The sequence below is a fragment of the Sander vitreus genome, chromosome 13, assembly GCF_031162955.1.
Source record: "Sander vitreus isolate 19-12246 chromosome 13, sanVit1, whole genome shotgun sequence".
Lineage (NCBI taxonomy): Eukaryota > Metazoa > Chordata > Actinopteri > Perciformes > Percidae > Sander > Sander vitreus.
The window spans coordinates 13853233-14111514 of NC_135867.1; the positions used below are offsets into that span (position 1 = coordinate 13853233).

At 40.8% G+C, this 258282-nt stretch overlaps 8 protein-coding genes across 17 annotated transcripts; 5 read left to right on the top strand and 3 right to left on the bottom strand.

The window, feature by feature from the left end:
- Positions 1 to 16125: 16125 nt before the first annotated feature.
- rxfp2a (relaxin family peptide receptor 2a) lies at positions 16126 to 45896 on the top strand. The gene is made up of 20 exons (XM_078266718.1): positions 16126 to 16165; positions 19173 to 19316; positions 21923 to 22006; positions 22481 to 22586; positions 24976 to 25047; positions 25984 to 26055; positions 26522 to 26593; positions 27546 to 27617; positions 30086 to 30160; positions 30343 to 30414; positions 32287 to 32358; positions 33407 to 33481; positions 35891 to 35962; positions 36039 to 36110; positions 36277 to 36506; positions 37959 to 38104; positions 40431 to 40526; positions 41803 to 41971; positions 43076 to 43294; positions 43481 to 45896. The coding sequence occupies exons 1-20, from the start codon at positions 16126 to 16128 to the stop codon at positions 43738 to 43740; spliced, it is 2220 nt and encodes a 739-aa protein (XP_078122844.1). The 3' UTR covers positions 43741 to 45896.
- A 1977-nt stretch (positions 45897 to 47873) lies between these two features.
- Positions 47874 to 128751, top strand: fryb (furry homolog b (Drosophila)). Of its 8 annotated transcripts, none has more exons than XM_078266245.1 (66): positions 47874 to 47970; positions 75444 to 75637; positions 77916 to 77969; positions 78133 to 78272; positions 78741 to 78831; positions 80127 to 80206; positions 80445 to 80525; positions 82997 to 83165; positions 83939 to 84031; positions 84266 to 84364; positions 86159 to 86260; positions 86719 to 86822; positions 87209 to 87317; positions 87817 to 87903; positions 88924 to 89095; positions 89182 to 89314; positions 90235 to 90342; positions 90559 to 90685; positions 91266 to 91379; positions 91690 to 91854; positions 92168 to 92254; positions 92378 to 92637; positions 92781 to 92970; positions 93648 to 93772; positions 95149 to 95206; positions 95602 to 95693; positions 95894 to 96066; positions 96256 to 96416; positions 96501 to 96611; positions 96845 to 96999; positions 97206 to 97305; positions 99050 to 99221; positions 99934 to 100190; positions 100276 to 100422; positions 100613 to 100781; positions 100915 to 101005; positions 101196 to 101269; positions 102433 to 102583; positions 107077 to 107180; positions 108129 to 108220; positions 108401 to 108494; positions 108695 to 108914; positions 109532 to 109683; positions 110015 to 110202; positions 110312 to 110406; positions 110504 to 110702; positions 110811 to 111032; positions 111328 to 111526; positions 111656 to 111753; positions 111927 to 112097; positions 112471 to 112611; positions 112725 to 112910; positions 115154 to 115318; positions 116884 to 116958; positions 117290 to 117460; positions 117705 to 117713; positions 118110 to 118304; positions 118427 to 118564; positions 118648 to 118862; positions 119703 to 119907; positions 120104 to 120253; positions 122240 to 122338; positions 122475 to 122558; positions 123166 to 123276; positions 123791 to 124026; positions 125911 to 128751. In XM_078266245.1, exons 2-66 carry the CDS (start codon positions 75518 to 75520, stop codon positions 126167 to 126169), a joined length of 8994 nt encoding a protein of 2997 aa, XP_078122371.1. In that variant the 5' UTR covers positions 47874 to 47970; positions 75444 to 75517; the 3' UTR covers positions 126170 to 128751. The 8 variants fall into 8 exon arrangements, with proteins under 8 accessions (XP_078122371.1, XP_078122366.1, XP_078122368.1 ...); XM_078266240.1 differs by lacking the exon at positions 47874 to 47970 and adding an exon at positions 61719 to 62782; XM_078266242.1 differs by lacking the exon at positions 47874 to 47970 and adding an exon at positions 61719 to 62782 and having other exon boundaries at positions 109562 to 109683.
- Positions 80486 to 83425, bottom strand: LOC144527908 (uncharacterized). Its single transcript, XM_078266250.1, has 2 exons — positions 82899 to 83425; positions 80486 to 82775 (listed from the first exon to the last, which is right to left on the bottom strand). The coding sequence occupies exon 2, from the start codon at positions 82555 to 82557 to the stop codon at positions 81973 to 81975; it is 585 nt and encodes a 194-aa protein (XP_078122376.1). The 5' UTR covers positions 82558 to 82775; positions 82899 to 83425; the 3' UTR covers positions 80486 to 81972.
- A 512-nt stretch (positions 128752 to 129263) lies between the features above and the next one.
- Positions 129264 to 131180, bottom strand: zar1l (zygote arrest 1-like). The gene is made up of 4 exons (XM_078266249.1): positions 130587 to 131180; positions 129794 to 129886; positions 129618 to 129692; positions 129264 to 129479 (listed from the first exon to the last, which is right to left on the bottom strand). The coding sequence occupies exons 1-4, from the start codon at positions 131178 to 131180 to the stop codon at positions 129336 to 129338; spliced, it is 906 nt and encodes a 301-aa protein (XP_078122375.1). The 3' UTR covers positions 129264 to 129335.
- Positions 131181 to 132851: 1671 nt separating this feature from the next.
- pds5b (PDS5 cohesin associated factor B) lies at positions 132852 to 167147 on the top strand. The gene is made up of 35 exons (XM_078265791.1): positions 132852 to 132958; positions 142291 to 142418; positions 142787 to 142990; positions 143329 to 143415; positions 147472 to 147569; positions 148488 to 148614; positions 149037 to 149117; positions 149953 to 150093; positions 151769 to 151884; positions 152338 to 152432; positions 152700 to 152845; positions 154132 to 154283; positions 155625 to 155738; positions 155994 to 156075; positions 156174 to 156222; positions 156444 to 156583; positions 158058 to 158173; positions 158298 to 158403; positions 158583 to 158743; positions 158893 to 159016; positions 159391 to 159549; positions 159793 to 159861; positions 160109 to 160245; positions 160475 to 160598; positions 160828 to 161032; positions 161378 to 161492; positions 161819 to 161951; positions 162081 to 162200; positions 162641 to 162703; positions 162820 to 162965; positions 163314 to 163386; positions 164650 to 165074; positions 165196 to 165276; positions 166095 to 166191; positions 166326 to 167147. The coding sequence occupies exons 2-35, from the start codon at positions 142311 to 142313 to the stop codon at positions 166356 to 166358; spliced, it is 4227 nt and encodes a 1408-aa protein (XP_078121917.1). The 5' UTR covers positions 132852 to 132958; positions 142291 to 142310; the 3' UTR covers positions 166359 to 167147.
- A 1464-nt stretch (positions 167148 to 168611) lies between these two features.
- Positions 168612 to 180083, top strand: kl (klotho). Its single transcript, XM_078266719.1, has 13 exons — positions 168612 to 169328; positions 169823 to 170253; positions 170357 to 170436; positions 170572 to 170734; positions 170884 to 170989; positions 172306 to 172455; positions 172779 to 173014; positions 173550 to 173745; positions 174225 to 174403; positions 174824 to 174931; positions 175200 to 175305; positions 175789 to 175915; positions 178997 to 180083. Exons 1-13 carry the CDS (start codon positions 168612 to 168614, stop codon positions 179329 to 179331), a joined length of 2934 nt encoding a protein of 977 aa, XP_078122845.1. The 3' UTR covers positions 179332 to 180083.
- An 80-nt stretch (positions 180084 to 180163) lies between these two features.
- Positions 180164 to 183382, bottom strand: rfc3 (replication factor C (activator 1) 3). Its single transcript, XM_078266259.1, has 9 exons — positions 183189 to 183382; positions 182513 to 182650; positions 182323 to 182390; positions 181982 to 182079; positions 181651 to 181832; positions 181368 to 181504; positions 181161 to 181259; positions 180871 to 180940; positions 180164 to 180789 (listed from the first exon to the last, which is right to left on the bottom strand). The coding sequence occupies exons 1-9, from the start codon at positions 183273 to 183275 to the stop codon at positions 180598 to 180600; spliced, it is 1071 nt and encodes a 356-aa protein (XP_078122385.1). The 5' UTR covers positions 183276 to 183382; the 3' UTR covers positions 180164 to 180597.
- A 33147-nt stretch (positions 183383 to 216529) lies between these two features.
- On the top strand, positions 216530 to 241625 carry stard13a (StAR related lipid transfer domain containing 13a). Of its 3 annotated transcripts, none has more exons than XM_078265611.1 (14): positions 216530 to 216997; positions 229486 to 229557; positions 230708 to 230789; positions 232339 to 232402; positions 233120 to 234441; positions 234922 to 235092; positions 235478 to 235637; positions 236035 to 236233; positions 236721 to 236934; positions 237315 to 237429; positions 238184 to 238435; positions 238775 to 238992; positions 239631 to 239807; positions 239896 to 241625. In XM_078265611.1, exons 1-14 carry the CDS (start codon positions 216874 to 216876, stop codon positions 240011 to 240013), a joined length of 3288 nt encoding a protein of 1095 aa, XP_078121737.1. In that variant the 5' UTR covers positions 216530 to 216873; the 3' UTR covers positions 240014 to 241625. The 3 variants fall into 3 exon arrangements, with proteins under 3 accessions (XP_078121737.1, XP_078121736.1, XP_078121739.1); XM_078265610.1 differs by lacking the exon at positions 216530 to 216997 and adding an exon at positions 221414 to 222075; XM_078265613.1 differs by lacking the exon at positions 216530 to 216997 and adding an exon at positions 227421 to 228081.
- Positions 241626 to 258282: the final 16657 nt, after the last annotated feature.

The window sequence follows — 258282 nt, forward strand, 5'->3', positions numbered from 1 at the left end:
TAAATGTAAGATTCATCTGGGCCCTCCAAGCAAAACAAAGAGCAGCACTGACACCTGCGTGCAGTGTTTATATTGATTACAGTTACAACCCTGTTGCTGCCAAACGGCTGCTTTAGGTCTGCCAGAGTTCATGAAAACTTTTGTGAAGCACACTGACTATTTTCATCTGTGGAACTCAATCATATCTGCATAATAGATACGCCTACCATCCAAAACCAAAATGGAAATTAAACTGATTGAAATGCAGTGATGAAACTTTCATTAACATTAACAACGTCAAGCCTTTGAATCCAAACTAGTTTTGGATTCAAAGGCAAATGTGTCCAATTAAATCAAATAAAGCTCAACTCTGGCAGGCTTTTCAAACCTGAAATCCGCTCATGTCCAAACTTTATCTTCAAGCGGAACTGTTCTAGGGCGCACTTGTCTCTAATTTACTGTCAGTGAGCTGGACAACTTTCACATTTTCCACATTTTTTAAAAACTAAAATATTTTTATTCCCTGGAATAAATCAAATGTGCTGTTTAACAAATAACCTTTCTGAAAATATGACAACAATGGAGATTTATAGGAATAGTTGGACATACATACATTTTCTTGAGAGTTAGATGAGAAGCTTGAAACCATTGTTGTATATAACAGAGCTGCAGTCCAACAGGTCCTGTAACATTGGTGGTGATTTAAGGGTGATTGGAACATAAGTTCAAATGTACGGCCCTAATGCTCCGTCGTACAAATGGGACAGTATAACTATACGGCATAGGGTTTATTTTTGGGCCTGATGAGTGAAAATAAAAACTTTTTAGCTGTGTCCTAGCTGTGAAACCACATAATCAAAATTGCGTGCCCTCATTGGTGTGCCATCACCTCAGTAGGCGGGGCAAGCATCAAACAGGAAGTTGACTCTGCAATGCACGGGGTAAGGAAAATGATACAAGCTTTAGCTAGTTTTCATCATAAGGTCATTAAATTCCAAAATACCTTGCACTGGAAAACCATTGTGTATTCTTTAGATTAGTGGCTCCAACCTTTTCATGTGTGCGGATCCCTAATCAATCACAAAAATGTTAATGAACTAACGTTAGCTTGATTTTGCTAGGTGCTCGCAAAACCAGCTAGCAAGTCAAACCTAACACTAAGTTTAGCCTTGACTTCTTCTCGATTTTCAGATAATATGACACCCTCAGGCATTTATGCATATTATGACATGTAAAAGTTGGCAAACAGACTTTTCTAGGGGTATTTTTTCTGCTGAATCCATTTTTTCTATTTGCCAAGCTGTATCTCTTATGTGAAACTCAGTAGAGCACAAACTCCAAGATTACCTCTAAAATGTCAGGAAATTCCATATTTTAAAACTTTACATCATGCGCAACATCAATTAACAAGTATAGAAAGTTTATTTAGGTGGAAATTAAGATACTTGTATGTAACAATGATAATTGCATTATCTCTCATTGTAGTCATGAAAATATCTATTTTTATCCTTATATTTCAAATGGACAAACAGAATATCTAAAATGCGAGAGTCATTTGTTTGGAGTCACATGCATACTATTGTCTTTGGATCAAAGTGTGTGAATTGAGTTCGGAGTTATCCAAGAGGTATTTTATTCTACTTTCTATTTCTATTACTTTCTGCAGTTATTTCCACACATCGCATTTTTCATCAGAATTAATTTCTATATCCAAAGAGCGACATGAACCGACACAAAATATTTCCAGTTGTGGAATTGTACCCATGAAGTTGGTCAGATTATAAGATCACCATTATGGAAGTTGTGTGTAGTTTGAAGCCTGACTGGTCAATGTCATTGGATACTTGCATTATATGCCAAGAATTCAAGAAAGATAAGCTATACAATGCAACAGAACAGGGCCTTTTGACACTAAAAGCAGCTGCACAAAGTAGAGGAAAGCTTTACGATCCTCAACAAAGAGAAGCAATTGACAGAGTGCCAGAACACAGAACAGCACATTGTCTGGCACCGCTTGTGCTATGCATCTTTTACTAGTAAAAGCCAGGCTGCAACAAAGTCCAGTGAAAAATCTGCAGATGTGGATAAAGGTGCTGGTCCAAGCAACACCACCAACATTGACAAGGAGTTCTGTTGTGACCATGAACTGGAATGCCTGCATGTTCTGCCAAAAAGTGAACTCAAAGGTTAAACTTTCCATGGTCTCAACAATTAACTTGAGTGATCGAATAGTGGCAGCCTAAAAAAAATGACCAGATCCTTTCAGTCCATCTTGCTAGTGTTAGTGACCTCATTGCAGCAGAAGGAAGGTATCACACTCCATGCTGTATGAAATTCTAAAGAAATGCAAGACTAAAGAAAATTCCTCATCATCAGATTTAGCCATGGAATGGCTTTTGGATGAATTGACGTTTGCAGAAAAAGACGCAAACGCCTATGAACTTTCTGAGATTTGGAACAAATACTGTGCTTTGGCAGAAATTGGAAAGGTAACCATCCACCCATCTTACCTAAGCAGAAGGTCAACCTTCAGAAAGAAACTTGAACAACAGCTAAGAAATACCTATGACTTCATCAACTTAGATTGGGAAATACTGCTTGTTCCAGTTGAATTTGGACATGTCCCTTCGACAACCCTGCTATCAGAACCTAAAGAACCTTCACTGATACCAAAATACACGGCCCCTGAATGGTTCATGGAATTGATCCATGTTGTATTAAAACTGAGAAGTGACATACTTGCACAACCAGAATACAAAGGTTTTGTAGTAAGTGAAGAGGAAATTATATCATGCGTTCCAGAGAGCCTTTTCATGTTCCTTCACTTAATGTTTGGTGGACCGGGTCTCTTAGAAGTGGATCATGACGATGAAGCTGCTCAAAATAAAAAAGACGAAACTCAAAGAAAGGTTCTTAGTGTTGCTCAAGACCTAGTGTACAACGTCAGTTGTGGTAAACACTGGACTCCCAAGCATCTTGGTCTAGCAAGTACATTGCACCAAGCTGCTCTGCTGCATGCAAGTGCAAGACAAGTGATGCAGAATGTTGCAATTGCTGAACTGAATAAGAGCACTGCTCTATGTTGTTGTGATCATATTGGAGAATCTTGTTGTACCGTTGTTTAAATAACATTCACTTTTATATGCCATGCAGTTCTAGCCTGGTCCTACCAGACTCTCGTACATTTCATTAGTACAGAGAGTCTGGCCACTCTCCATTGACAAGTGTTAACTTCCTCGAAGGCGGGTACTCTGTTGAAGTTTAAAACTATTGGATCTGCCCAGAGCCACTCTGGATCTGCCGTAACCAATCGCTAATGTTTAGCATTAGCATCATTAGCGTTAGCCTTAGCCAACTCCTTCACCACTAACGGAGCGAGCTGGAAAATGCCAGGCTAATGCAGTTCATGTTTTAGTAATTTTTCAGCTAATGTTATGTCCTACTTCATAAGGTAATTTTAGGCCAAGTTTACTGTGTTTATTTCCTTTATCTGTTCAAAGCTAATGTTAGTGGTGTGACACATTATCGTGATATGTGTTGGTAATTTGTTAATTTGTCTTAATTATTAATATTTACAACCAGTCTTTCTGGGAATATCTTTTGCATAAATAAACCAAAAGAAAATTTAGTTTAGTGAAATTTCAGTCCTTAAACTTGTTTACATGGACATGTAAATGTTGAAAAGTAATAAACACTCTTAACATAATGTAATAGAATGATGGTTTAAGATATAGGTCTTTTGCTGCCACCAGCATGATGTTGATGTTCTTACATGGACATACTCAAATAACAAACAACACAAAATAACAGGTCAGTCTTTACCAGAAATATTGTAAGACAGAATTACTAACTTGTTCTGACTATTCAGTTTGTTTCTTTAATCAATACATGCTATATCACAATAATTTTTTTTTGCATTTTGGCATTTGTCATCTTGGATTTTACATTCTACTGAGTTTCACGTAAGAGATACAGCTTGGCAAACAGCAAAAATGGATTGAGCAAAATACTTCTAGAATAGGCTATTTGCCAACTTTTACTCAAAAGGATTTTTATTTAGGCACATTTTTGTGATTTCAACCTGGTCTAACCCATTCCTAACTAATAGTGATTATTAATATATTACAGAGAAGAATGGCACCAGTGACAGGAAGAGAAATTCGGGAAGACAGCAAAAGGGAGAGCACAGGGTAAGAACAAACAAACAGCTAGGAAAACATGTAACAAGTGGAGTGAATACAGGGAGGGCTGAACGATTAATTGCATTTGTGATAATATCGCGATATGTTAAAACGCGATTTCCTAATCACAAAGGCTGCGATTTGGTCACATGACTCGCGAGAGCAAATCAGTCTGCACTCCACAGAAAAAGCATCAACTTAGCACGCTAACGCTACGCCGTACCTTGAGCAGATGTCTGTCATTGAAACAACTCTGAGTTGTAGTTTAAAACTTTTACAGCCATTTTAATAAAATGAAGGGTTTTATTCGGGCTCGAGTCCATACATGCAGTTAATGGATACAGGCATGCAGAACTGAAGGCTCGGTTAGCAACGATTAGCTCTGATTAGCGGTTAGCAGTTAGCTCCGGTTAGTGGTTAGCTCCGTTATAAAGATATGTTTTTAACTGTGTTTTGCTTGTATATATGTATATATTGTATATTGTGTGCTTGCGTATTCTTTGACCTCAGACTTAAACTCTGCCTTAAACGAAAACTTGACATATCTGACTGTCCACAGACATCAAACTGTACATTTCATTTTTGTGTTCGTCCAGTAGTTACGAGGTCAAAGGTCAACATGTGTGGAGGAGTGTTGGAGGAGCTGCCACTGAGAGGGGTAACAATCAGACTGATAAATGACGTTCGGGGAGCTTTCACAGCAGCGTGGCCGCGGTGTTTCAACAGTTTTATTAGTACAGTTAATCCCACGGCAAGAACACCAGCAACTAGCTAACGTAACGATAGCCTCTCTGAGCAAGTGCAATGTTGACGGTGTCATGTACACGGCACGCAACTTCACGACGGGGAGGGGCTGGAGGCAGCTCCTCTCTGTGCACTGTAAAAAAATACACGTGTGTGTGTGTGTGTGTGTGTGTGTGTGTGTGTGTGTGTGTGTGTGTGTGTGTGTATATATATATACTATATTATATACTATATTTTTACTTATTTAACTGTCTAGTGTGTAATTGTGTGTTGTTCATACTATAAAATGATTTATTGTTTGTCTTTGGTGAATAATACAGAAGACAAAGAGCTAAAAAAAAATTGAATATCGAATCGCAATCACAATATTTGGGAAAGAAATCACAATTAGATTATTTTCAAAAATCGTTCAGCCCTAAATACAGGAATTAAATTGAGCAATAAATATGCTTACACTATCCTAAATCAATAATAAAATGTGCAGGCGCAAGCTGGCTGTTGCCTCTAACCCTAACTTCATGGAGCTCCTCAACTCCGAAAACTTTGGAGCAAATTGTCAATTTGGCAAAGATTTTCGCAAGACTGCCTATATTCGAAATCTAAACCGTTCATTTCTCGCCTAAAACGTTCTCAGAAGTGAATTTAGTGATGAATAAGATGGCGAAAATTGTTAAAATTGTCCCGTTGTTGGTCTGTCTATGTACCGGAAACCCGACCATCATTGAATGCCGAAATGAATGTTGGGATACGGGTGCTGTGAAGTTCATACCAAGGGGGTAAGCTTCGCTTCAGAGCTTGAATCTCCTATGGCGTCATTTTGATGTTACAAAGCGATGACCCAACGTTAGCATTCCATTGACTGCCATTCATTTTGAAGTCACTTTGACAGCGAATAACTTTACATCTGAAGCGTTTAAAGACTTTTTTTGTCCATTGTTTATTTCTAAAGAAACACGACAATGTATAAAAGGCTCCATTACCTTGTACCTCACGTTATGGCTCCGTAGTATACGTTTTTGTAAAAATAGGCTAACGATTGTGTCATAACCATGCGACTTACTGTCGCATAGTAGAGGAATTACCTCGCAGGCAGTTTGGACTTACATTAGCTGTTTAAGTTTAATTACTAATGTTAACTAGCATTTTAGTTAGCAATAATTAGCCTGTGTCCATGTTATCTCCTTACATATACCTACGCTCCGTCTCTGCAATATTGGGAATGATTGAGATTTCTCTTGGCACAGCTACCAGAAGACTTACAACTCACGTCACATTTACGTTGTTTCTCTCAGTTGGAGGCTGCGCAGTAACGCTGAGCACTCAACGGAAAAGTGCTTCTAAAGGCCTTCACTGGTCTCCGTCCAGAGCAACGGGATCTGTTGGTCCATTCTTATATACAGTCTATGGTTCATACAAGTTACCAACCAATGCATCCTCGGTAAAATGGGCGTGTCAAGAACATTTCCGGGAATCTTAACTGTTCTTGGTGAAATGCGAACTTGTGTATTGGGACAGTACTTTGGCAACACGAGATGATGTTTCACAGGGACACAAGAACACAAGTCAATAGAAGAGCACAGATTGAGAAACGCCCCACGTTTAAAGAGAAAGGAGGGGGTGGAAGTGTTTGCGCACACTGAGACAGTGCCTATAGAAGGTTTTCACGACGCATCATCAGACGCGTCATCAGACCCGAAGTCGCCATGTTGGAGGTACTCCGCATCACAACAAAGCACAGGCACTGAAGTAGATCCCGAACGGCGTCAAGGAAAATGGTTAATTATTGCTGTGTTTTAGGTTGTACCAATAGGTCAGACCGAGAAAAACATTTGGAATATTATCGACTTCCAAAAGTTATTAAAAACCAGGGAGAGGAATGCCAGAAGTTATCAGAGGAAAGGAGGCGCTTGTGGTTGGCAAAGCTCAACCAGGATCTACGAGGGAAAAATCTGTCCTTTTACATGAGTTATAATGTTCATTATGTTTATTTTTGCACTGCATGACTCCAAATATATAGGAGAACTGTTTTAGAACATTGCTGTGTGTGTGATTTCAATAAATATGACATTATTATTTGATTATTGGCATAAGTGAATGTCATGAGGGCAAAAGCGTCTGGACTTTTTTGGAAAAAAATTATATATTTTGTCAACTGTATAAGTTATAATGTTTATTTCTTCACAGTGTGACTCCTAATACATATGGGAACTGATTTAGACAGGAGATTGGCTTAGCTTTTATTGATATGTGTGTGATATCAATACATATCTGTGAGATTCATGTTCCGTTTTATTTATTTATTTGTCTTTAAGGTCATACAACCTTTTTTACATTCAATTGACCTCACTGCAGCACAAATATTCTAATAGCCCAGTTCTTCCTGAAAAAAATGATGTTCATAAATTGACTGTAGACAACAGGGTTGATGTTTTACAAGCTTTTTTAGAAAATAAAACCAGACGGACAATGAACTGTCAAAATGACCTTAGGTTTCTGAGCGTTAATGACTTGGTACTGCGTCTCCCTCACCCATCCACACACCATCTGGTTATAAGCCTCCAAACGTTTGTAGGATTTAAGGTCTTCCGCTGTGTATGGGTTCGGCGAGAAAACCAGGTAGTTGACTATATCGGGATATGCAACTGAAGGAAGAATCACCCGGTCGCCATGGATCCAAGAAGAGGGAGCCAACTTGTAGGGATCTACACCGACAGTAAAATATTGTGCCTTTTTTGTGGTCCAAGTCCTTCCATGCCTTTGCATCTTGGATGCATTTTGATGAGCTTTTCTGTTGTTTAGAAATAAAGTATTAAAGTATCCAAAGTGCACAATGCTCCATTATTCCATTCAGTTGTTTACACCGAGTGCCTCCAATATGGCCGCGCATCCAGGTTACCGCCCAGAACGTGACGTCGGTGAAAACCCTCTATGAGAGAGAGAGACACAGAGAGAGAGAGAGAGAGAGAGAGAGAGAGAGAGAGAGAGAGAGAGCGAGAGCGAGGGAGGAATATTCAGTGGTTCTCAGCAGAGTCTTCAGAGAGCTCAGAAGGACAGCGTGGAGGGGATGTCAGTGTCTTTACGCACAGCGCAGATTCATCCGATGGCTTAGTCTGCCTTTTCGGTCATTTTTAAATGTCGGGCATGCTCTAACATATTGGACTGACTGGGACTACTGCTGACTTTTCTGTCGACTGGTAGGTTTTCACGGGGGGAAACCTATCGTGGATCGGTTACAGCCGGGGCGACATGAGCGCAGGAAAACTTCTGAGTCTCAGGATGGATGTACCTGTCGTCATTTTGCTCATCCACTTGACCCATACTGAGAGTAGAGGTAAAGAAAAATTGAGGGAGGAGGTTACATGATAAAGACCCATAAGGAAAAAAGAAAGAAAACGAATGGCTATTCCTCTGTAGGAGTAGACTACTTAATATGTTTATTGCTGGTGCATCACAGGAGTCTTTTGTATTATATTTTTCCACCTCATATTTTATGAATAGGATAATTACAGGTTATTCGTATTATTGTTATAGGTAATCTTTCCTAGTTTTATCACAGTAGAGTTATAAGTTGTTCAGGGTGCTTTTGTGAATGAACATTGATGTCCACAGTGGAAGAGACGGTTCTGCAGAACATATAAACGGTCAATTCACTAGCAAGGAGCACACCATCAACTAGAGATGTTTGAACAATTTAATAATGAAAGATGATTGGAATGCGAGGCATGAAGTCGCTTGTTGTCATCAGTTGACTTGATGTTGTGGCGAGGTTTCGGTAGGGAATCCGCTGTAGGGCACGACAGACCCCCTAGGACCTAAAGGAGAGGATAAATAAAAGGAAATTATGCTAGGTAGCTTCAATTAATCAATATGAACTCTACAGTAAGTTGAGGGCTCTTCATGTTTTAAAAACCTCAACTGGCCCAGTTGACAGGAAAACTATTTTGCAAACACTAAATAAGGCCGGTAGTTATTTGAGTTGGACTGAAATATAATTTCTCTGGGGAATAGATGGAGGTGAAAATGCATGAAATAGGCGGCAACATTGTTGAATTCTGTTTCACCACTGTCCTTATAATGATATACTTCTAAAATTTCGGATGCTTTTTAGGGAGCTAATTAGAGAATGGGTTAGGTTTAAATCATAAGTATTGATAAGATTCATAAATAGGCCTAAAATGTCTACGTGAGATTATTCAGGGTATTGTACATAAATGTGGCATAATACTGACATGTATTTGTTCTCTAAACTGTCAAATCTCAATATTATATTATTATTATTATTATATTGGTATTAAGGTTTTTTTTCTTCCAGTGGGGTGATTGAGCTGTTAAATATCAGAAAAGTCAATATCCAATTCATGTCTTGCCAACTCAGTCACACTCCCTCCACCTCCCAGTCTGTGACTCATCCTGATTTCCGCTTGTGCTTCTTTGACACACAAGGACACACAGTGTTCCAATAGGTGGAGGACTGTTTAAGCAATTTCTAAGAAATTAGTTGTAATAGCTGGCACATCGGGATGCACAAATGAATACTCATGTTGAAATGCCAAAGCACAGGTCTTTGATTTTGTTCCGTTTTATAACTAAAATGACTAAACTTTGTTTATTGTTATTTAATACCACTTGACAGTAAGAATGAACATTAAAGATTACTAAGACTAATAAATATACTTTTTTTTTTTAAATTAAAACTAAAAGGTTAACAAACCACCAAACGTGAAAACAGTGACTCAAATCTTTTTCATTAGAGAGACAGAGGACATCCTCATTGTCAGGAATGTTGTGTGTATCTGTCACAGAGCAATCTGAGTCATAAATGATCTGGGACTTGTGGATGAATTGCAATGAGGAAGGGTCCTCTAGACATTCATCTTAATCAAACATTTGAGTTAATGTATTGAGACGGTGTAATCCCTGTCAGATAACATTTTACAAAGTGTGCATTGCATTCTGTCAGATCATGTCTTTTCTGTCTTGAAGGAGAGGGGGCAGTTGTCGCACCAACGTGCAATTTTCATTTTTGAGACTTGAGCAGAAATTCCGGTGCAGCAAAGACCGCGAAGCAAGGCTCAGAATTCAGTCAACCATCGAGATTATTAAAGGTTTTATACTCTATATTTCTGTCTGTCACAGGCAGTCTCCAAAGTTATTCAGTATTCAGGGCTGATAATATGATGAGATATTTGACCCATTGGTCACTGAATATATACAGTTGTGCAAGCATCCTCCAGACTGGAAGGCCACAGAGGCTGGCATGTCAGTATGTGTCATTTCTTGGCTTCCATCCATGTGTGAAGGTGCTCTGCCTCTAAGAGAGGTGTTGAATCTGCTTTTGTGGCTGTGAAGTCTCTTCAGAGGCTGGTATTTACTGATTGAAAAAGTAATTGCTATTATTGTCTTAGGGTAGGTAGAAGCTGTGCCAGATGGTCTTAATTATCGCCATATTTCCTTTGGTCAAAACAGTCTGTCGGATTATAATTAGAACATAAAGCCCCTGACAAACCCACAATTTTACTTTTAGCAGGCTGCAGAGGGGGTTGTTCTGTCAATGTCAGACCAACTCTACACATCCCATACTGCGCCACCCGTAGGACGGAAAGCAATAGTTTAGACCTGCAGATGTAGACATGGTCATTACGCTACCTGCACACAAAGAAAAGAATAGCAGCTGCAATTTTAACACTTGTACCACCTGCAGGCAATGAGTGTTACGGCAAAATTTTTCTTTCTCATAGTTGCTGTTTTCTTTGTGTGATTTTCTGATGATATACATTTAACACATGTATCACCTGCTAGTTAAAATAAGACGATTAGTAAAAAACAAACACTCAAATGCACTTTGTGCATTCACCAAAACACTAGGGCTGTCAAACGATTACATTTTCTTAATCGTGATTAATCGTTGAATTTCTATAGTTAATCGCGATTAATCGCATGTTTTATCACATGATTCAAATTCTATTATTTTGCAGAACAGTTTTTAAGTACATATTAACAATGGAAAGCAATTCTTACCAGTGTATCTTGATTGGGAATCAAATGAATGCAAAGAAAATGACTTTATGAACGTGATTTTAAGATTTGTATTTCTTTATTTTATATTTAATCTAGTCACACATTTGAATCTAGAGTCAATATTAGGGTTGGGTATTGTTTGGTTTGGATACCAGTGCTAAAGCGGTACTTTTAAAACGGTACCGGTGCCTTAACGGTGCCTGAACCGATACTTTTTAAGAAAAACAGTTGGCAACATTAAAGAATGGCTTGTTTATTGCTAAGGCCATATCGTTAAAATTAAATGTTTAATAATAATGTAATCACTATAACAATAACTTATTTCACTAGTAAATAGCTGTTGAATGACAAAAACAACCACCAGATGGGAAAAGGGCATTTAACAACAACTTTGAATGCACCACGAGGCTGTAAATTACCAGTTTCACTGAATGCACTGTCTGTGTTTTTCTGACAACAGCAGCTGCAGATTGTTACATCCCAGTGTCGGAATCCTCTACAGTGAAATACAGACAAACTTTACACCGTTTAGCGTTAGCTGTCAGCATTGTAACTGTGTTTAATCCAGCTACTAGCTAGCGGTAGGCTAACGTTAGCTGCTGTCGAGTATAGTGTTAACTAGCGTCACGTGCAGCAATGTTTCTGTTGCCTGTAACGTCTGTTTCAGAGCATCAGAGAGAAGTGCAGGCATATCAGTGGCACCAGAATGAGGCACCGAAATCCTCGTTGCTTTTCCTGCAGCAGCAGGATGTTACGAGGAAGTACGGCAAAATAGTAGCCTGTTAGGCGCGACGCAAAGCACGCAAAGTGAAGTGAAAATAAATTAATAAATGGCGGCATGCGATTAATACGATTAAAAAAAATTAACGCATTATGCTCGGCCCTTAATCGCATCGCGATTAACGCGTTAATGCTGACAGCCCTACAAAACACATGGTGTGTAATGTGTCCTTGAGGTCTAAAGGCCCTGACACACCAAGCCGACGACTGGGGACTAACAGTGACGACAGGGTCGCCTCTCGTTGGCCCTCGTCGCCTTTGTCTTGGCCAAAAATTAGCACTGGAACACAGCGCAGAGACTACAGCCGACGGCCAAGTACCACGTACGTTCTGCGCCTGCGTGAGAGGAAATAACTCTCCATACCAGCAGGCGGCGGTAATCTATTTGTCATTCAACAAGGGAAACCGGATAACGTTGCTATGATACCCACAATAAACAGCATTTACTCGATCAGTAGTAGAACTGTGCAGAGCCTACAGCCCCTCTGCTTCACTGTCCCTCTCCCGGTCTGTCATCTCTTCTCTTGGCAGAGAAGTCTCCCTACAGTAGGAAAAATAGATATTCCATTCGTTCGAACCTGTGTGTTTTTTAGAAGAAACATTCAAACGTCATTTTTGACCAGTTTTGACAGCTCTTATGTGTATTGGATTGATCAGATGAGATGAAAAAATGAAAGGAGTCTTGTGTGTGCCTGTCACAGTCTCTTGTTTGTTTTCCTCGTGGCTTAGTCTGCCTTTTCAGCCTGCATTTTTAAATGTCGGGCATGCTCTAACATATTGGACTAACTGCTGACTTTTCTGTCGACTGGTAGGTTTTCACGGGGGGAAACCTATCGTGGATCGGTTACAGCCGGGGCGACATGAGCGCAGGAAAACTTCTGAGTCTCAGGATGAATGTACCTGTCGTCATTTTGCTCATCCACTTGACCCATACTGAGAGTAGAGGTAAAGAAAAATTGAAGGAGGAGGTTACATGATAAAGACCTGTAATGGAAGTTTCTGCTGCAGCAGGGGTAGAGTTTTCGAAGTTTAGTGAATGAAACAAAAAAGACCAAGTTAGGGTTTTGTATTTTATTAAGATATATTTGCAAATATGGGAAGAATAACAGATTCACAAGAAGCACAAACAGCTCAGTGAGTACAGATTCTTCAAATGAGTGAAGGGAACACTGAGCTTAAATGCGCATTGGGGAAAGGGGAGTGACAATTCACACATGATCTGTTCTAAAACAGGACTTTACATTTTAGTACAGGCAACATAAAGATAAGGTCAAAAGGTTAAAAGCCAAACACGCACATAAAGATACAGATCCTGCCAGATACCTTTCTAAATCAAAGAGAAAGCGTCATAAAACCACTTCATCTAATCTCCTGTCTCCCACTTTCACATCTGGGGTCACATTCCCCGTACATCGTAACTGACAAGGGAGGAACGGATCTGGGAAGGAAGATGGTTTACAGTGGCCTTGTAGTTTATCAGTTCAAACAAAGGGCCTACGCTTCATCTTCCAGACTCTCTGTCTCAGCAGTTAAGCAGGATCGAATCAACATGATAAAATAGGATAAACTGTCTTTCAATAATGCTGAGAAAAGGCTATGTGCTAATGAAAACATAAGAATTAAAAGGAACAGTGCTTAAATGTAATTTTTGCCATTACAGACCCATAAGGAAAAAAGAAAGAAAACGAATGGCTATTCCTATATCTTTAGTGCTGGTGCATCACAGGAGTCTTTTGTATTATATTTTTCCACCTAATATTTTATGAATGGGATAATTACAGGTTATTCGTATTATTGTTATAGGTAATCTTTCCTATTTTTATCACAGTAGAGTTTTAAGTTGTTCAGGGTGCTCTTGTGAATGAACATTGATGTCCACAGTGGAAGAGACGGTTCTGCAGAACATATAAACGGTCAATTCACTAGCAAGGAGCACACCATCAACTAGAGACAATTGAACAATTTAATAATGAAAGATGATTGGAATGCGAGGCATGAAGTCGCTTGTTGTCATCAGTTGACTTGATGTTGTGGGGAGGCTTCGGTAGGGAATCCGACATACCGCACTAACTAGGCCGATGGTTGGTCTCCGTCAGCCCAACTAGGACCGACGGCCGACGGTCGGCTTGGTGTGTCAGGGCCTTAACACGTGTACAGTTCTGTTAGCAGTCTTCTTCACTGCCTTTGTTTGCACATTGCTACACTTTTTGGCACGTTGTTGACACCAACTGTTGATCAGCAGAACAGCGTGAAACTGTGTGCATGTGTGTCCTCGTGCGCATGCACTTTACAAACATAACAAGGACTCACAGCCACTGTGAGACCATTTAGTAAAAGCACTTTCCCTACACAATTAGAAAGACAAAACAGACCGGAGCTAATAATTGACAGACATGTATGTGTCCAGACCAGTAAAATAGGTGAGGTGCATGTGTTCTCAGTCTGTTTTTATTTTTTTTCTCAGTCTGGTTGAAAAGTGCAGGCCATTTTCTTTTTCTTGGGCAAACAGTGATGTTCACTGAGGTGTCGTTGGTTCAGATGCTTGCTCTTGTTTCCGTATGTGTGCCTTCCCTTGAGTAATTTGAGGCAGTTCAGGCGATAGAGTGGGTCATCTTTTAATCACAAGGCTGATCCCCGGCTCCTCCTGTCCGCATGTCAAAGTGTCCTTTACCAAGATACTGAACCCCAATGGGTGTGTGAATGGGAGAATTAGAAGCAAATTGTACAGCGCTTTGTCCATTAATGTAGAAAGGTGCTTTATAAATGCAATCCGTTTACCATTTAATATATCTATTCATCTGCAGATGACCTTTTTATGAGTACTGTGCTTTTCTTCAGCACGGTGGCTCTTGCTGACACCGCTCATAATATCAAACCTCCTCACACATTATTTTGTTGTGCTGGCTCTGTTCTCCAGCACCTTGGGTTTGAAATAAAAAATATTATTGAGGTAACTCTCAATGTTGAGGATGTTTACATCCATCTTAAATGAACAGTGTGTAGGAAGTACATAACCACGTAATTCATTTTAAACCCAGTATGCCATATCCAAACACTACCTCTAATTACAACTAGTCTATATGCCGAAATGCATACTTACAGGAAACGAAGTTGCCACATAATCTTAAAATGCCTTCAATTCTATGAGAAAATATACTACAGTATGCACTATGTGTTGGCACTTGCACACTTGACTTGCATTTTATTTGTAGGGGTGCCACCACCCTGAACAGGATAAAGGGGTATACAAATTGGATTGATGCAGACTGTTTTGGGCACTTGCTTAAGGGCTCTATGACTTTTATGAATACCAAATTATATCCATGAATAAATAAACAATAAATCACTTCTCAACACCCAGCAATGTAACTGTTTCAGAGGAGGGAAACATTTTAGATTGACCAAACAACATCAATTGTTGCTTGGTTCTGCAGTGCCTTAGTGCTTAGTGTGGTTTGTCTGTTTTCCTAAATGGCATGCCGTCTTTTTATAGCTTTATAGTCCTGCAGGCACATTTTAGGTAAAATCTCAAAGCATCTAAAGATGAGTGTGTGTTCTAGTCTGCTCATAAAATGTTATACTGTGGATGCCATATAACTTAGATCACTGTCCCATGACAATCTAGACAGGTATTTGTTACTCTTGCTGTGTTACTCAATATTTGTATAATGTTAGAATGTATAAAGAATAAAAAACACTGAAGGGAGTCGCTGAGGGAAGAGACTGATAAAAAGTCACAGATTAAAGAGAAGTGTATGATTTAGATGTTGCAATTTATCAGAGACTTGCTTTGACTAACCAAGAGTAGCCTTTTGAAATGTCATGAGGACTTTGTGTTCAGGGGAACATTGGCTGCCCACTACGGTCAACACATTACAGTAGGTACTGTTATAACCACTGAGTCACATAAATCAGAGACAAAACATGAAAGACGGAACATTGCTGACTTTAAATATCTTTGTAATTGTTTTTTTGGCATTCACACTTACTGTATGTCTCCCATACATTCAGTTGCATGTTAACTCTTCACACATGACAGTTCTGGATAAAGTAGTTTTTTTTCTTCCTTACTACCATGATGGCAGAATTGCACTATCTAGCACTATCTTTGCAGTTCAAATTGAAAAAGAACAAAGGGAGATGGACGCAGGGGCGTCGGACTGAGGGGAAAAAGGGTACCCAAGTACCCAGGGCCCTCATGTGAGGAGGGCCCAAAAAGATGCTAGAATGAATAGCTGTGGATGCGGGGAGGGGCCCATAGAAAATGCCTTTCTACAGGGCCCAGAATGTTGTGCTACGCCCCTGGATGGACGTTCCAAATGCAGTTTATGGTGTTAAAAATCCATTCAGCCACCGTGGAGATATCAATGTCTAATGTCAAGCAAACTGTCTGTCTGCAAATTTGATGGTGTAGGTTTCAAGGATGTTGGGGGGACATAGGTACACTCCCCAGGAGAATGATGGTGAGTTTGAAAACGACATTAAGGAACAAGAGCACACTCAGTTGTCTTACATGCTTTCTTAATGAATTTTAAAACTTATTTTGTAGTGAATCTCCACAGTTTAATCTGTGACCACCAGCAGAGTTTAGGGGGAAGCTCGGCCCCGCTTTGACTACCTCCCTAATTGTTATGTTAGCATCCTGTAGCCCATGTTACAACTCATCCAATTCTTGTTTTGCTGTTCATTTTGTAGTGTAAATTGAGTGTAATCCATAGGGCTGGGCGATATGGAGAAAATCAAATATCACGATATTTTTGACCAAATACCTCGATATTGATACCGCAGCGATATTGTAGTGTTGACTAGTGGTGCTTTCACAAAATATTCATTTGATAAATAATCATCAGTAATGTGGATATAATGACTAAGTGGGTAAAGGCAAATAATAGAACAGTTACAACAGTCTGGTAAGTTCAGAAAATGACATCACTTTACTGTTATGCAGCCTTTAAAACCAGGAAAGACAACACTTGTGCCATATTACGATATCCAAAATCTAAGACGATATCAAGTCTCATATCACGATATCGATATAATATCGATATATTTTCCAGCTCTAAATCCATGCTAACACAAGTTGAGTGTTGGCATAAATCAAACTTGAAAATGTAGTGATACTTTAATAAAGATTATTTTAATAATCCTCAATAAAATACAAAAGTGATCTCCCCTGAGATAAGAAAAAACATCCCTTGTACTCATATTGGCTCATTAAACATTAATGTAAAAAGGGTATACTGTAAATAACTGACACAAAGTGCTGTGAAAAGGATCTATTCCTCACCTGTCCACCAGGAGCCCTCAGTGTGCTGCCCTGTCCTGCACACCTGTGACCTAGCTCTTAATCAGCAGTGTTCCTCAGCCTGCCTTCCCAGCTGCTCCTTGTTACCAATTAGCTTCAGACTGTATAAAGAGGGGAGGCTGTGTGTGCTGGTTGTTAATCTTTAGCCATTATTGTTAGTGCTGCTGTGTGTTAACAGGGGAACATGAGAAAATGAGAACATGACAACATGACAACATGACATGTTACGGTCATCACCTTTCCTGGGGAGTCTTCAGTCAGGCCAATTGGTGGCTGCTGGTGCAGGTGGCGCTGACTTGTCTTGATTGTGATCTGGGATTTCCTGAAAACAAATTCCAGCATTGAACATTCACAAATGGCAACTTTAAACTGATGTGTGCTTTCCACACAGAAGTTGGGCTTTATAGAAACCAAAACACGACAGTGTCAGTGCTGCTATAGGAATGTAAAATGCTGGGAGTTACTTTCTGAAATCAGTTCTTTAAAGAAAGGTATTTTCACCATAAATTGGTGCATAAAAGTGTAACCGAATACAGGAAATGAAGTCGTTGATGCTTAAAACTTCCCTGGGGGAGGACACCCAGACCCCCCACTATGATATGGCCCCACCCCCCCCAAAGGCAGATTCTGGCCAATATACAGTACAGTACACCCACTACAATACGTTAGACTACACTGATCACTTCCCCATCAGTCAGGCACAAGATCTGACCATAATTACACTTGTCCTTTCATACCTTTGTACCTCTAACGCCAGATCTTGCTTCGTAGTACAGGCCTCAGGTCATAGTATACACAAACATTCCTACAAATTAAACATGAACCAACTTGCCTGCATCCAACAACATTTAAAAACGGCATGCTTGTTGCTCACTAGTTTCTGCAGCTAAAAGTTAATTCCCTAAAAATGTTTGTCATTAGAAAGTAGAGTTTTTTAGTTAGAGTTTTTTACAGCACAATATTAAATAAAAAAAAACAAGAAAGATCTTTTAGGTTTGTTTATATTGGGTGTCCGTAAGACAGGAGTAATGGTGCATGTTCCCCTTGATGTGAGTGTGGCCTTTGTGTTATCTGGCAAGCAATAATGAGGAATTTGTTTCTGTTTTACAGGCCAGACATGTGACGAGCTTAAAATGAACCATTAATAGAAATCAAAATAAGTTTTTATGACAGCCAAGAGTATTTTGGTTAGCTCATGCTTTGGACATAAGTTGTAAAGCTGTGATAAATCCTAAATGTTTATGTGAAACTTTTATTAAAACAAAATGAAAGATAAATTAATTTTCTGTTCAGTGACACATGTTTACAAGGTTTGCGTGCATCAAAATATGGGATCCAAGTTAAGTGATGGCACAGAAGTAAAAGTAATAGTGGGGTAAAAGTTAGGAAGGTAAACTGTGGATAATTTCAGAAAGGAAGGAGTTGAGCTTAAGATGACAGCTTTAATGGATTCTCCTCATTGAATGAGATTATATAGGCCTACATCTCAAAGATGAGCTCAATGAATAAAAAGAAATTGACAACCAGTAATTTCTCATCTGTTTAGATAGAGATGGGCTGTTGGACTCAAACAGCACTCGAAAGTAGGGAGGTTTGAGTCCCGTAAACAAGACAGAGTGCAAAAGACAGTTTGCGGGGCTTTAGTCAATGTTCGAGTTTTGCTTCATTCACAAAATTATGTCCATTACAATACAAGTTTAAATGCGATGAAGACAGAGTTAGTAACAGGTTACAAAAATAAGGCTCACCAACAATATCTCCTCATGCCACTGAATGTAATACGGGTTTTGCCAAAACATTTATATGCCCACAGAAGTTTTGTTTGTTGCTGTTTATAGAGTTAATACCTACAGCTGTCACACAGCAGCAGGATTGATAGGAGAGTCTCCAAAGTGAGAGTTGCTGTGCCCATTTACGCAAGCGGCACAGCAGCTGTAACTTTATTAATAGATTAAATTCGTCAATCCTGGTCTTTTATATGAAAAACAAAATCATTACATTACAACTGGCTGCTAAAAATTGAGATTTGTCCTACATGAAAGGCCTTTAGCCAAGTCACACGTTTCCCTGATATAACAGGAGCAAAAACTTGTCGGCTGAGTTTTGGTGCTCATTGTGAAAATGGCCCATATAATCTCAATCTCTCTCCTGCATCTCTCCCTCAGCGCTGCTGACCAGCAGGCCGGAAGTGTCCTCCAAATGTCCCCTCGGCCAGTTCCCCTGTGGGAACATAAGTGAGTGTCTCCCACAGGCTTTGCAGTGTAACGGACACAAGGATTGTCCCAATGGAGCTGACGAGCGGCGCTGTGGTAAGTGTATGTATATTGACTAAAACCCAAGTCATAGCAGCTTCATATATCAAATTTCACATTTGCTTCCTCACAATATACAGGATGGGCAAGTTCAATTTTGTGCATCCACAAGAGTAAAAGACAGGGAGATCATCCAACAAGTACTTCAGACAGCACTTGTGGCAGAGAGTTGATTACGTTCCGTGCAAGTGAGCTGCCGAGAGGAGGTAATCAAGTAGGCCTAATTATTTAAAGTTCTCAAATTAGCTCCTAAATTAGCTTCCCCAAGCAATGCTGGAGAAATTTGAAAAAGGTAAATAAAAGAGGACTGTGGATAATTTTCTATTAAACTGGACAGGTGAATGTTCACAGTTGTGAGCTGGCATAGACTGGAGAGTAGCTCAAACAATAAAAGCAGTAACATTGCAAGTGGCTTAGCACGTCTATAGAGATGGCATTGCTGCTACTGGAACCCAGTCTACATCAAGTTTTGGAGACGGCTGAGTGTGTTAAAGCCAGAGCCACAAACTCAAGTTATTTACTGCCTTGAGTGAAGAAAACGGACAGTTGCCGTGCTTTTCTCCATTCACAGGGGAACAGGCTGCCCTTTAGTGTATTAGTGAGCCCTTCACTCACAGCATCAAAGCACAGCTTTCAGCTTATATGACTTATAAAGATGTACCACTGGAGTCATTCTGGTTCAAGTGTGGACTGCACGAGTGGTATGATGAAGCAGTGAAGAAGTCAGTACCTTTTTAGGGATGAATATTTATATAAAGCTTGTTTCTAAACTGTGACGGCCCTGCAACTTAATTGTTGAATAAGATTAAGAATTGAGGATGACATGCTTGTTGCTAAATCAAAGTGCATTGATTACACAGTCAGCAGGTGCTCACAGCAGGTATTGTGTCTTAGTAGATTTAGTGTCAGTTCACTGTACTGAGATTTGAGAAGCAACAGCCTATCATGATACTCAATACATTTATTCCTTTTGAAAAGCAAAGACGTTTGCTTTTCAACATTTTATTCCATGTTGGTATTGTTTTATAAAAGATTTTATTAAATAATTGGAGCCAGAGCATTGAAACTGATTTTGATACGACCACATTTTGAAATTTAAGTTAAGTAATACTTAATGTGACGTATGCAAACATATGTTTTTTGAGAATAAACACGGTTCTCTTATTTTGGTAAAAACAACAGAGTATGATATTTAGGAAGATATGGGAGATCGTATGAAATGATAAAAAAGTAGAGGACAGGTATCAGGTGGTCAATGGACTACACGTAAGTTAGTTTATTATTCATTATCAATAGGCTTAAAAAAGTCTAAGACCTATTTAAACAGTGATACACACTTAAGAGGGAGTGCAATGGCTCCTTTTACACCAATGTGCTGAGGTTGCATATGTGTCGCATAGTAGATTAACACACAACAGTGTCAATATTAGATTGTATAGGATGACCCTGGGTATGTAATTGTTTTTATATTACAGTTTCATAGTTGACATTTATGATTAGCTGTTGAGGAGGAGTGCTCTGTCTCTACTAAAAGCAACTACTTGCTCAAGTAACATAGGACCAAATGTGAATAATAAACACACTTCAGGAGAGACGTGATTTGAAAGTGAAGCTTAAAGAGAATTAAATTAATTATTTTGGCTTAGTGTGCACAACAGGAAAAGTTAGGAAGACAGGGTCAGAAAATGGTGTCACTTGTCAGAGGGCTCAGGAAATTTATGACAGCCCAGACTGATACCAACTGCAGGGCCTAATGGTCAGTCAAAACATAATTTAATATTAGCACTGGGCTTCAATAGGAATGCTCACCCACTTTTGGCACATTTCACTATGTGTAATGATAAATGTGATACACACTTAAGAGGGAGTGCAATAGCTCCTTTTACACCAATGTGCTGAGGTTGCATATGTGTCGCATAGTAGATTAACACACAACAGTGCCAATATTAGATTGTATAGGATGACCCTGGGTATGTAATTGTTTTTATATGACAGTTGCATAGTTGACATTTACGATTAGATATGACCTATGACATGAAGAGCTTAGTCAGTTTATTTTCTGGAACTTGACAGCTGAAATGTGGTGCTAATTGTGAGAATGGTCCATGTAATCTCACACTCTCTCGTACATCTCTCCCTCAGCGCTGCTGGCCAGCAGGCTGGAAGTAGATAGAGATGACCTCAGCCAATTCCTATGTGGGAAGTGTGTATGTGGGGGAATAAATCCCTAAAATAGCTTTGTCGCATAAGCAAAGAAAAAATATCCCACCATCACATCTGCATAAGCATCACCAGTCACTCATCAAATATGTGTCTTATCTGTGGTCACTTACAGCCTCCAGTGCAGCATCAGGGATACTTTGAATGGTAGCTGACTGTTAGCACACAGCATAGAAGCTGTGGTTGGTGTGCACACAGAATTTGCTGGCCCTTCCTGTCAGAGAAGCAGACAGCACGTCAAACATGCAAAATCTTTCATCACACTTCCTCAGCCGATCGTTTTTCCAATGAAATCAGCACCATCCAGCTTTCTTCAGGTTCTTCACTGGGTTTTCTCTGTCTGTGGTGTACTGATAACTATTGTTTCTTGTTTGGGTTTGCAGGGGACAACATCGGATGGGCGGACTTATTTGGTCAAACACTACAAGATGCCAATCATGTGGACCAGTACTTCCTGAATGAGTGTTGTAAGTGTGTGTGTGTGTGTGTGTGTGTGTGTGTGTGTGTGTGTGTGTGTGTGTGTGTGTGTGTGTGTGTGTGTGTGTGTGTGTGTATACTTTGTGTCTATATGTGTGAATGTGTGTATTTACTTTTAGCATGTGTATATGTTTTGTGTTCATACATTGAGGATCATCTTAAATTGAATCACTGTTGGCGCTGGGAAATTGTGACGGACATCTTTCATTTCAACAATTGTTTGATTATAAAAAATAATCATTAATTGTAGCCTTTATGGTTTAATTTTGTGTCCCACAGGACCACTTTTATCAATTGTAAGCATTTAGTAATAATCCTCCATAGTTAAAATCCATTAATGGTCTTTTAAAGTGTGTGTGTGTGTGTGTGTGTGTGTGTGTGTGTGTGTGTGTGTGTGTGTGTGTGTGTGTGTGTGTGTGTGTGTGTGTGTGTGTGTGTGTGTGTGGGTATGTATGTGTGTGTAGTCTTGCAGGAGTATCCAGAGAGTTGTGACTGCATACGGACAGATGTCGAGTGTGTGGAGGTCAACCTGCAGGATGTTCCTCTACTCTCTCCTAATGTTACCTTTCTGTAAGTGTCCTTTAATTGTGTGTGTGTGTGTGTGTGTGTGTGTGTGTGTGTGTGTGTGTGTGTGTGTGTGTGTGTGTGTGTGTGTGTGTGTTTTTTTTTTTCCTGGACTGGGTGATGTTTCTGTTCTGGGAGATGTAGTAAGCGGCAAAGGTGTTGATAGTCAAAACATGTAATCCTGTTAGACAGCAAGACAGACCATTTTAAAGGTCCTATGACATTCTGCTTTTTGGATGCTTTTCTATAGGCCTTAGTGGTCCCCTAATACTGTATCCCGAAATTCAGCCTTGGTGCAGAATGAATATAGACTGATGGACCTGTATCCCTTCATTTCTCAGCCTTCTGAATCTTTAATGTTTACTCAGTTAGCCTCCTGTTCAGCCTGTACTGCCAGAGCTCACAAACAAACTGTCCAGATTTAGTTTACAAAGTTGTAACTGATAGCAACTTGAACAATCCCGAGCTAACATTAGGATATTTGAGGACTTTGCTGAGACATTTAGTTTTGTGTTTTCTGCGAGATGCATATAAATAATTCTTATGACACTTTTGACCTTTGTATGATATTCCAGTTTGTTTCAAAGTAGCATTTAGATTGTTATCATTCACTTCTGCATATTCTCATTAATATGGAAGTTTCCTCTCAAAGTGATACCTCCTTAGTTTTATTTTGTCTGGGATTGTTACACGTTGGAAAGCAGGTCATTTCACATACAGTATGTTTTTCTTTGCTTTTATACAGGCGTTTTATACAGCCTCTTATAAAAAAAACTGCAACTTTCCCTATTCTTGCCTCAGCCAGAAAGCAGTGTTCAAGCTAAATTAAGTGAAGGACTTGCCGCTGCTGACATTTCAATTCCACGGTTTTACTTTTAGGCAGCGTCTGGCCTGGTTTCGATGAAGTTTTTCCAAAACCTGCTTACATTTGTGTGGGTCACAGGATTGAAATTACATTCCCTAAATAAGGCATACAAATCTGCAATAGTAATTAACAAGTTCAGGCCTTCTTTCAATTTAGAAAACACATCAACTGATTGATGGCCTCCAAAAGAATTCCTCCTTGTTTTTTTATTTTTATGTTTAGTATATGACCCTTTTATGGCTGTGGATAATGGCTGTTGTGTTTTTTAGCCTGACAAGCTGGCACGTCTCTGCCTGGGGATTTATGCCTCCTCATTAATTCCTCTTTGAAACTTGGTATTCAGCAGGGCTCAGTTTTCAGTCGCTTATTGAAGTAGATTCTTCTGGTGATAGCAGTGAGATGTATATAGTTCTTAACTCCAAGCTGTGCCAATCTGATTTGTAAAAACACAAACTCAAAACCTGAAGTTTGAGATGAAAAATTCAGCTAAAATGATGGTTTCCCCACATGGGAATACAGTAGATGGAAAGATGATGATAATGATCTTGGAGATCATTTTATCCTTATTTTACCCTTTCTGAGGTTTAGTTTCTCAGGTTTCTTTAATGGTCTTCATCTCCTTTTTGCTGTTTCTTTGGTTTTATCTTTTGTAAAGGCCTATGTAGTCATTTGAGGAAGTGCTGTATGAATACTGTGTGTGTGTGTGTGTGTGTGTGTGTGTGTGTGTGTGTGTGTGTGTGTGTCTGTGTGTGTTTCCCTGGACTTGTCTGTATTTTAATGCCTTTTACAGTCACAGGCTCGTAACAATCTTGTTAAAGTATAGGTGTTGATATATTTGTATTTATGGGTGTCTGAGTAGTGAAAGCCCATTGTTGGATATAAATATTATTGCTGCTTTCTTTGTTGCCCTTGCTCATTATTTGCTCGAGATTTGTTGCCCTCTATTATCTGATACTATACTATTATCTGTATTGTGCGAATGAAAGGTGCTTTAGATTGTATTACCAATGTGTTTTATTCTTCATCAAATCCACCATGGCGTTTGTGTGTGGGTGTGTGTATAATTCAGGCATACGTGTGTTAGGGCCTATGTTTAGCTGATAATGGTATGACCTGCTATGGTGTAATAGACACACATAAGTTCAGTCTTATTAGAGATTCAAACAGAGATGGTTTACTTGAATTCTAATTTTTTGGGTGTGGGTATGGGTGTGGGTGTGGGTGTGTGTGTGTGGGTTTGTGTGTGTGTTTATGCTCTGTCATTTCTTTGTTCTTGTACTTGTATTAACCTTTTCAGATTTCACAAGTGTTAAGTGGACCTTTTTCAAGTATTTACTCTGACAGATGGTGCCTCTATTATTGTGGGAATGTGATGCCAGGAACTTTATAAAAGCTATTTCTGAATAAAATAGCAGTAGTTAAGGTTTTAATGTGACTTTTAATAGTGCATAATGCTTTCTACCTTTAATCCTCTCTCTCTCTCTCTCTCTCTCTCTCTCTCTCTCCCCCGATGTATGGATTCTGTTACAGGTCACTGAGGAGCAACAAGATCAGAGTGTTGTCTGATTTAGTTTTCTCAAAATACTCTTTTCTAGAGAGACTGTGAGTATTTCAACATCTTCACAATGCACACGTTTGGTTGGTTTACTTCTACATTTAGTGTGTGTAACTGTCTACTTCAGAATCTAAGGAGATTTCATGGCTCACAACAGTAAAGAAAACATTCATGAATGAACAAAAAGCTGAATTATTTAGCAAATACTGAAATAGAAAGGTAGGTACACATCACATGGAATGATTTCAATCCCTTTCCAATCAATTACTCTGTCTCTTAACTCCCTGTAGTTCTGATGGCAGGCATATCTGACTAGTTGACAGTATGAATGCTTTGTGCAAGATGTGATTTCATTGCGACACAGTAAATGCCAAGAGTTGTGTTTTTTTCTTGTAGAAGTTACTGCATGTCTTTGCAGGCTGAACCAGATAAACAGTTATAATTATACTGAATAAATTATAGTGTATTGCATTGATTATATAATGTGAGACAGACTGCAGTCTGTCATGCTCTTAACTGATAATGAGGCATCCAGAGACATAGTTCCAAGTCATTTGGCATCTCCAAGTTTTAATTCACTGGTTGTGCGCTACTCAAATAATAATTTAAAGAGTATACTCTATAACTGTACATTGTGATTGTGATGGCAACTGTGTGAGGGCCACATAATCTCTTTGCTAAAGCAGTTTTTATTATTACCTGTGAATAATTACTTATATTGCCATTCTTACTTTTCATCATGACAAATACTCAGCACAGTATGATCTGTGTTGATGTGGAGAATATGCTGATGAGAGTATTATCCTGTCATACTGAAGTGTGAAAAGGGAAAGAAATGATGGTGTAGTGGATGCTAATGATGATAATGATGATTGTACTCTAACAACTGGGTATTAACCACTTTGACATTCTGCGTAAATGGCGTTTACATGCATGAGAGATCAATAGTAAGAGTGGGGGTTGTTTTTTTTCTCTGTTCCCAGATTTCTGCAAAACAACAGCCTCCGGTTCATATCCAAACGTGCTTTCAGTGGCCTGCACAGTTTAAAGAGGTTGTAAGTACCCTGCTCACTTCATTAATGACGTTAATCTCTCCTGAAACAACTACATGGTATTTATTTTCCTTCCAATTCCCTTAATGACCTTCACATGTATCTCTGATGTGCTTATCTCATTAAATCTCTTTATGAAGTAGTAAAGGGCAGGAAATAATCAATTGATTCATTTTGTTTGTTGTATTTATCAACACTTTTTTTTTCTTCTTTTTTTTTCTTTTTTTACAATAGATGGGATTTAAGGAGATTCTCAGAGTAATTTAAAAGTAAAAACATTTATAAAACCCTGAACTCTAGCTAGAATAGTTTTCAATTACTGTATGTTTAAATTCTTTTAATTCATAGGGTGACCATCTTCCACTGAGCAGGTCTTTTTTACATTCTTGAAATACATGATATTTGAAAGGCAGAGAAACTTCATTCGAAGACCATCCCTTCTTTCTTTGCTTCTCACTCTTTCTCTCAGGTTTCTAAGTGAGAACTTGATATCCTCCCTTAGCCCTGGTGTGTTTGGAGATCTCCATCAGTTAGAATGGCTGTGAGTAACACACACACACACACACACACACACACACACACACACACACACACACACACACACACACACACACACACACACACACACACAGCCATGAGGAAGTTATTATGTTGTGTACTCCGCTGTGGTTTTATATTAATGTAGATGGAAGGACACTGTGTGACTTTTGAAATATACAAGAGCACATTCAAAGACACACATTGCATTTCTGGCAGGCATTATATGTCTCTGTCATGCTCTTTTCTGTGTAGTCTGGGATATGAATGCCCGTTTTACCCATAAATGGGTATCCTTCTAGGCATCTGGAATTTCCTTTCAGATTTTGATTTGTGGTTTAGGGTCCCTCCTGAAAACAAATCCCCTTGAAGTTCATAAAAGCATGTGGGTTGCAATAGGATTGAGAGCTGGGAGAATTGTTTTTATTTCTACCCATAACGTGTCAAATTTATTGCACAGCTCTGTTTCTTGGGTCTTATTTTCCTTGTGAAATTGAATTTGAGTGTACCACAAAAGATGAGAATTGAAATTGAATTTGTGTTAATCTAATGAGGCCAAAAGCTTAAGGAAGTGGTATGTGTGCATAGTGTTGTGACAATGCTTCACTTCACCTCTGGTATATTTCACTAGTACTACAGACAACTCAGATTACTTGTAATACTTTTTTGGAAAGTACAGTAGTTATTGGCTTTCTTGCCGGGTGTTATATTGATACCACTTTCATGTCTATATGCTAAATATTAATCTAGAGCCAGTATTACACTAATAAGCTATAATGTGTTCATTAGTCAAATTTAGATTTGTTTTAACCTTTGGTCGCTTCATATTAAGCGTCTAGGTGGTATTGATCTTCTTGTCTAATTCTTGGTAAGAAAGCAACTACGCATATTTCCCAAAATGTTGAACTATCATAACAACTTTAATAACAATAAATAACAATGCTTCTTTGTGCCAGGATGTTGGATCATAACCCACTAAGCAGCTTGTCCAAGGACACTTTCATCGGGCTCCAGTCTCTCATATACCTGTAAGTTGCATTGCTTTTTGTTAAAAAATCTTCTGTTTTGGGGTGCCCTGGTAGCTCACCTGGTTGAGCGTGCGCCCCATGTATAAAGGATCAGTCCTTACCACAGGGTTCGATTCTCCCCCCTTTCCCGTCATCAGCTGTCCTGGCAAATATAGGCCTAAAATGCCCCAAAGGGTTAGGGTTAAAAATGATCTTTAAAAAAAAGAAAATCTTCTGTTTTAGTGTTGCCTGATTTCTAAACTCAAACTGATTTCAACAGTGTCTATGTTCTCTGAGATGAGAATATATTTAATTTGTGCATAGACAGTATATGTATTTAAAAAAATCTATATATATTTTGAAGAATGCCTACTCTCGCTCACCTGAAAGTACTCTATATACTGTAGGAAAATTAACATTTTGGTGAAACCACAAAGATGCATGTCAATTAGTTTTAAGATAGACTGTAGGTCAACTTACCAAAGTGAATATATTGTATGGAAATGTTGACATGTACTCCTTATTCATTCAGTTTTAAGGTATGAAGCATGCTGGAACCTTTTCTCAGTTTTCTTTAATCAATTTTCCACCAGATGAGATCATGCTTGTCAAATGTCTGCTTAGTTGTACTCATAGACTGTATAATATTAATGGACAGAGCATGTGTGACATCACCCGTCAGTTTGTGGAGATCTGCTATGAGTCGTTGAGTTTGCCGTTAGGGGCGCAGCCATCCTGTTTGCGGATTTGACGATTTTAGACGTGAGGGAGGAGCCCTTACACTCTGCGTTACGTTACACACTTTCACTGGCAATCACATCATAGCCACGCCCTAATACACCCCCTGCTTTATCGCCGATTTTAAAATCAACGAGACCATAATTCAAAAAATGAACATCATTCTGTGTTGCAGAAGACTTAAAACTAGCGATTGAGACCATAAACTCATTATGAAAATGTTTACTGATGTAATAAATCAAGTGAGAAGTGGGTCACTTTCTCATAGACTTCTACAGAAACCGACCTCCTTTTGCAACCGCATGTGTCGCCCCCTGCTGGGATTCAGATAGAATGCAGGTTTAAGGCACTTCAGCATTTGCAGCACTTCGCCGAACCGGATGCTTTGTCCATTAATATTATACAGTCTATGGTTGTACTCAGTGAATAAATTGTATTGTTAATTTTCACAACTCATTTCATGCTCAGTAATTTCTTTGTGATGAGGGTGGTCAAGTTCTGAGGGAGTCTTACAATGACAACGTTTGTTTTTAATCTCCATTTAGTTAAAAGACAGAATGAGAGGTTTTACTCCCTTAGCTACAAATCATATACTACTTGCATTTATTGGCAACCATTTTTCAAAGCAAAGGCTTTTAAAATGATTTCCTACCATCCAGGTGAACAATTCTGTTCATTTCAGTATTTGCAGAGACTTGAAAAATGACTTGTAAACTACCTGGGAAAGGGTAACCCATTACAGTAAACAATGTATTAGTTTAATCCATTATTGTTTGATAATGCAGTTGTGAGCACACATCATTTTCTTTTTTTAAGCTAATTCTTTGGGCAGTTTAGGCCTTTATTTTGACAGGACAGATGTAGACATGAAAGGGGAGAGAGAGGGGGAATGACATGCAGCAAAGGGCCGCAGGTCGGAGTCGAACCAGCGGCCGCTTCATCGAGGAGTCAACCTCTATATATGGGCGCGCGCTCTACCAACTGAGCTACATGGGCAAAAAACTAAAAACAAAACAAAACAAACAAACCTGGACTTTGCAAAAAAATGGCAATGCACGTTTGGTCAGTATTTACTTATTTTCAATAAAATGTTTACTGATCGGCTGCCAACTTTGAAGTCACCGATGTATCAAAGCAGTCCCTGCTCGGAAACCGCTTATCATGCCAAGATTACATTGTGACTTTGTCATGAAATGAAGTTGAAAAAATGTAATTAAACTGTAAAATTGTGATGGATCACTTAATCTTAAGCACATTTTAAGTATCTCAAATTTAAAATCAAGGGAACCCACTGGGAGGAAGAAAATCAAAAGCACAGTAAAAGTTTTGGAAATTGCAGTTAGTCATTCAACTACAGTAGGATATACGTTTTCTTTTCTTAGATACTGGATGCTGTAGGTACTTAAGTCAATAAATGTTGCTATTGTAATCACACTATTAGACATTCCTTTGCCGAACATGGTTTAATGACATTCATTTATTTATATTTGCAGCGTTCGTGTTTGAAGTTTATAGAATTGAACGATGGTCATTTGTGAATGACTGACATTTAATTTCCTGTTGTTCCTCATTAATCAATGCGTTTCAGTAGCAGTCTGTCTGATTTTGGTCATTTATCCTCATCAGTTGTTCTTTCTTTTTCAAAACATGTCACAGAAGTTTTGTTTCCAAGTATACAAGCTGTTGCAACAGTGCATCACCTCAGCTCAGGAAGTTTAATGTCTGCTTTGCATGTTTTCCTTCTCCGTCAGATCCATGGTGGGCACCTCGCTGCAGCAGCTTCCACACCCGAGCTTCTGTCAACACATGCCTGCCTTGGACTGGCTGTGAGTCTGCTCTGACAGTGTACTTGTGTGTGTGCAGGTGTGTAGTGCATGTGTGTGGTTCAGTAGATATCTGTGCTCAGACAGACGGATGTGTGTGTTTGTGCTTGTGTGCATACATAAGGTAAAAACAAATGGTAGACACAGGTGACGGTTTACCTTTTTTTTTTTTTTTTTGCTCGCAGAGATCTTGAGGGAAACCAGATTGAAACTCTCAACTACTCAATCTTGAAGACCTGCAGCAAGCTTGAAGTTCTGTGAGTACTCCACTTTAAAATGTAATAAAAGTCCAAGATGCTGGAAACACAATCAGTTTAAGGGATTTACAAGAGTAATAGGCCATGTTTCCATTCTATTTAGGTAGCTTGTGAAGTTTTCCAAGTTTCTCTAAGTAAATAGAATTTGATCAAGTAAATGGTGTGCTTACCCTGGGAAGCTTGGAGTTGTATCTCCTGAGTCCTAACGACTCAGGGGTGCATATCCACAATCTGGTTTTGATGTTCCTGTTTCATATTTACCACAAAGACAAAAATAGCACATTATGGACTTTTCTTACTTTTGATCAACTCTACTTTGCTGCATAATTGCTTACAGCCTCCAGAATTCTGGGAAGGGGTCTAGTCTGCCAGATTATCTGAAAACGCCTATGTGGGGGATCAGAGCCTTTAAAGTCACAGTTGGATTTTCATACTGAATTGCGTTCTAACATGGGATTGAAAAGAAGGCACTGACCTTACACAGCAGCCGGAGAAGGGTTGCATGGTTTGGTGTACTGGCAGCAGCCTTTCGCACTACAGCTGCAGAGTTGCTGCAAAGTTTGCTACGAATAAATGCCAGCTGGCTGTGAGTCTGCTTTGACGTTTTCAAGTCCCTCGAATGACAAAGGAACCACATTTTCAAACAATGCCTCAACACGACTGTACAAGCTTGTCACAATGAACATCATAGGAAAAGTCAGAATCTTAAAACTACAGCTACATTAAAGTCATCCCTCAGACGGAGTTAAAGGCATCCAGACTAGACCTGAGGCTGTCGATAGTGTTACAAGGAATAAAGAATTTGGCGTCATTGAACTGACATCATGCAAAGACATCCAGCACCGTCGGTTGTCGACACAACAAGGTAGAGGATGCACTCTCACTAGTTTTTATCTAAACTGTCAAACAGCTTTGTTACAGCATCAATGACTTTTAAATCTTTGCGAAGAATGCTTTCGCCACACTATAAATAAAGGGCACATATTTAATTTCTCTTGGGGAAAAAAAGGTCTTGGAGGAAGGATCCTAATCTGCTTTTAGTTTTTTTGCTGTCCACTGCTGTTTCCATTTTCATGAATGTACGAGCTGTGTGTGTTCCCGCCAGATTGAGCCTCTCTGTTTATGTCTTATTATGTTACATTACGTCATTTAGCTGACGCTTTTATCCAAAGCGACTTAAAATTGCTATATATATATCAGAGGTTGCACTCCTTTGGAGCAGCTAGGGGTTAAGTGTCTTGCTCGGGGACACATTGGTTGATGTATTGCAATGGGAATTGAAACCAGATCTCCCACACCAGAGATATGTGTCATATCCACTGCGCCATCACCACCCCCTGTTTCATGTTTCACCATGTTCAAACTTAAGAAGAATTTGTGATCATAATAGAATAGACAGAAAGTCAGCACTTTGCCTCAGAATGAGTATACAATTTGCAGCGTGTCAATCCAGCTTCACTTTTCTGTGTTGAGGTGTCATGTTGAATCTTGTCAGTCTCGTCAGTTTGACCCTGGGCTGTGAAGTAAAAGACCAGTGCTTGTTTGTCCCTTATTGGCACTGTTTAGATGGCCTTGAGCAAGGCATTTATCTGCCATATGCTCCAGTGTTGCTCTGGGCAGCATCTGGCTGTGAATTATTTGTATGCGCAAGCAAAGGATAAAAATGTTTTATAAACAATGCAGAAACCCTTTTTCCAGGGTTGTTTAAGTGAGCATTGAGTTGTTTTAACGGGAGGAGCATTGTGGGAATTGGTAGCCATATGTTCAGTTACTGCAACAGTGATATTGCATCTAGTCACTGCAAGGATCCACCACAGGGGATTGAAACACCACTTTCCACATAGTTTCTGACAGCAGCTCTGTCCTGTTCAGATTGCTGATGGACAACAAGATCAGAAGAGTTCCCGAAAACACCTTCCAGTCTCTGTGGAAACTAGCTGAACTGTGAGTACCATTCTGTTTGTATCTTTATCATTCCGTTCACATGAAATAATTCCGTTTGTATTAGCTGACATTAAATAGAGGTGGTTGGTCTGATCAATCACTGGGTTTCAGTGGACGTGGAGTCTGTCTGAGAATTTGAGAAAAAGTGTCTTATTGCTAAGATAACGGATTCTCTTTCTCGAATTTAATTATTTTACTCACCCACCCGCAGATCTTTATCAGCTTTACACATTTCTTTTGAAGCTGTAGTGTTTAGTTTCTGTCGCCCCCATGAGGAATTCTATGTAATGACAATAAAACTGTCAGTGCGTCCACATGATACAGCCTTCTGTGATCTCGCACCGCCCCCACCCCTCCCCCACGCAGTTGCTAGTAGCCAAGCAGGACACGGAGGATTAGAAAAACATGATGGACTCTTCAGAAGAGGTAATTATCATAGTATAAAGTTGTGGATTCTGAGCCCGTAAGTGATTTACAGATGGACAATTAAGGATTAATTTAATAATCAAATTAAATTAATAATCAAGACGTGAGATAACATCACAGAATTGCATACAATTTAAACACAATACATGGTTTACCATAAAACAAATTTGAAATGAAAATAAAATGATAAACAAGAAAAAAATCTGCAAGAATTAACATAAAAGTCACAAAAAAACCTGTGTTTAAGTGTCTTATAATGAAGCTAATGGATGGAGATTTAATTAAAGCAGTGGCAGAAACAAACCTACTGTGTTTAGCTGAGATTTATTTTGGTAAATGACGTTTTGATTATTCCCTGCAAAGCAAAATTTTGGAAAGAAATGCTCAAATAACTTTAATTGGTTAGTGTTCATTCATTTGATCCTCTGCTAGTAAAGAAAATAACTTTAGTTAAGTTCCTGTAAACATTAAATATGTGTGCTTTGTTCTATGCTATCCACTATCCATGTTTGGTAACGAATGAGTGAACTATGAATGTAAGTGAATCTGCATGTTTCCCATTTTGCTTTTGTCTTTATAATTACCATTTCCTTTAATTGTCTCTCTCTTTTACTGTGTTAAGGAATCTGTCCAGCAACAGGATCAGAGAGTTGCCAAAAAACACCTTTAAGAGCCTCTCCAAGTCCCTTCTTAAACTGTGAGTAATTGATAGTCTGGCTGCGAGTAAAGAGGATTATAGAAGGGGATTATGGTATATTAGGTGTACTAACACTTTGGGGATCTCTTGATTTAAGGTTGAATTCAGAGAACATGCCTTTATCTTACTGTTAATGCCTCCCAAAGGAAAGAAACTCAGACAATGAAAGCATCTGAACACCCACATAAGTGTTTTCTGTTATTCTGGATGATTAGACCTCTGCTCAGGTTGAAGGTGGGCCGGAGCTTTGATGGGAATTTGTTAGGTCACAAATCTCATCTACCAATAAGAATGATAAAGTCATTTGTCCTATAGGTGCAACAGAGCTAACAGGAGACTCAGGAAGATGTCAATCAGACTTAACACACCCACACAGTCCTGGGAAGAGTTCTAATCAGCCAGATTAACTGAATACACTGTGTCCGCGTTCAGAGCCTTTTAAAGGGAGTATTATGCAGAACAAAACATTTTTTGGTCTTGTGGTGGACCTTGATGATGATGATGATGATGATGGCTCATCATCATCAGTTTCCTGTAGACTTTATAGTGAGCCAGCATTCACAATACCAGAGGTGCATCTCACTTCCCTTAAATTGCATCCCTGGTTCCTCCACTTGCTTCCTTCCCTCGCATCTTAGTCAATCCCATCGAGGATGCACGGGAGAGACACAAGGAAATCATGGGAGGAGAGAGGAAACGAGGCAAAGTGTTAATAGAGGGATGAGACGTCCTTTCCTCTAAAGCGTCACGTCACTACGTCAGCTGTATGGGCGGAGTTAGAAACGGCTTTCAGTTGCAAGGCTTCCGGGAAGGCTGCTTTCATGTATCCTTACTCATAGCTCCTCGGAGCTCCCTCATCAATTCTCGCTCCTTTGGGCAGGAATTAGAGAGGGAGCTATCAAATAAGAGAAGTGAGATGCATCTCAGATCTCAGGAAATGGCAAACCTGCAGCCATTAATAATATTATTACATACCAATGCCCCAGAAACATTGCCAGGCTGTGCAGCAATTTTAGCATACTACCCACAGTCCAAATTGCAGGTCATGTGAGATACATTTTTAAGTACACCGCCATTACAATAGAAACAGCTGTAATACAATGAAGAAAAAGAACAGAACACCACACTCACTGACAAATTACTCTTTGTATTATCACAGTTTACGTCACAGCTACTGGGCAGAATACAAATTATAAATGGCTGTATTAGTATATTTGTGCCATTCATGTGTGCAGCGAGCCATCCAGCTCAGCCAGAAAAGGACTCTAATGCACATGTAGACCAAAAAAAGTCAGAAGCATATGGAACTTCTTTGGCATATATGCAAGGTGAGCCACTTTTACTGGAATAAATGGAAGCTGTCTTGGAACACGGTGTCTGTTCCTCTTAATACATTACATCCATGTTACTTACCCTTGTGCTTTTACTGCTATGACAAAATAATCTAAATCTGTCCACAAGAGCTGCTGCTTCACCTAATCAGTATGCTCACCTAAAATGACCATTTTGTATGCACACTCATACCTTTGACCTATTAAAACATCCCTGCAAAGATCGCTCATTAACATTTCTGTATATGTGTTCAGTAAAAAGATGTTGCTTGTGAACAGTTGCTTCTGTGGAAGGATGGGGCAGGACCAATGATCCTGTCAGAGTACTGACACTGAAATAATGCTAGTATAGAGTTAATGAGCTTTAAATTGTTTTAGTTAGTAGTGAACCTGAAGCAGTAGGAAACGTTCTGTGATATGAATGTCAGAAATGTGTTTAATAGACAGAGTAGTTAGACTGGTTTGCGATAAAAACTTTAAATTGAGTTTGAAATCAGTTTCACACAGTCTTTCATGCAGTTTCAGTAATTATGTGTCTGTGGGCTAAAGAGTAACTGATGCATAGAGTTATAAACTGTGCTACTTTCTGTTTCAGCCTGCTTTTAACATTTCACAAGATAACGAAATCAATCTGGCAAACTCCCCAAAGGACAATTTATTTTAGCATTGCTTCAATTGAACACATCCTTTAATGTGGTGTGGGATCTACAGCACAGAAAATAGATTATATATTAATTAAATGGTTCAAATCAGTCATCTCATGTTGCTTGACACACTTGACAGTGGTACTTTTAAAATACCCACACAGTGCACACATGCAGTAAAATTCACATCAGAATATATCCAAGCGATGATGGTGACATCTACACACACACACATACACACACACACACGCACGCACGCACGCACGCACGCACGCACGCACGCACGCACGCACGCACACACACACACACACACACACACACACACACACACTGTAATTTTAGTGTAAATGTACATTTTACTGTAATTCAGCCAGACATTACATTTCACCCAGGCAGGCTTTATTGAGTTTGTCATCATCTGTTCCTTGTTGCAGAAATATCTCCCACAATCCCCTCCTCCGCATTCACCCCAGCCACTTCCACCACCTGACACATCTTCAGTCTCTGTGAGTACACTCAAACACGCAAATTAACTTCTTGCTGAAGCCAGTTCGATGGTGAAATATGTTCTGTTTTCTATAGGGCACTGGAGGGGATAGAGATCCCAGACATTCAGACTAAGACATTTCTGCCTATGAATAACCTCTCCCACATGTACGTACAATCCTACACAAGTATCACAATCCTTACATAGGTCTGTCATCACTGAATAACCCAACATGATGTCTCTCCTCCATGTTTCATTGTTTGTCTAACTGTCTTTCTCCCTCATTTCTTCTGCTGTCGCCTTCTATTTGTATGTGCTCCTTTTTTCTGCCAGCTACTTTAAGAAGTTCCAGTATTGCTCCTATGCACCCCATGTCAGGTCCTGTAAGCCCAACACAGATGGCATCTCTTCCTTTGAGGACCTGCTGGCTAACGTAGTGCTGCGGGTGTCTGTCTGGGTCATGGCCTTCATTACTTGCTTCGGTAACCTCTTTGTTATCGGCATGAGGTCACTGATACGAGCAGAGAACAACCTGCATGCTGCCTGCATCAAAGTCCTCTGCTGTGAGTAACCACACCACTGTACTCTCAGGTATACTATGTGCACATACAGAACAGAAGAGTTGTTCATGGTGCTGTTCGCTAGTTGTGGGTGAACGTGGGTCCCCCCTGTTAAAAACTAACAAATTGCCTACATGAAATAATACTTGAATACTTAAATAAATGTAGCAACCGCCGAGTCAAGTAGCCTGGGTCCAGACCTCTGAGTCACTGCTCACATCTCTCAGCTGATGATGAGGTGAAAGTAAAATCACAGTTCATCTGTTGTATCAGGCCTTGAGGTATATACTTAGATAAAAAAGGGAAGACTGTTCAAGAGTTAGGTAAACTCTAGCCTTCAAAAGCTAACAGAGTAGCAGGGATCTAATGGAGTTTGTATGGCAATAACAGTGCTTTTGTCCATACTGGTGCAAGGCCAACCACATGTTTGTAATTAAAAACATATTGAAATCAGTTGTGAAATGAGACACCAGGTGGAGCAAGACTGCACCATTTGGAGCCTTTATGCTCCACATTTGTTATCCAGATCTTTTGATGCAGTGAATCCTTCGTTTTTGAAAGAAGAGTAAAATAAACTACAGAGGGCAAGATGTGGGTTAGATGTTTTATATATATTTTGATTATTATTATTTTTTTAAGTTGGAGTAACACCTTATGATAAAGATTGAGGGAGTGTAACGCCAAAACACAAATCTTAGAGTAAATGCAAATTGCAAAATCTTTAAGTTTGCTAGTTTTATTCCTTGTATGAAAGTCAATTACAAGGACCCTAAGTGAGATACATGTCCCTTTCTTTTTGAATATCTTGATAAGATTCCAAATAAAACATACTTACAAATTCTGTTTTAAAAAGGCTTAGAGTTGTTATCAAGATTAATTTCAAAATAACCAGCAATAAGAAGTCATATTCCAACAAATAATTACACAAAGCAAGGAGGGGTTGCTTCATAAATCAAAGGCAAGCACTTCAATAGACAGAACATTTTTAACATTGATGGGATTACCTCTCTCCCCCGTTGTGCACCATTTGTTTCCATCTCCTTTGTCTCAGTGTTGTATTCTCAGTCAGTTTTACTTGTATAACCATGTCACTCCTCTTTTTGCATTTTGTTCATCATCAGGCTTCACTCCCTTGTCTCTGCTCTCACCTTTATTACAGTATAGATCTTTTCAAAAAACACTGTAGCTTGAGCCATTAAATGACTCACCAATAACTCTAATAACTTAGTCTCTCACCCACCAACACACCTGCACACAGTGACAACCAGACATATGCATGTCCCATGCAAGTGATTACTCTTGGCTGCTTTTGAGTGTAGAAATAATGTTCTGTGGTATTTTAATGAAACATGTTGTGTCTGCCAGCAGCTGACAGATGGACTGAGAACTAACCCACACGGAGCACCACTCTCTGTAAATGGACTCATGTTTGTCACGATATGTCTGATCGTTCAGGTGCAGACTGCCTCATGGGTGTGTACCTGTTTTTCGTTGGAGTGTTTGATGTGAAATTCCGTGGGCAGTACAATCGTAACGCCCTGCTCTGGATGGAGAGCGTGGAGTGTCGGACTATTGGATTCCTGGCCATGCTTTCCTCAGAGGTAACGTAATCCAACACATTCTTACTTCCAACTTGGTTTAGTTAGCTATTTAGCTTTCTGCCAGAAAAGCCTTACGAAGTAAGGCGACGTGGTCTAAAGAGCGACAAAGTACAAAGTACAGAGGAGGTCACGGTTGATGAATTAAGTAAGGGTTAAGCACAGGACTTTACCCCAGGAGGGGTTTGAGTCCTGTGAGAAATGAAAAGTCAGTGTTGACTTACTATTTTTATACTTAGTTGACTTAATATTTTCAGTTTTCAGTCACAGTTTGGTTAGGTTTAGGCAACTAAACTACTTGGTGAGGTTTAGGAAAAGATTGTGGTTTGGGTTTAAATAGATCCTTTCACAACGTTAACCGCGTGTTAGAGAGACGAAAGCTCACTTCTCCCATGTTCCCTCCGTACGCAGACTTTGGCGCTCTTTATACCACATCCTCTCACAGGGTCGCGGTCAAGCAGATGCTCTGAGCATCTAATATTGCCGTGGATGTGTTTACATGGTTGGAAGTAAGTTGCAAGCTGAGTGTGTCTTATACAGATGCTAAATTGTGCCTTGTGCATCAGTATCAGACGCTGAGGGCCGCTGCCCATGCTGACATATTTGACCCCCGCTTACAACCACACACTGCAATACATATCCAAGATATATCTCTATTCTTTTTAAGCTGTCAATTACACACTCTTATTCTGCTGATAGTGCTTTTTTTTAACTGATACCATATCAGATCACATTTTATCAGCCCAGCATCCAGCTACTGTGTAGGCTCTGATTTTAGTTTGGCTGAGGGAGAATTTGATTATCATCCGTTTCTGCTGTATTTTATGCATACAGGGAGTGACACTGATATGCTGAATTTAACTCTTTACATACCACTATTTATTTTCATAAAAACTTTTTTTTTTCTGACTGACACTAGGAATGCATCAATCCAACTTTTCTCTTCAGATTGTAGCAATGTGACAACTAGGGCAGGGCGGATAAAATCAAATACCTCGATATTTTTGAGCAAATACCTCGATATCGATACTGCAGCGATATTGTAGTGTTGACTATTAGTGCTTTCGCAAAATATTTACACAATGAGATTTTTGATAAATAATCGTCAGTAATGTGGATATAATGACTAAAGGCAAATAATAGAACAGTTACAACAGTCTGGTAAGTTCAGAAAATGACATCACTTTAAAACCAGGAAAAGACAACACTTGCCATATTACGATATCTAAAACCTAAGACGAAATCTAGTCTCATATCACAATATCGATATAATAACGATATATTGCCCAGCTCTAGTGAAAACAAAAGCAAACATAGATGTAAAAAGTGCACGGTTTAAAATATAAAAAACAGTATTACTAATGTTTTATGTGAAAGGACTTTTGTGAGAAAACTCCGAAGGGCACATTTTAATGTGGATTAATCACGTGTGGCCAACACCTAATCACATCGATGCATCCTTAACTGACCTCTGATGTCATGTGCATATTTTTGAAGATATCTGTGTACAAACAACAGTGGACTACTTTATTGATAAATTAAGTATTCTACTGAGCAGTGATTAATGAACCGTACCAATGGTCAATTTTATATTGACTATAAATCATGTATACTTTAAATTACTGCAAAATAAAAAAATATATATAATATATAAGTTGTTGTACAAATAGAGAAGACAAGCCGAAAACAGCAAACATGAAGGTTGCGTTAAGGTGATTTGTGCAATTAAGAGATTGCTTTTAGTTAGTAGCTGATTGTCAAGTCTGAATTGGCCTTAACAAAACCACTTGAATGCACCAACAAGGAGTTTTTAAATATTCCCTGGCTTGACAGCACTGGCACACATTTCAAATCTGTGACAAAAAAAACAAGGAAATGTTACTAGATAATTTATCTGAAGCACGTTTCAAGCCTCTGCATTCTTCTATCATTAGTTTAAAGGTCCCATGACATGGTGCTCTTTGGATGCTTTTATATAGACCTTAGTGGTCCCCTAATACTGTATCTGAAGTCTCTTTCCCGAAATTCAGCCTTGGTGCAAAAAAAAGGGGAGGTAACCTTTCCCCTTATGACGTCATAAGGAGCAAGATTCCAGATTGGCCCATCTGAGCTTTCATTTTCTCAAAGGCAGAGCAGGATACCCAGGGCTCGGTTTACACCTATCGACATTTCAAGCCACTGGGGGACCATAGGCAGGCTGGGGGAATGTATATTAATGTTAATGTGATGTAAAAAAGTTTATGGTATGCTTTGGAAAATGGTCGGCAGAATTGTTATTGCAAGTAGTTAAAACATGTTCCTTTAAGATTCATTGAGTGTTTTCCCTCAGGTGTCTGTTCTCCTCCTGACCTACCTGACTCTGGAAAAGTTTCTAGTTATTGTCTTCCCCTTCAGCAATCTGCGCCCAGGCAAACTTCAAACTGTGGTGAGCTACTTTGTATTACTAATACAGAAATGCGGGGAAAATAAGTGGGTGCTGATCCCATTAATTGAATTGGATCCTTTTTGTGCTGTTTTAAAAGGCAGTTTATTGCTCACTTCAGTTGTTTGGTGTGTAAACCTCATTATGTGGATTTGCTGTCTCGTAGTAGTTTTTCTTTGAAAAGATTGAGCTATTATTGTGAGCTATTAAGTGTTCTGCTGAGCGCTCAGCCGGTGCACTTTAGTGTGAAGCATTTTGTGGCCTTTGCTGTAGCTACGTTTAGAAATAAACAAATGATGTACTGCTGATCCTAGTTACAGCAAGGTAAAGGCAGGGAATCTGTTTAATGTGTTGAGGTGCAGCATGTCAGCTTTGGGTCACGGAGAGCCAGCTTTATATGTAGATGACTGCACCTTGTGTGTGTGCATGGGTGTGTGTGTGTGTGTGTGTGTGTGTGTGTGTGTGTGTGTGTGTGTGTGTATACCTAATTCTTTATCAAGATTAAAGAAGATTCTTATCAAAACACACAAAGTGTTATTATTTACCCTTTTACCCTTCATGAAGGAAATAAAACTGAGTACTTTTTGATTCACTTTAGTTAAGCTCAACTTTTTCAAATGCTGTGTTGAAAAACGTAATGACCACATAAAGATTACAAATTAAGAATATAATATTTTAACACAGATAATAAGCGTTAAACAGCTGTTATTTATGCATCACAATCACTGCCTCATTTACAGCTGTGTGGCTTTCGGCTGTCATATCATATAACACTTCACACTATTACTCTGCTGATATACTTGTGCCAAATCTGTTGCTGCCACAGCTTCCTCCACCACCTCAATCTCCTTTTTATGTGCTATATTTTGTTATTGTTGATTTAACTCAAATCTGATGTTCTTGTTTGGAATGGGGGATTGTTTAAGAGCTCCCTCAAAGAGCAGAGCATTTTCAGCCAATTCTGACAGTATAACCATCTGCTAATAATGCTCCTTCATCCTTGATGTAAGTCTGACTGAAAGCGGGTGCTCTGTGAGAAAGCTCTGCCACATCCTGTTTTCTTTCTCAGAGAGTCTAGAAGAAGGTAGCGCCTGAAACGACTTTTTAGTCAACAGGAGACAACTAGACTGAACTAAATGTTTTGGAGCTGTAGTTAATTAAATGACAGTGAATGTGGAAATCAAATGAGTCATCAGTTTGCTTAAATCCTTTTTCATTGTGGGCTTTGTAGAGCACTCTGTCAGAAATCCTAACACCATGTTTGTCGTCCCGCTACAAGGTGGCCCTGGCCTCCATCTGGGTACTGGGGTTCATTATTGCTGCTGTGCCCCTGATGAATGAGGACGTGTTTGGAAACTACTACGGACGTAATGGGGTCTGCTTTCCCCTGCACTCTGACAGGCAAGAAAAACCTACAGCAAAAGGATATTCAACAGGGATTTTTCTGGGTAAATTGAAGAAAGACACTCACTTTCACTTAAGCTCATTTTACAGTGATACAGCTTTTTTGTGTTTGTTGTTTTGCACTTGAGGGTACCTCCAAATGTAGTGGTTCAATTTAAGAGAAGGATGCTTCTTTCACCAAAGATGAAAAAAACACTGGGCTATTACATTGCAAACACCATGGCTCCATCAACAATGCATGATTAGTCTAAGTCTTTATAACTCAATGTTCTCACTAAGGACCAGTGGAAGTCTGGCGACGGTGATGAATGAATTACACAGGATATTCTCTCTGAAAGGGTGCCAGCATTTACATCACTAGGCTGTTTTCTGTGTGTGTGTGTGTGTGTGTGTGTGTGTGTGTGTGTGTGTGTGTGTGTGTGTGTGTGTGTGTGTGTGTGTGTGTGTGTGTGTGTGTGTGTGCAAAGTAGGTTTACTCAAGTCAGTACATTTTTTAGGCTCTTCTACTTCACTTCATTATTTCAGTTTCATGCTGTTTTCAGATGTTTGAGTTGTTAGCAATTCACCAAAGAGACATTTCCCCTCTTAAATTTCTTGATGATTTTTATTTATAATTGTTTGAGGCACAAAAGAGGTATCCATTACGTCACAAAATAAGATAAGATTAGAAAAAAGTCCCAAAAAAAAGAAATACAAATTTGTGAAGCTGAACTTTTGTTTCTTCTCCTTTGATGAAACAATTATCCCATGACCCCTCAGATTTATCTTGTGACCCTTTGCAGGGGGCTCAACCCTTGTTGGAAACCACTGGACTAAACTATCTAACTGTATAGTAATCAAAACTGACTCGGCCTTGATTGCTACAACATCAAAATGTTGCGCACTCATTGACTCATCAGTATTAACGATTTAATACTGTCATATATAATAACATATCAGTCACAGGGGTCTTTTCCCTGCAGAATAAGTACGTACTACTTTTAAGTATATTTTGTGATAATACTAGTAGTTTTAATTAGGCAGGATTTTGAATGCAGTATATTAAGCCTACTTTTAATGATTTTTACATTAATGTATCTGTACTTTTATTTAAGGAAAGGATCTGAATACTTATTCCCCCACTGCATTTATGTGTGTGTATTCTTTAGGTCTAAACCTGATGGCGTTCCTGGTGATCGCCTTCTCCTACTCCAGCATGTTCTACTCCATCTATAAAACCGGCATCAATGCCACAGACTTGAGGAGCAGACTGCACAGAGACGTGGCTGTGGCCAACAGATTCTTCTTCATAGTGTTCTCTGATGCCCTCTGCTGGATTCCCATATTTTTGGTGAAAGTCCTCTCACTATTGGAGGTGGAAATACCTGGTAAGAAATTAAACTGTGTTTAGGATTATTTACATTACTTTAACATCTTTATGAATCACTAGATCACCCTGCTACACATCAGTGTTCTACTGTTTGAGCCCTTTAATAATGGAATAGCCAATAGAAAGTGTCCACAGGCACGTATTGCTTAAAAATGTGGACAACTTTGCTCTTGTTCACTTTTAGGCACCATCTCCAGCTGGGTAGTCATCTTCATCCTTCCCATCAACAGCGCCTTGAACCCCATCCTGTACACCTTGACCACCAGCTTCTTCAGAGAGCAGGTGGAAGTCTTACTCTGTCGTTGGCAAAGAAGACACATCTTGAAAAAAGACCGCAAAAGCCTCACCTCCTCTACAATCTTCATGGACACGTCACGGCCTCCTTGCTACCAGCCACCAGCCTACATCCAGTCACTTACCGGCGCAGATCCCCGCTACGCCTAAGGGAGGCAGGAACTTTCCTTGCACTTTGTAAACTACTCGTCGAGGGTCTGTTGCTGGTTATATCTTGAGGCTCCCACATGACAGTAGCACTGTTTTAATGAGACTGGCTTTCCAGTGGAATAATATTAACAATCACTAAGCTGTCTCGCCAGGCTCTAAGGTGCTCCACATTCTAAAAATGACAATTAGACATGAGAAGCTAGGGATTAAACCAGCAACTTTACAATTAAACGATGACCTTCTGTACCACTTCAACTACAGTTGCCCCGATGCTTGCCTGCTTATGTGGCCATACAGTAAAGTGAAGACAGGAATAACGATGGATGAAAGGATAAATACCAGCATGTACTGTACATCTCACTGCCACCCAGAGGACAATCAGAGTGGACTTAAAATGTCTTAAAAATCAAGCAAGAAAAGTGCCTATAGTACTTGTAGGATACATAATGTCCCACATACATTTAGTGCCCCCTTTAGTCAGATTATGGATATGGATGTGTAGCAGGAGAGAGAGCTAGGAGACGAGCAGCCAAATATATCTTCTATCTCACAGCCACTTTTCTCTGGAGTGACTTATGGATGAAGCTGATTGAGTCACAGTTGTGACACTCATCAGATGCTGAGCTGAGAAACAGGTTCAAGGATAAATGGTTTTTGTCAAAAAGTGGAATTATCGTACTGGGATTATACAAATGAAACTGAAAATCAGCATGTATTTGTTTTCATTTAATGTCCACAAAAACTAATCCATTTGAATGTAGAGGAAAAAGAAAAAATCCAAGGCACTCTTCTTCAAAATTACTTAAAAAGCCTTTATTTTACTGGCTATTTCATGATAGAAAATTGAAAAGACATTGGGAGAAGCAACCCACGCGTAGCGGCACTGACAGCCTTCAGCCAAGAAGGCTCTCAGTGCCGCTCCCGCCCAAAGAGCACCTTCAAGCATTTGATTGAACTTCCTGAGCAACATGGACTTTTTTGTCTTTCCAAAAAACTAATCCATGTTTGAAATTGAAATGCCAAAATCCCATTGAAATGCAAAGTCCATTTTACATGCAATTTGAATATCTTCTATGAAACAATTACAATTAATAACTAAAAGTTAATTATGCTGTCCAAATAATCCATGACATTTATTATGCTCTCTGCTTCCTCCCTCTGTATTTCTGCTCTCCATGTTTGCTTTTGTTGTCTTCTTTTCGCTTTCTGGTAATTTCTCTTGCTCCATCAGTTGTTGAGTTTACTAGCCTGATTAGCTTTCCTGAATTATATTTCGCTCCATAATACTTTTCTAGAGCCGCCTCGACACAGAAATGTAGAAACTGCAAAGGAAGGAGTGAATTTCAAGGTAAAAATGTTATTGTCAATGTGAATTGTATTGAATTACGGTAGGTTAGGATTATAATAAATGTACAAGGCACTTAAAATATGAGAGAAACCAGTCAATGGGAGAAAAACATGAGAAAGAGACTGAACCATCAGTTATGTGTAGCAGTAGCAGCTTTCTTCCTGTTCCCCACTAACTGTAAACTGATACCCATTTCTGCCATATTTTGTAATGTTATTCTGATATAATGGGTGTAATCTTAATATTTCATTACTTGTTTGTTACGTGCCATTTTGTAAAGTCCATCTGCATGTGCAGTATGTGCTCTGACTATTTATGAACCTAAACCAATATGCTGCAGCATCTTGATACCATGAAAATCATACTTTTATTGTACAGACCTCCTGATTGCGTGATTGACCGGGACTGGGTGAAAATGTTTGGTTAAAGCATGCAACGTATACCTTTAAATCACTAATGAAGAAACGTCTAATTCTGTTTTGTTGTCATTGCTTTTATTAATACCTCTGTATACTGATATATAATATGCCTTTGTTTTTGCTGCTTTTTAACAGTTGCTTTGATTCAATGACAAATCAGCAACCAGATAATAGTGAAAGCGCAACAAGACGAGGAAAGTTATACATGTGTGTGATTTATAACGGACTATCATTTCCTATTATGCTGTGCAGGTGTGCATATGTTTGTTTTTGTTGTATAATATTTGGTACAGGAGACTTGTCTTCTCAGTGTATGTTCTGTATAGCATTGTGTTGGTTGGTGTCAGGTTAGTGATTTGTCTTTATTGGTTTCCACAAACAGATCTGACAATAAAAATAAATAAATATAAAAAGAACAAAATTGAAGTACATTTAAACATTTTGCCCTTTTGTGTGAGCAATAAGCTATCAATTAGGCTACATGTAACCTAAAAGGAATGCAGCAAAAACGGAACAAGCTGACTTATAAAACACCGGCACACACACACAGTTAGAAATAAGTTGTGATGAGTAAGCAATTCTGAAAATTATAAAGCTCTAAAAGTACCTATTAAAGAGCTAAAGCAGTGAGCCACCTTCCTGTTTCTTTATCTGTTTTGCTGAAAAGCTAAAACATAGAGTTTTCTATTCATATTTCACTCTGAATGGACATCTGCTACTGTTGAGGACAGTGATATTTTGGTAGGTTGTCATTTTATTCCAGATAAAACTTATCATTTTGTTATCATTCAACAGTATATTTCCCATGAGCTACCAAAACTTAATTAGAGCTGTTAGTTGTTCAACATAAGCAAATTATATAGTTTCCATTGTTCCATATGACTGTATATTATAGGCCGATTGATTATGACATTGTTTTTTAATCAAGGAACATCAGTAGCATACTTTTAACAAATTGGTTTGATACATTTGAAAAATTTGAAATATAGGCTAAAGAATTGATAGAAGTCATATAAAAATAGCATATATTAGTATAAATGCTGCCGTACACACCAAGTAAGAGATTAGTCTCGCGTTGCTAGACCTTACTCCACAGCGCTGCAAAGTAAGGTCTGGCTTCTCCACACATACATTCCAAGACAGGAGAAAGAAACGCTCTGTTTGCATTTCTTTAAACCAGGGATCTTCAACAGGGGGTCCGGGACCCCTAGGGGTCCTCAGAGTCATTGCAGGGGGGCCTCCAAATTATTGTTAATTTTTGATCGTTTTTTAAAAAAAATTAAAAAGTCTTAACATGATTCCAACATATTATTAGCTAATATAAATCCCCACTGATGATAGGTTTACTGGCCCATAGGTAAGGTAGTCACTAAGGTAGCACAGATACAGTTCATCCCAAAGGATTGACTGTTCCACATCATGATTTATAAAATAATTTATAAAATCATGCCGACAATTATTAGGCTATTTGAATAGCTTGAATAGCTTAGTATTCTATGCAGAAAAATGTATAAAGGCTTTAGGCTGCTCTAAAAGTTATTGTAGGCCCAGTTTAATATACTTATTCCGCTGTGTGCATTTTGTCCTTAACAAATCCCTTGCCAATCGGTCCCAAAACGTTCCAGTTAGATAGTCAATGCCATAAACGTATTGTTAGTAAATCTTTACAATCATTCCCCGAACAAACCAAGCAGGCCTGCCTTATTGCACAATCCAAAATGTCTTCAAAACTTGCCTTTTTCAGCATGTAGCTTGCTACTGTAGCTCGGAATGTCTGTTGTTTCCTGAAGGGAAAGGAGTTAAAGAATGGTAACAAAAAGAAAGCGGAAGGTGAGGGACATCCTGCGGAACATCCGAGGAAATGAATCCAGACTAGTAAAAGATAAACAGTATAAAAAATAATATCTGGTATTCGTTTAAAAAAATAAAAGTGCTCACCTTGTGAAATAAAGTGTTGATTTGGATGTGTGAATAGTAGGCTATTTAGTGATATTTCAAATAAAAAAAAACATAAACACAAATTCATGCTTAAGAGATACTGACTATCGTCATTTGTTCGTGCAGCTGCCTTGGTTCACTGTAGTCATACCACAAGATGGCTTTTCAATTTTTTTCTACGGACCTTTCATCGCTTGATTTGACCGCACCTGTGGCGCTCAGCATCCTTCCGTGGCAGGTGTCCTGCCCTTGGACGAAGTTGCACCCCTAGTGACATGTTGATAGACATAGATACCAACCAATAGGAAACGTCCCTTGCCTCAGTTTTCAGAACCTCGGCATGTGATTGGTTGCTAAGGGCGGTGCCCTGTCATCCCGAGCAGTAGTGCTGTCAGCCGGGGCGGCACGACTCCCGGAGGAGAGAGACGAGACGGATTGATGAAAACAAGCCACAAAACAAATCACATAAACAAAGAATCCGTGCCAGGAAATGATCCTGTAGTCGCCAAGGTTGACGCAGAAAAGGTACGGTTCAGTTAAATGTCTCATTAGTGCTGTGTCTGGTGGTGTTTAATGGTGCTGTGTTGACTACAAAGACACCGAGCAATGTCTTGATATTACGATATAAGTAACGTTACCATAGGGGCTTGTACTAGCCTGTTGGCTACCGAGCTAGCTACAGGCATAGCTGGTTATAGTGGTCGACACCCATTAGCAAATATAAAATAAAACGTGATTAACCTAAACACGCTTCCACGTTTCCTTGGTAGCACAACAATGCTGCGTTGCTTTGTGAGGCAGATTAGCTAAGCAACAGCGACGGCGATTAAATACACACTTCGTGATGGCGGTGAAAGAAAATATGCTACACTGCATGTTAGCTACTAGCTAGGTAGCTTACATTAATGATATACCAGCCAGGTCACCATTGCTAGTCGCTAACGAATACAGTTTGGGGGAACACAATACACAATATAGCTATTACATTTCGTAGTGTAACGGTAACGTAACTAAAGACATGACTGTCTGATACCATGCCTGAGCCTTTGGACCACTCACTGATGTTTTTCCTCATTGTAGAGATGATTACATAGATTATATACATTATGGGTTGTAGATTGAAACACAGCCTTCAAATTGGTCATGGTTCAGTGGCGTGCATCATCCTGCATGAGAAACTGTGCAGTGCACTTTATTATTCTGCTGCTGAGATGACCAGGAGTCAGCTTGAATATTTTGTGAGAGAAAGCCAGTGTCACAGCATGTATTATTTACATACAGTCATATATATATATATATATATAAGATACAGCCAGATAGTAGACACTACCACTTCTTCATTTCTTGTTATCTGGCAAAACTAAATCATACATTGATTTATATGTATATTTTGTGTATTGTACTGTGATGAATACCCACGCTCTTTTTGGTTGTGAAGTTAATTAGTAGTTCACTAACAAAACCACACCATTGTTCAGTATAAAAGTAGTTTAATTTGTAACGGTCATGTTCGGTGGGACGATTAGGGTCGAGGAAAGAGATTTAAAAAAAAAGAAAGAAAGGGGGTCGAGGAGAGGGATGGAAAGGACTGAGGAGAGGGTTGAAAAAGGGGGCCGGCCAGGGAATTGAACGGGGTCGAACAGGGTCGTGTGTGGCTTGAACGTCTGGGAACCCGGGTGTCGAGACTCAGGATGGGGGTACGCCTCGATGAGCTTCTGGCTTCATCATCACCGGTGGTCCAGGATCTTCTTGTTGTAAGGCAATGGTGTTAACTGCTGAGCTGCCGTGGTGCCCTATAAGGGGAGAGAGGAGTAGAAAAGGGTTTGGGGGGGAGAGTTGTGAGTACCGAAACGAACCGGAGAGAGAGGGTTAGACATATATAGGACTGGACAAGTGATTGTATAAGTGAGTCACAGGTGGGTCAACTAGTGAGACGCAGGCGATTTAAATTAGTGGGAGAGAGAAGTGTGGTCTTGTTCCTGAACCTGTTATAATATCTCCATGTATCAGGATGATCATACTTGTCCCCCTGCCTAATTCTCTTCTGTTCGTGCTCCTATTTTAATCCCGTTCCTCACTCTCCCTCCCCTCCTTCCTCAATCATTACCCTCTCCATCTCTCCAGCTGTTTGGCACAGCAAGTCGGCAACGGCGACCCAGTTATCTCCATTGTTCTGTGTCTGGACTACAAGTAACCCACACAGACAGCATGTCATGTGTGTCACAGCGCTGTGCTTCTGTGACGTTTCCACCAGTCCTACATATCTGTCCTTAATTTACAAAACCTATCTCGGGGTTATGGAATATCTCTCCTCTTCGCCTATTTTTTCCTCATCTTCATTCTTATCTAGCGGCCACTTTGGACAAAAGCGGTTGTGTTTTTGCCACACAGTTTTTACACTGCTGTCGTAAAGGTCTTTTCTTTATGGTGCTGTATTGACCACTGTATTACTGAGTTAGCATTACCAGGAGATCATATAGTTGCGATGAATGTTTTGCTCAGACAGAAAAATCATTCATTTACAATAAGATAATACGTTACTGTTGCATCGTTGCATTTCAAGTGTTACATACGGTAACTTACCCTTCTTTAGATGTATCGTGAGCTAAACCGGGTGACGTTATCACTGTCACTATGTCACAAGCCAAAGCATTTAGAGTTTGTTGTAGCAACCAACGTAATAATAACTTAGATTAATATAGCACATTTCATGAATCCCAAGGACTTTTTACACAAGTACAGGGGGACAAGGGAAAGGAAAATAGTAGGCCAACACAAACACAGACTGACAATAAATAAAAAACGGGTGCTAAATGGAAGGGGGATGTAATTTAATTTTGGCTACTGACGTACAACCACATTGCACATTGTAACGTTATTTTATGAATGAAATAGACATATTACATACCTGAGGGCTAATTTGGGGTCGGTTTTGAATAATTTAAAATCCCGTAATTGTCTCCATCTGTTGAAAGCCCGACTGAGAATGACTCGGTTTTGCCCGTCGTCTGTCCGTCTTTCCCTTTTAGCTTTTAGTTGTTCTTTATTTAATTTCCTTTTTTTCTGTGATGGCCCTGCCCCAGCATCAGCCATAACTACAACAGATAACTTCTAAAATAAAATAAAAATACAATTAGGCCTATATAAAGAAATCTCCTGCTACCTTTTACCTGGCTGCATAGGCTTTTCCGGAGTTACAAAGAAATCTGTGACCCGTCAGAATGATATGATCATTAGATGAAAATGTACACAGTTTCAGAAACGTTAAAAAACTTACATATAGTAACTTGAACCCATATAATCCTGTGAGTGAAAACATTTTAAAAAAAAAAATCATTGGCACTAAGCATTAAGAGTTGTTCCAGTTTTACAGAAATATGCTTCTTAATGCCTTATTCAGACCATTTGTCTGTGTAATAATGCAGCAATGGTTGAGCTGCCTCAATATGTACCATGCATGTATATGTCTGTGTGTGTCAGACATCAGAACTGAAGAGGCCATGTAAATGAATAGTGAAATGTCTCCAGTTGTACAATTACCAGTCCAGTAGATTGTTTCACACCTTACTTGACAACTTAAAGGCAAGGGTTTCAGAGATCCATTTACACAGTATGAGTATGATGGTGCTAAGTTTCCTAAAAGTTATTTATGGTATACTAAAACTGCATAATGAATATGCATTCTACACTCTATTTCAGAAGTTAAATTGTGCCAGCAGTGCCAGGCTTCCATTCTTTACGGTAATTCCTGTTCACTAATGTGTGTTGAAACCCCAGTACCACTGCAAGAAATGAATCATACAACCATCTAATCAGGGATGACATGACCATAATGCCTACTAGAGTATATTTATATTTTATATTTTTGGCATTTTGTCTTTAGTGGTTAGTTGATCGTAGAGAGGGGCAAGAAACGGGGAGAGAGGGATGGAGTATGACATCGTGAGAAATATCTTTGGCTCAAGTGGGGATGCTGTGGTTAAATGGTTTCATACGTGTGTGTGTGTGTGTGTGTGTGTGTGTGTGTGTGTGTGTGTGTGTGTGTGTGTGTGTGTGTGTGTGTGTGTGTCATGGTCTCATTTTTACCCAGTGACACAGTGCACTATTTTAGCTCTGTTGCTCCGCTGTACTGATGTTACTGAGCTTCATCCGCCTGTGGGAAATGAGCAGAAACTGTGTTTGACCTCCCTCGCTCCCGAGTCAGCTGGTGAACTATCTATCTTTTCTTGCTGTTATCGTTTCCATAGATACCTCCCGGCACCGCACTCCCACTGGCTAACATAACCTGGTGTTTCTGCCAGGCACACTCAAGTCCACACATATACAGAGCAATTGGTACACTTCACACCATCACAGTCCCTATCTGACTTTGCTTCAGGTGCTGTTGCGCTAGAGATTAGTGCTTCTTTTATGGGCGAGCTCTTCTCTTAAATATTGCTTAGAGAGAAGCAGAATACTCTTTTACTTTGATTGATCTGATAAACCTGTTTGAGCCTTGTGTGGATGTAATTATCTAGAAGTTTGGTTGAGAATTAATTCATTTGACTTGTGTGTTTTGTGTGTTTGATTTAGGACTTAATTGGTCAGGGAATGTTGTTTTATTGCAGTTAGATTTGATGGAGCTCTAAGGCTGTTTGCTGATGCATTAGTCTGCCATTAGAGACCCCGGAGATAGGGTTACATAACACAGCTCTATTTGTATGGAAAGGCTGAGGGGCATACTGTACGGAGTGTTTGTATGTGCACTTCCATGGCTAATATTTGTGCATGAATTAATGAATGTGGTAGTGCGTATTCCCCCTCCTTCCTTACAGAGTTCACACTAATTGGCAGGCTTTTAATGTCTCTATGAGGTTTTAAACCCAGGTCCTTCAGTACACTAGACACATTAATTTACAAAATGTTGCCTGAAATAATTTCCCTGTCCCAAGTTCCGAAGGGGGTTGTCCTTACAAAGGAACAGTACAGTCTAAAAATGAACAAACATATGTCAAATAGTGCCAGAAAGTGGTTTAAAACTGACCTCCTGAATCAGAAATGTGACTAATTGCATAAGCAGAAATATTATTTCTCTAATGGGCTCAAGGGGGCACCATTGTAGAGCCAATATGTAGGCCTGATGATGACAGGAGAGCAGACAAAGGGCATCTGGCTGTTTTTGTTGTTGCTATTACTGTGATCAGTTGTATCAGCAGTGGCAGTATTCCTAGTTGTGTCTGTTGTTACATTGCTAACATTAGCTGACTGAGCATGGCTAACAGTGCTAACATCTGAACCAACCTGAGCAGATGTGCAGGGAAGAAAAGATGTACACCGTTTATTGATAAAATAAGCCGGCCTGAAGCCCGAGGTGGGAATGGGTGAGCAGGTTCGGGATTAGGGTTGGGTATCGTTTGTGTTTTTTCCGATACCGGTGGTAAAGCGAAACTTTTAAAACGGCCGCTGCCTGAACCGATACTTTTCAAAAAAGTAAAACGAAAAAGAGCACAAAGCTAAGTCTGCAACATTAAAGTGCTCATATTATGCTCATTTTCAGGTTCATAGTTGTATTTAGAGGTTATATCAGAATAGGTTTACATTTTCAAAAAACACCATCTTTTTGTTGTACTACACATTGCTGCAGCTCCTCTTTTCACCCTGTGTGTTGAGCTCTCCATTTCAGCTACTGAGTGAGGCATCACACTTCTATTCCATCTTTGTTGGGAGTCGCACATGCGCAGTACCTAGGTAAGGACTACTAGCCAGTCAGAAGCAGAGCATAAGGGAGTGCCACGCTAGCAGCTAGGCGAGCATTATAACGTGTGTTACAAAGTGACGCACGTTCGTCACGGAAGTAAAGGCTGGACTACAATAGAGCTGTTTGGAGCAGTTGGTGAACAGTGTTTTCTGTTGGAGATGGTAAGTCCATTGATCAATATCAATACCAACGTTGGTATCGATATTATCGATATTTGGATCGATCCGCCCACCACTACTGTTTTGTCCCAGTGTTGGAATCCTCTACAGTGAAATACAGTCACACTTTACACCGTTTAACGTTAGCTGTCAGCATTTTAACCGTGTTTAAGCCAGCTACTAGCTAACGGTAGGCTAACATTACCCACTGTCAAGTGTAGTCTTAACTAGCGTCAGGTGCAGTGATGCTTCTGTTGCCTGTAAAGTCTGTTTCGGCGCATTGGAGAGAAGCGCAGGCATTTCAGTGGCACCGTAATGAGGCAGCGAAATACGCGGTGCTATTCGGTCCGGTAGATACGGTTGTTTAGGCACCGGTGCCATATTAGCACCGGGTTTCAGTACCCAAGCTGGGATGGCAAGTGATGTTGATCCCTGAAGCTCTCCATGGGCTAGCGCCGCTGCCGAACCTGCTGGCGGCACCCTGAAACTGAGTTTATTTTTTGGTTTATTTTTATTTGGACTTGAAATTGAACGGTCTTCTTTCTCTGTCTGTCTGACACTCAGATTCAATTACTTGACAAAGCAGCAAATATAAGCGCTTTCATCAGTGGGTCATATGCTCAATCACCATTGTTTTAACTCACTTTTTTTATAGGTACTTTCTAGACAACTACATGAAAATCTTATGGACAATAACTTAAAGTAAAGTAAAAATTAATTGCAGTTAAATCTGATAATCAGGCTACTGCTGCCCTGGTAGCAAAACATGTTAAGAGGGAAGTATTACTTTTACTCTGAGAAGGCATGTGTGCAGCACTCTGAGTGCTCTAGTCACTTAGTGTAATGCCAATATAAACATGCAGTAAATAAACATACTATGTCAGTTACTGTGTTAAAACACCAGCCCGTTAGGAATGCAGCATTGCATGTATAGTGACCAAAATCCAATGAAAGGTTAATAATTGATATTGTCATAAGCAAACAACAATGTTGCTTGGTATGTGCTTTAACCAGTCAACAAGATGTCCAGTTAAAAATAGTCTTCATGTATTTATCTGTGATGGTGTTGACATGTACTCAAAATGTGTACTTAATCATAAGGACTCAGAATAAATCTCAGGCTGCAACTGTCAGCAGAACAGTAATGTTTGTGATACAAAGCTGCAGAGATTGATTCTTGCGGTAAGGCACTCCTATCATTAATTTTATCCTTCATCCCAGTGAACCCCTGAACTAGAGTCTTGCTGAAGTGCGTAGGCCAAAAGTAAACTTGTTTATGCCCTCAGTTCTCTTGTTAGACCGGGTTGCTGAGCATCCAGGATGATCTGGGCAACTGTTAACATGACAGCATATTTGAGTGACAGGAGAAATAAAATGTTTCCTGTTCTAACAGAGGTCTTGAAGGGTGCAATTTAAATGATTAGTGAAGGGATGATAATCAGGGAAGAAGTGGTTTATGGGGTAAGGCTGCTTCTGAATGTTAAAAGAAGATAAAAGAACAAGACACACAAACACCACACCTTTTTCGGCTATGAAGCCAAAAAATGTGTGTGGTGTCTGCTGATAGTATCTTGTGTAGTATGCTTAAAGGCACAAGTCGTGCAGTAAACCTAAAGGCACAACTTCCACCACCCAAATCTAAAACATAGGGTTGGTAACTTCTCAAATGACTTTACAGGCCATTTAATACACAAACTAGCCTAATGCTAGATAACAAGTAAATCAAAGAAGTCAATGGGTGTTGAAGTAGAAAAGTTCAAACAAGGAAATAAAGAAACAAAGAAGATCGTTAATGATCATAGTAATAAGCACCAAAAAGTGATGATGACACATTCCTTGCGGCTTCCTTTTGACCTAGACCATTTCTGCATGGGAGAGGTTTATATTCAGACTGTATGTGAGGCTGTTTGGCACCAATTAGTCTTTGTCTAGTCCCACTTCTCCGAGTTCCAGCTCCATACACCCATTAGCAAGGACATATTTCTGTTTGTTGGGACATCAGAGAAAGACAATAACAAGGAGACTAGATAGATATAAAGTTGGGGTTTGGATAGTCTCGCATTGCCAGACCTATCTACTCAGTGCTATGTCAGTGCTTGAGTATTTGTCTGGCTACACCATATATACATTCTAGAATAGGAAAGAAAACCACTCTGGCTTTTTTGCATTTCTTTAAAGTTATTGTCCATACGATTTTCATGTAGTTAATTGTCTAGAAAGTACCTATCTATCAAAAAGTGAGTTAAAACAATGGTGATTGAGCATATAACCCACTGATGAAAGCACTTGTATTTGCTGCTTTGCCAAGTAATACAATCTGAGTGTTTCGGACGACTTTCCCGGCCTAAATTCGAATGCAGCGCACAGTTAGTGACGCCCTTTTACGTCAGTCAGCAGAGGTATGTATGTCTGTTTGGGTGTGTTTGGTTGTCCCAGTCAAGCAACGAAAGGACAAAAACAATCTCCTATTTATTATGTAAGAGTGATGTGTCTGTCTTCATACTTGGCTGCTGTTGTACTCCCCTAGGGGATAGCACGCCTCTCTAACTGACTTTGGCACCTGCCTCCCTGAGCTTGGTTGCCACACTTAACTGTTTCCTTGCCAGATGGTTGATGTATAAACTGTGGAAAACTGTTAAAAATGTCAATTTAAGCTAGGGTTGCACGATATTGACAAAATGTGATATTGCGATATCGATCATGAATATTGTGATATTGATTTTGATATTTTTAAACATATGTAAAATTACAAAAGTTACGGGAAAACGCATCAAAATAGATTCATAACAAATTAAACACGTTTTCTTACAACACAAGGTTTATTTCAACTGACAGTCATATTGGACTGGTACAACATGAATAAATAAATAAGGACCATGTCTACAGAACAGGACATGTTTTACTGGTTGTACAGTATAATGGACGATGATATCGTCGTCGTATTTTACTATATCTCTTAACAAATATTTTTTCTACTACTATGGGCTAACAGTTAACATAGAAACGATCAGACATGCATTTAAATGCCCTCTGTAAATAGACAGTATTACATGGCTATGCTGCCGCCTGCTGGTAGGGGCAGTGAATTACAACTTAACCTACTTTCGCTTAACTACGGTGCATTAAAGTCAATCATATGTCCGTGATCTGGGTAACGGCAGTAAAGTGGAACGTTTTTAACGACAGTACAGTGGAACGTTTGCCTTTAACAGAGCGACCGTAATAACCTAATATACCATCATTACTGAGATTAAACTACATTCTCGGTTATATTTACACTGAATAACGCATTCAGTAAACAGAAACATAACTCTTGCAGCGCACATGAACATTTGCGCAATATTAGCTCACACATAAAATAGCACCCTCGTGAATTAGCCTACTGTTGCTAACGTACATTCATAAATCCTACATAACATCAGACTTATGTTAGAATACTTATTGATGCACGCACACAGCATGGGCGTAAATCTGATCTAACAGTAGGGGGGGACAATAAACATAACATTTCTGAAGAGCAAGTTTTGAAGGGGACAAAAATAATTCAGTCACAATTATACTTGTAGAGGACATGTGTACACAGAGGAAAGCCTTAATACTATCATTAGTGTAGCATGGAGACTGTACCATTATCCTTCTTTTCAGTGTTTCTCTCGATTCAATGAAAAAGCTGACTAAATTGACCAAAATATTCTTCTTTAAAACCATGTATTTATTTCTAAGTTGTTTACAATCAAGCCACAAAAATACCTTAAAACATAATGACTTATTTTAAAAATATTTCCCCATATAAAAGAAATACAATGCTTTTGTACACTTGTTAAATTAGCTGATCATAATGTAAATTAGTGAGCCACTAGTAAAGCTCATCTGCTCACCCTGACAGCCACATACCTCCAAAAATATGAACTAAGCTCAACACACTTACCTGAGACTCTACACCTGACTGTCCCTGGTCTCCCTGTTCCTCAGTTCTTTCTGTCTCCTTTGCCAGTGACATAGTGACGTTAGTATTTCCATAAGCACCCATTCTTATAAAGATGTTACCAAATTGTCTTGATATGAGGACTTATTGTACTTACTTGGCGTTTTGGTGTAAGCCTACTGAAAAAGGATCTTATGCGTGTTTTTCATTTCTCTGTCATTTGATCTGGGCAACAACAACACAAATCTTTAACGTCAGATGTCTAAATATGAGTTCATAGGTTCACCACGCGGTCATATTATAATTATGAAATGATCTTGCGTCCTCCACATAAATATTATGTTTCGTCTGGGACAGAGGATATATATTTAACTGATCTGCCACTTAACTTCATATTCAGCAAAACGCAACTCTAGATCTTCAATATTAACCCTAATATCAGTTCACACACATAACGTTAGTCTTAACGCTGTGGTAACGTTAGTTGTAGAGGGTGCATTTCTATCCAACAAGCTATTAAATAAGCTAGGTAACGTTACATTATATTACACTAACATAGCAAACTTTTTTGTCATGACTAATTCATTAATTACTCAGCATAATTTCTATTTGAGAAAAGAACAACTTCATCCGATGTTTAATGTGAATAAAACAGCCTTGAACCGCCTATTTACTACATTCCTGTCACTACCCGATGTGACTGTGAGTCTAATGCAGATCCTGACGTACAGCAGGCAGTGGACCAAACCACTGTGAGGCAAGGGAGGGGGGACCCAAAATGTTTCTAAACTTAAAAAGCATTTTTTGGGGTTTGTATTGTTTTACTACTTACACAGATATTTTAAGTATACATCATTATGTTATTTACAATACACAGCATTGTTTTAATGATATTTCTAGGGGGGGACAACCATTAGATGGGGGGGGGGGGGTCCTGACCCCCCCGACCCCCCTGGAATTTACGCCCTTGGCACACAGTAGTGTCGACAAACTTAAATCCAATGAGGGGAGAAAGGAAAGTGTGATAGCGTTCCACGTTAATGCTTTTTTCTCTCTCGCTCAAGACTGCTGTGTCCACTAGCAGATAGAGTGAGCTACAACTGACAGGGAGAGAGAGAGAGAGAGAATGTATCACTGCAGCCAATCCAGTCTGCTCAAAGCAATGGGCTTTTTCATAAATAGGTTGCACGTAAGGGGGAAAAAGTAGCTTCCACTTAAGGGGCCCTATCTTGCACCCTGCGCAGCACAGCGCAAAGCCCGACGCAAGTGTCTTTGCTAGTTTAAAAGACCGACGCACTTGTGAATTTCCCGTCCAGGGCCCGCGACTAGGATTAGTGTGTGTCTGACACTGGGTGTGGGGTGTGGCATCACGATGGTGGCTCTCCATCGTGATGTCAGCCAGCCATCACGACGGATGATGATATCGTCCACTGGCACAACCCTACTAGATATAATATTGCGCAACGTGATATTGCGTTAACGATATTGAGTCGGTATATCTTGCACCCCTAATTTAAACATCTCACTAAAATAAAATAAAGAAGTTAGGAAAATATCTGCCATCATTATATATTTTTTAATTTTGTTTAATGTGCATTGAGGAATTATTTGTGTGAAGGTATATTTCTTTTAAGCCAAGAAGAAAGGGAAAATATCTAATTTATTCACTTGTTTTTTTGAAAGAAAAATACACATTAAGATTTTAAGGCTGATCAGATATTGTGTTATTTTTTTCTATATTCTATATATAGTCTATATTTTTCTGTGCTGACATATACTCACTGTCATGTTATTCATTATATTTACTTATACTTGTGTGGCAGTCTTTTCAAAGAGAAGATATGAATGTTGTTTCGTTTTCACACACACGAGCTCTTGGGTGAGGCTCTTAATGGAGCTGATGTCATGACAATAGTTGCATAAACAGCAGGAAGTCACCTCAGGGTAGATATCCCCTGAGATACTAACCTACCTACACACAGGATGAACAAAAGTGTGTTTACGATTATTCACCTTTTGATGAATAAATACTGCTTTAGTGTCTGGCCTGTGTTTTACAGACTTTTGTAACATTTCTGTTTTTTTGTTTGTTTAGCAAAATTGCTTATAAAGAGTTGAGGGAGTGGGTACATGTCTTATTTTAGCCTTGGGAGTGAAGATTGCCTGATCATTACAGGACCACATGCAATTAGGGCAAGACCAAAACAGTAAACTGTACTTCCTGTCAGAGTTGTTTTTCTAGATAAGCAGCAGGAAGGTAATTTGGGTTTTGAGACCTCCGTTAACACAAGAATCACCAAGGGGTCCTGTTTACCCCCCTGACTTTTTTAAATCCGTGTAACTGTTATTATAAAACCCCTACATCTCTCAGTTCATTACGTTTTACTGAAATGGGTTTATAAAACAATGAGTTATATGGGGTGTGGTATAAAAAAAAGATTATTTAGACCTTGAACCGCCAGGGGGTCATTTTTACCCCCTTATAAAAAAAACGCTATATATTGCTGCGCTCAGTATTCACAGCTCACCCGGTTGCTTAACAACGCTTATTGTTTACAAGCAGGCTGACATGTCACAAGTTAGAGCAAGCTAGATTTGGGCATGAGTGAGGAAGAATCAGCAGTGTTTGCTAATGCTATCTTACTGCACTAGCTAAACAAAATATTTATATTCTTTAGTCTCGGCTCAACCATTATGGGATGGAACTGTCTATACCAGGGGTCTTCAACAATAGGCTAAGGACCCCTTAGCTGAAAGAGAGACGGAGCAGCGTGCGTGCGTGCGTGCGTGTGTGTGGGGCGAGCCTGCTTCATGTGTCTGTTCATCATCCACAAGTTTTATTTGCTGTCATAGGCGAGCAGCGTGCCGCACTTAGCCTAATGCACTCGACAAAGCCGACACATATGTTGTCACTGCCCACGACTTGTTTAAAATGGTTCCGTACCTCCGACTTTCCTCTAAACTTGCTCAAAGGTAATTCTCCTGTTTTTCTTTTTTTCTTTACATCCTCAAGCTCCATGTTGCACTTAAGCTACACCATACAGCCCAGCAGCCCCGGTGTGATGTGTGCGAGAGGAGGAGACTCCGCACATGACACATGTTGCATTTTGTAACTGTAGTCCAACTTGTGTAACTTTATGAACACATTTGTTACTTTGGCCTAAATATAGCCTATGTAGATAATATTTCTGATTATGGCATAGCTTTCTCCCCACCCAATTAGGCTAATAAAGTAATGATTAAAAAAAAAAAAATGCTTGATCAAGGGAGGATAGTGGCGGAAAATAACGGCCCTTCCGGGCTCGGGTCGGGCTCGGGCAGAGAATCTAAACTCTATGCTGTATACAGCAGACGGCAGATATATATATATATATATATATATATGTATATATATATGTATATATATATATATGTATATGTATATATATATGTATATATATATATATATATATGTATATATATATATATATATGTATATATATATATATATATATATGTATATATATATATATATATGTATATATATATATATATATATATGTATATATATATATATATATGTATATATATATATATATATATATATATATATATATATGTGTGTGTATATGTATGTAGATATACATGCCGATAGCTCAAAATGCGTACAGATAACCTAAAGTCAAGTGGCGTGTATGTTTACGCAAAGTCATGATGTCATGTTGAGCGCAGCTAAAACAACACATTATTATCCAAAATTCATGTCTAACCTTAACTTAATGTTCTTCCTCTACAATGTTTAATTGTGTAAATGGCTGAATTATTGTTTGTTTGTAGCCTACAGTTTATTTTTTTCATTTTAAAACGTATTTGACCATTTTAGGTCTGTAATGAAACAGCCTAAAGCCCATAAACTATTTTGTACAGTGATTTTTTTTTTTTTAAATAGATGAAAATGAACGACATAACTGCTTAAAGAAATTACAAATTTGCGTGCACTGATGCAGTCACAGCAGGGGGTTAAAATGACCCCCCTGGCAGTTTTAGGGGGTAATGGACTGTTGGTGGTTCTAGCGTGAATTCCTTGTCCCTCCAAGTTTTTTTTACCATCAAGAATAACTTTTACCATTTTACTTTCTTTTTTTTCTTTTTAAACCAGCTGCTCAATAAGACAATGCAACCTCAAGTTTATCTTTAGCATCTGCTAATCAAGACTTTCACAAAACACTGTCTGTCTGTCCCTCCCTTTTTTTAGGATACTTTCTGTTTGTGCTTGGCTTTGTTTTCCTGACAGGGGTGTGTCTGCCTTCAGTAATCCTACACCATTAACACTTCAAGCTAACTGTAACTGGCTAAACAGCCTCGACCAGTGAGTGCAGGGATATTAACTCTTGCACACACCCACATGCCATGTGTTGACTTGGCTGTCTGAATCAAGCACATGCATGCCATTCTATACTACTATGTGAGAGGGAAAGGATGAAAACCAAAAAGATGGAAACAGGTATGTGAGCAAGAAAGAAATACTTTTCTCATTGTCCACAACATCCCGTAATAACAGGAGGGAGGTAGTTGGAAACTCCCCTAGAGATAGAAAAAAGTAGAAAGAAGACGGTGAGAGGAAGAGGGGATTAGAGAACCACCCAAACTTCCCAAACCACCCAATCAACCTGCGTTCTTGGAATTGGATCCCTCCCCTATTCACCACCTGAGAGCGGTGAAACACAGCTGTGACTCAGAGACTCAGTGCGGTGAGAGAGACAGAGAGAAAAAGAAATGAACAGGTGAGAGCAAAAACAGGACACGTAAGGAGAAGAAAGCTGAACTCTCACAGAAAATAAAATTGTCTCTCAAAGAAAAGAAAACACAGAGATAGTTTTTTTTTTTTTGGGCAAGAAAGTGAGAAACTCTCGAGGGGAGAACCTGAACTCTCAGGAGAGCTGGGTATCTGAAACAACAAAGCAATGAGCTCACTGTCTCTGGATTGAATAAACGCGACATAAAGAGAAGAAATCCCTGTGAGAAGAAATTGGATACCAAAATGTGGACAAAAAGGAGACAAAGAAGATGAAAACAGGGATTTTAGGACTGCCTCAACAGTTTGTTTAAATTTTTTTATTTTTCTTTATTTTTTTATTTTTTTTAAATGTTGCTATTCTGGAATAAGGCTAACTTTTCCTGCTGAGTGTACTGTAGAACCATCATGTAGGGTCTCCCTGCTAGCTCTGAGGAGGGCCAGGTTTTGACAATAGACTACCAGGAGTTGGTTGAGCTCTGCGGCTCGTGGAGACATGTCTCTAGAAGATGTAGGAAGCACTACAAGCCTCGGGGCTGAAAGCAACGCTTCAGACCCCTGCAATGGCCACTCTCTGAGCCAAGGTCAGGACCAGGATCTGGACAACCAGAGCCAAGGCCAGGATGGGATAGTTCTGGAGCGTATTGCCTCCCTGTCGTTGGACATGTATGACCGTAGTGACTTTACTGGGAGGTTTACTAAGATCCAGTCTAGGTCCAGAAAGAGGACGAGGATCATTGGAGGTAGGTGCAGATAAACTTGCAATCTTTTGTTTTTAAGAGTGAACACGACAAGGAGAGAACAATTAGCCAAGGAGTCAGTGAACTGCAACAATTTGGCTTCGTAATTATCCTGGTTTGTTTGAATTGGATTGACCTGAGGGTTTTCTCAGGCAAAAAATGGTGGAAAGGCTCGTTGAACATCCAGCTGAAATAATTATCCTCATCTCCCTAACTGGAATGTGGGCTGGTTTTTTTTTTTAATCCAACCTGGGATTTGAAAAAGTTTTTGATCTCTTACTAGGTAGTAAGTTCAGACCCCCTCTGTCTTTTCATGTACACCATTACAAGGTTGCTCTTTGCTGTGACTTGAGGACTTGACTTGACAAGTGTCTTTGTTGTGGTTTATGTACCCTGTGAAAAAGTGATACCTTCTGTGTTTTGAGAAAACAGTACACGATTACTCTAGTACTGAAAAAGATGCCGATGTGGTTCTGTACTCAGATGTAAGCGCAGTATTTTGTTTTGCCCAAACCACTCACTCTTTTTCATCTTACCTTAACTTCTGGGAATTTTGTGTCCTAACACTTCCAACCGTGGGAAAAGACCTTAAGTCAAAATGTAGTCTAAGTATAATAGAGCTGGGTGTACGGTTAAATTCAATGGTAATATTACTGATTTTACATTAAAATACTTTATGTATGTACAACATTTTACCAGGCACAATTATAGGGTCTGTGAGGAGTAAACTTAGCATTATCGATCGTTAGAAATTACAATAATATCAGCTAATCTCTCAACGGACAAACAGATCCAGTGTTTCTGTCTATTCCTGGAAAGCCACAGCCAGGTCAAAATCAAAAGGAGCCCTCACATTTCAGTACATTTACACATATATTTAATATCTGATGCTTTTATCCAGAGTGACCCAAAGTTGCAGTTACTACAGAATATTGTTTTATTTCTAGGTCACCAACATTACAATCAATAATACTGGAAAAGAGTTGTAAGGAAAGAGTTCAAGTGTGTCTTGACAATAAACCTGTGACACTAAAAGTATCATTTTAGAGAGACGTGAAAGGAAAGGTCAGAATAATTGAATTTCATGGCATGTTAAGGGCGATTGGGGCAGAAAGGTTTTAGGAGTCATTTTGTATCTGACTATACATTTTTTTTTGTGGGATTTGGCTAAACTTCAAAAGAAGAGCGGAAAGTGGGCGTACAGTGAAAGGGGAAATCTGGAGTGAGGTGGTGCCTGTGTAGCAAAATGCCACCTGCACAAACATGTCTTTCAGGAAAAATGAACTCAATAACTGAACGCATAGATGATAAAGGTCAAATTGTTGACGCAAGAAATGCAGTGAAATTGAATATTATGGGACCTCTATGCTGTGATAAAGTGCATGACAGAGGCTTTGATGTTGGGGGAGGCAATTATGCCTGGTATGAAAACTACTGACACAAACACACACACACACACACACACACACACACACACACACACACACACACACACACACAGATTCTTCACAAGAGTTATCTATTTTTTCAACCCAGCTGTGTCAAGGAGACACCACTGTGTGAACTGTGACATCTCAAACAGTCCCTCAGTGGTTGTGTGACTATTTTTGTGTGTGTGTGTGTGTGTGTGTGTGTGTGTGTATACACACATCTGCTGTGTAATGATGGACTAGTTAGCAGGAGCACATGTCAGATAAACATATGACAAAGACAGATACTTTTAGCAATCTTGTATTATGATGTATGTGGTTGCAACTATTTTGATAGTTGATTGATAAAGTACATTTAATCTAAAATACTAAACATTCACACTGACTATCTTTGTCTAAATTCTAAGATGTTCTCTTGGAAAGACATAGAATCAGAGCCCATCTAAGAGGAGGGGAAAACCACTCTCCGCTCTCCATTGACTTGTTTTGCATGAAGGTGCCTCCTTGTCAATTCCGTCTGCTAGCAAACAATAGAAAAATGCCTAAAGCTGCTGTGTGATGAGATGCACTACCAACATAGTAAAGAACCCATAACTACGTGTTATAAGCTGTCGAACCGAAAAACTGAGCTTTTAGGAAAACATAAGTGGACAAAAGTGGATACAGACGTGTGGAATCAGCAGGAAGAATGGGAAGACTGTGGGATCCTGACACTAACCTAACATTATGCCCAACGTTACGTTTGCAGCAAGCATTTTGTTACCAAGGCAAATATCCAAATGTCAGTTTTAGGCTAACTGTATTTAAAGCATTTTGACATTATGCAACTTGTGTAATACTGTTGTGGAATGTGGATAAATCAGAAAGCTATGCAGGATTATGTTTGCAAGTGGCTTAGCTTGCTAACACATAGCTAACATTAGCTTACTAACAACTAACTTATACTCCCTGGTAGACAAAGGGTGCTAAAATAATCCTTTGACAAGCTTAAATCTAATGTTTTTAGCTCGCTATAGGCACTTTGTTAGCGTTTCAGCCCTTAGTTGCATATTGTGGCACAGATTGTTTTCCCCTCCAGTGGGCGTGGTTTTCAGAGTATGACGTGATGCGCTCTGTCTCTATACCACTCTCCTCTACTGTTAACTAAGCTCTGACAGTAACAAGTAACAATACATTCAGGCAGCACCTTCTCCTTGTTAGCCGTGGCACTGACTGCCACTTTCACCAGTTAAAATGACATACATCACCGGCCGGATGTTTGTCATCATTGCAGATCGTATCAGCTGTCACTACAAGTAAGCTGGCCAAAATAAAACGTGGCTGTTGTGTGCTCACTGCAAGCCGGTGTCTGTACTCTGCCAAGGGTTGTTTATGAAATAAAAGACGCATCACTCTGTTTTTGTAGTTTAATCAATTTCCACAGAGTGATACGTCTTTTCCCTAGCTGATCGTGTTATATCAATTTCAAGAGTTGCATTTTCCAATAATAATCTCCTTAATAATTTAAGTTTATCAACTTTATAGTTTGAATCAGGACCTTCAGTATTTGGATCAAGTAGGTCATGAAAAATAAGGTGTGCCGAATTTAGAAGGATACGTCTGTTATTTTAATGTTTTGATTACATGTTTAGTGAAATATAAGTATCGGATCAGACAGTAATACTCGTATCGGGATCGGGGCCAAAAAACTTGATCAGGACATCACTGCAAGAAATGGGCCGATCTAATAACAGCCAGGCATATCCAGAAAGGTCAGATTCCTTGCTGTGTGTGTGTGTGTGTGTGTGTGTGTGTGTGTGTGTGTGAGAGAGACCATTGTGTGTATCTGCTTTGGTCATACATTTTTGTCTATGCAACAGCTTAAAATACCTTTTTAATTTGAGTTTAAATTAATGCAATGCAATTTCTGTGCATTTGTTTTTGTGCACGTATGAATATGTGTACTTATGTGTGGATGTATGTGTGTGTGTGTGTGTGTGTGTGTGTGTGTGTGTGTGTGTGTGTGTGTGTGTGGAGGAGTCACATTCCAACAGCTGGCATGCCCAGGCCCCTGCTCAGAATGTGAGGAATCCTAGGACCTCCTTAAGTGTGTGTGTGTGTGTGTGTGACTTTTATTTGTAAGCTGAATAAATGTGTGTCACTCTGTGGCAAATATACCCCTATTCTCTAGGTCATGAATTTGAATAGATTTGTATATCTTGGACGTGAGTTGCACTCCAACAAACACATTTCTCTGTTCTATTTCTCTTGACTTTGCTATTTTAATTTAATATCACAAAATGCCTCGTCCGCAGTTTTCCCACTCACACAAATATTACATGTTTAGTTTTCCCATACATAACTAAAACCTCCCAGAGTTCCACAGCTGGCAGATGTAACTTTTTAACCTAATGAGAAATGTGAGAAATAGGGTCAACAAACAGTAATCCTTGACATGTTCTCTTGAGTAAGAAGAGATGAGGTTGCAGTGGGTTGAGATAACAAAGAACAGACCTCAGTCAAATATTATTTAGTAACCATCCTTGAGTTCAGCTGCTTGGTGCACCAGGAAGTGGAGGGTATATACAGAAAACTTGCAGTTGCCGGAGAACATTTTGAAAACAGATTTGGTTTACTTTTCTGTGATTGTCAACTTGGCTGAATAATCTAGATTCAGTAAGCAGGTTAACACCAAGTCAGAAATTGTTATTTGCTGATACTATTTTGCCCTGGACTATAATGGGGTAAGCAGAAGTTGCAGACAGGAATAGGCCTGCAGTGGTTCTCTGCTATTTTTCTCCTCCTTTGAGATTAGACCGTAATTGTCTGTTAATGTGAACCAGGCCGTCCTGTGCTCAGTAGCTCTCCTGTGAGCTGCAGCATTGCATGATACAGTATCTTATGGACTTTCTATTCCTCCCCTCCCCTCACTCTTAGTCTCTCCCCCTGCGTCTGTTCTCCGTCCCTCACCCGTTGTCCTGTGGCTCTTCCGGTGTCATCCAGGGAATTACATGATGACCCTAATTATCCACTTGTACTTCCACTCTTAGTCACCCAACCATAGCATCATTGCCAAGATGGCAATCACATTTTTCTGCTAAGACAGAATTGTGAGGACAGCCAAGGGGACTCAAATGAGCATTTTAACATTTTGATCAGCTCAGAGCTTTTGCTAGCGGGATTTTGGCAGTTGGACAGGAATCAAACTAAAAGTGTTAAAGTGAGAAAGAATTTTCCCCAGGGGAAATTACCCCCTCGACTACAGCATATATTATTGTGCAGTACATAGTAATTAAGGAGTGATTTTGGACACAGAAATGACAAAGAAAAATAAAATAAACTGTGGATAATGTTGAGACAACTCCAGAAACATGAAACTATTTTCTTTTATTTAAAGACAATTTTTATGGTGCATTGCATTATGGGACAATAGTGTCAAGAATCAACTAAGGTTGTGTTATCATACTAACATAATGCGTACTACATACTCAATCAGTATGCACTGCATACTGCCTACTAAATACTAAAAACTATTAAGTATGCATTCCCAGCAGATTGTTCATACTGAAGTAAACCCAAGCAATGTCTTCTCTGCATCACATGACTGTATTGATCACGACCTTACCAAGCTACCGTGTTTATCACAAATGTGAACCAACATTACCTCATCCACTCAATTTCATATTTCACAGTATTATTTTAAGGCAAATTAAAATTATTAAATATTTTAATGTTTTTTTCTAAAGAACATCATATATGTGAGCTCCCGCGTTTTTCCTCTTAACTGTACCTTAACATCACTCACCATCATTCCTAGTTATTTTATCCAGCCGTTTCATTATTTTAACCCTCTGCCTCGCAGTCCACCATCAGACAGTCTGAAGAGACGCAATGCATTTTGGGGCGGTTGAGTATTTCTAGTAAGCTCAGTTCTCATACTCAGAAATTCTTGCTAATCCTGGCATCCGGGCATTTCTCCCATACACAAATTCCAAAAAACTATGCAGTTAGAACATCATACTTAAGCTATGATCCAATTCAGGGGCTGTAGCCTTCGGAGGCTGCATCTGTAGACCAATTGCGTCACACCAGTGTGACGAAAGCCGTCCCATTTAATTTAATTTTGAAGGCTCCTTTAAATGCGGTCCACAAATGTGGCCTCCTTTTACAGAATTCGGAGGATCCAACTGTTGTATCATTCGCAGGCCCAGGATTCCCAGCATTTATTTCGGCATTCAAGCAGAAGCACAGGCAAACAGCCAATAACAAGATTTTTATTTTATTTTTTTTATTTTTTTTTACAATTTTTGTCTGCTATTTCATCATTAAATTCACTTCCAGCGCTGTGGCCCTTAACTTCAGCTCTGTGGGGCCAACGTTAGCTCTGCGGGAGTAACGTTAGTTCTGCGGGGTAGCGTTAGCTCTGCGGGAGTAACGTTAGCTCTGCGGGAGTAACGTTAGCTCTGCGGGGGTAACGTTAGCTCTGCGGGGGTAACGTTAGCTCTGCGTGGGTAGCTAGATAGCTGGCCGGCCAGTCATGCTCAAATAGCTCACTGTAAGCTGACAGGAGAGACAAGAGATGTTTACATACACATTTCATTTATTTCCCTCTCTCTTTGAGATACTTGACCAAATGGTAAAATAAAAAGAACTCCATTTCGCTGTTAAGGTTGCTAGGTGACAGGAGCGGTACTTTGACACAAACAGGAAATGCTCTGTAGACCACACCGTCTCATTAGGGAGAGCGCTCAGTTCGGCCCTCGTGGGCTTCGAAGGATGCGGCCGAGGCAGACTTGGAAGGCTGTTGCCTCCGAAGGCTTCAGCCCCTGAATTGGCACATAGCTTTAGTATTAATAGTATATTAGTATGTGATTTGGAGCCTGAAAGTAGTATGCATGCCCCACACTTCATACTTAAACCTCGGTTAGAATATTAGTGCATTATGGACTCGTACACATCTAAGGCAGTGATGCTATTGACCAGTTATCACTCCTGGCTATTGGTTGGTGCTGACTGCCTATCCATGCTTCTCTTGGCTCTCATTGGTCGAGGCAGCTTGCACTATGCTCACTGAACACTTATTGCGAGACAGAACTGGACAACAGGGACAAACATTACATTTCTGCCCTTTATCTCTTTCATCTTAATTACTCTAGTATTCCTCCTCCCACTGTCTCTTCATTGTCCCTCACTCCTTCCCATCTTCCCTCACTGTATTTTCTGCCACCCCTACTATCTACTGTATGTTTTTCCATCTCTCTCTCTCTCTCTCTCTCTCTCTCTCTCTCTCTCGCTCTCTCTCTCTCTGTGTGTGTCTTTCCTCTAAGAGGATTGGCTGCTTGCGTCTACCAACATCTGTGTATCACTGTCCTGAGAGAGCAAAACAGAGAGGGGATGGGGGGTGCTAACCAGCAAGATAGCAACACAGAGCGCCGCTCTCTTTTTCTATCTCTTTGACACACACACACTTTTTTTTGTGCATGCACACACACACACAAACAAACACACACACACACTTAGCAGCAGACAGCCGCAGCATCCGCATCGCTGACTGCCCACCCGCATCCCTCTCTCCTTCTCTCTCAGTATTTCTCTCTCGGAGCGCAGTCCTCTTTCTCTCACTTGCTCTGTCCGCAACGCCTCATCCTGCCGTCCTGTCCTCCCTCTGCTGTCTGTCACCGTGGCGACATAGCCTCTGCAGCCATGGCGACCAGCCAGCAGGATTCAGGCTTCTTTGACATCAGCATCAAGTCTCTGCTCAAGTCCTTAGGAGGCAGTGAGTACAGCTAATACATCACAGTTGTCATTGCTGTATGCTGTATGCCAAACAAATGCATGATGCAGTCTGCCCTCGTAACAGACCGAGTAGTCGTCTGTAGATCCTGCAGTGTAAAGACTACACTGATTTAGTTTGTGCATCTGTGTGTGTGTGTGTGTGTGTGTGTGTTAGGAGTGGATGAGACTGAAAAACAGGCAGCATACAGCATGATCCACACTGTCAATATTTGGCGATGTTACATAATGGAATAATGGAAGACGAGGCGTTGAGAGAGAGAGAGCGAGAGAACAGCTCCAGGGGTTAGCTGAGAGTAAAATCTGGCTCCTCAGCAGTTTTCTATATGAACTATACAGCACATTACTCAGTAAAAGAAGAAATTTGTCTTTGACTTTGTTATTATGTGTTATCAATCTGTTAACCCTACTACATGTGATGTTGACAGTCCAAAAACGTGAGTCTCCTAATCAATTCCTCAGTTAGTGAGTCATTGTTTACCAAACAGAAGGTAAAGCTACTGTATGTCACTCTTGAGGCAGTCTGGGATGTCTAATGCTTCCACTGCGACTCTAAAAGAGTCATCACCATGCGTCCTATAGTTTACCTTTTACTGTAAAGTCGATGTTTTTCTTGTTGATGTGGAGGATACACAGATCAGCCAGCAGGCTTTCCTGTTGTTGTGATTTTTGTATTTTGACTGGACACTGTTGTTTGCGTTAGCTTTCATTCTGTGCATGTACTGTATGCATATGTGTGGGCACTTTTTTTTCTTTGAGTAGTGTAAGAGTTATAGGGACGCCTTTTTAATGTGCTCTGTTGCAAAATGGTCTTTGTGATGTGCATGTCCCTTTCTTTAAAACGTTATTGTGTGTGTGTGTGTGTGTGTGGTTAGAAGGGCAGCCGTGTTGAGCTCATATATATTAGGTGTGTGCTGAAGGCTACTGTCAACAGGGGTTATGTTGGTGTAAGGGTTACAGAGAAACTGCAGGGGACGTGTTGATGGTTCGCCCCCCTCAGCCATTTATGTGTGGTGTTATAACTATGACTATGATGTTATGGTGTATGTGTTTTCTAATTTAAGTTCTGGCATCTTTCAGATATAGGACCAAATTCTGTCGCGTAGGTTTGTGTGCTTCAAGGTCATAGTAATGAAGGCAGTCAGAAGGCTAGAAAGGCAAGAAACAGGCCTGATAAGTCCAAGTAAGGTTTGTGTTTTCAAGCATAAGTTACTTATCGAGTGAAATCGTTAGATAAATAGCTGACCTCATCAAGTTGAAATTGTTCCATCTCATGCTAGCCGTTCTGAAATAATCCGTAGGAAATAATGTGTAGGCCTATATCAACTATGTCAACACACAAACACTTCGGATTTTATGACAGTTTTCATTATTACATGGTATTGATGGTGAAAATAACAATCTTTAAACCAAATGTAAACAACAGGGTCAGCCCACTTTCAAAATGGAAATACAGTATTGTCACCTGCCAGCTAAATCTAAGTGTGTTTACATCTCTAATGAGTAGAGGAGGCCTATACTTTAAATTATATTGTTGAGAAACACATGATTTTTATTTTTCAGCTACATGTTCAAATATGTCAAAGAAGTACCAACAGTAACACAATGAAAATGCCAAAATACATTGATCACAAGTAGAGTTTGTCAGCTGCCTCCTCTGACAACATACAGGTTTGATTCTGCTAGGTCTTGTCGAGGGCAGACGGTGTGTTTGTGGTAATTGTTTGTGCTTTTTAAAGTGACTCATCACACTCCACTTTACTGCCAACAAACAAGCTTTTTACACGCCAAAAAAACCTGTTGCAATGCTTACCAACCCAAGATAATACCCTGGTCTTAATTTCAACCTTTATATGATGACTTATGTCTGCAAGCTGTGTTCTTGTTGTGTCAGGGTGTGTATATGTGTGATATCACATTAGTTATGATTTATCACTTCAGTATGCTTGTTTGTTGGTATGACGTAATAGACAAAGGTAAACCTGAATCTAGAGATGGTCCGATACCATTTTTTGCTTTCCGATACCGATTCCAATACCTGAACTTGCGTATCGGCCGATACCGAGTACCGATCCGATACCAGTGCGTCATATATTTTATTATGTTTTAACAAAGGTATACTACTATCCCTGTATGGATGGGATATTATTTCTATCTTTGTTGTCAGTCTGGCTCAGGTTAAACTCTTTGTGAAACATGAACGCCACAGAACTTTCTTTTATTCTGCAGTTTGACAGTCAGTTATAACGGAAAAAGAACATAAATAAACTACTTTAACGTATTTTTTCTTTAGGGCTTTATTACGTGGTATCGGATCAGTGCATAAACTCCAGTACTTCCCGATACCAGCGTTTTAGGCAGTATCGTGAACATCTCTTCCTGAATCTAGATGTAAAGTTGTTTCTTTATTAGGACTGCAACTAACGACTATTTTCGTTATCAATTATTCTGTGAATTACTTTCTCGATCAATTAATCGTTTTATCTAGAAAATATCAGAAAATTGATGATTTAAGAAAGTTTAAGAAATTATTTCTTAAACTGTTTTATTTTGTCCAACAGTCCAAAACCCCAAGTTATTTATAATGTTTACTATTGTGTATGACAAAGAAAAGCATCCATCCCTCACCCTCAATTATTATTGGAATAGTTACTGTCCATCGATTAATCGACTAGGCTAATTGTTGCAGGTCTGCTCTCTACGTCCTTCCTGTCTCCTCTGTCTAACTCTGCTTCTTTCTCATCTATCTTTCCTCCTCGACATTTTCTTTCTTCATCTTCTTTTTTTCTGTCTTTCTTTGTCTTAGTCTTGCTCACGCAGTATGTTAAATAAACCTTGCACGAGGTAGACTTGTATTGACTAGATGTGGCAGATTTGTGCTGATTCATCTCTTAAAATGCCGAGTCATGCAAATGTCTACGAGGGTCCCAGGAAGTGCTCTGGACTGGTGCGCTATATATCGACACCTTTATCGGACACGTTACGTCTTCCTACTCTCATTTCTTTTCCTACTTCCCACACACAGCGCACACACACACACACACACACACACACACACACACACACACACACACACACACACACACACACACACACACACTTACATTCATGTCACAGAGAAGCCTTACCGGATTATCTCTGTTTAGAGTCAACCTTGTATTCACTGAATTAGGTCAGTGTCATTTGCTTCAATCACATTACTTAGTTTTCCAGATTTGTCACTGTCTTCCCTGGAAAATTATTGCGTACATGTGTGTGTCTCTGTGTTTGCATGTTTGTGCACTTGTGTGTGAGTAGGGGTCAGTGGGAGTGGTGGGTATGTAAGAGAGTGACCTCCAGTGGTCTATATATAGCGCCTCCCTCCTCCCCTCGCCTCTCTCTCGGGGCAGTGTTGAAATTCCAACCCAACTCTTCTGGTCCGATCTCCACAAGGAACAGACGTTACTTAACTGCTACTGAAAACTAAAGGACAGCCACAAAACTTTGAAAGAAGCACTTTATTTCAATACAACTTTCCAATGCAAGGATTCCAAGGTCACAGGAGCTGTCGTACAGCGAAGTGATGGCAGGCTGGAGTCGTAGCAGAAGCTTAAGTACAAACTCATTGTTGGTCTGTAGGCTCATGTAGTTCTCAAGCATGAGGCCCTCTGATCTACCCAAGCCTCTGCTGGAGCAGTACAGTGGAATATTTCTTGATCCCTGTTGGTAGAGTTCACTCTCTTCTGCTATTTTGAGAACACTCTTTGACACCATCTCTTCCTCTGTGATTGCAACACTTGCAGCTCTGAGGCGTCAAGTCGTCTGGGCAGTTTTAACCTGGCTATGGCTCTTCCGGTCTTTGGATACAGCATATCATCCTGTTTCATTTGGATTGAATGTGGAATACAGCTGTCATGAGAGTTTTCTTTATCGCCCCAGGTGCACGTCTTTTACTTTACCTGCCTATCATTTTCTGAAGGATGGGGCTTCACACTTTTAGCTTCGGTTAAACCTGCCAAGTGCCAAAGCCAGACATTACTCTGATGTCTGCAGTCACTGTCATGGTGGAATATTTGGATATTAAAGACAAACTTCTTCTGCGCCGCTAATCTCTCTGAAAGGAATTACTTTGATTTGTCAATCATGGGAGCTGTATTTTGCACCTTGTAGACTACTCAGCTACCCTTTCTCACATTTCCACCCTCTCACAGTGTCCCATCCTTCCTCCATCCCACTGTTTCTGCCCATTTTACCCACCTCTACCCGCCGTATCCTTGTCTCTCTGTGTGACTGTCTGCACCATGGAAGTGCCAACTAAATGGAGCAGGGCTAGTGTCATCAGCTTCATCAAGGGTCTTGGTAAGCGTGCATGCGTGTTAGTTCATGTGCACACGTTTGCCTCATTTGAGTGCTCAACTTTCACACAAACTGGTTGCTGTCTATGAGGCCTGGGGGCCTGTCCTGTCTGAGAATTACTGTTTACACCTCACCTCTCCAGTGAGGTCAGGTCATGAAAGATCAGTTAGCCCTGACAGAGTTATTAACTTACACACACTTCTTGGAAGTGTGTGGGTGAGTAAGTGCTTTGTTTGAAATATTTTACGCACCTTGTTTTTCTCAGCATGTTCAGGCAATCAAACCTGCAGATTCACTCCAGTCTTACATGTCTCTGTTGTTGGCAACTGTTACAGCTATTGTTTGTGTTTGGGGTTTTTTCATGAACTTTAGTGGTTGACCTATGATTCTCTGTAAGTAATAATAGTCCTGTTGATGATTTCTTGAAGTCTTGCTTAAGCTCTTATAGTGTATAGTCACTGACGCCATTTCTTATAGTGATCAGTTTGTTCTATTTTAAGGGCATGCCAATATTCCTAGAGACACATGACAGGAAATGGCCTATCTTATATCTGTCTGTCTGTCTGTCTGTCTGTCTCACTCAAACCCCTTCTAGACTCCAACCACTCCCTGTCTGTCTTTCTCTGTCTGTTTATCATTACGTCTTGCAAGAATTAAAAGTGCCCAGTCTCCCTGACTATGTAATCAGAAGGGAGAAATGAAAACATAGACTGCCCAGCAAGCTTTTTTAATGTGCTCTGTTGCTAAATGGTCTTTGTGATGTACATGTCCCTTTCTTTAAAACATTATTTTGTGTGTGTGTGTGTGTGTGTGTGTGTGTGTGTGTGTGTGTGTGTGTGTGTGTGTGTGTGTGTGTGTGTGTGTGCGTGCGCGCGTGTGTGTGTGCGTCTGGAAAGTGTACCCTGTCAAACTTGGAGAAACTCACTCAGCACAGTCATACTAAGTCAAATCTGAACACACAGACATGATAGATCATCTCCAATCATCTCCATCATGAATAAACATCCATGAATCTGCTTAGAAATTATAGAAAAAAATACTTTCCTTATGGATGCAGAACTTGCCCGAGTATAATCTCGTGTCAAACCCCTGTCTCAGACTAACTGACCTGTCTTGACATTCCCCAGCCTCTCCAGTGGGACTGAAGCCACCCCTCCCGCCAGTCAGTGGAACCTTGGCAGAGAGGAAGGGTCCTGTCGTCATGGCGCCCGTCAACGTGGACCCAGAGAGTAAGCCGGGCGAGTTCGTCCTAAAAAGCTTGTTTGCCAACTTCACCTTGCTCTCCGAACGCAAGATTCGCATCATCATGGCCGAACCACTGGTAAGTGCAACTGCATCTCATCTTGTTTTGTTTCGTTTTTTATCCCATCTTTCTCAGGTTACAGCATCATTTAGGTATACATTTTGGACTGGATTGTGTTATCTGGAGTGGAGTTTTTTATGACAGTGTTTGTTGACTGCAGTCTTTTTTTGTGCAGAGGAAGAGATGCCTACAATATGCCTCACTGCGAAATAGTATATCCCCAGCATCCTGGCTTATATATAATATAGCCTAATTTATAAAAGGCCTAACAACTTTTCAATGTATCTATTTTCTGTAGCTACCTATTTCTCATTAGGGTCATATTTGAACCGTTTTTCTCTATGATCACACAGTGCAAACCTTTGAATGGCAATATTTTACATATTAGCAAACCTGAATGGTGAATGTTAAAACCTCATCATCTTTTTTAGCTGTTTTAGTTTGCATCTTACAGTGAGACACACTGTAACCTCTTCACAGCCATTTGTCAACTATCAAGGTCTACTGGCTAGGCCGGTAACGCACAACGCTACAGTATATATTATTATATTATATTATATTATATCGCCTTTTTTAACTTCTGATGCATTTGAGGTCCACTTACAGCTAAACAAATGTTACATCGACACAACATAGCATTTGTGTTTATTAGAAATGGCAATTCAGAGCTCCAGACTAACTTTTTTTACTAGGAGAACTGTAGCCCCTAACGGAAAATGTTAGGGGCGCACACCTTAAATCAACCTGCAGAGCAATTTTTCATATTTCCCCCATTTTACCTGTATTACTGATAAATGCTTTGGTAATAAATACAGAAACTACAATGTGCTGTTTTGTTTTAGTTAACAGTCACATTTTAATTGAATGGTGCCTAACAAACATCCAGACATTGAGAAATGTAAACAAAGTATTATGTACTGTTTTACTGCCTCTGCCTCATACGGGCTCTCCCTCTCTCCTCTCTGTTTTTGTTAACACTGAAATAACAATCATATCTAAGGTGACTAAACTTCCACGGAAAGGGGAGTATCTAACTAAGTATCTAACACCCAGTGTGGGAAAGATTGAGTGATGAGCGAGCGCGAGAGAGAGAAAGGAGCTCACGACACTCAAAACTAGGGGTGTGCAAAAAAATCGATTCACTTTCGAATCGCGATTCATATTTTTTAATAAAAAAATAATTGTATGTCTACTGCGGTCATATGGGAAAAGTAACTACATTTACATACTGTGAATTGTGTTTTGAATCGAATCTTGAGCCTAAAAATCAATATTGAATTTTCTGAATCGTGCACCCCTACTCAAAACACACAAGCACTATTTGTTTTGACGAGGTAAATAGTTATATATTTATATTAAAGTTAAAGTTAAATTAAACTAACGTGCCGTTAGCTTATGTCCAGGCAAAGCAAGCCTATATGGTATTCTTTTTCATACAGTAGAAGCAGTCTCCACTCTCTGCTGTCACATCTCTACCTCTCTCACCCAAGTGAGTGAGCGGCACCGTGGCGTGTGGCAAATGTCAGAGCTGACATTACCATTGGTGTACAAATGCAAATAAATCAGTGAGTCAGAGGGGGAAGAGAGGAGGGCTAACGTCAGGCTAAGGCTAACTCCTTATCAGCTATCACAACGAAACGTGCGAGTAGTTGTTAAAAATACTTGCACTGTCTCAAAAAATGGTCGCAAAATGCGACCGTTTGGTCGCAGTCTGGAGCCCTGCAATTTCCACATACATTTTAGTCACATCAAGCACCCAATGGTTTTTAAAATACGTAGAAGGTTACGGGATTTGATCAAAACAGATTCATTCATTCATAATGTATATGTGTTAAGAGGTTTGGCTTTTTACCTCACTGTTTTTGTAAGTTTGCAGCTCTTAGTGCTGAACACCTGATATGTTCCATGAAGGGAACATAACAAGGTTATTGCCTAAGCAGCTAGTCTGATACTAAGTAATGAAATCGGTTCTGGGCTTGTTTTAGGCAGCCGATGAACACATTTACAAATGTACATTTAGGTGAAAATGCAACACCAACATATGTTTTAAATGTCTTCAATATTTACAGACTATATGTTTACAGGCTCAAAAGGTTGGAGTCTAGGATATATAAGCAATTTAAACAAATTGCAGTGAAAAAAATTGCAGTGACACTTTGGTCAGTCTGAGTTTTACAACAGTTTTGAGGCATTTGAACTTGCGTGTTCCTGTCTCAAAGTTTCATAATAAAATGTCTACCTTTTCTTGTGTCTTCTGACATGAATGTTTTCACTTCTGTCTGTTCTTATCAAACAGGAGAAGCCACTTAACAAATCTCTGCAGAGAGGAGAAGACCCACAGTTCGACCAGGTGCGTGTACCTGACATGGACATGGACACATTAGAACTGCCCTAACCCTTTTTTCCTGTTTCATCCAAATCTTGCCGTAACGTTGTCTAATTTTGGGAATGGGCTTAACCTCTAACTCTCTCTCACTTACCTGCTCCTCCTCCTCCTCCTCCTTTCTGTGCAGTTGATCAGCAGTATGAGTTCCCTAGCAGAATACTGCCTGCCGTCTATCCTGAGGACTCTGTTTGACTGGTACAAGAGGCAGAACGGCCTGGAAGACGAGTCCCATGAATATCGACCCAGGGCCAACACCAAGTCAAAAAAGTAGGAGGACACAAACAGCACACACTCTCCATTGTAAAAGTCTTCTCTGCACCCACCTGAGAAGTTGAAATAGATTTGGAGGTCTACATTGTCACATACAAAGAGTGTATGGTCTAAAAACACGACACACCACCATGTCAGATGGACAGGACTCAGGTCACTACATTGCTATGAAATATTTTACGTATTCATCATGGCTCATTTTTCAAGTTTTTTAACAAACTTACTTTACCTAACAAAAAGCAATACTGTTGGTACAACAGACTAACTGTATATAGCCCTGCCATACAAACAGCAGAAAAGGGTTAGTCTAAGTCTAATTTAAAACAATACTGCCATTGAAAAAAAAATACACAAATAAACGGCACAAGCGCTACAACTAATCCAGAATACAGGATCAACACTGTTACAGAGAATGTGACGCATCAAATTTCTGTTTCTTTGTTTCTCTGTCTGTCTGTCTCTCAGTGATGAGCAGCAGAAGGACTATTTATTGGAGCGAAGAGATCTGGCAATAGACTTCATCTTTTCTCTAGTACTTATAGAGGTTTTGAAGCAGGTGAGTCTCAATTTACAGTGTGATCAATAATTTAGCACTATGCCATATGTCTCCTCAAACTTATCAGCATGAGTGGGTTTAACTTTTAGGAACTTGGCTATATGTAACTTTCAGTTTGTGTTGATTCTAGCGGCCGCTTTGGACAAAAGCGGTAGTGTTTTTACCACACCTGCTGCTGTAAAGGTCTTTTCTTTATTGTGCTGTATTGCCCACTGTATTACCAAGTTAGCGTTATGGGGAGGTCATATAGTCACAATGAATGTTTTGCTCAGACAGGCAATCATTAATTTACTTTTTATTTTTTTATTTCCCGGTGTTACAAAGAAATCTGTGACCCATTAGAATGTGTTACTGTAGCGCTGTCTATCTGCCACAAATCATTTTGTGACTTCGCGGGAAAAAATCGGACCTGGGCAGAGGCGTTACTAAAAACTATATAAAAATAGCGTTCTGTTAGTCTTGTTTGCTGTTACAGGTAATTAAAGACAATTGTATGCAAAATTACAGAGCTTCAGAAACATTAAAAAGTTACATAATCGTCACTTTGAGTACTGTTTGCCTTTGTTTAAATCCTTTAATACAGATGCCTGCAAAATACTGCAAAAGGGTTTAAACAAATCGCAGGAAAGCTTAATGGTGGTTTTTTTTTTTTTTTATAAATTTTTTGGGCATTTCTGCCTTTATTGGATAGGAAAGCTGAGATATGAAAGGGGAGAGAGAGGGGGGAAGACATGCAGGAAAAGTGTCACAGGTCGGATTCGAAACCTGGACTTTCTGCGTCGAGGAATAAACCTCTACATATGTGCGCCTGCTCTACCAACTGAGCTAACTGGCCACAGCTCGATGGTGTTTTAAGCCCCCAACGTTGACTTCAAGGCAGCGCTGCGACTGTTGACTTCAAGGCACCTAATCCTAACGATTGCCTAATCCTAGGCCTTCCAGGCAGCACTGCCTGGAAGACGATGTTGGGGGCTTAAAACACCAAACACTCACAGGAAACGATTCAAATATTCAACACACTCTTCTTTGATTAACACTTACTTGACATCAGTTGTCCAGATGTAGTATTTCACACCCCACTCATGTAAAACTGTAACTAAGTTAAAGGAAATACAAAGAGTTATTTGCATTTTCTTGATCCAAGTCAAGAGTATGCAAATATATTGCACACCAAGTACCGAGTACATGGAAATAGCACATTTTATTTGGACCGATTGTTTTAATTAAATGTTCATATACATCCAGTGATAAGACTGAATTCAGGATAAAATAATAAAATATTTCTCTCAATCCAGATCCCCCTCCATCCTCTTTTGGATGGTCTCATCCAAGAAGTTATTAACCTGACCTTCAAGCATTTCAAATACAACGAAGGGTAAGAAAGATCACATATAGAAATACAAATAATTTTAGACAGTTTAGAGTTTCATTACATTACTCTCTTCACTTTCTGACCAACTGCAACATATTCACGTGCAGATTTGACATCCACATGCATTTATGCAAATTACAAACATAAGAAATGTGTCTGTTGTTATCACAGTTCTACAAAGCACTATATATATATATTATCTATATATACTATAAAAAACATGTTTGTATTTACTTCCTAGGTATCTGGGACCCAACACAGGCAACATGCACATAGTGGCTGACCTCTACGCTGAAGTAGTGGGAGTTGTAGCTCAGTCCAGGTACTGGGTAAATTAATGTATATACTGCATGCATGTTTGTGTGAGCATACACATGAAACGTTTGGATGTCAACAGGGTGTATCTGTTGACATTACGTCTTTTGGTTTGTTTGTTGTGAACTTGTTGAAGTAATCTCCAATTTGCCACATACCCATATAAGTGAAACTCTGTAAAACGCAATCTAAATCATCTAAAGTTCAGAAAATATCACAAAGCCAGATGCAGTCTGTTACAGTAAAATAACTTACAGTCATTCAAAATGTTACAATTGCCCTTATTTGTGTGCCACCGTTCACAAGCCATGTGTGGCAATGACTTAAATATCTACAATTCTGTTTTAAATGTGGACTTAGTTTAGAATGAAATCTAAAGTCTTTACTCTCAGAAAAGGCAGCATTTGTAATCCAGATCACGTGACCTCCTTTTCTGTGGAAACAGCAATTACAACTGCTGTCCCTCTGTCTTAAGTATGTGAGGAAAAGAAACTGCTAGTAGTCTGGTTGTGTGTTGTGTTTTGGTAAATACGTTTGTGTGTGTGTGTGTGTGTGTGTGTGTGTGTGTGTGTGTTTTATTATTGTGATGGAGGAGGTTCATAAGGCGGCTCAGTCACTGCTGACACACACACACACACACACACACACACACACACACACACACACACACACACACACACACACACACACACACACACACACACACACACTAGCAGAGCCATCACATCATCTAAACAGTCATTGAGTAATAATGGATCAAAGTCAATACTTTGAGATCTGGTTCAGCAGATGCAGACTGTCTTCTGTGTGGATGATGGGTTTCCCACTTGATTAAGCTTCTTTGTTTATTTCTAACAACCTTTTCGGTTTTATTTATTTGTAGTACATTATTCAAACACAGGGCTGTGAAAAGGTTGAGTACACACAGGCAATAAACAATCTGGGCGCATACTTTATTCTTGTCATTATGTGTGTGTTTTTCTAGCTTGGTTTATGGATCACAGTGTTTATGTGTATCTTATTTTAACACTCAGCACTAAACAGAAGGCTGATGACTGTTCCACTTACTTAACTGCTGTGGCAACCCCTGTGAAGCATGCAAAAGCGCATGCAGAAAAAAACACACACACATACACATTCCCTCCACATCACCCCTCCAGATGCCATTCTAAAGATAGGCCTGCAGAGCACTGCTTGTAAAATCTATCTGGATGTTGGGTACATAAACAAACAAACAAACACAAACAAACACACACACACACGTTCAAATGCAAAACAGCAAAACATATACATATAACTAAATAACATTAGGAAAGAAAAAAGAGGCTGCATGGATTAGGGCAAGATGTACAAAAAATATTTGAGGGATGAGCAAAGTTCAGGATATATAGTTTGTGCAGAGGACAGGATGTAGGATGAGATTCAATGTCAGTGGGGGTCCAGGGCCTTGTTGATTAGGCTGACTGCAGAGGGGAATAAACTGTTTTTGTGGCGGGAGGTTTTGGTCCTAATGGACCGCAGCCTCCTGCCAGAGGTTCAAAAAGTTTGTGTCCGGGGAGAGAGGGATCGGCTAGAATCTTAACTGCCTGCCTCAGCATCCTGGAGGCGTACAGGTCCTGGAGAGACAGCAGATTGCAGTCAATCACCTTCTCAGGAGAGCGGATGATGCATTGCAGTCTTCCCTTGTCCTTAGCAGTGGTAGCAGCAGCATACCAGATGGTAATGGAGCAGGTGAAGTGCACCATCATTGTCTTTAACAGGTTGAACTTCTTTAGCTGCCACAGATGGTACATCCTCTGCTGGGCTTTTTTGATGAGGGAGCTGATATTCAGATCCCACTTGAGGTCCTGGGAGATGATGGAGCCCAGGAAGCGAAAGGACTCCACAATGTTAACTGTGGAGTCCCCCAGGGTGATGGGGGCGGGTGGGGCTGCATCCTTCCTAAAGTCCACAACCATCTCCACTGTCTTCAGAGCGTCTAGCTCCAGGTTGTTCTGACTGCACCAGGTGGTCAATCTCCCGCCTGTAGACGGACTCATCCCCACCAGAGATGAGTTCAGTGAGGGTGGTATCGTCCGCGAACTTCAGGAGCTTGAAGGACTGGTGACTGGAGGTGCAGCTGTTGGTGTACAGGGAGAAGAGCAGAGGGGAAAGGATACGGCCCTGAGGGGAACCGGTGCTGATGGTCAGAGAGTCAGAGATGTGTTTCTCCAGCTTCACACGCTGCTTCCAGTCAGACAGGAAGTCTGTGGTCCACCTGCAGGTGGAGTCAGGCAGAGGAGTAGAGTAGAGTAGAGTAGAGGAGTACGAGTTTAGTTTAATATATGCAAATCAACAGTTTGAGTTTTTTTTTGTGTTTTGTTGTAGTAATAACACTTACCATACCACCAGACAGCTGAGACTTGGGTAATGAAAACATTTACTAAAACTCCAGAGAATATAGCGACTGTTCACATCTGGTTGCCATTTCCTCGGCAGGTTCCCAGCAGTGAGGAAGAAGTTCATCTCTGAGCTGAAGGAGCTGAGACAGAAGGAGCAGAGCCCCTACGTTATCCAGTCCACCATCAGCCTCATCATGGGACTCAAGTTCTTCCGCATCAAAATGTACCCGGTGGAAGACTTTGAAGCCTCCTTCCAGTTCATGCAGGTAGAGCTGAAATCATTTGGTCCCTTAGCTGTTATTTACATGCCAACAAATTGTAAAGAGGCTCTGGTATAGGTATCTCAAGGAGTGTTCATAGGACAGACGCACTCTCTATCTGCATAAGTTCATGTCTGGAAGCTATTTAGTGCTATCATATAGCTATCCTATTCACTACTGAGAAGTTCCACTGAAGTAATTAAGGGTTAAGTGCCTTGTGTATTGGCCCTTTGATGGTAATTGCAGTTAGAAATGGTCCGATACCATTTTTTGCTTTCCGAAACCGATTCTGATACCTAAACTTGCGTGTCGGCCGATACTGAGTACTGATCCGATACCAGTGTGTCATATATTTTATTATGTTTTAACAACTGTATACTACTATCCCTGTATGGATGTGATATGATTTCTATCTTTGTTGTCGGTCTGGCTCAGGTTAAACTCTTTCTCCAAACTTTCTTTTGTTATCCAGTTTGACAGTCAGTTATAACGGAAAAAGAACATAAATAAACTACTTTAATGTAGATTTTCCTTAGGGCTTTATTACGTGGTATTGGATCGGTGCATAAACTCCAGTACTTCCCGATACCCATACCAGCATTTTAGGCAGTATCTGAGGCGATACCGATACTGGTATCGGTATCGGAACATCTCTAATTGCAGTGGTGAGAATGTTTCTCATTTCCTTCACCCATTACAATACAGGGATTTGAACCTTGCAATCACATGTACATACATTATTTCTCTCACTGTCTCTCTTTCTCTCTTTATGTCTTTAGGAGTGTGCACAGTATTTCTTGGAAGTGAAGGATAAAGACATTAAACACTCATTAGCCGGACTCTTTGTGGAGATACTTGTACCTGTAGCTGCTGTAAGTGCATTTCATCTTAGTGCTAAGAGCACTACTCTGTGCACTTTTGCTTTTTTGGATACATTGTAAGCCAGAGTCGCATTGAAGTTATTGTTTGTCTTTAAATAAAAAGTCTGTTAGTCTTTTTGCTGTACAGTATACCTGCTGGTCTAAATATATAGTGTTTATATCCGGTTGGGGTCTGGTAAAAAACACTTTTCTGAACTAACTTTTGTATTATGCTTCCTCCCCCAGACTGTGAAGAACGAGGTGAACGTGCCATGTCTAAGAAATTTCGTAGAAAGTTTGTACGATACCACACTGGACCTGTCCTCTAGGAAGAAACATTCTCTGGTAAGTTTCCCCCCATATTCTGTTTCATCACTGCTCATCTCTCTTCATTTCCTCTCCATTAACAGCAATTGGTGAAATCACTTACTGTAACTCTCCACCATGTGGGCTTTTATCTCTCCATGGGAAGGAGACCGGAGTGCAGTATGCAGTACGCAGGCTAGTTTTTGTAGCAGTGCCATATGGGCAATATTTGCCCACAGCAGGGAAACAGGCAGGGGAATCAGTAAATTAGATGCAGTACATCTCCCTTATTGAAATAGTGGTCTTACACCAACAAGCATGCTATAAAACTACTCTGTTTATTTGTCAGAACTGGTATGAAAATTCCGTTTGTCACAGTCTCAAAGTTTTAACCATGCATGTTAAGGAAATTATGGAACAGGCGATGCTCTTTGATGCAGTATTACCAAATTTAACTGCATTCTTTCCTGGTAAAAATAATCTTCCTCACTAATCTTTCCTATACATTTCTTTTAGTTTCTGAAGTCTTATTTTCCCTAAAATAAGTAAAAAAGAACAGAAAGACACTCATTTCTAGAAGATTCTTAAAAGAATTGATTGAAATTGGATTTTTTTTCCCCACTGGTTTTAAGATAGTAAAGTTTTTATGACTTAATAAAATGAAGATTCTTTGTAGTCCAGCGCAGCAATGCTCTCTTTAGGTTTCTCCTGAATGTTGCCCCACCTTTGAGTTGTATTCCACAGCCATTTGAGAACATGGCATCAGGCTGCTGTGTTGTTTTATTGCTGGTTGCTGCTGATGTACTATTTGTGATACAGTATGTGCACGGGTTCCTCCTGCTGCGACAGAGACTTGTGTACTCAGGCCTGCAGACATGTCACTCGACCAGTATGCACATTTCCTTTGTCACATTCTCCAAATCCTCCGAGCAAACCATGCATTTAATGCTTGACACACCTCTCTGCACACATACTGAGACACATAAACTGCCATGTCAGAGCAGAATGTACAGACATGATGGGAATGACAGTAATTAAAAACTGTCATTCCTATCATGGATTATTTCTGTAATTGTTTTTATTTAACTGAGTACCTGTGAGAGAGAGTGACAGGTTCAAAGAGAACTTTGATAAGGAATGACAAGTAAATGTTGCTCCCATAACCATTCATGACAAGGGTGTACCTGGACTCACACCAGTCATTGAAGGTATTCATGTTTAAGAATGATCTGCATGCGGACTTGCATACCCTTACCAGATGATTGAACAGACGAGACATCAAGTTCAGATTCCTGTATGTGAACTTTATGTTGAAAGTTTTCCATAAACTTGTAATGGTATTGTTCAAACTTTTGCGTTCATTTCATGTCCATGAAATGGAGGGAAAAAAGTGTTCACAATCGCAATAAATGAATTAAACGTCAGACTCACCCAGCGGCAAGATAAATCACAGAAAATGAACAAAAATGTTTTGTTTTGTTAAATTGACTTAATTCCAGAGATGATTGGAAAAAAATCAGGTTAATGAGGGATTCATTAGGCCTGAAACAAGTGGAACATGATTGTGAAAAGCTTAATCAGAACTAATGTAATTGCCCATTGCTTTTAGATGATGAAGGAAGAGCTCAGAAATGAGATTTTAGCTTGAAACAAAAACATTTTTTTACTAGTCATAGTCTAAAAACGGTTTCAAAGATGCATGCAAGTTGCATGCATGTAGAAAACGTGTGAGGAAGACAGCCGTAATCCATTGTTTATGTCTACACAGAATATACTTTGAATTTAAAGTGCCTGATGCAAATGTCTCCCATCTGTCTTCTCTCTCCACACCAGGCTCTGTATCCTCTGGTGACCTGCCTGCTGTGTGTCAGTCAGAAGCAGTTCTTTCTCAGCCGCTGGCACATTTTCCTCAACAACTGCCTCTCAAACCTCAAGGTCAGCTTTCAATGCAAGAATTACCAGTAGGGGTTATTTGTATAGATCACAAGCAGTGTTATACTCGCACACAAAAACAATGCAGCCTGTGCAATAAATACCTACCCACTGGGAACGATCTTGACAAAGGGACAAACAGTACATGCACACCACAGTGAACTTCAACTTTTAACATCAACCATCAGTATGAATTGCCTAAAGGGAAACATTAAGACTTGTGTACAAGATTTATGATCACACTATTTATGACCACACGGCATATGCTGAGAAAGCAGTTTATGTAGTGCATACAGTAAATCACTTGTCTGTAAGGTACAATATATGAGGAATGCCTGTCTCTTTGTCATGTTGGCTAAGAGGAATTAACCTGTGAAACATTTTTTCGTAAGATGGAGGTATGTGAAATACTGCTCCTGGTGAAACATAATAAGTTTTTGTCTCCACGTGCATGAACGCAGAATAAAGACCCCAAGATGGCACGTGTGGCTCTAGAGTCACTCTACCGCCTGCTGTGGGTCTACATGATCCGAATAAAGTGCGAGAGCAACACTGGAACACAGAGGTAACAGCCACATGTGGTTATATTTCTCATCAACAAAATGTAAGATGTAACTTTGATCGTGTATAAGTCTTTAGCATCAATATTTAATTTCTAAATAAATAGTGATGCCTTGTTATAATAACCATGAACAAGTTAAGTTTTAGCTGTGTTTACGCTTCTTCTTTTGTGCTGTTAACATTTCTGATGTAAAGTGTTTTGCAGATTTACTTCTTAACTCAACCAAGTTATCAACTCGGTGAAATGCAGAGCATTGTCGTGGTGTTATGCGTGCTTCCTAAAATTGATGTGGACATGATTTATTATCATTAAAAAAGAGAAACGTGTAACGATTTTCCTGAGGTTCTTAACCTATTTCTCCTCTCTCTCGTCTCTCCTTTTTCCCTCAGTCGGCTGACGTCGATCACCTCCACTCTGTTCCCCAAAGGGAGTCGGAGCGTTGTGCCCAGAGACATGCCCCTTAATATTTTTGTCAAGATTATCCAGTTTATTGCGCAGGTGTGTATCACACTTGCACACACTCTCATGCACAAACTCACATGAAGTCTTAGATGTAGGTCGGTACTCTCTGCTTTAGGTCAAAGCACATGAGAAATGAAGCGGGGTTTGTTGTATTTAGTGTGGAACCAACAATGTGCCAACTTTTAAGATTTATTCTGTGCTTCTCTCTGCTATCACTAAGAAACACAAACACTGGTTAATCTGAAATTCTTAGTTGACAGAGTTGCTGGTCAAAAGCTAAAACATATATAATTTCAGTACCTTCTCCCACAGTTGCTCTGATAATACATGATTACCAAACAATATACTGTATATGACATTTGGTGTAAATAACACTTATTATATCCATACATTGTCTTGTCCTTAGATCTCTTTTTTTATTTAATAAAAATGTCCCATCAGTGCACCATCGGTGACAAACAGTCAATGTACTAGCTGCCTCATACCACATTAACTCTGAAATCCTGTAACCGCAGTTTGTTTGTCTTCTGTTCAGGAGAGGCTGGATTTCGCCATGAAGGAGATCATATTTGACCTGCTGAGTGTTGGGAAGCCTGCCAAAGCCTTCAGTCTCAACCCAGAGGTAAAGAGAGCACACACATTTATAGTGTATCCTCTGGCCATATCACAAGGATGAGCATTCCAGTTGTTATTGTTAGTCTTCAGTCAGCGAGGAAGGTAAAGAATGGTATGCTCTCTGTTGGAGCTTTGAATACGGACCTTTGCAGCTGTGGTAAAGAGATGCACTTGGGGTTGATCATATGCAATAGGATTACAGGATTCTGGTCATATGGACAGAAACAAATATTAAAATCACTGCAGTTTAAATGGGGAACTCCACTGATTTTACTTAAGAAAGTCTGTTTACAGATGTTGGGGAGTACTACTGCATATGTGCAAAAAGTTGCACTATGCCTTTTGTGGCTGCAGAGAGTGTCTGTTAAACTGCCTCAAGTGATGTCACTTCAATCAGCGTCAGTTGGGGCTGAAGACTACAAGTTTGAAAATGAAATAAATCTGCGGGTGTGGAGTTAGAAGGAAGTGAGCCTACCAGACCTCTGTAGCTCACTCCTAATCTCTGCTTGAGGCTAGCGTCTCGAGGCTAAATTAGCCGCAACTAGCATAACACTACTGAATCTCTGACCAAACTGTTGCCGGTCTAGTTGCATTGTGGGTAATGTAAGTGCCAGGTTTTGACAGGGAATAAGTGGAATTTGAAAGATAAGAAAGAGGTCCTGTTGCATCAATTTTCAGTTTGTTTTGGATAATTCAGAAATATTTACAATTACAGTAAGACCGTAATCAGGATTTTGAGATCATAATATATAAACCATTAATCATATACATGTTGTAGTAGTACATTACAGACACTGTAAGATCACTTATAAATAGAAGAAAACTATTCTGTATTGAGAGGCACTGACTTTTTGAATGTTTAAAAAAAAACACAATATTCCCAAATAAACATTCATACACAGTAGTAAAGATACTGTTGTGGCTGGTGATGTGCATTTATTCAATCCCTGCTACAAATTTGCCATTGCTCTTGATAAACAGACTCTCTGGCACGTATTGAGGATGCTGTGCTTTATCGGTGTTCCAGCGTATGAACATAGGTCTCCGGGCGTTCCTGGTGATAGCAGATGCTCTGCAACAGAAGGACGGAGAGCCTCCCATGCCCAACACAGGAGCAACTCTGCCCTCTGGAAACTCTCTGAAGAAAAAGAAAACTTATCTCAGCAAGACGCTTACTGAAGAGGAAGCCAAAATAATAGGTCTGTGTGTGTCTGTAGGCATTCAAACTAGTTTAACTTGAATGTAGTCTCTGACTCCATGAACTGTCTCTTCCTGTTCTCCACAGGCATGTCCTTGTACTACTCCCAGGTGCGAAAGGCTCTGGACAACATCCTGAGACACTTGGACAAGGAGGTGGGTCGTTGTATGATGCTCACCAGCGTCCAGATGCTCAACAAAGAACCAGAGGACATGATCACGTATGTAACTACAAAGTACAGCAATGTGTCTTTTCAGCCTTTTTTTTTTCACTTAAATCTCTATTGACATTAAATGAAAGAACAAACTCACAAACGGCAGCAAACAAATCAAAAGTAATCTGCTTTGGGATTACCTTCACATTTTACAACCTTTGAGAGTAATGTTTCTGTTAACTATTGTTTTAGTCCAGTGTCGTCATTTGAGTCTTGTATAGGGTCCATTTTGTTTTTCTTGTACTCTCAGTTTATGTGTCAGTCACATTAAAAAGATTTCTTCCACAATTGTTAGCCATTGATTCTTCGTTGGTGGTTATTCCTTACCCCAGTTCCGAGTGATAACTTTCTTGCTAGCATCAAGCAGTATTTTGATCAAATATCTATCACTAGCAATAATATTTTCCTCAGGGAATTTACATTGATAAAGCACCAAACAACTTTTAGGGACCTTATACCCTAGTATTCGTTGTAACTCCTTACTTACCATTTCCCAATATACTATATATATGTACTTTCTGACATTTCCAAAAAAACATGCCAATGGTCTACATCAACAGACCCGCATCCTCGCCAACATTTCTGGCGACTGCACAGCTGCTTACTTTAAATTTTTGATGTAATAGAGAAACGGATCAGATTCTTCCATGAGAATTCCCTCCAGACTCGTGAACTGGTCTTTTCAGCCTTTTTAGTGCTGAGGTTGATTAATTAAAGCCCGATTTCAAATTGAAGCAACAAAAATAAAATAAATGTTTGAAATTATGCTATTTCAGCAACTGAGCTTTTGTGATAAATACATTTTGCGTGTTTATAGTAGATAGATTATCTTTTGCAAACATGACATAACTGTATTTTGAGTTACAAATGGCTAACTTTCCCTGCCTTAAGCAAGCGTGCTTAACGTCCCCCTCCCTCTTTGACAGTGGTGAGAGGAAGCCTAAAATCGACCTGTTCAGGACATGTGTGGCTGCCATTCCTCGCATCCTCCCTGATGCCATGTCCAAGCCTGAACTCATTGACCTTCTCTCACGGTGAGTTTGAGAAGGATTAATGTTTGACTTAATGTTTGTTATTACATGCTAATTATATTCAAAACGCATATGTTTATTTGAGGTCTATTCCGTTGAGTTACAGCTGATCATTTGACATATTTTTATACATTTTTTACACAAGAGAAGAGATTTCTCTTTCTGTTGGTGAGATCTTGTTCATTCAACTCTGTTCATGTGTTTTTATCTACCCCTCAGACTTACAGTGCACATGGACGATGAGCTTCGTCTTATTTCCCAGAACTCCCTGCAGAGCCTGTTACTTGATTTCTCAGACTGGAGGGAGGACGTCCTGTTTGGTTACACACATTTCCTTTTGCGCGAGGTATAAATGAACTTGACAGAAACCTGCAGCTACCTAGACAGTAAAAGATTATATCCTGCATTTGCTTTAGTTGCACTTCCTTTACACGTGTGTTTAGGCTTGGTTTATTGATAAACACTAGATAACAGAAGAAAATAGTAATACAGCGTTGCGAGTTATCTGTCTCCATGGTTTAAAGCAACACCAAAGCACTTTTCCTCTTCGGCCCCCCCCCCCCCCCCACCACCCTACAGGTTGGAAGCGGAATTGTCCATTACCGTTCTCATTCGAACTACAGATCCGCTACCCGATCTGGCAAACTTGCATACTGCGGTTTTAGCCGATAGAGGGCCGCAAAGCAAATGCAGAAGTGCTGTTCACCCTGTTACGAGTTGATGAACTACTGAAACAATTTTGGAAACATTATTTTAAGTACAAAAGAATCGTTGGTGTTGCTTTAAGTTGATTCTGCAAAGGCAGAGGAAAAACACAACAAGAGTGATTCAAAAGGCTTTATCCTTATTACCAACAAATACTAAGATACTGTATTGACAATGGCAGCCCTTCTATACTGTAAATGTCCCTCTCCAAACTATTCCAGGTTCAAGACACCCATCAGGGTCTCCAGGATGCATCTGTGAAACTCCTTCTCCAGCTGCTCACACAGTGGAGGTTAGCGCTGCAGCTCCAGGGGAAGACGCGAGGTGGAATTGAGGTTTGTAGTTTTAAAAACAATAATGTTTTAAGTATTCTACAGACATATGCACCAGATATCTGTGCACACATCCCATGCAATATCTCAGACATTACAAGTTGTTTCATTTTCTTTGTTTTGAAATACTTTGTTCAATGAGGGTTGACTGAAATGATGAGCTGAAAGGGAGTTGGGATTCTTCAAGTTTGTGTCAACTGCCACAACTAAAGGTTTACTTACTGGTCAAACAAGGTGACTTGCATTAATATTTGTGACTCTTTTCTTACTCTCCTCTCGCACTCTCTCTCTCTCTGTTTTCCGTCTCCATCAGTCCAGTCCCAGATTGCCAGAGCGAAGCCCTCACTGCTCAGTGCTCCATGCGGTTGAGGGCCTGGCTCTGCTGCTCCTCTGCTCGTGTCAGATCAGCACGAGGAAGCTGGCTGTCGGTGTGTTAAGAGAAATACGCTGCCTCTTCACAGCGCTGGGACATGCTGAGGTACAGCACAGGAAACTCACATCTTCACCAAACAATCTAACAATCTACAAGCTTCTCTATTTTTTAAACTTCCGTATAGCTTTTAAGTTTAGTTAAGTAGTTGTTTATTCAGTCAGTCATCATAAAATAATAATTATAAAATAATAATCAAGCAGCTGGTGGTACAATTTTCTAGTGAAAGGACGTGGAAATAGCAGAATGGAAGGAGAGCCATCTGACCGTAGCTGTGATTAGATATGCAGCCTGTGAATTCTCTCACATTGTATGACGCAGTTATAAAAATAGCTGATTCTATAAATGTCTTTCCCTCTAGGATGATGACAAACCCATGATTGAGGTCATGGACCAACTGAGCCCAGCTGTAATGGACAGCTTTGTTCATGTGGCCGTCTCTGACTCTGTAAGTGTATTTATGTGAAGGTATCAGGAATGTTAGTACATCAGAAAAACGATTCATTTCACAATCTGGCAAATGACATTATTAGCTGCTGTGTATCATTCTTAAATTCTTCCCCTCTCTCAGTCCACCTTGCCTCTCAGCCACCATGTTGACCTCCAGTGGCTGGTGGAGTGGTCGGCTCGACTGGTGAGCAGCTCCTACGACGTGAAGAGCCCCAGCCACGTCTGGATCTTTGCCCAGTGTGTGAAGGACCCGTGGGTGCTCTGTCTGCACATCTTCTTGCGGCAGGAGCACCTGCCCAAACACTGCCCCACCGCCCTGGGATACGCCTGGCCTTACACTTTTACACGGCTACAGCTGCTACTGCCACTGGTTGACCCCAAGTACAAGAACACACATTAATTATTTTGTACCTTTTAGGCACTTAACTGTTACTTTAATAACGATCACGTATCTCATACAACAAACTATCTGTGTCTATGAGAAATTCAAATGTCCTGCCTATTCTCCTTTTGTCTTTCTGCAGCAGTCCAGTTAATGCTAAGAAGACCAGCACGGCAGGCTCCAGTGACAGCTACATCTCTCTTTGGCGTAACTACCTGATCCTGTGTCTAGGTGTGGCTAAGCCGAGCATCATGTCCCCCGGTCACCTCAGAGCCTCCACACCAGAGATCACGGCCACCACGCCCGACGGCAGCGTCACCTACGACAACAAGGTGTGTGTTTGTGCTAAAAAAAAAAAATGGAAATGTTTGGGATCATTTCCAGGTCCTAAAAAGCTTTGGAATTTCAGAAACTTCACGAAAAAGCCTGCAACTAATGATTATTTTGATTATTGCTTATTCTGTCGGTTATTTTTCGATCGATTGATTGATTGATTAGTTGTTAAGGATCTGAAATGTCAGAAAATAGTGAACAATTATTCATCACAGTTTCCCAGAACCAACCAGCCAAAGTCCAAACATTATAATATGTTTTTTAAATATTATAACAATACAAACAGAGAAAAGCAACAAATCCTCACATTGGAGACATTGTAACCAAAGAATGATTGATATCTTTGCATGAAAAGATTAATTGATTATCAAAGCAGCTGTAAATCGATTTATCGTTTAAGCTCTAAGGGAAAATATTGAATATATTGTTGCTCTGACCTGATGCACTGATGAATGTGATTTTAATCGTAAAGTATAATCTTCAGGCAGAGGGCTTTTTTTTTTTTTACAGTCACATTGGCGCTGTCATCATTAATAAAAAATAAAAAAAATAATAACTCAAACCTGGACTAATAATGATAGTGTAAGTAAGTACGTGAAGTGTATATTGTAACCAGCTTTTTGTAAATTTGGAAAATTGCATGATCAATGTTTTTGTATTTCTTTTTATCGCTTAGGTGATAGGCACTCCCTCAGTAGCCTGGCTTTTAAAACAGCTTGTCCCACTGATGAGAGCTGAGAGTTTGGAGATTACCGAGTCTCTGGTGCTGGGATTTGGATGCACAAACGCTCTGGTCTTCAGGTACTGGAACAGTGACATGCAGAAATGTACACCGACAATGCGCACAGAGCTTGCATTGTACACATGGACTTGGGTCAAGTGCTAGATATTGTTTTAGCTACTAAGATGTCAAATAATTTGTTAATTACAAAAAACTAATTTCTTAAAGGTCCTATCACATGGTGCTCTTTGGATGCTTTTATATAGGCCTTAGTGGTCCCCTAATACTGTATCTGAAGTCTCTTTCCCGAAATTCAGCCTTGGTGCAGAATTACAGCCAATAGAGCCAGTCCCACAATGACCTTTCCTTAGGACGTGCCATTTCTGTTTCTGTAGCTTTAAATGCTATTGAGGAGGAGAGGGGGGGGGGGGCGCAAAGTGGAGGGTGGGGGTGTGGCCTTGACCAACTGCCACTTTGCTTGTTTGCGAGCCATGATGTCTCTCGCTTTCTCATGGGTGGGCCAAATTCTCTGGGCGGGCAAAGCAGAGAAAGGGGAGGTAACCTTTCTCCTTATGACGTCATACGGAGGAGATTCCAGATTGGCCCATCTGAGCTTTCACTTTCTCAAAGGCAGAGCAGGATACCCAGGGCTCGGTTTACACCTATCGCCATTTCTAGCCACTGGGGGACCATAGGCAGGCTGGGGGAACTCATATTAATGTTAAAAAATCTCATAAAGTGAAATTGTCATGCCATGGGAGCTTTAATGTAATGCTCTGTTCAACAATCATAAAACTGCTTTTTGTCATTGTTATGTGACCCAGGTCTGTTGTTCTTTGGTGTGAGATTTTGCTTTGGCTGAGAATTAACACACAAAGCCTGAATGGAGGGAATGCCACAAAACAGATGTACATTAGATCACAATAGAAAATGGATGATGTGCTAGATTTGGTCCTTATCTCTCTACATAAGAAAGTCTTTTCACGCTGCCTTCTTCTATTATTGAATCCATCTGTCCTTACATTCTCTTCATAACTGAGATAAGCTGCATGCCTCTTTGACATTCAGAAAGAAAAGCAAAACTGCGTCACTGATGTAGAAGAGATTTTTTTAGAGGAACAGAGATGTATCACATTTTTTAAAAAGGACAGAGGTTCCATTATGAAAGGGAGGTATTTCATTTTAAAAGAGATCATCTATTTTTAACCTGAAATGTTTTCCAAAAGGGCAGCCATTGTTATTAAGGGGATTAAGGTCTCCCTAGACAAATTTGTCTAACATGACTGTGTTTGAGGATTAGTGGTTTAAGGGCATGTGACATTTGGGTTGCACAAGATCTGTTACAAACTTGTTCCCTTAAATCAGGCCATCCTCCATCTACAGGGAAGGAAATTTGATCAGTCGCATTTAGCAATGAAGCAATCAATTTATTTTTGCCCTCTCTGATCCTGTTTAGGGAGCTAGTCGAAGAACTCCATCCACTGATGAAGGAAGCACTGGAACGTAGGCCTGAGGTAACACACACACACACACACACACACACACAGTGAGAGAGAAACACACTGACAGCATTTAAACAGAATTAGATTAATTTTATTGATCTGAGACAGAAAATTGTGAAATCTACTCTTGATGAAATATGATCCTGGGTTAGACTTCTTTTATATATGGCAGTTAATAAGATTGTAGATGTATATTTTTTATGTTGTATATAGTGTATGATCATAGCTATTATAGATGTTTTTCATTGGTTAATGATTTATTGTATAGGAAAATGGACTATTTGTGCTGCTAATGTAAAGTTAAGTCTCTTTTCCTTTCAAGAACCAAGTATCCCAGTATAAACACAAAAACATATGTATATTAACACACATTTAGCAGTAAATGGAAAACCTGTCTGTTCTCTCAGAACAAGAAGCGCCGAGAGAGGAGGGATCTTCTCAGGCTGCAGCTGCTGAGGATCTTTGAACTACTGGCTAATGCAGGGGTTATCAGTGACAGGTAGCACACACATTTAATCCACTGAGTGCCCTCTAGTTGTTTTTTGTTTGCTCTTTCCTTATGTGCTTTGGCTCAGGTGTAATCATTAATGCTTTTTCCCTGTCGATTTAGATATCCATCCTTCTCTCACGTGCTGCCTTCTATAATTTCTAGCCTGCTAATGCACATGTAAAATTAGATTTCCATCTCCTCCTCTACAGCACCAATGGAGCACTGGAGCGTGATTCCCTGGCCCTGGGTGCCTTGTTTCTTGAGTATGTTGATCTAACCCGGATGCTTTTGGAGGCTGAAAATGAGAAGGAGCTTGACGTGCTTAAAGACATCAGAGCCCATTTTAGCGGGATGGTGGCTAATCTCATTCAGTGTGTTCCTGGTAAATCATTTTTTACTTATAATTCATAATACATTGGTCTGTTAGTAGTAGGAGTTGTAGTACCCGTGGATTTTTCCACAGACATAAGGTCTAATGTCAGCCAGACTGAAATGTACACTTGTAATCTTTGAGCATCTCTTTATTTTGACCCTCCATGTCTCTCTCTCTCTCACCCTCACATCTGCGCAGTCCACCACAGGCGCTTTCTCTTCCCTCAACAGTCTCTGAGACACCATCTTTTCATCCTCTTCAGCCAATGGGCTGGACCTTTCAGTGTCATGTTCACTCCCCTCGATCGTTACAGTGACCGCAACCACCAGATCACTCGCTACCAGTACTGTGCTCTCAAAGTAAGCAATACCCATATTTCCCAAACCTTACTACACAGCAGGAGTTACAGAAACCTTAGCGTTAACTCAACTTTTGTTTCCTAGGCCATGTCAGCAGTTCTGTGTTGCGGTCCAGTGTTTGACAATGTGGGTCTCTCCACTGACGGCTATCTCTACAAATGGCTTGACAACATCTTGGCCTGCCACGACCTACGGGTAGGTCAACTCAGGGATCAAATGTTGCCTCTAACTTGTTGCACAGGAGCTCTCTATGTGTTGTTGTTTTTTCGGGTACACCTTAGGAAGTTTTGAATAATTCTAACACAATCATACAGAACTCCAACACATTATTATTCAAGTCTTAAATTTTTCTTTAATGCTGTTGCTCCTTTTGTGCTAATCCTATCTGGGGATTAGTCCCTCTTCATGATAACACGTGTTTGCCCTAGGTGCACCGTCTGGGATGTGAGGTGGTCATCCTGCTCTTAGAACTAAACCCAGACCAAATCAATCTATTCAACTGGGCCGTGGACCGCTGCTTCACTGGATCTTACCAGCTGGCATCTGGCTGCTTTAAGGCCATCGCCACTGTCTGCGGCAACAGGTGGGCAATCATGCATTTGTTACAGTTGTTAGAATCTGCCCTGCTGACATTTGCTGTATCAAGACACTGAAGATCCACCAGCTCCAGCAAACCGCTCTATAGCTTTTAACGTCTTTGCTGGAATGTTTAAATGTGTAAACAATAAAATCAGAAATTTAATTTCCCACACTGCTCCAATTAAAGACAATTTCTCCTCTCATTGCCAGGAATTACCCGTGTGACCTTGTGACTTTGCTCAATCTGGTGTTGTTCAAGGCCTCAGACACCAGCAGGGAAATATATGAGATATCCATGCAGCTGATGCAGGTACATACACACATTCATAGAGGGTACATAAACAGTTCTGTTAAATACAGGTGCTGGTCATATAATTAGAATATCATGAAAAAGTTGATTTATTTCAGTAATTCCATTCAAAAAGTGAAACTTGTATAATGTATACATTCATTCCACACAGACTGATGTATTTAAGGGTTTATTTCTTTTAATTTTGATGATTATAACTGACAACTAATGAAAACCCCAAATTCAGTATCTCAGAAAATTATAATATTACTTAAGACCAATACAAAAAAAGGATTTTTTGAAATGTTGGCCAACTGAAAAGTATGAACATGAAAAGTATGAGCATGTACAGCACTCAATACTTAGTTGGGGCTCCTTTTGCCTGAATTACTGCAGCAATGTGGCGTGGCATGGAGTCGATCAGTTTGTGGCACTGCTCAGGGGTTATGAGAGCCCAGGTTGCTCTGATAGGGGCCTTCAGCTCTTCTGCATTGTTGGGTCTGGCGCATCGCATCTTCCTCTTCACAATACCCCATAGATTTTCTATAGGGTTAAGGTCAGGCGAGTTTGCTGGCCAATTAAGAACAGGGATACCATGATCCTTAAACCAGGTACTGGTAGCTTTGGCACTGTGTGCAGGTGCCAAGTCCTGTTGGAAAATGAAATCTGCATCTCCATAAAGTTGGTCAGCAGCAGGAAGCATGAAGTGCTCTAAAACTTCCTGGTAGACGGCTGCGTTGACCCTGGACCTCAGAAAACACAGTGGACCAACACCAGCAGGTGACATGGCACCCCAAACCATCACTGACTGTGGGAACTTTACACTGGACTTCAAGCAACGTGGATTCTGTGCCTCTCCTCTCTTCCTCCAGACTCTGGGACCTTGATTTCCAAAGGAAATGCAAAATTTACTTTCATCAGAGAACATAACTTTGGACCACTCAGCAGCAGTCCAGTCCTCTTTGTCTTTAGCCCAGGCAAGACGCTTCTGACGCTGTGTCTTGTTCAGGAGTGGCTTGACACAAGAAATGCGACAGCTGAAACCCATGTCTCGCATGCGTCTGTGCGTGGTGGTTCTTGAAGCACTGACTCCAGCTGCAGTCCACTCTTTGTGAATCTCCCCCACATTTTTGAATGGGTTTTGTTTCACAATCCTCTCCAGGGTGCGGTTATCCCTATTGCTTGTACACTTTTTTCTACCACATCTTTTCCTTCCCTTCGCCTCTCTATTAATGTGCTTGGACACAGAGCTCTGTGAACAGCCAGCCTCTTTAGCAATGACCTTTTGTGTCTTGCCGTTGTGCAAGGTGTCGATGGTCGTCTTTTGGACAGCTGTCAAATCAGCAGTCTTCCCCATGATTGTGTAGCCTACAGAACTAGACTGAGAGACCATTTAAAGGCCATTGCAGGTGTTTTGAGTTAATTAGCTGATTAGAGTGTGGCACCAGGTGTCTTCAATATTGAACCTTTTCACAATATTCTAATTTTCTGAGATACTGAATTTGGGGTTTTCATTAGTTGTCAGTTATAATCATCAAAAGTAAAAGAAATAAACACTTGAAATATATCAGTCTGTGTTGAATGAATGTATACATTATACAAGTTTCACTTTTTGAATGGAATTACTGAAATAAATCAACTTTTTCATGATATTCTAATTATATGACGAGCACCTGTATGTATTAATTGCACACAAAGAGGTGGGAAAGGAGAACACAAGCATAAAGCCTAAATCTGACCATGCGTATGAATAATATATTTGCAGGTGCTGGAGTCTAAGCTGTGTGCGTACTCTAAGCGGATGGTGGAGCAGAAGCCTGGTAATATTTTGTATGGAACACACGGCCCCCTGCCTCCCCTGTACAGCGTCAACCTGTCTCAACTCTCAATCCAGCTGGCCAGCATGTATCCAGAGCTCACGCTGCCTCTTTTCTCAGGTACATTTTTCAGGGACAATGTGTACACAGGTTATGTACCACATACTGGAATACTTAATTAGAAAATCCAGGAAACAGGACCAAGACTAAAATACTATTATGTTTCTTTTGTGGAGAACAGTACATCCCAGGTGCAGATGTAAATAAAAATCTCACTCCACTCCCTACCCTGTTATGTCTCCCTACATTATCATCTTCAGTGTTTCCTTTAGGATTTTTTTTTGCAGTGGGGGCAGGGCCGCACCCCAAATGAACTGACAACATAAGTTATACGACTTACAGTTCTCAAGGACGTACACACACGATCTCAACATGATTCTCTGACATAGACTGTAACAATGCAGCCCTATTGCTGATACCGTGGGGGGCAGAAATGTTGCCGTGGGGGGCCGCCACGGTCAAATCAACATAGAGGAAACACTGATGTTTCTACACCAAACACTGTATATCAGATTAAGGAAAAAGTTGCTGTTTTATCGTGACATTACTATCCAATGTGCTGAATACTAGTAGGATTGTCTCCAAAACAGCAGAATCTCTTTGAACCGTCACATTCAAAACTCTCAGGAGGCCAGTATTCTCCCTGAGACAGTTGTTAGATTTGCTCCCAATGTCTTTCTCCTGTTATTGAACACATTGAAAGAATGCTCAGCTTCCTCAAGGCACTTCTAACATTAAAATTCTCTGACATTTTTTTTTTTTACCTGTGCAGAGGTGAGCCAGCGTTTCTCAACCACCCACCCCAACGGCAGGCAGATCATGCTGTCCTACCTGCTGCCCTGGCTTAGTAACATTGAGCTAGTGGACACGGGGCTCCTACCCCCTGCCTCAAGCCCCTGCACACCAGAGGAAGAACCTTGCGGTCAGGGGCAGGGCATGGGTCTGTCCCCTAGTCTGAGAGGCAACGGCTGGGGCTCCCTGCAGGCGACCTCGCTGGTGCTCAATAACCTCATGTTCATGACTGCCAAGGTAGGAAGCCGTGTTTGTGAAATGTTTCCCCCTTTTCCAGTGAAATCTCCTGCCTTTCAACTGCATTTTTTCTTCACATTATCAGTATGGAGACGAGGTTCCTGGCCCAGAGATTGAGAATGCCTGGAACACTCTGGTGTCCAATGAGAGGTGGAGCAACAACTTACGGATCACGCTGCAGTTCCTTATCAGCCTGTGTGGAGTCAGCAGTGATACCACACTATTGCCTTATGTAAGTGTAGTCTGTACACACCGACACACTACTCGAAAGAAAGTGGCCTCTTGTTAAAACCCCCAGTTTTCAAACTGATTTAAATACCATAACAAATGTGCAGGGATAATGTGAATGAATACTGTATATATATATATATATATATATATATATATATATATATATATTTATATGTATTTTTTTTTTTTAGATCAAGAAGGTGGTGATCTACCTGTGTCGCAACAACACCATCCAGACTATGGAGGAGCTCCTGTTTGAGCTGCAGCAAACTGACCCAGTTAACCCTGTAGTATTGCACTGTGACAACCCTCCCTTCTATCGCTTTGCTGCCAGCAACAAAGCCTCCACCTCACAGACAGGTGAGAGGAGACGTTCCTGTCATATTCTATATTTTCATCTCAACATTGGCTTTGAACTTGATAGCTTTTTATATGACAGATGGCTGACTGTACTGTATTTTTGAAGATTGTCTCTGAAATGTCTTATGCGTAGGCACCACGTCCAGCAGTAACACTGTGGTGGCTGGTCAGGAGATCCTGACAGACACAGATGAGAACAAGCTGGTCAGAGAGAGTGAAGAGCGGTCAGTATTTGTGTTGTATACACAGTCTCCCAAGAGGCTTGTGCAAGTAGATAAAATATGTCAAACATGTCCGCATCGAATCAGTTACGCAGCGATATTAACATAAACGTTTTTAAAACCTTTCAGTCACAAAATAAGACTGTACACTTTTCAAACTCTGAAACTTTTAATGTCATGCATTTTCTCTCAGCATGGCCAGGGCTCACAACAGACTGGAGTCTCGCTACAGCAACAGCTCCTGCGGCTCCTATGAGGATGAAAAGAGTAAGTTGTCTTTGTTCTCATGAGAATGAATGAACAAACTTGCTGTACTTGTACAATGTGCACTCACACACACAGCCCACAGGGAATCACAGCTGAAAGAGCTCCAGGACAAGGATTGTTCCTGTCAGTCCATTGTGTTCGCCACTTTATTCTAAAACCTTCATGCTAATTGTAACTGATCCCCTCCATACAGACATAAATGTACAGATTGACAGTACATTGTTTTTATGGTGAAGGCACTGTTCACACACTGTTCACACACTGTTCACAGGAATCAATAGCCAAATAAGCACAGCTTTTCTGGTGTTGCTAGGCCTGAAACCTGTGTCTTATTCACTGCATTTCATTTTTGTTGTTTATGTTGTAGTTGTATATCAAACATGTTATGTGGATACGAGCCAAGATCCACCACTGTCCCCTTTGACACAGATTTAACCACAACCACACTGGTACCCAGTCTATCTTTAGCAAACGTCTGTGTTGGGAGGCTTCCAGGCGTGAGTCTGCTGCAGGTAGTCCTCATGTGACTAAGCATGTGACTGTTTTAGAGGTGCTGGTAAAAAAATGCGTACGCTAAGCTAAGTTAGCCGTCTGTAGTTTCATATTTATCATACAGATGTGGTATGGGTGTCAATCTTCTCGTTAACTCTTAACAAGAAAGCGAATAAGCGTGTTTCCCAAAATGTCGAACCTTTAAGCTAAATATTAAACATCATAAAATAAATACAGGTACATAAAAGACTTCAACTTGTATTGAACCATAAATGACTTTAATTTCTCATTACAATCAGTACATTTCAATAGTTGTAGACTAAAGAAAAGGAAATACACTATAGTGTAGTAGTAAATTACAGTGCAACACCTGCAAACATGCTGAAGAACCACTTAGTTGTTGAATATGGACTGCGACTTAGTTCATGTTTGGAATTCCACGTGTTTTGAATAAGCTGCATTGGGGTGGTTTGTAAATCACCTGTCACATTAGCTGTTTGTCACTGCTTCAATATTTACATAGGGAAAACTTTTTTGTGCTTGACGGTCTATGGTCAATGTATTATGCAAAGATATCATGTTCATAGAGAGAGCCTCATGTGTGTGAGATATACTGTATGTTTCAAGTATATTTTTATTAACTAAATCTTGGGATTGGTCTGTTTTTATAGCTGACCCACTCCCGCCATATGCTGGTTGGCTGCTGGGTGTTCTGGAGACCAACCATCCTCAGCCGTTACCCATGCCCGTTAACGGAGGCTGCTGGGCTCCTCTGGTTGACTACCTCCCAGAAACCATCACACCTAGAGGACCACTGCATAGGTACACACAAACAAGCATAGGCACAAACTGTACAGAAAATCTACTCTGAAGCAACCACAAAAATGACACGCAGAAAACAGACTCAGAGTTGGAACAGTTATCAGCAACGTATCAGCAGAGTCAGCAAAGCAAGGTTTTTTCTAACACGGGCGACTTACACCGACCCAGATGTGATCAGATGTGGTCAGGTGTGATAAACTCGAGCACAAAATGAAACCCAGGCAGCTTGCTCTGTCTCTGCTATGTAGAGAATAAATATTAGAAGGGGTCTACTAATTCATCTTCTCCACCTATCTCGACACCTTAAAAGTCATTACTGAAGATGAGATGAAAATGAGATTCTGTATCTGCAGTTTGTCATGTTAATTATCATTCAGTACTAAGACACACCTCACAATTCCAGCAGCAATATATACACAAAACTAGTTTACAGTATAAAACTTGTATGTGTACTGAGTGACAGATCCATCCATCCATCCATCCATCTTCATCCGCTTATCCGGGGTCGGGTCGCGGGGGTAGCAGCTCCAGCAGGGGACCCCAAACTTCCCTTTCCCGGGCCACATTAACCAGCTCCGACTGGGGGATCCCGAGGCGTTCCCAGGCCAGGTTAGAGATATAATCCCTCCACCTAGTCCTGGGTCTCCCCCGAGGCCTCCTCCCAGCTGGACGTGCCTGGAACACCTCCCTAGGGAGGCGCCCAGGGGGCATCCTTACCAGATGCCCGAACCACCTCAACTGGCTCCTTTCGACGCAAAGGAGCAGCGGCTCTACTCCGAGCTCCTCACAGATAACTGAGCTTCTCACCCTATCTCTAAGGGAGACGCCAGCTACCCTCCTGAGGAAACCCATTTCGGCCGCTTGTACCCTGGATCTTGTTCTTTCGGTCATGACCCAGCCTTCATGACCATAGGTGAGGGTAGGAACAAAAACTGGCCGGTAGATTGAGAGCTTTGCCTTCTGGCTCAGCTCTCTTTTACAGTCTAGCGGTGCGATAAATTGAATGTAATACCGCACCTGCTGTGCCGATTCTCCGACCAATCTCCCGCTCCATTGTCCCCTCACTTGCGAACAAGACCCCAAGGTACTTGAACTCCTTCACTTGGGGTAAGGGACTCATTCCCTACCTGGAGAAGGCACTCCATCGGTTTCCTGCTGAGAACCATGGCCTCCGATTTAGAGTACTGATCCTCATCCCAGCCGCTTCACACTCGGCTGCGAACCGATCCAGTGAGTGCTGAAGGTCACAGGCAGATGATGCCATCAGGACCACATCATCTGCAAAAAGCAGCGATGAGATCCCCAGCCCACCGAACTGCAACCCCTCTCCACCCCGACTACGCCTCGATATCCTGTCCATAAATACTACAAACAGGATTGGTGACAAAGCGCAGCCCTGGCGGAGGCCAACTCTCACCTGAAACGAGTCCGACTTACTGCCGAGAACCCGGACACAGCTCTCGCTTTGGTCGTACAGAGATTGGATGGCCCTGAGAAGGGACCCCTCACCCCGTACTCCCGCAGCACCTCCCACAGTATCTCCCGGGGCACCCGGTCATACGCCTTCTCCAGATCCACAAAACACATGTAGACTGGTTGGGCATACTCCCAGGCTCCCTCCAGGATCCTTGCGAGTAAAGATCTGGTCCGTTGTTCCACGACCAGGACGGAATCCGCATTGTTCCTCTTCAACCTGAGATTCGACTATCGACCGAACCCTCCTTTCCAGCACCTTGGAGTAGACTTTACCAGGGAGGCTGAGAAGTGTGATACCCCTGTAATTGGCACACACCCTCTGGTCCCCCTTTTAAAAAGGGAACCACCACCCCGGTCTGCCACTCCTTAGGCACCGTCCCAGACTTCCACGCAATGTTGAAGAGGCGTGTCAACCAAGACAACCCCTCCACACCCAGAGCTTTAAGCATTTCTGGACGGATCTCATCAATTCCTGGGGCTTTGCCACTGTGGAGTTGTTTAACTACCTCAGCAACCTCCACCAGGGAAATTGATGCCAATCCCCCCTCATCCTCCAGCTCTGCCTCTACCATAGAGGGCGTATTAGTCGGATTTAGGAGTTCCTCAAAGTGTTCCTTCCACCGCCCTATTACCTCCTCAGTTGAGGTCAACAGCGTCCCATCCTTACTGTACACAGCTTAGATGGTTCACCGCTTCCCCCTCCTGAGGTGGCGAATGGTTTTCCAGAAGTACCTTGGTGCCGACCGAAAGTCCTTCTCCATGTCTTCTCCGAACTTCTCCCACACACGCTGCTTTGCCTCTTTCACGGCAGAGGCTGCAGCCCTTCGGGCCCTTCGGTACCTTGCAACTGCCTCCGGAGTCGTCTGGGATAACATATCCCGAAAAGACTCCTTCTTCAGTCGGACGGCTTCCCTGACCACCGGTGTCCACCACGGTGTTCGTGGGTTACCGCCCCTTGAGGCACCTAAGACCACAGCTCCTCACCGCAGCTTCAGCAATGGAAACTTTGAACATTGTCCACTCAGGTTCAATGCCCCCAGCCTCCACAGGGATGCACGAAAAGCTCCGCCGGAGGTGTGAGTTGAAAGTCTGTCGGACAGGGGCCTCCTCCAGACGTTCCCAATTTACCCGCACTACCCGTTTGGGCTTACCAGGTCTGTCCAGAGTCTTCCCCACCCCTGACCCAACTCACCACCAGATGGTGATCGGTTGACAGCTCCGCCCCTCTCTTCACCCGAGTGTCCAAACATATGGCCTCAGATCAGATGAAAGCGATTATAAAATCGATCATTGACCTTTGGCCTAGGGTGCTCTGGTACCAAGTACACTTATGAGCATCCCTATGTTCGAACATGGTGTTCGTTATAGACAATCCATGACTAGCACAGAAGTCCAACAACAAACAACCACTCTGGTTTAGATCAGGGAGGCCGTTCCTCCCAATCACGCCTCTCCATGTGTCTCCATCATTACCCACGTGCGCGTTGAAGTCCCCCCAGCAGAACTATGGAGTCCCCGACTGGAGCCCCCATGCAGGACTCCACCCAAGGTCTCCAAGAGGCCGAATACTCTGAACTCTTGTTTTGGTGCATATGCACAAACAACAGTCAGAGTTTTTCCCCCCCACAACCCGCAGGCGTAGGGGAGGCGACCCTCTCGTCCACCGGGTTAAACTCCAACGTAGCGGCGCTCAGCCGGGGGCTTGTGAGTATCCCCACACCCGCCCGGCGCCTCACACCCTGGGCAACTCCGGAGAAGAAAAGAGTCCAACCCCTATCCAGGAGTATGGTTCCAGAACCAAGACTGTGCGTAGAGGTAAGCCCCCACCAGATCTAACCGGTAGCGCTCCACCTCCCGCACAAGTTCGGCTCCTTCCCCCAAAGAGAGGTGACATTCCACGTCCCCAGAGCCAGCCTCTGCTGCCCGGGTCTGGTCCGTCGAGGCCCCTGACCTTCACTGCCACCCATGTGGCAGCGCACCCGACTTAGCGGTTCCTCCCACAGGTGGTGGGCCCATGGGATGGAGGGATGTCCGCCACGTAGCTTTTTCGGGCTGTGCCCGGCCGGGCTCCGTGGCAAACCCGGCCACCAGACGCTCGCTGACGAGCCCTCCATCTGGGCCTGGCTCCAGACGGGGGCCCTGGGCTTCCTCCGGGCAGGGTCACTTCATCCCTTCCTCGATTTTTCATAGGATTTTTGAACCATTCTTTGTCTGGCCCCTCACCTGAGACCACTTTGCCTTGGGAGACCCTACCAGGAGCACAAAGCTCCAGACAACACAGCCCTCAGGTTCATAGGGACACACAAACCTCTCCACCACGATAAGGTGATGGTTCCCGGAGAAGGAGTGACAGATTCTTTCTGGAAATCACTTTTTTTTTTGCTCGCCGTTGTCTCAAGCACATTCTTTAACTTACTGATCCTCTTTATGACTGAAGTGCATTTAAGAGGTAAAACCAATAAAGAATACAGGTTCTCTTGAATGTAGTTTTCTTGAGCTTTTTTCTATATTGATTTGATTTAGACCTGAAACAATTAGTCAATTAATCAATTAGTTGACCGACAGAAAATGTATCAGAAACTGTTTTAGTTGAATTTATTTTCATAATTTTCTTAGTCCTTTATGTTAGTAAATTTAAAACAACAAACCTGAAGACGCTGCCTTGCACTCTGGAAAATTGTAATCGGGATTTGCCCCTATTTTTCAAAGACTTTATAGACCAAAATGATTAATCGATTATAAAATAAGTCGTTAGTTGCAGCCCTAATTTGATTGAAGGACAGCATTCTTTTCTTTTTGTCCCTTTATTCTGAATAACGGAACAGAAATGTTGTCAGAGCTATATATTCGGGACAATTGCTCCAGTTCAATACATGTGGGCTAACTGATGTCACAGGGGCTCTAACCCAAGCCTTAAAGGATGGTCACATTCCTCAGTACACCACCCCACAGCCCTCAGATGGAGCAAGTATTGTTGATATTTTGTGCACTCACTGGAGTTGTGTGTTGGTTCTTAGGTGTAACATTGCAGTGATCTTCATGACTGAAATGGTGGTGGACCACAGCGTGAGAGAAGACTGGGCTTTACACCTGCCCTTGCTACTACACGCCCTCTTCTTGGGTAGGTGTACACAACACACACATACACATAACTTAACTCTGGTCTATCTTCTTCTAGCCTTTAGTGGATTAATCTTGAAAGGAAAAAAGTTCTCCAGCCGATCTCACTCTTATCGCCCAATGAGGGAACATGAGGTGGACTTAAAGGAACTTAAACTAAAAAGATAAGATCGAAAATCATCATTCAGTGTCCTGACAAAAACAATGTCCTGTCCCCACACACACACACACACACACACACACACAAATAACCTTGAGGTGTGTAGGTATTTTCTATGACATCCAATAAGCTCATAGCGTGACGGAATGAGGTTTTATCTCCCTCCGTCACAGACGTGCATTTCAGGACAGTCAATACAGACACATTCCCCAGTGTTATCTAACATGTGGACACATACCTACCCTCAGTTGTTCAGAAATGCATTATTAATGTACTCAGCATATTTAGTATACTAATCCTCTAGTTCAGGCTGTTCATTATCATCCAATCTGTGCTACTGTGTGCATTAAGCTGTCTAAGAATCAATTTTGTATGGTTTAATATTATATATTCTTACTAACAGTGGGGTTTTATTTATAGTAATATAATAGTAGGAGATACATGCTCCCTGGTTGGAAGTTGTCATAGCAACCAATGAAGCACAAAAAGCCCTTGTACAAGTTGGCATTTAAGAAACCGTACACCACAGTAACAGTATCTAGCAATATTTCAATTATCTAATATATTTTATCATTATGAATAATTACTTCCTAAGAATTACATTTTAAGCAAGACATATATGCAGATAAATGTCAGCATCAATACAGGCTAATAATGAGGGACAACCTAGTATCTAAATTATTTTGCTGTGTTTTTTTGTCATTCTTTGTGTGTATCTGTTCCCACCTGTTATAGTATAGTGATCTTAATCCTGTTGTTGTCTTACTGGATGTGTATTTTATCGGGCAGGTCTGGACCACTACAGACCAGAGGTCTATGAACACAGCAAACGTCTCCTTCTCCACCTCCTAATTGCCCTCTCCTGCAACAACAATTTCCAGGTCAGAGTGGGATCCTCATACTTGTTGTTATTATATATATATATATATATATATATATATATATATATATATATATATATTTATATTTATATAACATTGCATATAGTGGCACTGGAAAGTTATTCAGTCAAAAATGAATTTCAATTTGCCACTGAAGAATCCTCCATTTTGCATTTCCAGGTAATAGCCTCAGTTCTGATGCTGACGAGAGAGATCAGTGATAACAAGACCCTCACCATTAAGTCCAGCTACCACACAGAGTACCAGCAGTCGCGTAAGTAGAAAATAGTCAACATGCGTACACACGTATTAATCCTGTGACATTTAGCAATGTATAGAAATTATTGTTTGATCAGAGAACTGATTTAAAAACAAGTGCTGAAACAGTACAGTACAAAACAATATTATAAAGCTGCTGGGATATACAATAATAGTTCACGTTGTTCTGTATACTCTATCATCATGTTCCCTTAGATGCACCTGACTTCCTGCGAGAGTGGCAGACGTCTCCAGTGGCGGACTCCGGCCTCAGCTCCACCTCCAACTCTTCTTCTGCCAGTCTGGGTGGCGGCAGCACTGCAGGCAGTGTTGGAAATTTGCCCCTCGTAACACCTGATGACCTGGAAGACCTTGAGGATACACCCAATGAAACGGACGAGAAAACAAACAAACTCATTGAGTTCCTCTCCACCAGGTACGCACACCTCCAGTGACATTTTGTGCAATTCTAGAAGTTTGGCGAACAAATGTTCGAGTGGGTGTGTTTGTGAAGTGCGTGCGCGTGTGTGTGTGTGTGTGTGTGTGTGTGTGTGTGTGTGTGTGTGTGTGTGTGTGTGTGTGTTATATAAAATCCATACAAATGTGCTGAAAAGGAAATGCTGGTTTGGGAATTTGTCCTCTTGAGGATTGTGTTTTGCACAAATAGTACAAGTCAAGCAAAACATTTTTTTAGAGTAGTTTGAAAATCCATATGAACTGTTTAGTGGTTTAGCCATCAACACTCTGTCCTGTTACACACACACACTTGAGTACGCACACACTCACACGTGCACACGGCCGGCCACACCACACAGACACACAATACTATCTACGTGATCCAAACCGTGACTTATATAATAATCATCACACACTCAGACTAAATATGCAATATCACAATTCCCTCTTCAGTGTCTGTCTGTCTGTCTGTCTGTCTGTCTGTCTGTCTGTCTGTCTGTGTGTGTAAATCTCACTGAAGTGCACACTGTGTGCACTTTGCACATACTTAAGTGCTTGTGTAACATGTATGTGGTGCTACTGGTGGTGGGTATACAGTGCCTGGAGTACTGTGTTGTTGTTGCTCAGAGCGTTTGGGCCGCTGTGGGTGCATGAGGACATCACACCAAAGAACCCCAACTCCAAGAGCACGGATCAGCTCTCCAACTTCCTACGCCACGTTGTCTCTGTCTTCAAGGAGTCCAAGTCAAGTGAGAAACCGCTCACGTTAATGCCAAATGTCTTTCACTGTTTAACAGAAATATCAGGGCTCACTTATTACCTCATGATTTACGTGTAGCATTTCTGAAAATCCGTATTCCATTTTCAAATGATTTGTTTAAAGCCTTCTTCTGGGTTCTGTCATGAGGCAATCCAACACTTTGGCACAACATGCACAATAAAGTCTAGGGGCAAAAAGAGGCTGCCAATCTTTTCAACAATTCTGTAATTTTGTTAAAGTTATAACCCTTATCTCCAAACAAACCTGCATGTGTGTTTGTGTGTATCTTTATGTGTCTTTGCACCCATCTGTTCATACAGACTTCCACCTGGAGCATCAGCTGAGCGATGTGGCTTTACAGACGGCTCTGTGCAGCTCCTCACGTCACTATGCTGGCCGCTCTTTCCAGATCTTCAGAGCCCTCAAACAGCCAATAAACAACCACGCAGTCTCTGACCTGGTCTCACGCCTCGTTGAGGTGGTGGGAGAACACGGAGACGAGGTGCAGGTGAGCGAGAACAAGAGATTGTCGGTTAGAGACAGTATATGAGAGAACTACTACAGCACTTAACAGCCTCTTTACTGTGCAAATGAGAATGCATTCTGGTGTGTTTCAGGGCTATGTGATGGAGGTGTTGTTGACGCTGGAGTCAGTGGTGGTGAATCTAGCAGAGTGTCTGAAAAACAGCGATCTTATGGCAGCTCTAACCAGGTAAATTGGAATAGTCTTTATTTTGCTAAATCTCATGTCATTTTCCTTGTGGACACCACATGCAAGTATATTCATTTTTACTGTGTTTTATTCACAGGACATCCTCACCAGACTTCATGACTAGTGAAAAGCTGATGAACAGAAAGAGCACAGGTCAGTTAAACTTCCCTGGCCCGGGATTTGTCGGTCTGTCGTCACAACGCCACCAGCGCTCCTACTCGGTCCCCAAGAAGTTTGGCGAGTGCAGCCATCAGTCGAGTGATCCTCCTCGCAGTGCAACTCTGGATCGCATACAGGCAAGAAAGAAAGATCGTTGTTTAGTGTGACACCTTAATGCTGGAGCAGACTTGTTGAACACAGTACATCTCACTAATTCAGTGTTATATTTAATTTTCAACCTACAGGCCTGCAACAGTCATGGCCTCGCCCGGACAGGTAGAACCTCTGGGTCCTGCACCTCATCAACCAATCGTATTGATCCCAGCGTTCTATCGGATCCTGCCCATGTTTCCCATCCTTCAACAATACTGGCCACAGTCTTCTGGGTGGCAGTGTCCCTCATGGAGTCAGACTTTGAGTTTGAATATCAGATGTCACTTCGCCTCGTTCACAAGTTGCTGTCAAAGGTAGATGAGATTAATCTTACTAATCTTAGAGGGAAAGCTATGTAATTGTAGAAGAAAAAGTTTGGACAGAGATAAGACTAGAAGCAGAAGAGTGAAAGCAATTTCTGAAGGCTGTGCTGCTCCTTACTACCAACTGGGCCAACTGAGTCATCCTCAGAGCCTAAATATGAAGGGATTCCCAGCTATCACCACTGTGCAGATGTATGAGCAACTTGCCAGAATACACTTAAGGAGGAAACTAAATAATACAATCAACTTCCAGTTTCAGTTTAACCAAAATACTCTAATTTCCCAGGTGCCCTTAGACAGAGCAGAGAACCGTGAACGCCTCGAGAAGCTGCAGGCTCAGCTGAGGTGGAGCGGGTTCTCTGGGATTCAGCAGCTTTTGTTGAAGGGCTTTACCTCCCAGGCCACTTCTGACCTCACCTTACAGCTCTTCTGCCAGCTCACGCCAGTCTCCCGCGTGCCGGTTGTTGACAGCTCGCAGTCTGTAGGTAGGTACTGGGGATCACGGTAATCTTCAACCTGTATTATTTTATTTGCTCGAAACGAAAAAAGACAAAGTTTATAGTTTTCATTTATACTGGGTGGTGTTGGAAGTTAAACAACCTTTGTCTGTGCAGGTTTTCCTCTGAATGTGCTGTGTCTGTTGCCTCACCTGGTGCAGCACTTTGGCCATCCAACTCAGTTTTGTAAGGAGAGCGCTGAGAGGATCGCACAGGTACGGTGCAATTCTTCACTTGATCCTAGTCTAGGTTACTATAGTTTCCTTTGCTTAACGTCTGTTTCCTTTGAGTTAGGTTAGGCTTTATGTGGCAATAAGCAGGTTTTTGTCTATTAAAAAAAAGTCATAGGGGAAAAGATAAGCACAAGCTCTCTCTTTCCCTCTCTCAGGTGTGTTTAGAGGAGAAGAACACAAAGCTGTCCCATTTGGCTCATGTGATGACTCTCTATAAGACACGTTCCTACACACGGGACCCTTTCTCCTGGGTCAGTGTGGTTTGCCGCTACCTCCATGAAGCCTTCTCCGACATCACACTCAACATGGTCACCTATATGGCTGAGGTTAGTGCTGATAAATATGCATTGCATACCTTATTTCTAGGTTTACATAGCATTTTCTCAGTGTGGCTACAAGGATACACTACAAGTATTATGCTCAACTCATTGCATTTTAGGATAGCACGTTTGGTGTCTACTTTTGGTGAAATGTGACAGTGTTTGTGAAGTAAGGACAGCTAGTAAGTGGTCCATTTCTCCAGTGAGCTGAGTGATTGCACTTTTCAGTAATCTAGCAGTTTGTAAAGGATAAAGTAATCACCTACATGTGCAGTCTAGTGGTATATTGGCCCTACACCCACTGACATTGCCCCTAAGCAAGATTAATGTAGTGGTTGCATGCTTTGTCAGTCACTGAATGTCTCCTTTTATCTGTCAGCTGCTGAATAAGGGCCTTCCCAGTATGCAGCAGTCTCTCCTTCAGATCATCTACTGCCTGCTCAGCCATATGGACCTGACTGCTGTACAAGTCAAACAGTTCAATGCTGATGTCACAAAAACCATTGAGAAGTTTGTCCAGGTGACTACTCTACAGTACTTTGTGTTAGCTGAAGTGTATTCCACTGTGTTATTGTGTGATATAAAGTATGCACTGCTGTGCTTTTATACTGTATACTGTTTGTGATTCCCTAGACAATACACTGGAAAGATGCCTTGAACATCTTGAAGCTGGTGGTATCCCGCTCTGCCAGCCTAGTTCATCCGGTGTACCGCCACTCGAAGGGTGACCTGTCCAACCTGGAGGTCAGCAGGGTGTGGGACGGTTCAGCAAAGGCTCTGCCTGGAAAAACACTGGACTTCACCTTTGATATCTCTGAGGTGAAGAAGTGTTACGTACTCAGTTGTGGTGTCCAGGGGAAAAGGGGAGCAACAATTAATAATAAGCCGGGTGTTTAAAGGAAGAAAGGAAACAAATAATCATACGATTAAACTATTTATTATTACATAAATAAATCCAATGTTAACACAAAACTAGTACCCTGAAAGAAAGGAAGTGAACAAAATTAACCGTTAAAACTAAACAAACTACCGATCCAGCCAACAACACTATTTAAACGTAAATGACACGATGCAGAGCACCACACAGCTCTGATTCACGACCGACAGCGACACCACTCTGCTCGGCTATATGGCCCACCACCCCCTCCATAGGTGCAAACCAATAGTTTGCCACATTAAACACTATAAATACAGTTACCGACGCACCACATTACACATCAGAATAACCTCTCTTTTTTTCTTTCTCACCCACGGGACAGGGCATCACCACATTGTCGGTCCCCTTCTTGTGTTTAATCTCAAGGTTGTAACCTTGCGCCAATAGGGCCCAACGCATCAGTCGCTGGTTGTGGTTGTACATCTGTGTTAGGAAGACAAGAGGGTTATGGTCTGTGTACACAATCACAGGAGATGAACTGGCACCAACATACACTTCAAAATGTTGAAGTGCGAGTAGCATAGCCAGAGTCTCTTTTTCAATGGTGGAGTAGTTCAGTTAATGGCGTTTGACCTTGACCGAGAAGTAACACACTGGATGACACTCGTCACCCTCCCCATCTTGTATTAGCACAGCACCAGCTCCTGAAGCACTCGCATCAACCTCCAGCTTAAAAGGGCGAGAGAAGTCAGGCGTCGCCAGGACAGGTGCACTGCAGAGAAGAGTCTTAGCTGCCTCAAAGGCATATTGACACTCAACACTCCACACAAAAGGAACCTTAGGGCTGCACAGACTGGTTAAAGGATGAACTACCACCGAGAAGTTTTTGCAAAAACACCGGTAATAACCAGCCAAGAAACGCCGCAGTTCACGTCTTGATGTGGGAACCGGATAGGCCAGCACGACCGAGATCTTAGCATCTACGGGCCGGACCTGCCCGTGGCCGACCTGCTTCCCCAAGTACGTAACCGTGGCTTTACCGAACTCACACTTGGCAAGGTTAAGAGTCAAGAATGCTTCTACAAGTCGCCGAAACACTTCCGTCAAGCTAACAATATGGCCCATCGCTGGAGTAGACGACGACATCGTCAAGGTAAACATTACAGTTCTTGACGTTTCCTAGCACCAGATTCATCAAACGCTGAAATGTGGCAGGCGCATTTCTGACCCCAAATGGCACAACTGTGTACTGCAGGAAATGGTCTGGGGTTACAAAGGCCGAGATCTCAGATGCTCTGGATGTTAATGGAACCTGCCACTACCCTTTTAACAGATCGAGCTTTGTAATAAATGCGGCCGGCCCGATACTATCAATACAGTCCTCCATGCGAGGCAAAGGAAACGAGTCCGGCACTGTGACTGCGTTAACCTTGCGATAGTCGGTACAAAAGCGTGCGGTGCCATCAGGCTTAGGGGCCAGCAAACACGGCGAGATCCAAGGACTACAGCTAGGTACAGCTAAACCGTTTTCCAACAGGTACTTAGCTTCCCGTTTCATCAGCTCTCTTTTGGCTAAAGGACAACGGTAAGCATGCTGTTTAATGGGACGAGCAGTACCAACATCGATGTCATGTTTTAATATGTTGGTGCTAGATGGCACATCACTAAACGGAGACGGATGGGAGCGCATCAAAGAAACTATCTCTCGTCGCTGATCTACAGGGAGATAGTTCAAATGGGTGTCTATTTCCGACAAGAACTTTGTTACACAGCCTACCACTCTGCTGATCACTGCCCAGTACCGCCAAACCGTCATCAGGCAAGGATTCCACACAAACCAAGGAAGCAGATGTTTCGCCTGGGGTAGCAGTCTCCGGAGTTTTCTCCTGTTCCCCCTGGACAGCTTCTCTGGAATGATAGGGTTTGAGCATGTTAATATGGCACAATCGCACCTTACGTCGGTGCTCAGGCGTGTGAATGACATAGTTTGTGTCGGACACTTTGCTTGATGCAAAACAAAATAAAATGGACATTCTGTCCAACCACTCACTCACACTTACAGTACGGAGCATTTTTTTGCAGAATTTTCGGAGAAAAAAAAAGAGGACTACATGTCAAAAGTGTTTTTGATATTCAAACCACTCAAACATTTTCATGAGGGCCTGCTTCTCTGTTTTCTTTACAGACTCCAGTGATTGGCCGTCGGTTCGACGAGCTCCAGGGTTCAGGGGGCAGAGAGGGGAAGGCCAGAGCCATGGCTGTAACCCGCAGTACTTCCTCCACCTCCTCTGGATCCAACTCCAACACCATCCTGGTGCCTGTCAGCTGGAGGCGACCACAATCCTCTCAGGTAGAGTTAGACCTTCCCATTAAGGTATCGCCATATCAAAATGTTTATATCTGTCACTGTTTATGTACTTTTCTTTATTTAGCTTATGTAAGTCTTTGGTGTGGCATCTCAATGCTGCTTGGTATTGTAACACTATCAAAAAACAGTCAATTTGTAATATAACAACCGCAAATATCAGAGTTGTCACTACGCGATATATTCAATTACGTACTGGCTCAGACCTTTCTTTGTTTTGACATCAAAGTCTTATTTCTCTGCAGGTGCTTGCCCAAGTGTTATTGCACAAGCCAAAACCATGGTAGACTTTGTAAATATGTAAATGCTAAATATAGTAATAATATAATAGTGCTGCGTTAATCTCTATAGCAGCAAGGACACACACAGCCCCCACACATTACTGACAGCCATATCTAACAGCTTGAATCCACACACAACTGGTGTGCTCTTAGCAGTGTACAGTAAAAGTCACAGTCCACAGTCAACACAAAATCTTGGAGATTTCTGTGAGCAACTCCTGCAAATAAATGCACAATATATCGCTTTTTTATCATCATCGCGATGTCAACTGCTGCCATAAACGCATCGCGAAAGGCTGCGACATATCATAAAGGAAACTCAGAGATTTTTTTGTTAGTTGAAAGAAAATATGAGTAGAAAACTGCACTTTAGTGTTACTGTCATTCTTTTTTTAGGGGTGCCTTTGATATTCAATTCAGTGTTCAATAAATGAATGTTGGAAATGATTTCCATTCATGTGTTTTAAGTTCAAGAAGCAATTTGTTGTTTGTTGTTTTTTTTTTGTTATGGGCATTTCCGCCTTTAATGATAGGACAGCTGAGACATTAAAGGGGAGAGAGAGGGGGAAGACATGCAGGAAAACCGTCACAGGTCGGACTCGAACCCTGGACCTTCTGCATCGAGGAATAAACCTCTATATATGTGTGCCTGCTCTACCAACTGAGCTATCCAGCCACAGAAGCAATTTGTTGTATTTTAGCAGAATCCTGAAAGCTGCAGAACTGAGTACACTTTAATATCAGTTTATTTATCGCAAGTAATATCGTTAGCGCGATATTCAACAATGCTATCGCATATTTTCCTCATATCGTGCAGCCCTAGTAAATATAATCATTTCATTTCTGATATTTTACACATATACAGTAAAATAATGTATATTGTGGGCCTACACACCTTAGCTTGTTAGTGAATATTGGTGTGCAAATGAGTTTAATGTTCCATTAATCATGTCTCAATGCGCTGTATAGCCATCATGCAAATGCAAAAGGAGAGTACCAATGTTAATCCACGCTGCTCCTGGCAAATAAAGGGGGGTGTTTTGTGAAAAACAACACCAAAAACCCCTTTTATTTGGTTTTCTAAACATTATTCTATTATTATGACTATATACTGTAGGAATGTGCAGAATAGGTATTTAGGAAAAGTCAGGGCAGGAGACAAACATAGCAATAACAATGACGGAATAAGCCAAGAAAGTGAAGAGTTTATGTCCATTTCCTCTCTGATTAATACTCTTTTATTTATTTCTGTCTTTCTCCTACATTCAGAAAAGAACCAGAGAGAAGCTGGTGAATGTTTTGTCTCTTTGTGGACAAGAAGTTGGACTCACCAAGAACCCATCTGTAAGCTAACTCCCATCTCTTGTTTGCTCTACCTGTACTATCTGCTCGTTTACAGTCTCCAACAGTCTACAAAAGGGCAGACGTTTCTTTTGTTTTAGGCAATTTGTGTTCTCTGTTCTCTTTTTTTTTAAAGTCAAACTTTTTATTGAAATGAAATTAATGAATTATGAAATTAACCTGAGCAAGGTCCACCAATCTTTCCAGATATTTAAGGAGAATATTATTCTATTGGCTCTATTGTTCATTAGAAAATTGTTGTTTTTATGTAAACGTCACCAGCTTTTCTGTGACGTGTACATTTGTTGTTGTTGTTGTTGTTGCTTCCCTTCAGGTGATCTTCTCATCGTGTGGCGACTTGGACATGATGGAGGTGCGGGAGAGTGGTGTGTCATCAGAGGAGGGCGGAACCAGAGAGGACACGCTAGACGACACCGCCAGCGAGCAGCAGTTCAGGGTTTTCAGAGACTTTGACTTCCTGGACGTGGAGCTGGAGGACGGAGAGGTGAGATTCATAGTTCATTGTATTTTATCCACGGTCACTTTGAGTGCAAAACTCACTTGATTTTAACTGTAGATAGTAAATTATCTTTCCCTTTCCTTCCCTTTTACCTTAAATGTGTGTTTCATTTTATCCTGTCTGTCTTTCTTTAACATCAATATATATTTGAAATGTATTTCTCTGTCCCTCCTCCTTGTCTCTCTCTCTGTCTAACTCTGTGTCTCTCTCTCTTCCCCTCGCTGCCTAGGAGCTCCAGGTAAGGTCTCTCACACTGAGCACTTACATTAGCTTTTATCAGCGCTGTGGTGTTGCTGGCTCTTTTGTTTCCCAATGAAAAAAACAAAGGATGATTGTGCTTCATTTTGCTCTCACAGCTTGGTTGCAGAACTACATTTTTGACCTTATTGCTATTTGTCACAATGGAGATAAATGATACTGTATGTCTTTATGGGGAAAAGATTATCATATTGAATGCAAACAGTCTTTCCAGCATATTTTCATGCAACGAATAACATTTTGCATCTTGTGCTTGTCATCAGACGCTCCTAGACTATTCGTTATCTTGAAGGTTAACATGAAAATGTTATTCTCACTGCTACCATGGCCTCTGCCCTTGTCTTCCAATGTGTATGTGCGTGTGTGTTTTATCTAGGGCGAGACCGTCGATAACTTCAATTGGGGCGTGCGTCGGCGCTCTCTGGACAGCACAGAGCTGGGCGACATGTTGGAGGAGAGCCAGCACTCAGGCAGCACCCCTAGTCTGGGTCACGAGGACCCCCACGATTCAGACGAGTCCTCAGAAGAAGAGGAGTCTTCAACTAGCCAGAGCCTCTCTCACTCTCAGCTTGTGCGTAGCTTTAACTGTTAGATCAATGCAACATTAACATCTACTGAAGCCTGAAAAACGTTGTTATTGCAGAATAAGTTGATCAAAGTTATAGATATCCCTGGTTTGCCTTACTGTTCCAGACTAACCCTTCTCCATCGGAGGAAACCAATCACACCGATTCTCTATCTACTTCTTACGACACATCTGCCGACCTACAATCCCTCAATGCCACCACACCGGGCCAGGGAGCGCTACATTATGATCACAGTGGCCTACATGTGAGGAATAATACACTTACCTACACACATATGTACGGATGCATTTATATCCTAATGAAAATGTCATATCTTTGTCTCCTCAGGGTAGGGTGTGTGGGGAGGATGAGGACACTCAGGCCCAGGATGACGAACTGTCGCTGAGCGCCAACGAGCTCCCTCACGGCTCAGACTGCGGCGAGAGCCTCACCCTGGAATTGCCGGGACAACCTCTGGATCATCCGTTCAACCTGGATCACAGCCTCAACGCAGACTACTGCCAACCACCGCTGGACTTTCTAGACCCCAACTGTCTGCCCAGGTGAATGTGACAGACAGGATTAAAAGAACAGGAAACAATATGGAATATTGTTACACTGAAACTTTTTATCAACTGGCAGATTGACTGACAATGGGACTAAACCTCGGTTTAACTGGAGTCCAAGTGTTTATTTTAATCTGTCACAACCAGATTGCTTGTGCATACTGCATTGGGACAGATCAAGTCATTTATTATATGAATTTACAATGAATTGTGCTGTAAATACTTTTCTTAGATATCTAATTTTTATTTGCATTCTCATATATGCAAATCCCCAGTTAAATAATAATAATAATGTTTCATGAAATTAGACTTTAAGCCTTTAAACTTTTTGTAAGTAGCTAAATCATTCAATAGAAACACTGCTACATACAGTATGTGGGTAATATTAGGTTGAATGCAAATTAGCAGTATGTCTTAACCCCTACAAGCTGTATATGTTATATCCCTGATTCAGGTTCAGTGTGTGATTGTTTTTCTTTGTTGCCACAGCTGGTGTTGCATTTATTGTCCTGTTTTTCAGACATGTTGTCTAATATTAAATAATTCCTCTTAAATTATTCCTATTAGATGATTTCTTTTAATCCTGTCCCTTGCGGTGCCCGCTGTAACCTGTATATTAGACTATTTAAAATAAAATATTAAAATAAAATCTAAATAATAATATTTAAAAATAATATTTCACCAAATACTACTTGAACAGAGGCCATCGAATATAACTTTAATATAATCCCATGAGGTAGCTGGGCACTTGATTTTTATATAAAACATTTTCGGGGGGAAGGTATCAAAACCTTTTTTCTTTGTACCCCCATTTCTTTCCCATTTTCATGGCACCAGCTTACGTGATGATGTAGATGACTTGGAAGACCTTGGTTTTCCTCCTCCCCCCTCTCCATTTTTCTCCGCCATCTTGGCTGCCTTCCAACCCACAGTGTGTGACGATGCTGAGGAGGCATGGCGTTGTCACATCAACCAGCTTGTGACCGACTCAGATGGGTCCTGTGCTGTCCACACTTTTCAAGTCTTCTCATCTCTCTTTAAGGTAAATCACAGGAAGGATTAGTTGAAATCATTCATAATTCATCATACTGTGTATGTATATTTTGTCCCTGTTTCTCTGTTAGTAACTATTATGCTCTTTTTTCTCTTCAAGCAAACTCTCATATTCTGTAAGATTGACATGCATGTGCAGTATGAGCAAAAGTACAATCCTTTCTTAAACTTTCTTTCTTCCCCAGAACATCCAGGGTAAATTCTGCATCCTGACAACTGATGTTTCCACTTACCTTGGAGAGGGCTTGAGGGGCATCGGATCAAAGTTCCTCAGGTCCTCACAGATGCTAACCACATGCTCAGATTGTCCTACAATCTACATCGATGCCGACACGGTGAGTAATGCTGGCAGATGAAATAGACTTGCCGTTGATTTCAGCATGTTGGTTAGATCAGTGCATGGTAGTCTGTAAACAGTGGGAAATGGAATTTGTGTTCTCTATCATATCGAGACTATCTCTCCACAGAGTTACATATTCCATATGTACGGGGGACTGACCCACTGGGGCAGTTGACGTGGATACCACTTTAAGACACACCACTACGTGGCCCATGCTTGGGCATAAAAGGCCCGGGTGTGCAAGGGTTCACTGATTTACATTGATTGAAACGGTATCCGAGCGGCCTTGCCCTGGAGAGATAGTCTCTTCACTCAGAGAACCAAGGTTACCTTGTAACCGAACGTTAAATTAGTCAGGCAAGTCTAATGCATTGAATATTACTCCAAAAACTATTTGTCAAAAGGCTAGATAATTTCATTGATAAAAACAATTTACTAACGGACAGTCAGTATGGATTCAGATACGGTAGATCAACGTCTATGGCACTAATTGAGTTAGTAGAAAGATTAACAAATTGTATTGAAAATAAAAACTATGCAGTGGGGATATTCATTGATTTAAAAAAAGCTTTTGATACTGTTGATCATGAAATCCTGTAAAAAAAAAAAAAAAAAATAGAAAGGTATGCATCAGAGGTGTGGCCTATAACTGGATAAAAACTATATTGAAAATAGGATTCAGTTTGTTCAAATGGGTAATCACCGGTCAGTGAGCCTTAGTATTTCCTGTGGCGTTCCACAGGGGTCAGTTGTAGGCCCGAAACTGTTTATCCTGTACCTAAAAGTATCAGATGTACTAAAATTTACTGTTTTTGCAGATGACACAAATATTTTTTGTTGCGGGGATAACTTGCAGCAGATGCTGGAAATGGTCACAAATGAAATGAATATATTAAAACTTTGGTTTGATTCAAATAAGTTATCTTTAAACTTGAACAAAACTAAACTCATGATATTTGGAAATCGTACTATAAATACAGATGTTAAAATAGTAATTGAAAATGAAATAATTGAAAGAGTCTATGAAAGTAAATTTCTGGGTGTTGTACTTGACCACAAACTGTGCTAGAAGCCCCACATTAAATATCTGCACGAAGATGGCCAGGAGTATTGGTATATTGAGCAAAACTAGATACATATTGAACCAAAATACATTACATACTCTGTACTGCACACTTATTTTACCATATATGTTCTATTGTGTGGAAGTTTGGGGAAATACCTACAAAAGCAACTTACATAATATTTGCACATTGCTTAAAGAGCAATCAGGATAAAAAATCACACCGGGTTTTATGAACACACTAATCATCTGTTTTTGAATTCACATTTTCTGAAATTTATGGACATTGTTACATTAAAAACTGCACAATTTATGTTTAAAGTGAAAGAAAATAATTTACCATGTAACATACGCGCAATGTTTAATGAAAGAGATGGGGGTTATCATCTAAGAGGACAATGTATGTTCAAGCAACCTCTTGTGCGAAAAGCATGTGTGTTTCAGTTTGTGGGGTGACCTTATGGAATGGACTGAACAATGACATCACACAGAGCCATAATATCATTCAGTTCAAAAATAGATTAAAGAAATCAATACTTGATCAATACAGAAAAGAATAGACCGAAACAAAGGAATGGAATTATAATGTAAAGGTATTGTTGTATTGTTGTAAGTTATTGTAAGACCTTAACAATTGTATGCTGTATTTGCATATCTATTTTCTTTGTAATAATATGATTTTGTGAAATAGGGGCAGGACCAAATTTGCTTCCGCCTGCTCCTTCTCGAACTAAAACCTTTTTATTTATTTTTTATTTTTTTGGTTTTGTTAAATTCTGATTGTTGTGTTTTATTTTGTGGTTTAAATTTTTTTGGTTTTGTTTTCTTTTGCAACATTGTTAGTTGTTTGAGATAAATAATAAATGAAATGAAATGAAACACATTTTTCACCTCCTTTCTTTGTGTTGGTCTTTCCAGATCATGTCCTATGGTCTCCTTGAAAAGATGAAGTTCAGTGCGCTGGAGCTGCAGGAGTACCTGGACACCTACAACACCAGAGAAGACGCAGCTGTATCGGTAACTTAACCGCTACTATTTTATTGATAAATCCGTTTTTTTCATGTAAATGTGTGACGAACTAACAAAATATTCACCATCCCTCCTCTTTTCCACCCTCTCTTCCTACTCTTGTCGCCTTACGTTTTTCCTTCAGTGGCTAAGGAACTGTAAGGACACATTTCCCAGGTGCCCCGGTGACAGTGTGGTTACCTGCCAGCCTGGAGACTCAGAGGAGAAGGTACAGGCAACTCGTTTACAAGTTATTTACTGCAACATGCAGATATCTAGAGGCAAACACGATCAACATGTGAGTCACTTCTGCATCTGGGCTTTGTATTTCTGTTTCTCTTTTCCTCTTTGCTCCTTTGTGATTTTGTCACACTGAAATGTCTGCTTTTTTCGCATGTTTGCTGGGTGTTATCTAGTTTCTCCTTTTGACTTTTTCCCCCCAGCCACCAATCACTAAAAGATGCTGCTGGATATTATACACTGTTGACCAATTGTTGATAGCTTGACTTTGAATAGTCATGGTTTAAACTGTGCTGTGCATGTGTTTGATTGACGCTTTGTCTTCCTCTCACCTCACTCTGACGCCCTAACATGCTCTCTCGCTGTCTAGCAAATGGAGTCTCTTGCAGTAAGTTCTCTTACGAGTTTTCTCACTCCACTGCCTCTTAATTAAACTGCTTAATTTACTTTGCACAAGACAATCAGCTATCAGTCATGTTTTTGTGTGTTTGTATTCATTTGCATGTGTGTATATATGTGGTGTTTGACTGTGTTGTTGTGTCTGTGTTTTGTGCTACTAATGAATCAGATCCTGTTTCTTTTTTAATGTCTTCTAGCAACTGGAGCTTTGTCAGAGGCTCTACAAGCTGCATTTCCAGCTTCTCCTACTGTTCCAGTCCTACTGCTCGCTCATTGGTCAAGTTCATGCCATCAGCTCTGTGCCTGAGGTGAGCCCAATCATAGCACAAAAAGGCAGTGACTCAGACAAATAGAAACAAACAATAAATACTCAAAACCCACCAGCTATACAGTAGAATCCTGGTTGGATTTCACCAACTACTACTCATGGAGCTTTACAACACACATACAGACATGCAACATTAGATTTACAGAATACAAGTTACATAATGTACAAATGTAAATATGCATGTACCTTGTAAAGGCGGTCCATTAGCACCCACAGTTACATCAATGTAAGACGCTCTCCTATGACCAAAGTTTTTAATTTCCTTAATGGCGGGCAAGACCGACTGACCCTGATGTCAGTTCCACCTGGCTACATTATGAGATAGTTTGTTCTTCCAAAAAATGAACAAATAATAAAATAAATAAATGCTGGCTCCTAAAGTGAATCTTGAATCTTAAATCAAAATATGTAAAGGTTCCTTCTGTGATGACTTAAAAGCTCACATATACACACACACACACTCAACCACCATCTGTTTCCCTCCCACTTCGTAGCTGCTGAACATGTCTCGAGAGCTCAGTGATCTGAAGACCAGCCTGCAGGCAGCAGAGGCATCTGTAGCCAGCGACCTGGAACACAAACACTTGGCTCACACTCACGCACACGCCACCCAGGTTGCAGCCATGGTTGTGCCCAGCTTCTCCACCTCGGAGGCAGCTGTGCAGGCCATACTGGAGTGCCTTAAGAACCACGAGTTCACCAAAGCTGTGCGCTACATCCAGGAGTGCAGGTGGGTAACAATTCTGTCCAAACTCCTACACTAGATGATGGTTGCTAGATGATATCGACATCCAGTAGTTTGTGCTTATATACTTAAATATTGGTATGTTTATGTCCCAATATCACAATTACTTATACTTAAAATAATAATAATAATAATAAACAAATGTTAGAAATATAGTGAAAACTTGTGTGGCCGGGTTAGCTCAGTAAAGGTTTACTCCTCGACGCAGCGGCCGCGGGTTCGACTCCGACCTGCGGCCCTTTGCTGCATGTCATTCCCTCTCTCTCTCTCTCTCTCTCTCTCTCTCTCTCTCTCTCTCTCCCCTTTCATGTCTTCATCTATCCTGTGAAATTAAAGGCCTAAAATGCCTCCAAAAAGAAAAGAAATATAGTGAAAACAGTATTGAAGCCAGTACTGTGTTTTCAGTAGTAGTAGTGATTCTGCAGGCAAATCCCTCCCACATATTCAGTAGTAAATCAACTATTGGATACATTATGGGCCCTATTTTAACAATCTGAAACGTAAGTATCAAACGCCAAACGCAAGTAGCTTTGTGGGCGGATCTCTCTTGCGCCCGACGCAAATCTAAAATGGGTTGGTCTGAAGTAGCTACATTACTCATAGGTGTGGTTTGGGCGTAACGTGCAATAAACCAATCAGAGCGTTATCTCACATTCCCTTTAAAAGCAGGCATGCTTGTTCCATGGCAGATTGCTATTATAATGGCGGATTTGCTAGGCGCACACTCTTAATACATCCATGGGCGCACGCCAGGAGAGGTTCACAGCTGAGGAGACCGACGTTTGCTATTGATTTTTCTTTTTGACAAAATGTAAATAAAGAAATGTCACAAAAACATACTTTCCGATGTTTTGGGCTCACTCTCACTGAATCACGAGGTTATGAAGCATGGTGATATTTTTGCAACGTAGTCTAACATTAGACCGAGATTACCTCACTATAGACGATGCAGCTCTTCTGTCTCTCCTCTCCCGTCTTGCTGCTGGGGCATTTGGGTTAAGTGGCATCGGCACATGCAGTTCAACATCACTTCTCATCAAGTCCTCTAATATTTCCTTATTTATGTCATCAACACATCCATGATTCATGGAAATGTGTAAAACAAGGTCATATTTTTCCTTTTATTTATGTATGGTTTGCAATACATAACGACGACAACAATGTTTGCTCTACATTACGGCCAAGCATGCGCCCTTAAAATAGCATCTGAATAACGCGCCACTGACTTTAGACTAGGTTTTTCCTGGTCTGTGGCGGAATTGATTTCTGAAACTGCAAAATAGCACAAGGGAACGTTTGCGCCGGAACACGCCTCCTCTTTTTGCTGAACCTCCCCCGGGAGCGCAAGTTCATTCCCTAATTTACCGACGTGAGTCTGTGGAGGGAAAAGTCCGCTGTGCGTCAGGTGCAAAATAGGAATGATACATGCGTCGGTGTACAAAGTCAATTGCACTGGGTGCAAGATAGGGCCCTATGTGTTAAAGGTGCAGTAAGTGATTCTGCGCAAAGATTGTTGATATTTGAACTCAACTGCCAAACAAATACAAACCCCCCCCCCCCATCATAAGCTCCGCCCTCCAGATTCACGGACAGAGAACTACTGGCCAGCACATTCAAATGCTACTTCCCCCCCTCCCGCCCCTACTATCAACTGTTGCTGCCTGTTGCTGATTGGTTGGAACCGTGTTTTGAGGCTCTTGCACTCCTTTCTGTTTGTTTTCCATTTACACAGCCTAGGCTGTGTATCAACACCAGTGTTTTTTTTTTTTTTTTTTTTTTGTTTGTTTTTTACACACAGAAAACAGAGAGCTAGGTGACCGTGAGCTATCATACTGACCAATGACACCTTCTTTTTTATCTCGTTTTCAGGAGGCAGTGGCCCAATGGCGTGTTTGGTGGCAGCTCAGAGAGCGAGGTCCAGACACTGCTCAATGTCTACTTCCGCCACCAGACGCTGGGCCAGACGGGCACCATTGCCCTGGTTGGTTCTCGCCAGGACCTCAGCCTGATCTGCTCCAAGCTGCTGGAGCTCAATGGGGAGATCCGCGATATGATCCACCGCGCCCAGGGTTACCGGGTCGTCACAACCTACCTCCCCGACTCCAGCGCGTCCGGGACCAGCCTCTGACAGGAGCTCAGGAGCCCCCCACCTCCTCCTTCCCCACCCTTACCTCCCCCGTCACTGCAACCATTGACCCTTCCAAAGCCATCTCCACGTCCCTTCTCATCTCAGCCTGCTCTCACAGAGGAGGCCCAGCAGCCACATACCTGGCCCCTGCCTCCTCCTGTCTATCTGCTGCCCCGGCTGCACAGCTCCAGACAGTTACCTGCCTACCGCCCTGCCCAACACCAGAACCATATTTAGACCATGACCAAAATCTTTCTCTGCTCTCCTCATCCACATCCACTCTAGACTCTGATACCTCTTTATTTGATTTTCCCAAACCCCCTGACCTCTTCTCATCGCATAGCTGCTCAAACACACCTGGCCAGCCAGATTTCACACTGCCGCACACACAAGAGCCAAGGAGGAGTTATCGCTATGAGAACACTAACCTTTATTATCCTTTCAGAGGACATTCATCACACAGTTCCCCTATGTTACATATACACAGCAGCAAACGCATATCTTGTCCATCTAACATGCTCCCGACTGTAGCCTCAGAACCTACCTTGCTTACACACTCTGACACAAACGTGTATCCCATTCCCCCTCGGGGTTCACATCTCCCTCATTTCCCCTCCTCTCCATTCAAATACTCAAGCCCATCCCCAATTGTACATCCAGACCATGACACAGTGTTAACCCATGGGCCTTCTCCATCTTCCTCCCTTCTCCCTCCCCCACCTCCCCCTCCCTGTCCCACTGACCCAGGAGAGGCTGCAGCGTGGGGTTGTTGTTGCTCGCTCGGTGGAGCTGCTGCGCCCGTATCTCGCTACCTTGGGAAGGTGGGGCACGCCGCCCTGCCCCTATTGAAAGCAGGGGGGCTCCTGAATGCTGAACCGTCAGACGTCCAGACCTGAGACGTAAACTTACCATGCCAGAGGACCTAAAGAGCTTAGACTTCTATGAATCCAAATGCCTGAATCCAACTGTTCCTGAGCAACCCTCAGATCTTTGTATCTAAACAGGAGAAGACACCCCAGAGATACATGCAGATTTTACACTTTAAGAACATTGAATCATGTCCCAGACATGGTGGGATGTATCACGGAACCCACTACAGACTGCTGCCTGCTGCCTACTGATAAAGACGACCTGATGTGATTCTATCTGAGGGCTAACTTCGTTTTACGGCTACAAGTTGTAAATTGATGTGCTCCTAGTTTAAATCCTGCTCGATGGTCATCATTCAGCACTAAATCTATTCTGCACCTGAGGACCTGTGAAGTCACTTAGCTTGGATTTCTAAGTTGCTTCCCAGAGGAACTCAAGACCTGATTGAACTTGATTGACTGTTGCTGCCTCCTTCAAGAAGGATGTAGTTTGCTGGTAGTATCATTAGAGAGACAGTGAGGAAACTACCTGTGACACTATGTAACATCACTGGTAGAGTTTTCGCTATTGCACTAAATGGAGTTTTGGTATAAGTTTTTAAAAAGTTGTTACAGAAAGGAGGTTACTGTTTGTTCTGTTACTGTGAGAGAAGAGGCTGTTACTTTCTCTGAGGACAAGCCAAAAGCTGGATTAACTTTGCTCTCCTGTTGCGTCTACTGTTTTGAGAACTCCTTTAAAGGAAATAGTGCAATGCATGATGCAGTTGAATGCTTTCTACTGTACTAGTGTCCCTTATGCTCCCTAAAAGTCTGACCTCTCCAGACTGATTGAAAGACTGATTGACAAAGAGCGGACGCAGAATATTCAAGCGTAATTCCTCATGTTGCCCTTGCTCCGTTCATGTTCTGTATCAGTGAACCAGCTTGTCTCCTGACTACTGTTGTAACATTGGTAGACTAATCATGCCATTATCTGTGCACTGCTCTGTGGCAAGTTGTAGCATTATTAGTGAGTGTACACACACACTGTATATTTCTCACTGTAACACGTTGACCTTATGTGTTCACATGCCAAGCAGATGGTGGATGTACACACTCAAACATGTTGTCTTTCTATCTGTATACTCTTAATAGTTATGGGCACACAACCATTGTAGCATATGTTTGTGTGTGGTTTGTAGTTACCTTACACGTAAGGGATATGCTGACATTCAGCTCATTGACATTCAAAACAAAACCTGTGCTACTACTGAAGTCCAACACTTCCTGTCATTAGCCCTTTTATCCCCCCTCTATTTGCTGTACAAATGTCTTTTTCCTATTTATATCTGATCAGCTATAAATCAACACTCATTTGACTTAGGTTTTATATTGTTTGTTCTCTCAAATCAAACTGCCATGCATGCATCTTCTGTGTACTGTATGAGGTGTTTGAAATATTTATTAAGAAATCATTTTATCTGAAAGATATGTTTGTATGAGGTACAAAAGGGAGCTTTAAGCTCATGCGGGTATGTTTTTTCTTTCCTGTGTGTGGAGAACGTGTGTGTGTGTGTGCATGCCAAACAAGAAATTGCACATTTTTAAAGCTTTTTAGATGAAGACCGTAGTTTTTTTTTTTTCACTTTGTAAATACTTTTACAGCCTTTGTGAAGTTGTTTTGAGTTGAGGCTCTGTACAAGTTGGTGTCAAAGTAAAAGACATATCAAATTATTTCTTGTGCTTTCACTTAAAATCTCACATCACAAATGTTTAACATTTTTCGATTGCATATACATTTTAACATTCTGTGCATTTGAAATTTAGGACCATCTCTGGCGTTTTGACACTACAGAACTGAACATAATCTGTTAATTCTGTGTACAGACCATTTAGTATTGGTTTAGTTTATTAGGATATTTTGCTGAAAGTTGCGTGCATTCAAGCATTAGTCAAACAGCTCTAAATGATTGTGCCAAGTTATAAAGATCAAGGTTTTAAATGAATCGAGTGCAAATTCAATATCATCTACAAGAACTTCTCAACTTTTGACATGCAGTATGTTTATTGCATAAACAGTTTCTTCTTACAAAAAAACAGTTTTCATGTTTCAGTTCAGCTCCAGGATTAATGAAGGGAAACGAAGACAGCCTTTTTGAGAAGTCGCTTCCAAGAAACAAACCAAGACACAGATTCATCTACTCTCTGGTAGGAGAATATATTAATCTTCTAAATCTAAAGTCCGTTACTGGAGACAACATCCATTTGTGACATGTACAGGTACTAGATGTCTGCTCAGGAATAGAGCATGGGGCAGCTCAGACAATGTATTTGAAGCTGTAGGTGGCGTCACAGGACAACCTCATGCCCTTGCATCGACAACACAGGTCCTGGCGGTGAGGCCTCTTCATGTTAATGTGCCTCTGCTTCTTCTCACAGCTGCAGCAAGTCTGAGAGCAGCCCTGAGAGAAGAATGAAAGAAGAGCAAGCAGTCAGGAGGTTTCTGACTCCTGTTGAAGGTTGCTCCAGTTTTAAGAAATTGGAAAAAATGTAGAGACTTGATTCCCAATTTACTCCTTGAGCAAGACAAGTAGATGTACCTTGCAGAGGATGGATTCCACTCTGTAGGGGTTAAACCCCACCTGACACTTCCTGCAGAGCTGCTTGTAGTACACCTGACAAGATAAAAATAATTTAATCCGAATTATGAATGCAGAATTTGCCAAACATAAATCCGGGCACGCTGAACCATAGATTGCAGTAAACAACCACTTACCTTACTGGTTCCAGAGATGCACCACACATAAGCACTCTCCCACCGGATGTTGCACTTTTTGCAGTGGAAAAAGCCATACCTCTGCTCCAGGAACTATAATACAGACACATTTCAGAGATACAATTATGTTGTGATGAAGGCAGGTCTGATTTTATGGCACAATGAATGAAAGTCCCAAACTTTCAGAGTCAGAACCAAGACCGGCTCACCAAATGGGCCTCAAAAGCTCCAGGCTTACCATCTATACACTGGTCACACATTCATTTCTTGCACTGCAATTTTTATTATTCCATGTATTAAGTGTATTTCAATTTCAGATTATTTTTAGCCATTTTATTTTAACTTACTTAAATCATATTTATATGCATCATTTTGCACTGGCTTGTTTCTTTTATCTTCTTAGGTCTTATTTAAAACATGTCAAATTGACTTGAAAAGGTGCTATAAAAGCCTTACCTTGTGCTAATTAAATTGAAAATGTGTTTGGAAACATGCACCACCTAGGCACAGAATGAACCAACATAAGAGCCTAAATGTGGGTCTTTGTTACCTGATCTTGAAGGTTTCCTATATCAACTCTAATGATCTGAGTTAATGTATTTAATCAAATTATAACACAGCCTTTATAGGCCTCAGTGTAAAAAAGAGGGACTTGGTAGGGGGACGTGCTAGGGACCTTATGTTCCTAATTGAAAAATGTGTTTAGTTATCACAGTGGCAATACGTGGATGTGAAATATGTGGATGTGAATCCAAGGAGAGTCGCTCTCTTCAGGGGTTCCTGAGAAACCCACCTGAAAGCTGGACCCCTTTGAAGACCTGTGGAAAGTTGTCTTTAAGTCCTTCACGGTGTCCTCGCCACTGTGATCCGTCTCATTATCCTTGTCAGACTCGGCCTGTTCGGCGGCTTCAGCTTCTCCTTCACTTCCATCGTCATCAGAGTGTTTCTTCTTGAAGATCCTGCGGTCAAACACCGGCGAATAGATGGAAACGGGCCTCAGGAAACGCATGTTGCTCATTGGTGGCGTGTTGTACAGCGCCTTCCCTTCCGGTTTGAACACCTCCGGGCTCTTGGGGGACTTTGAGCACACGGCATGATCGCCCTCCAAGCAGAACAGTGTTTTGGGACCCAGCGAGCACTGCACGATTTTATCCACTTTGGCGTTTACTTGCACGCCGCACTCTTTGGTGTTCGCTTTCTTGAGTCGAGGGGGTAAACTGGGGTTGACCTGGGACAGGATGGTCTTGCAGAGCTCCAGATAGTTGAGGCCCTGGGGGGTCATGAAGCGGCCCTCTATCTTTCCCCAGCTGCTGTCCTGAGCTGGGGGAGCCCACATCGGTTTAGTGCAGACATTGTACGGTGGAAGCGTGGACAGGAACCCCTCCATCCTGGAGCCATGAAACCAGTCCAAGTTCTTCCTGCTCTGATTTAAACAGTTGCCTTCTTGCAGCACTAATTGGTTTATTGAGAACAGGCCAGTAGCCTACGTCCTCCAATCGGGCTGCTATATTCAGAAATATTTAGGATTCTTCAGCGAGGTTTAAAAAATGTTGTGTCTATTGTGTTAAAAAAACAATCAACCAACATAGTTCTAAATTCTGTGGTTCATCTTAAATAATACATGTTAATTAGTCTTAAATGTTAGATCAAATAGCCAAATGTAGCTAGGCCTAATTAATTCCAAGCAATGGGATTATGTTCACGGTTAAGGTCTGTGTTATTTAGGTGAAATGTATTTCTTTTCAGCCTGAAAATATAACTCCACTGTTATTTAGCCTAGTTAAACTCTCTTTCAGCAGCAAAAGTTTAGCCTACTGCTGAAAACAGAGGCAATGTGCCCACTAATCTGTAGGCGTTTACCTCAAACAGCTTTTATGCTTTCAAGATAACCATTCACACTTATTACTCTCTGATTGACTATCAATGTATTTCTAATTTTCTGCAGTAGCCTATAGTGCGTATTTGAGGGGTGCAAATCTGAAACATTATATTGGAGGTCCCCCTAGGTCATATTGGCCAGAGACGCAGAAGCAAGTTGGTTGATGTTCTGTAAACCAGTATGGCAAGTTCTTTATGGTGGCTTACAATCATGTCGATTTCTCAGAAGAATCAAGGAAATCAGCAATTAGCTCCGTTAATGACAAGTGTAACCAAAATAAATGCACCTATAGTTTACAAGAGGCACAGATGTTCTTGAATGGGAAAGTGTCATTTAAATGAGTAGTTTAGCAGGGTAAGGAAAGGGGGAAATGAAAGGTTCAGAGCATCTGAGAAAACGCTGTATGAAAAGAGGCACACTGACTTGATAAAATACTCTTTAATAGACAGCATCTTTAGGATATGAATAGCACTATTGACAAGCAGCTAAATGGATCGTAAATAGGGTTTACTCGGAAGAGACATGAATGTCACCCTAATAAGAGCATGTTTTTTGCGACCCTGTATAATTTATCATTTTCGCACAAAAAAAATACCTCATTTCAAACACTGTTGGTGCGTCCAAGTGCTGTCGGAATACTGAGGTTTCAATTTTAGAGCGATGACCGAACAAGGCAGTAAACTGTCAAAATGGCACCTTGTGATGCATGTTGTGCTGTTTAGCATATCCTCTGCACACTATGCCTGTTTCAGTGTTTCAAAGGAACTAATGTTTTTTTTGTTATTTATTTTTTAAGATATCAAAATACAATTATTAACCACTGAGCAGCATTGGGTAAACAAACCCCGCTCTACATGCTATGAAAAAACAAAACAATGTTATTTTCCATCAAAATCAAATTACCCATTCTCAATCATAGCCTGTTTTTCAACTATTTGCTGCCGCTAGGGTGCGTCTAGATTTCTAGGCTAGTCAGAATAATCTTTACAGCGAAAATTGTCTATACACTATAAATATTGTCCTAGTTAAAACGTCTGTTTGGATTTTCAATAATCTTAAATCTTAAAACTATATGAATTTGTAGTAGGCCTAATTTACATTAAGTAAAGGATCATACGGGCACTACTTGAAGGCCTACATGCATTCGCTCTATAGGTGGCGCTACACGCCCATTGATGGTTTGTACCCATGGGCACTGAATCTACACATATTGGCGCCATTTTGGAGCTAGGAGGGGGAAGAGAGCTGCAGAGGAGGACACGATTGATCACAATTCACCGTAACAGGTAAGATAATGCACAAATAAGCTAATCTTTTTTAATTGAAATATCGGAATATTCCAGGTGCTGCTGCGAACAACGAGGTATAACCCAGGATGTATTCGCGGAGTAGCCCGGTTTCCAGCGCTAATAGGCGGAGCGAAGCCCGCCTTGCTCGCCTGTGTTCTCGGCAGCCGTGTCCGATTCACAGCGCTGGTTGACCTGGTCCTGCGGTGCAAAATGGTTAGCTAGTGAAATACTAGCCCGTTTGCTAGGCTCAATTCCCCGGCAGCATGACTCCCCTTGGTTGTATGATTGAGGTCGGGATACTTATAACGATATAACGGTAGTTAGCCGGGTGTTTTGTTCAGTGCAACGTTACTATCTGTCCGCCCTCTGTCACTGAGATTGCTGCTGCTAACGTTAGCTCGGTTACGCTACCCAGTGTTGTCGCTAGCGAGATGTGCACACCAGCTAGCAGCTAACTAGATTAGCCACGGTCAACATTACGGCAACAAGGCAGTCTGGCTATATCATAGTCCCTGGCCTTGCAATGCTGTTGTACCATAACAATACTCGACTCTATTCATAATACATTTTCGTCTTAATCTGCTAACTAATGTTAACAAACATTAACTTATAATTTAGTGGATGTTCCAATGCTAAATTATTTTAGCTGTGACTCATTATTGTGAGCTAACGTTACTTGTACACGGCGCGTTGCTTTTTTATTGCAGAGAAAACGTTATCGTTTCGCAGCGTACGTGGTTTATTTAGTGGTTGATCGGTTCCATAATTAATCAATTTACCAGATATTAGGGGGATATCTTACTTATTATGCATGCTTGAAAACAGCACACCTGCACACTTAGCTACTGATATTAAATTCGCAAACAAAAGGCTTTGAACGAAGGAGTAGCGGTTGTAGAAACCCCAAAGACAGGAGGAGTTATTTATGAAACTGAACACTGAATGTTGTCTTATAAACTGAGTTAGGACAGACAGCTTCAGGGTGCTGCAGTGCATTTGTTTTGACAGCTATCAGCACTGCGGATTGGTCAACGGATCACAGGTTGTAAGAAGTCTCTGAAATATCTGATTCTATCGCCATGTATTAAGTTTTTGTTGTTATTAAACAGTTTGTTGGAGGGTTTTGTTACCATATAACACTTAAAATCAGTACTGTTAAGAATAAATTCTCCTAAAAACCAAAATTGGAGTTTATTGTAATGATTTATGGTAGCATTACCAAATAAAATTGTGTTTCAGCAGCTAGTATTCTTGCTTGTTATCATTTTTAAATGGATATGCACAAAACCACATGGACCAGTGTTTCATCAAGAACCACTTTGTAACACTTCTGGTTGGAGTTAATTTTGGTAATTAGTTTGTCCTCTTTCTAGACCTAATGCAGGCTGCTCCCCTTCAACTTTATTTTTCCCAACTAAAAGAAAAACTGAACAAAATGATGTTTGGTCACATTTTTTTGCCCTACAAAGCCACAATTGTAGTCTCTACTTTATTTCTCTGCGATGGTTTGCGTGTGTTGAATGGATACAGAGGAGTTAAAAATGTCATGCCTAATAACCCAAGACGTCATTCAGCAGCGTTGTCTGTTTGTAGATGACATGTCATATGGCTTCTTTGGAGGTTTACTCCCACCTTGTCTCATTCTCATAACCTTTTGGACTCATTTCAATCCTTCCTTCTCTGCTTTGTTGTTGTTTCTGGCCGGCCTTCACTGGTTCAGATTTGGCAGAGGCATGCTCCGTTAAGAAAATGTATTTTTCCTTTTTGATTTGGGGAAAGCTAAACTCTCTTTGACAGTGCTTCCCTGTTCAGCTGGTTTCCTTCACTTTGTGTTTGTGCCCATGTGGAGGTTGTTGAGTTCACCCTTAAAACCAGCTGGTGTCCAGTCCTCCCTCTGTTTGCTCACAGTCACTCTCTTCCCAGTGATCACTCACAGGGTTAAAACAAAGGATGTCTGTGTCAAGGTTCAGATTAGGTTAGGGCTGCTCAGAGTCTTCATATTTCTGCTGGCAGCTGTGTTAAAGGGGTAAAGTGGGGAGAGCAGAAGCAGCAGATATAGAAAACCCTCAGCGGGGGATAAATGGAAATTGTTTGCTTGTTATTCAAAACTCAGTATTTCGGCTGGGCCTTTAAATCAAACCCAGCAAGCGCTTTTGTCAGACGGCAGACCTACTGACCCAGCTTTATAATAAGCAATTCTCCTTTAATGATAAAAAGCAACATCATTTGTGAGAAGTGACTTCTCAAGACAGCAGAAAAGTTATGTGTCCATTCATAACATGATTTTAGTAGCAGTATATATGCAGTGATTTCTTTAAAAGGTAGCCTAGTATAAGCTTGTTTCGCTGACTCCCTTGGGAGAGGTGGTTGTTGTAGAATGAGATATTGAAGCACAGCAGGAAAACGTCCTTTTATGTCCAGAAGCCACAAATGCTTGTGCAACTCTGGTATTTAACCAGTGGAAGCAGGTAGTGTGACATATGAAGAGACAAATCACTACTGCTTTTTTTGCGTGCTGTGAAATTACACCAACTACCTCTTTACAACATTATACTGCAGTTATATCACAGGGGTCAAAACGTTTTGTCAAAATGAGATTTTGTTACTGATTGAAATCGAACATGGCTGCAGGTTGTGAAGGAAGGCCTGTTTGTTGTTACTTGTTTGAAATATAGTAGATTGCATGGCTTGCACATTGTATAAACGAGGTACAGAATTGTTTTATTGAAATACTGAGCACAACAGTGGTAGGATAATTAAAACTAAAAATGAAATAAAGCAATGTAGGGCTGCAATTTACCAATTATTTTCCTTATGGATTAATCTTCAGATTGTTTTCTTGATTAATCAGTTTGTTTATAAAATGTAAGAAAATGAAAAATGCTTGATATAATTCCCACAGCCCATTGTGACATTTTCAAATGTTTTGTGCGACCAACAGTCCAAAACCCAAAGCTATTTATGGCGCTTACCCACTGCTAGTACCAGCTCTACTCGGCTCGACTCGGCCTCGGTGCCCCGTCCTCCATTTTACATTGCAGATTTACTACCGCCTCAAGGCCGTTTTACAGTCGCCGTAGCCGACCTTGCGCGCGCCAATGTGATGTCAAAATGACGTAGAGCTCGCTGGCACACCAGGATTTTGAGCGCGCGACCAGAGGGCGCGCATCACTACTTTTTTTTTATTTATTTTTTATTTTTATTTATTTATTTTTTTTGGAAACCGCTAAATGTTTGCCAAACAACAAAGCACAGTGGACGTCTCTCGCTCATCTCTTTTCTTTCTCTGTGAAATGAAGCTGCCTTGAGGTGCAGTAGGAAACGTTGTGTTCTATAAAGGATCTGACGAAAAACTGTTACTGTGAAATATAAAGTCTACTTGTGCTACATTGGGGGGTTAAAGAACACAAGAGGACGTCGCACCAGCCTGCGGCAATTGCTTTTTTTTTTTTTTTTATCTGAACGCAGCATCACGCTGAAGTATGGAGCTCATTTAAGATGATGCTCTGACGTCCCGTTTCCATGAAGGCAGCGCGGAGCTGCGCCAAACAAAGCTCACAGAAGAGAAGAAGTGTTATGCTCCGTCTCGTCCAGTTGCAGTGCCGTGAACTGGCAGGTTTTAGTGTTACAGACCACTGTTTTTTGCAAGTAGTTTTAAAGTGTAAACATGTATTGTTATTGTGAATCTTTGGTTTAAACTAGCTTTTAAACAAACACCCCCAAAGGGCACCTCAACGCCCCCATTTCAAAATATTGCTTCTAAAGCTTAGATCGGGCCCAAACAATCAAGCCTGACCCTACCCGAGCCCGTGCACGTTGTGTCCGAGCCCGGCCCGACACATTAACTGGAATTATGAGCCCGAGCCCGATTTTTAATATGTGGGCCGTTATAACTGACGCTATAAAGGACTTGTGAGATATCTGAAAAAATCTGGCCTGGTTGCGCAATTATCGAAGACAGTGCTACAGATGGGGGAGACACGATTTCAGCACAGTTTACCTCACACTCAAGTCAGTGCAGGACATATATCCAGAGATGTGGGAGAAGCTGGAGAGGCATAGCTTTCTCCCCACCCAATTAGGCTAATAAAGTAATGACAAAAAAAACCAACACAAACGCTTGATCAAGAGCCCGGCCCGAGGATAGTGGCGGGAAATACTGAGTTCGGGCTCAGGCAGAGAATCTAAACTCTACTTGGGAGGGAAAGGGACAAAGAGGTGAGCAGAACTTACAGTTTTTTGCTGCTGTGATCCTGACTCAGGGATCCAGGGTGTCTCCTCTTCAGGTGTTCTTGCATCGCCGTCGTGCTTGTGTGATATGCCAACTGCATTTTACAAAGTCTACAGACTACCACGTTGTTGTTGGCATTAAGAGTAAAATACTCCCACACTTTAGGAGACTGTGTTGCGAGCCTTTTTCTCAACATGTTGAACTTGCGAGGAATCCATACTTGCGCTGTTGCTGGAGGCAGCCACGTTGTTCTTAGATTTCTACGCGTCAACGCAAATTATCTGTGTCAACGCATTTACGTAACCGATTACGTCGACTAATCGTCCCAGCCCTACTGACAGATAGTATTTCTCTCCTCCCCAGACTCGAAGTTCACGTTGGTTGCCAGGCTGAGACCACAGCATCCAACAATGTTGCTAGATGCTTGTTTCACAAAGCCAGGCATAATAATGCAGTTACACATTTTCAAAGATCAATACACTGGAACTGGAAGACATTTTAAATATCCACAATATGTCTTTGATCTCTTTTTGTATGTCTCTTTCACGCTGTTGTACAGTTGTGGAATTGCCGTTTGTGACACGTATGTTGTCCCAGGTAATTGGTACTGGCAGACTCTACAGACTCTGTACTACATTTAACAATTATTTATTAAACACTAAATATTAAATTTAAATAATATATATAATTAATAAATTATATCTATCTATAACTATGTGGCTATCTGCCACATGGCGAGTAAATGTTTGTACCAAAATAGTTCTGTTTTCAGTCTTCATTTTGGCGAAGGTGCAGCTACTTTGTTCTGCTATCTGCAGGTCGGAGCTTCGCGGGGGCGGGCTGACACACACACACACACACTCTCACTCTCACACACTCACACTCTCTCTTACTTTGCTTCGGAATGAAAGGGAGAAAACAGGATGCCGAGTAACACGGCCAGGATTCCCGTCCCCCCCCCACACAAAGACCATGCGGCTGACAAGAGGGTTCACTCCTCGTTATGCTAAGGAACCGAGAGTCGCGTGTGTGTGAGATTTTACATGTATATCTGGCAACCCGACCTGGCTGTCAAACTGGGCAGTTGATAACAACACACAAGCCAAAACAGAAATTCCGTTACGGAACGGAAATTTCAAAAGGAGAAAATACTGGCATTAGCATTGTTGTCGGAGAAGAAAGTATTTCAACTTAGCATGTTTCCTTAATATCTGATGACGCATTGGGGTCATTTTTGGATTTATTACAGTAAATGTATTACATATTAGACCTTTAACTGTATCTGTGGATAGCTACCTTAGCTGTAGGCCAGTAAGTCTATCATCAATGTTGTGTACATTAAAAAAAACTTATTTTTACTAATAATATGTTGGATGCTTGTAAATGTATATTTTCAGACATATTTAAAACCTGTTGAAGATCTCTGAAATAGGCTTATTGTTGCATCTCTAAAGCAAGGTGTATCTCTGTGGATTTTTTGACAGGGCAGCGTTGGGGGACTTAAGCAGATTTTTAGATTTTCTCTTGTGAACTAGGTCTCCAAATCAAATGTCAACAAGTGGTGCTATAAAATCACAACTGGAGCTGTGCAATTGTCACATAACCTTAAAAGGACACTGAGTTACTCAGCTTACAATAAGCTTTTTACAAAAGTTTTAAAACAAAGAAACTGGAACTCTTAAGACTAAATTAAATTGGGACATACATGGATCTGGTTAATAATCTCAAAGGGAGAGGCAAGGTACTCAAATACTGTGTAAAAATACCTCTACAACCCAATTAAGACCATGAGGTTGGATTTTGTTGGGAGCTTTTTTTAACTCTCAGTTGTATAAATGCACTTACATTTTTTCCACATTTGTCTAACAAAATCCCTGATTGTAAACCGCATGTGCTCAAGCTCCTTTATCAGCCTCGCAAAGACAAACTAACATGCAAGCTCAGTTTTGGGGAGTTTGATGCTTAACACCTCAGTTAACCAATTTCCTGTAGGAAATACCCGCAGCAGAATGTACAGCAGAATCATTACCATTGGCTATAATGCATTGATTAATCAGCCATCTGATTTCACCACAGTTTCCACCGCTGTGCCACCGTGAGTGTGTATGTGAATAGGTGGCAAATTGTAAAGCACATTGGATAAAAGTGGCATATAAATTTAGCCATTTACCTTTTTTTTTTCTCCTGGATGGTGGTTCTTATTGAATTACAAAAACACAGCCATAGAGTTAGGGTTTCAGAGCACCAGAGAGCAACGCAGACATTTAAGTGGCACCATAATAAGGAACCGAAATCCGCATTGCTATTCTGTCTGGTAGATACCGGGCACTGGTGCTATATTAGCACCAGATTTTAACGTGCCGTTAACATGAACAGAAAATTGCGTTGCCTGTATCTTGTCACGGCAAACGCGTGCGTGCGTGCGCAAAGTAGGGGTGGAACGGTACACAGAAGTCACGGTTCGGTTCAGACATCATGGTTTGGTACGAGTTCGGTACAATGGAGAGAAAAGCAAAACAAAAATGCAGAAGGCTTTTTTATTTATTTTTTTTATATTGTGCATGTCTCAAGCTGTACCACCTAGTGTCATACAGTCTCTCCCCTGAGCTAGCTGCAACAGCCTGAAGTGTGTAAAGTAAGATGTAAACAATAAGTACCCCACATCATCTCCAGACTCCATCTGTAACTTGTAAACAAAATAAGACAATCAGCTATAAAAAATGAAAATACAGCATCTCTTGTTTATGAATGTGCAAATTACATAGAATAATAACAAAAAATATGTGGACGGGATGGAATGTTGTATCGAGGTTCGAGTACATGCAGTAAATACTTGAAGCCCTATTTGTATCTAAAGGCTGGTTAAGCACTGTAGGGAGGAGAAGTTGGACAGTTTTTTTCTTTTTTGTCTCGTTCCAGTGATTGGTACATCTGGGTGATGGCGTCGGATAAGCGTTAGCATGTTAGATGTATTTCCACTCACATACCCAACAACTGCTGAACAACGCCGACACACAGTCCTCGTCTTATCCACCATTCTCTCGCTTGTACTACTGTAACTGACCCGGAGGACGCCACCAGGCGGGTGGGCATGAGACGAGATGGCATGACACGGGAGGCTCCAGGTTTCCCAAACTTAAAGAGGCCGGCGGGTCCTCTAACTCTTGTGGGTCGCCCCCACTCGCCATACTCGTCCTTTAGTGCTGCTATCTCTGACTCGCTCACTGGACCGTCGACCTGACAAAAAACTGCATGTAGGCGAAGCTCGGCTAGCTTCAGAGCTAAGGCGGGGCTACAGATTAGGTGTCCCTAGAACCCACGTATCTAACAGTAGTTCCGCATTACATTAATTAATTTGTTTTATTAAGTTTTATTTATTTTTATACCGTGTAAATTCATGCACCAAACCATGCCGCCTGTACCGTTTCGGTTCAATACGAATACATGTACCGTTCGCACAACAGCTGAAATGTTGTGTTGCGCACGAACGTAGTATTTAAACTTTATGGAGACAAACACAAAATATTGACTTCTTTTGAAATCAGGTTTTCCATTTTTGATTTTTATATATATATATATATATATATATATATATATATATACATACACACACACTCTCAATCTGGTTGCAAAGGGCAACCGTTACTGTTGAGCCGTGCATTGTGGAATTAATGTTAATTAGCTGCAGCTTTCAGGTGATATTAGGGTTGGGCAATATATTAAATTAATTTAGTTACTTGTAGGTTTTGTATTTTTAATGTGTAAAATGGTTATTTTCAGTCAAAAGAAAGGAGGAAGATGATAACATCAGTTTTGAGTCATAACATCCTGTAAACTTTGACCTGAACAGTTGAGGAAACTAGCATGAAAAGATACCATAACATGAGGCTGGAGGAAAGTATCGTTTTGGTTAATACTGCTATCTGCCCTCTGATTGTAGTGCTTTGCCTGAGGCTATTTTTTTTAAATTGTAGTCTTCTAATTTATTGATCACAAAATTAATTGGATGCTGTACATATTTTATGAACTCCCTCTATAAAAGTATCAAATCATAAAACATTTTTAATCATTGCACACTCCGGTCCACCACACAGACTTTTGTATATTCATGAACTATGAGTCAGGCTTCAGTTTGTCTGATGTAGGTAAAATGAAATCATATTCCCAGTTGGACAAATTTGTTTTTAATATCTTTAATGGACAACAAGCAGTGGCAAGGTGAGACGGGTCAGTTAAGTAGCTGTTGCCGAAGAGCAGTGTAAAGTGCAGCGTGGCTGATCATGCCATGAGCCTTCACATCGGTCTATATGCATTACATTAATGCACATTTTTGGGACTATATCTCTGCAGTGCATTTCTTTTTACACTTTGTATTGTGAACCTTTGCACTTTCTTTGGAAAATTATTTCTGCACAAAATGACCACTTCTAAAAACTGCACAGCTCTCTTATTTTAATTCGCATATGTTGTTTCAAACTTTAGTTTTTTCACATTTGTATTGTCCTTTTCTTCTATATGTTTCTTGGTTATTGCAATACTTGCTTTTATTTAATTACATTTTCTCTTACTGTGTTTTATGTAATGCAACGATACACCGAAGCAAATTCCTTGCATGGTAAAATTCCCTTACTGTTATATCAGATTCTGATAATTAGCAGTGTACTCAGTTTAAAGTCAAAGCACATTTTGCATCATGTGAATGCCCTAAACAAGAATTGGGTGTAATCCTTGACAGGCTAGTGGCCATGGTAATGAAATGTGCACAATGGTAGCAGCAGCTCGCAGTGAAAAGTCAGCCTGCTCTCTGAATGCAGCAATTCCATCTGTGATTCAGAGCTGGTCGAAGTCTACTGCCTTAGGAATACCTTGCTGAATATTTCAAAAGTCTCTATTGCAGACCTCTTTCGAAGCTCCAAGTATTCAAAGGATTTGCCTTGGGTTCCAAATAGTTAATAATGTGCCTTTTCTTGCTGTTTTTTTTGTTTGAGGTTCAGCAAATCTTCAAGGTTTTAGGTTTTTAGTCCCTCTTTCTGTGTTCTCGGTCTCCCCTTCTTTCTGACTCTTCTCTAATTTATTACGTTACTCTGTCTTTCCTCAGGCAGTGAAGAGCTAAAGAGAATGGCTCACTCTAAAGCTCGAGTCACAGACGGGAAGGTGACCTACCCCCCGGGGGTCAAGGAGATCTCTGACAAAATCTCCAAAGAAGAAATGGTCCGCAGGCTCAAGGTCAGCTTCTGCTGCAGCAGCGTCTCCTCTGTTTACTGTGTGTTTGCACACTGTTTTGTTGTTGTTAGTATAGGTAATTGGTAGTAATATTTAAATTCTATGTTAAGATTTTAAAAGTTTTACTTTTTTGTGTAATTCACCATGAATTGATTTATTAATTAGTGCTGATGCATTATTGAAAGAATTTTTTATTTGAAGTTTGCTTTTTGACTTGTCATGGTGTAACTGAACAAATGGAATGCCACTAAGAGACTTTAAACCTCCTTGCACATTTGAGCTAGTTAAAAACTCACCTAGCTATCTAGTTTCCAGCCACCAACCTCCTGCACCTTCTCCCCCAAATCAATATCCCCCCACCCCTCTTTCAGATGGTTGTGAAGACCTTCATGGACATGGACCAGGACTCTGAGGAAGAGAAGGAGCTGTACCTGAACCTGGCCCTCCACCTGGCCTCAGACTTCTTCCTCAAACATCCAGATAAGGACGTGCGTCTGCTGGTGGCCTGCTGTCTGGCAGACATATTTAGGATTTACGCCCCAGAGGCACCCTACACCTCCCCAGATAAACTCAAAGTAAGATGATGACCATATTGCTCGGGTACATTAAACAAAATACTGCAAAATGACATCACGCTGCTCCATCAGGATTACTCACTGTTGGAATTACATTACCCTGTTGCATCTTCTCTGGAATATTCACTTAATTCTGACAAATAGATTTGTATTTTCATTTGCCAATTGTTTTGTGGAAGTTGGCCTGAAATGTGTGTATCATTTGGCTGGAGACTTGACAGCACTCAGACAGTTTATTAGACGGGCACAAATTAACATTCAGTAACAAGTTATGTTTTTCTAATGACTACATTTGTGTGTGTAGAGCATTCACCATGTGCGTTTCTTTCTTTCTCCAGGACATTTTCATGTTCATCACAAGACAGCTCAAAGGACTGGAGGACACTAAAAGTGCCCAGTTCAACAGATACTTCTACCTGCTTGAGGTATGTGACGGTGTGTGTATGGATCAGTGTGAGGGTTGGGGTTTGATCGCATTTTATCAAATCCGGTTTTGTATCTCCTTGTTAAGTCTGAATCCCTTAGAATCAAATCTAGAAATGTGACTTTCAACGTTTAGCGTTGTAGAGAGAGAGTTTGCATCCCTAACTTGAGTGGTATTTCATAAAGAAGGCTCGGGGGTTATTGTGAACTTGCTGCAAATTTCATGTTCACAATGTAGCCGGGGAAGGAGATCTTTCAGGAAACAACCAAACACTGGGTACGCCCCATAGCCTTTAAATTGCATCCCCGACTCCTCCACTTGCCTCCCTTCCTTGCGTCTTAGTCCCTCCCACCGAGGAGTCCCTGGAGAGACGCGAGGAAATCATGGGAGGAGAGAGGCAACGAGCAAATGTGTCTTAGATGGATGAGACGTCCTTTCCTCTGAACCGTCACATGAATTTGTCAGCTGTTTTGGCGGAGTTAGCAACTCCTTCAGCTGCACGGCTTCCAGGAAGGCTGCTCTCGTGTATCCTCAACTATAGCTCCTCGATGATCCCTCCTCAATGCTCGCACCTCGGGGCAGAAATAGAGCTTTGAGACAGACTTCACCGAGGAGGGACAGAACAACTGCCGGTTCAGCCGAGGAGTCGAGGAGCTATCAAATAAGGGGCATGAGATGCAGCTACTGTTTCTGTCTGGCTGATTGAAAGCCCCTTTCCGTTTGTTACTTTACTTCATGTTTGAGATTCACTGTGCAGAGTTATGTATGTGCAGAGTTTGACACTAGAAGGCTGTTTTTACTCGTGCTGAAAGGTTGTTTTTTTTTTTTTTTTAGACGTGTATGCATGATCATGAATTCTGACATGAGTTAGTTGTGACACTAGTTTGGAAGACAATAGTGGTCTAATGTGCAACTTAAACGGGTGTGATGTGGACACTTGCCTCCTGAGCAAAAACACTGAGAGGAGTTTATAGTGAAGTAGGAGACTGAGACATCTTGAAATGACAATATTTGAGTATTCATATCTTGAAAATGAGGATAGAGAAGTAAATGTAAGTTAAAAAATGTATATGGGGAATTGAACTTTATTCTGGTGGAAAAAAACAAAAAAAAAACATTCAAAGCAGAGTAATTTTTAAAACCGGTCTGTAGGGGGTCATTAGGCATGAAGCTTATCCTGAAATGTTATGGATAAGTTTCCAAGGTAATTTACGTCAGACTTAACTAAACCTCTTTTATGAAACAGAATTTCTTGAAAGTAAGCCTGGCCTAACTGGGGTCCTTTTATGAAATACCTCTCTGGATGAAGCCACCTGGTTTTGGGTTAGATGTAATTTGTAGTAGGTTACGTTTTTCGTCTTCTCAACTTTCTGTTACTGTTTTGGTGTGGAGTGGAGAGGGCAAGCAGAGTGTGATTTACATGTTATCTGGAGGGAACGTCAGTCTTCTGGACCCCACAGCCCGCTGCTTTGAAGCCTGGCATCACCACACAGCCAGCGGACGGTACCGTCTTCCATGAGTTCACAAGGAACTCCCAGACAGCAAACATGTTTAGTTACCGTAATTCCTCAAATAAAAACCGGGGCCTTTATTTACCTGAACTGCAGAAGGTACCAGGCTTTTATTTGAAGCAGGCTTTTGTTAGAGGCAGGCCTTTATTTCTAATTCCATCTGTTTGATAAGTATAATTGTTTTAAATAAACTGTTTTAAATGAAAAGCCATAGCGTTCCAGTGGACAGAGATCATTCATTTTTTAACCAACATTTGCAAAAATATTACAATATACAACAAAAGCCAGAAGGGCAACAAAGCAACTTGGGTCAGAATTAATCAAACGCCACCAATGTGTCAGTTTGAACCCTGTAAATGTACCGGGTACTTATTTCAAAGGTACTACGGTATTGCTGGTAGATTATACACTATAAGAGGCCCAGCTTTTAATTGACTACCGGTTTTTATTTGAGGAATTACGGTACGTCTGTTTCTCTCTGCCGTTGTTGCTTTTCACATAGAACCGCCTGGTTAAAGTTAACTTAGGGCGCTTTCACACGTACCTCATTTAGTTCGGTTGAATCACATTAGACTGTTTCCCCCCTTGGTGCGGTTCGTTTGGGTTAGGTGAGAACGCGGGAATCTCGCACTCGGATGCGCACCAAAAGCTGACCAAACAAGCATACCGAGACCTGCTTGACCATAGACATAGGGCGTTTTCACACCTGTAGTTCAATTGCTTTGGTCTGAATCAGTTGGTGAGTTTGCAAACTTGGAGCCATTTGCCCTCGGTTCGGTTTGGTTTCACACCTGGAAAAATGCGTACCAAAATGGGCCATTACAAATCCCTCAAGAACGTCTACTCCTCTTATTGGTCGGATGTGTCTGGGGGTGGGATCAAGAAAGTAAATACAGGAAGAAGGTCCTGTGTTCTGGACTAGTGCATATTTCTTGGATCTCCATGGTGAAACCAGCTCATTTAATTCTAGTTCGATTCAACCGAACTAAACGAGGCGGGTGTGAAAGCGCCCATATATATAAATGTCTGTGCCTGACGAGGTGGTCTCGGTACGCTTTCAGTCGAACTTTGGAGAGTTTCGTTTGTGGTGAGAACCGCGCCAACTATGTGTACTCCGCAAGTCGACTGAGCTAATGTCTCCTATAGTCAGGTGTACTTTGCAATCTCGGATGCGGCAGAGCAGCAAACTGTAGCAGCTTGCAGTGTTTCTCCTTAACAGAAATAGACCGCAGTCAAGCTCGCCGTCTGTCACTCTCATCTCCTTGGTCAAACCAGCCGCCGCTAATGTTGGAGATAGACACCGGCAGAGAAGAGTGAAGTCTACGTCTGCTCGTGAAACATTGTGCAATTATTTAATGTAATGAGCTAGTTTGATCATGGAGTTGCAAGAAATATACACTAGTCACACAGGACCTTCTTCCTGTATTTACTTTCTTGCCTCCGCCCCAGAGCTGACCAATAAGAGAAATGACTTTCGTGCATGATTTGTAATGACTCATTTTGGTACGCTTGGATTATTCCAAGTGTGAAACGAAACAGAACCATGGGGACATTGCTCCAAGTTTACAAACTCGCCAGCTGATTTGGACCAAAGCAAACAAACTATATAAAACATCCTTAACTGACGTTATAGAGGTCTTGAAATTGGGTATTGAATGACGAGACATTTTTTCGATAATCGATACTTTAGAGGCAATTCGGTCGGTGCCTAAAAAGTATTGAATTCGGTACCCAGCCCTAGTTTGGGAGCTCCAGGTGAAGTCGTGAAAGTCGTTGCTGTAGCTAGATGTACGGTAAAGCCAGAGACTGACTGCGGTTGGGTCAAGCGTCAGAGCAACGTGCACAGAGATGAGGCGCTCTGTTTTTCTGTGCCGGTCGGCTTTCTTCTTCTCCAGCATTTAGCGGCAGGCTAGAACACTTGTAGGCGTATACGCTGTCAGATCTGGAAGAATGGCATCCCTCGGTACCCATGGTACTGTAAAAAAAAACGAGTACCTACATGTTTTCAGAAGTTTGGTACTGATGTGGTCGGTACACACTGTACACTACCTGCTAAGCACCGAACGGCAGACTGACAAAGACAGCACTAGCTGGTGAACATAGTTGAGCATTTAGCAGCTAAAAAGCTAGATACTTCTCTCAGGAGTTGTTAGAGACCAAAACAGAGCTAAAGGAGTATGAATTCATCATATATGTAGCTAGAAACAGGACTCCAAATTATTTATAATGGTGCTCTGTAACTGCTGGATGTGTAAATAAGTAACTTTTTGTTAACAAGTTTGCCATTTGTAATTTAAAAGGTAAGGAAATGTCAATGTTGTGTTTGCTACTTGTTTCCGCTGCCCCAAGTGGCCAAAGTGGTTATTGCGGTTTAAAAGGGAAATGAGTTTGATTTGGTTTTTGGAAGATTATCGTTGAGAGTTAACCAATAAGCAAACATGGCTATCCTTCGCCCCCTTACCACATTCTTCTTTCACTTTCCTAGTTTGCATCTGCATTATAAATTGAATTTTCACTAACATCCTGCCTCCTCTCTTTTTGTTCAGAACATAGCATGGGTGAAGTCCTACAATATTTGCTTTGAGCTTGAAGACAGCAATGAGATATTCACCCAGCTATACAGAACACTCTTCCAGGTCATCAAGTAAGTCCTTTTATCAAAGCCCACCTGAGTCTGACTGTTGATATTTGTGTGTCCATATTTGTTGCTGTGTATGTGTGTCCATCTATTTTATTTTTTAACATTCCCTTCTTTCTTTTGGCTGCGACAGTCCTTAATGTCAGAAATTAACCCTTAAGGCTCCCTATCACAGCTCAATCAGTCTCCACTGCAACATCATGAAACGGCACAGTAGCAGTCAAGTTGTTTCTCTTTGATTGCCCTCCCTCCTCTCCTCTCTTTCCTCCTAACCCCACTCTCAATTTCACTCTGCTGAACACAACCTTGAGGGCTGAATTCTGCAGTACAGAACTTGGCTCTTTGCCATCGGAACAAAATTGTGGTTGTGCGTGTCAAGGTTGTGCCAGCACAATGCTTTTTTTTCTTTTCTTTTTCATTATATAGGAATAATCTAAAGAGCTATGCTTGACATATTTGCAGTGAGCTAGAAGGTGTAGGGGAATACAGCCCTTGTGTTTGTGTGTGTGTGTGTTAGGGACACTATCAGTGAATGGGAGGTAATGAGACTAGTAATGCCTGGCAGCGTTGAGGACCGCAGTCACTGAGATACAAATCTAGGTAATAAGCATTGCCTCCCACTGTAATGCAGATCATAATGAGCGAGTACACCCACCCTCTGTGTGATCAGTGCATCGCAGTCTGTCTGTGTGAGGGTTTGTTTTCAAGATGAGAGATTCAGCAAGTGAAGAACATGAAACCTACAAAATGTCTGCTGTCAGCAAATTAAATCTTAACACTCTTAAAAACTATCTTGGATTATTATAATTACCTAAACCCAGTCAATTTTAAGTAGATTGCTCAATAGGAACCAGTGTGGAATATTATATTTAATAAGTCATACAATGATGCCATCCTTTGACCCCACTTGCCTTGTTTCCCTAGCAATGGCCACAACCAGAAGGTGCACATGCATATGGTGGACCTGATGAGCTCCATCATCTGCGAAGGAGACACTGTATCACAGGAGCTGTTGGACACCGTGTTGGTCAATCTGGTCCCAGCACACAAGGTATGAGCTCAATGTATAGATGCACATGCACTAAACGGGCACAATCACACAAAAAGCAATTAATGTACACACACACACACACACACACACACACACACACACTCCCACCATGAATGTTGATTAAAGTAGAGACTGCTCAGTAACTGATGGTCAGAATTGAGTTGTCAGTATATCATTGTCCATACCCTGTAATTCAGTGAGACCCCTGCAGGTGAGAAGAGATAAAGCATCTTAAGAGTTTGTGCACAAAAGAGTTTGTGGACATCTGTGCCTAGTACAAGCATCCAAATGGGATTCTGTTGAGTGAAGAAATGGACTACACCCTTATTTTTTACATTTTATGTAGTTTTTTTTTTTTTAAACATTTGTCCGCACATGTTCTCTGACCTGCTGTTTTATTCACCACTTGTTTTTCTGTCTAGAATTTGAATAAACAAGCGTATGACCTGGCCAAAGCTCTGCTGAAGAGGACTGCTCAGGCTATTGAACCATACATCACCAATGTAAGATTAAACCTTTGACACACTCTTGTTTATTTTTTATCTTTACGCTTTTATATATGGCTATATGGATATTTAACACTGGACACCTTGCAGATATGTACGTCCTGTAATAGCCATACATTTGTTGAGAGCTGTGACAGTCATTGGTGGAACAATGCATATACTGTAGCTTCTAAGTTTGTCTTGTGTAGCCTAATGGGAAGCATGATACTAGCACTGCCAGCGTATTTGAACCAGGGCCAGCCATGCTAGAAATGTCTTGGCATCGCAGGGGTTTATAACTGGGCAAATGATGAAGCTTTGTAATGCGTTGGACATTAAAATGAGCTGTTGAACATAGTTGATGCATCCAAATATTGGTGCCGAGGCTCACATCGTGCACATGCAGCTTCAGTGTCGTAAAATAAGATTTAACCGAGGCTACTGGAATAGGGTGTAATAGGCCCACAACTGGAGGACCCCGGTTCATGCAGAGCAGAGGTGTGCTTGAGTAAAACACTAAATCCCTAATTGCTCCAGAGATGCTGTTCTGTACCTGACCTTTGACCTCACCATAGAGGAGAAGCAAGAAACAAGAGAACTTCGTCACAAAGATAACAATGTCAATAAATCACCTTATGGTCTATGTAGCACATTCTTACTTTTTTCTGACAGCTAATGTAATCTGAGCCTGTGCCTCTACATCTGTTGCATGCAGAGACATATGCAGATCCTCAAGAATGCCTTGAAAAAGGAGCTGTATGTCAGAAAAGTCACAGTTTGAGTTGCAGGGCCATGTAGGATCTCTTTTGGATGAGATTAACCATTATTCCTCCCTCTCTGTCCTCTTCATTAGTTCTTCAACCAGGTGCTGATGCTGGGAAAGACCTCAGTCAGCGATCTGTCCGAACATGTTTTTGACCTCATCTTGGAGCTTTACAACATAGACAGCCACCTGCTGCTGTCAGTGCTGCCGCAGCTCGAGTTTAAGCTCAAGGTATAGAAAAAAAACAAACACCAAACTGCTTTGTGGTTTTTCAGACTTTTAATGTCTACCGTTTGTTCTGCTGCGTGTGCCTATTTGGACTGTCTTACATTTCTCATATCATGTTGTTAGTATAATTGTTTTGTGCAATACACCTTACTGTACTTTATTAGGGCATTTGACAGATAGAAAACATAATTATGACTATAATGGTTATTGTTATTCGATTTTGTTGTGATATTAAAAGTAGTTATAGAGATAGAAGCTGGATTAAAATGAGTTTATCCACACACCAGTAATCTGGCAATCACCAGACCAAGCTCAATCTTTTAAGTCTGGGGAGTCGGCTCTGTATTTTCTACTGCACAAGAGGCGTGATCAACGGGCATAGTTCAAATGACTCTGAACGCAATTGGATAGTCCTTCAACTAGAGGTGTTGAAATTAATCAAATAATCGATGCATCGAGACATGGACGATGCTGCATCGATAATCGGCCAGGCAATAATCGATTATTTCAGTTTACAATTTAATGTAGGCCTAACAACCTTTCTGTTTATATATTCTGTTATGTTTTGCACATTCAGGAAGTGCCATGTGCTCAGTGCTGTAGTTTTATGTATCCAATTTATTTAGTATTGGAGCACTGCAGAATGTTTAGTTTTTGAAGCTTGAAAAGCTATGAATTAAATATCCTATATGGCTTTAATAGAAAAATGTATTTAACGCATTGTGATGCATCGAGATATCGAAACGCTGACATGATAATCGTAATCGAATCGGGAGATCATTGAAGATTTACACCTCTACCTTCAACCAATCAGACCAACGATCCTGGTGACGTAGCAGCGACAGCGGCATCAACGGGTTGCTGCGCTTCGGTGGCCGTCATGTTGAATGTAAACAAAAAGCTGCTTGGTCGCTTCTCTATCGTCATCGTGTTAAACCTGCCAATAGCGTGCCAGGTGGATAAGCCAGTTTGTGATTGGTTCCCGTTAATTTGTAACGGAAGCAGGATAGATAAACGTACAGGTTTCCAGCCTGAGCTGCGGGGCGAAATCAAATCGCCGGCAGATCGAGCTGGATTTACCCAGTCTAACACACCAGACTAAAAACCAGAGTTCTCTGACCCCACAGAATTGCACATTTTCTCTTTCTCTGCAGGTTTGTTGATTCATTTTAGAAAGATAGAGCAGTCAGCATAATGTTGCCTCTGCAGTATCTCATAAAGACCTCCTGCTGATGGATAACGCTCATTAACTGTTCAGAGGGAGTGTAGCTCACTGCCGTCTCCTCAAAATAATAGCTGCGATATAATCTCTCCCCCACAAACTACACACTCTCCCCGGCTCTCACTCATTCGTTGTCTCACTTTCAATTTCTTCATCTTTATCTCTCATCGCTTGTTTTCTCTATCCACTGCTTTTCCTCTTTCAACCTCTCCTTTCTACCTTCTGGCTTCCTTTGTCTTTACTTTTTATGCCCATTCTCACTGCTGTTTCCTCTTCTTTGTGACTCATTCTAAAATAGGATTGATACCAAAGAAACTGCTGGTTGTTTTTTGTCATTGTGAAAATGGTAATGTTGCCAATGTGGTCACTCTAAATGACTTGGAATGTATGTCCATTCAACACAGCCAAATTCTCTGCATAATTTTTCTGTCTCTCACCTTCCTTCTGTCTCTGCAGAGTAATGATAATGACGAGAGGCTGCAGGTGGTGAAGCTGCTGGCTAAGATGTTTGGAGCCAAGGACTCTGAGTTGGCTGCACAGAACAAACCACTCTGGCAGTGTTACCTGGGCAGGTGGGTTTCAGCGTTGTGGCTATGGCATCGACAGATCCTTTAAAAAAAAAAAAAAATCAACCATATTTGATTTTTCTTTTTTTTTATTCAATTATTGTTTCTTATTGTTGGTGGTTCACTCTTGGATTAATATGAAACGGGGTTGTTGTAGTTTCACACCATCACATTAGCTTTGGTAAACAAAGCTTTCGTTCATGTTATCTTTGTTGTACTTTGTCACACACACACACACACACACACACACTTGGTAGTTTTTGTTGCTATATTCAGTTTGAAATAAGCTTGTTTTGTAAGATCTGTCTCTTGGTTTATGACTTTGTTGCATTGCAGTCATTAAAGTGTTACATTTGGCTTCCTGGAATGCTGTGTGTGCATGCAGCAAATACCTGCTGGGTTATTTATGTTTTTGCCTTGTGGAGGCTGATAATAACATTTCATTTATTTTCCCAAAAGGTTTAATGACATCCATGTGCCTATCAGACTGGAGTGTGTCAAGTTTGCCAGTCATTGTCTCATGAACCACCCAGACCTGGCCAAAGACCTCACAGGTAAATCAGCTGAAATGCACTGACTTTGTTCTTGCAGATACATTTTTGGTAAACCTGCTCATTTTGATCTGTGTTGTTATTTTGCCACTATATGGATATGACACCACAACACTTTACCACTTACAAGCTTCTAATAATATTAATAATAAAAAAATACTTATTGTGGTTTCTTTCAATTTATAAGAAATGAGAAGCAATTGCCTGATATTTTCTGTGTTAGAGGTGGTCAGGTACATCCCACTCATTTGTTCCTGTTTTCTTTCCCAGAATTCTTGAGGGTCAGATCACATGACCCAGAGGAGGCCATCCGCCATGATGTCATCGTCTCTATAGTAACTGCTGCCAAGAAAGACTTGTCTCTAGTGAATGATGCATTGCTTAATTTTGTTAAGGAGAGGACTTTGGACAAGAGAGTAAGTGGGCACCTTTTTGTGCGTGTTGGTATGTTCTCATATTGTTTGTCAGTGTGTTGTACGTGGGCCTGGGCAATACAGCCAAAAAACCCTAATCACATTTATTTCAGCCAATTTAGATATTTCTCACAATATAAATGAAGTCACTATTATTTCTGTTGAGCTTAAAGATTCCCCTAGTAGTAGAGTCAAAACCTGAACAATGACAATTGTATAAGCCGCAAACAGCTAAAATTATTTATTTATATGAAATTAAACAAATCTTCAAACCTGCTAGTTTTAAATTCTTGTGAATCTCTGCTGTGTGAAATGTTAAACTCCCTAATTGTTGGTGGTAACTGTCAGCACCATGTTTTTTTTTTTTTTTGCTATTAAAAAAAAATATGTGTCTATTAACTGGAGGAAAGCACATAGTTATGTTATGGTTTGTTGTTGAGGTGACTCTTGGAGCCCAACAGCTCGTTCCAGGGGATGCGCCTAATTGCTGGTTAGAGTGTAAGCCCTTGCACTCTGTGGGCTTTATTAGATGGTGATGCTGGTAGTTTGTGGCATTTCTCATCTTTTGTTGGCACGTTTTTGGTTAGAAAACATTATACATCCCCCTCTGTTTTGTGTGGGACTTTAGATAGCATTAGCCTAGCTGCATTTTTGTGCATATTTGTCCCATCCATTTTGGGGCAAACGGGGCTTTAAGTAGCCAAAGTGTCTCCACACCACCAATGTCTTCTTTCCTCACTATCTACAACAGCTCTGTCAAGTCTGCTGCTGCTTCCTGTGAAGTTTCCTCTTTAGTCTAACTATCCGGCTATGTTTGGCTAGTAATAGCTTTGTCTCTGTAATTTTTGGGTCTGTTCTCAAGCAATGTAGCTTGTTGACTGTATATCAGAGTTTCTAATTTTCTTATTAAGAGAACTTCCTATTGTGATCTAGGGCTGGGCGATATGGAGATATCACTATCTGTTACCAAATAGCTCGATATCGATATTGTGGCAATATTATAGGGGTTGACTATTGGTGCTTTCACAAAGTATTTACACAATGAGAGTTATGATAAATAATTATCAATAATGTGGATATAATGACTAAGTAGGTAAAGGCAAATATTAGAATGTGAGAACAGTCTGGTAGGGCCCAGCCCTACCATGATCTGTGTATCTCATTTAAATTGCCCAGCCTTGGTTGTGTGACAAGCCACTGTACAGTAGCTTCTCATAGAATTCCAATTTTACTAGTAGTCATGATTGTAACGTCTGTCCCATTATTATTTTTCTTTCTTCCTTTATCAGTGGCGTGTACGTAAGGAGGCCATGATGGGCCTGGCATCGATCTACAGGAAGTACTCGCTGCAGGGAGAGGGAGGGAGGGAGGCCTCTAAACAGATTTCCTGGATCAAAGACAAGCTGCTCCACATCTACTACCAGAACAGTATCGATGACAGGTCTGTGTTTATGTGTTCCAGTCAGTGATATTAAAAAGTAGGGCCTTTTTTTTTTTTTATATTATAAATTTTAGTAAAGTGTTTAATACCTGCGGGTAAGTGTTTAAAAGGTAGAGCATTTTAAATTGGTTCCCTAAAAGATGCTGATTAGGCTCATTGAGTTACCTGAATCAGTTGCACTTCATTTGCTCAACCACAGCTTTCGTGTGTGCCTTGAGCTATTGGTAATGTACCTTGGATTTCATTTTGTTTGATAAATGTGTCTTAATCTATGGATAACTAGCCAAATTAACAGCCGACTTTGGCAGTGTGCCAAACATTTGTCACCTGTCTCAAACAAAAACAGTAAAATCAGGCTTTTAAATCATTCCTTGAGAATCCAAAAAGCAAAGGCTTCTTTCTAGACTTGAATGATTTCTCACTACAGTTAAAGGAAGAAACGCCACCTACAGTAGCCTCAGGGCTCCAAAATATAAAGCAGTCACAGCAAGTAAATTTTTTTTTATCCTTTAAGGAGCTAGACAACACACTGCAGCATCACTCGCTTTACTTTTAACAGGAAAATTTGGTGTGTTATTGTTTCTCCACCTAAACATGCATAACATGAGGCTTGTCGCTGGTCATTCTGAAAAATGTCACTAGCTGAAGAACTGCAGACGTAGATGAGCAATGTTGAGGCAAAGTGGGCACCACCAAAAAAAAGCCTGAACGACACCTCCAACAAAACATCATAGTTTTAGATCTAACTGCAGAACAGTGTCTGTGGGTGCTGTGCTGTTGTGGAGCTGCACAGCTACCAACAGGAAAAGTCTGTATTGTAACAGGCAGTTCCTGAATGTGTAACTGTATGAAAGTTAAGCAGGGCAACATTGACATACTTGTGCATGCTCAACAAATTCTTTCATAACACATCTCTTTATTATGAGAGCTACTAAAATGTGAGATTATTCCAGGACCACTGAGAAAGTATTTCATGTCTATTTAATTAGATAGTCTCTGATATGTTTGGTTAGAAACGGCCAGTGATGGACTATAATCTCATTCATGCATAAATATTTGATAAAACATTCAGGAACTTATAAATAGTAACGTATTTTTATTTTTTTGCCCCATCTTCTTTTTTCAAGGGCATTCCTAAATTATCAACGGCACTTTTTCCCAAGCTGCCTTCATTTCAGACTCTAGTGTAGATAATCCTGTTACACAGATCTAATGGTAGCTTAATGACTGCCAGGACTCTCAACTCAAACCCTTAATTAGGAAAAACAAACCGTTATATTCCAAGGATATTCTTCATTTTAATCTAAATTTCTCCTGAAATGTTCCTGTCCATGTGCACAGGTTACTGGTGGAGCGAGTCTTTGCCCAGTACATGGTTCCTCACAACCTGGAAACCACCGAGAGGATGAAGTGTCTTTACTACCTGTATGCCACCCTGGACACAAATGCTGTCAAGTAAGTCTTTCTTACATACTGTATATAACATCAATACAGCCCGTTAGTTTTGTAAGAAATTGTGATCTGAAAAGATTGTGATAATCTGAGGGAATACTGATCAAATTTAGTCTTAAAATTGAGCCAAATTTTAACTTTCTGGAATACATGTTCAGGAGGAAGGCCTTTATTTTTCTAATGTACTACTACCAGTTCTCCTCATCATTTGTTTCTCTCTCTCCATCCTTTTGACTCTTCTTCCTCTGTGACTGTCAGAGCTTTGAATGAGATGTGGAAGTGCCAGAATCTGCTGAGACACCATGTGAAAGACCTGCTAGACTTGATCAAAAAACCCAAGGTAACTCTGACTGAAGCACAGAACAAAAAAAAGCTGAGGGTTAATATACCCTCGCCTTATGTTTCTAAACTATTCTTTCTGTTGTTTTGTGTCTGTAGTCTGAAGCATCGAGCAAGGCCGTATTCGCTAAAGTCATGGTGATCACAAGTAAGAGACATCTCACACATTAAATGAGTTTCTTTCAGAAACCCTACATCTACTTGTTTGAATTACCAACTCATACAGCCACTGAATCTTTTCACTCATAGCTGAAGAAGAAGAAAAAAAAGAACAAAACTTCTAATAAATATACTGAAACTGGATGACCTAACCACCTTTGTTTCAAATGTATTTCTTGTCAACATCAGCTTTTAATTCTGTGTCCATAGGAAACCTGCCAGACCCAGGCAAGGCTCAGGACTTTGTAAAGAAGCTTGCTCAGGTCCTGGATGATGACGAGCGGATCAGAGATCAATTGGAAACATTAGTCAGCCCCTCGTGCTCCTGCAAGCAAGCTGAAGTCTGTGTGGTGAGTATTGGCATTTCTGTCCAAGTGTAGTGCCATAAGATGAAATGCGACCATCCCTCCACTGTCTTGTTTTGAATGATACCCTTTTAAGTTATTGTGTAATAAATGATATTGTGAATTCGTCTTCAGTAATCTCTTACCTAAAATGTATATAATGTATCTAAAATCTATCTTTTGAATTAACAAATACTTAGACCATGTAGACTTAAAAGGTGGCTGTAAAGCGTTTCATAGTTTTATACAGAGGATTCCGTTGACCAGTTGTCACTTTTGGGAAAAGTATCAAAACACTTCAAATAGGGCTGGGACGGTTAGCGCATTACCGCGGTCACGTGACACCTACCGCAGGTCTGAGCTCGTCATCACCGCAAAAAAACATTGGCCTGTGCACGTTGTGTCTAATAACATGGATTCATTGATTCTAATGACATGGATTGTGTCTGATAACATTGTATCTTATATGGATTCAAGGTTTTCTAAACAAAATTTATCATCAAAAGATGGAGCAAATCCGACCTTTCGCGAGTTGGGGAGTGCAATGTTCCATGACACATAATAGCATTCCATTCGTGTTGACTATTAGGCCTATATGTGAGAGTACCTGTGTAATGTCTTGTATCGGAGAAATGGCTTTATTTCTCCGTTCTCAGCTGAGGTAGACACATTAACTAGCTTAACAAGCTGCAGTGTTTACCATTGCACATTAGCCTAGCAGCTAGCGGAGTTTCCTTCTGTTTATAGCTTTATTCCGATAAAATGGCACTCGCTCTCCTTGCGCGACCACACGGCCACTGACGTCATTCACTAAAGGCACCCTGCCATTCTGGCTCTAACTTACGCTACTCTCGCAAGGGGGTTGCAGTATACCGCTCTACCGCGGGAATTTCTTGCTTTTCAACCGCGGTAAGAAGAAATCCATACCGACTAGGGGTGGAACGGTACACAGAAGTCACGGTTCGGTTCATACCTCGGTTCAGACATCACGGTTCGGTTTGATACAAAAATGCAGAAGGCAAATTTTTTTTTTTATTGTGCATGTCTCAGGCTGTACCACCTAGTGTTATACAGTCTATCCCCTGAGCTAGCTGCAACAGCCTGAAGTGTGTAAAGTTAGATGTAATCAGTAAACAAAGAGTACCCCACATCATCTCCAGACTCCATCTGTAACTTGTAAACAAGATAAGACAATCAGCTATAAAACTGGAAATACAGCATCTCTTATTTATGAAAGTGCAAATTACATATATAAACAATAATAACAACAAATATGTGGACGGGATGGCATGTTGTATTGAGGTTCGAGTACATGCAGCAAATACTTGATAACCCTTTTTAGACTCCATAACATTCTGTGGCCCACAGAATGTTATAGAGTCTAAAAAGGACACATGTGAGACAGAGGGATTGTCAGTTTTTCTGCTTTACAGTGTCATTATTTTAATTTAGAAATGTTATTTGTTTGTCACCTTTCCAGCGAGACATCACTAAAAAGCTTGGCAGCCCCAAACAGCCCAGCAATCCATTCCTGGAAATGGTCAAGTTCCTGCTGGAGAGAATTGCTCCTGTACACATCGACACAGAATCCATCAGGTGTGTTTGTGTTGTGTGTTGTGTGTTGTGTGTTGTGTGTGTGTGTGTGTGTGTGTGTGTGTGTGTGTTGCAGAATTTTACCTTTTGTTTATCGCTCTCTTTTATCTCTACCACCATCTATCAGTGCTTTGATAAAACAGGTTAACAAATCTATAGACGGAACAGCTGATGATGAGGAGGAGGGCGTCCCCACTGAAGAGGCCATCAGAGCAGGACTGGAACTGCTGAAGGTAAAAACCAGCCAGAAACCCAAACTTCAGCTGGCAGCAGCAGTTGTTACAGTGATGCAACCAATTCTAGACTTTGCTTAAAAATATATTCTACATGTTTTATGATGATGATATTAGTGAATCTTTTTGAGAAATATTTTTTAGCGGATTGACCCTTTTTTTTCCCCCATCCCACACAGGTGCTGTCGTTCACCCACCCAGTGTCGTTCCACTCTGCAGAGACGTTTGAATCCCTGTTAGGTTGTCTGAAGATGGATGATGAGAAGGTCGCAGAGGCTGCGCTGCAGATCTTTAAGAACACGGGCAGCAAGATGGAAGAGAGTTTCCCTCACATCAAATCGTATGTTTTCATTTGCTGATTAATGCTTTCATTCATTCTCTGGCTTACATTAGGATGCATGCTGTCACACTGGTGTTTCATCAGACATGCTGCACTTATGACAACACTTTCTATGGTTTGTAATGGTGTTTTCCCGCCTCCTCCCCAAGTGTTTTGCTGCCGGTACTGCAGGCCAAAGCCAAGAGAGGCCCCCCTCGCCAGGCCAAGTATGCCATCCACTGCATCAACACCATGTTCACCAACAGAGACACACACTTCGCCCAAATCTTTGAGGTCAGTCAGTCCCGTCTGTTTGGTTTTATATTTGTTTTACACATAAAAGGAAACAAAAGTTGTGTGTATCTCCTGGTTTGACACACTTTGCAAAGCCTTTACATTTTTTTTATGCAGAGAAACAGATTATAATAATATGATAAATGTGCCTGAAATATTTAGAAAATATTAAGAAACCACCCTGAGGTGAACTCAATACTCACTTTAACTACATCAAGAAATGATATAATGAAACACTGATTAATGAATGAATGATGAACACGACCCCCTAAACCTGAACTATTTGTCAGATATAATTTGATGTCCATGTTTTTGTTCACCAGTGACCCAGGATCAAACAGTCAATGAAATGTTATGCGTTTGTGTTTCTTCAGCCTCTGCACAAAGGCCTGGACCCTGCTAACCTGGAGCAGCTCATCACTCCTTTGACCACCCTGGGTCACCTGGCTCAGCTGGCCCCAGAACAGTTTGCAGCACCGCTCAAATCTCTAGTCGCCAACTTCATTGTGAAGGATCTGCTCATGAACGACAGGGTACACATTTCATCACTTTTTTTATTTATTTTTTTTTATGTCAGATTTGATGGGTTGAAGGACCACAATGCAGTTTTTTTTTAATATTATTGTTTTTTTATTTATTTATTTATTCTACAAACCCTAAAACTGGACAGCTCCAAGGTCCTGAAAACGGTTCATCACAGATTTAGGATCAGTATTTTTGCTGTCTGTTTGTGTCCTATAAATTAAGTCTTACAGTATTATTTGTGTTGCCTGTAGGTCCCAGGCAAGAAGACAACCAAACTTTGGGTTCCTGATGATGAAGTGTCCCCAGAGACTCTGGCCAAGGTCAGCGGTGAACACTTGTGTATCTCTCAAAAACTCTGTCCACCAGTTCAGTGTACTGCTGATTGTTTTTTTGTTTTTTTTTTTAAACAGAATTGTCATGTTAATTATCATGTCAACACAGTCTTGCTTTATTTATCTTAACAAGTAAATGAGGAGACATTTCCCCTGATCCTGAGTATTGTAACTTAAATGATGCACTTTTGTTGACCCAAAACGGATTTTTGACCTTTCACCCTCCTCTGTTCAGATCCAGGGCATAAAGCTGATGGTGCGGTGGTTGCTAGGAGTAAAGAACAACCAGAGCAAATCGGGCAACTCCACCCTGAGGATGCTGACTGCAATTCTACACAGTGACGGAGATTTAACCGAGCAGGGCAGGATGGGGTAAATGACAAAGCCTAAACTCCTTTATTAGACAAAGGGTCCTCTGTGTGTCAACCTCTTTAGCATCTCAGAGAAAGCTTTGTCTTCAGATCATAATCATGTAATTTTCAGTGAATGGGTATTGTGGACTCTAGGGGGATGTCAGGCTTTAATCGTAAACACATTTGCAGATGAATCAAGAAATCCTTGTTTACTTTTGTCTCCTCTGCCCCTTCCCCTCGTCCCCCAGTAAACCAGACATGTCGAGGCTGCGGCTGGCAGCTGCGTGCGCCCTGCTGAAGCTGGCGCAGGAGCCCTGCTATCATGAAATCATCACACTGGAGCAATATCAGCTTTGTGCTCTCGTCATCAATGTAAGAAGTCTCCTTTTTTCATGCTAAGCTTATGCGTGTTTTAGGGCTCTTTTTGTTTTTCATTGTTTTGAAATTATGCATTACTACCGGGGTTTCATTTTCTCTCCAACACAGCCCCACACTCCACCTCTACTCTCTCTCCCCATATTTCTTTAAACCGTTTTATAATGTGATTTCTCCTACTTATTATTGCCACTGTTTTCTATGCGTCTTTCACTTTGCGCTCTAGGATGAATGCTACCAGGTGCGACAGTGTTTTTCCCAGAAGCTCCATCGGGGCCTCTGCCGCCTCCGTCTGCCTCTGGAATACATGGCAGTGTTTGCTTTGTGTGCCAAGGACCCTGTTAAGGAGAGGAGGGCTCACGCTCGCCAGTGCCTGGTGAAAAATGTCAACATACGCCGAGAGTACCTCAAACAGCACGCCGCCATCAGCGGTAAAGAAACTGAACAAAATCGATTTTCAAATGAAATCTGACAATTGTTGTTTTTTGTTGTTTTTTTTATCTTTGAAGCAGCTACAGAAAGTCTTTAGCATTATACAAGTCTCTAATTATTTCTCACCTTATTGTCTTCTATAGTATATATCTAAAAGTAGCATGTTTGAAATGTAGGGATAAAAATAAGTGATATGACTGTAAAGAGGACATTAAAAAGAAGTTTGTCAGGGGAAAGGGAATTGATGAGATATTTTGCTTTCCTTATAGTGCTCCTCAGTGCACATGGTAGTAATCATTAGCACTGTTGTGAAGAGGTAATATTTCCTTTGTGTGTGCTAACAGACAAGCTGTTCTCTCTGCTGCCGGAGTATGTGGTGCCCTACACCATCCACCTGCTGGCACATGACCCAGACTACGTCAAAGTACAGGACATCGAGCAGCTCAAAGAAATTAAAGAGTAAGTTTTGTTTGGGAAAGCTGCTGGTTAAGAGAAATACACATTTTATAAATTAGATGAAACTCTTACATCAGTGTGGAACATTACAACCTGGTGTTTACATTATAGTCATATTTATGGGGGGGACACAGCTTTGTTGGCTGTAAAAACAACAGGCACTGAATAATATCAACGTTTTGCTCCCCACAGAGAATACTTGTGCTATTACCATTTTATCATTGCCATTACTCATGAATTGCATCTTCAGTTTAGGGTCTATGTCCAAGAACTTAAAAGGAAAATTCCTAAGTCCTGCATGCTGATGTCAAACTTCCCTTCCTTATTAGGGCTCTGTGGTTTGTCCTGGAGATTATCATGGCAAAGAATGAGAACAACAGCCATGCCTTCATAAGGAAAATGGTGGAAAATATCAAACAGACGAAAGATGCCCAGTCCTCCAGTGATCCCAAAACCAACGAGGTACACATTAAGTCTGCAAGTTCATGTTCACTGAGTAGATCGTATATGGACAGCACATATTCTTTCACCGCTATATCTACCATCCTGAGTACCATCCCTCTGACCAGACTTTGTGTCTTTCCTGTACAGAAACTCTACACAGTGTGTGATGTAGCCATGCACATTATCATGTCAAAGAGCACCACCTACAGCCTGGAGTCACCAAAAGACCCTGTGCTGCCCTCATGCTTCTTCACCAAACCCGACAAGGTTGGTGTCGGCACTCCAAAGCATTTTCCAGAAGATTCAATATAAAGCAGTTTCTTTTACATTCTTCTTTTTTTGATGTACATTAGCGATAGCTGAGCTGCTAATAAGATCAGAAAACATTTTCTTCTCTTTGACTTTTTAAATGATGGGTCAAGATGTACACGTCCGTTTGTGTGTCACAGGTACTAATGTATATGCATCACTTTGAAAAGTGCACATACAAAATTGTTCATTAAAAGATAAACACAGATGACTTGTGATTTCCTGATTGTGGTAGCTGGTAATAACCTGGTTTTCAGTGCCTGCACCAGTTTTTTGTTTTAGCTGGAACACATTTTGACTAATTGTCAATTTTTGGTTTGGCAAAATCAATAATCCTCAGCTTGTGTTTTCAGTCACAAGCAACAAATGATCTGACATAAGATTTCTCTCTGTTTCAGAATTTCAGCAACACAAAAAATTATCTTCCACCGGAGATGAAGTCATTCTTCACACCAGGAAAGGTAAGCTTAATCAAACCTCTGAAATGGTAACGTTGGCTTTTGCATCTAATTTCTGGGCTTTGTTGGATGGAACACATATCCAACTCATGTCATCTTTTCGCCCCTCCCTCCTCAAGCCCAAGTCTGCTAACGTTTTGGGGGCAGTAAACAAGCCCCTGTCGTCGGCGGGGAAACCAATCCAGAGTAAAGCTTCTCGTATGGAGACTGCCAGCAACGACGACCCCTCGTCCAACCCAGGCTCCCCACAACGCAGCAAGACCAGGTATAAGACATGTATTGCACAGGCACACTCTAAAGACTCAGCAAACCCAAGTTCAAACCCTGATGTCAACAAGTCTTTACCCTGCTTAAGTGTTGTTGACAAAGACACTAAATCTCATCCAGTTCCAGACGTTCAGGTGCTCTGATCTCTGAACCAACATAGAAAATACTCTGGATCTAATTATTTGCCAAATGGAAAATAAAGAATACATATTCGCTGATATATACTCATAGAATGCACAGGACCCCAAAAAGAGATGGCTTTTGTAGCTTTGTACTTGTTGCACATTGAGCTGCGTTCTTTTGTTTGTATATAAAAGAGTAACCATTAATAATTGCTATGTTTCAGGCATGACAGCACAGAAATGGATCACAGTGAAAACGAGGACATCAGCCTGAAGAGGGCAGACAGCACTGACAAGGTATTACAAGCTTGTTTTAGATGGATATAACATCTTCTGTGATGTGAGACTGGTGTGTGTGTGTGTGTATATATATAATAGAGCAACAGTGCTTTAATTTTGTCTTTTTAGGTACTAAGCTGGTTTGTCTCATAATTTGAAGTTGTGTGTTGTATCATAGTGAAAATTAACATCTGCTTGGCCATCATTACTAATCATTACTAATGGGAGTTTCTCAGACCAGCTTGTTTATACATATCGTCTAAAAGCTCCAGTTATTATCCAGAAAATATCACAGTAATGAGTTATTTGTTTCAACTCTTGGGATATTTTATGTTGACAGAATCTCCCAGCCATAATCTTCTTGATATGTCCCTCCCCAGTTGGAAATATCATTGTTATTTTTTATCATATTTGTACAACCCTAGTTCTAGGAACCAAAGCTTTATTTGCCAAGGTGCTCTTGAGCAAGGCATTGAACCCCCAACTGCTCGGGGCACCTGTCCATCGACAGCTGCAGCCCCCTGACTCTGACATCTCTCCATCTCATTAGTGCATGTATAGGTTCTGATCATGTGTGTGTAATTCAGGCCTGTGTGTAATGTGTATAATAACAACAATGTGAAAAACATTGTAATATCCCTTGCAGGATTAATAAAGTATAAATTATTATTATATGAACACCCATGACACCAATAGGATAAAGGTTTTTTGTGTATATAAATTAGATTTTTAATTGGCAAATATAGACAAACGTTAAATATCAAAAGCAATGAAAAACTGGAATTTTCTTAATCCGTTTTGTAGTTTGACTTCACAAATAAACAAATAACGCAGTAGCTTAGGACAAGTAGAAATGGGCATGTTGCTGTGATCCAGTTAAGTGTTTCCAGTCATAAACCCTTCTAGCTCTGTGCTTTTGATTGTACTGTGCAAACACCCGCTGGGTTTAAGTCAAGATAGGATTAGCAAGTACACGTTGTGTTAACTATCATGACAGCCTCCAGACCTACTGCATACATCAGTTTGTCTTTGTTTTAGGAATTCTCTCTTCTCCAAAACGTCAAAAATAATGGTATCTTCTGATAGGTATCTTCGAGCAAAAAGTATCAATGTTGCATACATTTCAAATGCAAATGGACTACTAACTTTCCTGGGGTAAAAAAAGACATTGTCATTAAGAAAAGTTGCAAATTGTATGTTTTTAAAAAAGTTTGTTGGTTCACACAGGCTACAGCAGGAAGCCTGTCAGCCCTTGTCAATTATTTGTTCTGTCTTTTGCAGGATATAGAAAAGCCCCGCGGTCGCAAACGTGGCGTGACCTCCAGTGATGACCAGGACAGCAAACCAAAGCGTGGACGCAAGAAAGCGGCTGCCAACACAACTGCAGCGGCCGAGTCTGAGGAACAGTGGGACGAGGACAATCGGCCAGAGGATGAACAGAACAGCCCGCCGAAAAAAGGACGCAGGGGCCGGCCTCCAAAGTCTGCTACTCCCAGTCAGGATACTCCTGCTAAGGGGAAGAGGGGGCGAAAGAAGGCAGCTCCTCCACCAGAAGATGAGGAGGAGGAGGAGGAGGAGGAGGAAGAGGAGAAGGTGGATGAGGAAGCAGAGGAGGAGGAGGAGGAAGAGGATGATAGGAGCAGTGAAAATCTGGAGTTGAAGCCCAAGGCAGGCAGGCAAGCCAGGGCGCTGCGGCGATCACAAGGGTAAGAAACCGTATCCATAAATGACTACAAAGATGTTCAATCAGCTTCAGTAATAACACAGCTGTTGACAATTTTTTGTCTTAAACTCTGGTGTTGTTTGCATTTTGTCTTCATTTAACAGCACGGAGTCAGCCGAGTCCACACCGCAGAAGAGGAGAGGACGTCCACCCAAATCAGCTCAGCCTCCTGCCAAGAAACCAGTGTAAGATGCACACTAGCTTTGTGATCTTCCAGGCTGTTGCATAAACTCCAGCACACATTTTTAACATCACAGTGAAGGTTTTGTCATATTGCTTGTGTATCAAATAAAAAAAATTAGATTTGCGTACATGCCACTGTCTGGTGAAGTCATTTAATGGCCCAGCCTAGCATAATCTTTCTTGAGTCAAAAATAACCCTTTAAACTCAACATAATTGTTCTTGTTCAAAATACATTTTTCACATAGAAAAATCTTCTGATTGTGGCTTATATGATATTCCATGAAATGCACAAAACTTTCCTGCCATGTCGTCCTAGTAATGACAATACTTTTGGTCACATAACTACAAAATTGTAAATGTATCGATCCATTTACTATGGCATTTCTTTAATTACATTTTAGCTCACATTGTGTTGGTCTCCCTTCAGTTAATGTATTTTGGTTGAAATGAGGGTAAAGTTAAGGGTAAAAAAAATGTGTGAGTCTGCACAGTTTTCATATATTATTAATTTGATTCATCTGCAGTGCGACATAATCTAGATCACAAGTAAGCATTTTAAAGTGTTACTGTATCTTACTGGCCAGTATGGCGTGTGTGAATTACTGATCTGTCAAAGATGCTTCTTATCAACATTTAGCACCTGGTGCGTGATATTTTGAGATACTTTTAAGTAAGAGAATTCTGACATTCTGTGTTGAGCCAGGCTGCAGCATTGTGCTTCGGTGGGTGGTGGTGATGATGTTTTCTACATTTACCAATGTCTCCCTTTTGCATGCTGAGGCATTCTGATTCAGTGTGTATCCCCTCTATGGCATCCAGGCGTGGTGGGCGATCGAAGGCAGCTGCTGCTAAAGACGACTCTGAGGAAGATGATGAAGAGGAGGAGGAGGAGCAAGAGGACGAGCCAACACCGAAGGTACTGAAAGTGTTAGATCAATCATATCTGGGAATTCTGGGTTTTAGACTAATGTAAGAAGTGTGCAGGAATTTATATGCTCAGTTTTCTGTCCAGAGTTTTCACCCAACTGTTGTGTTTTTGTTCTCCCCTAGGGTCGCAAGAAGGCAGCAGGGCGAAGAAGATGAGCTAAACATAAAATTAAAGATGGAGGACAAACAAAAGTGGCACGTCTACTCTAAAGTCGTGGAGGAATGACGTAGGGAAAAAAAATATGGACATTGAACTTTTTAAACTTTTCATATGCCGAAGCTCCTACTGTTACACAAATTCACACACTTGCATATACCACATGCACACTACATCAGTACATCGGTATCATTAGCTGTGGGTTGTTGCATTGTGTTGCATTGTGATGATGTTCGCCACATTAAGTAGAAATAATTTTAACAGAAAAACAAAAAAGATCACTCTTGTAAATAGTCTCTTATGTCTGTTTCATGTTCTGTTGTTGTTGTTTGATGCTGACTGGGAGGATGCTGTAAAGCCTTTTACCCGCTGATATTATTATTAAAGTGCTTCCATAAAGCAATATTGCTCATCAATCATTCCCTCTGTGTCACACTTTTAAAAACTGAAAGAGATTAACCATTATCTTTTTTGTGATGCTAATTGTGTCCTTTTACTTAAAAAGAAAACGTGCGATTTTGTTTACAGCTCTGTATATTAATACCTTTTTTACCATTTATTGAAAATTTAAAAAAAAAAAAAAAAAATGTCAGAAAGCTGTCCAAATGTAGAGTTGCCTCCGGTATGAAAAGATTGTAGTGTGCGTCTCATTTTTAGGTTTGTACTTCCTGGTAGATGGAAGTCATGAGCAGCTGTGGTTTTAGTGTTTGTCACTGCTGATTAACATGGCTTCACGTCCACCCAGTCAGATCCTCCGTTGTATCAATATAATTCTCTATAAAACCTGACATGCTCGATTTCTCTTTATTTCTCTTTGAAGTCTTGGATTAAGCGGTTTGCTTTTCCTGCAGGAGATGATCAGATGGGATGCCTTCACGTGTAAGGGAAATCGGATATCTACTATATCAAATGGTATCACAAAACCAGCTTTGTTTATCTAGAATTCACTGTTTCAAAAACGTTCTAAGAATCTATAATTTAGCCTTTTTAGAGCATTGTTAGCCTGTCTTAGATACAATGCCTTTGAAACGTTTTACCAGGTAACTATGGCATAATATGATCCTTAGAACATCGCTTTTTTGTTTTTAATATTAAATACGAGCGTCTAATCCCTTCCGCTTGCGATGATAGGCAACATGTACAAGTCTCGATCTAATGTACAGATTCACTCAAATATGATAAAAACACCTAAATACATTTTTCATATTTCTCACCGAGGAGCTACTTATCCCGTGGTTCGGTTATTGTTGGTCACAGATGACACTAGTTCAAAGCTGTTTATCTCTGGCTCACTGTTGCAGCGCTGGTGGAGGAAGGTCTGGCAAAGCGAGGCTAGGCTATTAAGTTATTATTAATTAATTATTAGCTATTAAACTAGGCTGGACCCTAGGGATTCCAAATTGTTGTACCACATCCTCAAAGGATTTCAATATGCCACCGAGATACAGGTCCTCCAATGTGACAATTCCCTTTTCCAACCAATCCCTCCAAAGAAAAAAAGGGGAGATCTACCAATATATAACTTTGGATTTCGCCAAACACTTGAAGTCTTTAGATATGGATCCAGTTCAAACAGTCGGGCCGCTTTGGTCCAAACGACATTTAAGTGAGAGATTATTGGATATGTTTTTATATTCCATATAAATGTCTTTGTTGCAGGGTAGCCTACACTGCTTACATTCTGCTGTTTGCATATCTTCTCCTCACCCCCTCCACTCTCCTCTCTCCCCCTTCATCCTCTGCCCACGCTCCTGACTGAACTGGACTGAACTTGATCCAGTTAGAAATGCAGATGGGTTTTTGTACTCTTGACATGTGACATTTAAATGTAGTTATAAGATTATCTGCCAACATGAGGATGTATGATAATGGTGCTGATACTGAGATCATATTAAGGCTTTTGCACCTGGGTCACTTCCCTGTTCTGTCCTGTGAATGGGTTATTATCAAATTCAGGTAGAAATGCACGACTGAGGCCTTACTTTAACAGACTAATAAAATAAAAATGACCTGATGATTCCGTATGTTTCCCTTTAGTTACAACTTAAACTAATGTGGCTCTGTGTCATGTTGTGCCTGGAGACCTTTGTGCGTCAGGTGCTTTGGCTAATAATTGACAGATTTATAGAGGCGGCGTGAGTTGGGTTCACAGCTGGCTGGCTGCACTCCACAGCCCGCTGTATGGTCACTGAAGGACCCAAGCATGGTGAAATGACGATTAGAGTAATCAGAGGCCAGTACTGACAGGCACCATGAGTGGTCTACTCGCCCTTTTGATATTTCTCGCCTTTACCGCTGCGGCCGCAAAGTCCAACGCTGGTTTGAAAACATGGGGGCGTTTCAGTAAACTGCCCTATCCAGGAGACAAGGCTTTCCTCTACGATACCTTCCCCAGGGATTTCATATGGGCCGTGGGCACGGCGGCGTACCAGGTGGAGGGCGCGTTTGAGAAGGACGGCAAGGGGCTCTCCATTTGGGACACTTTTACGCGCGGTGGGAACCGGATGGCTACCGGGGACGTCGGCAGCGACAGCTATCACAACATCCACGCCGACATCCGAGCCATCAAGCAGCTTGGGGTCAGCCACTACAGGTTCTCACTGTCCTGGTCTAGGATTTTTCCCAACGGCACCCGCGGGAGTTACAACGAAATCGCCACCAACTACTACCGGACACTCATCAAGAGGTTGAAGGAGATCCGCGTGCAGCCGGTGGTCACGCTCTACCACTGGGACCTGCCCGACCACCTCCAGCAGACTCTCGGCGGCTGGAGCAACCCGGAGCTTGTGGGGATTTTTAGGGACTACGCTGATTTCTGTTTCCAGACTTTCGGGAATGATGTAAAGTATTGGATCACCATCGATAACCCGTTTGTGGTGGCACGGCACGGGTATGGCACCGGAGTGGTCGCTCCCGGGATAAAGAACGACCCCGATCTTCCGTTCCGGGTTGGACACAATCTCCTTAAGGTGAAATGAGTAAAAAGTACAATATTCCTCTCTGATTTGGTGTAAAAAAGAAGCACAAGATGGAAGTACTCTAGTAAAGCACAAGTATTTAAAAAGACAAAGTATTTGAGTACAGTTCTACCACTGTTTATGTCTACTTTGTTTGTTTTACTTTTTTCTAATTTTCCGTCATTTTTTGTGTTCTATTTTTTATCAATCTTTAAATTTGTAACTTTGTTGTTCAGAAATCTCCCTTTGTATGATTGTTTATCATTCCATTGTCTTATTAGTCTTTCTAGTTTGTCAGTCACCTGTGAAGAACTTTGAACTGCACTGACCTAAGTTAAATAAAGTTTGACTGATCGATTTTCTTCATTTTGTCCTTCCCAAACCTCACCTTCTCTTTCCATCATCGTTATACCTACCATCCTCTCCATCTTCTCCAACCTCCTCTTCTAATCCTTCCCTCCCATCATTTCACTTTCTGTCCTTCCGTCTGTCTGTTTCTCCTTCAGGCTCATGCTGCTGCATGGCATCTCTACGACCGCCACTACCGACCCCGTCAGCAGGGCAAGTTGTCCATGGCACTGGCCTCTCACTGGATCAAGCCCAGCCGCACCCGCCTGGAAAGCCTGCGGGAGTGTCAGTGCTCCCTGGACCACGTCCTGGGCTGGTTCGCCCGGCCTCTGTTCACAGACGGAGACTACCCTCCCTGCATGAAGGCGAGGCTGGGCTCACGGCTGCCCACCTTCACCCCGGAGGAGAAGGAGCAGGTGAAAGGAACAGCCGACTTCTTCGCCCTCTCTCACGGAGCGGCCCTGAGCTTCCAGCTCATCAACGACAGCCTGAAGTTCGGGCAACAGGAGGATCTGGACCTGAGGATGCTGCTCTACTGGGTCAATGCAGAGTACAACAAGCCGCCAATCTTTGTGGTGCAGAGTGGTTGGTAGGTTTGGATGTTGTGTTGATTTGCCTGTATACGTCTGTGATGTTTTTGTGTGTTGTTCTGTTGTTGTGGAACATCTTGTTTTTACTACTTCTCAACACAGGTACGTCCTTGGCAATACCAAGACCGAAGACCCAAAACACATGTACTACCTCAAGAGGTTCATCGCAGAGGCACTAAAATGTGAGTAATGACAGTGAGTCTGTTTTACAGTAGTTTTCCATTTCCGATGAGCATTAACCATTTTACATGAAACTGAAATCTCAAAAACTAGTGACTTGAATATGGGCTGTCCATCTGTCTGTGTTTGCCATACAGCAATCATCATCGATGGAGTGAATGTGATCGGATACACAGCCTGGTCTCTGATAGACGGCTTCGAGTGGCACAGGGAATATGGGATACGACGGGGACTTTACTATGTTGACTTCAACACTCCTGACATGAAGAGGGAGCCAAAGACATCTGCCACCTTCTACAGGTACATGCTATTCACATGATAGCTAGTGTAATATGAGTGACGATTTCGACAAAAGATGCACAATATTGAGATTTGTGCAGATATATATTGATTTTGTCCAATAACAAAAGGTATTTTTTGATGAAACTGATTATTCATTGTTCTTAAAGAAACGTCATCCAGAGGAACGGTTTCCCAGAACTCCCAGAGAACCGACCAGCACAAGGAATCTTCCCATGTGATTTTGCCTGGGGGGTATCTGCCAACTCCATACAGGTAAGTGTGTGTGTGTTACTATACGTATCAGGACCAAATGTGCTCACAAAATAGGAACAAGGAGTTAAATTTCAGGGTGGAATAATACCTGGTATTCACATGTACTGTAGACTCTGAACAGCGGTAACGCCAAAATGCTCATCCGCTCCAATTGAGCCAAGCAAACGGACAGGTTTCCCTCTTCCTCTGTCACTTTATCTCACTCCATCTTTAGTTTCTCTTTTAAATTCTAACCCTTTCTCTGATTTTCTATCAGTGTGCCACTTAGAGTAGTCTTTCACTTTTCGTCTGATGATATTTTTGTCTTCCCCACTATATCCCACTTTCTCTTAAGGTGGCATAGCTGTATAAGAGAGCAGAGATCTGGAGAGGCTGAAGGGAGGGGGCTGAACTGAACTCACAGGCAGACAGCATGCCTCACTTGTGTGTGTGTGTGTGTTCTTGTTTAACTATATTCATGGAGTCCAAAAACCAGGAATACAGTATACTTGTGGGGTCCGGACAGCTTTGTGGGGCCAAAATGCTGGACCCCACAACTTTAAAGGGCTGTTTGAGTGTTAAGACTTGGTTTTAGGATTAGGTTTAGAATTAGGTTATGGCTAGGGTGAGGATAAGGGAATGCATTATGTCAATGACGGGTCCCCACAAAGATAGTGCCACACACTGTGTGTGTGTGTGTGTGTGTGTGTGTGTGTGTGTGTGTGTGTGTGTGTGGAGGATGAGAGGAAGGAGTGTGTATATAATGGATGAGTGTGTTGTGGAAGGATAGGGGAGTTGCTAAAGGGCAGAGGTCTAATAATGAATGAAACACAACAAAAATGCTTCCTCCGAAATAGAGGAACTTAAGGAAACATTAACAATGTATTAACTTTGGTTGTGAGATTCAGTATAAACCTCACTAATATTTAGTGAAGTATGAAGTTTTGTTAACTCTGCAAAAAGCAAAAGATCATTTTAAAGTCTTATTGTTATTATTGTTATTATTATTATTATTATTATTATTTTATTCTTTGATTTAGTGTTGTGAGAAAGGAAATTAGTAGCTGCAATTCCTCTCCTTTTTGTCTGAGTTACATCATGTTATTTTGAACCTGCATTTTATATGGTGACAGTCCAGCTCAGAAACGGCCACGACGATGAATCCTCTCTTAATCATAAACCACATTACTTCACACTGTCTGCCAGCCGAGCTAAACAGTACCCCACCAACTGATATTATCAATTTTCTCCATTTGGCTTTTATTTGTATTTGCGTGAATTAGGTAAACACAGGGTGAGAGGGTGAGTTTACATTGGTGTGTGTCTTCATGTCATAGGTGGAGACCACGCCCAGCCAGTTTGCAGATCTCAGTGTTTACTTGTGGAACATCTCCAACAACGGAGAACTGATGAGGCTGGAGGGTTTCAGTGTGCCACCTGTACGCCGGACCCCACACTGTGCTGATTATGCCACCATCCGACAACAGGTAGGTCCTCCTACCAGTCAAACATTTATCTTTTGAATAGGTTAATACACTCAAAATAGAAGTAGAGGAGAAGAACAATTTTGCACTGAAAAGTATATATAAATATATATAAAGGTATATTTATTTCACAGATACCATAACAGCCACATCATGGACACATTTGTGTGGGATGTTAGTGAGGGATCATGATCATTTTGCAGCTCTGAAGTAACTTTGAGTATAGGTGTATGTATGTGTATTTCAATAGGTGTGTATGTGTTCCGTTTCATCAGGGTGTGTAGATGTAGAAGTGGTGATATGTTTATCCCCTTCCCTCTCTGTAGGTGGATGAAATCCGGCAGGTGGGGGTAAACCACTTCCACTTCTCCCTCAACTGGTCGGCTGTGGTGCCTACCGGCGATGTGGCTCATCCCAACACCACCCTGCTGGGCTACTACCGCTGCTTCACCCATCAGCTACTGCAGGCCAACGTCACGCCTGTGGTCACTCTGTGGCACCACACACGCCAGCGCAGCAGCCTGCCGGCCCCGCTGGATATTTCCAACAAGTGGCTGAACAGGTCAGATGCAGTGGTGATTCTGGGGTTAAAGCTCTTTTAACTCCAGCAGGTTTCATCCAGTTCCGGATTCAAATTTGAGATTATTTACATGAATGTTAAGCAAGCTTCACGAACACGGCACTGATTAACATCCATCTCTATCAGGTATGGTTTATTACAATTTCCAATGATTTACAGACTGGTCTGATGTGAGAGTAAACATGCAATTATGTTCCCAGGAACAGTCAGTCCTTGTTGCCATCAATATGAAGCTGCTATCACTTCATAATCATCATAATCTTGACTTTTCCTGTAATAAAGAGATATCACTAAACACAGTGATCACAATATTTGAAGTGTCTTTGATAATTGAACAATCTGATGTATTGGCATTTTCATCTTTATTGGCAACATTTAGTGTTGTTGCAACAAATGTAAAAAAAGATCTCCTAAGATTTATCTTGGATATGCGTTGTCATGTTTTTATGAATAATACTGATATAAATGTTATCTTAGTGCATAAGTAAAATTTTCACATTTGAATTTTTTTTCACAGGGAGACTCCAGAGGCGTTTGCAGACTATGCCAGACTTTGTTACAGAGAACTAGGTGCCCATGTGAAGATGTGGATCACTCTGAATGAGCCCAACGATGAGATGGTGAGCTACCAGGAGGGTCATCAGATGCTGCGCGCGCACGCTCTGGCCTGGCATGCTTACGACCGCGAGTTCAGACAAGCACAGAGAGGAAAGGTCAGTAGAAGTATTGGTTTTATTTCTTATATTTATTTGAATAGTTTCATCATACCGGTATGTTTTTTTATTATGTGTAAGTATTCAAACAGCCAGCTTTTGCCAGTACAACAACATCTTTGCGGAGATTTGTGTGTAGGGTTCTTTTTTCTGTTTACTCCAAATAAATTGCAAGTGATGTAAAATACAACACTTACTTGTGCACCAGAGGACTTGCCAATGTGTTTTAAAAAGTAAATATAGTAAATGTTAACAGCTTCATGAATTATGTATAGGTTAGTCTCGCATTGCCAGACATTCCTCCACAGCGCTGCGGAGGAGGGTCTGGCTAGTCCTCACAGCATTCCGGGATGGTAAAAAAAACATGCGGAATTTCCAACGGCACCGGAGCAATCCCGGAAATGGAACGTCTTGGATATAGACTAGGTATAGGTTAAATCACATCAGTCAACAGGAGTACGTTTTGTGCTGTGTCTCAGGTGTCTCTGGCTCTGCACATGGACTGGGTCGAACCAGCGTTTTCATTCAGCCGTGAAGACGTGGAACCAGCTAAAAGGGTTTTAGACTTCCGCGTTGGCTGGTTTGCAGAGCCGATCTTTGGCAGTGGGGACTACCCTCTGGGAATGAGGAGCTGGCTGCGTCAGCTCAACTCACTTGAGTACAAATACTTGAATTGTTCTTCAATACAGTTGCTTTGTTAGCTATAGAATGAGCATTGTGGTTTAGAGTCACAATGCAAAAATGTTAACAGATCATCTAGCTTCTGTAATTCAATGTATTGATGAACTGTATTTCTGGTTTTAACATGATTTAAGGGTTGTATTTATACTGGGATTATTCAAAGGTGTAATATGGTGGGATATATGTTGTAGCAGTATATCATTATTGACAAAAATGTTAAGTATACACCATTTAAAACTATTAACTTGTACTTCTGAAATACAACTGTTATATTATCTCTTAAATAAAATGTCATCTTTTCTCTGTGTGTGTGTGTGTGTGTGTGTGTGTGTGTGTGTGTGTGTGTGTGTGTGTGTGTGTGTGTGTGTGTGTGTGTGTGTGTGTGTGTGAGACACAGCCTGCCAGTGTTCAATGAGGAGGACAGACGGCTGGTTAAAGGGACATATGATTTCTTTGCCATTAGTCACTTCAGTACAAAGTTGGTGACACATGCCAAGGAAGACTCGTAAGATGATCTCATTTTTGGCCTTTATTTTGATAGTGACACAAGACATACAAACAGGAAACAAGGTGGGAGAGAGGGCTGTGAGGTTATATGATGTGCTTTTTAACTACTACGACACTGGACACCCTCTTCTATAGTTTTATAAATTTAGTTGAAGACTATTGAAAAATATTTTGCCCTGATGTAGTGATATGTCCGGAATCTTAAAGGCATGCGATAATGAGAATGTTAATGACACACAGCTTCTGTATCATCTCCATGTCTGCAGGTACACCTACACAGCAATGCTAGAGGTGCAGCACATGATAGACACCACATGGATCATGTCCCCGAGGCCTGTTGTGCCCTGGGGCCTGAGGAAAGCCCTTAACTGGGTGAGACTGGTCTCGTCATCAGGTTTGATCCGAGACAGACGGGGCAAACACATAGATAGATTTACCCTGCTACTACAACACCATCACCACACATACTTTATAGTCCCCCTCCATTCAAAAATGTGTTTTGCTTATTCATTCTTCACTTGTTTGCCCTTCACTGTGCAGAATTTGTAAATTCTCAGGTCACACTGAAAATGGACTTTACAGTGATGTAGGAGAAATATTGTGTCCAGCAGTTAAACTTTTGAAATGAACAATAGTTGCATATTGAAGAGAGATTTAACCACTAGTGGCTTATAGATGATATTTTAGTTAGATGCCGTAAAAACGCACTATTTGCATGAGCCGGTCTGAGCTCAGTCCCTACCTTTGCGGAGGTTTAGATTCTTGGCTTGAAAGTCATTCAGTGTGATAATCTTTGATAGAAGACGCTTGACAGAGATAAAAACAAACAAAAACATTGCTCTTCTGCTGTGTAAGGTGAGGGAGCACTACTGTGATGTACCTGTCTATGTGATGGCTAATGGGGTCCAGGAAGACCCAGCCCGCTTCAAAGACAGCCTTAGAGTCTACTACCTGTACAACTACATCAATGAGGCACTGAAAGGTGAGTCTACAAACACACAAATTGCTGTTGAGATTTTACAGGATTATAATGCACTTGGGAGCTGAATATGGTTATCACTGCATTTGTGTATTGATACCCCTAATCCCTCAGAGGTGATTGAAGCTTGTCCCCTTACTGGCCTTTGTAGAGCTTAATTATTAGACAAGTATTTAGGTCACTGACCCCTGAATCATCAGCTGAGTCAGAACACACAAATATCAGCATACACACTCTGAACTTGAATTGTGGAGTCAAGGTTACTAGCGATCCATTTACCTGTCCTAATAGCGTCCTTGGCTGGCACTTTGAAACCTTGCAGTGTTATGCTATGATGAGGACTTAGTATCATGTTATTGTATGTTGTAGTTTGCTATGTCACCACTAGGGGGCAACCACCCACAGACATTTTTATTTATTTGTGTAGAGTGATATGTTTACACTCTCCAAACCTAAGTCTAAGATAAATCAACCATGATGACATATGAGGAGTTTTCATGTTTACTTTTTATGTTGAATGCTTTAAGAAACCTTTGATTTGATCTTTGAAACGTCTTATAGTTGTATGATAGTTGTGGCCCAGTAAATCAAATCATAACTATGAGACATTTTCCATAAACAGCTATGTCTGAAAGGTAAATTAGAAAACAAATGACAGAAATATTTTTTTAAATAGTGGCATACATTGAGTTTTCAATGAACAAAAACTCATGCTCCTTAATTATATTATTAGTGTTTCCACAGCTGCAAACAATTTATAATCTACATATAGAGGCTTTGTTATATACAGTTGTGTTCAAAATAATAATTTTTGGTATAAGTGATATTCCTACATGGCAAATAATTTACTAGTAAGTGTTGTAGAGTCATAGAAAACCAACAGACCCAACAGTCATGACATGCATGCTGCTCATTCTGTATAATTGAATCTGTAATTGAATGGGGCATGTTCAAAATAATAGCAGTGTTGTGTTCAATTAGTGAGGTGATTGAGTCTGTGAAGAACCAGGTGTCAATTACGGCCCATATTTAAGGAAGGAAGGAAGCAAATGTTGTGCATGCTGGTTATAGTGCATTTCACACTGAAATACTCAGCAAAATGGGTCGTTCCAGACATTGCTCTGAGGAACAGCGGACTTTGATTAAAAAGTTGATTGAAGAGGGGAAAACATATAAAGAATTGCAGAAAATGATAGGTTGCTCAGCCAAAATGATTTAAAATGCCTTGGAATGGCATCCAAAGCCTGAACGACGTGGGGGGAAAAAACAGTACCATTCGAATGGATCGAAGAATAGCCAAAATGGCAAACGCTCACCCAATGATCAGCTCCAGGAAAATCAAAGAAGACTTAAAGTTACCTGTGAGTACTGTTAGGATCAGAAGAAGGCTATGTGAAGCAAAGCTATCAGCTAGAAGCCCCCGCAAAGTCCCATTGCTGAAAAAAAAGACATGTACTGAATAGGTTGAAATTTGCCAAAGGACACATTGACTGGCCAAAGGAGAAATGGGGCAACATTCTGTGGACTGATGAGAGCAAAATTGTTCTTTTTGGATCTAGGGGCCGCGGACAGTTTGTCCGACGACCCCCATGCACTGAATTCAAGCCACAGTACACTGTGAAGACAGTAAAGAATGGTGGTGCAAAAATCATGTTATGGGGATGTTTCTCATACTGTGCTGTTTGGCCTATTTATCGCATACCAGGGATCATGGATCAGTTTCAATACATCAAAATACTTGAAGAGGTCATGTTTCCTTATGCTGAAGAGGAAATGCCTTTGAAATGGGTCTTTCAACAAGACAATGACCCAAAACACACCAGTAAGTGAGCAAAGTCTTGGTTCCAGATTAACAAGATTGATGTTATGGAGTGGCCAGCCCAATCCCCAGACCTCAATCCCATAGAAAACTTGTGGGGATGACATCAAAAATGCTGTTTCTGAGGCAAAACCCAGTAATGCAGAGGAATTGTGGAATGTAGTTCAATCGTCCTGGGCTGGAATACCTGTTCACAGGTGCCAGAAGTTGGTCGACTCCATGCAACACAGATGTGAAGCAGTTCTCAGAAATAATGGTTATGCAACTAAATATTAGTGCAGTGATTCAAAGTAAAGCAAACCCTTGAGACATTTTTCAGTTTATACAGTAAATGTTTAAGTTTGTAAAGAAAAATGCAAATACTGCTATTTTTTTTGAACAGCCTAATATTCCTTTTTCTTCACTTTCTGTAAAGGTATAACACAAACTTGATCAATTTTGGTCATGTTTTGATTTGGAATTGAATGTGCAGTGTTCCCAATGCATTGATATTATGGAATTAAAAACTATTCTAAGGATTTTGAGCATTATTCACTTTTTTTAAACGCACATAAAATATGTCTTAATATGAGAATTGTTTAAAAATATAGAAAAATAGTCCCTAGATCTGCTTATAACTTCATCATACAATTTATTATATGTTTATATGCTACCGATAGATGATAAATAGGGTGGGTTAAAAGTAGGCCTGCACGATTCAGGGAAAAATATGAATCACGATTTTTTAGTTTAGAATTGATATCACGATTCTCTGCCACGATTTTTTTCTCACGAAGTGTAATGTTTATTGCACTCATGAACCATGACAAAACAAATTGGCAGTACCAAACATAGAATTTTTTTGGCACCTATAGCACATTGCGCATCACCACAATCCTGTAAACATAGAGGCTTCAAATCAACAACAAAAAAAAAAATCGAAGTTATTTAAAATTTAAATCGTGAACAGGGTGAATCGAGATCGCGATTTTAACGTTTAATCGTGCAGGCTTAGTTAAAAGGCTCAATCCTCGACACAGCGGCTCAGGGTTTGAGTCCGACCTGCGGCCAATTTGCTGCATGTCTCCCCCCTCTCTCTCTCCCCCCTCTCCTGTCTACAGCTGTCCTGTCTATTAAAGGCTAAAATGCCCAAAACATTCTTAAAAAAAAAAAAAAAGACCTGTTACCTTATTTTTCCTATCACACACCCAGCCCACCACCTTACCTTCACATGCACATATACTAAGTAACTGAAAATGAATCTTGAACTTCTCTCTCCTCCTCAGCGTACACTCTGGATGGTGTAAACCTGAAGGGTTACTTTGCTTACGCCCTGAGTGACCAAAGGGACCCGGGGTTTGGCATGTACGGCCACGTCCACGAAGAGGTCATCATCAAGGCCTCTCTCTCCAACTATCGCAACATCATCCAGCACAACGGCTTCCCCATTCAGGGAACTGCGCCCCAGCAGTGTCCCAGCATGCCTCAGCCCTGCATAGACTGCCATGTGCTGGCCAAGAGGCCTGTGGTGGGCTTCCTGACTCTGGTAGGTTCAGGGGTGCTGATCACCCTGGGCCTCATTATCTACTACACAGCCAAGAGACACAAGGAATGTTACTGAGGATTGTGACCGTAGGATTTGTTTTGGTGTTTTATTTATATAAGTGACTCAAGGAAAAACTGACCTTATTGTTCAGCAGCGTAGAGTTCAGTCTCAATTTTACTTTAAGTACGCTATAGTACATTGTTTGCCCTTCATATTAAATTAAGTCTGAATAACAAGTGATCCAATCATCTTCATATTTTAGGTGTTACAACTGTTATTAAATGTTATGTAAAGTGTTGTTACAAAACCTGTGATGCACCTTTTACAGCTGATAAAAGCTGCACAGTGTTCAGTTCCGGATGGTGGTGTATAATCACAAAATGGCCTTTTCAAAACTGCTTGTTTGTGAGTTTATGCCTTTCAGAAAGACAAGGGTCACCCATTAGGGGTTTCCATTTTTTGAGATCTCTTGCACTCCAGCAGATAATTTCCCCATATAATCCAAAGGTTAAAATCTCTCTGGAAAGTATGTTTTAAAGCTGAAATCAGATGTTTGTACCTGCCTTTACGGGTTGATATAACATCTCAAGACTATTTTTGTTGTTTTTTTGTCTGATGTAATGTCGTTTGTGCAGTTTTGTAACCTCAATGAGTATTTGTTTCTGTTCTTAGTGCTTAACTGACACTACATCTTTTAGTGTATTACATGTCAAAATTGGATATTTGCAACACCCAGGGCTTGATTCAGGCTGAATGCCCCCTCGCTCTCTTCCCATGTTTCCAGTCTGTCTCACATACTGAGAACATTTGAGGAACATCACACAGTATCACAATAATACCCAACAATATTATTAATAAGGATTCAGTTACGTCTATTCATGGTAATAAAACACATTGGTCCTATCCATAGAGTAACACCAGACTTTTTTTTTTTAATAAACAAAGCAATCTATTTTATGCATATTTTTAGGAAAACATCTCTTGTCCTTGCAGTATATTTTTAATACAAATAACTGCCTGCTACTATCAAAACTGCTCTGTTTGAATTATTTTACATAACTTGTGACAGTTCAAGGTTTACAAACTGGGTAGAGTGCTAAAGTTTTGGCCAACAATTCATTGCATAATCCCACAAAGTGTAAGACTATCAAGATCCATTCTAGGGTGAGTTATGTCAATGTCGCCACCATGCCTTGCAGAATACAGTTAGTTATAAAGTTGTAAATCGGTATTAAGTCCACTGAAAGTCTTGTTGGGGCAAAAAAAGAAAGATATCATGAAATCAACAAGGGCTGTTGAACTCCAGTCAAGAAAAGTATCTGTGTTTAAGTCCATTCAGAGTCAAAACATCATGTCATCCAGACCGTCTTCCATGAACTTCTTGTAGATGGCCATGAACTTGGCGGTGAAGGCCTCAAGGTGGTAGATCGCTTTGCTGCCCAGCTGCAATCTGTGTTCGTAGTAGGCTGCCATTTGAGCCACCTCTGTCTTCAGCTGACCATCACAGTTACTCAACAACTCTGTTACCAGACCCTGTTAGAGGATCAGAGGACGACAATTAATACTCATGAATACTCAACACTTTGGCGGGAGATGAGGTGTAGCAATCTGTACCTTCATAATGACATCAGGAGGGATGCAGTGAGTCAGCAACTCGTACAGCCTGGCTCGAACCTCCAACAACCTGGAACAGACAGACGGGATTCAGCATTAATATATATATATATATATATATATATATATATATATATATACTATATATATATATATATATATATATATATATATATATATATATATATATATCTCTCTCTACTCTCTCTCTCTCTCTACAAACATGATTAACTTTCCTTAGTCGCTACAAAACCAACTAAATCCCTTCTCTCTCTCTTTGCCTCTCCTACCTCTGAGGGCTCTGCTGGCTGACGATGGCATTAGCGGTTTCTCTGAGGTAGACCTCCCAGTCCGTCTCTGGAACGTCTTGGTCAGCTGAGAATGGATACCTGGGAAAGATTAACACTGGCTAAATAGGCAGATCCTGTTCATTTATATTCAAACTAATTCATGGATAATGCTGTGGAGAAATGATAATACATTTTGTGACAACTTACTGCTGCACTCTGCAGGCCTCACACATCAAAAGGGCTTTGCGGAGGTTGCGACCAGACTTCTCAGAGATTTGCTTGGCCAGATCAGGTGGGAGGAGCAGACCCTCCTTTTTACAGATTGATGTCAAAACATTACAGACCTGGCAAACATGAATAGCACAGAGACAAGGAGAAAAAAGGTGAAATAGTGTCTTGACTGTGACTTCACTCATGCAGTCAAGCATTCTAATGTGCTACTTTCAGATGATTACTATTCACTATCTAAACCACATCATCTCCATCTTACCTCCTCTGTGCTCGGCAGAGGAACTCTGATAGCCAAACAACGGCTCCGAATTGGCCCAATGACTTTGGAGGTGGAGGTAGAGCAGAGGATGAGACGACAGGTGTACATGTACTTTTCCATTGTCCGGCGCAAAGCATGCTGGGCATCCTTCGTGAGTCTGTCCACCTCGGTTAGCAACACCACTGAGAACAAAAGTGTAACAATTACTACAAGAGTGACACATTCTGGCTTCACAGAGCCACAGGGTGGCATCATGGAATGCTTATTAATAGAGGGCTGTGATCCTCTGGTTTTTAAGACGGCAAACCAATGTGTACTGTATCTTTCCTACCTTTAAACTCTCTCTGGGAGCTTGACTGGATCTGTTGGGACTGAGCCAAAGTTTTAATCAGCTCTTGAATCACCACACGGTCCTGGTTGCCAGCATCACTGTAAGACACAATAAAAACAGAAAAACTTAAAGTCCAACTGAAATTAAGTTACATTTTTGTCTGCTACAGCTTCCATATATTCTCTGTAAATCACTTGTCCTGTGATCTTGAAAAGTTAATCGGCAAAGTAACTAACTACGACTGTTAAATAAATACAATGAAGTGAAAAATACAACAATTTTCAAGTGCAAGTACAGTACTGGAGTACATGTACTTAACGACTTATTCATCATTGAATTACCTTGGGTTGACTTCCAAGTGGTAGTTGCTGGCTATTGTGTTAATCTCAATTTTCTTCTTTGACGGAGCCTGGAGATGAAAAACAAAACAGTGATGCAAGACTTCATCAGGACTGAGAGGAGAGAGGTCTGGAGAAACTGCATGTTAGTGGTGTATTGGAAGGCATTTATGGCATAATTTTCCCCTCTCACCACAATGGTCTGGTGCTCTATACGAAGCTTCTCCACCCCAGCTCCATACAGCTCCCTCAGCAGACACATGATGCGGGTCTTCTTCCCCGCGCCTGACGGCCCGTACACCAACAAGTGAGGGAAGTCGCCACATTGAACCTTAAACATTTAAAAGAAAGGCAGTTTTGCTTTATAGGAATACCTTTGCTTGGACTTCACTGGACTAACGTTATGCAATTACTTGCCTCAATTGCCAATTAGTGACAATTTTAATTGCAGTTTACTTTAAGTGTTGCTCAGTAACGTTAGCTGACTCGCAGCACAGTTATCTCTCATTGATGTGTCATTATTTGCTTTTGCCGATACGCAACATTACAATAGAGCAAACATTTCAGAAAAGGAAGGGATGTGATTCTAGCAATATTGGCACTCAAATGACGATGTTGTGTACATTAACGTTACCTTACGTTAACGTTATCCCAAAACAAGTTTGATATGGTGGATGCCATCACAAACAATCTATCTTAACTCAGGTTGCTCTCCAAATTATATTTACACGTAAATGACCGCGTTAACAACGTTCACAGGGAATCAATCGAACTGGTTGAGAGCAGCCTATCTGCAGCTGTTAAGTATGATGCTAATGCTAACGTATAATGTTATACAGTTAACCTAGCATGCAGGTTGTTTCTCTTACCAGGTTTTTCAGCTGAATCGCTTGCTCTTTATGATAGTCGAGTTTCGCGAGGGAAGTCGGTCGATATTTATCCACCCACAAACTCATTGCGTTATAAATTTAATAACTTATCGTCCGTGTTGACAGTCTGGTCTCTACACTCCCGCGAAATATTATTCATACGCAATCGCTACCCGCGCTGTTGCTGCTGCTTCCTCTTTTTCTACGGAGAGTCGGTAGGGTCAAAATTGTTACAGGCGAGTGGTAAACCTTTTTGAAGTAAAAAGCAACCTAACTATTAGTGCCAAATAAATGCAGTAGAGTAAATTACGAGTACGATATTTCCCTCTGAAATGTTGTGAAATAGAAGTTTAAAGTAGAATAGAATGTAAATACTCAAATACGAGTATGTCAAGTTTGTATTTAAGTAAAGTAGGCTAACGTCACTTGAGTGAATGCCTCTCCAGCAGCTGCAGTCCACAAGAGATGACCTCCCCCAGAGCCATGTTTTCTCTATCACTCTGACCTCCACTAGTGTCACTCTTGCATGACTGTGTAAGTAGACATATATATACACACACACACACACACACACACACACACACACACACACACACACACACAAAAAAAAAAAAAACAGAGAACAGTCATGGACAAAACATGTGTTGTTTGGAGAAAGCTCAGGGGAGTACGAGGGGTTAATAGGGACCCAGCAGCTCATGTTCCCTGAGGGCCCACTAGCAGGTTAATCTAGCTAAATCCTTAGAGCTGTAACAAGTCAAAATTTTCCTGTACAATTAATTGTCTTAAAAATAATTGTGATTAACAATATAATTGTCTCTTTCAGTCAAATTTTAAAATATTTATTTATGTATTACTTTTTTAAACAAATTAAAGAATGAATGAATTCCAGGATACATCTGTTGGTTATATCACTGTCACGTGACCCAGATAATGTAATAACACAAATACACAGCCTATGAAGTAAACAACGCCTCTTTATTATCATAAAATTGTTTTTCTAACTGTACCCCCTCCAATTTTTGTTGCTATGAACAAGTACCAACAATTAACAATTGAAATAATATTAAAAATATAGTCTGACCAGTAATCACTTATATAATTACCATTTGGCATATCTAAACAAAATCAACAATTACCTGTTACACACCTTAAGACTTTAGCTAATGTTAGCAATTAATTACGGTTCAACAAAGAAACCACAATTATTTAAAAGAATTGACAATTAGACAATTATGTAATAATTGTTACAGGCCTATAAATCCTATATGGAATTGTAAGGATAGCATCTTTTTTGTTGTCACAGCAGATATGCAGGCGTTTACACTGAAGACAGTACAGCTGCAATGGTACCACCAAGGAATGTGAGACAGTTAATCCCATTCAACCAAAACAAAAGCTCAGAATGTCACTATGCGGTCATGCCATGACATAACGAGAAGGTGTAAGCTGGTAGTTTTTGGAGAAGGTCTCTAAATGGGTTGTTTTATGTAGGCTACAGGCCAGGTGTTCTTATCACCTTCTGAACAACCAATTTGTTTATCCAACAATCTGATTTTGGGCCATGTAAAAAGAAAAAAATTAAACCTTTACACATAGTCCAAATTTTTCCTCCGCCACCAGGCAAGAAAGTGCTGAATTGTAATTCCATGTTTTCTGTCATGCAGTGATGGAGTTGGAAAGCACATTTTTCTTTGCTTATCTGACTTCATGCATGTGAATGTTTGTTGTCTTTCATATTTTACAGTGTATCTACAGTACACACTATCAAGATAACACAGTTTATCTAGTGTGGGTGTATTAGTGTTTTTTTTCTTTTCTGCAGCTAGTCTTGATAGATGTTTTATGTGCTACTTCCCTCAGTAGAATTGATTTTTGACTTCATAAAATAAGACAATCATAACAAATCTAAGCTGTTATAGATGCTCATTATTATCCTCTTTCTTTTCTCTGACTGTTTATTGGGTGTATACTTTATATACAGTACCTGTCAAATCTCACCTTGCCTTCCTTTCTCAGCTTTTTCTTTGCTCTACTTTCTTCTACATGACCCAGCTAACTATACCCCTCTATGACAGGAATGTTATATATGGAGGAGCGTGTCTCAGCAGGTTGGCGTAGCTTGTACTGAAATACATGTTTGAGTTACATTAATTAGCATCCATCATCACAGCAATGTAGGACAGTGGAACATCTGGGACAGGTGGTGGACATTTATCAAGTTCCTTTATCCAACATCATTTATGAACTTCATTCATAATTTGACTCATGAATAAGTGCATTTATTGTGCTGATGCTGTATGGTCTAAGGTATTTTAAAGGGTTAGTTCACCCAAAAAAAACAGTGACATTTTCAATGGCATTTGGTTTGTGGTCTTTTCATCTAATAAATTCAACATAAAATATTTTTTGACAGCGATAAACCACAGACCTTGTTGTTAAAACTATTAACTGTCCATCTCCAAGCAAAAATAGAAAACTGTTCACAACAAGATAAATGCTGAGCTATCATGATGATCATTTTATCTAAAAAGACTTAATGTTGCTGAGTTTTTCAAATGCCATTTTGTAATACTTAGACTGCTGCAAAATCCTTTACATTACAGCCAATATCTTTATACGTTAGCGAATAGATTTTTAGATAGAACTCAGGGAATACATATATTGTATTGTGACTGTGAGTGAACAAATTTTGCTGGACGATAAATTGTCCCAGAAATTATTGCGATAAACGATAATATTGTCGTTCTGAGACCATTTTCATCTAATATAATGATAATGGCATAATAGTGCAGGTACACATCTTCAAAGATCAATAAACTTTTATTTCTAAAGAATATTTAGCACTGGAACTGGAAGACATTTTAAATATCCACAATATGTCTTTGATCTCCTTTAGTATGTCGTCTTTCACGCTGTTGTACAAGTTGTGGAATTGCCGTTTGTGACACGTATGTTCTCCCAGGTAATTTGTACTGGCTGTCAAATGTTTGCAGCATTCGTGTGTTTGTTTGTGCAATAGACTACAGACTTTGTACTACATTTAACAATTATTTATTAAACACTAAATATTAAATTTAAATAATATATAATTAATATATTATATCTATATCCATGTGGCTATCTGCCACATGGCGAGTAAATGTTTGTATCAAAATAGTTCTGTTTTTCAGTCTTCATTTTGGCAAAGGTGCAGCTACTTTCTTCTGCTCCTCTGCTGTCAGCAGGTCGGTGCTTTGCGGGGACGGGCCGCCACCCACACACACCCACACACACCCACACACACCCACACATACCCACACACACCCATACACACCCACACACACACCCACACTCACACACAAAAACTGGCGCACACACCAGACGCCAGCCACCAAAGGTGGGGCGATTTTTGGCAGCTAGCCATCCAAAAGAAAGCACAATGAAATTGAATAACCGATCATTAACTGTTGACCGACAAGCAGGTAACGGAGTCTCAGTTCACCGTCTGGAAGCCTCTGACACACTTTCCGCACTTTGTATCCGCGGACAGCTGTAGGCTTTTACCGGTTAATGTTCTGTGCATTGTCGGACACATGCAGCCACTTTCCTGAAACTGCTTGCGAGACTGACAAGTCCACAGCGGCGTGTATGTCCGAGCCTGTCTCCACCTGCAGGTTGTCAACTGTGTGCTTTGGAATGAAAGGGAGAAAACAGGACGCCGAGTAACACAGCGGATATCGCTCATATACTTTTTATTTATTTATTTTATTTTTTTGACGGCGTCTTAACTGCAAAGTGCTGCGGGAAACCCTGCTCCAACAACTAGCGTTTTCTCTGTCTCTCTCTCTCCGCCAGGAGTCCCGCCTCCCCCCACACAAAGACCATGCGACTGACAAGAGGGTTCACTCCTCGTTACGCTAAGGAACCAAGAGTGGTCATCCAGTCTCTTTGGTAGAGAGAGAGAGAGAGACAAGGAAAACAAACAAGCATGCAAATGGAAATTATCGCGGCGGGAAAAATTATCGAGCTCATTTGTTTTATCGTGCGATTAATTGATTTATTGACTATCGCGACAGGCCTACTCCACATTGACCAGATCTCTTCTCCCCAAGACCTTGAGGGTCAAACAGGCCTCAACAGGCAGAATCATCCTCAGTGTTAACGTACAAATAATAGGTCTGTGCTCTTGACTTACACAATGTAAAATCCAATGTTTGCTGGCAAACCTGAGGAATTCCACAGTCCTTTGACAGCTTTGTAAAGACCGTGACTCATTTCTTGTTTATTAGGGCTTACAGCGTTGCTGTAAAAGTATGAACTGAGAGAGATTTAGAGAGGATAAAAACATGTTAAAAGCATTACCTCATACGTTGTTGAGGAATGTGCTTCTAAGTTTAAAAAAAAATCCTTTGCCTTGAGCTACAGTATATTATGCAGTATTGAGTGAAAAGGAGGAATGGGGAGGGGGAAAGGTGCGACTCACACCCCAAGCCTTTTAATCACAGTCCTATTTGTCTGATGTGTGTACAGCTATTTAATCTGTTTCATCATTTCCATAACAGAACTTAATGTTCCGTTTGCTGTGAGTGCATAACTTATCTTTTTTTCTCTCTCTCTATGCTTGCATTCACGTGCAATAACAGACGCATACACACACACACACACACACACACACACACACACACACACACACACACACACACACACACACACAGTAGCACAAACACCTGTCTGTGGAACTCACTGTCTTCTTGCTGAGGTAATGTAGGAGGGAAAAGCATTCCTCAACCCTTTCTTTTTCTCTCCTCCCCTCTCAGCATTTCATATCTTTTCTCTCGTTCTATATTATCGGTGTCATGCTTGTGTTACCGTCAGACTGCTCTGTTGGATGTGCTCTTGGATAACACAACTTCCGTACGAAAGTGGCTGGTATGTTGAAATATGGATTCTGTGACTATAAAGCAGCTTATGGTTCCTCAAATGTTTTTAACAAACAGATTACAATTATAAATGCTATTATATGGTAATTATTAAGATGATTATTTATTGGCATTAAGATGTTATTAAGTTACTTTATCATAATAAAAAAAAGTTGACACATGGCCTACATACAATAGAAATAAATGACTCTATTTGCAAGTGTGCAGTAGGAAAGTCTTTTTGGAAAAGGATTTGTTTATTTTACAGCAATAGAATTTTAACCTAATTTTAAGACCCACCACTGTGTGTTTGAAAGACAAAGAAAAATGCCAGGCAAGGAAAGGATGTGTTGGCCGCAGCCAAAAATATCCAGCAGGAAAAAAACAATGCGTTTGAGCAAAATGCATTTGTCCCAAAAAAAAGTCAGCCAAAAATGGCTTTTTGTGGAGACAACTTTGTTGACTCTAGCATGGGCCAGTCACATGTGTTATTATTTTGGCCCAAAATATCCCTTTTTACTAATATATAGGGCTAATAGTAAAATTCAGAAAATCTAAATAGTGGTAACATTATTTGTGCTAAAATAATTGAATCAAACTGCAGTACTGGGCCATGCATTACTGAGTGGAAAATTATTGATTGACAATGGTAGAATGGAAGGATTAACCAAGCAGCAGTTGCATCTCTCTTAAGTCTGTAAGCAAATGCAGGCTTGAATCTATACATCCATTTACACAAACAAATGGCACTGGATTGGACATGCACATATTCTTTAGTGTGCACATGTCTGAACATGAATCAATTTGCCCAAAGTTACAGTCTGTGTTTCTTTCTTTCTCTCCATCTCTCTCCAGTTTAGGTATCAAAGGAATTTCCTAAGCATTCAAATGTGGGCCTAAACGTAAATATCATCCACTCACGCTTTACATGTATTTTAGCAGCTGTGTGTTAACTGACAGTTGATCAGGCTGTGTTTGAATGAGTCACCATTGTACTCACTATAAAAGACTCAACTGGTGAGGACTGGTTGCCCAGTGATGCATGAAGGTCCAGTAGCTGCATTGCCTATTCAGCAGCAGCCTACCAGGCATATTCAGCCCCAGGCTGTGGGTGTACCTTTGGATGACCTGCAAGGTCAAGTTCCCCTCTTGACTCAAAGCTCCAGCAGCAAACTAAGAACCATGTCTGAACCTGTTCCTCTGCTACATTCTGCTCGGGGTCCCGTGGCCAGTCATGCTCAAAGATGGAAGGAGCTGAATGTAGACATCAGCTCCCCCTGTAATACAACTAAGCCTGACTTAAAGCAGAATGGACAATGTGAATGCAGCCAGAGTTCAGACATGACTCCTGGAACTGGTTGGGACATGGATAAGAGTAGTTGCAACCATCTGCCAGCATCTGTGAATGCATCAGAGAACGGTTCATTGGATCTGCTAAGAATAGTAAAGCACAAGCCAAGTACCATTGTCTTCTGTGATAATGATTGTAGCACTGACAACCAGGATATCTCTGATGCTGGAGAGTCCTCTTCATCCATCACCGAAGAGGGAGAGGGTGGTGACAACGATGATGAGGAGGATAATTTTCCAGAGAAGTCACAATATAAGGAATTCCTGGTCAGTCGTCGCCGTAGAAATTTGAGCAGGAACAGGAAGTACTCGAGGAAGAGACAGGATGTCCAGCCTAATAGTGCTGCATCTGGCTGGCAAAAGCCCACCAACAAGGGAAAACATGAGTTCGCAGGTAGCCAGAAGGAAGAGGAAACACCACCGAACAATGGAAAACAGGTAAGAAAAACAAAACAGGAGAAGGGTGATAACAAAAACAAAGAAGTCTTATTCACTGTGAAGAATTGCCAGTGAAAGCACCTAAGCTGCAGGCCTGTGTTACACTGCACTGCAGACATATTGACTTCTCATAGTAGGGAAAACACGTTTTACTAATAACATTAACTCTGTTAAATTAAGTGTCTCAGCAAGCCATGAGCCAGTGTGCACAACAACTTAAGCAGCTGAATGGGTTTCAGCAATCACTTATTTTATTATTTTCACCAGTGCTTTTCCCACTGTGAAATGACAGTCAGTAAAAAGGCCTGTTTTGTAACTGTTAACCCTACTTCCACCACTAGAGGGAAGCAACTGGTTTCAAACTGTTCACCGTGAGCTTGTTTCTGTGGAACTACTACTTTGTTGCTTGTTGTAATTTTTAAGCCAATGTGTCTTCCAGATATTTTAAATAGTGTAAATGTGAATTCTGCTTTAATATCAACTAGGAACAATATATCACATTCTATGTACTATATACTGCACAGTATGTTGGAGTTGAGTAGTTGATGCATGCTGGTGGATCAGTGGTCATAGATGCAGCATTGCATGTATTTAATATGTAGTATGTAGCAGCAGTGTTAGTGTATTGAGTGTGGCAAGGCATCTTTGTTGCATGTCATCCTTCTCTCCCTCTTTTGCATGCTTCCTGTTTGTCAGCAAAGGTGAAAATGTCAAATCTAATTAAAACATTGCCTGTTAGTCTGTAATGCTTTTCTGCTATGAACACATATGCTGCCAAAACATTCAGAGATAAAGAGTTCACAATCAGTTTTTTGAAGTGAAAGAGAAAGCCGTGTTAAAGGGGCACTATGCCGTTTTGGCAATTTCTTTGCTGTTTTCTCGCTTTTTGCTCGCAGGTTTCTCTATAGAGATAGTCTGTTCCTCCGACAATGCTTTCCTAGCTTTCTGCTTCTTTTTTGCTGGCTCAGCCATGACGATAGTGTAAAAAACTCCATCGCTACCTTGTCCTTATAGCTAGCCAGTTCCTGTATATGTGCAATGCCATGAAGCAATTCATTACATCGTGAGACCTGATATCAGGCGATACTTCCTGACGCTGAGGCCGCCGGCTCGCAAATAGTTTTTTTGCAGGGTGGTAGGGGAAGACTGAATGAATATTAATATTCATTAGGGAACTCATCCCTGGGTTGGGTTGGTTAGGTTTAGGCAAGAGAATGTCAGGGCAAGCCAATCAGGGATGAGTCTTCCCCTACCATCCTTCAACAACAAAAAAATCGCCGACCGAAAGTTGCAAGGGTGGTTTTTCCGCTCACAGGCACTAGGGGGGAGCGAGACAACCACCATTCAACCCAAAAAAAGTCATATAATCATTCCAATGACTCTGAAGCTGTTGAGTTAAGGTAAATTAAGCTAAAAAGAACTGCATAGTTCCCCTTTAAAAAAAGGGGATCAGAATAAAAGGGAATATTTTGGCAGGTATACCTTCAATCATAAATTCCTTTCATTCCTGGCCCAGCCTGGCATCTCCACCTCCCAGCATGCACCGTACTAGCGGGCATCCATAGTAGTAATAGTGTGAGCGTCCCCCTGACCGCGTTCTCACACCTGTCAGAGCAGCCCTCAGTCGCTGGCACGTTCCCATAACAGTCCTCTGGCACTCTGCACACTGTTCTCCCCTCTTGGACTGACATGAAAGGATTTGTTCTCTCTGCACCCCATTTGTGATGTAGTTGTTCTCAGTGTTTGATCAAGTAGCTTTTAAAGTCACTATTTGACAGGCTTTAGGCTGTGCTCATTTGAATACCTGTTAAATCAAGGGGGCTCCATTGTGGTTCCACATTCTTGGAATATTTTGGTTCAGGCAGTTTCGTCACACACCACAATGTGGGTAACAATTTAGAGTAAAAAACAAGTACAAGCAAAACAAATACTAAAAAGGATTTAAACTGCATTAAGAGTGAAATTGAACTTGCAAGCTTGGCTGTAATGCTCATGTTTGAGTCAAGACTGCAAGTTCTGTAGGTGTTTGGACTCCTATCTCATCCTTGGGCACTGGGCACATTACTGTCTCAATCAATTCAGCTTTTTTTTACCAAGTTACATTTTTTTTACAGAAATTAGATGTTTTTTACTTGAGTATACAAACTATGATATGTTTTTATAGAAAAAAGATTGCACTTAAATGTTGCACTTACATGTGGCACTTTGTTGTTTGGCTTATTTGAAGCTATGTGATTCTTGCTGTTCCGAGTTTGTACCTTCATGGTTGAATGCACTTATTGGAAGTCACTTTGGATTAAATAGAAAGATACATGAAATGTAATGTAATGTAAAAATGTGACTTGTGCATCTTAAAGATGAATTATTTCATTACCAGAAGACAATGTGCAACCAGTCAGTCATTACTGTCATTTCCAGTGGTATATTAAGCATCTGGATTTGGAATATCACCAGAATTTGTTTGCAAGTGAAGCTGCTGCTGCTTACTTCTCCTCTGCTATTATTTAGTTACAGTACCCACATAATTTTGTCATTGATCCATGCATGAATGCCTTTCATTTCAGATTAGCAGAGCACACTAACTGTAAAGACCAAGGATAGCCTACACTTCTTTATTTATTCATATTTAGACTTACATGTCATGATAATGGGTGTTTTAGCCTTTCCAAGACAGTTCAGGCAAATAATGAAATGGTCCTGTAGCAGAGACATAGTGATGCATTAAGAGCTCTATCCTCTGTAAATACTTTGGCACAACCCTATTAACATTTCATGACCTTAGAGAGCACTCTGCTGTGAATAGTAAGTGTGTTCAAATGGGTGTCCATGCGCATGCCATGGTGTGCATTTGTGCTCACATTAGCACATTTTACGTGCCAATCTGTGTATGTTCATGTTTGCAGTCATTCATGCCACTAAAAAGCCTCCACTCCCTATGTTCTCCCCTCGCCCTGGCTCTGTCCCCCATAGTGAGGGTAAAAATAGCACCCTGCTGCACATAGACAGCCTTCTGTGTTCCTGTGTGTAGGAATCTGGAGATGTGGGGGCTGTAACACACAGGAAATGGCTTTACTGCCAAAGCCATTACTGCAGATATTTCTAAACTGGTCAAACCCATCATGGGTTTGGGAATGGGATTGGACAGAAGGGTGTGTTTATGTGTGTGTGAGTCTGTTGGGGTAGGTAGGTGAGGGCATGTGTCTATGCATGTTTGTGTGTGAGTGAGGGGGCTGTTTTTGGACTTCAAGCTCCTCAAAGAGGCCCTATGTGCTGCTATCAGCCTTTGGGACTCTGGGATTGGCAGCAGAGCCCAGAAACAAAGCAGTTTGTTCATTTCCTGGAAGACCAATGAACAAGTGTTTCAGTCACAGTCCATGACCAATGGGTGGAGAGGGAAAGAGAGGGAAAGCTAGGGTTTTAGGTATGGGCATAACTGAGCTGAATAGAATGGACAGATATTACAACACATTTACATAACGTGCGTTGACCACACTGCTGTTTTTTATATAGTTTAAAGGAATTTATTTAGGCATCTTTATCATTGGCTTTAGTATTTCTCTTCTGTCAAAGGCTTCTCTCGTCCTTGCTCTACAATAATCTCATTGAGAAGGTATCACCTCCTCCATAGTGAAGGGTACACTGTATCTACGAGGAGGCTGGAGGCAGTGAAGGGTGAAGTAGGTAGATGAGGAAGAGGAGTGTGTGTTGGGTGAGGTTCAGCAGTTTTCTCATATACCAGCATACATCAGTGCAAGGTTAACCCAGAGTTTGTCCCTGAGCCATATTTACGTTTGTGTCTTTTGACCTATGTGTTCAGGCTGCTGCTTGTGAATCCATGACCCTGCTGATGAAAAAGTTGGATCACCTCAATGAGCCAATCCAGGAAGGCCAAAGCGCTGATTCCTCCCACTCAGACGTGGCCAATGCTGACGAGGAGCAGCAGAGCACCATGGTAAGTCAAGTACACTTAAATCAACAGGCCAATAATAAAGATGAAGTGAAAAAGTTGTTTTCATATACATGTACATGTAGTAGGTAAACTGTGAACCAATAACACAAACCGAAACTGAAACTGAAAGTACTGCTTGGTGAATGAAAAATTTCATTAAGCCATTTTATGCAGAATAAGAATCAGAAAAGGGTTTACTGCCAAAGTAAGTTACATTTACATGGAATTTGCCTTGGCGGTTGGTGCATACATAAACAAACAAACATATTAAACATTAATATGAAATAAACAATAAATACAGAAACATACAAAATAGCTGTTTAACATAAGAAAAAGGGAGGCTGAATGGATTGATTGAAAAATGCGTCTTATGTAATGTTCTTCATGGTTTGTATAATTTGCTAAAAAGTATATTTATTGTAATCACCAAGAAACCAGAGAACTGGCAGAAAGCTTTTTTAAATGTCTTCTCTGACGTTCAAAATTGGCCTGTTGAAACACTCCAAGAAAAGAACTGAGACTGTGGCAGATTTGAGAGGTGGCCACATTTGTGCAAATATAATTTTAGAGGTTTTCATCCCCTTTCAGTTCACATTTGGTTCAAATACAGACTTTAACACAAGAGCATTACCACTTTTTGAATGTGTATTAGAACTTGCTTATAAGGTGCTATCATAAGTAATCACTTCTTTAAAATTAAAATCTTGTATTTCCACATAAGTCGATCTTTCAGGAAGTTAGAAAGTCTGTCACAGTGCTGCTGTTACTGCACAAATGTTTTTATGTTAATTTAAGTATATAAATCACATAAAGGTTTGCATGAACATAAAGGTTGCATGAAGGAATGGAGAACATAGTTTTGATACCAAATGCTACCAGAGTGCCATTACTTTTAGTAATATATACATTTTCAGACATAGTTCACAAATATAGCAATACATTACAACATACCATTCGTGGCCACACACAGAATTTACCATTGAGTCATCATACAGTGTACCACACACATGTTGGGCCTACTTAGTGGAATGGGTTGCCAGGCTTGCAGTCTCTCTCCGTATTTAATATGGGGTAGATTAATTAAGAATAATAGATTGGATGGGCTCCAATCCAATGTTGTTTTTCCGCCGATTAAAGCCTTCCCTAAATCACATGGTTTCTGACTCGTCTGGCATCCATCTGGAAACAGCATCAATCCTCCAGGAACTAGATAGTAAGAGCTCACAGCGGCTTACTGTTAATTAAAAGGTTTATTTAACATCATTTCTGAAAGGAGATTGTAGCTAGCTCCTGTGTTGTGCTCCTTTGCTCTCCTCTCACATTACATTCCAGCTGCCTCATTACGCATACCAAGTGTAAATCTGGTAACCTCAAATAGCTCTTAAACCAACAGCACAGAACTTTAGGAATTCTTATTAAAATGCTGCATTTAATCAAGCGGATCTTAATCAAACTGTCTGGCAAGCCAGTCAAACAGCAGTAAAACAGGTTTCTGTGTCACATTATCTTTTAAATATTTATATGTAACACTAAAGTAACTTTTATTTGCACTGGGGATATGTTTTTTTGCAGCAACCCATTAAGATAAAATACACAATACAACACAGAATGATGGTAAATAAAAAATCAATAAGAATGTTCAGTTCAGATGCCTGCATTAAAGTGGAAGAGGAGCAGAGAGACCATTAATCCCAAAAAATTCAAATATTTAGGGTGTAATAAAGATTAAATGACCTCAGCCCAGAACGGTAATGTGTGACTTTTTATTTTATTTTGGCAGTGAAAGGCATTCAGGGTTGGGTGCAGGACAGTGTGAGAAGGGATAAGAAAAAAAAAAAAGATGAATTCAGTAATTAAATATCAGAACTTCATCTTGTTGTAAATACCCTTCAGATATTCCGCTAAGCATCATAATCTCTTTATTTATCTAACAATAAAGATTTTGTCTTTGCAAGTCATGGGCTTAATATAGAAAATAAATGCAGAAATAATTGTCTTCACTCCAAACAGTACTCTCTGATTGTCTTTTTATATTTATTCCTTAGTCATTGTCCTGAAATCAGACAAGATCATTTAACCATCACCCCCCTAATTGCATTTTAAATCTATAGTGTGCAACTATTTTATATTAATGAACGTCCGTTACATTCAAGCCATTGTCAAATGAGTTGATACAAAGCTAATTAAGCCAGCGCCATAAAACTTTCTGTATTTCTCTGTATGGCTATGTTTACAAAATTGTGTCGTCCTGTGACGCACGTAGAAGCTTGAGTGATGTGTTTTAAGTCACCGCTGAGAAAGAACAACAGCAGCATTCAGCTTTGGAGACGAAGAGGACATAACAATTACAAGATAATTACCTCTTTTGAAAAGTTCATCATGTTTTTTTAATCCTCCGTGTCCTCCTTGATTTGACGTGTTAAACGCTACTAGCAACTGTGTTCAGTGGTAATTAGCAAATGTAAGCATGCTAACATGCAACATTAAGATGATAAACACTGTAAACATTACATCTGTTGGCATTGTCACTGTGAGCATGTTGGCATGCTGACGTTAGCATTTAGCTCAAAGCACCGCTGTGCCCAAGTGCAGTCTTAACAAAGCAACTAGCATGGTGGTAGACTTTTAGACTTGCATTCTGATAGATGGACTTTCCACTGTGGGAATTATAGAATTAGATATGAAACAGAAAAAAATGCTTATCTAACAAACCACTTTAATTAAAGATAACATATGTGGAAATACAGTCGTGCCAATATTAGAAATTTCAGTTTAAACTGTATTTTGTTTTTGGGGACACAGTGTCCTTGATGTTGTTATCTAACTGTGACCGCATAGTTCGAAAATTAGCAACAGTATCAGGCCCTCTCTATGGTGGAAATGCTCCTCAGGGTCAGAAAGGGGAATGTTCTACACAGACAAGCATTGTATGTTGTAATGAAGGGAAAATGTGTCTCTCTGTGCATGCATTTGAAGATTGGATTATTGCACGCTGTTTTACGGAAATGTATACCATTCCTCCTTCAGTTACACACACATTTTTCACACATTTCCATGTTATCGGCTTAGTGTTGGATGGGAGGGGAGAGCGGGAAGCACAGCAATGGGTCTTCCCACTGAAGTGAGTACAGTAGCTGAGTCATGAGGTCAAGCAGGGATGGACTTTCCAGTGTTGTCACTTAGCGGAGATACAGGGGAAACGAGGATGGGCTGGATAAATGGGGGCTTTTTCAGAATGGGAGAAGGGCAGACACATCATCAGCAGTGTCTTATATCTTTAAACACTCCCCACCAACACCAGCTCCACTAGATACTTCACAGAAACCAAACAGAGATACAGAGAGCTGCTGAAGAGGCAGGTGACATGAAGACAGGGACTGGGGTAAGAAACGGAAGGAGACACTGCTACATAGAGACTGATATTAAAGACATAACTTTCAATTAATATTAGCAAACAAGACAATAAATGAGAAGAATGGGTAGCAGCAGTGGTGGAGGAAGTATTTAGATCCTTTACTTAATACCACATACTGTGAAAATACTCTGTTACAAGCAAAAGTCCTGCATTGGAAATGCTACTTAAGTAAAAGAATGTAAGTATAATCAGGAAAATGTACTTAAATTAGTATTATTATTAAAAGTACTCAATGCAGAATAAGGTCCCCTGTGACTGATACTATTATATATTATATCATAGATTACTATTATTACTCATGTATTAATGTAAAAGCAGGATTTTATGTTTTAGTTGTTTGAGGTGGAGCTTATTTTGAAATATTTTGTATAAAACCACAGCTATTAATTATCTCCATTATTGATGAATCTGCTGATAATTTTTTCCATTAATTAATTGATTGTTTGGTTTGTAAAGATTCTGAAAATAGTGAGAAATGCCGTCACAATTATCCAGAGCCCAAAGTGACACCTTAACAATGTTTGTTTTGTCCAACCAACAGTCCAAACGTCAAAATTATTACAAATACTTTAAAATTATTAAAATTGGTTAAAGGAAAAGTAACTTGTAACTAAAGGTATCAGATAAATTTAGTGTAAAAAAAGTATACCTACCATATTTCCCTCTGAAATCTAGTGGAGTTGAAGTAGAAAGTGCCAGGTAATAGGTAATACTTAAGTAAAGTACAAGTACCTCAAATTTGTACTTCAGTAAATATACTTAATTATTCCAGCATGGGTAGCAGTTTAATGTATGTCAGTCATCTTAACATCATTAGGGTGAAAAAATTAGTTTCTTACAATGGCATATAGTGGAAAATTTCAAAATGTATATACTCGTTGGGAAGGAAAAAGAGGGGGAAACAATAACTGTTGGGGTTTACAGAATATGTTGTAACCTTGAGAAACTAGCAGTAAGAATACAGTTTTGTATGATCATGGTGATAATTGTAACAACTGAATCGATGATTTTATACTGAGGTAAAAATGCTGGATTTTGCACCATTGAAGAGCAGATGTGGGATATTTTGTGGGATGTGGGTTATTTTATTTGACGTTTTGACTGTGACTTGCCTTATTCGTAACTTGTATCAAACATTAGCTTTATAGCTGACCAAATCAACCTCACCACAAAGTCCACTCAGCAGCCGTTCTCGAGCTTCTCATTATATCACATGATCTTTCTATGCAGAGAGTTTCCCAGGAGATGTTAAAATTTCCATTTTTCTTGGGCACTAAGGATTTCTTGTATTGGCTTAAAAGTTACAGTATGGTAGCCTAAAAATCTAGACACTAGTGGCAGCAAATGTAATTTGCAGCCAGGGTCAGTCTAGTAACTCTCCGTTGGCTTGCGAGCTGGAAAAACCAAATTCTGGTCAGGCCAATCACATCATGTATAGAGTCGGTGGGCGGGCTTAACATAAGGTCTGCAGAGTTGCAACGATTCTGTGTGAATTCACTGCTACTTGAAAACAAAGATGGCTGCTGTTGCTGGCGAACAGAGGTCTTTCGAATCGGCTTTAGCCGCGACTCTGGAAGACTTGCAGTTAAGCACTGAAGTCATTCTTAAAAAAGGAAGATGTGTTCCGAGTTTTGCCGACCGGATACGGCAAAAGTTTAATCTATCAACTAGTGTTGCTCTAGTTGAGTGCAGAGGGAATTTGAAAGACAACCCGCCCCTCGGGTTGAGCCATGCCAATGGTGAGTTCCCAGACCCAACATCTTGATGTGGGTCTGGCTTGTCAGGCTAACAGGATGGGCCTTTAGATGAGATTGTATTTGTCAACTGCTGTTTCCAAGGTCAAGAAGGATCTTTCAATCTCAGCTTTTAAGAAAATGGAAGTGAAGTCCTTTAAGTGCTCAGAAAAAAAGGAAATTTTAAGAGCTGTATTTTCATGTCCACTGGACAACTTAATCTCCTGAGGAAGCTCATCTGATTTGATCGAAAGCTACTGAGAACTGCTGTTTCTAATGTCAAAAAGGAACTTTCCATCTCAATTTGCAGTTATAGCGTCTTGTGTTGAGCTAAAGAAGCATCTTTTCTGTGCCCCTATCTGACTTCTTCTTCTCTGTCCTCCCAGGGTGATCCAGCTGTGGGCAGGACGGCAAGTAGAGTGCCGAGTCAGGATCAGGGAACCTCCAGAGCTTCAGACAAACTTGAGCCACTGACCAGGCGACGCTCGCAAACTCTGACCCGCAGCAGACCGCTGACCCGCAGCAGACCGCTGACCCGCTCGTCTCTCTCAGCTCCTATACATCTCCATGCTCGACGGGCCAGGGTGAGCGAGACTGTACTTCTGTGGGTGTGTCTGGAAAGGGTTTGTGAGTTGTACTGAAAATGTTAGGTCACTGTATAAACCCTAAACTTCATGGTAACAACTTGTTTAGTTATTTGTTTGGACTGACGTTGCGTTAGTTGACGTTAGTCCAAACATGCCGTTAACTAATGCCTCACTCACTCTTTAGAAACAACTTGGATGCTGATTTGGAGCTAAACAACTTTGTAGCTCTTCCCTGCAGACAGGAGCTTCAGAGACACATCTGATTGATATAATTTGATCAGTTAACCATCTGAGGACATTTTTTGATATCTACCAAAGTCAGTTTGTAACATCCTTTGAGTGAAACCTTCAGGCTCAGGCCATACAATTGTGGACAGTGACTTGTTGGTATTTGGGACAGTGTGCTGAAACAAAGTGATCTTTACACTGCCTTGTTATATTCTGTGTCTTACACTAGGAATTTCTACCCAAAGCTCTTTTAAAGGAAAGCAAATGTTTTTCCTCACTTTCTCTTTTGACTATTTCTTTAAAAACCTTAATTGACTCCCTCCCGTTTCTTCTATCATCTCTCCTCCATCTCTCTGGGCTTCTGTCCAGTCTGCATGTCCCCTACTGTTGTGTACATAAGGTAAAAGTAAAACAATGGGACAGCTTTGCTCCATCCAGCAGTATGTAAGGTCACCTTTTTCTGTGTCAGCACTGCGGCAACAACAAAAACTGCCACAAATACACCACTGCTCAACAGGTACAACTGTCAGACAGATAAAAGGGAGGTAAAGAGCAAACATGGGGAAATGGATTAAGTGATATTGATATTTTATAATTGTAAATAACAAAAACATTAAAGGTGAAAGTTGATTCTTGACAATAGTATTAGTTTGACAACCTGGAGCTTTCAACAACATCACCTGGTCTTCATCAATGGATGAATTTACTCAGTTTTCGTGAATACAAATCTGTTGGCATATACACTGCTGTTTGCGCATTTAAGACTTCTCCTTTTTTACTCATAAGTTGAGCATGAAATTTCATTCTTGGTCTTAGAAATAGTAGTTTGACAGAACACGTGATTAAAAGCTAGTGAGTGGACCTTGAGTTGGGATTGTTTTGTCAGATTGTTTTGTGACTGAGAGTCAGAATTTCTCAGTATGGTATACCTTCATTACTTATTATTATTATTGTTGTTATTATTATTATTAGCTTGTATGCTCTCCATAAATACTGTTTCACTTTTTCATTAAATAATTTATATCCCAGTTTTACCAAGATGTCTTTACATCTTCATAACAGCAAAAAATAAATTAACTGGGATGTTCACAAGAGCAGAATACAGTGGTACATTCCTTTTGTGACAGTGTCATAATTATTAGTTGTGGATTTATATGTATGTGTGTTTGCGTGCGTGTGTGTGTGTGTGTAGAGTGGCAGGGGACGTGGAATCAGACTGATGCTAAGGAGTGGGTTTATTTTTCCCTAACTGTGATAAAGTACAGCTGTCCAAACTGACATAAACACACGCACTCACACACGCACTCACACACGCACTCACACACACATGCTTACACACACGCACACACAGTCAGGCACACACAGGTACATCATGTTCTTTTCAGCTCTGAATTTAGAATTATATTTGTTGAAGAATTGCAGTAATTGAGTTGTCAGTTGTTGTCATTGTTTTATCATAATTTTAAAACAAGCATTTCATGGTTCATCTATTAGCCACATCAGTACTGTAATATTTTTGATTGGGGATTGGATGACTTAAACACCTTTTGCTCACCTTTATTTTGTTTTGGTGAGATGGTTATTTCATACGTGCTGTTTGTTGAGCCTCTGGTCATTAGTGAAACTGCTTACTACTGCAGATAGCTACAGTATCCACACTTTAAAGATTGCTTTTGTGGCAATTTTAGGCTTTTGTCTGGTTACATTTTGCAAGAGAAATATAGTTAATAATATACCAAAGTAAGAATTCTACATTATTGATCATCATTTCCTATAAACTAAACGTAAATGGGTGACGGTTGGCATTCTCTGGTAAGAGATGTTTTCCCTGGTGAAGAATTTCAAAAAAAAAATTAAATCACTGCTTTTATATGAAATTCAAACCTTACTACACCTCTGTACAAACTGGAATTGACAGGTGAGATGATGCCTTATTTGTTTAGTAAATTACAGTATATCATCTCAGGGCTGAGGAAAGCCCATGGGCAATCATGCAGAATTCCCTGAGTGATTGCAAAACTGCAGGTGCATCATTTGGTAAATCCCAGCTCCTGAAGATCTCTGTAAGGATGTGGGGGTTTCCTATGACAGTGGCAGCATTCATGATACACTGACTGTGTTTTGATAATGTTTCACACACTGGTGAGAAATAAATCTGGGACATTAAGTTCCCTGATTGTATTTGTTGTCAGATGTCAAAACTGTGGATTCAGGGACTTTTTGAAGTAGTGCATGTGTGTGTGATGTACTCCTCATGATCAGAGTATAAGCTTTAATTTCCTGTGTTAACATTCTAGCTATTGAATATTTGAGTCATGGGTTGTTGCTGGTGGAATTAACTGTTACTGTTCTTGACCTTATTGTCTTCCCTCGCTCTCTTTCTTGTTCTACCCTTGTTATTATTTTTACACCAGGTACCATCATCTATTTTGATTACCTTTTCTGTTATGTCCTCTTTTTCTCCTTCTCTTCTTTCCAAATCTCACAGACTCTCAAGCGATCACACACACCGCGCACACACACACACACACACACACACACACACACACACACACACACACACACACACACACACACACACACACACAAGCTCCTTTCCAATATCCTTGAATTTAATTGCATAATTTATTTTGATTTAAATTGCTTTTCCTGAAGGGTCTTTAGTCACATTCATCAAGTGGATGTCACCCAGTTAAACAACATATTCTTCACTTTTAATTTCAATACATCTCTGGTTGATAATCAAACAAATTAGCTGTTTGGTCTTGGTGGGTTTTCATATGATCGTATGGCATAAACACTCAGGAAATCTGTTTCTGTTGGTTGAAGCAGATTTCAAATTTGGGTCATTTTCCCAGTGTATACTACTACTACTGCTGTATGAAGAGGAAACTGAGTCATTGCCTTTGGCTGACATTGAATTTACATTCTCCAAAGCTTGAGATTTTTCATGTGAATCCACTAAGTGTTTGTATTTCATTGATTTTGTTTTGTTACTCACTGTGTATTTTTCTTCTCTTTTTTCATGTCAGGCTGCTGCAAGGATGACCAGTGGATCAGCAGGTATGATAATCCTTAAAGTGTGAGTGTAAGTGTGTATGTGTGTGTGTGTGTGTGTGTGTGTGTGTGTGTGTGTGTGTGTGTGTGTGTGTGTGTGTGTGTGTGTGTGTGTGTGTGTGTGTGCGTGTGTCTGTGTGTGTGTGTGTGTGTGTTTGTGTGTGTGAGGGGGGGGGGGGTTGGGGGTCTTGTGTGCGTTCAGTATCCATTCAGTTGGTTTGTTTGCATTCCCGCTTTGGGATAAAACCGGACTTCTGGGAATGGCTCCCACAGGATTCCCAGCCAGTATGTCAAACCTCAACCACCCAGAAGTAATGATATACTGTTTCTACTAAAACACACACACACACACACACACACACACACACACACACACACACACACACACACACACACACACACACACACACACACACACACACACATGCATATTCAGGTGCATAAACAAAGATATGCGGACAAGCTCATACACAAAAATACAAATACTTTATGCTTTGAAGTTTTGGTTTGGTGGAATTTGTCTTGTGATAACACTCAGAAGCTTATCATACTTTCACCAGAACAAAAGCTGAGGTTTCTAATTGAGAATATATCCTTTGTTAAAAAGAACATTAATACATATTTTTTTACCTTTGGTCTTGAATTTTTTTCTTTTTTTTCTTTTCTCTCTGGGACTCAAGTTCCCATGCAGAGACAGTGATACGAGAGTCTGAAGAGATGATTAATGAGTCCAACTCTGACCCCTGTCCATATGTCTTATCTTCAGTGTCCCTTTTTGATTGACATGCACAGGCGTCATGCCAACTGTAGCTAACAGCAACCCAGGGAGATGTCTTGCATTCGCCGCGCTGCAGGATTGTTTATTTTTGCGTGTTTCATCTGTATGTGTGTTTGTGTGTGTGTGAGCTCACATATCCATGTGTTTATATACTGTATGTGTGTACATGTTGGGGTGTCTCCAATGACCATCAATGATAGTCTATGGAGGAGAGGTGCAGTATGGGTAATGAGGCCCCAGAGGCTGCAGGGAGGTCAGAGGTGATGCTATCGGTGGCATACGACAAGGTTGAGAGAGAGAGAGAGAGAGAGAGAGAGAGAGAGAGAGAGAGAGAGAGAGAGAGAGAGTGTGTGTGTGTGTGTGTGTGTGTGTGTGTGTGTGTGTGTGTGTGTGCAAGAGAGACAGAAACATTTTATACAAACATGTCAGCGCTGAGCGAGGAGTGTAGATTAGTTTCATTGTTTGGGCTTTCATGCTTCAGGTTGGTTTTTTTTCACTTGAGGGTGTTTATTTTCTCCTCTCATATGAGGAAACACTGTCTAATCAATCAAGTGTTTGCTACCACACAGCGTGGGCTGTGTGGTAGCTGCACAGGGACAGGATATGATATGCACATATCTCTGGTCACATAGCTGACATTCAGTCTTTCTGCTTTCTGCCAGATAAACAGGGAATTCCTCCCAGCGAGTTCCAACCAGAACTATTGGTGTTAGTTAGTACCTGTGTTCTCTGCTGAGAGTCTCCTTATCAGGCTGTAGATTTTTGTAATCGTCCATAGCGTATATCTCTTGATGTATTTTTTTCAGTGTGACTTGTCTGTGGGTGTGTTTATGAGAGAGAATGCATGCCATTCAAATCTGCCCTCAAGCCACTGAGGAAAATATTTTAATCCCTGCAAAGATCAAAGGATTTATTTTCAATACATTTTTTTCTGAAGAATTAATATGCAATAACAGAGGAGTATTTTTGTATAAATGCTTAAGCGCTTTCCTTAATCTCAAGTTTGCTTGCATTTCAACGATCTCTTAATCTTTGAGGTCACCTCCACAGTGCCGACTGCTACCTCAGTTCCACTACACATGCACAAAACCTGACTTCTGACTTTAAACTCTATTCTAAACTCAAATGGAGCTACTTGATATCCTGCCCAAGCTCAAAGATGGAAAATAATATAAAATAAAAAAGAACAAAGCAAATATTCTCTTCATTTTCATTTAAATAAAATTTGAATACTTAAAATTAAGCAGCCAATCAAGTTGCACACATGGGTATTGAAAGGTGTATACGATAATGCAGACCAGCAGAACAGATAATATAGTAAACATTTACTTTGCCCTGCCTTTGATCAATAACTAACTCTCATCTGTCACTCCCCAGTGCATTACTGTAAATTAAAAAAGAATGGCTTCTTCACAGAATACTCATCATTTTGGAAAAAGAATCTAAAATTCATCTGGCAATATCAAAATAAACATGTAGGATTTTCTGAAGTTAACTCATGTACAGTGACCATACATTCAATTCATTGGCTTATAGGTGAAACTTTGCTACATGTCATTATTGGGAGTTTGAGTCTAGCATATGAACATAGTTTTGTACCAGCTGTTTATTCCAGCTCTCTTCAGACAGCTGGATGAGTACACTACTACTACTCTGGTAATAGTTGCCACTGAAAGATATTTTAGAAGAGTGCTGCTATTTTAGAGCAACTGATAAACTACCAATGACCTTGGCATGAACACACTGACACACATTCTCTTCACTTTCACTGCAGTCCAGAATTATAAAAAACATATAATCCTTCAGAAGTTTCATGTATTGGAAAGCGCTCGGGAGGCTGGGTAATCTCGACCTATGGCCCATGAATCCTTTTAGTGTGTCCTTTGCATGTCTGTAAATATATTTTTTAATATGTCTGACTGGAGGGTTTCAGCTGATGTATGGCTCTTCTGACACACATTTTCCTTGAGGCAGTGTTATACTATTTAACCCATAGGATGTTCTCTCCTTTTAGCTGATAGTAAAGTTGCACACTTCCTTCAAATGTTCTTTTAACTTGTGTAAAAGTATCAGTATCAGAGGGTTCAGTCTGTAGATGTGTCTATGATGTTGAGACAGGGAAAACCTGTACTACTGCCACTGTGTGTTATGCATACAATACCTCACACAGAAAAGCGTTAGCTCAGCAATTAACTTGCAATAAACCTTTATACCTTAATGACGGTGGCTTGTTGTGGTGTTAACGTGTGTGTGTGTGTGTGTGTGTGTGTGTGTGTGTGCCTTGCAAACTAGGTTGTGATGCTAGGAGGTCCCTTATTTAATCAGTGCTTAGTAAGTAAGTAAGTGTGTGTGTGTGTGTGTGTGTGTGTGTGTGTGTGTGTGTGTGTGTGTGTGTGTGTGTGTGTGCGTTTGTGTGTGTGTGTTTGTGTTGAATATTGCAGCAGTGCTTTAACGAGTCTGGAAGTGGATTTGGCTTTAGTCCCAGTCTCTCCCTGTGTTTCTTCCCTCACCTCTCCCTTTTCATTTTGTCTTTCTGCCCTCTGCTGTCTTTTCTGATCGTTCAAACTGTAACTCGATCCCCACAGTGATTTTGTTTGTATCCTTGTCTATTTTCCATCTTGATTTGTGTCATTGTAACTGTTCTTTGTTGCATGATAGTATTTCTGTCTCCCTTAACCTCCCTATGAGTCCTGTGTGCTGCTTCTTATGCATTTTTTCTCTGTGTATAAGAACACACATGCAACACGACTTGCAATATGCATTAATAAACAAATAAACACATTTAATGTACATCTACAGTATATTGTTATTCTCTCCCAAACCTCTTCTCCAACCTTGACTCTCTCTTTAGTCTTAATGGTAATTTACTAAACCCAAAAATAGTAGAAGTGAGGAGTGTCCTGGAATGTATCAAACAAGTATAAAATAATGCACATTAACACTGATAAATTGATGGTTAAAGTAATTATTATTGCGCAATGATAAGAGAAAGATAAACCTCATCACAAAACCCAGGTCTTTCTGACCAGGGAGACAGAAAATGCATCAAATATAGTTTCCAAGACCATGATTGTCTTAAGAAAGTAGGATAAGCTATAATATGGTCATGTGTACATCTTCTGACAACTCACTAGAGAATATACATTATGTATGTAGGAAGAGCAAATGACATCCGTCCAACCTATTTTAAAGTCTTTACCATACACCATGTCATTTAATACACTAGTCTTCTGTTTCCAGGTGAGCCAAATTAGGTCACAGTAATCAAAACTTGAATAAATGATAAAACAAAAGTTTACTTTTCACAGAAAAGATTAACATGGCAAAACATGGAATAACAGGGACCTTAAAGTTACAGTACAAGTTTTCATGTATATTTGTTGTACACTGTTTTTATATTCTTATGTTGAATTTCCACATAAAAAAGCTAACTGTAAATGTCAAAAATGTTAAAAATCAATGAATGATCAATTTGATTTATTATCAACTTAGTTATCAAATTGATTAACAAAATCCATCACCGTTTACAGCTCGTCTTCCTGGTACAACTTTGACCTACCATACTTACACATTTGTGCACACACAGTTTTCATGTGCAATATTATTACCATTTTGGTTTTAACTACGAATAAAGTGGTTTGTAATTATTGTTTGCCTTTGTTTTCTGCCTACTACGACTGGAAAGAATACTGATGAGATGAGAACCGAAACAGTAAAGCTGCAGGCCACAAAACCAAAACAATGAGCTGAAAGATTGTAAAACTCTACTACTTGTGTATTTGTGTGTGTATGTGTTGGCATGTGTGTTTGGTGACACACATATGCGTGCATATTTGTGTATGTGTTTGTGTGTGGTCCTGCAACCCTACACTAGCACAGAGAAAAGGCTTGAGGAATCAGTTTGGTCCTTGAGGATTTTGCTGCTAAAATGCTTATTTTAACAGCTCAAAACCGCACTACATGTGTAGCACTCCTAAGTGCCTTTAAAATGAGACACTCAGCAACAAGTCCTCCTATCAGCATGTGATCTGCACTCCCATGACCTGTGGAGTTTCCTCCGTGTCCATTAGCTATTGTTCTCCCTCCCGGTCCTGCCCCAGGTCCTGCTACTTCCATACAACAGTCTGCACCCTGTAGCCCTCCGCACTCGGCTTTCAAACCCCCCCATGTTTGACTCAAAATAATATGTCTACCCCTTTCATTCAGTTCAACACGTTATACCTCAGGTTGAGTCTGCTTTCCTTATCTCAGCCCCCTTTTCCCTATTTCCCATCTGTATCATCTCTCTTCCTTGGTCCTTATGGCTGAGACCTTTGCTTTGTGTCCCCCGGCCTCAGGCAGGCCACAGTGATAGCCATCTCCGGCTGTAGGTGATCCAGTCTCCAGAATAAGAGGTGGATGATGTCAACAGATTTTTCTTTGCAGGCCGGACAAACGAAGTTGTTGTTGTTGTTGTTGTTACCAGAGAGAGAGAGAGAGAGAGAGAGAGAGAGAGAGAGAGAGAGAGAGAGAGAGAGAGAGAGAGAAATTACAGTATCTGGGATAGACACTTAGAATTAACTCCTGACCAACTTTCCTCCTGGCCCATTTTTCTGAAGGAATTGACCAGAGCAGCATTCCTTGACGGCTGGTGCAGAAATATTGACAGAGACTGTTGATACTGTTGATTCAAGCACATGTGAACAGGTATAATATTGGCTTTTTGTAATGTTGCCGTTTCAGTTCAGGCTCTTTTATGATGACATGATAAGCATATGTATCCTAAAATATAATAAAAGTATGCATTATTTCTTCATTCCACTGTATATTAGTGAAGATCAAACTCAAGTGTCAGGCAGGAAAATGTGAATAGTTTCCACTCAGACTTGATCCTTCTTCCACTGGAAAATCAAATGACTTCAAGCTTTTAACAAAAATTACATCACATTTGTATTGTTTGAATTAATGTGGGATCGCCAGTGCTGCCATCATCTGTCTTCCCCTCTTCATTTCCTCTGTTGCTGAGTCTTCACTGCCTTTGCTTTTGCAGGAAGGACCTGTCAATCACAGCCTGATGTATCAGAGTCAAGGGTCAAGTTAACAATATCACCTCTGAATACTAAACATGGTGGCGATTTTAAAAAAATATTTCATGTTTCAAACATAGATCTATGAGAAAGGACATACTTTCTTTGTGCAATGGAGTTTGTTCCTTTACTTATTTTAGCTTTTATTTACCTCCACATAAATGTTTCTAATTATATAGAAGCAACTTTACTTTTCTGTGAAACTATGTTTTTGTTAATATACAGTTTTCAGCTCATGTTATGCCTCTGAAGGTAAAGAACACGATCACGAGTAAACACATGAACAGATGTGATTTGAATCCTGCTGTATTGCTCTTTGAAATGTTTTTTTTGAGGAAGTGAGCAACATATGGAATTACTATGTGATTCACAGTAAGATGATTAGGTGGGTGTGTGTGTGTGTGTGTGTGTGTGTGTGTGTGTGTGTGTGTGTGTGTGCTTTCAGGGATCACTGAAAAGAGATAGTATGAGCTAGGAATGTCAAGGTTACACAGTGCCATCTGTTCAATGGTTTCATTTAATCCGGAGGTTTTCCACTTAAAGCAGACTGGTGGTGCTCACTAAAGGTAACAAGCTGCAGACATTTTATTTTACAGGATTTGGAATGCTTCTGTTGTATGAAGATGATTCACCATCTGGATTCGTCATTTGTTTAGTTTTGAATGTATTGCACCCAAAGATTTCAAGTAAGCAGTTGTTAAGGTGACATACAGTTTAGTCTCGCTTTGCCAGACCTTCCTCTGCAGCACTGCGGAGATCTGGTTTATTGGCATTTCTTTAAACCAATCACAATCGTCATGGGCTCGGAGGAGGCACAGTGTCGCTGCAAATTAGCCTCGGGAAAGAACTTGTTTTGGTGGAAAATGTATATGTTTAAAAGTTGTTTTAGTCATGTGAGAGAAAACTCAGATTGGACGGATATTCTAGCTAGCTGTCTGGATTTACCCTGCAGAGATCTGAGGAGCAGTTTACCATAGTCCTCATAAATCGACTGGAGTTTAAAATTCCAACACAAAGAAAGCGGAAGGACACGGACAATGGACGAAAAGACATGCATCCGGCGGAATTTCCGGTGGCACTGTAGCAAATCCCGGAAGTGGAACGTCGTGGATATAGACTAGATACAGTATAAGTATGGGCGGGTTATGCATGCGTGTGTTTCGGTTTCAAACAATAGAGTCAAGTGAGCTGAGCAGCTTGGCCTGAATGAATGAGTGTTGCTGAAAATAGAAGACAGAGACCAGAGAGACAGTGGCAGGGATGAAGAGGAGAAAATATGAGCAGGGAGCGGTGGAGGAAGGGAAAGAGGGTACACAGTAGCTGAGCAGATGTGTTAATTTAAGGAAGATGGGAGAGAGGAGTGGGTTGGACAAGATGCTTTTGTCACATACTTTGATCACGTGGTTGTGTTGAATCATTGATCAGCCTGAACTCGCTAACCCAGACTCTGTGCCTTTACAGCTATTGACTTTTTACAGTAATACTATCACAGTGCAGGATAATCAGTGACAGAAATGCCTGGAAACTGGAAGTTGCATGTTCACAACAGACAAATGTATTCAAAATTCTGTTTAAAATGACATTAATTACATTACATTACATGTCATTTAGCTGACGCTTTTATCCAAAGCGACATCCAATTAAGTGCTTTAAACCCTGAAGGTACAAACTCCAGACAAGTAGCAAGTGCAAGTACATCAGCTTTAAAGCTCCATTGTGTGATTTTTTGAGTTGATTCTTAGCAAAACAAACCTTTGTTCTTTCACAAATACGTGCTCATTCATGTGTAATTACTTCCACCAACTAATCAAAGTATTCTCGTACGCATAGAATCTGCCATTCAGAATCATTCAGAATACATACTAGCGAGTCGCTCGAATGGCGGCAGCCATGTTGCGCCTCCATCTTTAAAATACATTAGCCAAAGAGGGACATGCTTCCGCCTTTCGCGCTTTTACACTCAGTGGCACCGTGACGAATGCCAGGGAGGGGGAGAAGATTACTTGCGACTGCCGGCAGATTTGAAAGCCTGTTGAAAATGGAGGATTGCGCCTATTCTTCAGTACATGTTACAGAGTCGCTAAGGAAGTTAAAAAGAGAATTAAAACAACAACGCGACAGGCAAAGCAACAAAACCAAAGTTAATATTGGCGTGGCTTTTCCAAGATGGAAAGAGCTCATAAGGAGCAAGGATTTTAAAAGGGACACCAAAGTTGCCTGCTTTCTTCTCAATAGGTAATTCTGCCTACAGTATTTGTGTAAATTCGAAGTTTTATAGTTGCTTGGCTAACTATTCCCTGGCAGACAACTCACGTAATGGAGTTGTAACACTGACTAGCTACAGCTAGAAAAGCTGCGTGTAAACTAAGATACCAAGAGCTAATTTTGGTTTCATTAATATTGTTCATATTGCTCAAAGAAATATATTAAAAACACAAACCTCTGTTGCTTTCCTCCTACGCTGTAAACATTGCCTACACTATTAATCTCGTACAATATACAGACTAACGATAGCACTGATACTTTACTAACATTAGCTTGCATATGTTTGGGAACCTGATAGCTGATGTTAGCAATGAAATGGTACCAAAATAACGTAAAACTATTATTACACCGGAAGGAACACTCATGGACAAAGTTGTACTTCTTGGAATAATACGGCCACCGTAGGAGTTAGAACGCGCTCGGAATGGGAGGGGCTAGAAAGTAATATTCAGTTGGTTGTCATATACAATTTCACCACTAGATGGGAGAAATTCTTACACAATGTAGTTTTAAATAAGCAAAACTACAAAGAGCCGTATGACAGTACAGCTTTAAGAGTATTTATATATATTAGGGCTGTCAATCGATTAAATTTTTTTATCTAATTAATTACATACTCTGTGATTGTTAAATCTAAAGTGTCATACATAATTCGCGGTGCCTGAACAGTGCTTTTGAAAGTAAAAGAAAGAAAAAAGGGTACTAAACAACAGTTGGTGACAATGTTTATTGCTAAGGCCATATGGTCAAAATTAAATGATTTAATAATAATGTATAACAATAACAATAACTTATTTCACTAGTAAATTGCTGTTGAACGACAAAAACAACAACCAGATAGGAAAAGGACATTTACAATAACTTCAAATGCACCACGAGGCTGTAGGTTACCAGTATCATTGAACGCACCGTCTGTGTTGTTTCTCCGACGGCAGCTGCAGATCGTTACATCCCGGTGTTGAATGCCTCTACAGTAAAACACAGTCAAACTTTAACCGTTTAGCGTTAGCTGTCAGCATTTTAACCGTGTTTAATCCAGCTACTAGCTAGCGGTAGGCTAACGTTAGCTGCTGTTGGTATAGTGTTAACTAGCGTCACATGCAGCGGGGTTTGTGTTGCCTGTAACGTCTGTTTCAGTGCAGCAGAGAGAAGCATAGTTATATCAGTGGCACCAGATTTTCGTCTGTATGCAAACGTCAATATGGAATGGATTAATCTGCGTTAATTTTTTTAACGCATTATTTTTCACAGATTAATTAATCGAAATTAACGCGTTATTTTGACAGCCCTAATATATACATATATATTTTTTTTGTTATCCGAGGTGCAGTCGGAAGAGAAGTGTTTTTAGCCTTCAGCGGAAGATGCATAGGCTTTCGGCTGTCCTGATGTCAATAGGGAGCTCATTCCACCATTTAGGAGCCAGGACAGCAAACAGTCGGGATTTCGTTGAGTGATTAGTGAGACATTAATGAATGCACCAGTTTTAATTTGTAATTGTGATTTAGAAATACTTAAGACCATCACTCTGTACAGAATTTCTGACTCATCATGCTGCCTATTTGACACACTTTCTTAACCTGAAATGACCTGTCAGAAAGAAGAGGGAGAAACTCGACCTCCTCCCCCTGCTCCATCTTCTCCTCCTCTTTTCTGCCTCCAAACCTGCCTTCTCCAAACCATTCCTGTCCATTTCTGTAACCGCTGCAAGATCTGATTGCTCTCCTGGTGGAGACGCCCATGCTCTGCTGTGTATTTGTTCTGAAAATGAGATCCCGGTCCGTCCACAGAACATGTCCATTGTGATGCTTTGATTGGCTGTTTGAGCCTAGGAATGTGTTAGGTTAGTGTTTTGATTGGCTGCTGCTGTGAGACAGTGCTCCTATGGTGTTTTCTCTTCCTGCCCGGGGTAGAGGTTGACCTCAAGGATCAGCTCACCATCCACATATCATAGCCTTCAACATCACAGCAGAGAAATACAAAACCAAAGTCACTGGAAGTTCTGTGGTTTTCACACAGAAGTGTTTAATTTCTGACCTGTGGCCTCTTTCTTTCTTACTCTTTCTGTTTCTCGACCTCAACCCACAATCCACTCTGTTTCTACAGTTTCTTCTGTCCCTTTCAGTCTCCACCACCCGGTCTGATTGTATTTCCATACTGGTGCTACAAGACATTTCATCCTTCATCCTTTCCTAAAAAAGCAAATGAAAAAGCTGCATGACTTTTCAACAATGCTGCATTCTAATTAGCTGGCTGATATCTGTCTTTTTAAGAAAATGTGACCAATGTTTGAGTTAAAGGTCACTTTTGGCTGTGCTAAAGATCTATGTTATAATTTCTCAATCACTGATAAAGGTGATTGCGTATCAATGAAAGTGGCAGTCCACCAATGTCGTATGTCACTTCTGTGTAACCATGGGACTCACAAGAAACATAAAAAAAGGTCAAAACTGAAGCAGCAGGGGCCTAGATATCCTGACTTTTAGTCTCTAGCATGGGTTAAGATTTCAGATTTAAGAAAGCTCCATCCAGAGCCTCAGAAGACAGCTGTTTTCACAGGCCGAGTAGTACTACTCAAGACGAGTAAACTGAAGCTCACATGTAAAATCAGTAGAGTTCCCCTTCGTAATTTTGCAATAAAGCGTGTTTTGTGAAATTTGTCTCCAGATAATGTTGCATCTTTTCGGTCACTCTTCTGCTTATCCCAATACATTTACCATAGAACTTGTATTTGTAGTAAATGTTTCAAAGGATTTAAAGAAACACAAAACATGTCAATGGTACTTAATCCTCTCAGATTTATGTCAAATATGCTCTGATTATAAACCAGTTGTGCCTGTAGTTGGCTGTGATAATATCCCTTAATCCCACGGCCCACACATGACCGCATTTGCACAGGCAACTCAGGTCACAAGGTAACGTGTGTGTATGCTCAAACTGAATACATATGCATCCACTTATACTTTAGTTTAGGCATGCTTTGTATTTGTGTGGGTTTAACATTATTTGCATACGTTTGCTTTTCATGTCTGTATAAAGTATGTTCATGTCTCTTTGAGTGCTGAGAAAGCTGGTCTTCATGCCGTCACTCTGTCTGGTACCTTCAGGGTTTATGTTACACTTTGGTGTTACGCTGTTTCATGGTTGTAAAATAACCTATTTTGGTGTATGTGTATATCAGTTACGGCATAACTTCGACCACACGCATGTGGTTGTGCAAACATCTGAAAAAGAAATGCACATGCAATCTGTCACACAGACTCTATTTCTATTTCTACCACAGATATTGTTTCTTGAAAAAAACGATTAATCTATGATGAAAATAATTGATAGTTGCAGCTCAATATTTGACATTTGTATGTGTAATGTCTGCACACCAACTTTAAATGAACCATTAGGAGTTGAAACATTGTCATGATGTTAGTGTGCATATGCTAGCCTTGCACCTATGTGATGTATTGCAACTAATATAAAGTAAAAAATCTATCGGAAATCAAATCAGAAAGCTGCTTTGCTCTGTAAATAGGGGTGATGACTGCCTTTATATTATGCGTCAATAGTAGGTAATTGTAAATTTCTTCCACTCTTCACCAACTTGTTTTGCAATGTGAATACTGTCCCATTATTCCCAGTCTCCTTCCTTTCATTTTCACCATTTAAAAAAAATTATATGCAATAGAAACATGCCGTGTGACTTTAAAATTTGTCTCATCCTATTTGCAAATATAATGCTTGTGAATCCCATTAAGCTGTTTTTGAAACAGAAAAGAAAATTTCATCAGATATTTTATTCCATAAATCATTTAGCATGTTTTCTTCCTCTCGTCCCACATAGGATGTTCTATATTTTGGTGTTCTTGTCAATCGACTGCTTTAGTCTCCCCTCAGCTCCTTCCTTCTGTCATTCCTTCTCCATTCAGCTCCTCAATGTTCATCATTCTTTCCCTCTAAACCATTTTCCCTCTCATCACTGCTGACTGCCAGTGCCAGCCATGCATCTCAGTGGTGTAACTCAGGAATATATATCACCACAGCTAAACTGTCAGCAGACACCAGGCCAGGGCAAGGCAGGGAAAGTAGGGCCATGAACTCCACCCTTAGTAACTCTCCCCTTCAACATGATAGGGAACCAATCTGACTCCAGAAATCACATTTTGAGTGTAGACTACATTTTTCTTTCCCAAGCGATTATTAATAGCCCCATTTATGACAGTCAACCATTACAGTAAAGTGGTATTCTGTGTCCAGAAAAGGCTCAATGGTGTTTTAAGCCCCCAACGTCTCCTTCCAGGCAGCGCTGCGACCGTTGACTTCAAGGCAAGTAACCTTAACCCTAACCATAACCATAACCATAACCATAATCATAACCATTGCCTAATCCTAGTGCCTTCCAGGTAGCGCTGTCTGGAAGGAGATGTTGGGGGCTTAAAACACCGATAAACCCAGAAAAGTGCAGATTTCTGCTGACTACTCTGGATGTCAAGCGTGTTTCGACAGGCCGAAATGTTGACTCAGGTCTCTGGTCATGGATCCATGCTGACCTAGAACTCAACACCACCAACAGGACATCAGATGGTGTCAGGCAGACGGCAGCTGTAGAGAGTCCTGGCCGGTCCGATCACTCTGTCTGACATTCCTGGGATAACATGGGAATAGCGCATAGCTCAGAATGAAACTCTTGACCTGTCAGAGGGGGGAATGTGACAAACAAAGAGAGACAGCTCAGACGGCTGATGTTTGTGCACTTTCACTTTAGGCTGTCAGCCTGACTGGAGCATGTATGCTGTTGAGTACACTCCTCTTAATCTCTGTTAATCAAGCACATATTCAGTTACTCATATTGTGATCCAAGCACCTACTGGTGCAGTTAAACGAAAAACCTACTAAATGTTTGGATTATTTTGTCCATTTTGTTATGTTTTTCTTATTCCTGAGGATAACTGCCACATTATTCCCACAACTGTGAGAATTTGCTGCTGTTCTCAGTTTTCTGTCGTTTTAAATTGCATACTTTTTGAAATGTTGAAAGACATATGCTTGCATTTTTTTTTACTTCTGCTGTGTGTTTGTCATTACTTCTTTAAGATTTGAAACATTAATCAGTTGGAAAGGAAGGAAATAGGGAAAATAAGGGAAATGATTAAGTCAATCACTACTGAAGCCCAACATGTCTGTTGCAACAGTGCCCTGCCCCTTGCCCTGTAATGTTAGATTTGTGACTAAATGACCAGAGATGCTAAAGAAAGCTTTTCCTGGCAACACAACTCAGTTGCAACTGTGTGTGTATGTGTGTGTGTGTGTGTGTGTGTGTGTGTGTGTGTGTGTGTGTGTGTGTGTGTGTGTGTGTGTGTACCATGGGGATTGAAAGAGATCCTTGTTTGAGTAGGTGGGTTTGGGTCATGGAGAACGTGTGTGTGTGTGTGTGTGTGTGTGTGTGTGTGTGTGTGTGTGTGTGTGTGAGAGAGAGAGAGAGAGAGAGAGAGAGAGAGAGAGAGAGAGAGAGAGAGTGAAAGTCTTACACTTGGGGAGGGGGGAAACCGCCTCTCACATCTGGCTCGCCATGTCAGAAGTCCAGACTCACATGCAGAAGTTATATTGAAACATTGCTGCACTTTCGCCCTTTCAAGATGACTCGAACAGGGGGCTGAGGAGGGCGTTAATTCAATCAGTATATCTTAGTGGGTCAAAACCCTGCGAATAGGACTTCATCCGCCTCCGCTGGTGCAGGAAGGTGACGCAACGCGAGAGCCTCATACCAGGTGAAGCGGTGACGACCATTGCGGCTAGACGCAGCAGCCGGGGCGCACTGTCCCAGTCAGCCGGGGCTGTTCACAGTGGAATAAAGGGAGGATTAAGGAATAACGTGTATTGACGGAGCGCCGGTTTTAGTCAGGGAGTATGCGTCCGGCTGCACCGCAATGACAACCCAGCGAAGATCTGCCAAGCTACAGCTGCGGCGGTCGATCAGCGAGCAGCTGCGGGACTCCACGTCCAAGGCTTGGGATCTGCTGTGGAGGAATGTCCGGGAGAGACGGCTGGCAGGTCAGAGAGCCAAAAACCAATGGAAGTGAAACTTGTTTTTAATAGCCTATGCGGAATACTTCAGTTCCAATACAATTCAAATTTTGACTGACACAAGTCTGTCTAATATATATATATATATATATATATATATATATATATATATATATATATATATATATATATATATATCAGGCTAAATAACAGCAGCATGAGCCGTGGACTGCTACCTTAAGGCACCCCATAGTGTTTAAAAATTAAACATAGATGCATCATGGTCTGGAAATTGATTTCTGACTGCATGGGTGTATATTAGTCTTATGCTTGTCACTGTTGGAGGTTATCATTTTCACGCCTTTTTTCAGTACCGCTACAAGGGATTTAAAACAACTTTGCTGAATGATATGCTATGGATATTGAAGACAAAAGTTTATCTCAGTCTATGTGCTGCATATAGATTCTGTGTTATGTTATGCCTATAGCGTCACGCGCAGCGCGCTCACTGATATTTTGGGAAGGTCATTGTCAAATTTAGTGCTGAAAACAGCGCAGGCATGTGCTGTGGACAGGAGTCCAGCCGGGGCTTCAGATGCAGTTCGCTCAGCATTTGTTGTTCTAATCTAGAGAATAGTCTATTTTGTTTATTGCATTTTCGAGAGAGCGAGGGGGGTTAATATCTTGGATTACGCATTCTATACATGTGCATGGAGTCAAATATTCTATGTAGGCGACAATGCACCAAGTTTGGAGGGTCAGTCGGTTCGCTCTATATTTACAGTGGCTTGGATGCGCAGACTTGACTCTCTCTCTCTCTCAACTGTGCGTCAGAGAGGGAGGAGAAGGTGAGGAGATAGAGAGATAGAGAGAGAGCTGCATCTGTCTCCTCGGTTTAATGTAATTACCAAAATGTCTGCCTCTTAAGCAAATTAAAAGATAAACATTCCCACATTCACGACGCCACAAATCACCACAGACCACGATCAGTCCCAGTCACTGTGCCTGTCAGGCGTATATCAAGTGCATAGCAGTGATACATCAAATCAAAATGTGTGACCAGCAAAGGGCTACTTAGGCATTGTTAAAGATCATTTTCACTATTGCATGGTGGGTGACCGAATATTGCTTTATTGATGCTTTGTACACAATTAATAAGAGAGGAATATCAGTCAAATGGAGCATCAGAGAGCACCTGCTGCCTCAGTAATCCTCTTTCCCCTAATTTTTCACCCCTTCATCCTGTCCTCCAGCCAGAGCCCAAAAAAACCCTCAGCCCCTCCTCCACCACCCCACTGCTTAACCCATCAGCTCACAAGGCACACAGTTCACATCTGTCTCGATCACATTTTGAGATGAGGGAACCTTAAAATGTGCACATCTGGCCTCACCGTTATGCCGGTATTCAGCAGAGCATTTTCTACTCCATGAATTAGACGGAGCAATGGCATATTGTATAAGTTAGTCCACGTTAGCAGTTGGTCAGATGTTTTAAATTTGAAACTGTATTTGTCTGGAAATGATACATTTGGGTGATGAATACAATGAATTTGCTCCATGAAGCTTAACGTTAACAAAAATGAACATTTAGAAACACAGTAGTAATAATGTATACAGGACAAGCGCACATATAGCAATATTAATTGTCAGATAACTCAACATCATTCAAGTTTAGCAAGACAAAAACACATTTGCAACTGTGATCATAACTAGTTGGATGCATTAATGAACAGATGAGTGACCTGAACTGATTGTTGAAGTAAATTGTGATTATGTTTCCATTCAATCATCCATGTGCGAGTGTGTAAAGTGAGAGTACACAGCACCTGGATTTAGAGGTTTTTAGGTTAGCAGTGGGGGTCGGGTCTCCCTTTACATGTGGGATTTGTGGGTCTTAGTTGCTTTGGTGTGTGTTGGTGTATGTGTGTTATTTGGGATGGGGGGGGGGTTGTTAGAAAACATAGATGCAGACACATGAATTTACGCAAATCCAAACCATTACCCTGAATCATCTTTTTACAACTAGTCATTATTCTCACTATATAGTCGCTGTACTGAAAATACTCAGCTAGCTATGAGTAAAACCCAGCGATTGTGTAGTTGAATTATGTTATGTGCTTCCTGCTGATCAATGTGAATTTCTCATTAGTGGCCTTGAATGAATTGAGGAATAAATTAAAGATAAATTCAGCAGCCCCCTGGTGTGCTTTCATAGATAATCTCAAGGCTGTATCAACAAACTGAGGTTTCAAAGCCTTTAGCAACATGTCAAATAGCTTAATTTTCTCGTTTCCCTCAAGGATCTTGTTTACCTGTGTTAACAAGCAATTCTTCCTAAACTGCTCCAGAATATGCAAGATGCTGCTGCATGTGTTTTGTATAGGATTAGAAGAAGTACACACATTAGTTTAGTTTGTCACATAGTAGATAGGGTTTTTAATCTCTGTTTATGCCCATGTCAGGAATGGGGTCCCTTGGCTGTATTTAAATCTATAGGTTAAAGATTAAAGGTGACCAGACTTTGAGAGTCACAGCCCTGAAGCCTGGGAATACCCTGACTGTGGCGCTCAGAATGGTTACATTAGTGTCCAATCCTTTAGATCACTTAAACCCTCCCGAAAGGGCTTTTTTTAACCCGACCAGCCTTTTCCTATTTATACTTGTCTTTTTATATTGCCATTTTTTCACTTCTGCTTCTATCTTTGTGATTGGTAAAAAGACTATATTGTATCATATCAATTTTTAGTACAAGTATTCACCTAAGGGCATCACATGATAGACTTACAATAAATGTTAGTGCCATTTCTATTTTCTTTATAAATATATCTTCAATTATATTTAGACCGAAACATTCTTCAAGAGCTATGAATGAGATAATGACAAAGAGAACTTGTATTCAGGGATACAGTTTATATTTTATATCCTGTACTAGAGGCAAATGTTTGGGTCATAATAATAGTATGAGATCACGACTTGCAAAAATCTGAATATTGGAGTCACACAAAATGAGGTTATTTTCTTTTCTTCACATTGTCCAACTGTTGTTGTGTTGTGCCCCCACTCCCCGCATATTTGATTCATCTTTACCGTCACACAACTGCACATGATATTTCAGTCTCCTCTTCAGTTTGTCTGTTTAGTTTCTGTTCCATCTTGGCCGGCTGTAACTGAGACAGAGAGCTGGATATTATATTATTGGCCGATTACTACAGCCCTGCGCCAATCCATTTACACACATCTTTTTAACTCACTATCACGTTACTGTGTCAGCCTGATGTTCCCTGCATCAGTTGGAAAGTTTGCTCGGTGCTCTGCATAGTGTATTTGCCAGTGTATCTAGACTGACATGAAAAGTAATTAAAAAGTAAATGAATCTGTCCCAGATTTCCTCAAGAGGGCAGTCTCATCAAATTGAATCACAGATTTTATATATTACAACTTCAGACTATTCACTTGTTTTAAAGTATGACCTGCCGACTAAAAGCCACTGCTGTAATATCCCTCATTTGTGAGATCAGGTCTGTGTGTGTGTGTGTGTGTGTGTGTGTGTGTGTGTGTGTGTGTGTGTGTTTGTGAGTGTTTGACTGCTGACCTGAAATTGACTTTGCTATTGACTCACCCCCATCCCATATCCCCTGCCTATTATCTCCCTAAAATGAATTCAAATGACCCCCTATATCATCTAGTCCTGGTAAATCACTGTTCTGTCAAACTAGGTCAGAGTCCTTCAGTGCATTCCATACATTTATCATCCAAATTGCTTACTTTATGGCATCATTCAGTCACACATTTTAGACATTAGCATTGCTTACTATAACTACACAACAGATTTGTGTTATTGAATGTATTGCTAAAGCAGGGAATGTGGGTGTTGTATATGGGCCGGATCAGTTATGTTAAATTTCATGTGGTATGAACTTCATGGTATGGATTTAGAGAACCTTTCTCAATGGCATTAAAATCCTACTCAACTTTAGTAACAATAGATTTGCTCCTACATACATTCCTCAGCGTCTCACACACCCACACACTCTCTATTGTTCTGCCCTTTCCCATGTTACATTAACATATGGTCTTTGGGATAGTGTCTTTTTTCCGGGCCTTTCCCCACTCTGATCACATCTCCAATCTCAGATATTTGCTTCTCTCTCTCTCTCTCACACACACACACACATACACACACACACACACACACACACACACACACACACACACACACACACACACACACACACACAAACACATGCATATTTGCCGGAGTAATGTACCAAACTGTGTCTTTTGCACAGCATCAGGAAGCAGGGCAGTATTCCCTAGGCTGTTGTGCAATTGGCTGCTGGTCATGTGACCAACAGGAAAGACCTTGTGGAAGCAAGAGTTTGTGAGTCTTACTCCCATCTCAGCTGTTGAGTTAGCATTTGTGTGTGGGTGGGGTGGGGGGGTGTCAGGTGGTGTGATGAAATTTGTGTGTTTGTTCGACTGTGGTTAGTTGAAGGGAGGAGGCAGGCGGATGTGGAGCTGATTTGGCTTCCAGTGAGGGCATGTCAGAGACAGGAATTCAGGAGTGCTCACACAACAACTCATCAGGGTGAGAGAGGGAGGAAGACTTGTAGGTTTGTGAGGATTAGATTATGTTATGGAGGCTGTGGACAGCAGTATGACCATTATGGAAGATGTGGCAGTGACTATGGACAGTGCGGCACACAGAGCAAATTCTGCAGGGAAGGAAGTGGCAGCAAACAACAGCCTGGAGCGTGTTGGTGATGCAAACGTAATAGCAGCTGCCAAAGAAGAGGATTTGAGGGACGATGCAGAAAGCGCTGACACCGTCAATGCTGAGGACAGCATGGACTGTGCTGATGCTACAGACACAAGGAGTATGGAAATTGATGACATCATGGACAGCATTGATCAAAGTGCCAAGGGCGACAGTAATGACTGCGAGAGTGACGGCGACAGCACCAATGAGGAAACCTGTCTAGAGGCCATGACACCTGATGGGCAGGACTACTACCTGAGGCTGGGCGACACCCCTCGACGGCGCTCTGTCCTGCGCCTCTCACGCATCATTGCCCGCAAACAGCTACTACGGAGGCTGGAACAAGGTAGAACTAGAGAGAGAGTGATAGCAAAGTTTATATGCGTCCGTCAGCGTGATTAGATTTGTGATTGGTTTTACGGTGTCTTTTTACCTGATTAGTTGGATGTTCTCTCAAGAAAAAAAGGAAGATATGTAAACTCACATTGCTTGTATTTCTTCCTCCAGATTTGCTGTTTTATTTTTTTTTTATTTTACAAAAGGGAGGTGGAACTGGGTGCGGATTCAAACAATGTACATTTTGATATAGAAAGTGTCAGTTTTAAAGATAAAAAGGGCTTTTTCGTGTAGATTTAGTCTTCCTCTTTGGGAGATTTTTCAACATTACACCTATTCTTTAGAGGTTTATGCAACACCAAAAAGGAATAGACCCGACTTTTAGGAGTAGTCCATCTATCTTTTGTTTCATCTCACTTTTTTAAATATGCTTTTATTGGCAAGAGCTGACACACTACAGATTGGCAGTACTCGCAAACTTTCTGGTTTTAATCAGTCAAACATATGGAGCCACCTCTCCTCCAAAGATGTCTTTCATAAATCTGAAAGAAGTCATAACAAACCCAGAAGGACTGTGGTGTTATTGTTTTTGTCTATGTCCTCCCGACCAAACTTGTATTCCATGGCTACTTCCCCAACTTCCTGTCACATGACTCATGTTCCCCGAAGAGTGAAGAGAACATCCTACTGTTCAGAAAGAAGTTTGTTCAGTTAATTGTAGAAGATGAGTTATTCTCCCTGGTTTTCCAGGTGCAATGTTTGTACACTTAAAGATCAGATAGTGTTTGTTTTGTTTTTTGTTGTGATTTACCATGGCACATAACTTGGTATGATGAGGGAGCAGAAACTTGTCAGGTCTTGTGTTAAGTTTTCTTTTTAACCCCCTGCTGACAAATGTCTCTGTGCGAGCCAAATCTTGTATGAAGCATCTAAAAACTACTATGTGTGAAGGAGAGAAAGAGAGATATGACAGCTGTGGCAGGTGAGTAATGTAGATGAAGAAACATGTTTATGCCTGTGCTGGTTATGGATGATGGTATGACTCATTTAATTTTCCCTCCCTGCCTCTTGCACTTATACACACTTATACACACTAGCCGTGCTTCCATCCCTCTCTCTCTCTCTCTCTCTCTCTCTCTCTCTCTCTCTCTCTCTCGCTGCCAATGCGGATAACATAAATAAAAGGAAATTGACAATAACTAGCACAACATAAACTACGGCATAAAAACACCAACTTAAACATAAAGTGATAAAGGCACAAGGAGTACAATGGTACAGCAAAATCATTACACAACTTATATGGTTACAACTTTGTCACAATTTAGTGATATTACTCCTCTCTCTCTGTCTTACACATACTCTCCCCAGTTGCAATCCATGTCTTAGCAGCTGGTAGAGTCTCAGACAGACTTAAATATAAAAGAACTCAGTGACCTAACCAAATCTACATCTGATACTTCTCAAAAGCAATTAGTTCGATTCATATCTTAAAGTACATTTAGCGTTATATATGCACATGGCCTATATACAGATGGGTGATTAAAGCAGCAAAAATCAATATTTTTATAATAACAATTAACAAATTACTATGTTACTTGCTCAGCACCTAATGGACAAAATTTGTGACTATCTGTACTAACTATAGTGGAACATTGAGCAGCTAAAAAGCCAGATATTTCACACAGGAGTTTGTGGGGACCAAAAGCAGAGCTAAAAGAAGAGTGAATATCGGACTCACCTTCATCAGGTAGCCATAAACATGACTCCAAATGAATGATGTTGCTCTGTGTCTGATGGATGTGTAAATATATATATCAACTATATCAACTTAAAAGGTGTTAATATATCAGTGTTGTGCTCACAGCTAGTTTCCGCTTTTTTGCTACGTGGCCAAAACAAAATCAGTTGTTGCATGGTTAAAGGAAAAAACAACAAAGAAGCTGTGTCCAAAATCTATACAAAATAATAATAATAATAATAATAATAATAATAATACATTTTATTTGTCGAGCACCTTACATTGACAAATCAATCCAAAAGTGCTAGATTTCACGCAGGTTTTCAGAATGTAGTCTGTTCACGCTGGAAAAGAGACAAAAATGAAGAATACTCAATACATAATATGCATTCTAAAAAAAACAACAACCTGAGTGTGCTCTGATGGACACTATTCTCCCACAAAGGAACTTCATACATACTCATCAAAGCATTCAGTGACCCTGTGTTCCCTGTGTGGAAGCATCTGCATTTTTTATGTTTCTCCTGTCATGTATTCAGGATTTTCTTTACATTGTCACCAGTCTGTATTTTCTTACTCAGTGGCAGTTGTCTCTAGAGCAACTCTCATTAAGTGTATCTGTCAGATTAAAAGTTAATACTCACCACATGTTACTCTGCCAAACCACAAGGCTTTACTGAGCACTAAACTGTTTCAATGCAGCCAGCTAACAATAAATGCTCTAATGAATATGAATAAGAAGCAGCACATACATACATCATGTAACCATAGCCTGAAGCCATTTCTTTATTAATTGACAGAAATGTAAATGCATTGCTGTGACACATTGCTTTAACACCCTCTGCTGGAGAAAAAGTGGCATAACCAAATACTCAACTTGATCGCCTTCAGTCTCATCCTATCTCATCCTATTAACATAGTCTATTAACACTACCCATAACACTCAGTGCTGTTAATTATTATGATCAACTGCTAACTCACAGCAGTCCTGCCATGTCTGTCATATTGTATATATCCAGGGCCGTATAACCTCATTGAGTGCTGCACAAGAGGTGTCGCGCCTGAACTTGAACCAATTTCATGTCAGCGTTGATGCTGTTTTACATTCCTATGCTCGACATCATTGCAAATGAGCCATGTGGGACGGGGCAGATATATTCCTCCTTCATGTCCCTCCCTTCCTTCCTCCATCCCTCTTTCTCTCCCATCACTCCTCCTCTGCCTTCTTCACTATGTTTTTTCCCTTTGTGACCTTTAAACATGAAGGACTAAGTGCTTTAGCTTATGTGGGAATATGGCTGCTTTCCAGGCACCCTGTGTGTGTGTGTGTGTGTGTGTGTGTGTGTGTGTGTGTGTGTGTGTGTGTGTGTGTGTGTGTGTGTGTGTGTGTGTGTGTGTGTGTGTGTAGTCTTGTAGAATAACTTTGACTGCTCAATTCATGCCTATACGGCCTTAACAAACTATAAGCGATCTCTTCTCTGCGACCTTAACAGTGCGGTTATCTTCTCTAGTTATCAAAATAATGTTGACTGAAAGAACACATTTAAACTTAAACATAATTTAAGTATAACTTTTTAAAATTAACACTCTCTAGTTCTACTCTCTGTTGTAACTATTATCCCATCCAGATTCCCTCTGACATGTTCAGTCTAGGAACTTCCTGTTGCTGTTCTTAGCTCACATGCCACTCTGGACGCCTGGGAAATTCAGTGCAGGAAATTATGTCATGCAAGGCACTTCAGGGTCCTTGAGATCCAGCACAAGGCAGACATAACACTGACAAAAGGCGGTCAGAAAGTCAAGGTTACTGGCGTTAAAAGGGAGTAAATTAAAGGTAGAGCAAAGAAAGGCAAAGGCACACTTTCAGAGAATAAGGCTGTGAGGACATTGGGGTACTTGTATTATGTGTATTATGTTACATAGTTTGCGTCCTTGTTATGTAAGGAACTACCTTACAGCCTCTTTGTCCCACACATGGAGGCCCACATTCACACGCCCACACACACACTCATACACTCATACACATACCATCTGTCCACCTTCCCTGCTGTTGTTCTAGTGGCTTGCTGCCTGTTGTCATATATTTTCCACAGCAGGAATGCAGTGGCATGGAATAGACTGAAGGCAAAGCACGGTAGGCGGCTTGGATTAGCTCTGTCTGACTGAGTGCATTTGTGTGTTTTGTTGCTCACTAATAACATGTTTGTGTACTAATTAATCTCTTGATTAAATTCTGCACAGATGAATAGCAGTGCTTTGTTCCCATGCTGACAGGAGCTTTACCACTTGGCACATTTGGACACAAACACAAAGATGCATTACCAACATACACAAACACTGTGATGAAGCACACTGTTTTGTGTTTAAAAAAAAACGTTATTTATAACTATTGATTACTTTTGATGCAACACTAGAAAAGTCAACGTAATGGAGGTCAATTGATTAGTAAGGATGTACAAGTATCCCTCATTTATTCATCTATAGGAACTAATTTAAGTGTTTCCATTGTTGTAGCACAGTAAGAAGCAAACAGCCAAAGCTTAACATGTGTGGATCTACAGAGGCATTCACTTGATTGTTGTTTAGTCCTTTAGAATAACTCAAACTTTATCCTTAAGATCATTGGAGGATATTATGTGTATGTGTCTTGATTATTTTGCAAAAACAGTTTGGAGAAATGGACAATGGTTTTAAAAACTTGCAAACAAGTTCATATGAAAAGTATTTGCCCGAAATATATAGTTTCATATCTAAAAAAAAGCTTAGGCTCAGTAATTTCCTAAAATAGTTTTTAGGAAAAAATTACTCAAACAGGAGTAAATTGGTGACTATTTTCAAGATTTGGTGCACTCATGAGTATTTATGCATTGTATGTTGACTCAAAATAAACTACAGTGCCAATGTTCATTGTATCGCCAACCTTTGCAATGGTGACGCTCATTGATATATTTTTAATGGACAACAATGGAGGTCTGTGGCTCAGAGGAATAAACGGAAATTATCAGGCTTTTGATACACAGACAACACTTGTTAGTAGGAACGTGGTCTTTTCATAGGATTTGTTGACTATAAGGACATATAGAATGTCACCAGACTTAGCCTTTAACTTCATCGTAAGAAGCTCTTCATCTGCATCTCTGCATTCTAGTTTCTCTAAAAAGAGTCTATATTCTTTTAAATGTTACATCCAGTAAATAAGCTGCTGGTGTGGTGTGTCTTCCTCCCTGTGGCTTTCCCACAGGGTCTGTCCATCTTAGTTGCCCCCCTTCCACCTCAGCTGTCTGCCTGTCTCATCCTTTTTGTATTATTTGACTCACTGGGGGCAACATCTGGACTGTGCTAAATGTCTGTGCTGGTGTGTGTAATGCATGTCTGTGCGTATACATTGCATTCTCCCACACATTGTTCTTGTCTGCAGTTTTGTACAGTAAAGCAAAAGAAAGAGGCTGAGGTCAGAGTCTCCTTGCTGGCCTGCCAGTAGCTTTTAGCTGACATTTGAAGTTAGCGTCCACCAGTCGTCCGTCTGTGAGCTCAGGGGCTGGCTGATGCAAACGCCAGCTGAAATTAGCCATTTCCTCCATGGACACGACGGGGTAACAGCAGCTCTGGTGATGACAAAGAAGTTGTGGAGTTGGTGTCATCGACCAGATTTTTGTGGGAGCAAAGAGGAAGAAAAGATGAAGAGGTTTCAGTGAAAGTAGCAGATGGGACATATAGATGCAGGAAAGTATTTTTGTTTAGAGAAAGATCCTGAGGGGATGAGACAAGGTTAAGAGCAAGAAAGGTGCAGAAAGAGTACAGAGAGAAAATGTAAGGAAAGGGAAACATATTTAATTAGACATACAGACAAAGGAACAGAAGTTAAGAGAAAATTACATTTGTATGAAAGATGTAAAAAGAAACTTACACAAGATTGAACAAGAGGGAAAGATCAAGTAACCAAAACAAGTGAGGTGAATAGTCTAGTGCAGCAGAAGCCAGAGAGAGCTGTAAAAATAGAGAGATATTGTATGTGGATCCTAACAAAGCAGAAAGTGCGAGAGAGGCGGTTAAGGAGAAAATTAGAGGGAAGAGAAAACCTGCATGGGGCATGCTGGAAGAGGGAGGCAGAGTTGTAAACACAAGAGTTGGAAAGGCAGCGAGGACAAAAGTACAGAATCGTTGCCACTTGATGGAAAGCTGGATAGCAGCGAGTGGATGTGCTATAGCATGGAGAGGAAACTGAGCAAAGGAGAAAGAAATAGAAGCATGTCATCACCCACATCATGAGGGCTTCAAGTAAGTTCTCAGTTCTCTCACCCCACAGGCTGTCTCTGGCGTTTCTCTCTCTCCAGACTATTTTCAGAGTGTTACAAGTAATTTTTTTCATGACCTGCACTCATGTTGCTTCATATGTGATTTAGAGAGAAAGGAGTTATGCTGAGAATGCCGGGAGAGGAATGTAATTGCTGGATTGTGGTGAAAGGATCATTTCCTCAGACCGTTCTCATCTCTGATGGTGAAGAAGGATGCTTTTTTTTGCCCTACTGAACTTTGTCCCCTGTGTTTCTGCGGTGCCTCTCCCGTTTACTGCCAGCACCTCTGAATGAGCGAATGAGACAAGTGAGAGTAGGAGTGGGCTTTTGAAAAAGGTTTGAGTTAAGTGCAGCGAGGGCAGAATGCAGAATAATGCAGAAATAATGTTGCTGTTGGTGTTTTTTCGACGAGTGACATTATATTTAACAAGTGGAAGTTTATACTATTTTGAACTTAAAACTTATTTTGTCTTGTAATGACCTTGTAATCCATCCTTTATTTTTTTTATATGTTTGATCTTGCTTTGAGTTTTTAGAAGATGTCCTCCTACAAACCCTGAGCTTCCCACTCGCTCTCTTGCCCAGTTTGTTTTACGTATGGGTGTGTGTATTCATAGGTGTAAATGGGTTTATGTGTATGCATGTGTCTGTGTATATATTATATCGTTTACGTTGCTGTATTTTTTAACGTTTAAAAACCAAGATCATTCAAATGTCTTTGTCAGCACAAAGCTCTGCAGAGGGGGATTTAATCAGTGTCTGCTCATAAAGAGAAGATATACACACACACACACACACACACATACATAACAGTGCAGTGCTGGCAGTTTAGCAGTGTGAGCAAATACATACGCTGGCGGAAAAAAGTAGTAAAAAAATGCCTGTAAAAGTCTCGTGGTGCTGGCGGCAGCACCTAATGGGGTGTGGTGCCATGTAAGGTCTCTTAAATGTATGCATTAATGGCTGACATCTGGTTTATCTGAGTGGATATCACTAGTACAGGATGTATAATGTTAAACTGTGTAAATTGTTTCCTTTGTCCCTCACTGGCTCACTTCCAGCTTTTCGAATCTCATCATTCCAGTGAATTCCCAGAGGAAAATGTAATTCTCTGAGATGCTCCTCCAGCGTATGCTAAAAATGCTGGAATAGGGACAAATACAATGTTATGCTCTTAATTTTTTGTCTTTGAATCTATCTTTGTTTATTTTTAGAGAGCAAATAATTAACACTGCATATCAAGTTGGCCATAAAAGACAATAATGTGGGGGCTTTCCTCCGAATGTTGTGATATTTCAGTTTTCATATTACAGGGTAGAACCATAAATGCCCCAAAATCAATATGTGGATGTGTGTACTCAACATGCCTGCTTTTTTTGCTTTACAGAGATTGAGGCTAAGGAGGCTTGTGATTGGCTTAGAGCAGCGGGATTTCCACAGTACGCCCAGCTCTATGAAGGTAACACACACACACACACACACACACACACACACACACACACACACACACACACACACACACACACACACACACACACACACACACACACACACACACACACAGTAGCCAAGTCCAGCATTTACCCAGCTGTGCTGTTTCACACAAATATTTTCCCACTTCAAATCTCTCCTTTTGTTCAATCCTGCTTCTGGTCTGATTTTTTCCATCTCTCTCTTTTTCTGCCATCCCTCCATCTCTGTATCTCTGTCTTCTGGGCCACTGCATTCTATTTCCAGGCTTTAGTTCTTGTCCAGAGGAAGGGGTCATGGGAAAGGCCTCGTTATCACTGCTGGGACTCTCAAAGCTTCTTTTTTCTCTTCCACCTTTCTCCAGCCTACATTGTCTTACTATCGCTTTCTTTCTTTCTTTCTTTCTTTCTTTCTTTCTTTCTTTCTTTCTTTCTTTCTTTTTGTCTTTTCTTTCTTGCTTTTCATTCAGTCTTCTTCCCTCTTTACTTCCTTCCGTCTTGCAATCTTCCCACCTCTCTGGAAAGCCTACAGGCGGTCATTCATGTGATGATCATCAGGTCTCATATAGTTGAGGCACAAACAGGAAATGGCCCCAGTAATCTAAGAAGTAGCTCTTAAAATGCAGCACACACACACACACACACACACACACACACACACACACACACACACACACACACACACACACACACACACACACACACACACACACACACACACACACACACACACACACACACACACACACACACACACACACACACACACACACACACACACACACACACACTCAGAGACAGCTGTGAGCTCCAGTAATGTGGGGTTATGGATGCCGGCCTCTGGGACTCTGCGGCTGCTCCCAGGCACACATGATGCCTGCAGTCTGCCACCATACACAGAGAATCACCAAAATATAAGCCTTGAGTCATTTTGGCATTGGCATTGTGTAGAATTAAAGTTATTTTGGGGTTTAAAAAATGTGTGTGTGCATGTTCTGTAAACTTCATGCAGATGACAGGTGTTAACAGCAGTTGTGCCATGCTTGACAGACTTTGTTAACGGTTAACTGGCAGAGAAAACTGCTGTCTCCTGTCACTCATTAACTAACAAGACTCAATCTCTCTGACTTTCTCTGACAGATTCCCAGTTTCCAATTGACATTTCCTCAGTGAAAAAGGACCACGACTTTTTGGACCGGGATCTGGTGGAGCCTCTATGTCGGTAAGGGCACTTGCACAAACACGTTTATACACCCACATGCAAACCTCCCTCTCTGGCTTGCACATTTAACATCAGTAAAATCACAAGTTCCTTTTTTCGTCCCCCTGGTTCTGTACTTGTCCCTGCAGCCTGGTGCTAACCGCTAATCATTAGATGTCTGACCCTGGCCACTAATGAACTCCCCATCCCCTGTCTGCCGCTTTGACACACCATGCTTTGATCTGGTCACCTCACCTCCCCTCTGCCATGCTCTGATCTCCCATTCAAAGAGCAGAGACCCTCAGGGGGCAAAACAGGGAGGGTGTGGGCTGAGGGGTGAAGGCAATGGGGAAGGAGTCAGGGGATGCCAGTATATTCTACCAGATGGCTTTGAATGTGTGTTTTAAGTCCCTCTGCACACCTCTATGATCTTTTTGTTTCAAATCTCCAATTCCTCTCTTCTCATTGAAGTTTCCCCGGCTTGCACCAGCATACTCTTTATCTTTTTCTCTCTTCTCCATTCACCCCTGCCTCTCCAATGTCTATGGTAGAGGAGGGTGTGGTAATTATAGCGTTAGTGATTCCTAAAAGCTATATTGTGAGAGAATACGCATTTGACCCCCTGAGAACCTCCTCAGGAGCTATAAGACACTTTTTCCAGAGCTGTTTAAATTTTAGATTATACTGCTTTATGCTTACAAGACTACATAGTATATGGAGCATACAATTCTAAATCTGCATGGATGTATTCAACCAGGAAGAATTGTTTGTACCATCCTGCAGCAGAAATACAGGGTGTGGAGACTACAGTGGCTCCCTCTGTATATTTTTTAACTTGAATGTTTACTTTCAGCAAGACAGACAGTTGATATGACAGCTTGCTGTTTCCTATTGGTATTTTTTCTGGTTTATATGTAGCAACATACAACCCGTTGTCTGCCAGTTTGTATGAAAAAAAGTAAGCATTGAACAAAAGAGCATTTCTCAGTCTGCTATTAGAGGCTGAAATATTTCAAATGACAGAGGTCACAAGCCCTAAAACATGTTTTTAATGATCCCATCATGAAAGACACCAACACAGACACCACCCTCCTAACCAGTCACTGTTCACATCCCCTGAGGTGCAGGAGGGGGGAGAAAGTGGGTGGGAAGGATAGGTGCAGACTGCACAGAGACCTTTTGGTAAAGATGTTGCCCCTAGCGTTTCAGAGCATGGAATAGGGATGTGTGAAAGATTAAGGGAGGAGGTAGGGAAGTGGAAGGGAGGAGCCGGCTGTGTTTCGGGGGAGATGCCCTTGTTGAGGGTGAGGATCAGTCCCAGCAGAGAGTACCAGAGAAGGAGAGGGAGGAGAAAAAGGCTGTGTGGGAGAAATGGATAGAGATAGTGTAATGAGAAGAATAGAATCAGAAAACATCAGAAGGAAAGGGAGATAGTGGCAGTGAGGAGTGAGAGATAAGAGAGTGAAAGTGAGTGTTACAGTTCAGAAGGAAACAAACACATAGCAACAGACAGAACATTTCCAACCTACCAGCTCTAGCACATTTAACTTACTTTGTTTGTATGTTGCAGACGTCTAAATACTTTGAATAAGTGTGCCTCCATGAAATTGGATGTCAGCCATCCCAAGAAGAAAGTAAGACAAATTATTTTAACTGCAAGCCTTCATCTTAACACACTCTTTGTTATTGTTTTCTTCATGCTTTGTCAGCTGACATGAATAGACACATTTCTAAAATATCTTTGTGGGGGATTTTATAGTTACATTTTTGTTCCTTACTTGTAACATAATCAGTGTTTAGCTGGTCAGTGATTCGTCTGAACATGAATACAAAATGTGATGCCATGTTCTTCAAATGGGATTAATGTTGATGTTCACACTTACAGTAACTCTTTAACTTTACTTTACTCTTTAGTAACTGTTTTTGCATTTGGTCCAGTTGATTTAAGGTTGGTGAGAATTCTGCCGTTCAATCTGAATAAATGAAAAGAGTAACTGACTCCATGTCAAATGTTTCCCCCATATATCACACTTTAATGGTATTTATAAAATTCAGCTGCAGTGTTGACTAGTGCTCATGTCCATTGCTGATGATGAAGGGTAGAGCTCCAAATCTCTCCAATAAAAGAAATGATCACTCCATGTGACACCGTTTACAACTCTTGATTTTTTAGTAGTAAATTCAAAAAGAACTAGAAGTAAAATAAAACATGATTTTTCTTTGGTCTACACCAAAGGAACTAAGTTTATATGTGTAACCACAACAGGGAATCTTAATCCTATAGTAACTCTTATTTAGGTCTTTGTGTTGCAATTTTTTGACCCTGTAATACCGCCTTCATCATTCCATAGGGTGATGACTCTGATGAAGATGACCCGTTGGCTATCAGTAAAAGGTGGACCTTTGAGTGGAGCAGCCGACGTTGGTCTCGCCTGCAAGACTTCCTGTTGGACAGCACCAATGAAAGCAGCCCAACAGGTCAAGGGGAGGGTCTGCTGCACAGCACAGTGAGCAGTGAGAGTGTGCTGACAGACCTGAGCGAGCAGGAGATCACAGAAATCTCCTCGCTGCACAGTGAGGACTCCGCCTCCGCCATGCCTGATTCTATATCTATGGCATCACTCTCTGCTTCCTACCAACCACCCAGGGATCTACCACACTACAACTCCCTGCCAATAAAGAGCAGCAGCCATGGTCAAGGAGGGCGGAGTAAAGCCAAAGAGTTTTTGCGTCGCATGGAAGTAATGCGCACGTGGGGGCCGTCCACGATGCGGAAAAGCTCAAATCGCAGGCCACCGCTGGTCATCAGTGGGCCAGTGTTACAGGGCGAGGAGCCTCACGCACTGCAGATGCTCCAGTGTACACCCATCAGCCAACTAGAACACAGCCCTAAACACAACCACCAAACTGATGGTGACTGTTCCTCTGTCTCCCTTACCAATGACTGTAAAACACAGTCCACGGTGAGTGTGAGCCCCAGCAGCGAGACAGTGGCCTCCAGTATGAAGGAGCCTGTGTGTACAAAACACTGTACTGCCAGCAAGAGAAGCAGCATGTATTTAGAGGATATGGAGCTGCCTTCTCAAGGTAAGAGGACTGAAGGACAGATCCAGTTTGGCAGAAACCAGTTTCACTCATATGAAAACCTCCTTGTTCACATCCCCAAGGACCATAAACCAGGCACCTTTCCAAAAGCTCTATCCATAGAGAGCCTGGCGCCTTCCCCCGGTGACAGGAACAATGGCCCCCAGACACAAGCCCAAACTTTTCCACCCACCAAAGGCCTGGGTGAGTCCTGGTCTGGTAAACCTTTGTCCAAGCCCCCCTGTCCTGGAGCTCCACGGGGCAGCAGGGTGAGTGTTTACGACAACGTCCCGGGCTCCCACCTTTACGCCAGCACAGGAGACCTGCTGGACTTAGAGAAAGAGGACAATTTGTTCCCTCACCTAGATGACATCATTCAGCACGTCAGCGGTTTGCAGCAAATAGTGGACCACTGGAGCCGCAGTGTGCTGCCTGAGGATGAGACCGCGGAGGGAGAGGAGGAAGGGGAGGGCAGGACCACGCCCAGTGAAGGCGAAAGAGATGGGGTCTCCTTGAACGACACTGATTCTACAGGAACCAGTCGGGAGAGGCGGGACTCTGGAGTCGGGGCCTCGCTGACAAGACCACGGTGAGAAGCTGTTAAGGCATTATAACATTGTGCTCTCCAAATTAACTAAAACTAAGTCCAACGAGTCAAGAAACGAGCGGTCCGACAGTCAGCCAACAGTTTAGCCTGATCATTTAGATCAATTTATTTGGAGGTAAAACCAAAAGTGATGGCATCCAAAAAATGTTAGTAATACTAATCCTTCATTGTACAGGAAAACTGTGGTGCAGTAGGTCAAAGGTTAACCAGGAAGTTATATACACTATGATGGATGTTAAAGATGAGCAGTTAATCATTTTACTCTAAGCCTTTTTTTCTCCCCAAAACCAATTTGGCTCACCTGGAGTTTCGTTTTCAAACAAAAAATATGATCGTTGTATTTCTTTATAGCAATGTTTCCACATTCCTACATCTAAGAAATTATCATTTTTGAGTACAATGGTATTATTACCATTACCATTATTACTCACATTTTTTAATTATATTTTCTCCCCATCCTAGTCTACGATGGCCCAGTTTCAGAACATCTGATCATCTGAACCAGCCAGCATCTTCACTGCAGATCGGTAGCCAATCAGCGGGCCAGCTCAGCCTGCTGCAGAAGTTCTCTTTGCTCCGCCTCACCGCCATCATGGAGAAATACTCAATGTCAAATAAACATGGCTGGACATGGTGGGTATCTGATCTGTATGTGTGAGTGACAGTTTTTACAATGGCCTCTGTTATTGTTACAGCTTCCTTCAACTTCTCTACATCAGAGCTGAAACAGCAGGGCCATATGCACCAACAGCTTTACACGAAACCATAACATCTACTTTATCTACTAGACTGATACTGGCTGTTACAATGAGTTTGTGCATGATTAAACACCACCAGCCAACAGTCGCCATGACCTGCAAACACAAGCACATCCTTGTGTTGTTAACGATCACTCCTGTTTGTTTTTATTATCCCCAAGAGGTTGAGTTGACCAGCATATGCATGAAGAGAAGGATAATAAAAGCATAGGCCTTTCTCCCACACACTTCCCTAATGGTTTTCTGTCTATCGCTCCCAGGTCTGTGCCCAAGTTTATGAAGCGCATGAAGGTGCCAGACTACAAAGAGAAGAGCGTGTTTGGTGTTCCCCTCATCATCCATGTCCAGCGCTGTGGTTTTCCGCTCCCTCTGTGTTTACAGCAGGCCCTCAGCCACCTCAGAACACACTGTCTAGACCAGGTTAGAAACGGAAAACAGCATTTACAAGAGTTTGTACATTTCCTCTGACCATAGTGCTAATCAGTGGTGCATTGTCACTCAAGTACCCTTCATGTTCTTACGTGTTATTCTACTTCACAACATTTTAGAGGAAATTGAATTAAATTGCACGTTTTACTCCACTACATTTATCTGCAGCACACTTTACATTCAATAAAACATAAGATGAGCTTATAAAATAAAATGCATTAAACCATTAGGTTCCAACATTTTTGGCTTGTGACCCCTCACAAAAAAGCAACACCTGGTTGCTGGTGCTTTCAAATATGAGGCAGCCGACATAAAGCAAATAATTGCCTCGTTTCTTTTCCATCTTCTTCATTGGCTTTGTCTGACTCCTCTTTCCTTCCTGTCTCAGGTGGGATTGTTTCGCAAATCTGGCGTGAAGTCTCGTATTCAGGCTCTGAGGCAGCAGTGTGAGCTGTCCCCCGACTCTGTGAGCTACGAGGACCAGTCAGCTTATGACGTGGCCGACATGGTCAAACAGTTCTTCAGAGACTTGCCAGAACCTCTGCTAACAAGCAAGCTGGGGGAAACCTTCCTGCATATTTACCAGTGTAAGTTGCCTCAGAGCTATGATTGCAAAAACTGTCACACACACATACAGATCAGATACCCACCATGTCCAGCCATGTTTATTTGACATTGAGTATTTCTCCATGATGGCGTTTTTATTTCACCTTTATTTTTACAGGCAAGTCATTAAGAACAGGTTCTTATTTACAATGGCGGCCATTGAATGCTGTAACATCTGTAGTCATCTACTTCAGAGGAAGTGACTGTACATGGTTTTTAATTGTTTAGCTGGCCTTAGTGAAAATGTAGTCAGCAAACTGTGTCATATGTTTCAAATGATCTTATTATAATGAAATGTATCACTGGAAAAGTCTGGACACCATTAGTCAAATCTGACTATTTTTTATTTATGTTTATGAAATGTGCATATGTGCACTAAAAGACTACATCAAAGATTGGATGTTGGGAACTGTGACTTATTCTTTCATCCATCATTCCTCCTCACATCCTTTTTTCATTTTTCATTAGATGTCCCAAAGGAGCAGCGGTTGCAAGCCGTCAGAGCGGCCGTTTTGCTGATGCCAGATGAAAACAGGGAGGTCCTCCAGACGTTGCTCTGCTTCCTGCGTGATGTCACTTCCTTGGTGGAGGAGAACCAGATGACGCCGATGAACCTGGCTGTTTGTCTGGGACCTTCGCTCTTCCACCTCAGCATACTGAAGAATGAGGCCCTGTCACCAAGGTGCATTCACAAACTGATGAACACGCTGATGCTTACATAGTAAAACGAGTGTGTTACTATTATGAACAATTGGCATGACCCCGCTACACCAACCTGCAAGGACCGCGTTAATGAAGCACTGTATGGATTAATTTGGGAAGAATAGCTTTGGTCGTGCAAAATAATTTACAACATGGGGTCTAAGAGAAGTTTATATCCTGTAAATATGAATTTTATGCCACATTATTTATGTTACAGCTTGCATAAAGGCTTTACATATGTATAAGAACTCCTTACAATAGAAATTGCTTTTACCTCAATACGTTAATTCTTCTGTTCCTCTATGTAAATGCTCACATAATTTATGTTCTGCATATTCTGTATAATTTCTGTTCCTCAAGGTCAATCCAGAGGAAGTACACCACAGGCCGTCCCGATCAGAAAGACCTGAGTGAAAACTTGGCTGCCAGCCAGGGCCTGGCACACATGATCACTGAGTGCCAGCACCTCTTTCAGGTCAGGATTTACGATATTAAATAGTATAAGATATATAAAGTATATATATAAAATTCATAAATGATGGGTTAACCGCTGCTTTGAGGATTGTTTCCATAAGAGCGAAAAAATTATCAAATGACTGACAGAAGTTGTACAATTCATTGTGTTGGCTAAGAAATAAAGCATGACCACATCTTAATATGTGACATTAGTGATAGATAGAGTGATGTTGTTATTGTTCAAGGCCTCAGTATAATCGTGGTTAATGAGCTAATTTCTAAAACTGTACATCATCATTATCCTAAAGCTGCAATTCAGCTGTCAGTGAAAACCTTTTCAGGGACTAAGAAAAACAGACTTGATCACCATGCATTTTTTTTTTTTAGATTAAAGTGGTTTTAAGCATTACCATAAGAGCAAGAATGACTGAATCCTCTTAACCCACAGACGATATCGCATTCTTCCAAAACATGAAAGTGACAAGTGTTGGAGTTTAAAAGTTTTTGAAGGATAATGATATTTAAAAGGCAGGGACATTTGATATTAAACTGTTCCACTTTTGTAGAAAAACACGAGCTGGTATGACATATTTTTAAAATTCTGTCATCTGAGTGCATATGCTACTGCTCCAATGGCAAATGAACAACCCAGTCAAATTGCATTTTTTATTGTATTTGTCTAGGTCTATTTCCTGGTTTAGACATGGTAGTACTTAGGCCTGAGCTGATGTTATGCTATGTGATGTGATGCACGTCCTCCGGCTTTTTCCCAGATCCCAGAGGAGATGGTGACCCAGTCACGTAACTCCTACATGGAGGCTGAGCTGATGGTGCCCCCGCTGGAAGAGCTATGCAAGGCTCACGGGGAGGAAGTGGATGAGGACGAGGAAGAGGAGGATGAGGAGGTATCCTATCATTCACACCTAGAAAGGCTGTTTCAGAACCTGCTGGAAGAGGCCAAAGATAAGAGCAAAGTCTGGGTGTCTCGCTCAACTACTGACCATACAGAACTGGCATTTAAAAAGGTATGTGGTTATTGAATTTCTGGAATATCATGGGATTTTGAGAGGGGCATGAAAGAAAGAAAGAAAGAAAAAAAAAAGGAAAAACAGGGAATATCAGCATCTTCATAAATGTATTTGAAATTATTACACTACTTGTGCAGCGCATACTTTGATTACACAGTAATTTTCAGATAGCTTCTCCACAGGAAGCATAACTGAAATAGAAACTTGACTGTTTAACTCTAGAGGTTTAGTGAGCCATAAAAACGGTGTCTCTCTGTGCATGGAGACCCACATGTTCAAATTATACATGATCATATAATGTATAAATCAAACACTCATGATGTATTTGTGTGTAAGGTGGGAGATGGCAACCCTCTGAGGCGGTGGCGAGTGTGTGTTGAGGTGTCAGCAACTCCCAGTGAGGTGCTGCAGCGGCTGCTGAGAGAGCGCCCTCTGTGGCAGACTGAACTACAGCAGGAGAAGGTTCTGGAGACGCTGGATAAACAGACAGACGTGTACCAGTACTCCTGCGGCAACATGGCACCTCAACCCAGCTGTGACTATGTGGTACTAAGGTCAGGATTAATTAATTAAAAATATTGGCATGCTTTTGTGTCATTTGGAATTTAGTTATCAATATACCAACAGATGGACAGATCACAACATGTATTTTAAGATAAAACAACCTGCTCAACATTCCCTAAAATACATAGACATTTCTAAAATATCATACTGTATAATAAAGTAGAGCTGGAACAATTGGTCGATTAGTCCATCAAAAGAAAATGAATTGGCAACTATTAAGTCATTTTTTGGGCATTTTTTGGCCTTTATTGACAGGACAGCTGAAGAAACAAAAGGGGAGAGAGAGGGGGGAATGACATGCAGCAAAGAGCTGCAGGTTGGAGTCGAACCTGGGCCCACTGCGTCAAGGAGTAAACCATATATGGGTGACCGCTCTACCAACTGAGCTATCAGGTCACCCTAAGACATTTTGTTGGTGGTGGCCATTTTACATTTTTTGTACTTATGTTTCATAGACCAACAATTTATCGATTAATCAAGAAAGTAATTTGCAGATTAGTCAACAATGAAAATAATAATTAGTTGCAGTCCTGAAAAAAGAAATTCACTAAACAATATCTCATATGCCCACATTAAATGCCTGACTGAACTCACCACTTTTCTCTTCTTTGTCTCTCCGCCCCCTCAGGTCATGGCGTACAGACCTGTGTAAAGGCTCCTGTGCACTGGTGTGTGTGTCCGTCGAACATGATGACAGCCCACGCATGGGAGCAGTGAGGGGGGTGGTGCTGGAGTCACAGTACCTCCTCGAACCTTGTGGGACTGGAAGGACCAGGCTCACCCATATCTCCAGAGTGGATCTCAGGTTTGGGCAGACTTCAAGTGCTTTCATAGTAAAGCTTTTAATAAACATTGCAATCATTAATATGCATTATTTGATGTTCTTGTCACAGGGGAAGATCTCCAGAATGGTACAACAAAGCATTTGGTCACCTGTGTGTTAATGAAGCCCAGAGGATCCGCTCCTCTTTTCACCCGCCAGATCAGACAACTACCGAGGCCAAAATCTAAAGCCCAGAACTCAAACTTTATCTTGGGTCACACTGCCAGAGCAGCTGGGCCTGAGAACCAGTGACCCAGGAGAGGAATCATCCAGGCAGTGGACTTTAGTGTCTTTTCACGCTGCTGAGCCACACTGAGCTTTACTGTACCATACTGTACTGAGTTACAGTCATTTACACACAGAAAAGGAATTTTTGTATTACAGTAGATTAATTCTGCAGAACAACATATCACTACTTATTTATCTCATATGTTATGATTTTCAGTGCCATTTTTTGCCCCACGGAGCAAACGTTAATTTGCAATTTCAAATATTAAAATGGCTTATTTAATTTATTTGAATAGCCATTGATGTCTCAAATAATTGGCTAGCAACCATGTGCTTTATCGGGGGGATGAGGTTGGCAGACAGAGAGTATTTTTGGTATTTATTGCTCTGAGTCATTCTTCCAAATCCTCATCTACTTATCCAATATCTTGCAAAAGAAATGACCTTATAAAACAGCCAGCACTATAAGGCGTGATCATGAGATCTCTAACACCTCAATTTGATATAGCTATTACTGATTTCATAGTATGTAAAAAATATTTACATCTTACGCCTGTAATAGCCACAATTCTTTATTAATCTTTCCATCTATAAACTAAGCTGTGAACGTATCACTTTCATATGCACATTTATAAAATGCACTTATCCACAGATAAAGTTGCATAAATCCCAGTGCTCTAAAAACAAATCTGGAATGACGAGGACCAGTACAATATGGCTACATGACATGGTCGCATTACATTGTGAAAAGTGCACTAGTTCAGGAAAAGCAGGCACATGAGGGGTCTGGATCACAGAAATGGGAAACATTCATCTGGTCCATAAATGTGCTGTTATGGATACATTGTGTTGGATATCACTTTTGATTTAGTTCTGTCACTATTTTCAGTGTTAATCTTATCTAAATGCTATTTTAACTTTATTATTGTCATTATATCAATGTTTATTGTATCACTTTTTTGCTGTCATGTTATACAATGTCTAAGACATGTGACCATTTCACTGCTTCTGGGAAGCATGTTTGAAATTGTGTGTGTGTGGGTGTATGCATGGATGGATGTGCCTGTGTATCTGCTTTTTAGGTATACATACAGCCTTTATTGTAAATAAATATGACGCGTTCTGTGCCAGCAGATCAAACATCATAGCTTTTCAGGGTCTTCCTATCATATTGATATGCTGAAATGTGAACCTTTTACACGCCATCCTACTAAAGCAACAGCAGACTAACGCTTGCTCTGCCATGGCACTGCCTGGGCTTTTGTTGTTTCGGCTGTAGGCGTTGCTATGGTGTTGCTATGATACAATATCTCTACAGTGCCATCAAATCCTGCGTGAATGCTGTCAGCTGGTGTGGCATGTGTGTGTATGTGTAAATAAGTGTGTATGAGAGAAACAAAATGACAAAGATTGAGTGAGTGACATTGACGTGAGCCCTCGGCTGTGTGGGGAGGGGCTCCAAACCTATCTAAGTAGCTGAGACCAGGGGGATTTATGCTTGGTCATTTCTGACAAAGTGACAGAAAAAAACAACCATTGTTTCTAAACAAGAGAATAAAAAATTCAACACAACATTGTATTCTGTGGAAATGTTCTTCAGTCTTATACATTACATGTTTTAAAAGGCATACTAGCATGAAAATACATGTACACACATACTATTTACTGTTTATGTGGTCTTATGTCCATTGAGTGGTGCTGTTGCCACACTGGATTCTGCCATGGAAAATGTTCTCCCTATGGGAATTTTCACTGCTCTCTCCTTGTGTCCTTTCAATGGATGGATGCAAGAAACTAAACCTCCACAGCTCAGATCAATACTCAATCACATTTACCTACTTAGCCGTGTTATATGGGGACCCTCGCTAAGGGCGATGGTGTTTTAATATAGATGCTGCGCTCCCTGTAAGCCAGGATGTCTGCCGTTTTTAAAACAGAAATGAATGAAACATTACTTTAACTTCTACCTCATTTAACATGTCAGTGATTTTATCTCAAATGTAGGGCACACTGTTACAGCTCCTGAATGTCAATGATCATCTGCACTGTGGGTTTACTTTAGTACATCGAGTCTGACAGATGAGAAACATCGTATTGCAAATTACGCTATGCAAAAAAAAGGATTACTGACAAGGTGAATCGAGCATTGATTTTTCCCAAGTGAATCCACCTTATTCCAGAGGGGTACATTTTCTAAGCAAATGTTGAAATTATGAAGCTATCTGTGTCATCATGTCCAAAAGAAATTGGCATTTGATATGACAATGCTGGCTCTTAATGTATTCAGATAAAATGCAGAGGGATTTATGAGATCATCAATGTTTTTTCATGCAGAGTGCCTGTCCAGCTACTACCTCTGTTCAAGAAGTCTTTATATCCTCAGTGCTATATGTCCATGTGTTTTCAACACAGAGTAAGTATGTTAATTGATAGAAAAGAGTGTCAATGTCCCAGGAATATAATGCCTATGGTGATGATTCTGAGTCTCAGTACTGTAAAAAAAACACATTCATATGTTGCATGAAAAAAAATAATGTTGAAGGATTTTGTAATTTAGTCTTATTTCGATTTGGGGGATTATTATGCTCTAACATGTAGAACTACAATTCCCATTATTTGCAAGGTTTTGGGGGATGTAAACGGAAAGTGTAATGTTGCCATGGAGTCAGTTAGTTAGCTGCGGGCTACAACTTGAGGCCCGTTTTATGCCTCTGCGCCGGCAATAGCCTGGAGGCATTATGTTTTCGGGGTTGTCCGTCGGTGCGTCTGTGCATCCATATGTCCGTCCCATTCTCGTGAACGTGATATCTCAGGAATGCCGTGAGGAATGTTCTTTAAATTTGGCACAAATGTACTTGGACTCAAGGATGAAATTATTAGGTTTTGGTGGTCAAAGGTCAAGGTCACTGTGATGTCACAAAACGCGCTTTTGGCCATAACTCAAGAATTCCTACGCTTATTATGACAGAATAGCATACAATGATAAAGTGATGAAATTTTATATCCAAATGGTCAAAGGTCAACTTCACTGGGACATCATAATGTTCCCAACAAACACTTTTCTGGCCATAATTCAACGCCATAACTCAGGAACAGACGGGAAGATTGGGACCATATTTCACATTTGGTCGGCTACTAAATTGGAAGTGGTTTCAATTCAATAGTAGTTTAGTATTTGATTTTTGAATGCAGAAAAAGGCCTATAGCTAATGCATTATGTTTTGTTCTCTCCTCCATCACAGATATAAGAAAATTATTGTAGGAGTGTTGGCTAATCTTAACCCTGCCTTGCTTATGTAACTCTCTAATTAACAGACTAAAATAGCAGGATTTGAAAGAAATATCTTATCTGCAATCATTAAAGAGACCAACATGAGTCACACTATGCAAAAAAACTCAGTTGAATTTTGTAGTGATGGACTTTGGATGTTGTTTAATGTTGTTGCTCTTTATCTGCACCACATTCACATTATAAAGCTGAGCAGAAAGAGAGAGACACAGAGAGAAACAGATGTATCTCCTCCCAGACTGGGTAATCCACAGGCTTCTTCCAGACATCCATGATAAGGTCATTAATGAATAAATTACCTAATGAATGAATTATTGATGAAACCATGTTGGCAGTTCTGTGTACAGTATCCTTGAGTGTATGCTCTGGCATTGGCATACTACAACCAAAAGTATGTACAGTTAATGAAAAAAAAATAGTGAAGCATGTGTTAAACGTTTCAAAAGAAGCAAAGAAAGACAAATCTGTCAGTACATAAGGTTGAAACCTGGAGCTTGTTAGTAGTTAAGTCTGTTAAGACTGGGAATTCAACACTGCTGCACAGACTGCATCAGATAAAACCCTCAGATGACATTTTGTGCCATAATAGACACAAATATTAATGCAGATGTGGTGTAACCTACATTAAGTACTTTGTTTGCAGTATTTCATATGTACTTAAGTTACCAAGGTCCCTAATCACATTGTTACTTGGCAAATAGGTTGAGCATGATCATGGAGTAGTACAATCAAGTCAAGTCATGTCATGTCAAGTTGTGGGGTTCAGTATTGTTGCAGCCAGAAGCATAGTGCATCACAGTGAAATCTTCTGGAAACGCTGGTGAAGCGATGGACTACGGGGGTTATCATAACAGAATGTGGACAAGGGCAAATTCAGTAGTACTGCTCGTATTAATGATTTTGGAGTGGAGTTCCACAGAAAAGACAAGATGACAAAGATATACTAAACAGGTGAGCACTACTGCATACAGTATATTGAATGCAATGCAGTGGACACGCTTTTATTCAAATTGCCAAATCCAAATCTGCAGTGCATAACTGATTTCAAGTACTAGTGCAGTACTTAATGGAACCCTTTTTCACAGCAGAAGTGCGGATTTTAACTCTAATGGCATTAAAAGCACAAGTGACACTAAAAACATCAGTGATGGCTCCACTTGTTTTAGGAGAACCATGAGTGATCCAGCATGCACAACATGAGGACCCTGGAACAACAATAGCTAAATATAAACTGAGCCATTATTCTTGTTACATCTGATGTTGAAGTGTCAATATGCTGCGAAAAAGGTAGGTTGGATGTGATAGCAAAACTGGAACCCTTTCTCAGGCTCATAGGCCCAGGTGCCTCACCTGCAAACAGCTCCTCAAGAACAGTTCAACACAACTGATTTTCTGAAAAATAATTACCCAGTGATCTTTGAAAAACCCATAAGGTCATACTTACTGGTGTTTTAAAAGGCACTTTCCAGAATCATCTAACTATCTGGGTAAACAAATATTTTGTCTATTGCCCAAAGAGTAATCAGCCAGAACCATCTGAGAAGCCGTCATTAAAAACCGTTTGGAAAAAGGCAGGCACTTTTAAAAAAAATAAATGACAGGTGATTGGATGACCCATCTGTCCGTCACGTCCGTCATTGTTGGTTTCAAATGAACAGTCGAGGGCGCAGAAACCACGCCTGCAGCGGCTAGTAGCTCCTTACAGGACGCTGATTGGTTCGGTCCGCTGCTTGATATGTGATCGTGTGATTCTCGCGTAATCCCGAGAATTCAGCATTTCTAAGTCTTTGTTCGGTTTAGGGAACCAGGGGCGTCGGACTGAGGGGAAAAAGGGGACTGAGTACCCAGGGCTCTCATGTGAGGAGGGCCCAAAAAGATGCTACAATGAATAGCTGTGGATGCGGGGAGGGGCCCATAGAAAATGCCTTTCTAGAGGGCCCAGAATTTTGTGCTACGCCCCTGTAGGGAACAATTTAGGACACAAGTTTACCATCTTTTTTTATCATGCAGCAGACCCAATATTGTTTCATCCAGATGGTAAAAACAGTCTTTGGTGATTCTGAGAATACCTTCACTGTTGCTAAATGACCCTCCAGGTTAGTTCTGGATTACACCTTAAAGTGCTACTTGGACACTTCTTCAGTGATGAACCCAGGACCCTGGGGTGTTTTGGGTCTTTAGTAAAATTTAGATATCTTAATGAATGCATGATTTTATTTTGTACAATTAATTAAAATATGACAAGGTGCTATTTATCATTCACTTGGAGTTGTGTTTCTTGGCACCTGATGAATGAGTCTATATTCACTTTTAGCTTTTTTTAGATTCTCTTTTAGCTCTGTCTTTACCAACTCCTGAGGGAAATATCTGGCTCTGCTCCACTATGTTCACCAGCTAGTTTCAAACAGTGTCTGCCTGGAGGTAAGTGTCCTTCGCTGTATGTGGTAATTTACTGCACTTTCACCTTTTGCTTTGCACAGTGTGTACATACCCACAGTGTCCTGACACAATATGTACCATGCATGTGTAGGGGCATTAACTGTTCCCCTTTAATTCACTAATTTCTCCTATGCATAGCTTTGAATGGAGAACACATTTTTTACACTGTTAAACAATATCAGCGGTGTAGTACAATGTAGTACAATTTTTTCCCCACTGCCTCTAAAGTTATATCACACTTTTGTATTGGGTAAAATATTTAATCTCATAGTAAATTCTGGTTGTGTTGTGCATCTGGTTATGCAGTTATTCAACAGATTTGATATCTTTGGAAATCTGAGTAGAATTTTTAATAAAGTTCTGAGGGTTTGAACAATGCTTGGCAGTATAATAATTGACTCATCAGGGGGTTGAGGGTCCATGGGGTTGAAGAGATTAAGCCATACTGGATCATTGTCACGTGTCCTGACAACAGAAGTGCAGATGCTGCTAACAAGCAGATGTGTTTGTACATTCACGTATCATGTATGTTCACTGTTCTTTGGTGTACACATTTTCAGAGCTGGCCTTGTAAACTCAGGACCAAATACTGTTTGTAAGCTTTCCCATCAAACTGAAGTGACTGTTTTATCTCAGATGGCTTATTCATGGCCACTGCTAAAGTTCAGAAGCCCAACGTTCCAGCCCAGTCAAAGAGCTGTGTCCTTGATCCCGGGCCGTGTCCTCTGTCAAAGAACTGGCCCCTTCATCCCTGGTGACAGCTTTCCAGACCAAAGGGAGTGTTACTACGAGCCGATGTCTTTCGCCATTCGGAATAATGAAAATGAGGTACTGTTGCTTAAACTTACTTAGCTTACACAGTAGAACAGTTTTCAAAAATATTTTCTATTGGAACATTTTGTTCCTGTCAATCCTTTATCTCCTTTTCCTTGACTAAGACAAAATAGGCTTGTTTAAACCTTTATCACTGCACACTTCTGAGTTCATCCAGAGGGGATTCATAAAAGCAAAGCTAGTCTAATCTTCTTAACCCATGGAGGAGTGTGTAATCCCTAAAACATGACAATGACCAATATTGATGTTATAAGTTTCTGGCAGGATGGTGTTTTTTTTTTTCTCATGTGCTTTTTCTTTCAGACTGATACATAGGCACTATTTTTATCTTTAAAACTTTAATAAGCTACTTTGAGTGTCCTTTGAGGATTGCCCTCTGCAATTCCAGCAGTATTAGAGTAACCAAGTGAAGGCAACAGGGAGTATGACCTGCTTGTTGAAAGTGTTTAGTCCCAAGATTGCAGAGGATCTAAGTAAAGGAGCCAATAAGAAAACCTTGTCTAATGCCCTCAGAGTGTGGACTTAAAGTCTTTTAGTCTATTACTAAGTGGAAAAAAACTCTGTCGGGTGACATTTTTACATGTTTTAATACAAATTATGTTTCAACAGTTTTCAAGAATGTAATTTCATTGATTTTTGCTTTACTTTAATATACAGACAGTAATGTTAAGAACATTCCCACGCAAAGGAAACTGCATCTATTGGGAGAATGTTTTTTTTCCCCCAAAGGCTGAATATGACTGAAAAGAAATGATTATAAATTATCATCTTGTTTATAGCCAATATAGCCATCATAACAATATGACAGCCACAGGGATATGTCTTTACCAAGTAGAGAAAAATAATTCCGAAAAAATAACGGCAAACAACATTTGGTTCGAACTCATTCATCTCATTAGTGTTTTAATCAAATATATCTTCTCTGTCAAATTTGATCTGTTAACTGAAATAATATGAAATTGCTTAATTGACGAATTGCATGTTAAGAGACAGCAAGTTGCTGTGTTGTGCAAACTCTGTAATCAGTTTCACACACACACACACACACACACACACACACACACACACACACACCTGTATATGGAAACACACCCACGCATAGCCATCTTGATGATTACTCACATCCATTATTACCTGTGTTTCTATCACTGTCTGAGGTCAGCCCTCTATAAATGAAGACGTCTGCTTTTCTATTGTTCCTAATAGCAGAGAGATAGATTTGGAAGCAGAATAATAACATCTTAAATTCAAACCTTTGGACTTTTATCCTGCTAATTGAACTCCTAACATCTGTGTCATTTTTCCAGGCATGACTGAATTATCATTCAAATAACAGCTGATAGTAGATACTTGTCAAACCAAATCTAACCGCAAGCACTACGCAGAAAAAAAAATACCCAAAAAACAAACTGCATTTTCACCTGTACACACTGATCAAACCCTTTCTGACAAGACATCACCTCTGCTGCTCTCTCTCTGCCTGATCCTTACGGAGTCCCGGCCTCCTCTGAAGCTCCAGCACTCTGATCATCAGCCCACAGAAGACACTGGCACTACCTCCACACATCTCTACAAAGGTACAATGGAACAGAGAGGAAAATGACTGCCTGCCCACAAGTACTGCACCTCTACTGGAGGTGAGGGAGGGGAAAGAGAGTGGTGAGGTGGAGGAGAGAGAGTGAGGCAAGGAAAGAGAAGAACAATGTTATTGCTTTTACCCAATCACCAACCAGATCCCGGTTAAGTCTTTTGTGGAATCATGACAAAGCTGCTGAAGTAAGCCTTTGTCTGAAAACAAAGAGGAGTGTGTTTGTGTGCGAGAGAGAGTCTACCATTGTGTGTGTGTGTGTGTGTGTGTGTGTGTGTGCACGCACCCGAGTTCAAGATAGCATGTGTTAGTTGGAGAAATTGCTTCTCTGAGTGTAAGGGAAGCGTGTAACAGATGCAAGTGTTGTGCATCTGACAGAGTGTGTGTGTGATTGTCTCCTTCATTTCCTTTGTGCCGGAGATTTGGGTTTAGGAAAAAAACCTGAGATGGCCTCTGCTCATCTGTAAGATTCTCTAATGATCTCACAAATGTGAAACACACTCACACATAGCTCCCATGTCACACCCACCTTGTCACCACTGTCGGTGTGTCAGCATCTCAAGAAAAATGGGGAGTGAGACATCAAACAGACTGGCGTCACTGCCTAGATGAAAATACACTCAGACGAATCAGCCTCTATAGTCACTTTGCTAATGGGAATCCTACCCAGCAGATGCGTCCTGTTGGAAGAACACATGGAGTATGAAACAGGCTTATGTATGCATACAGGTAGTGAACCAGTAGCCATGGCCTGTGCAGCCACCAGGGGATACTGTATGTGTGTGTATAGAGACACCGGCTGGACCTGTGAGTTATGAGAGCATGACATCAAAACAACTGGAAAAAAAAAAACATCCAGACACAGTCAAGCATGCAGGACATTGTAGCATAATTCAAACTGAATCCATGGAAGCTACTTGAGATACTTAAATATGCAGCAATTGTTTGCATGTGTTGAAGTTGAAGTTGAAGTTGAAATGTCTTTAATGTCCCCAAGGGGCAATTTGGTTCACAACAGGTAGCCAACACATACACATTCACACAAAAACACATAAAAACATGAGATAATAAATAGATAACAGCATAAATACACATGTACACTTCACACAAATAAATGAAAATAATATGTGCTGTGACATGGTCAGGGATGGCAGATGACCTACAGCAGTGGTTCCCAACCTGGGGTCCGGGGACCCCTCAGGGGGGCGGCAAAGATCACAGGGGGTGCGCAAGTCTTTATCTGGTTTGAGGTTGAGGTAAAAAAAAAAAGAAGATTTGCACATCAACAACAAATTATGATAATACACTAGAATATATAATGTATACAAAAGTCGGTATAAAAACTATGGGGGTGCTCAGCTTTTCTTAGACATAAGTAGGGGGGGCGCCAAGGAAAAAAGGTTGGGAACCACTGACCTATAGGTTGTTGAGAAACCCAACAGCTGATGGTATCTGTATTCTGTGTGCTGCTGGTTTTTAGCTTGAAGGAAAAGAAGTGAGTAGTTTGCTAAAAGTGCCTTCCTTTTTCCTGCCATACAAAGACATACAGCATAGTTTTAGGGTAAAATATTCCACATTATGGCCTGGAAGAAATAAGAATGATGCTTTGTAAAAACAGAGGGCACAAGGAGGATGAAGAAGAGAGGTGGGGAGGTAAGGTGTGTACGCAACGGTGAGACAATCATACAAAAGCCCTCCTGAGATGAGTGTCAGGAGAGCAATCCAGTGATGCTTAATTAGGAAACAAAGGTACAGAGTTAAACTGGGGACAGCGATAAGTGGGAGAGATGGATGACTTCTGAATATATGAACAGCCTCCGTCTGGAAGCCAGACTCCCGAAACTGCTTGAACTCAACCTGAACTGCCCCTGAACTGCACCCACAATATGCCCACCAGTATTTATTGCTGCTTTTTTTAAGTCTCTGTATTCAGCACTTCTTCACTATTCCACATTTACTTGTTTTAGTAGGCTATTTAATGGCACTGGAAATCAGTGCCATTAAATAGCCTACGAAAAACAATAAAAACAAAACAAAAAAAACACCCAGTTATTGCAGGTGGTGCTGTGCTGTGTGGTATGAACCCATGCATGGATGGCTCCATGTTATTCTGCTTCAGCAACCTACCAGAAAGTTACCGAGTGCGCATGCGTGGCTAGAGCGCGCTGCCGCAGACAGGGGGCGTCAACATGGCGTTCTCTCCTCGACGACCGCACTGACTGCAACCTGCCAATGAGAGAGAGAGACGCGTAGGCTACCGTTCTGTCAAAACTCCATCCCTTTTTTTCCCAGCCCTATGAATCCCTACACATTTTCAGGAGGATAGGGTGAATTCAGAGGGTTTTTGAAACACCGCTCTCCCTTGTTTTTCCTGCGCAGTGGATGGTTTTTGTGCAGCAGCAGACGCTCAGGCTTGTAGAGCAGGTGTGAGAGACAGCGGCGACCGCTCCTCTCCTCCCTGTTTCCAAGGGGAAATGTCGAGCGAGAAGCCGGTTTCAGCACCACGGAACTCTGCTTCTTCGCTCACGGACACAGACCGAGACTCCCATCCTCCGCCGGGCTCCACCGTGCAGCAGCCGCAGCAGCAGGTCGCCGCGAGCGCTGGCTCCGGCGCCACCGGGGAAAGGATGGTGTCTTCAGCCGGCTCTATGGTCCTCCCGGCCGGGGTGATCAACCCCGCTGTCCCGATCAGGAATATCCAGATGAAATTCGCCGTGTTGGTGGGCCTGATCCAGGTCGGAGAGGTTAGCAACAGGGACATCGTGGAGACGGTGCTGAACCTGGTGAGTGGAAACAGCACCAAACTGTTAGAAAACACAAAAGGCAGCCATAGAACACAGTAGAATCACTGTGTCCTAACCCGCTATGTTTTATTTACGATGCTTCACTCCCATGATTGTGTGGCTTTCAGAGGATGATGTCATTTGTTTGTTCGGAGGATGGATGTGGGGTTTTTCTTTTCTGCAGATAGAAGCATACATGAGGTTCTGTGTTGGAGGATAAATAAGCTGAAACTGTATTATAAAGCCAGCTGAATGAAGCATGTGACCCCACTAAGGCATGGAGGGTAGTCTAATCACTAGCCATTGTTGACTAAATGACCCGTTTGCGGTGCAACAAGGAAACACATTTGCAGTCAAACTGTAGTGGATAGGGGGAAGTGTATGCAGGCTATTATCATGACCCCGATATGTACTACCCTGAAATGATGCATAGGTAGGTTGTAACAAACGGCGAATGGTTACAATGTTGAGCACAACACAGAGACCCAAACGAAATTATTTCGTTTTCCTAAAGAGCGAAATCATGCAGGTATACATAGTATAGTATATAGTATAGTCTGTAGAGCACTGAAACCAAATCTATCCAACACAGACAAAGGCCGACTAGCATTATGCTATCCATCGACATGTGTGTGTGAGAATGGCTCAAAATTATGCACAGGCCTATTGTTGAAGGCACGGCCCTGCATCCTGTGCGCAAAGGAGTGATGTATAGGTAGCTGTGAAACGGCCAGTGGTTTAAATTGCTGTGCTTCCAACAGCGATCATTTTATTTATGGATCAGATACGTTGCCACCCCCCTTCTATCTTTACCCTTCCATCGTAGGTTGTGTCGGCCATGCTGTGCCTACCCTACCCATGAGAGGATTTAATCCAGCTGGGGTTTTGACATGACTGGCGTTTCCCGTTACGAAAAAGATGAGCAAAATGTACAGCAGATGTAGTTCTTGAAGACTAATGCTTTAGGATTGTATAAGACGTGTTGGATGCTGCCAGGCTGTTTTCCCTACTCCATGCATCAGGCGATGGCGTGTACTGCATGCTATTACATATCTGCCATGAAGAGTGGGGCTCTGATCATTATTCATTCTCTTTTGAGGAAGAAGTAGAATAATGTCATTTATAACCTAATTTCAGTGCAGTGCTTTCTGGAGGTTGACTATTTCAGGGTTTCATGTAGCATGTGACCTATTTACTCACTGGATGCTTGGAGCAGGACAGCCTACAGCTGGGCTAAACCATTTCCCTCTCAGTCAGACTGGTGAGCCGTCCGGATTCAGATCGCCTCTCATCTCCCAATCGATTATTGGTATTACACAGTAGAGCAGGGGGGCTTTGCTGGCTCACTCCGACCTTGTCTTGTCCCCCCCACCCTCTGGCTGCACTGGCTAACCATCCATCCTGTTCCACAGCCTCCTCCTTCACTCTGGAGGGGCTGAGAGGAGAGATGCTGCCTGCATAGACTGGCCTGGCAGGGCAGCGCCATGCATTTAAAAGCAGGTGGAGAGGGGGTTGAGGGAGGGTGGGGGAGGAGAAGAGAGAGAGTGGAGGAGGATGAGGTGGTAGGATGCTGCAGTGGCTATGTGCTCAGAAATCACCAGCTGATGCAGCGGAAGAGGAAAGGACTCTGGATTGGTCCACATCAGATCAGTGAAAGCTCATCAGAGCGTTCAATTGAAATGTACACCAATTTACATAAAAACCTGCGTTTTTAGGCCCACACTTTATCCGTGAATGTTGGTCTGATGCATTAACATGCAAAGGCCTGACACCCTGACAAATTAAAGCACTACTGTATGTGTTGTCCATACAAAGCTTTACTTGCTAAATCCTGAATTGAACAATCAGTTGTGGTTGCGAGGCTGCCAATAGCTAAGCCTGTTAGGGAATTCTGTTGCCCAGCTCCTTAATTAAAAGAGTTGAAACAAAGAGGTGTTGAGGCAGAAACCTCAGTGGTCATGCTGCTGGTACAATGAGTCCACTGTGACCCAAAAGCTGATCCATTATTCCAGTCAATGTGGGAGACCACAGCAGCCACATTTACCGTCCACCGTGGCTGTATTGATCAGATCCCACTGCAGCTTGGGTGAAAAGATGGCTTGTCGGCTGGATCAGATATGCTCCCTGTTATATATGGCATGATGCTGGCCTTTGGCGAGTGATGAACTGTACTGTCTCTAGAAAGAAAGAAAGAAAAGACAATAATAATCAACTCGGGCCAGAATATTGCCTGCCCCGATGCTGAAACAGCGGCAAACAACAGAGCACTGTTGCCTTTTTTTTTTAAATAAAGTGAATGTGCAGATGCAGTACATGCAGTGCACACATACAGAATAGAAACGCATTATATTTGTGGGCTGCTGGTGGCGAGGTGCTCAGTTATTATCATTAACAAGGCATCACAGTTGTCAAGGCAACACTGCTCTTTGACTGCTTGCCTCCAGACGCTCGACCACCTGGTGCTGATTTCCACTTCCGGACTTCTGTGACAGTACTCAGCTACAGGGTTTCTCTCTTATCGCTCACGCTCTTTCTTTGTCTGTTTGTTTCTCCATCTCCTATTATGAGCTAAAATTTTAATGGCTTGAGGAACTCTCGTTCTAAAAAGCAACATCAAGCTAAACAGCATTGAATAACTCAGAAAGGTGTACAGCTATATTGTAGTTGGATCATCAGTGAATTAGTTTGGTTTTCATATACAATCGGGTGTCTTAGGTGATTGGCCGCCATGAGCGGTATTCCCTGATTTTGTGTGGAAAGCACGTTGGACACATCACTCCAAAATCTTCCATTGGCTGGGTTGAGATCTGGTGGCTGTGAAGGCCATAGCATGTATGATTCACATGATTTTCATACTCAACAAACCATTTTGTCATGTTGCTCTTCTCATTTGTTCCTTTTTTTCTTTTAATTTGTCACCTGTCTTGAAGTATATGGATGTATGTCAAGCCTTTTAGGTACCATAGATGATGCCTCTGAGGGGTCATTAGATGATAAATGGGACAGGGAAGCAGAAAACACTTATTTCCTGTAATCCTTGCTTTTTTACTTGTAAATTACAGAATAGTTTGACATTTCCTGGCCCCTAAAAAGATGAAACACAGCAACAAAATCTATTTTCGTCAGTTGGGTTATAACCCATAAGATGTAGTCAACTGGCCGTAATGGATTACAAATACACGTTTCTTATGGGCCAAAAAGGTTAAGGACCAGTATGACACTCTACAGGACAGGATACTTTATGGTGTGGTGATGGGCCAATTTAATGGTTGTGTCATCCCTTTAGAGGTCAGTGCTTTCTTTTCCCTGCACTAGTGGCTCTGTGGATTGAAACCTCCACTCTTTAGCTAAATGGTCCACCACTTTTCCCCAGACTGTGGCTATTGGCTTTGACATGTTTTGATGTTGGATATTGGAGGAAGCCAAGTGAGGAAGCATGTTTGTTGACAGAAGGAAGAGACATGTGATCTATCTGAACTGTACCATCATATCTTTATTTGAAGAATTGACAGGTATATTTCAAATGCATCTACAGGCAGTTCTGTGCTTGCCTTAGTATGGCAGTGCCGGCCCTGCTTATTTATAGACAGCTTTATCTAATTGTGATGCTTTTTTTGGGATCAAAATGGAGTGTTTGTCTAGCATGGAAAAAGATTGGTGACACACTGTGGCTCACCCTTGGTCTCCATGTCCTGTTCTTTGCTTTTCATTCTCTCTTTCACCTTCCTTCTTGGTCAGATGCAATACCTTCTGGCAGTGTCAATCCCCACCTGAGCCTCTTTAGTGGTCTCACTGAGTCTCTGTTAGCAAACATCTCATTATTCTTGTCCACACACTCCACAATCGCCAAGGTCACCTGATACCTAGTCCACAGCCAGCAGAGTCAGAGTCAGCACAAAACACAGTCTGACACGCACACAGACCCAAAAATTACACCTACTCAGATGTCCATACAGTATGTTGACATTCAGACACAAATACAGACACACAGCACACAATCATTTGCACACATACAGTAGGAAGCAACCCATTCATGTTTCTCTTTTCTGAGGGATATACAAAAAAAGAGAGTAAAACGTAGATTTGGAAAATTTAAAGAAGGAAAAATGAGGGCAGCATTAGAAAAAAGAACATTTCTGTTTTGTAATGTGTTAAACACTGCTTGACCCTCTGTCTGGAGTGCAGTGACATTGGCATGCTGATTATACACAGATTATTAAAGGAATAGGTCACCCAATTTCAAAACTTATTATGTGACATGTTGTTTTGCCCTGAGGTGGTTTGGACCACCAGTGCAACATTCAGTTTGCCTGTTTTCCAAGTTTGGCCTGTGGCTGCACACTCAGGGCAGAGGCTAACTATTTACATGCAGCTCTGTAATCTGCTTGCACGGCCATGCAGGGGAATAACAATGCGTCATCGTGTACTCGCACAGCCATGCAGATGACTCTCATAACAATCATCCCACTAACAGACTTAAATAGTCTAATGAATAATATGTGCCCTTGCTAGTGTGTGTAGAGAATTATCTTTGATGGACTTCTGCATAAATACAAAAGAGGTTTATTTGAAATTAGCAGTTTTTCAGTAATGGAACGCAGAGTACATGCTAGGTTGTACTGTAGCTATAGCACAAAAATGTGCGGTATACAGCATTGTTTTATTGTCAAATGAATTGTGGTGGTGGTTTTGTATTATTGCCATCTATTAATGCTCTATGTCACACCAGCTCTGCAGTGTTTCTGAAACTAACTGCCATTATGCAAAGAGGACATTCCTTGTTTCATTATGAACTATATGACCTCCCGGTATCGCTAACTCCTAGACCTTTACGACAGCAAGCGTGGTTAAAAACACTACCGCTTTTGTCCGAAGGGGCCGGTGAAATCAACACAAGCTGAAAGTTACATATAGACCACGGCATTTTTGCTTGAAGAATTGCTGAAACAATTAACCGCTTATCAAAATAGTAGCCAACTGAATTAACTTATGTAAAGCAAAATTGCTGGTGTATCTTTACCTTATGAATGAGAGGGAACATTAACCTCAGGCTAATGCTGCAGCAAAGAGAAGAAAAGTGTTTTGGGTAACACTGAAATTTCAAGACAAAAAATGTCTTAGAAAGAGGATGCACATTTTGTTTTTACCAAGCGTTTGTCCGGCCTCTGCGAGATGCTGTTTGGGGTTATTTTTGGGAAAGATTAGCTGCTGTAATGCTGCAGAGAAGCTTAGTCAGTTAGTGCCTGGGGGCTACAGCCAGTGAGCAGTGAGTTGTGTTGGTGCTGACCCAAGGAACAAAATAACAAGTCGAAATGTTTTTAAATGGGCTGCCACTTTTAACGGCATGAACACACACACTTCATGCCTTTTTTCTCCCTTTCTCTTACACACACTTATACATACATATGTGCTGTCGGAGAGTTGCAGGACAGAGGGTGTGGCTTCCACTGCAAGGTCATGAATGACTTTGCGATCTATCACACAGCTGGGTTGTCCTGACCCCTGCATGAGCCGGAGAGAGACGGAGAGCTAGAAACAGATGACATGGGAAGGATGCTGATCTTGACTGTGGAAAGAGTGGTAGAGGGAGAAAGATGGCAAACTAAAGGGAGGGAAATGATGAGAATGATTCACAAAGTTTAGAGGGGAAAATGGAAAACCTGTGATTGTCCTTCAGGTGCTCTTTTCTTCTTGAGTGTACCATAGGTCCAGCTGTATGGTGTTCAGTGGGGGTCTGATGAGTTCCAGCCCCCCTGTGGAGCCTCATCTCGCTGTGTGTATCCCCTCTCCTCTGCTCCTGGTGATAGAGGAGTGAAATACAATAGGAGTCCCATGGAACTGGGAAGACAGAAGTGCTCGCACACTTTTACATAAAGCATGAAGCCTGTTAGAGATACCTTGAGATTTTGAGTTTTAATCGGCCATTTTTTTATCATCAGAAGTTTGTTGGATGAGCCTCTGCTGGCTTGTTAGCATGGTTAGCGTCCCTCTGTAAAAGTGAGGGCGCCCACGCTCTGACGTATGCTGGACAAATTTAGAAACCATTCCACTACCCCTTCCACCTTGTGACAAATATCTAAGGAAAGAAAAATAGCCAATTTAAAATCCTAAATGTTAGGTTGTCCCTTAAACGAAAAACCCTGTTGCTCCCATATCCTCGTACTAGCAAAATTCTCCATAATGACCTTTTTCAGAGCTAAATTAATCTTTTTAAGGTGTAGTGCTGATTCTTCCTGGCTTCATAATAATTTCTATTTCAGTTGTTTGGACTTAAGTCATAACACCATTTGTGTTTAAGTCTGATTTGTATGTGTGTGAAAGTATGAGGTGTTAAGCATCCAGGCTAAACCATTGACCGATCCATGTCTTACAGCGCCTGAATTCTGCTCCACTTCTCTAAATTCCTCTTCATCCTTCTTTAGCTGCTATTTCCACATGCTGGGATTTATTCCGAGGATAAACCACGTCAGATTTTGGGTGAGGGCACCTTCTGGGAATGGGGAGAACACAGAAAGAAATGTCCCATCCTTGCTTAACGACACCTTTTGTTACTTCTCTGTCGCTTCCTTTGTCTCTCCATTCTTTATCTCCTCTAAGTACATCCATCTCCCTAACCCCTTGGTGTAATCTTGTCCCTTGCTCCCTGAATCCCTGGTTGGATGAAGTGGCTGGTGGATGATCCCTATTGTGAGGAGGTAATGGAGCTGTCTGCAGTGCAATTCCTCTCTGGTTCCTATTCTCCACTCACTTTCTCCTTCCACTCATCTTTGCCACATTACGAGCTAAAAAAGCCTGGAGGGAGACTGTTTGCTGTTAACCATATAGCTGCCGCACTGTAGCCATGATTTTTGTAAGTGTGGAGTTGAAGAGAAGGATGGAGGGAGATGACAAAAGAAACTTTGACTCTTTTACTATTTCATTTCAAGTATTATATTTCCAGAATTCTTGGTTATTTGTCATTTCTGAAGAAAGTGAAAGAAATAAATGGTAGAACTGAGTAGTGCAGTAGCTGCAATGACTTTCTAAAGCTCTTAGTTTTCATATAAACTTACTGTATTGTATTTTGACCTCTGCTATGCAAAGAGTAGTACAGGGTCTTTTCTAATAGTGCTGTAACAATTCATTTAGCACTGTCGCAGAAATCGCCATCAGACGCCAGAAATCTATTATAAATAAATCGAATTGGTCTGCTGCAAGAGTGGATATAATGAATGAAACACATGCAAAGCATGTGCTTATTGCCAACTGCAGAACTATAAATGTAATCACTGTTAAACCAAACATTCACACCCCTGC

What these genes read in the sequence shown, in the direction of transcription:
- rxfp2a (XM_078266718.1), top strand. Translation starts at nt 16,126, where the DNA reads ATGTTGGGGGGACATAGGTACACTCCCCAGGAGAATGATG. An exon ending in ATGCCTGCCTTGGACTGGCT is followed by an intron (nt 30,161 to 30,342) that starts GTGAGTCTGCTC and finishes TTTTGCTCGCAG; the next exon opens with AGATCTTGAGGGAAACCAGA. An exon ending in TGGCCATGCTTTCCTCAGAG is followed by an intron (nt 38,105 to 40,430) that starts GTAACGTAATCC and finishes GTTTTCCCTCAG; the next exon opens with GTGTCTGTTCTCCTCCTGAC.
- fryb (XM_078266240.1), top strand. Translation starts at nt 62,536, where the DNA reads ATGTCTCTAGAAGATGTAGGAAGCACTACAAGCCTCGGGGCTGAAAGC. An exon ending in CCTAGAGGACCACTGCATAG is followed by an intron (nt 102,584 to 107,076) that starts GTACACACAAAC and finishes GTTGGTTCTTAG; the next exon opens with GTGTAACATTGCAGTGATCT. An exon ending in TCTTCTCATCTCTCTTTAAG is followed by an intron (nt 119,908 to 120,103) that starts GTAAATCACAGG and finishes TTTCTTCCCCAG; the next exon opens with AACATCCAGGGTAAATTCTG.
- LOC144527908 (XM_078266250.1), bottom strand. Translation starts at nt 82,557, where the DNA reads ATGAGTCCGTCTACAGGCGGGAGATTGACCACCTGGTGCAGTCAGAAC.
- zar1l (XM_078266249.1), bottom strand. Translation starts at nt 131,180, where the DNA reads ATGGAGGGGTTCCTGTCCACGCTTCCACCGTACAATGTCTGCACTAAA. An exon ending in GCATCTCTGGAACCAGTAAG is followed by an intron (nt 129,693 to 129,793) that starts GTAAGTGGTTGT and finishes TTATCTTGTCAG; the next exon opens with GTGTACTACAAGCAGCTCTG. An exon ending in TGGAATCCATCCTCTGCAAG is followed by an intron (nt 129,480 to 129,617) that starts GTACATCTACTT and finishes TTCTTCTCTCAG; the next exon opens with GGCTGCTCTCAGACTTGCTG.
- pds5b (XM_078265791.1), top strand. Translation starts at nt 142,311, where the DNA reads ATGGCTCACTCTAAAGCTCGAGTCACAGACGGGAAGGTGACCTACCCC. An exon ending in TTGAACCATACATCACCAAT is followed by an intron (nt 149,118 to 149,952) that starts GTAAGATTAAAC and finishes CCTCTTCATTAG; the next exon opens with TTCTTCAACCAGGTGCTGAT. An exon ending in AGGACGAGCCAACACCGAAG is followed by an intron (nt 166,192 to 166,325) that starts GTACTGAAAGTG and finishes GTTCTCCCCTAG; the next exon opens with GGTCGCAAGAAGGCAGCAGG.
- kl (XM_078266719.1), top strand. Translation starts at nt 168,612, where the DNA reads ATGAGTGGTCTACTCGCCCTTTTGATATTTCTCGCCTTTACCGCTGCG. An exon ending in GACAAGCACAGAGAGGAAAG is followed by an intron (nt 173,746 to 174,224) that starts GTCAGTAGAAGT and finishes GCTGTGTCTCAG; the next exon opens with GTGTCTCTGGCTCTGCACAT. An exon ending in TGAGGAAAGCCCTTAACTGG is followed by an intron (nt 175,306 to 175,788) that starts GTGAGACTGGTC and finishes CTGCTGTGTAAG; the next exon opens with GTGAGGGAGCACTACTGTGA.
- rfc3 (XM_078266259.1), bottom strand. Translation starts at nt 183,275, where the DNA reads ATGAGTTTGTGGGTGGATAAATATCGACCGACTTCCCTCGCGAAACTC. An exon ending in AGCCAGCAGAGCCCTCAGAG is followed by an intron (nt 180,941 to 181,160) that starts GTAGGAGAGGCA and finishes TGTCTGTTCCAG; the next exon opens with GTTGTTGGAGGTTCGAGCCA. An exon ending in CTCCTGATGTCATTATGAAG is followed by an intron (nt 180,790 to 180,870) that starts GTACAGATTGCT and finishes ATCCTCTAACAG; the next exon opens with GGTCTGGTAACAGAGTTGTT.
- stard13a (XM_078265610.1), top strand. Translation starts at nt 221,607, where the DNA reads ATGGAGGCTGTGGACAGCAGTATGACCATTATGGAAGATGTGGCAGTG. An exon ending in TCAGCCATCCCAAGAAGAAA is followed by an intron (nt 232,403 to 233,119) that starts GTAAGACAAATT and finishes ATCATTCCATAG; the next exon opens with GGTGATGACTCTGATGAAGA. An exon ending in GAACACACTGTCTAGACCAG is followed by an intron (nt 235,638 to 236,034) that starts GTTAGAAACGGA and finishes TTCCTGTCTCAG; the next exon opens with GTGGGATTGTTTCGCAAATC.